Source organism: Miniopterus schreibersii (genome assembly GCF_964146895.1).
Source record: "Miniopterus schreibersii genome assembly, chromosome: X".
Classification (NCBI taxonomy): domain Eukaryota; kingdom Metazoa; phylum Chordata; class Mammalia; order Chiroptera; family Miniopteridae; genus Miniopterus; species Miniopterus schreibersii.
This window is the reverse complement of record NC_138104.1, coordinates 65,801,851-66,090,208: the sequence shown is the minus strand read 5'-3', so window position 1 is coordinate 66,090,208 and position 288,358 is coordinate 65,801,851. Positions and strand designations below refer to the sequence as shown.

The following is a 288,358-nucleotide window of genomic DNA, read 5'->3' as shown; positions in this document are numbered from 1 at the left end:
TTACCTTCAAAAACATAAGATTTAGTGGTGAAATATAACCCAATAGGTACAGTGATCATTAAAGCTGTGAAGAACAGCAGAGTCTTCAGGGTAGATGCTAATGAACTTTCATTTCTGGAATAAAGTAAACAAGAGAAAATCAGAACTTGCACAGCCACTTCCAACCCTTCTTGTGTCTATAAACACTATAAATACTCACAGAGAAGATTCTGGAAACCCTGCTCCTGCCTTGGAAGCAGTGGCCAGAGGAAGAAGAGCAGAGTCAGGGACTCAAAATTGAAAGATCTTAGAGACCCAGCTGCAGGCCCATCTCCAAGAGACTGTCATTCATATCCAGTGTGAGAGGAAGTATCAAAGTGTGAAAGTAGTTTGTAATCTCCAAAGTGCTATGCAAATGTACACTGTAATTATAGAATTTACAATGGAGGTAGCAAGGGAGAAGATACACAGAAAACAACTAATGGCTAGGTGAACACAGTACAAACAAGGTATGAGAATCTCCAAATGAAAAGTCTAGAACAATCTGGATGCAGCTGAAGGAAATTTACTCAATTTTTTTTTTTTAAATATATCTTTACTGATTTCAGAGAGAGGAAGGGAGAGGGAGAGAGAGAGAGAGAAATATCAATGATGAGAGAGTCACTGATTGGCTGCCTCCTGCATGCCCCCAATTGGGGATCGAGCCCGCAACTTGGGCATGTGCCCTGACCAGGAATCAAACTGTGATCAATCTCTGGGATCCTAGGTCAATGCTCAACTGCTGAGCCATGCACGGCCGGGCTCAAATTTCTTTGTAATTAAATAGGTATAGTACAATTTAGATGGCCTTCACATAACATGGATGCATTAAGTCTGAATGTCAAACCACTTTCTATTCACTGAATTCTATCTGTCCACAGACTATTTTAAAACCAAGGAAATATTCCAATGGAAAATATTTTGTTCTAGAATACAATAAAACTACTCTGAAGATTGTAACCAAGTTTTAAAATTATATATGTAAAGAAAAATAAGTCCAATAAACTGCTACTTAAACATTAACAATATAAAGATTAATAAAACAGCACAAACAAAACTGGATAACATAAAATGATTTCGTAAATGATGTACATCAATTATATGGAGACTTTAAAAAGAATTCTGACGATTATTCAGAAAATATTCATATGACAAATGAACAAGGCAAGTTACAATGTATTATGTATGTCAGGGGTCTGCAAAATAAGGTCTGAGGGTCCACCACCTATTTTTGTAAATAAAGTTTAACTGGGACACAGCTACACCATTTGTTTATGTATCATCTAAGACTACTTTGGAGCTACAAAGGCAGACTTGAATAGTAGACCATGTGGCTCTTAAAACCTAAAATATGCACTATCTGGCCCTTTACAGAAAAACTTTGCCAAGCCCTGATGCTCTTTTACTGACTTTTTAATGTCAGCATTTGTCCTATACATTGTTACAAATGAGCAACACTACTGAAAGTGAAACTGTACTAAGCTTCTAGTAACCCTGAACACATACATATCACCCGATTAATTATAAAAGCCCAACCCTATAGCTTTAATCGTTAGTTTAAGGTCCATTTTCCTCAAGTCTAACTATCCTCAGACTACTGAACACACTTTTAACTCTATGCTCATAGTCAACACCTGAATTTAACTCTCTTTCGTAATCCACAGCTAGAGGCTCCAGTTTTTACCTATATCTTTAGGAAAGAGCTCAGCCTTCAAGGTCCCCCCAAATAGCCTTTCCTCCAGGCACTTTCCCTGAATACATCCTGGAAAAATTCATTGCTCTGGGATCCAATCACACTTTGTTCATATCTGTTATTACAGTACTTCATATGACAGCTTGCTTTTTAGATAGTCCTGCACATCTCTGTATCTCTAGAAAACCCAGGCAAAGGAGTTCTTATAAATGTATATACAATTAGCAGGAAGGTTTCTGACAGCCCCAAAAGGAAGGGAACATCTCAATTTTATTTCAATTGTCTACAAACTTTTTTGACTGTGCAATCCATCATTAAATAAAAGTTATGAGCACACACTCAATATAGGCATTTCTATGTTTTAAATAAATTGTTTATATACATATTACTAATATAGTCTTTAAAATATAAAACATATACAAAATACATACTAAAAAGGATGTTAAAATTTATGGAGAAGTTCTAATATTTTCTTTCCATACTTCAATAGATCATCTTTTAACACTTTGGTGATCACTGAGCTATACAATTCTCATCTAATATGCATGAGCTTCCTTAAACTGTTTTCTAGTAGTAAATTTTTAGAGGAATTTATTGTGTAATCTTCATGAAGAATACAAGTGTCTGCAGTAGTTCTATAAAAAACACAAAGTCAGCATTTGGACACTTCTTTTGTGAACCCCCACAAAAAAACTTGACTTTCAAGGTTTTTCTATGGTGAGTTAAAGTATGTGTTTTAGGGATATAAAGTTCAGATTATTTAACTTGATAAAGAAACAAAGCTTAAGAATCTAGAGAAAGGGCAGATCAACTGGTTCTCTTGTCCTCACTTGAGTATGGATGAACTGGCCTGGCTCTGAAAAGTTTATTATTGGAAAGAAGATATAATACCATAAAAATGTTTTAAAGCAAACAAAATCACTTCCAATCCCACCACCTTTTCTTTTCTGCATGTTAATTTCTAGCTCCATACACTTCACGTACAACATATCTTAAAAATTTGTAGTTTATCTTCAACTCCTCATTTCTCTTTACCTTAAGCTCCAAAAATTTGACTCTTCTAATGGGTTGTGACCTCACAAATATGGGACTAAGTATAAAGTTGGGCATACAAACGTTTGAAAACTAGCAAGCTACCTCTAGTGCTTACAGAACATTTTCTCCCTGGCTTCCAGTCACAGCCCATTGCAGCTGGCAGTTCTGCTGGCACAAGTCAGCTTGGGTACACAGTGATTTATTCTAAAACAATGCAACTGATGGCATTCAACTGATTTCTCCTATGTGTCTTTGACTGGGTGTTACTGCGACTTGTTATGAAAGAACAACATGGAAGTCCAGAATTAAAGTTGGTCTCACACAAAAGAAATAACTCAGGATGAACCTTATTGCGACCCACTCTTAAAACCACTTAGTGTTCACCCCCTTCATATAAACTTCTCCAGCAAACGCTAAGCAGATAATAGAGCTTACCATTTCCACTTTTGTGGCAAGCAATGCTTCTTTCTACTCAAAGTAGATTTCACTACAAATTCCATTAGGAAACAAGAAGATCAGTCTAAGAGGGCTAGACTGTATTTTAAGTATACTTAATGAAAATACCTGTTGGTATCCTTACTAATAAACTAATAATAATTTAAAAACAAAACACCTACGTTGACATTGTGAGAGGGAAAAAGGACACAATCTCCAAGATCATGGGATCTGAGGTCAAAGTGGGCTGGTCAGATGCCAGCTTCAACACTTACTAATTGTGTGGCCTTACTGTGATATTGGGCAAGTCACTTACCCTGAGTCAACTTCATCTTCCTTAAAATCAGGAAACTAAGTACTTTCTTAATTCTGATGTCTGTAATAAAGCACCCAAGTTGAGCTTGGCACAGAGAAGATCATCACTGAATGGTAGCTAAATTCCTTCCCAACCCGTTGTCTGGGTATCTTCTGTTTAGCCCCCAGTCTCCATCTCCATCTTACATGCAGCAAACACTTATTAAGCCCCGATGGTGCAGGCCCTGTAGGGGACACGGAGATGAAGATGGCCGGGCTCCTGTCCTCAGGGGACACTCCGTAGTGGGGAAAGAGATTGCAGACAGCAAGATGGCAATATAGACAACAGTGAGAGGAAGCTCTAAGACAGGAGCATGAGCTGTTGGCCTGCACACGCTGCAGGCCCCAACCTGCTGCCCCGCCCCGCCCCGCCCCGCAGCCGGGCCCTAAGGGTCCAAACCTCACACCCACCGCAGGCCTGCCCCTTAGGCTCAGGCCTGCCCCTTAGGCTCCGGCCTTCCCTCTGCCTAGCTTCAGACCCGGGCGGGCCCGCCTCACAGTCGGGGCCCCTGCCCGGTCCGAGCTCCGCTCTGAACTACCTGACGTCGGGCGGCTGCAGTGCGTTCAGCGCCGCTTTATCAAGGCGTTCCATAGCTATGCCACCCGCAGCAGGTATTAGCAGGCGGACTGGGCTCGGCGGGCACTCTCAATTAGCTCTGTCGGCCAGCGGTAGAGGTAGGCCGCGCCGGAAGTACCGGCGAGCGCTGGGTGGAGGGACGCAGCGTGCAGACGCGGCGCAATGAGGTGACGCGCTGCGGCGGGCGCAGGCGTTCACGTGACTTACCGGCCAGGGTTCCGCGGCGTACGCCCACCCGGGGGCGACCTGTGGCGGAGGAGCAGCCCTGGAGAGTAGCCTAGCCACTCCGCGTTAAGCCGGGACTTGCCTCGCAGCATGGTTCTTCCGGGCAGGCGCCGCTCTTGCCGCCGCCTACTGACCGCCAGCGAACACCTCGTGTCGGAGTCCTAGTCCGATCCCCTGTCGCAAAGCTTCGGTTGCGGGGCGACCGGAGCAGCTGAGCTGAGAGGAAGGAGGACCAGGCAGACCAATGTGGTGCTAGGCAACCAAGCAGATTCCGACCACAAACAACAGAAAAAAAGCAGTGCACGTTATTCCCCAGCCCTTGAGCAAATGCCTAATTAATTATTACCCTCAGCGAAAGTCCAGCCTTTGGAAGCTGGGAGGAGGTAGTTTTAACACTCACCAGAGTCCATAAAGCTATAGAATGTCAGGGCTGAAAGAGCCCTTGCTGAGAGTAACTGTTCCAGGCTCCACGCCGATGACCCCAAGTTCCACTTAAAGTTAAAAACATATTTTGCAGCTGCTTCGAAAGCCGCCAGTGAGACGACAGGGGCTCAAATAGTAAGGGACAGGTGGGCCTCCCAGGCGGGCCTGTGCAACCTGAGAGAGGTATAAACGGAAAGGGTGCGTAAGCCTAGGGACAGGTTTGACAAACTAAGAGGACAGCCCTTACATGGTGAACTGGAAAGGGCCACTGACCACACATCTATTTTCTGCACCACATAGACACAAAGACCACATCTGAAATAATTACTACCATCTTAGAGCCTTGTTAAGGGCTATGGACTGGGCAGCAGGAAGCCCACCTTTGAGTTCAAACTTAATCCCTCTGTGGGCCTCATGCGCTCTGCATGAGGGGGATAAGAAACACATAATGCCAGAATTAGGGCAGAATTAGAGAGACTCCAGCTATGGGGTTGGCAAATTTGTGGCCAGCTAGCCAAATACATACATCCAGCCTGCCTACTACCTATTTTTCTATAGCCCATGAGTTAAGAATGGTTTTGCCATTTATAAATGTTTTGCCACATGTCAAAATTATATGAAATTCAAATTTCACTGTCCACGCTCATTCCTTTGTATTGTCTATGGCTACTTTCACACTGTTATGGCTAGTTCACACTACAACAGCGACAGCGTTGAGTAGTTGTGACAGAGACTGTACTCTCCACAAAGCCTAAAATGTTCACTATTGTGCCCTTGACAAGAAAAGTTTGCTGATCCCTGCTCTAGCTAATCACCCTGTAATGACTTCCTTGAACCAACGGGGATGCGTAGATGTAGTAATGGGGGTTCTGAGAACAATTTTCAATATTTAAAAAAACCTAATGATGTATTTATTGGGTGTGTTTGGATGCATTTACTTGCTATAAGGAATCAACAGCTACTTAAAAACCTCACTTTTCTTTGATTTTTTGCACTAATTATATCACATTGATGAGGTAATACTGGTTATTGCATGAGAAAACACACATATTATTACTAAAACAAAATAAACTGTTGTATACTATACTGATTAAATATTTTAAAACATAGAATGAACTCAAAAGGAGGGATCTTTGCTTTGTGACTTTGTGTATCTCCAATGCCTAGAATAAGGGCCTGCTATATAGTAGATACTCAGTAAATATTTGTTAAATAAATGAATTGGGTCCACAAGGGGGCAAAGAGCAAAAGGGTTCTTTGTAGAGAAAAGATTGGGAACCACTGATGTAGTTGTATTAGCTTGCTAGGGCTACCTTAATAAACTACCATAAACTGAGTGGCTTAAACAACAGAAATGTATTGTCACACAATTCTAGAAGGCTAGAAGTCCTAAATAAAGGGGATGGCAGAGTTGATTCCTTCTGAGGATAGTGAGGGAGAATCTGTTCCATGTCTTTCACTTAGCTTCTGGTGGTTTGATGGCAATCTTTGGTGAACCTTGATTTGTAGAAGCATCCCTCTGATCTCTGCATTTCTCGTTCCGTGGCATTCTCCCTGTGTCTGTATCTGTGTCCAAATTTCTTCATTTTATAAGATGTCAGTCATATTGGATCAGGAGCTTACCCTACTCCAACACGCCCTCATCTTAACTACATAGTTACATGTACAGCAATCCTATATCTAAATAAGGTCATGTTCTGAGGTACTAGGGGTTAAGAGTTCAACACAGGAATTGGGGGTGGGGCACAATTTAGCCGATAACAGTAGTCTAAACTCCTCCTTGTACAGATGAGGAAAATTTGTCCTAGAAAGAGAAGGAACTTCTCAGAGGTCATACATTTACCTAGTGGGACCTAGCTCATCTCCTGCCTCCCAGGTCAGCACTTTTACACTTTCACATTAGCCTGTGTGACAAGTTGTGTGATAACTTAGACAAGAACTATTCATAAATGAGATTTGACATGGGACAAAATGCCTGGCTAATCTCATTAATCTATTAGTGTTTTTTTAAAATAAACTAAAACTCCCATACCTTTTTTTTCTTCTTGACTTCAGTACTCTGCCCACACTTACTGTGAGTTCACCAAGGTGGAGATCAAACTTTTAGAATAAACTCAGAAGCTGTAAGAGAAAGAAAGAAATTAGCCAGCACTTTGGCCCCTCAACAAAGTCCTGAAACCTCCTATCTGCAGCAACTGCTAAATAACTAGAGGCCGGTGAAGCCCGGAGCTGCTGCCATGGGAATGAAATGGCATGTCAGGCAACTAAATAGTTCCTCCTTTATTCCTTTGAAAATCAGAAAATGATTCTCAGATGGAAAAATCCTCAGTCTGGCCCTTTCATTTTAGTTGAGGAAATTAAAATCTAAGGATGGGAAATGACTTGCCCCAAATTCACTGGATCAGTGAAAGGATTAGAAAATTTAGAGTTCCTAACTCTCAATCTAGTGTTTTCTTCACAGTATTGTTTTAAACCTTGGTTCCATAACCCAGTGATATGGAAAGTGTACACCCAAAGTTCAGTTTGGCAACAGCCCCAATTTGCTTTACTGACTCACAAAACCATGATGCCCCACCCGCACAGTCTCCCTTTGGGTGGCTGGCAATGGGGTAGGATGGAAAAAGCCATGCTTAAAACACCAACTGCTACTTTTTGAAGCTGATGCTTGCACAACTTGGCATATTAAAAAGCCATGAGGAAAATAGAAATAAGCTTCATTCTATAATCAACAAAACTCATGCTTAAAAAAACTAGAGTCAGAGATGGAAACTCTGGCTTCTTTATAATATAGGGCATGATGTCTTTTTTTTTTTTTTTTTCTAAAAATAAATACTGGTAAAATACTCCCCCTGATGAAAAAACTTAGTTCCACTTCTAGAAAAAAAAATAAGGAGTTTTGGCTGGAGGTTATTTTAGTAAAAACCTCTTTCATTAGGACCCCCTGGGCAATGAAATGCAAGTTTTACTCAAGGAGAGAATATTTCCTTAAATCCATTATCTCACCTCCATTGCCTCAGGCCACCACTATTGCCCCAAAACATGTGTAGGGTCCTTCTTTTTATAGAGCCTATTCACAATCCCTACAATTTATTTACTCGCACCATTTCATAGATGGAAAGACTGAAGCTAAGGAAAAATTGGAAGTTGAGTGAGGACTTCACAGGGCCCCTTATCTCCTGACTCTTGATCATTTCCCTAAAATTTACATCAGGCTACCTTTCCCAGGTCCATCAGCAGGAGAGCTAATTTAGCATCTTAGAGTTAGTGAAGGGACTTGCTAATGGAGTCAGGGAATGCTTGGGGTTCACAGCTGAGGATTATTCCTACCCACTTGACCCCAAAAATCTGAAGCTTAGAAGTTAGGACTTGTAGTGCATGCACTAAGTAGAATCCATGGATCTTCTGGCAAAGCAAAAGTGAGCACTTGGGAGCAGTGAACGAGGCCCCACCACCTGTCCAGTGTGATGCAGGGTCAGCCTAGGATCTCAAATCCCCTGGTACATAACCGGGTTTTTACTGTCAGAGGAACCCTGTCCCATGACATGTAGCAGGGTTCCAGTTGCCAGCACCAAGATGAAGGACCCTGGCTTGCCACCGCAGGCTGTGCTATGGGAAGGGGTATGGGGCAAGGAAACTCCAAAGACTGATGTGACAGGATCACATCCCAAGATGTACAGCCCTTGTGCTGAACAAGGGCTGGGGTCAATGGAGACTTGGGACCAGTTGGTTAAATGAAGAAGAGAGTGCCAGCTCTCAGAAAGTGAGACCAGGCACCAGAGTCAGAAACACGGCCCATCTCTGAGCTTGCAGGCCAGGCATCGAGACCTCTGGGTTGGGTTTCCAGGTGGTCTTCCCAAGAGCCAAGCAGGCAGGGTGGGACAGGGGCAGGTCTTGGGCAGGCTGGGGCCCCTGAGGTCTGAGTGCCCAGTGAAATCTGAGTCTCCAAGTGTTCCTAACCTATAGAAGCTGGCACATCCAGCCCGAGCTGCACTACCAATATTCTTTGAATAAAATTAGTTGTTTGGGCCTCATCCCACGCACCACCAAAAGGTTGCTGATTGGATTCCTGGTCAGGGCACATGCCTGGGTTGTGGGCTTGATCCCTGGTGAGGGACTTGCAGGAGGCAGCCAGATGCTCTGCTCTCAAACTGATGTTTCCCTTTCTCTCTCCCTCTCCCTTCCTCTCTGAAAAAAGGAAAAAAGAAAAAAAAAAAGATATATATATATATATATATATATATATATATATATATATATATATACAAGGCATTTTTTCAAAAAATTAATACATACTGGATGAATGAATGAGTGAGAGAAATTCAAAGTTCTAGCAGCATCGCAGTACAAAAGAGCAGTAAGTTTTGTTTGGTGTTGGGTTTTGTTATTGTTTCTTCCTGTTCTCTGTTTTTACTTCTTTTTCCATAATTGGTTTGAAAAAGTTAGAAACACCAGAGAAAGGAAAAATGCAGCAGCGCTGAGTAACTGAACCCCAGGAAAAGCAAGACTCAGAGAGGCTGGTGGTTTGAGCATCATAGAAAAGACAATAAAAGGTGAGGAGAGCACGTGTAACCTCTGCCTTCCTAACTGAAGGTCCCAGGATGCTCTTTCAGAGCTTGCCCTAGGAAAAAGAGACCCATGGCCTTCCAGGAGTGGCAGAGTGAAGGGTATGAGCTCCAGCGTGTGTGACTGTGCATGAGTGTGTTTGCACGTATGTGTTTGTGTACATCACTGGGGAAACACAAATAAAAACAAAATCTCCTAGTACAGGAAACCTCTCCACAAAGATAGAAGAGAAACAAAACCATTTTATCATTGAATCAGTATGAAACTAGAATGTTCTGCACATCACAGGCAACCCCCCAGAGAGACTGCAAAAATAGAAATTCCATGTAGCTAAGTGGATACAAAACATTACATTTTGTAGGTCTAACAATTTTGAGTAAGGTGAGGGCCTAAGATAGGCCCATCTCCTCCTTAGAAACTGGGACATAGGGCATTATCTGCCTTGATAATTACATTTCAAGGATTTGGATCCCAGGCCCTTGAGGAAACTTTGCTGAGTTGTGAGACTGGCAAGAGGCTTACTTAGCAGTTAAAAGGATTTATATACATTTGAAGAAGACAGAGAAAGAAATTCTAAAAGAAAAAAGAAGGAAGGAGTTTCTTCCCTTATTTTTCAACAAGTTGAATTAAGCCTTTAATTTTAAATTTGAATTTGTTTTTATAATATTCGTTAAAGGCCAAGAATTGTGTGTGTCTGCCTGTGCATGTGCATGTGCATGTGCACATATACTTATGGATGTGCGCTGCCAGACAAAGCCCCATGTGGTCCCGTCATACCCATTTCTTCAGTGTGTTCTCCCTTTTCTTACATTTTCCCCCACTCCTTGTACCTTCCAAACTCCTCCTCCCCCCACAAAAACACTTTGTACAACTTTGTAGGACATCCAAAACATGTCAATCATGAATCAGCTTGTGCTGTGTCCCCACTTGAAGTACCATCGTACCCATTCCTGCCACCTTCCAAATGCCATCTCTCCTTTCAGTATCTCCTGTGGCACTTCTGGACTACATAAAAGTTTGTGATCTCTTCTATCTCCTATTATATGGTGTTGGGGCTTCTAGTGTCCCCCACTAAACTATACACTAGTAGGGGATAGGAAGACATGTCTGGTGGCTTTTTCATCTCTTTACTGCCACAGCACAGGGCCTTGAACATGTGTCCTCAGTCAGAGTTGCACTGAGAATCCTGCTAGGCCCACTTCTCTGGCTTCCCCCACCCCAACCTCTTCTGTTTCTCTGCTCCCTAAACTCTGTTGTGAGACTATTAAAGCCAGAAGAAAAGGATTGCCCATCAGTAGATGAGTAGATAAAAAATCTGTGGTACATTTACTCCATGGAATACTATGCAGCTGTAAAGAAGAAGAATCTTTTACCCTTTGGACAGCATGGATAGACCTGGAGAAAATTATGCTAAGCCAAATAAGCCAGGCAGAGAAAGACAAACATCACATGATCTCACTTATATGTGGAATCTTAAGAACTTAATAAACTGATGGACAGAAATGATTCAATGACATGGAAGCATTAATCAGACTGATGAATCTCAGAGGGAAGGTAGGGGTATATGGATGGGGGGAGAGATTAACCAAAGAATTTATATGCATAAATACATAATCCATGGACACAGAAATAGTGTGGTGAAGGCCTGGAGTGGGGAGTGGGTGAGAGGTAGAAAGGGTCAATGAGGAAAAAAAGGGGGGCATCTGTAATTATTTCAACAAAAAGGATAGATTTTTTTAAAAAGAAGAAAAGGATTTACAAGATCTGTATCCAAAGTGATTCCCCCAAGTCCATGAAGTACCGAGCTGATCTAGTGCACTTAACATGCATAAGGGCCAAGCTTCATTCCTCCTCACCTTGCCTCCCACCCTCCAGGCTCTCAGCACCCCACTGTGTAAAGCCTTAGGGAATATAGATTCTCTTGCAAAGAACTATTCTAGGACCCCTTGTGGCAGACAAGCTGGTACCTCTGACTTGAAGAAGGCAAGAGGCAGTGAGAAAGGAGCAGGCTTCCTGGAGTTGTCCAGGGCCTTTGTCAACCAAGAAGGCTAAAGTTTATGCCACAAAATAGCTGCTCTTTTGGAAATCGTGATTTGGAGAAGTTATGTGCTCAGTCCTCTGATTCCATCTCAGGCTAGGATGTGACTGTATGAGAATAGTAGTTAAAAATCCTGAGCTAAAACATTCTATGCCAAGAAGGTAGCCTGGCACCCACTTGCCACCCACTTTATCTTGGGGTTGTCACTTACCACTGGCACCTGGCTTTCCACATTTCTGATGATGGCTGGTCAAAGCAACCATCATTCCTTATTTCTCCTGTCAAAAAGGCCCCACCAGACAAGTTAGAGCAAATGCTGCTCTGGGGATGAGTGGGGCGGTGGAGACTTACATCATCATGGAGGAAGTCCTTCCTAGAACTGCCAAGTGGTCATCTAGCATCTATTCTTCTTCCAGAAACAAGGAACTCAGTGTCTCCAAGACAGCCAACTTGTTTTTCTAACCTCCATAAGTAGCCTGTCAATGGCAGAGATCAGTGTAACTATCCCCTCTCCTGTTTGGAATGCTGGCCTCTATTAACCTTGCCACACTTGTTGGTGACCACAGGTCAGTGTCCCTTTGTGGGTATTTGTTTACCTCATCTGAAAATACTTTGTTATGAGGATCTGATGACCAAGTAGGTGTAGTAGTCATTTGGTAAACTGTGAAGTCATGATGTGGGGAAGAAAACTGGACTGGGGATAAAAAAGATCTGGGGACCAGGTGTGACTCTGTCTAGAACTCATGTGTGCTCTTGAGCAAGGCTCTTCACTTCCCCATCTGTCAATGCCAGAATAAGATGTGAGTGGGACTAGAGGAATCTCTAATGGCATTTCTGGGATAAGTGAAAAAGGTGGTAATTGGAGAACTGTCTCTTTTTGAGATCATAAACTCTTTTCTAAGAGCCAAGACATCTCTTTCCACTTTACAATCCCAATGCAACCCATGCAGTCATCTTTGTTCCACTGGCAGCTTTGTGACCTGTTGCACAAGAAGGATTTCCAGGATGAAACACAGAAAGCTGCTTCAAAAAATGGGAGCAGAGAGAGTATGATGGACAGCAAGCTCTGTGCACAGGTGTCACCTGAGGAATGGCTGCAGGAACAGTCTATGTAGCCTAAGGAAGAGAAGAATGAGAAGAGCTATGTCTTCAGATGTTTGAAGGGGAGATGAAATTAGTAGTGAGTACAAAGCAAAGGGAGCTGAAGAACTAGCATCCAAGGGCAGACGCTATGGGGGATTGTGTCCTCCCATTCTAAGGAGTGGCTTGCTACCTGTTAAACTACCAGAGCTGCTGGAAGAAGGCATCTGCCCCTTTGGTGGGCTCTCGCCCTGGGGTGGAGGTTAAGGGGAAAAGTTGATTGTCCTTCAATCACTAGTCCCTTCCTTCCCAAATCTGATGATTTGTGATCTCTGTGAGATCAAGCATATTTTTTAATAGCACCTAGTACAGATTTGTGTACACAGTTGGGCTTAGCTGAATGAGTGAATGAATCTTTCTTTCTTCATATAACAGGGAAGGACTATAATGGGGTGTTATCTTTGGCTTCTGATACTAGGTAATGATGGTGTCACACAGTAAAACATTTTTGCGTGTAAATATCACTTAAGACTGCACAATGGTTGTCAAACAGTGAGTCCTTGACAGAAGCCAGTGCACCAACCTGGAAACATTTTTATGGTAACCATTTTCCTACAGAACTTGCAGCTTCAAAAGGAAGGCATTCAAATATTCTCCTAGACTGTTGCAGCTGGAAGGAACTTTCAAGATCACAGAATTCAACCCTTTCATTTCCAAGATGGTGAAGCTGAGGTACCAGCTGAGGTGGTGAGGGGAAGGAGTGTCTTCCCTGGCTGGCACATGGTAGGACCCTACCAGAGCCTTGCTGCCTGTCTGATTGACAGTGGGCCAAGGGAAGCAATGGCAGAGTGGGGAGAGAAATCAGCCTTTGCTACCATCTAGGTAAGACACCAGGGCCCAAATTATATGCAAGTGACTGGAAATAAGAAATCTATATAGTCAGGAGCTGGAAAAGAGATGGTGTGGTCAGAAAGGGAGAAAAGAGGAAAGGGAGAGTAAAAGAAAAGAAGTAGAGAGGTCCAGTTGGGCAAGATCACTCTGTGCATCCTTGTGATATGATATGACTAAGAATACCTTCCCATACTTCCCTCAGGTGTAATGTGGAACCTCAAAGAAAGAGATCATTCCTGTAGAAGAGGGTGCCAGTGAACAATGAAAAGGTTCCACAGGTCTGCGACTTGGGGCAGACCCTGAGCACTCCTTCCCTGGCTGACAAGCAGGGCCCACAAAGCCTGGTCTCCATCCTGCATGTGGAATATCCCTTCTTGGATGTTTTTGGTAGTATACTCTAGTGGTTAAGTGTAAGCCTAGGTTCAAATCCTAATTCTGTCACTTACTAGCTATATGACTTTGGACAAATTACTTAACTTCTGTGTCTCACTCTCTTTATCTGTAAAATGGGGATCATAATAGTACTTTCCTTATAAGTCCTTGTGGAGGTTAAATGATTTAATTGATACCAAGTGCTTAAAACAGCGCTTGACACATAAGTTCTATATACACATTGGCAATTATTTTAGGCACTGAGGATATATACATCAATGAACAAAACCAACAAATTAAATCTTTGCCCTTACTGAACTTAAATTCTAGTGGAGGGACATGAACAATCAACAGCAACAGCAAAGGAAAGCATGCCAGGAGGCGAAAACTGATGTGGGGAGGTAGAGAGCAGGGAAGGGAAATTGGGAGTAGGCAAGGGGATCTGGGATTTTAGTTGTGATGGTCATTGTGGGTCTCATCAAGAGACCCCATATGCTGACTGCATCAGCTTGAACCTACAGCTTGGGGCTGGCCATTCACTGTCTTTCTTCCAACACAACCAAGGTACCTAAGGTTGCTTGTGTTCAGGAGAATCTTTCAGGAACAGGAGGAGATCCTTCGAGAGAAAACTCTCGCAGACCAAGTGCAGCCTTGAGTGTGAGAAGCTGTTTGCTGTTGAGTTAGAAAAGGTGCAGAAGCCAGCAAGGAACCAGGGCCTTGGCCACCACAGCAGGGTAAACACTTGTGACCAAGTCTGGCAGCTGCTAGGCCTCTGTGGAGCAAGCGTGATCCTTGCAGTTGGCACAGAGGTGGCTGGGGGAGCCAAAGTTCTTCAGGGGTCCTGGAGCCGGCATTTTGGCTCAGTTTTGCAGGCCCATAGACCTGCATCACTTTTTCCCTAAGTTGGACTTCCTCTTACCTGAGAAGCCTGGTGGAACAGACTGGGAGTGCCCTGAGTTTTTAATGATGCATGAGATACAGAAGGTTTTTATGTGGCACATTCAGAGAGATCCTTTTCTGAATTTCTTTGGAGAATGACTCCAGAAAGAGCTCTACAACCATGGTGTATTCTGAGAGCAGGGGTCCTTGTGAGAGTCCTTTCAATCTGCACCTCTGAAACCCCAATCACTCAAAGGTTATCCTTACAAGTTACTTTGCAAATTCCAAGTCCCTTTGCTTCATAACTCAACACCAACACTTCATTCTGTTCCAGTGATGCTTGTGGTGACTGAGGTGGTAGTTGTTTCACTTTTGGATTCTGTCCCTGTAATTGGATTGTAAGTTCCTCAAGATCATGGACATTTTGAGGAGGTGAAAAATTCTAAAGTAATCACATTGAAACATATATTCAACTATTTATTCAAACAATATTTATTGAGCACCTACTAAGTGTCATGTATTGTTCTCAGTCCCTGGGAAACAGCAGTGAACAAAACAGACTGAAGTTCTTTTCTTATAGAGCTCATATTCTAGTGGGGAAAATAGACAATAAACATAATATATATATAAGACAATTTGGGGCAGTCATACATATAGCATGAAGAAATAAAGCAGAATAAGGGGACTGAGAGTGATGGGGACATTTTCAGTTGTGACAGACAGAGAATGGTGACATTTGAGCCAAATCTAAATGAAACTATGGGCCAAGCCATGATGCAGGCAAAGAGAACAGTGAGGGAACAGCAAGTACAAAGACCCTGAGATAGGAATATGCTAGTGCAGTTCTGTCACTTCACTAATGCAGAAGTTAAAGTCAAAATAGAGAAAGTGTCTTTTCCAAGACTATAGATCGAGGAAGGAGTGTGAATGAATTAGAGATCTTGATACTCATGAATGACCACTATTAATATTTTTATGTATTTCTTTTCAGATATATAAACTTATATACATGTGTATGTATACAGGGTGTCCCAAAAATTTATACACACTTTAACATCTCACAGCTCAATTTTGAAAATGAAATGTATTTTAATAAACACTGCCTTTATAATTATTCAAAGTGTGTGTATACATTTTTTGGACACCTATATATATATCTATGTATGAATATATAAATAAACTTTTTTTTTTCCTTTTACTGCAAACTTTTTTTTTCACTAACCATATACAAGGACAATTTCCAATATCCATAAATGGTCTACATTATCATTTTTTTCAACTTAGCTTTTGTACCAGTTTGAAATGTCATTTTGTTTATTGAGGTATAATTGACTTACAGTATAGTTGATCTTTTTTTAAATGTACAGTTTTATGAATTTTTTTTTACAATTGTGTAATTATCACCATAATAAGAGAGTGAATTTATCCATTATCCCAAATAGTTCTCTCATGCTCCTTATTGTCAAATTGCTTCCTCCCACCTGCAGATTAGATCCCTGGCAACCAATGATCTAATTTCTGTCCCAATAGTTTTAATTAATTTTTCCAGAATGTCATATAAATGGAATCATATAGTATGTAGACTAGCTATTTCACTTGAAATAATAATGCCTTTTGAGATTCATCCACATCAATATATGTCAGTAATTTATTATTTTTATTGTTGAATAAGCATTTCATGATTTGTTTACACATTCACTAGTTGAGCTACACTTGGGTTGCTTCCAACTTTTAGTGATCACAAATAAAGCTATTATGAACATTCATGTACAGATTTTTTTCTTAATGGGCATGTTTTTATTTCTCTTGGGTAAATGTTTAGGAGCAGGACTGCTAGGATGTATGGTAAAGATGTGTTTTAACTTTATAAGAAACTGTTAAACTAAACTGTTTCCCAAAGTGTCTGTGCCATTTTGCATTCCCACCAACAAAGTATGAGAAGTTTAGCCACTGCACACTGCCATTTCTTTTTTTAAAATTTCACCATTCAAGTAAGAGTGCAGTGCTGTTTTATTGTTGTTGTAATTTGCTTTTTCTTTAATGACTAATGATGGAGGGCATCTTTTTATGTGCTTATTTGCCATTCTTATTTCCTCTTTGGTGAAGTGTTAGTTCAATTATTTTGCCCATTTTCCAATTAGAACGTTTGCTTGCTGCTGAGATATATTAATTTTCTAGGACTGTTGTAACAAATTACCACACATTTAGTCGCTCAAAACAAGGGAAACAAATTATCTTAGAGTTCTGGAAGCCAGAGTCTGAACTGAGTCTTATAGGATATCAGTCAAGATGTCAATCAAAGTGTCAGTAGGGTTGGTTCTTTCTGGAGGCTCCAGGGGAGAATTCATTCTTTGCATCTTCCAGCTTTGGTGGCTGATAGTATTCCATGACTTGTGGCCACATCGTTCCAATCTCTGCCTTGGTGGTCACATTGTCTTCTCGTCTGTGGTCAAACCTCCCTCTGCCTCCCTCTTATTAGGACACTTGTGATTACATTTAGGACCCATCCAGATAAGCGAGGATAACCTCACCATCTCAATATCCTTAATTTAATCACATCTTCAAAGTCCCTTTTTGTTATATAAGGTAATATTCATAAGTTCCAGGGGTTAGGACGTGGATAACTGAGGGACAGTATTCAGCTTACCACATGACCTTAGAGCATTCTTCATAGATTTTGATTCACTGTCTTTTATCAGATATGTGCTTTGCAAATATGTTCTCCCTGTCTATGGCTTGTCTTTTCATTTTCTTAACAGTATCTCTTGGAGAGCACAATTTTTAAATTTTTATTTTGATGAAGTCCAATTTAAAAATTTTGCCTATTTTTTTCTATTATGGTTTATACTCTGTGCTATCTAAACAATCCTTGCATAACCCAAGGTTACAACTATTTTGTTTTACATTTACTTCCATAATTTTAGAGTTTTAGGTTTTATATTTAAGTCTATGAAGAATTTCGAGTTAATTTTTGTAAGCAGTACAACATATGGGTCCAAGTTTGTTACTTTGCATATGGATAGCCAATCGTTCCAGCACCATTTCGTAAAAAGACTATACTTTCTCCATCTAATTGCCTTTGTACCTTGTCAAAAACCAGTGGGCTATTTGTTTATTTCTTATCTCTGTTATATTAATTCAATTTCTGTATCAGTCCTTTCACCAATACCACATTGTCTTGATTACCATAGCTTTATAATATATGCTTTTAAATTTAATAGTGTGAATATTCTAACTTTGGTCTTCTTTTTAAAAATCAGTACTTTGGCTATTGTTTTTGCTATTCTTCTGCTATTATATAGAAATACAATGAACTTTTTATATATTGGCCTTGGATCATGTTCTAGTAGCTTTTCCGTAGATTCCTTGGATTTTTCTACATAGACATTCATGTTGCCTGTGAAGATGGACAGCTTTTTTCCCCCATTCCAATTTGAAGGCTGCCATATCATTTCCTTGCATTATTGCATTGACTGAGACCTCGGGTATGATGTCTAGTAGGAGTGATGAGAGTAGACATCCTTGTTGTGATCCCAATCTTAAGGGTAACATGCAGTCTTTCACTATTAATTATGATAGGAGTGTTTTGTTGTTGTTTTTGTAAATGTCCTTTTTCAAGAAGAGAAAGTTTCCTTTTATTTCTAGTTTGCTCAAAGTTTTAATATGAATGGATGTGTGATCATGTGGTTTTGCTTCTTTAGACTGTTAATATGATAGATTACATTGATTTGTTTTTGAATGTTGGACCAAATTTGCATTGCCAGAATAAACATCACTTAGTTTTTTATATATTATGTGATCAGTTTGCTAATATTTTGTTAAGGATTTTCACACTGTGTTCATGAGGGATATTGGGTTTTGGCTTAGTTAGTTTTTTTTCTTATACCATTTTGTCTGGACTTGGTGTCAGGGTAATGTTGGCATCATACAATAATTTAAGAAGTATCCCTCATCTTACATTTTCAGGAAGAGTTTTTGTAGAATTGGTATTGCATATTCCTTAAATGTTTGATAGAAGTTGAAAATGAATTAATGTGACTTCAATTTGTGGGACAATTTTTAACTCAGAATTCTATTTGATTCAGTTAACAGATATAAGACTTCCAGTTATCTATTTATTTTTGAGTGAATGTACTTGGTAGTTTGTGTCTTTCAAGGAATACGACTATTTCATGTAAATTATGAAATTTGTGGACATAGTGTGTTGTTGGTAGTTTCTTATTATCCTGTTAATGTCTGTGGTATATTGCCATTTTAAATGGTTGCTTGATATTACATTAAAATATCATAATTAATTTAACCATTCTGTTACTGTTGAGCTTTTAAGTTACTTTTGTTACTTTTGTTTTATCACCATTATAAATATGATCAATATATATGAATCTGCATCTTTGTAGAGATATTTGTGTTCTTTAGATAAATCTTAGAAGCAGACTTTATATTTGTATCTATTGCTGCATAAAAATTACCCCCAGCCCGGCCGGGCGTGGCTCAGCGGTTGAACATCGACCTAGGATCCAGGTGGTGGGGGTTCTATTCCTGGTCAGGGCACATGCCCCAGTTGTGGGCTGGATCAATGACTCTCTCATCATTTATGTTTCTATCTCTCTCTCTCCCTCTCCTTTCCTTTCTCTGAAATCAATAAAGATTTAAAAAAAAATAATTTGTGTAGGTCTGGAATCTAGGCTGGCTTGACTGGGTCTTTTGGCTCAGAGTATCTCACAAGGCTGCAGTCAAGTGTTGGCTGGTTATATAGCCATCTCAAGGCTTGTCTGTGAGAGGTTCTGCTTCCCAGATCACTTACTTGATTGTAGGCAGTCTTTCTTTCCTTCAAGGCCATTGGATTGAGGGCCTCAGCTCCTCACTGGCTGGCCGCTTACCAGAGCCTGCTGACCAGAGGTTGCACTCAGTTCTTTGCCACATGAACCTCCCTATAGGGTAGCTCAAAACATGGCAGCTGACTTCCGTGTGAGAAGCAAGAGAGTGAAAGATCAGGAGAGGACCAGCAAGATAGAAGCCACAGGCTTTTTGTACCTAATCTTGGAAGTGGGATCCCATCACTTTTCTCATGTTCTAAGTATCGGAAATGAGTCACTAGATCTGGCTCAATCTCAACAACACAAATACAAAGAGGTGAGAGTATTTAGGGTGCATTTTAGAGACTGCCTAGCAAAAAATGTTCCCTGAAAAGATATGTAGAATCCTTTCTTTGTTTGATAAGAATTGTGATTATAGATTCAATTCCAGCTCTTTGTTCCTGTTTCTCTTTTTCTTCTTCTTTTTAAAATATATCTTTATTGATTTCAGAGAGAGGAAAGGAGAGGGAGAGAGAAAGATAGAAACATCAATGATGAGAGACTTATTGATCAGCTGCCTCCTGCACCCCCCCAACTGGGGATGGAGCCCGAAACCCAGGCATGTGCCCTGACAAGGAATCGAACCCTGATTGCCTGGATCCTAGGTCGATGCTCAACTGCTGAGCCACGTCCAGCCAGGCTGTTCCTGTTTTTCAAATGCTTAGTTTTAAAAAGCTGTGGGATGTTTACACCATGGAATACTATGCAGCTGTAAAGAATAAGGATCTTGTACCCTCTGGGACAGTATGGGTGGACCTGGAGGATATTATGCTAAGCAAACTAAGCCAGGCAGAGAAAGACAAACATCACATGATCTCACTTATATGTGGAATCTAAAGCACTTAATAAACTGATGAACAAAATAGATTCAGTAACATAGAAATATGGAACAGACTGATGAATCTTGGAGGAAAGGCGGGGGTGGGTGGATGGTGGGGAGAGATTAACCAAAGAATTTATATGCATAAATCCATAACCCATGGACACAGACAATAGTGTGGTGAAGGCCTGGAATGGGGAGTGGGTGCGGGGTGGAAGGGGTCAATGGGGAAAAACAGGGACATCTGTAATACTTTCAAAAATAAAGATAAATTTAAAAAAAGATTTTTAAAAATAAAATGAGTAAATAAAAAGTATTTATAAAGCATGTGTAAATAAAAAGAATAGTAATTCAATGAAAACCCATGTAACTATCACTCAGTTTATTTTTAAAACATGTATCCCTTTCCTTTCCCTCTCAGGACTAACCACTATTTTGGCTTATTGTTTAGTAACCCTTTGATTTTTTTTTAAAAAAATTAACTCCTGTATTTATTTTTAAACAACTTATTGCTTAGTTTTGTTTGCTTTTGAACATTGTATTTAACTGGGAGAGGTTCTGCATTTATTATTGTGACTTACTTTTTTTTTTTTTTTTTTTTTTTTGGCCAAAAGTGATATTCCTAAGATTTATCTATATCAGAGACTTTCAACCAGTGTGCTGCAAGAGGCACACCAGTGTGCCACAAGAATTTTTAAAACATGCAATACCTGACAATTTAGTCAGGGGCACTGACCTCTTTTCCCTTAGAATGTCAAATAAAAAAAATGATCACAACCAACACAACAATAGCTATCTGGTGTTAATGAATCAACATTATACCTATTTTTTGTAAGATCAGCAAAAAATATAATATATTTTTGCTGTGTGGCAGAATTTTAGTAATTAGTTTATGTGTGACATGAGATGAAAAAGGTTGAAAATTGCCTATCTATATTATTGCATTAAAACTGTATTTCATTTATTTTCTCTACTATATAGAATTCCAATATATTATGCATCTACTATAATTTATTAATGCTTCTTACTGGTAGTGAACATTTGCCATAACCAACATGTGGTTATGAATATCCCTGTACGTGTGTGTCTCCAGGTGCATATGTGCATAGATTTCTCTTGGAGACAAACATTGCCATTCTGGTAGGTGTATGTTATGGACTCTCTTGTGTTCCCCTAAAATTCATATGTTGAAGTCTTAACCCACAGTACCTCAGAATGTGACCATATTTGGAGAAAGGGTCTTTAAAGAGGTAATTCATGTAAAACGAGGTCACTAGGGTGGGCCCTAAACCAATGTGACTGGTGTCCTTATAAGAAGAGGATATTAGAACACAAGCACACACAAACTGAAGGGCGACTGTACAAGGAAGACACAGTGAGAAGACGGTCATCTGCAAGATAAGGAGAGGCCTCAGGAGAAACCAAACATTGATCTTGGACTTCCAGCCTCCAAGACTGTGAAACAACAAATTTCTGTTGTGAAGCCACACAGACTGTGGTATTTTGTTATGGCAGCCCTAGGCAACTAGTAGAGTGTGGGTATTTTGCTGTGATTGTAATTTGCATTTATTGAGTGAACATCTTTTCACATGTGTATTGAATATTTGGCTTCCTCCTCCATGAAATGCCTAGTAATGTCATTTGCTCACTTGTTGTTGTTGGGTTATTTGTCTTTTCCTTGTTAGTTTGTTGACTATTTTCCTTTTCTATTCCAGACTTCAATTATTTGTCTCTGTGTGTACTACAACCTATATCTTCTATAGTGTGACTTCTCTTTTCATTCTCTTAATTTTTTACCATACTCACTGGACTATGTTAGCATATCTTGTGTTCTTTTCTAAATTTTAATAATATAATGAATACCTGAGAACCCACTGCCAATTCAAAAACTACAACATTAGTGATAACTTAAATTCTCTTATGGCCTTATCACCTATTCCATCCCTCTGCCATTCATTTCCTCAAAACAATAATAGTAGCTAACACTTATGTGGCTCTCACTGCATGCCAGGTATTATTTTACACACTATATATGTACTAACTTATTTAAACCTTACCATAACCCTGTGAGTTAGCACAAAGAGGTTAAGTTACTTGCCAAGGTCATGCCAGCATTTAGTGACAGTCAGAATTTGAACCCAGGCACTCTGCTTCTTAACAATTCTGCTATATTGTTCATTGCTAATCACTATTCAAAATTTATTTATCTGTTATTTTTTTTACTACATATTACATATTTGAGTGTGCCTAAATATACTCTTTAGTTTTTCTTGTTTTATTTTATTAAAAAGGCACCATACCATATGCTTTCTCAGGAGATAATGTATGGGGTTATTTTGATGAACAGGAGTTCTTTATCATAGAATATTTAAATTTTTCTGTCTTTTCCCTTATGGTTTCTACTTATTTGTGTCTTGTTTGTGAAATATTTTCTTAAAAAGTTTTAGTCATTGTTTCAGGTAGTGCTGAATTAGGTCATTGAAATAATTTATTTGTTAATATTGTGTGGTATAAAATTTTACCTGAGTTGAATAAAGGGATCCTAAGAATTTTCAAGGTAAAATTCTAAGAAATACTTTATTACTCTTTTCTGTTGCTTAAAAAAACTGTCAATGGTGCTTTATTTAATGTATTTTCTATAGCTTTAATTAGAATCTGAGGCAAAACTTCAAAGTATGGTAATTTGAAGCAGGATGGGATTAACTTGGGGATATTGGAAAGACTTTACGGCCCATTAGGAAAATTAGCAAGCATAGAGTCTATGAAAGACAAGTAATTCATATTCATGTAAAGAATAATATTTTCTTTTGCATCATTGAGCATTTAAATTTGTGTATCTAACAGAGAACTGGGAGATAATATTAAGGGAAAGAAAAAAACAAAGGAAAGAAAGAGAGAGAGAGAGAGAGAGAGAGAGAGAGAGAGAGAGAGAGAGAGAGAGGAAAGGAGGGAGGGCGGGAGGGGGAGAGAGAGAGAGGAAGGAAGGAAGGAAGGAAGGAAGGAAGGAAGGAAGGAAGGAAGGAAGGAAGGAAGGAAGGAAGGAAGGAGAAGAAGAAAGAAAAGAAAGAAAGAAAGAAAGAAAGAAAGAAAGAAAGAAAGAAAGAAAGAAAGAAAGAAAGAAAGAAAGAAAGAAAGAAAGAAAGAAAGAAAGAAAGAGAAAGAAAGAAAGAAAGAAAGAAAGAAAGAAAGAAAGAAAGAAAGAAAGAAAGAAAGAAAGAAAGAAAGAAAGAAAGAAGGAAAGAAGGAAAGAAGGAAAGAAGGAAAGAAGGAAAGAAGGAAAGAAGGAAAGAAGGAAAGAGAGAAAGTGATCATTGAGCATAGTTAAAATATCTGGACAGCCCGGCTGGGCGTGGCTCAGCTGTTGAATTTCGACCTAGGATCCAGGTGATCGGGGCACGTGCCAGGGTTGTAGGCCCAGTCGGGGGTGTGCAGGAGGCGGGGGATCAGTGACCCTCTCATCAATGATGTTTCTATCTCTCTCTCCTTTCCTCTCTCTGAAATCAATAAAGATATTTAAAAAAATATATCTGGACAGTGGTCCTAACTGATTTACGTCATTCCAAAAGAACACTGTATTCCCTATTAGAAATCTGCCTGTTCTAACTCTAGAAACACAATTTTCTTAATCTAGGATATTTGCATATAGATCAGACAACTCTTTTGGGGGGAGTTTAAAGGTATTTGTATGTGTATATTTGGAATGTTTGTACTGATGAACATTTCTTGAAAATGTATTTCTTAATTTTATTATTATTTTTTGCCCTGCTTTGCTACATAAGTATTCTATTTTACTCTTCAACATCTAACATTTCAATTAAGCAAGTTGAATTTTTACAACTTATCAAGCAGCCATGTCAGAAGAATCACAGGATCTGATAAGCAAATGCATAAGCAGTGAGGAGAAGGTAGTTCAATTGAGTACACCAGTTGTGATGGTGGTTAGACAAATCTATACCTGGGGTCAAATTTCAGAAAACTGTTCACCAAAGTAAAAAAGCCTGCGTATAAAAAGTGGTGAAATCTGAATAACATCTGTAGTTTAGTTAATAGTATCATACCAATGTCAATTTCCCAATTTTGTTAATTGTACTATGGTTAGGTAACTATTATCATTCGGGATAGCTGAATGAAGAATACAGGAACTCTCTGTACTTTTCCCCCAATTTTTATGAGCCTAAAATTACTTTGAAATAAAAACAAACACCCCCTCCCCCACACACACTAAAGTGAAAGGCAAAGCTATAGATATTTAAAACGTAGTATAAGACCAGAACTTTAGAACCTTGGAGTAAGAAAAATTTATTTCTCAGAAAATGATTTTATTTACAATCAATGTACCTCCATCACTATAGTTTTGTCATTTCGAGAATGTTATATAAATGGAATCACAGTACGCCACCTTTTAAAACTGGCTTTTTTCACTCAGTATAATGCCCTTGAGATCCATCTAAGTTGGTTTGTGTATCAGTAGTTTTGTTTCTTTTTATTGCTGAGTAGTTTCCCATTGTATGGATATACTACGTTTTCTTCATCCACTCACGCACTGAGTGACAGTTTGGTTGTTTCCAGCTTTTGACTACTACAAATAAAGCTGCTGTGAGTATTCACATGCAGGTTTATGTGTGATCATAAGATTTCATTTCTCTGGGATAAATATACATAATTGAATTTGCTGGATCATATGGTATGTGTATTTAAAAAGAAACTGCCAAAATGTTTTCCAAAGTGGCTGTACCATTTTACATTCCCACCAGCAATGTACAGTGATCCAGTTTCTCTACATCTTCAACATTTAGTGTTATTACATTTTTTTTTGTATTAGTTTTATTTTAGCTATCCCAGTGAGTGTGTACTGATGTCTCATTGTGGTTTTGATTTGTATTTTCCTAATGACTAGTGATAGTGAACATCTTTTCCTGTGTCTATTTGTCAGCTGTATTGCCTCTTTGGTGAAGTGTGTTTAAATCTCTTTGCCCAACTTAATTGTTTGCTTTCTTACTGCTGAATTTAGGGAGCTCTTTATATATTCTGGATAAAAGTCCTTTCTCAGATTTATGATTTGCAAATATTTTCTCTTATTCTGTGGTTTACCTTTTTATTCTCTTAATAGTATATTTTGGAGAGCAAACATTCAAAATTTTGAAGTCCAAGTTATTTTTTTAACGTTTTTTAATGGTTGTTTTTGGTGTCATATCTAAGAATCCTAAGGCAAAAAAATTTCCATCTATGTTTTCTTCTAAAAGTTGTATAGTTTTATGTTTTACATTTAGACTTATAATTCCTTTGGAGTTTATTTTTGCATAAAGTGGGACCTGGTGGGTAGAGAAAGGGCACCTCCTTATTCAGATAGGTTGGGATTGTCAATAAGGCTTTACATCCCAGTGTCTGCAACACCATCTGGGGAGGAGACATAGTTTACTTTGTCGTGTTCACATGGAGTAGGATGAGTTTTGTCAAAAGGGTTCTGTGCTGCAGAACTACCCTCTTCCCAGTCATAGAGAGAATTGGCCAGAGGGAATGGGCTTTTGGTAGGCCTCCTTTTGTCTGCATTACTGGGTTGTGGACTGTCCTAGCACCTAAGCTATGAGGCAAAACAGACAAACATCCAGAGAACTCTCTGCTAGGTCACCCCTTGAACTCTGAGGTCCCTCCTCAGTCCTCACTCTTTTCTCCCTCTTTCTTCTGATAACTGTATTTTGTCTTGGGTTTTCCATTTTAATTAGCAGGAGGAATAGGATGGGATGCAGTTACTCCATCTTGCCTGGGCCTGGAGACTCACAGTTAAGTCTTTAATTCACATGGAATTTATTTTTGTGTATGGTGAGAGGTAGAGATCCAATTTTATTTTTTCAGTATACATAATCAGTTGTTTTATTACCATTTTGTAAATACTCCTATGCCTCCTTTCTTCCCTCCCTCTCAATGATCTGTACAGAAAGCTCTGATATTTGGTAAGGTCCAGTCCCTTCTTCAGAAATGCCTCATTTTCTCTTGACCATTTGTTTTCTCATCTAAAGTTTTGGATCCGTTTGCCAAGTACCATGAAAAATGTGTTGGGATTTTTATTAGAACTGCATTGAATCTGCATTTCTGATTATTTTGGAAGAGATAGCCATCCTTACATTGTTGAGATCTCCAAACTATGGATGGGGTATATTTCTAAATTTATTTAGGCCTCCTTTAATATCCTTGCATATCTCTTATTAAATTTATTCATACTTTAAAATTTTGATTCTAGGAAATTATGAAGAGCTTAGAAATTTGGAAAATTACTGGCACTAATTAAAGAGTTTAGTAAAATGACTGGGCACAGACTACATACACAAAAAGCCAAAGTGTGCTTATAATCTGACAATAATCTATTTGAACACATAATAGAAAAAAAGCTCCCATTCACAGTCATAATATAAAATATATAAAATGTACAAGGATGAATCTAACCTGACAGATATAGTTGGCAGTAAACATGTGCAACAAACATTACAGACCAAAGAATACTACCCTTAACATAAAATATTATCACTAGTCAACATGAAAAATACTGACCTCCAAGGAGGAAAGTGGGTAAAATACTTGAATAGAATAATCACACAAGAAGTGATGTAAATGAATAGTAAACATTTTAAAAAATCCAACTTCAGATGCAAATAAAGAGATTAAAAGGAGATATTTTCATATATAAGTCTGGCAAATATTTCAAAGATTATATCTTCACAGTGTGACACGGGAAGGGAAACAACTGTCTCCTCTACTGCTGATGGAGTATAAATGCACCGTAGGTCACTTGGCCATGTATATCAAATAGTTCTCTTTCTAGACATTTGTTCTAAGGATGTCATCAGACTAGCATGACTCACTTTCTTCATCTGCAAAATGAGGATAATATTGTCTTCCTCAGACAGTTTTTATGAACATTAATGAAACAATCTCCTTAGGGTTGCTAACCTGTATGATTCCTGGGAGAAATTTGAAAAAGTTGCCCCCAATCTGCAGACAAACTGTGCCTATTCCAGGCAGATGTCCAGGGCTTGGCAAACAGACAGGGCCTGTGCAAAGAAAAAGTTGTCTCTTCTTCCAAGTGGATGCAATCCTGCCTTTAGAGCGGAAAGTGGGATTGATGTAAGCACCTACTTTGCCAGTTGGCTGGAGCCTTTTTTCAGCACACCTATGCGGTGGCCCTGAATCCATGTATTTTTTAGCAAAATGCTTAGCATTTAATGATCATTAAAACTCATCTGTTAGTACATTCAAATACATTCAATACAGTGGTATTATAATGGTGAGAAACTGAAAACAACCTAAATGTTTAATAATATGGGAATATTTATATTAATTTGGCACAGTTATATGATGGAGGTGTTTTAATCCACGGTTTTTGAAGACTATTGAATAATACTGGAAAATTCTCAATAAGTATTAAGTTAAAAAAAATCAGGATCCAAATTTGATAGTGAGTTAAGCCCAATTTTGTCAAAATCCCAGTACCTAAAAGTTTACAAAGGTTCACACTGGTTGGAAGGGTTAGGACTGACGTTTATTTCATATTTTACCCTTTCCTGTGGTTTGACAACATGTTTGGAATGTGTATAGTATAGGTTACTTTTACAAGAAGAAAAAGTCATTTTAGAGGCCTCTCTCCTCCCTGCATGTGTTCCTCTTGCTGGGGGGTCTTGGTCTTGCAGGAGTTTTGTGAGGGTCCTGTCTAGGAAGACCCCCTAGGCTGGAATCGGGAGGAAGCCTGGTCTGTAACTGGCTCTGAGCCCTCCTTTACCTCACCCAGTCTAAGAACAGGCCACTTTGCACATTCCAATATCAGGAAGATTACTGTGCTTTTCTAGAGCTCCAGCGAAGCCTCAAATGGGACTACTGACTCCAGGGAAGTGAAGACTAGGTGGAGAGTTCTCAGCCACTGGGGCATGGGAACCCGATAGTAGTGTGGCCAAGGGCTGGGCCACTCTGCAGTGCAGAGAAGCTGTGCCCTGCCTTTCCCCCTTCCAGGTTCTTTCCATGCTGTCCCCTAAAGGAAGAACTAAAGGCAACCTAACTTTCTTATTTGTTAGGAACCAGGCACTCTGCTAAGTGCCCTGAGAAAAAGGTGGTTAAAATCAGTTCATGCAACAATCTCATTCCCGCCTCTATGAACAAAAGTGGAATGCCCATCCTAGGATATGAGGGGAGACAGGTTTGGGAAAGAACAGAGGACTGGATGGGGGCAGCTGCCCAGGTATGCTAGTTAGAATGATTAAAGGAGGAATTTCCCGACACCCAGTGGGTGGGTGGGAATAATGGCCCATCTCAAATGACAGGATTGAAAACAGAAGCAAGTCAGCTTCTTCTCTATGAATTCATCAGAACAAAAAAGGCTTAGCCAGCGGGCAATGCAGTAAATAGGACATTCTGGAATCAGACTAGCTGGGTTCGAATCATCTCAGACTTACTAGCTGTGTGACCTTGGGCAAGATACTGAACTTCTCTTTGTTTCTGCATTCTCATCTTTGAAATGCACAGAATAATAGAGCCTCCCGACCCATGAAGTTCATAGGAGAGTGATACGCATCATTTCTGGTGGTAAAATGCTAGTACAGAGCCTGTCCTGTGATAGGGGCTCAATTGATTGGGTGCTTGCATTAGGGATGAGTGCCCTCTTCTTCCCCACCACCCAAGACCAGTTGCCAGCACCTTGATTCCAATGTTTCCCATTAAAAACCATGCATGGCTTTCTCATCTCACACATGAATATGGTGACTCAGAGCAGATTCCTGGGTAAGGCAGGAAACCTAGTGGTTTGGAGAGGCAAATTCTGGGTTCCAGGCCCAGCCCTGCCGCACTCTTCTGTGGCTGTTTGCTTTGGCAGTAACAGCTGCAATCTGCTCATCTCCCAAATGAGGATAATTGCCTCTGCCTTTCATACATCATGGACTGCTGTGATGATCGATGACATAATGGAAGGGAAATAATTTCATAAAAGGGAGGCAATTAGTCTATGAAAGGCTCTGTGAATATTTTCACATAAAAACTGCCACAATTTTGTACTCAAAGAGTGTTCTTTTCTTTATAATCTCTTCCAGAGTACTTATCTGGTTCTGAATCATTACAATAACTAGTCACATGGATTTGCAATGATCTCAAATTGATTTTCTCTCTTTCCTCCCCCTTATTTTTATTGTTGACACTATTGCAGATGTCCCCATGCCCTCCCACCTTTGCCCATATCTACCCAACCCCTGCCCCATCCTCCCCTCTGGCAATCACCACACTGCTGTCTGTGTCTCTGGGTTATGCATATATGTTGTTTGGTTAATTCCTTCACCTTCTTTCATCCAGTCCCCTTCTCCTGCCCCTGACAGCGGTCAGCCTGTTCCATGTATCCATGCCTCTGTTTCTACTTTGTTCATCAGTTTATTTTGTTCATTAGATTCTACATATAAGTGATTTTCTCTATTTTAATTCAAAAAGGTTGTTTTCTTTTTCAGAACCAGAGCTTTGATGCATTCAGCCTTTATCTGTAGCCTAAATATCTCTGTCCATGAAATTATCCAGGGCAGGGGCCTTCCTTTCCTCCCCTACTTTCTCTTCCACCAGGAACCCATCTGGTCAAACAGGTGGAAGGTCTAATCCATATCTCAAATGGGGATACTAATCCCCACCCAGAAGCCCCACAGGTAAAGCTGATGCCCTTTCCACACTGCCCTCTCCCTAGGCTGCCAGAAGGATGGACTAAGGCAAAGATGTGGCAGCGCAGTGCACTGAGTGCAAAGCCAGGAAGGACATAATGCAGCAGAAGCAGACAATGTAACTACTCAACCAGAGTGTGGTGCTCTGTACACTTTCTCTCATTTGATTGAGATGTTTTTGGACCAGTATTTTCTGTTTTGCTCTTTATGTTCTACAGTTTCACTGATATCTTCTTAAAAAATTACTATGGACAGCTTCCTTTGAAGACATTTTTCTTTAGTGAAATTCTAGGGCCAACAGTGTAAGCTTTCTTTCTTGGCTTCCTTTTCCCAAAGCGGCTCTTACTTTAACTGTGAATTATGTCTGGCATCTTTCCCATGTAAGTAAAGTGCCTTTGCTATTATAAAAGGAAGGCAACTCACTCCAAGGACCACCTGAGTGACCTATAACATGGTACAGATTTATTGAGTGGTACGTTTCCAAAAATCTGTGCTTCCAAGGACAGACACATAGCCTCTGGCACCTCTCCACAACAGAGGCGATGGCACATGGAGAAATATGAACTGCTTCAGAGCTATTCATTTCCTGGGTGGGGACACAGAGCCTGTCCCCAACCCACCGCTTTTGGCTGCTATGAGTCATCTGCAACTATTTTAAAAAGCTTTCTAGTGTTTTAAAATTAAATATCTGTGTGGAATTCTGACTTGGCAGAAAGCAAACAAATAGAATGCTGCTCACTTTTTATGGAACTTGGTGTCTCAAATCTCAGGCACATTGAGTGATGGCACCTGTTTGATATAGAGACTTAGATATTTTCTTTAACAAACATTTAGAATGCCTACTCTGAGCAGGAACTGTTCTGGATGCTTTCCAGTCATGAGCCACCCACTGAATCTGAGTTACCTTAATCAAGTAGAGGGGAGTGCCTGCCCCATCCACTGGGAGTCCAGCAATACTTGGTTGGAGAATAATGACAACCTTATGAGGAGGCCTTGAGGCTCAGAGTGGAGAAGTTGTCAGTGGTGGAACATTTGGCTTCAGATTCCATGCTCTGAGCCACTGTCAAAGGGGCAGGTTGTTGTCCTGGGAAGCTCCTGAAAATCAGACCCCAAGAGCTACCACAGGGAAGCCTCATATGGACATCCACCAAAACCTGCAGATGTGGACATCTGTCTGCCCCGCAACACCTGCCTATGGAAGGTGTCCAGTAAATGCTTGCAGTGTACTTTAGGGCATCTGCCAATATCTTAGACATGGAGGAATGTCAAAGTATAGAAGGTCCACGCTTGAAGGGCCTTTAGATATCATCTAATCCACTTCTTCCATTTACAGATGAAAAGATGGAGGCCTTCCACAAGAAGGGACCTACCTATAGACACACTGTGAGTTGGGGGAAGAACTTGGGCTGTCCTTACTCATGCTCAATCCAGGACTCACATGGGAGAACATGGCCTTCGCCCTCTGACTGGGCAAAGACAAAGGACAGTAATTGTGAGCAAGAATTATTGGAGACAGTTCAAGACCTAGCCTGCTTGTTGTTATTACAGTGAACATACATTTATCATCTAAAGCAGGATACTCTTAGCATGGAAGAGGAAGCTATTAATAATTACACTGGGGCAACAGTATAAAAGGGCTATTTCCTTAGTAACCACGAAGTAAGCTCTCCTAATTAAAATTAATAAGAATGATGATGGTAAGAAAACCAACAACCACTGCAAAAATGCTCACTAAATTCAGATACTAGGCTGAGCCCTTTGCATCCACCAGCTCATTTAATCTTCCCCCACAGACCTGCCAGGCAGGTCTGCTTTTCACACTTGAGGAAAGGGAAGCTCCAAGAGGTTGGGTCACTTGCTCAAGGTCATACAGTAGGTTAGGCCAAGCCTGGACTGGAATCCAGTCCTGCCCGAGTCCAAAGCTTGTGCTCCTGACATTGGCCTCTGATTCCCTCAGGAGGCTGAGACCTCTTCCCTCTCTTAATTCTCATGGCTACTCATCTGTGTGTCCTTTGTATGTTGCCTCAGAGATAGCTGTATTGTTTATATCCCTGCTCAGTCTACTCATACTACTCGAGGACAAGGTCAGTATTTCACTAATTTTTGTGCCCCTGCCTACCAAAACCACTCATTCTGTCCCTCCAACAATAGCACAGGGTCTGATACACAGTAAGCATCCATCAATGTTACTTGAATGAATGCATAAATGAACAAATACTGTTCCCCCTCTGTGCCCAAACTCCTCCATCAATGATAACCTATGGCTTCTAGAGACAGACTGTGGCATTTCCACTAGTTGTCCCCACCTGTTAAAATGGTACATAGACCCGGCCAGGAGTGGCTCAGCGGTTGAGCATTGACCTAGGATCCAGGCTATTGGGGTTCGATTCCCAGTCAGGGCACATGCCCGGGTTGTGGGCTCGATCAATGACTCTCTCATCATTGACGTTTCTACTCTGTCTCTCCCTCTCCTTTCCTCTCTCTGAAATCAATAAAGATATATTTTAAAAATAAAAATAAAATAAAATGGTACATACTTTAGGGTGGCTGTGAAAATAACAGTGCATGTAATAACCTTAGAGCAGTGCCTTGCACGCAATAAGTGTCTGCTCTTATCCCAGTCTCTCCAAATGCCCAAGGTCCATTCTTGACTTTCTTGACTTGGTCTTGCCATGCACACCCTTGTTCTTCCCCAGTAAAGATAAATGACTCCAGGGGTCTCTGCCTCCATTCAATACAACTTCAGGAGACTCCAAAGGCACACTCACAATGGCATGGAGCTCTTCTTTCTGTCCAGGTGCAGCTATAACCCTTCCATGCTGGAACTTTCTCTCTCAGAGCTCATAGTCATTGAACCAAGGCCAAATACTAAGTAGGACTTAAGTGATAAAGCTATAATATTCAATGATTAAATGTTACACTTGGGTATAAAGTTGAAACACAAATCGTTTGATAATAAAGTGTACCATCCTCAAAATGAAATCTGGACCCCAGGGGCTGCAGTGGATAGGACCCAAGACAAACACTGAATTAAGGATGGTGAAGTGCTTGTTAATGGGAATTCAGATTGATGCAGCCACTATGGAAAACATTATGGAAGTTCCTCAAAAAAATTAAAAATGGAACTGCCTTATGACCCAGCGATTTCACTTCTGGAACTAGCTGGAATTCTGAAGAAACCCAAAACAATAATTCAAAATAATACATGCACCCCTATATTCACTGAAGCATTATTCACAATAGCCAAGCTATGGAAGCAACCCAAATGCCCATCAATAGACAAGTGGATAACAAAGTTATAGTACATATATACAATGGAATATTACTCAGCCATAAAAAAGAATAAAATCTTACCATTTGCCACAACATGGATGGACCTAGGGGGTATTATGTTAAGTGAAATAAGTCAATCAGAGAAAGACAAATACTGTATGATTTCACTTATAGGTGGAATCTAAAGAACAATATAAATAAACAATCAAAACAGAAATAGTCTCATAGATAGACAACAGACTGATGATTGCCAGAGAAAAGGGGGGTGGGGTTGGGTGCAAAGATGAAAGGTTTGAAAAGTACAGATTGCTAGTTACAAAATAGTCATGGGAATGTAAAATACAGCATAAGAAATTTCATCAATAATATTTCAATAACTTTGTACAGTGTCAGGTGGGTACTGGAAGCATCAGGGGAACACTTTGTAAAGTATGTGATTGTCTAACCACTATCTTGTATATCTGAAAATTATACAAAATAATATTAAAAGTAAACTTTAATTGAAAAATAAAATTTAAAAATAGTCAAAAAAGAAAAAAAATTAAAGATAGTGAAGTGCACAAATTGTAGTGTGCTCTTGTTTGTACTAAATCCATAGATGTGATAAAACAGAGAGAAAACTACATCTACACATACATAGGCTTGTTTGGAAATAAGAATTGCACCCCAAACTGAACAGTTACCAGAATACAGATAACAGATAAGCGCTACAGAGAGACTCTGGAACATTCTGCCACAGAAAGGTGGTGGAATTACGTCTTTCCCTTACTTCTGCTTTTATGTTTACTGTCCACATTTTACACAATTAGTATGCATACATTTATGATGGAAAAGTAAGTTCTGTCTTTACAATAGTCTTTGTAAATAGGAAAAGAAAGAAAAGAGGAAGAAAAAGAAAGTGAATCACCATCAGATTTGCTGGGTTGTAGTCTTATCTCTGTCTCCACTTCCTGCTGTACTTGGCATTGGCGCTTCTAGTCTCTGGGTCTCTTTTTTCTCCTCTGTAGAAGAAAGCAAACACACTAGACCATCTTACAAGCTTCTGGCGGCCATATCTTGAGGACAGGTTGTTTGGGTGTGAGTGAGGGAGAGTTATAGGAGCAGGGGGGTGTCCTGCTTCTGGGCAAGAGATTCAAAGGTGATTTGTTTTGCTGCCATAACTGTTATTATGATTGATTTTGTTTCTAGTTTTATTGCTGTTTTCTTCTATCAGTGTCACTGGAGTTTCAGCTAGAAATTCTGCTCTGACACTGGCCTCCTCTCCAAGCCTGGAGCCTTGGACTATACAAGCCCACCAGAAATTCCAAAATCCCTAGACCTCTTTTCTTTAATCATGGAATAAATCGGTCTTTCTTCTGGACCTTATCAACCCCACAGCTCTCTAGAATCAAAGATATCCCTTAAGTAGAAGAAACCCCAAATCCACATGAAAGTTAGCGTTCACAAAATTGCTTTTCACCCTTCCTTCCTTCCTTCCTTCCTTCCTTCCTTCCTTCCTTCCTTCCTTCCTTCCTCCCTCCCTCCCTCCCTCCCTCCCTCTCTTCCTTCCTTCCTTCCTTCCTTCCTTCCTTCCTTCCTTCCTTCCTTCCTTCCTTCCTTCCTTCCTTCCTTCCTTCCTTCTTCTTTTTTTCCTTATTTTTTTTCCAAGAAAACATTTTATTACATTTCCAGTACAAAAGTAATACATACTCATTGTAGAGCAATCAGAAAAAAATATATGGGTCTATCTGTATGTGGTGATAACATGCAGCCATTGGAAGGCATGCATACTTTTTAAACATAAGGTAAATCTATATGTATTGACATGGAACAATGTCCATGACATATTGTTTAGTGAAAAAAGAAAGTGTATATAGTGTGATCCCATACATATATACACATGTTTATATGCATATACAAATGTCTGGAAAAATAGATACCAACTTGTCCACAACAGTCCTCTCTTGGGAATGGAGTGGTGTAAAAGAAAGTGTCTATATACTTCTGTCTGGTTTGAATTTTTGCAAACCTGTACTACTCTTGTAATTTTTTAATAATTTAAGGAAGTAGCCCAGCCAGCTTGGCTCAGTGGTTGAGCCTCAATTTATGAACCAGGAGGTCACCATTTTATTCCCAGTCAAGGCACATGGCAAGATTGCAGGCTTGGTCCTCAGTAGGGGCATGCAGGCAGCAGGCCATCAGTGACTCTCATCATTGATGTTTTTATCTCTCCCTCTCCCTTCTTCTCTCTAAAATCAATAAAAACATATGTAAAAAAAAAAGTGCCACTTAAAAAAATATCTAAGAAAAAGTAAATGCAACAAAAGAGCTAGTATGAATATTTTTACATTGAAATAAAAAATATTAATAAGGTAAAAGAAAATACTCACATATAATCCTTACTCCTCCTTCCCTGACACGAGGCAATCACTGTGTGTGAATATTTTGATGCATAGCCAAATCTATTTTTTAAACAAGTAATGCATATATTTATTTACATAAAAGCATTATTTTATGCATACTATTTCCATTTAACCTATTTTTCTCACCTAATAATATAGCATGAACATCTTTCCAAGTTGATGAAACTAAATTTCTTTTATAATTTTAAATGGTTGTATACCTATTTAGTTTCCTTTTTATATCTTTTTTTTTTTAAAGGCTACTGTCAACATCCCTGGGCAGTTAACTCTTTGTGCACATATAGCATTATATCCTTAGGATAAATTAGTAAAAATGAAACTTCTGGGTACTAGGATATGCAGTGTTTGCTAAGGATTATAATTTATGACAACAAATTGCTTTTGGGAATTTGTCAATGCTCCCTCCCTCAGCAGTGTGTGAGCCAAGCTGGTCTTCACATTATCCATCCCCTCCACGAGTTTGTTCCTCTCTGAAATTTTTGTTCATTTGGCAATTGAAAAAAAGAGAGTAATCTGTGTCATTTTAATGATCATTTCTTTTTTTTTTAAATATATCTTTATTGATTTCAGAGAGAGGAAAGGAGAGGGAGAGAGAGATAGAAACATCAATGATGAGAGAGTCATTAATTGAGCCCGCAACCCGGGCATGTACCCTGACCGGGCATCGAACCTCGATCGCCTGGATCCTAGGTAGACACTCAACCGCTGAGCCACGCCCGGCCAGGTAATGATCATTCCTTTGATTACTACTAGGGCTGGGCATTCCTTACTGTTTCTCAGCCATCTGATTGTCTTTTGATGAGTTGCTTGTTCATGTATTTTTCCAATATTCCCACTGAGGTGTTTGTCTTTTTTCTATTGATTTGTAAAAGCCTCTAATATATTAACAATATTAATCACTGTCTTACATATATGTCATTTTTCTAAGTATGTTACTTTAGTTTTTAACTTTATCTATGATTTTTAAAATCCTCATCCAAGAATATGTTTTTATTGATTTAAGAGAGAGAGAGAGAGAGAGAGAGAGAAGCATCCATGTGAATGAGCAACATCGATCAGTTGCCTCCTGTATAAGCCCCAACTGGGAATCAAACCCATCACCTTTTGGTGTACAGGTCCATGCTCCAACCAACTGAACCACCTGGCCAAGGCTATGTGTTTTTTTTAATGCACAAAAGTTTTTCAACTTTTAACTAAATGTATCAGTCTTTTCCTTTATAGTGTCTGTGTTTGGCGTTATATTTAGAATAGCTGCCCACTCCAAGACTGTAAAAATATTTACCAATACTTTCATCTAGTGTGGCATTAAAATCTTCAATTCATTTGGATGTTATTTGAATGTATGATGTGAGATGGAGGTTTAAATGTCCTTTTTGAAATGGCTAGTTAATTGTCCCAACACCCATCCTGGTGGTTTCTCCACCTCGGTTTATTGGGAATGCTATCTTTATTGCATGTACTGAACATCTCTTGCACATGGGTGTGTGGCAGGAATTGCCCTCCTGTTATTTAGTCAAGACTAGAAGTTTAGAGTCGGCTTTTGGGTTTCTCCAGAGACTTTTTTGTGTCACATTAGCCATCAGTGCAAAGGAGGCGATGAGGCAGGTACAGGAGACAGGCTCTGAGGGGAGTGAATGTACAGTCATATACTCAGAAATGGCCTTCTCCAAATATAACTCAGCTGGAACACTTCCAGATCTTCAAAGTACCAGCCACTGCCTTGCAAACCCCCAAAGCCTACATTCAGAGACAAAATCTCTCTCTGCTGGCTGGTTACTGGCAGCCTCTTGGTGGCACTGCAGAGCTGTTCTGTGCTTTTTGAAAGGTGCATGCTGGAAGAAGCTGCTCCAGGGCTCTCTGGGCACCTTGAGGCTCTAATAGCTTGAGCAAAAGGATGCAGGAAGAAGCCCCTACTCCCCAAGGCCACAACTTGGCTTCAGCACTGTCCTTGGTACAGAACCACATGCTGCTTCTTCAAAAGGGTAGGCATGGCTGAGTCTTCAGGGGCAAGGCCATTATGAAGGCATAACAGCCAAGGTTCTATAAAGCACCCCAGGGGCAGCCATACTGATAATTCTCTGGCCAGTTTGCCTGTGTACTGACATCGAGGACCAGGCAAGATGGGAGAAGGACAGGGCCTGGAAAGGTGTGGGATTGGTAAGAACACCAGTAGATGCTCATTCAGATGTTCATGAAAATACCTAGATCTTCCCAGTTTTGAGTTACTTTACAAGGTCTTTCACAGTCAGGGTTTCCTTTAGGGAAGGCAGCTCCAGGCAAAATCATCTCCGTCTTTTGAACGTCCAAGGACAGAGCTTGGTATGCAGTTCAAGAAATGTTTGTTAAACAAGTGGAAAAACCTTTTGTGGGAACTTGAGAAAGATTCTATCCCTCTCTGATGAACAACTATCCAGTAATGCCAAATGTGAAGCTTTAAAAACATTGTGCTGCAAGGTTGTCAAGTTGAGATGCAGAGAAGGGTTTTCTAGATGGGAAGATAAGTCAAGTTCTCAGCAGGGTTGAGAACTTTCTGTGTGTATTCAGATGTAGGTTACACAGTGTGCCTGGCAGTCTAGGGAGGAAAGTGCTGGAGCCTGACATGGTCGGTGCCAAAGGAATCACAGCAGGCAAAAGAACAGATTAACGCTTGCTTTGAAAAATGTTTTGAAAAGTTCCATGGGCTGCAGCAGAGCTTGTACTGGGAGGTAGAGGAATGGATGAGTTGAGAGTTGCTAGGAGGCTGTTGCAGTTGTCCAGGCAGGAGTCAAGGCAGCTCCTCTGGTATTTGAGAAATACTTTGAAAGTTTTGATGGATGGCATTTGTAGAGTGAGGAAAATAGAAGAATCAAGGATAGAATCTAGGTTTTGGCTTGAATTTGACCAAGGAATGCCTGAGGAGGAATGGATTTGGGGGTCGTATTGGAAAATTATAGTACTTCCTCTGTGTCAGGACTTGTTTAAGTGTTTTATGTACAGTAACAGATATAATCCTTCTAACAACCTTATGAGCTAGAATTCAAGGTTGCCAGCAAGTACAGAGAGAGTCACACATACTCTATGTGGTCTGAATGGGTCCAGATGGCAAAGCCAAGGTGTCCGAACTATAGCTGGCATCTTTAAAGTCCAGAATGCAACTTGGGCACACTGGTACAAACTCTGCCTTAGGCTTCTCTGAAGCCGGCAAGTTAACACAGGGTTCCCGGTGCCTAAAGGCCTGAGAGGCATGGAAGGGTGGAAAGTTCCATTTTACGGATGAGAAATTAAGACACAGAGAATGATTTGCCAAAGCCATAGAGTAAATTAGCAGAGATGGGACAACCCCCCAACCAATCTAATCTAGAGTTAGTGTTCTTAATTACCATGCCATACTACCTCTCCATACTAAGGTGCTTGGGAATGAGGACTTGGGTTTTGGTCAGGTTAAATTTGAGATGCCTCTTAGACATCCCAGTGGAGAGGTCCAGGACACAAATAGACAACAGGATTACCTGAGATGGTGGCTGTAATGGGTATGTATTGCTCCTGGAGCCACAAGAGGCCTCAGTAAATATATATTCATTATTATTGTTATTATTATGTGTCTAGGGCAAAGAACACACATAATGGGGCTAAAGATAACAGCTGTCATCATTAATGGGAGCTTCTACAGGCACCTCAAGCCCAACTCATCCAAATGGAACATATCTTCTTCTTCAAAAATGAACTCCTCTTCCTCTCTTTTTTCAGTTGATCAAACTGGAAATGTGGTGACAGCCTCTATTCCTTCTTCTCAAACAGCTGCTATATCCAATCACACCAAGTCCTGTCCACCTGGATTCTAAACTGAACCAAGCATTATTTTTCTCTTCCTCTCTGTCCCACTACCATTTCCCCCAACAAACATTCCTCTGCTTTTGACCATGTGATGGTCATAACCTTCCAACTTGTCTGTTACCTCTCATAGTATTCAGTTTTTTGTTAGTATTTATGATGGTATTGTCATTTTAACACACACGTTAGAATAAAACAAATCATATATATGTGTATATTCATATGCCCACACAAAGCAAATAAGTAATAATATTAATGTTATTAAGAATAACAGTTTTCAGATAAAGGAGATATTATAAAAACATAGAAGTTAAGTAAAATAATCTTCCTGAGAATTGAAATTATCTGTATGAACTCTCTAGTTTTGCTTTCTAAAAGGTGCATACTGAAAAGGCAAAGAAACAATGCAACCCAGTAGTAAAGAACATTCTTAATGCCCAGCTTACAGTCTTTAAATACTGTTTTCCACTGAAACATGCCAGGACTCCTTGGAAAAAAATGGTTGATTCCAGGTCTTTGGCAGAAAATATACAAGATAAGATGAAAACCTCTTGTAGTGTCTAAAATTATCAAAAATTACTAGAGTCAAGTCAAAGGACATAGGAGGATATTCACTTCTAATAATACCAGAATACCTTGTTGCAGACCAAACTTTCTGCTGCAAACAATTAGAACAGTTGAACAAAATATGGGGAAAATCTATTTGAAGACACTGGGGAACTACTCAAGCAGTGGGGACTTGAGAAACCAAGATTCCAAAGAGAAGGTAGACACATTGGGCACCACGTTTTCTCTCAAGCTATTTGCTAATTTCAAGCAGTGGTTAAAAGACTGTGGGGATGAGCAGGAGTCCCATAGTCTTTTGGAGATGGAGGGACAAACATTGGTAGTCAGGGCCCAACAAAGAGGAGAAGTCTGGTAAACAGGTTCTAAATTGGGTTCTGTGAAGGTCTACAACCAGGATTAAGAGTGAACAAGAAGTTACTAATCCTCACAGAGATTGAAACCCGTATTTGAATTGGCTCAATCCTTCCTTAGATTTAGGTGATCTGCTCCTAACAACAACTTGAAAAAAGTCAAAGTAAATTCTCTCTTCAGGAAGATGACATTATACAGCTTCTCAGTTTATCCCTATATATTAATATATATATACTGTCTCGTATTCAATAAAAATGAATCAAGCATACCAGAAGATAAAATCACATGAACAAAAAACAAGACAAAAGATAAACAAAAGATACCTATAGATGATATAGATTTTTTAAAAAGTGCCACCAAACATGGACTTTAAAATAACTGTGAATAATAAGTTCAAGAAATCACATGGCTAAAGAATTAAATGGAAACGTTAGTACTAAAGAAAACAATAACAGAAAACTAACAGTTTACTATATGTGTTTAGCAGCAGATTAGACATAGCTGAAGAAAAGTCAGTAAGTTGGAAGAGAAGTTAGGAAAAAAATATTTGTGCTGAAGCATATACAAAAAATAAAAGGGTAAAAAATACAGAAAAGTGTGTAAAAGTTATACTAGGCACAGTTAAAAGGTATTATGCATTATTTCTCAGAAGGAGAAGAGAGAAACAACAGGATATAAAAACATTTGAAGAAATAATACTGAAGAATTTTCAAAAACTGACAAAAGTCATTAAGCTACAGATTCAAGAAGCACCATTAACCCCAGGAAAAACAAAGAATGCCACACCTAGACATTATAATGAAACTTGAGACAAAGTTTTATTTTTGTTGAAAATCGAAGACAAAGTGAAATATTAAAAACAATCCAAAATGAGACATTGCCTCAATGAAGCAATTATAAACTTGATAGCTGACTTCTCAACAGAAACAATGAAAGCCAGAAGAAATGGGAATGAGATCTTCAAACCCTTGAAAGAAAAAAACCTGTCAACCTCAAATTTGATATCAAAGTTTCCTTAGAAAATGAAGGTGACAAGATGGTGCCATAGGTAAACACAGTACTCGCTACCTCCCACAACCACATCAAAATAACAACTAAAATACAAAACACTTGGACATCATTCAGGACAACCTGGAATATAGCTGAATGTAAGTCCTACAAGTAGGGAATTAAAGAAGCCACACAGAGACGGTTAGGAAGGGTGGAGAAGAGGGATGGAATCACAGAACCAGGTAGTCCCATGTATGGCTATTTAAAATTGTAAGGGATGTTTTGGCTGTGGAGGTTTCCCTGAGGAGTGAGGGGATCCTAGCCCCACACTAGACCACCCAGCACAGGGTTCCAGTGTCAAGAAGAGAAGTTCCCACAACTTCTAGCTGTAAAAACCAGCCAGCAGGGATTGTGGCTGAGTGACATGGAGGCTACTGGAACCCAGGCAGCTCCCCTTAAAGGGCCCAAGCAAAAACTTATTCAGATTCACTCCCTTTGAGCTCCAATGCTGGGGCAGAAGGTTGAAAGAAACCTGGGACATTTGGGGAGAAAATAAATTGTCTGGAATCAGAGTGAGAGCTTCAGGGGCAGCTTTCTCCCAGACAAAAGTGCTGGCAGAGGCCAGTGTTCCTTTGCTGAGCCCTCCCTGCCACAGAGCTGACAGTCTTCACCATACTGAATTTCCATCAACCTGGCTCACACCTTTTGCCCAACCCTGGTGATTCCCTGAGATCCTGCCCCTCCCTACTTGCATGCTCATCCAAGCCATTTCCAGTGGCTTTTCCAAACAACTGGCTTCTCTTTCCTCATGCTTAGGACTTTCCTAAAATCTCTCAAACAAGCAATATCTTGCCTCAGTGTGCCCCATACCTCTCAAAAAGTGGCACCAAGCCTGACACTAGCAGCAGTCCACCTTGGTTCACAGTTTGGCCTCTCCTGGGCACTTCCTAACCCAACACAAGTAGCAACCATCTGAAGGTTGCCTTGTAGCTCATGCTGTGTGTCCCTGGGCAGGTCACAGGCAGTGGCTGACTTTGTATTTCCAGGGAGGCCTCAGAGTCAGTGCACCTGGTGGTCAGCTTAGACAATGTCAGATTACAACCCTACCACCTCCACAGCTGACACACTCAATGGATGGGCTCAGCAGGCACCAAAGCCTCACTGAAGCAAATACTGCTCTGTAGGGTCAGCTCCTGCACAACAGCTCTTCTGCTATAGTTGCAGCTGATCCTTGCAACCGATTGGCTTAGGGGGTCAATCCCTCCCAGTGACACAAACATCAGTCAAGGCTCAACTACAATAGGACAGTGCACACAGCTCACACAGAGGCCCACCTGGAGTGCCCAGCTCAGGTGACTGAGAAGACTGAGCCACTGGGCCCTACAGGACACCTACTACACAAGAACACTCTATAAAGTCTGAAAGACATAGCAGATCTACCTAATACACAGAAACAAACACAGGGAAGCAGCCAAAATGTGGAGACAAAGAAACATGTCACAAATGAAAGAACAGGAGAAATCTCCAGAAAAAGAACTAAATGAAATGGAAACAAAAAAATTACTACAGAGTTCAAAACAATGGGCATAAAGATGCTCAAGGAACTTACTGAGAACTTCAAGGAAATGAGTGAGAACATAAACAACATAAAAAAGGACCAGTCAGAAATGAAGGATACACAAACTGAAATAAGGAATACTTTATAAATTAGGATTTTGGGGATGATCATTTAATAACAGGGAATCAACAGTAGAGTAAAGGATGCCAAAAATCGAATCAAGAATTTGCAGTATAAGGAAGCAAAGAATAACAAATCAGAACAGCAAAAAAGAAAAATGAATTAAAAAATATGAAGATAGCGTAAAGAGACTCTGGGACAATTTCAAGAGGCACAACATTTGCATAGTGGGGGTGATGGAAGGAGAAGAGAGGGAGCAAGAAATAGAAAACCTATTTGAAAACATAACGACAGAAATCTTCCCTTACCTAGTGAAAGAAATAGACATACAAGTCCAGGAAGCACAGAGAGTCCCAAACAAGATGAACCCAAAGAGGTTCACACTAAGACATATCATAATTAAAATGCCAAAGGTTAAAGAAAAAGAAAATATTAAAAGCAGCAAGAGAAAAGCAGTTAGTTACCTACAAGGGAGCTCCCATAAGACTGTCAGATGATTTCTCAACAGGAACTTTGCAGGCCAGAAGGGAGTGGCAAGAAATATTCAAAGTGAAGAAAAGCAAGGTCTTACAACCAAGATTAGTCTACCTTGCAAAGCTATCATTTGGAATTGAAGGTAAGATAAATAATTTTCCAGACAAGAAAAAGCTAAAGGAGTTCATCACCACCAAACCAGTATTACATGAAATGTTAAAGGGTCTTCTTTAAGCAGAAGGGGAAAAAAAGATTAAAAATATGAACAATAAAATGGAAATAAATATATACTTATCAACAATTGAATATAAAAATAAAAATAAATGAAAATCAAAATAAGCAGAACAGAAACAGACCAATAGATATAGAGAAAATTTTGACAGTTGCTAGATGGGAGTGGAGTTTGGGGGATGGGTGAAAAATTTGAAGGGATTTAGAAGTACAAATTAATAGTAATAATGTAGTCATAGGGGTCTAAAGTACAGCATAGGAAATATGGTCAATAATATTCTAATAACTATGTATTGTGTCAGATGGGTATGAAATTTTTTTGGATGATCACTTAATAAGTTTTTTAATGTCTAATCACTGGGGTGTACACCTGAAACTAATATAATATTGTATGTCAATTGTAATTGAAAACATAAAAAAAGGATTAAACAAAACAAATGAAGGTGAGGCTCAGTGGTTAAGGTATCAACCCACGCACAAAAAGGTCATGTAGCAAGGTTGCAGATTCAATCCATTGCCCCTTAGGGGCTCGTGTGGGAGGCAACCAATTGATATGTCTCTCAGGAAGCAGTCATGATATTAGCTTCTAGTGTGCTGGAAATTTTTTTGGTCCTGGATGATAGTTACAATGATATGGGATAATTTATTGAACTTGTAGGCTGTGATCTTTTCTGTATGTATGCTATACTTCAATTTTAAAAGTTTTTTTTTTTTAAAAAAACACACAACAAAGGAAAGTAAAAAGAACACAGACAAGTAGGACAAATAAGTAGATAGTAATATGCAAGATTTAAACTCAAAAAATCAGCAATTACTTTAAATATAATTTAGTTGGGCTAAATATTCCAATTAAAAGATGAAAGTTGTCAGGATGGGAGTGGGGAGAACCTACTTACAAAAGACATTTTAAAATGAAAGATGTAGAAGGATTGAAAATAAAAGGATGAAAAAAGAAACAGTATGCAGAAAGAAACATAATCCAAAGAAAGCTGGTGTAGCTGTGCTAATATTATTTAAGGTAGATTTTAAGGTACCAGAATCTCTATAAATGAAATAGAACATTTCATAATAAAATTTAACAGCATAAACATGTAACAATTTTAAACTTGCATGTACCTATTAACATAGCCTCAAATATATACAAAGAAAAAAATATATGGAATTATAAGGATATATAGAAAAACCCACAATCATAGTGGGAGAATTTAATACATTTTTCAGCAATTAAGGGAACAAGAAGACAAAATAAAATAATTAAAGATATACTAGATTTGAATACCATGGTTAAAAACTTTACTTAATTAGCACACATAGAATATTTCACACAGCAACTGCAGAATGCACATTCTTTTCAGGTACAAATATAACATTTGCTGAAATGTGCTGTGTGTTGAGTCATAAAGTAAGTCTCAAAAATTTTCAAAAGGCTGAAATAATATTGAGTATGGCCTCTTACCATGATGGAATTAAGCCAGATATAAATTTAAAATATGAAAATCTCCATATGATTAGAAATTTAAAAACACAATACTAAATAACTCTAATATTTTAAAAAGAAATAACAAGGGAAATTAGAAAATACTAAAGTAAGTGTTTATTAAAACATGGCATATTAAAACTTGTGATATGCAGCTAAAATCATGCTTAGAGGCAAATTATAGCCTTAAATGCATATATTACAAAAGAAAGTCAGACATTAAACAAAATCAAATACAAAGAAAATAGAAGGAAACAGTGTTAAAGTTGAGAAGAAATTAACAAAGCAGAAAACATAGTGGACAAGATGAACAAAGACTGATAAAAAAAAAGAGAGGAGGCACAAATAGCAATATCAAGAATTAAAAAGAGAACATTATAATTTCTACAGACATCCAACTTGAAGATGCCCCCACTGACCAAAAATAGAATTATTTTAGCATCAAAAAGAATAATTACTGCAGTGGTTATATACAACCTCACATATTCACAATGAAATTCCTTAAATATTATTTAAAAATAATGATGCCTAATTCTAATTATGCTTCTGGCTTTATCACTAATTTACAAGGGATAATAAGAATAAACACCTTAAATGCATGATCTGTCAAATCCAAACAGCAGAAAATTCTATAAGATAAATGACCCAGTTTCTTTAATAAGTGAGTGGTATGAAAAAAGGAGGATTATCTGTTATAAATTAAAAGAAACTTAAGAGGATGTAATATAATATGGTAGGATCCTTATTTGAACAAATCAACTATAAAAAAAGACATTTAGACAATCAAGGAATAACAAACATGAACTGAGTATTAGATAATAAGAAATTATTGTTAATTTTGTTGGCTGTGATCACAGGATTATGGTTATGTTTTTGAAAAAATATTCTTATCTATTAGAGATACACCCTGAAGTACTTACAAGTAAATAATATGTCAGATTTGCTTTGAAATACTCCTGCAGAACAACAACAGCAACAACAAAAGTATGTATGTGGGGGGAGCAGAGACAGAGACACAGAGAGACAGTGACAGACACACACATACACAGAAAGAGAGAGGAGAGAGAGAGAGAGAAAGGTGTCCAGAAACAAGAGCAAGAGGTTAATAACTGTTAAAGCTGGTAGTGGATATATGAGGCTCATTATATGTTTTAAAATGCGCATAATAAAAAGTTAAAAACATGAATGGGTCCTTCTGGCTTCTGTGTGGTGGAGACTGATGGGGGCAGGGATGGAAACAGGGAGACCAGTTAGACTACTACAGTGATCAAGGTATGAAAGACTGGCTAAAACTCCTGTTCATTATAATGTGCTTATAGTAAGTGGCCTCCATAACTACTCATTAATCACTGACTATAGGCCACATTAACATTGTAAGTATCTTGTAATTACAATAGTAAAACCTATATATGAGTTGTCAGTCTTCAGGGTTTGGTGATCATTTGAGATTTATGTATAAAGTGGGTAGTTAGACAAGTCAAGTTCTCAATTTTTTTTTACCCCAATTGTGGCACCCACCTTCAAGATGTCCCCTAATAAGCCTTGTCTGCTAGTATTCACACCCTTCTATAGTCTTTTCTAACACTGTATCAGTGTTGGTCTGTATCACCAGCCAAATATGGCAAAAGTGATGGTATGTGATTTCTAAAGCTAGGTCATAAAAGATATTTCTATTACTGCCCTGCTCTCTTGGGTTGCTTCTTTTGGGGGAAGTTAAGTACCATATTCCAAGAACACTTAAGCAATCCTATAAAGAGGTCCGTACAATGAGGAACTGAAGCCTTCAACCAATAGCCAGCACCAACTTTCTAGCTATGTGAGTGAGACATCTTGGGAGCAAGTCCTCCAGTCCCAGTAAGCTTTCAGATGACTGCAGCAGCCCTGGCTGGCATTTTGACTACAACCTGATGAGAGACCCTGAAACAGAACCAGAACTATCTAGCTAAGTACCTCCTGAATTCTTGGCCCTCAAAAATGGTGAGATAACAAATGCTTGCTTTAAGTAGATTTTGAAGTAATTGTTAGGCAGCAATAGATAATACACCAACTCATAGTAAGAAATAAATTGTATATCATGAACCAATACACACATACATATGTATGTAAAAATATAATAAATTTCATTAAACTGAAAAAGATCAATTTGATATTTTCATTATATTTTACATTTTTAGAATTTCTAGGCATGACCCACTAAGTTAATTTTGTGACCCTCTAATGGGCCATCATGCAAAAACTGAAAAGCACTGGAGTGGAGTAAATTATTCCTTAAGCTCTGAAATCCTATGGTTTCATGTAGCATGGACATATATTCATAACATGAATAAGATAGAACATTAGCTCCAAGGAGTAAAACGTAGGCATTTCAATAAGGATCAAAGGGACAAATGACTGGGCAGAGAGGGTGCTTACACTCACAGAGGCTGTTGTGTTCTCCACCTTGCTTTCCATGTCTCACCACTTAACACCTAAATCTAAATCTAAATGTTGGTTTTAGAGTCTTTCCTATGGAATAACTTGGACTTCTCATGCAGGTGTGTTTTTCCTGCTTGGATATATAACTCCTCATCTGCACCACTGGAGAGATGTCAGTCATCACCTGGGTTTTTGTTTTGTCCTTGGCTTTTTATTGTCATATGTCAAGGGATGATATCCTGCATTCACCCACCCCTCAATCAACTAGGGGGAATTCCTTGAAGAATTCAAGACTCACCATCCCATGTACTATCTTAAAAAAACATTGTCAATGAACTTCTAAGAAGAAATTTTCATACTGTGGTTTAAGAGGACTGCAGCCTAAGTGCATGAAATTAAAATAAGGTACCAATTATTGATATACAGTGGAAATACTGATCTTCAAAATAAGAGAGGTGGGGAGAAAGGGAGATGAAGGAGGGAGGAAGGAAGAAGGGAAAGAAGGAGGGAGGGAAGGAATGAAGGAGGAGAGGGAAGGACTAGGAAGAGAGGGAGGGAGGGAAGGAGGAAATAAGCAAAGCAATTTGCTACCATATGGTATCCAACAGCTAGGACATAAGAACAGGCAGGCATATTAAAAATCTAACCAGGGAGAACCACACAGCTGCTGAGAACTTGAAACTGCAAAACCTTTAAAAATATAGAACCACAGAGTGACAAAGCTGGAGTGGATATGCCATATTTACAGATGGAAAACTTGTGGCACAGCTCTCCAATTTTCACTAACATACAGTTAGGCTTTTCCTCTGGAAGAACTGGGCAGAAGACCAGCAGCATGCCCAGGGAACTAATGAGTGGTTGGGGATCCTGGGCCTCAAGGGACAGTTAATCTTAAAGCCGGCATCCAATTTTCTAATTTCCTGCTTCTGGAGAATGAGCTGCTTGACTGGCCCCCACTTGTTCCCATCTTTAGTCAAATAAAAAGGACACAAACAAGCACATAGTATTAAAAAGAAAAGACCCAACAAGTGAGATTCCAAAGGATTTAAGGCCTAAGCCACACAAGAATTCCCCCATTTGTCTAATTGCTCCCCCGAAGCCCTGTTTCAATTTGTGTCTGGACCTGAGAAAAACAAAAAACAAAACACACAAAAAATCCCAAAACAACTCACAAATAATAATAATTGTACAGGTGGCCTTATTTAGAAGAGATTTTCACAAGTGTGTAATTGATTGTTAGAAATGAATGCATCTGTATAATTGCATAGTCTTGGGTAAACAAATGGTTACACCCTTTAGAACTTCAGATGCTTGAGTCCTTTCCTAAGGTTCCTACCACATGGTAATCCAGCCTAGGCTTGAACTCTTCAATGGCAGAGAGCTTGCCACCCCCTGGAGTTGCTAACTGGCTAACTCCAGCCTTTGGAGCTCATTGATATGAAGAAGGACAGGGGGAGAACTGGAGTCATTTGTTGGGTATTCATCCAACAATAAAAGGACCAGTTTCTTCCTCTTGGAAGAAATGCCATGGACTTTCTTGGCCTCTGCAGCTTATCTGTATATGTAACTGCAATGTATCCTCAAAGCAGTCTGTCTTATCAACCAACTGGCCAGACATCAGCTCCAAGATGGTCTCAAGTCAGTTCTTTGAAAAATAATGCATGCCTTGATTGAATTCAAACAGCTAAAAATATTTGCAATTGGCTTATGCATGGATTAATGATTTATCATTGTGCCTGAGACCATACTCATCACTGTGAAAGACAGGGCAACTTTGGTACTTATTAGGCAAGTGATAAACAATTTTGGTTATCGCTGTCTGTCCTTCACTTTATGCACAAGGTTCATTGAAATAGAATCCACCTTTCATGTTTATTTTTTTCCAATAGGATCCTCACAGCAGAAAGGATTATTGAGTTCACAGATGGTATTGTATAGTCATTCAGTTATTCCATGATCCTTGATGAGGATCAGCAGCATTCAGGGTTTTAAGTGGGAACAAGGTCTTCTGTTCATCTCAATACCATTAAATGAGGGGGGGGGGATGGCAGTGAGGCTTGAGGTTGAATATATTTACTGAAGAGTGAAATAGAACATTAAGAAAGAAGATTTGAAGATATGTAACCCTGGCTCTCCACTGTACACCATAAAGCTTTCCTGCTTCTGTGCACTTGTCTTTCACTTGAAAGGATTCCCTTTCCTCTCACCAAGTCTAAATTAAATCATACCCTTATTTGAAGGCTCAGTTTATAAGTCACTTCCTTTTTGAAGTCTCCCTTAGTAAAAAATGAGGTTTCCCCAAGTGACTGAAAACTCTCTGAGTAAGACTCAGTTTTGAGCATATGAGCTTGCAGTGCTTAAGGGACATACAAGTTAAGATGACCAGAATACAGCTGAGTTTATGGATCTGGTTCTCAGGAGAGAGGTTTGGACTGAAAATAAAGATCTGAGAATCACCAACATATACATGGTAGTGAAAACAATGAGAGTAGGTAAGAGAGCTTGTCCAGGGAGAGTATGTAGATCAAGAAGAGGAGTATGTGTCACAAAAAGGTTGTATTCAACATGAAGGAAAAGTCTGTTGACTAGATCTGGACAATATGATAATTGAGTTAGTAAAAACTCAGGCAGCTGCATGCTGAATCATGAATGATTCTAATAATGATAACACTAGCTTATGTATACTGTATATTGAGCACTCTGCTAAGGATTTTGCATGTATATCTCATTGAATTTTCCAACTACAGTCTATGGTGAATGAGGAAACTAAGACACAGAGAGGTCAAGTAACTAATAAGGCCAAACATCCAGCAAAGGATAAAGCTGGGATGTGATCCCAGGTCTGTGGGACTCAGAAGTCTGATCCCTTGAAACCTATACCATACTGTTTTTTACCATACCAGTTGTTTGTTGCCATGATAATTATATTATTATTACATTCGACCTAGACAGGCATCTGTCACTGATATCTAGGTCATGGATAAGATAAGGACAAGAAACCAACACATGCTACTTGACAAAGGAATTACAGAGAGAAAAGTCCCATTCTCAAGATTGTTCTTCTAACAAGGTTTCAACTACCCTGAGAGTCACCTCCAGGCTCCTCCAACCCCCACATATGGATGACAATGAAAAAGGTGGCTCTCAGTGGCTCTCAGTGTCCCTCAGTTCTCGCAGTTTAGCTGAATCTTCTGTGTAGGCTGGAATGAGTAGATAATAGCAGGAAATAAAGTAAAGAATAGAGTTGCATGAAAGTGACCAGCAGAAGCTTTCTCAGATCAAGTATACTTTCTCTTTTTTTCAAGTCCTTGCTGAATTTTGGAAAAACATATTTCAATATCAAAAGAGAAAACTAAAATATCTTATTGCTATAAACTTCCCATACCCCCCTAGTAGGAATGCACCTTTTCTTTCCTTGGGTTCCCATAGCACATTACACAATCTTTAAGGACCCCAGTTATTTGTGTCCCTGGTGGTTGCCATCAATAGATTATGAGCCCCAAGAGGGAAGAACTCTGCCTTACTCACCTTGGCAATACCCATAGAATCTATTACTTTGTGCTTTATGTGATGCAAAGGGAGAGGCACTAATAAATGCTTGTTGAAGCAGAGAAAAATGTGGTTGATGACTGTTGTGCTTGTTCTCCCTCAGAGGACTCTGACTTGTGGGGATTCTTACCCCCCATCTCTCCTTGACCCTTCATCTGCTTTTCAGCAACTCCTCTGCTTTCCCCAATCATAGCCTTACAATATCATATCACTATTTATTTACTTGTCTATCCTATAGATTGAAGTGAAGTTAAAAGCAGGGATTCTGTCTGATCCACCTCTGGAACTCTTGTATCTCGAGCATAGTGCCCAATGAGTGTGTGATGAATAAATGAACCAAATGAAGCAGGGTGGAGGGATGGAAGGAAAGAAAAAGATATGCAGAAAGGGAGAAAAGGACAAAAAGAAGAAAGGAAGGACAAAAAATGATTTGAGGATTGTAAGTCTTGGATTGGGAGAAAAGTAGTGCTCATCCTTTCTTCAAAACATGGAATCTAAGAAACTACTGTGGCACGGTTGGTTGGAGTGTTGTCCCATACACCAAAAGGTGGTGGATTTGATTCCCAGTCAGGGCACATACCCAGGTTTCAGGTTTGATCCCCGATTGGGATGGGTGCAGCAGCTGATCGATGTTTCTCTCTCTCTCTTCTCTCTCTCTCTCTCTCCTTCCCTCCCTTCCTCTCTCTACAAAAAATTAATTTTATAAAAGAAGAAACTAGTGTTGGTGGGAGGAGGGAGAAGCAATCAATTTGTCTGCAAGGAGAAATACTTCTGGCCTTTATAAGATACAAGAGTGCCAATTTACAAGTAGAAGTGACTGTGAATCCTTGATTATACAGAAGAAGAATCATACATTGTGGTTTGCTGCTTCATTTATGTAACACTTAGGATCCAACTTTGTCCAATTTAGGGTGCCCAAATTGATGAAAGATTTTTCACCCACTCAGACTATTTTGAATTGATCTAGAGTGTGTGGTGTCATGTCATCACTTTTCTAAAACTTACTGCAACTTAACCTTAAGCCAGTTGTTGCTTTTAAGAATGTGGTGTTAAGCATAGGTGTTTCAGAGATATTCAATGATTGATTGATGTGCAGAAATTGCTCCAAGAAAGAACATGTCAAATTCTAAATTTAGAGAAAAATGACAAGGCATAAGAGTCCCTAGGGAGTCAGTAAAAAATATAGTATAGATTAAAAAGAAAGAAAGTCAATGAGGTATCAAGCAAGATTGTCCACTTGAGAGCATCTATGCTCTATTTTCCTGCAATCAGATAAAAGGAGGATCCAGATCAAGGTGTTCCTTTTGTTAATGAAAAATCAAATGAGAGGAGGTGAGCCTTCACTGAAACAATTCTCATCTTGATTGGACATAAGGGAAAATTTTCTGACCTCCAGGAACACTAAAAAGATCTTCTAAAGAATTCATGGATTCTTCAGCTATGAACATCTTCAAAACAGATACAGACCTAGTTCAGCCTGTTACTTTGAGTAAGTGTTATTTTGGAAGTGTCAGCTTAATATGGGGACAGTGCAATGGACTAGTGGTGGTGGTGGTGAGTCTAAAATGCCAGCATCTAGGGAAAAATCACCTACTTATAAGTTACATGTCCTTGACAAAACCCTTAATTTAACCTCTATTTATTCACTGTGAAAATGATGACTCTATACCTCAGGGGGTTGCTGTAAAGATAAAGTAAGAGATTGTATATATAGGGCTTTGTAAACTGTAAAGCAATGTGTGCATGCTCATTATTATTTTGAATTCTAGAGTTTACAATAATAATCACCATTCTTATCTCAAATTCACAAAGCAGGCAGTCAAGAAAATATTTTCAGGCTAAAGACTGAAGTCTAAAGCCCTTGTCCTGGCACAGAAAACTCCCCATGAAATGGCCTCTTACTTCTTGTGCAGTCTCATCCTTTCTCCTGCTCTCACCACCATCAAACTGATACTCCAATTGTATCCAAATAATGTGTAGTTCCTTAAGTGAACTGAAGCATTATCTTCTCCATGAAGCCTTTCCTGACTCTACCCTGCCAGGTGGCACAGAGCCTCTCTCCTATGGGTTCTCTTTGCCTTTGTAGAGGTCTACCAAGGCACCTCCATTAGACTTCTCTGTTTGCTTGTTTGTCTCCTCTACTAGACCAGAACCCCTTTGCAGACTTCTATCCCTGAATCTTCCCAATTTATTTCTGCACCTGCCCAATGCATGAGTACAACACAATTAGTTTTAATTTGCCATTACTTTGTATAGTCTGTACTTATACCAATATGTTTACCAGTTTCTTGGTTCATCATTGCTTCTTGAATCGCATGCGCTCTTTCTTCCTAAGTTTAATTTCCTTGTTGAAGTTCATATTTTAGTATGTCGTTAAGCAAAGGTCTATGTCTTTGTCTTATTGTTTTGTGTCTAAGGTATAGAAAACCCTAGCATATAGTATGTGGTCAAAAATAAATGTTAAATGAAAGAAGAACAGTAAATTCTCTGTCTTTTTTGCATGACTGTTCTAGATACTTTGTATTTCCATATATATTTTAGAATAAATTTGTTAGATTGTACAAAAAAAGTTTGCTGAGGTTGTGTTTACAATTGCATTGGATCATTAGGTCAATGTGAGGAAACATAATATCTTAATAATATTGTCTTCCAATCCATGGGCATTGTATATCTCTACAATTATTTAAGACATCTTTATTTTTTTTCTCTGCAATGTTTTATAGTTTTAATATGGAGGACTGACATATTTTTTTTAAATATGTTTTTATTGACTTGAGAGAGAGAGGAAGTGAGAGGGAGAGAGAGAGAAATAGAAACATCAATGAGAGAGAAACATCAACATCGATTTGCTGCCTCCTGCATGGCCCCCCACTGGGGATTGAGCCAGCAACCCAGGCATGTGCCCTGACTGGGAATTGAACTGGTGACCTCTTGGTTCATGGGTTGATGCTCAACTACTGAGAAACACCAGCCTGGCGGGACTGGCATACTTTTTCTTAAATTTATTCCTAAGTATTTTATATGGGTTTTGATGCTATTCTAAATGGTATTTTAAAAAAATTTTCATTTTCCAAGTATCTGTTGCTAGTCTATTATGTATTGTCTGTTCTTATAATTTTGTATGTTGGTCTTGTATCTGGGACTTTGCTATAATTATTTATTAGTTCTAATAAGTTTTTTTAGATGCCTTAGATATTTTTGTGTACACAATCTGTGAATGAAAACAGTTTTACTTCTTTTCTATTCTTTTTGTATTTTATTTCAATTTGTTGCCATTTTGAACTCTAGGACCTCTAGTGCAATATCAAATGAAAATGGTGAGAATTGACATTTTGCCTTGTTGCTGATCTTAGGGGAAAGCGTTCATTATTTCATCTTTAAGAATGGTGTTTAAAGACCCAAATATATGCTGTCTACAAGAGACCCACCTCAGAACAAAAGACTCACACAGGCTGAAAAAAAAACCTTCTGGAAGACTTTAAGAGAGAGATAGACAGCAATACAGTCATAATAGGGGACTTTACCATCCCACTGACTTCACTGGATAGATCTTCCAGGCAAAAAAATCAACAAGGAAACAGTGACTCTAAGTGACACCCTAGATCGGATGGATTTAATTGACATTTACAGAACATTTCACCCCAAAACTACAGAATATACAGTCTCCTCAAGTGCACAAGGACATTCTCAAAGATAGACAACATGTTAGGACACAAAATAAGTCTCTACAAGTTCAAAAAGATTGAAATCACATCAAGCATCTTCTCGAACACTTACACAATGAAATACTATGCAGCTGTTAACAAAAAAAAGATCCCCTTACCCTTTGATACAGCATGGTGGGACCTGGAGAGTATTATGCTAAGTGAAATAAGCCATTCAGAGAGACAAGTATCACATGATCTTACTGATAAGTGGAATCTAATGAACAAAATAAACTTATGAACAAAATAGATCCAGAGACATAGAAGCATGGAACAGACTGATGAATCTCAGAGGGAAGGCAGGGGTGGTTGAGTGGGTGGGGAGAAATTAGCTTAAGAACTTATATGCATATATGATAACCCATGGACACAGACAATAGTGTGGTGAAGGCCTGGAGAGGGGTGCAGGTGGAGGTGATCAATTGGGGGAAAGGGGAACATTTGTAATACTTTCAACAATAAATTAAAACATAAAAAAGAATGGTGTTTATTGTTGGTTCTGAATATATAGCCTTTATGAGATTCTCTCTGTTCTTGGTTTTCTGGTTTGTTTTAATTTTAAATAATAAATTGGTGTTGAACTTTACAAATGCTTTTTCTGAATTATTTAGGTGATCATATATGATTTTTCCCCTTTTTCAGTTAGTGTGGTGGATTATGTTGATTTATTTTTTAACATTAACCAGCCTTTCATTCCTGGGGTAAACCTTTCTTGGTCATGAAATATTATCCTTTTTATATCTTGCTAGAGTTGACTTGCTAACTTTATTGAGGCTTTATTTGCTAGATAATGTCTTTATTTTACTCTGCTTCTGAATGATAATTTAGTTAAGTATGGAATTCAGGGTTGACATTTTCTCCCTGAGGACATTGAAGATATTCACCTGTCTTTTACATTCTATTTGTGATGATGATAAGGCTTTACTCCATCTAAGTATTATTTCTGTGAGAGTAATTTCTCTCTTTTCCTGTATGAAAGCTACTAAGATTTGTTTTTCTTCTCTTCAGTGTCCTCAAGTTTCATCATAAGGTGTCTGGGGGTAAATTTGCTTTTATTTATTCTCCTTAAGACTCAATATGATTCTTCCATTTGAGGACTTGTATCTTATTTTAATTATTGCCCTTTATCACTTCAGATACTGCCTCTCTCTCTCTCTCTCTCTCTCTCTCCTAAACCTCCTATTAGATATGTTGGCTCTTATTCTATTCTCTAAATTTCATAATGGGGCTTTTTATCCCCTATTTCTTTATATCTCTGTCTTGTATTTTGGGTGATATCATTAGCTCTATCTTCTAGTTCACTTTTTCTTTCTTCAGCAGTAGCCTGTCTGCTATCTCATCCACTGAAGTTTTAAATTTAAAAATTACATTTTTCATTTTGAGAAGTTCTACCTGATTATGGCTTATTTTTTAATCTCTGTAATTATTTTAAACACACTTACTTTATAATTTCTTTCAGATTGTTCTATTATTTCAAAATTTTTAGAGTGCTAAATTTGTTGTTGTGTCTACTTATTATCCCTTATGAAGGTTTATTGTCTTGTGTAGTTTGTAGTTTTTATTTTAGGATGAAGTCGTATGTGATGAGGGTTGTTTATCATGTTAGAGAACAACGTGTCCTGGTTTGTGAAAGTGTCATAGCAGACTAGCTTGGTGCTTTCTTTTTCTCAGGGCCCCAGGGGTTTGAATGGTTCTAGACCAACTTTCATAATAATGTTTTGACTTATTGCCCATGCCCCATGCAAGTAGTGTAAATCTTAACCCCATATCCATGATACTTGTGGAATGTGAGAATTTTGATTTTTCATGGGGGGTATTTTTCTTCATTCAAAGCTTGGGTGGACTTTAAGATTTCTTACTTCTCTGGGGGTGATCATGGTTTTTCTAGTCTGTGAAGAAAAGGGATACTTTAAGGCTCTTGGCTTTATGCAAAGGGCTCAGTTCTAGCTCCCCTAACATAGACATCTCTTCTTAAACATGTCTCTTCTCTATGCTTGGAACCCACTCCAAACCCAGGCTCTGGGACTTATATAAGGTTCAAATTCTCTGAGGGTTACACCAGGATTAGTTTATCTTTACTGCTGTGGCTTTAATATTTCTCTATATTTGGGGTGCTTAAAAATTCCAATGTATGTTTTTTTGGTGTTTTTTTGTTTGTTTGTTTGTTTGTTTGTTTAGTTTGGCAATATATTTTATTTGTTATTTTCTTAGAAAAACAAAAAATGATTTGATGAATACACAAATACCCAGACCCTAGTTTTAAAAGTATGTGTTTTGTGACCACATTTGTTTCATCTATTAGATTTCTGAACCACTTCAAAATAAGTTACAGTATTCATGGTGTCTTTCTCCCAACTACTTCAGTTTGCATCTCCTAAAAATAAAGACATTCTCCTACATAACCATATCATTATTATAATTAATAATAAAATCAACCTATTATCAAGTAATATTTACATTTTACAAATTGTTTCCAAACTACATTTTATAGCTGCTTAAAAAAAAAAACAAAAACAAAACAAAACAAACAAAAAAAACACAACAGATCCAAACAAGAATCACATGCTGCATTTTTTTTGTTATGTTTGTTTATTCTGTTTTAATCTAGAATCAGCCCTATGAAATTGACTTTTGGAAGAAACCAGGTTATTTGTGTTGTAGATTATCCAGTATTCTGGCTTTGTCTGATTATTTTCTTGTGACAGATTAACTTAATCTTGTTCCCACATTTTCCATAAGTCGAAAGTCAGGCTTAATGGCTTGACTTTTTGCAAAAATATTTCATAGGAGATGCTGTGTCCTTCCCGTTGCATCACAGTAGGAGGAACACAAGGTATAGTTGTCCTATTATTAAGGATCTGGGTTAAGGTGATGATAGTCTGATCCCTCTGTTGTAAAGTTACATTTTTTTCTCATGTGATAAGCAAGTAATCTGTGAGGTATTGACTATGTATTCAAAGCAGATTTTGATTGTGTTTTATCCATGTTTCTAAGAAATTGTGAGAGGGTCCCATTAGCTCTGTAGTTTATGTTGGTGAGCTCCTGACCTGAGCAGACACAAGGATGGGTACTTAGGGAATACAGAGACAAAAGGGGCACAACCTTCACTAAAGGATCCCACAGTCCAGTGGGGGAAATGACACAAGGACACCACAGATATTTCAGATATCTGCTTCTCTGGCTGTAATGAATCACCTCCCTTCTTATAGAGAAAACCAAAGTGTTGCTCTTTGAGAAGCTTACTTTTTTCCATTCTGTTCAGCAAAGATTTCCTGAGGCTCTTCTGTGTGCAGAGATGGTTTCTGGTCCTGGGAATAGGGATCTTAACAAAGCGTGCTTCTTGCCCTCTCAGGGCTCGAGGTCTAATTGGAGAGACACATAAACAGACAACTACAGTCCAGCTTACTGAGTGATCTAGGGAAGAAGTAATCAATGTGCTATGGGAGCTCAGAGGAGAGAGCAATTACGCTCTGCTACTCCAGGTGGATGTGAGGACTCCTCCCATGAAAGCTCCCCACACTTTCCCTGGGTTTCCCTTGTACTACTGTGTGCTCCTTAAATAGAAACATGAATGGAAATCAACCCAGAGTTTCTTATGGAACCTCACACTTTCTGACATGCTCAGTAACAGTTTCTTGGACCTTGTTACAGTTCAGCTGCTCCCCACCCTTTGGGGATGTGACTCCTCAAACACCTTACAATATTCCAAATGGTGTTTGGCCAGTGCAGAAGGTGCAGCCTTCTCTTGACTGAGCACTCCATATCATCAATACAAGGCAGCCAAAAAGTGCATCCACTTTGGGGTGACCACCTTCCTTTGTGGCTTCCAGTTAAACAGGCTGTGAATTGAGCTCCTTCATTTGTTGTCGTGTGGTTATTATTGCTGTTGTTATTTACATTTCAGCCACTGTGAATTACCCTCACTGTAGCTTCTCCAGCCTTTACCCTCAAACCTCTGGAGCCATCTAATCCATTTCTGATTAAGAATTAAACATTTCCTACTCTGACCAGGTTCTACTAATCCAAGGCAGTGTTTCATTTATTACTTCATGGTTTTTTGTAATGACTGAGTGGGCAGACATCTCCATTCACTGGAGAGAATTTCCTGGAATTAGCAGTACAGTAAAGAAAAACCTTGGCTTATTAAGGCAACTACAGCTAAAAAAATGAACCATTTCAACCATGGTATAAAAGCAAATGGTTAATCCCAGTTTGTAATTAATTTGAGCTTCTAATTAATTCCTTCTATGAGTAAAGCATGTGAGGAATTTGATCCCCAAATTATTAATTCATAGCAAAAGTTCACTTCTTTGAGGTATGAGCAATGTCTGGTTGGTCTCTCTTTACAGGTCTCGACAGGGCAAACTTGAGTACTTTCTCCTGCTATTTACCCTATTTTTCCTGCTTAGGTCTCAACTCTAATCAGGGAACCACAAGCTATTATTTATACTTCACACAGAAGAAAAAGCATATAAGTATATATGTCTGTTGTTAACCTGTAGATCAATTAAAAACAACAACAACTAACAGATTCCTCCAAGCTGAGTATTCTTCCTACAGTTTGTGCCAACTTCAATACACTCCAAATGTTTGTTTAATAATAAAATAAACACTTCTAGGAGAGCTGCTATGGCTAACTCAAAAGATAATACTTGAGTTATTGTGTTCTGTGCTGGTTTGGGAATAAAATAGATGAAACAAATGCTCTGATAATGCCTCTGACTTGTCCACCTTCCCCACACATCTAATATTAGGCGCAGAGAGGGCAGAGAGAGGGAAATGTGAAGGAAGAGTTACCTCTGAGACAGACAGGTACAGAAGCCATGTGGCTCAGAGTGCCCCGTTTCTACTTGGATGCACACTCCTCTAAGTGGAGCAATCTTAAGGACATTTTCAGGACTTCATCTGGGGATAATGGCTGCACTTTTGAAGGCAACCTTACTGTGCCTGCTATGGGAGTTGTTGCTGAGCTGATGTGCAACAGTGGTGAGTGCCAGGTTGCCAATGGGAACCAAGAAGTTTGAAGTGGTTTTTATACATGAGTCAGGTCCAGGTGCTCTGTAATGAATGGCTAGCCCTAGCTGTCATGTCCCATCTTCCAGCTCATTGAGCTGCTCACATTTTAAACCATTACTGCCAATCACAAGAGAGTGTTCTGAAAATGTCCACTCTCCTCTCCTGAATACCAGTAATGCTTACTCCACCACAACTTACCTCCACCACCTCCATTGCCAAACAGAAAAAGAGAAAAATATTCCCTTTAGAAGTAACTTTCAGACTAGATTTTGTTTTGAGGGTTGCCATGTGAATTTCTCTTTTGTTTCATTCTGCAGGGGAGATGGAGTCAGAAAATAGGTACTCCAATGTTTTTCTGTGTATGAGAAACATTCTTTTTGTTGATGGCAGGCAATAGGGAGGCATCATGAGTTCCCATTTTGTTGTTCACTTGCAGTACCTTGTGAGAGTTCAAGAAGCTTTCATTTGATTTCCCAAGAGGAGATGATGGATGTTGGTTCTGAAGCAAGAATGTGCACTATCCCCATGAAAGTGGAGTGTGGGATTACTGTCTTGGAATGGAGGCTCCAGAGGGGATGAGGGTCAGTGATAGACCAAGGGCAGTTCTGCCTGAATCGATGTTTCTGTTATACTTCATACAGTACAGACTCACAGATGGGATCATCAAAGGCTGAAGAAGCCAAGGAGCCTGCCCAGGGTCTTAAAACACACTAGTTGCCGAGCTAAAATCATGACACAGCTCTACAGGACTCCTAGTTCATTGCTTTTCCTTGCCAGTGCTGCCAAACTTACCTTTGTGATCAGTGATATTCAGTTGCAAACTTACTCTTCTTGAGCAGTATCAAAATAGCCAGTCAGAGAAAGACAAATACCATATGATCTCACATATATGTGGAATCTAATGAACAAAATAAACTGACCAACAAAATAGAAACAGAGGCATGGATACATGGAACAGACTGCTCTCAGAAGGGAGGGGTTGGGGGACTGGATGAAAGAAGGTGAAGGGTTTACTAAAAAGTGAGCCAGTGTCTATACCTAACATATAGATACAGACAACAGTGTGGTGATAGCCAGAGAAAAAAAGGTGGTGGTGGAAAGATAGGGAGTAGGTGGAGGTGGGCAAAGGGGAGGAAATGGGGACAGAAAGAGACTTTGATTGGGGTGATGGGCGCACGACACAGTGTGCAGATTATGTTTTATTGAACTGTACACTTGAAACATGTATGGTTTTGCAAACCAATGCCACCCCAATAAATTCAATTGAAAAAGTCCTTTTCATTTAAATTCTGCCCATTCTCCACCCCCCACAAAACACACAGATCTTCAACATCATGATATGGGAGGAGGTGGTGCATTTCTCATAAACATCTTTTAAAAAAACAAACAAAATGAACACCTTCCATTAATTTCCAGTGCAGATATATCCATGCGGGGGGGGGGGGGGAGACAATGTATTTGTTGATAAACTTTAAACTTTGCACAGAGACATAGTAAGAACTCAACTCTTTATAACCTGAGACCACTGGTATGAAGGCCAAAGCTGCTATATGATACAAAATGTAGCATTTGTGGGTAACCCAAGTTTTTTTTACCTATTTTCCCTGAAGAGTAGCTGGACCACATCTCTGAGTACAGAGCACAAATGCTGTGTTTTGGCAACAGTGAACTCTAAGGGGTGGCATGGGATAGAAACGAAGAGTCTATTCTACCTTGTTTTAGAACAACTAGAGTGAAGAAGCTGTCATCCTGGATGCCATAACCTTAGGAGCGATATAGTTCAATGAGTCCCAAATGGCAACTGGTGAGCCAGTGTCCAAATGATAAGAATCACCTAAAGGACATGTTAAAAATACAGTTCTTACCCTAGTCGGTTTGTTCAGTGGTTAAAGCATCAGCCCATGGACTGAAGATTCTTGGCTCTATTCCGGTTAAGGGCATGTACCTCGGTTGCAGGCTAGATCCCCTGCTTGGATACTGGGCGAGTGCGGGAGGCAACCAATCAATGTGTCTCTTTCACATAGATGTTTCTCTCTCTCTCTCTTTCTGTGAAAAGCAATGGCAAAAATATCCTCAGGGGAGGATTAAAAAAAAAAATACAGATCTCTGGTCATATCATGAGAAAGTTGGATTTGGTGGAGACTGGGGTTATCTGTATTTTTAGGTATGTGATCCTTGGAATTCTGACTTGCAGCCAGTTTTGGGAACCACTGACTGGTCTATCAGTCACTTGAGTCAGAGGTGGAGGTCAGGGAAGAATAATGGATCTTGGGAGGGAGACACCCAGAGCCTATGGACTCAACCTGTTCAGGGGTTTGCAAACTGTTGTCTGGTGATGGCATCCTAAGAAAGGAGATGCTCTCTAGAAGAGAAAGCACAGAAACATAACAACCTCAGAAGAGAGTCAAAGTCTCCCCTTTCAAGATCATGGAAGAAGAGACATGGATTCATACACAGAAGATCTATTAGAAGCAGCCATAGTGATGCCAGAAATGCAGAAAGTGAGGGATCGGCTTTGCTCAAAGTCACATGGACAAAAAAACACCAGTTTCAGCTAAGCAGTCTGTTCTCAGCCGGGGATGCCTGCACCACACCACAGTTTAGGCTTGTGCAATTTAGGCTTTGCTCATTCATTCATTTATGCCACAAATATTTATCAAGTACTGTAGGAGAGGGTGAAGGCAGAGAGAGGAATCGTACCCAGCCTTTATCGTCAGGGTAGTACCACAAGAGTAGAGGAGGTAGCTGGAACACAAAATTGGACAACGTTTGAGGAGTGAAACAGATACAGGGATGCTTCAGCCTTCCAGGAAACCCTGGAGTGAGTCCAGATAGTAGACATCTTCCTCCCAAAAAGTAACTTAGATGTCTTCATCACTAAAATCCTCAACATCAGAGCTGAGCATGAGCTTCAAACTCTACTAAAGATGTGGCACAGAGGTGCAGAGAGTGAAGGCAATTTGCGAAAGGTCACACAGCCAGCCAGTGGTGGAGCCAGGACTTGATTTCACATCATCTTATCCCCTGGGCGATCTAGTGCCTTTCTTCTTTTCCATGGGTGTGATAGATTCAAGAGTCAGGACATGGGTATGATGGCTCCAGGTGAAATCTTTCAGCTGATTTGTTATATTGTTCTCTGCACTGTGTATGTCAAAAGCAGGCCCTCCTGATTGTTTCCTCTCTAATGTCTGGGCTTCATCTTCGATGATAAAAGAATGCAAGGCAGGACAGACAGAAGGCTTCTGTGCCTAAGGAATATGTTGCTGCTTGTATTGGACATTGGGATACTTGTAGATATTTTAATAAGTTGTCTAATTATGTTTAACTGTACCACTTTGCTACACTTTCCACTTGTCCTGAGTTTTTCCTAAGAATTTCCATGTTTCTTTCCCACTTTCTCACCACAAAGACAATAATGGTAGTTATGAAAAATACTTATATAGCACTTACCATGGGCCAGGCATTGTTCTAAGCACTTTGCAAATACAAACTCATTTAATTCTCCCCACAACCCTCTGACATGAGTACTGATAAAACACACACACACACACACAAAAACCAAAAAAAAAAAAAACACCCACACACAATAAAACATTTTACACATGAAAAAACAGAGGCAGAGAAAGGGTAAGTAACCTGACTAAGGTCCCACAGCTAGGAAATAGTGGAGTTGAGATTTGAACACAGACAGTTTTGGGCCAGAATCTATGCTTTTAATCACTATAAGGAGAGCCTCTCCAGACAGAAAAGAAGAGAGGATAAAAATTTCAAAGAAAATCCTTCCCTTGAAAACATATGTTGATATTATCCTAAAACAAAGTCCTGAAACCCTGAGTACAAGTTTAGAAGCTGACTGAAAATAAAAAACAAAAACAACCCTGGCATCTTATTTGATTGACTCCTATGTTAAATGAAGAATATGAAGAACCCAGTGTTACACCTGGCACAGCAGAAGCCCATAGTTAATATTTGCTGAATAAATATTAGATGAATAAATAAATGAATATATGGATAATTTTTCCTCTAAGCTTACATGTAAAAGTGTCATTGCCCACACCTCTGTCCTTGATAACCTCAAATTCAAAGCTTATTTGAATCATGTTAACAGCTTCCAGAAACGCCAACACTGGGGTGTAAGCCCCACAACCTTCTCTTATGAGCTGTAGACTTCAGACAAGTCATTCAATTTCTCTGAACCTTACATTTCTCTTCTAGAAAATGGAGGCAATAAGCTCTGCCTTACAGGGTATCTAGACTGATAAAATAATTTATTTGAAACCACTTTACAGACAGCCAAGTGCTATCCAAGTATGTCAGTTAGATCCTTCAGATGCCAATCATATTTTCTCTTCCTTCACTCAGCCACAGACTCCAGAAGCAGCTTTGTCCACATCAGTTTGTGATACAGGCTAAGCTTCCTCTCAGTGGCACAACTTTTAGGGGCACTGTTCATACTGTATTTGATATGAATGGTGCCCCTGAGACAAGTACCTCAGAAGCCCTGCAAGTGCCCTCCCTTTAAGGATCGCAGGATAGAGTAGCCCATGATGGGCAGTTTACACAGTGATTTCCTAGTGGTGACCTTACCCTCTGATGGTCCTGGTGGCCCTGTGAGTTGAACAGGTAGTCAGGCCAGGTATGCCATGATGCCAACTTCAGAGCAGCAAACTAAAGCTCACAGGTAGGAAATGACTTGCCCAAGATCGTGAAGCCCATAAGTGGTGGGAGGTGGATATGGAACCCAGATGCCACTTCTTATTCATCCTGGAGCCCTTCGAATTTGTGGAAGCAAATGCTCCTCCACATGCAAAGGCCCATGGGAAGAGAATTGTCATGACAGCTTTGAACAGAAATATTTTTATGGTTTTCTTGTTAAAAAAATTTTGACAGAATCTTGATTTTCTTTCATCTGTGTTAATTGATGTAAGTTATAGGAGTTTGTAAAAGATAAATCTTATTTCCCTCTTTGGTGAATATATATTACTAACTTCAACTTTAAAAGAACACTCATAAAAATGAGCTACAAGAAAACATCTATTTATTTGAAAAAGATAAATAAAACTCATATAACTGGACAAAAAATTATAAACTATCTCCAGGTATTGGCTCCAGAAAGATTTCTGTGTATGGTGTGTATGTGGGTGTGAGTGAAGGGTGAAATGTGGGAAGGGCTATTAGAGTTATGCACATGGCTCTTCTGGCTTCAGTCTCTGCTCTTTCTCTCCCAGAGAAAGGTCTGTTCATTGGTCTGAGGTCTCTTAGGAAGCAAAGCTATTGGAGTCTTGGGACTGAGACTTGAATCAAGGCAGGCTCACTGCAGAAACTGGTTGTTCATCCCAAATGATGGTCACTTTGTCTGGGGGCTACAGTGGGGGAGTGGAGTGAGGTTAACAATTCCCAGTGTAGGAGGCATTGAAATTCACATTTTTATCTAAATTCAGCTTGGTTTCGAGCAATGCAAAGTGGTTTCTCCAGAAGCATCATAAAAAGAAAGGTAAAGAACCACAGTTGTGGAAGGGTTCTCAGAGATTATTTTGCCTAATCCTGTATTTCACATTCAAAGAACTGGAGCTCAGAGAGAAGATGACTTTTGGCCAAAGTCACATACCTTGGTATGGACCCACCTAGGACTAGAACTTAGATCTGCTGACTCTCAAAGCCAAGGCTCTGTGTACTGCAAGTATTTTCTAATTTACAAGGAATAAAAATTCAAGTGTAGATGTGAATTCCCCCTTTCCAATAAAATATTTAGTTATGAATGGAAGAACAAGATTATTTAAAAAGCATTCACCATGATTCATATCAGTTATAGCAAACATGCCAGCTGCAGCATGATGAGGCTTTCAGAGCTATGGTCCAGGAGAGACCTGTACTAGGAGGGAGCTTAAAGGGTTAAATGTTAGAGGGACAAATGAAGACTGCCTATCTTCCTGTGTGCCTTTCTTCCTCTCTTTCTTCTATTATTCTGTCTTTTGAGAACATTTCTTGGTGCTTGTTCTCCTCCGGGCTGAAGAACAAGGAGACCATTCATAAAGGATATGCACTGATTGTGGGGTCGATTTCCTTCAACTAATTCCCAGGACAAAGTCTGATGAATCTTGAAAAGGCGGATAAAAGTGGAAAAACTCAAAGCAGTTAATTTGTAGGAACTCAGAGATAAAAACCAATGGAAGGAAGGCAAATTCACTGATCTGCACCCAAAGTCCAATTGTCTTGCAATGTCTGGGCTCATGACCTCTTTTCACATTGTGATCTACTGAGCAGTACTCTTGGTTCTCCATAAGGATTTTTTTTTTTTTTTTAGTTTCTTTATCTTTATTGTTGAATATATTACAGATGTCCCCTTTTTACCCCCATTGATCCCCTCCACCCCACATCCACCCCACCCCCATGCCTTCCCAAGACCAATGTCTATGTCCATGGATTATACTTACACAAGGCTTTTGAATACTCTAAAAAGGTCTGTGCAGCTGCACCACACCAATAACTATGACAATTCATCTTCTACCCAAAAGAAAGTATGATGATGGGTGACTCAAAATCCAAGATGTAGTGGGTTGAATGGTGGTCCTCTAAAAGATATGTTCATCCCAAACCTGTGAATATGACCTTACTCAGAAAAACGGTGTTTTCAGATGTAATTGAAGACCTTAAGATGAGGTCATCCAGGAATTAGATGTCCTTGTAGGAGGCAGAAGAGGAGAAGACATACAGGGGAGAAGGGGCTTTGAAAATGGAGGAAAAGATGGAGTGATGCAGCCACAAGCCCCGGGATGCCTAGAGCATCCTTCCCTAGAATTCTCAGAGAGCATGTGACTCTACTGACACCCTGATTCCAGACTTCTAGCTCCAGGAACTGTGAAAGAATAAAGTTCTGTTGTTCTAAGCCACAAAGTTCATGGTACTTTGCTATGGCAGCTTTAGAAAACTAACAAACAGGGGTAGTTGCTTGAATGGCAGCCTCAGAAGCTCTGCTTTGCCAAGAGCTGGACCTACCTGGACACACACCTAGTAATGTGACACCTGTGTCCTGAGCCAGGTTGGACGGCAACAGCTAGACTGCAACATCAAGTCCTCCTTGCTCTTACTCCAGCTCCTTCCCACCTTATGCCCAAGCCTCAAGCTTGGTGCCTTTGGAGAGCAAGTCCCCCTTCCTGCCTTACTTGTTACAACTGAGTTCTGTGTTCAAGACTGAGGCCAAATCTTAGAATGCAGTCTGGTTTCTCTAAAGCAGTAGCCATGCCATGTTCTTGCACAGCCCTCTACCATGGCCTGAGTCCTTCTTTCAAGGCCAGCATGTTGACTGGGCCCCTTCTACCTGCTGAGGAATTAGCTAGATGCATTTTATTTGGCTAATCCAGAGTAAACTGTACTTTCATGTTCCTAAACTCTTTAATTCAACTTACCAACTAGAAGATTAGAGAGCCCTCTATATTTTACTAGCTACCTGGATATTTAGGTTTTTTAAAATATATCTTTATTGATTTCAGAGAGAGGAAGGGAGAGGGAGGGAAAGAGAGGGAAAGAGAGGGAGAGAGTTGAAACATCAATGATGAGAAAGTTGTCATTGATTGGCTGCCTCCTGCATGCCCCCAACTGGGGATAGAGCCCACAAGGGGGCATGTGCCCTGACCAGGAATGGAACCCCGATCTCCTAGATCCTACATCGATGCTCAACCGCTGAGCCACACCTGGCCAGGCTTAGTTTTGTTTTTTTGACATCCTCCAAAATATCAGACAACAAATATCAAATCTTAATCAGTTCTTTCTCTCCCTACAAATCCTTTCTTTAGATATGAACTTCAAACATGACTGTTAAGGAAATTTGATCAATTTGTCCTAAGATCCAAATTTGTCTGTTTCTGAATTTCTTGTGACCAGACCATGCCTACTTGACAGTATTACCGTTACTCCATATTTGCTTCCTCAATGTGGATGGCCTGATGTTCTCCTGGTACCATGTTTCATCAATTTAATTGTTCCTAGGACTGTTCCCTGAGCCTGGTCCATGCATGGATGAGGTTAGTCCTCATCCCTCTTCTCTAGGGCCTGACATTCCAGTGACAATGCCTGATGCTGCTCTACCCAGCATGCAATTAAAACTTCATTCTGAGAAAGGACAAAGACTTCAGTGAGGTTGGGGAAGGGGCTGCCAACAACTTAATTGGTATATTTTCTTCTGATAGTATAATTTTAATCACATGTTGTGTTTCCACAGTGTACAGTCAGCCCTACTATTAGACAAATTGCTTTTTATTTTTAAAAATGCTCATTTACTTAGACTTTGATAGCACTAAAGAAGTCATTGGAGCTAAGAAAGCAATTGTTCAGACTATGAAAAGGATCCATGCCCATCACTGCAAATATTATCAGTTTCACATTTTAAAGACATCTCCAAATGTCTTAGGAGATCCATCAGCTTTTCTATTTATAGAATGTGCCTATGCTCCCAACTTCAATTATGCCTGTGTTCTCAAAGCAGAAAATGTGAAAATACTCTATTCAACTGTAGCCTTAAAGTCCTGTTTTGGCACTAATAGGTTAAAAAAATTGAGCTGTATGGAGTTGAAGGTAAGTTTCCATTGCTAGAACCACACTTTCAAGAGATCCAATCTCTTTAGAAAATAATCAAATATCATAAACTCAAACAATTTGACATAGAGATGGGATTTCACCTGAGTCTAAGCTAGTTTGTGCCAAAAAGCATAGGTGGGGACACTGATATTCACACATTTTACTCAAATTGTCTCATTTGTCTCTCTCAACTTAAATTTAATGTGTATGTCATAATTATATTAGGTTTTGATCTTTGTATTTAATGTTTTGAAAGTCCAAATTTTCACTCAGATAGGACTTGGCCATAACAAAAGAGAAAGGCAAGCTTCATAATCTGATACTTAGCTTTTTTGGAGGAAGGATGAATTTGTCATTTGGGGGAAGCCTATGGTTTTAACTAAGGAGGGCCCATGTGCCTATAGCCCCTTTATACAATTGGATCCTGAGGCATTTACCTGGGCTGCAAAATTTAAGGGGTGACATCCAAAATTTCAATAATTAAAATTAATAACATTTTAATGCAATATGCTGAAAATAAAAATTAATGGGGAAAAATCCATGATGAACAAAACATCAAACTTTTAAATAAAAAAAGGATCGAATCCTGTACTTGCACAAGCATGCCTCGTTCAACTCACCTTAATTATGAACTATGTGCAATAAAATTTCATTTACAAAAGCAGGCAGCTGGTTTGTGGGTGTAGTTTGCTAATTTGAATTCTTTAAGGTATTGCATTAACCTATTATTTATTCTAACTGCCCCCTTAAGTTGCATGACCAAGGCAAGTGCCTTACCTTGCTTTAGTGGGTCCCAACCCTGCAACCAAGCCAGTCCTTTGAAGCAGACATTTTTTTCTACTGATCTCTGCCACAGGATAGTTAAACTTTATGTCAGTCAGGTATGAAATGCTGTGTCATGTTGGGTTAGGTTAAGTTAGGCTATGCTAATTAATGCCACAGGACTCAGGAGTTAAAAAGGAACTAAAAGGGCCTTTTCATAAAACCACTGCTGATGTCCAGTAGTTGCATTTTATACTTTTCTTTATGACAAAGAGTGGCAGGAGCAGTGAAGACAAGGCACAACATATGCATCATATATATATATATATATATATATATATATATATATATATATTTCTTTATTAATTACTTTTTTTTTTAACTTTATCTTTATTGTTGAGAGTAGTACAGGTATACCATTTTCCCCCCCAATTGGTCCCCTCCACTTCCCTCCCACCCCCTTCCCAGGCCTTCACCCCATCATTAACTGTGCCCATGGGTTATACATATAACTTCTTTGGTTAATCTCTTCCCACCCTCCACCCCCCTTCCCTCTTTCCCCTGAAATATGATCGTCTGTTACATGTGTCAATGTCTCTGGATCTATTTAGTTCATCAGATTCTTTTGTTCATTAGCTTCTTGTTAAAGAAGACCCTTCAACATTTCCTGTAGTGCTGGTTTGGTGGTGATGAACTCCTTTAGCTTTTCCTTGTCTGAGAAGCTCTTTATTTGACCTTCAATTCTAAATGATAGCTTTGCTGGGTAGAGCAATCTTGGTTGTAATTCCATGTTTTTCATCACTTTGAATATTTCTTGCCACTCCCTTCTGGCCTGCAAAGTTTCTGTTGAGAAATCAGCTGACAGTCATGTGGGTGCTCCCTTGTAGGTAACTAACTGCTTTTCTCTTGCTGCTTTTAAGATTCTTTCTTTGTCTTTAACCTTTGGCATTTTAATTATGATGTGTCTTGCTGTGGGCCTCTTTGGGTTCCTCTTCTTTGGGACCCTCTGTGCTTCCTGGCCTTGTAAGTCGATTTCTTTTCCCAGGTAGGGGTTTTCTGTAATTATTTTTTCAAATAGGTTTTCAATTCCTTGGTCTCTTTCTTCCCCTTATGGCACCCCAATAATACTAATGTTGGGCCTCTTGAAGTTGTCCCAGAGGCTCCTTATACTATTTTCATATTTATGGATTCTTTTTTCTTTTTGCTCTTCTGGTTGGGTGTTTTTTGTTTCCTCATGTTCCAAATTGCTGATTTGATTCTCAGTGTCCTCTACTCTGCTGTTGATTCCCTGTAAATTATTCTTCATTTCAGTTCCTGCAGCCTTCATTTCAAATTGGTACTTTATTATGTTATCGATTTTCTCAGTTATTTCCCTAACAGTCTGCTTAAACATCCATATAACCAAAGTTCTGAACTCTCTATCTGTTAGCTTGCTTGGATCTATTTCATTTAGTTCCTCTTCTAGAGATTTCTTCTGTTCTTTCCTTTGTGACATCTTTCTTTGCCTCCACATTTTGGCTGCTTTCAGATGTTTGTTTCTATGTATTAGGTAGAGCTTCTATGTCTCCTGGAATTGGTAGAGTGGCTTTCTGTAGTAGGTGTCCTGTAGGGACCAGTGGCTCAGCCTCCCCAGTCACCTGAGCTGGGCCTTCTAGGTGCTCCCCTGTGTGGGCTGTGTGCACTGTCCTGTTGTAGTTGAGCCTTGGTTGCTGTTGGCGTCCCTGGGAGGAACTGACCCCCAGGCTAATCAGCTGTGAGGACCAGATGGAACTACAGCCAGAGAGCTGCTGTTCTGGAGATACCCTTATGGATCAGGATTTACTTCAGTGGAGCTTGGGTGTTCAACCAAGTGCACCCCTTAAGTGTCACTCGTGGATGTGGCAGGGTTGTAATCCAGTGCTGTAGAGTCTGATCCCCAGGTGCACTGTCTCTGGGGCCTCCAGGGAGGTGCAACGTCAGCCTCTGCCAGTGCCTTGCCCAGGGCCACTCAGCATGAGCTACACAGCAAACCGTAGTTGGCTGCTACTTGTGCTGGGCTTGGAGGTGTCCAGGAGAGGCCAAGCTATGAGCCAATGCAGGCTGCTGCTAGTGCCCGGCCTGGGGCCACTTATCAAGCTGTATGGGGCACGCTGCTGCTTGTTTGAGAGATTTTAGGAAAGTCCTAAGAATGAATCTTGAGAGGCCACTTGCATAGAAAAGCCCCTGGAAATGGCTTGGATGAGCCTGCAGGTGGGGAGGGGCGGGGCCTCCAGGATCACGAGGGGGGGCGGGGGGGCAAAGGTGTGAGTCAGGCACTGGCGATTCAAATATGGTGCCTGCCTGCTGGCTGTGTGCGGGGAGGACTCACCCAAGGAGCAATGGCCTCTGCCAGCTCTTCTGCCTGGGAGAAGCTGCCCTTCACCTCTTGCCCCAACTTCAGGCAGGTTAGTTCCTCCCCAAGTGTCCCAGGTCCTTTCAGGCTGCTGCCCGGCGCTAGGCTCAGAGGGAGAGCGTCTGATTGAGTCTGTGTGCAGGCCCTTTGAGAGGAGCTGCTGGGGATCCTGCTGCCTCCGCAACCCTCAGGGACAGTCCCCTCTGGTTTCACAGCACAGAGTTGTGGGGACGTCTCTTCCCGGCCTGGAGCCCTGAGCTGGGGGCCTGCTGTGGGGCTGGGACCCCTCCCTCCTCCAGGAAACCTCCGCCGCTGAGATTCCCTTCCAGGTTTCAACCGCGGCACCAGGTGTGGGCCCGCAGCACATCTTTGAGATTCAGCCCCGATCCGCCCGCATCTGCGCACCTCCTACTGGTCTCGGTGCTTCTTCAGGTCCCTGGTTGTGGGCCTTCTGTTCAGCCAGATTTCAGGAGGCTCAAAGTGATGGTGGTTCTGTATTTTAGTTGTAATTTTGATGTGGTTGCGGGAAGCAGAAGGTGCAGCTGTTACCTACGCCGCCATCTTGTTGTTCCTCCTCTTCTTTATTGATTTCAAAGAGAGCACATATGTATCTTTGTTGATGTCTTTTTAACCATTTAAATTATTTCATGGCTATCTGTTCATCAAAACAATCCTAGATTGAGACATTATTAGAAAAAAAACACCTTTTATATGCCAAATTTCAAGTAAGTAAAGGAACCAGCTCATGCTTGATTAATTCAACCAGGCCGATTAAGGCAGACAGAAACCCTTACTCTAGAAACTGATGGTTCAGCTAGTATTTTTTTCTGGCTGGAGCTCAAGCCACACCAATGACCAGTGGTTCCTGGCCCCTGAGATATCAGTGGAAGCATGTGCTACAGAGCACAATACAGGTCTGGTTCCCCGCCTGAAATCATCCCAGCTTCCCAAGCCCCTCATGACCAACTTTGAAGCTCTTAAAGGAAGGGCATAGGCCCTCCATGCCCTAGTTTTCCTGCACACACCACACTGTTTTCTATATCCAATATCTTACTAACGCTGCTCCATCTATCTGAAATGCTTTCCTCCTGGATTCTCCTGGCTTGCATCATTTTTTGACTCAGCTCAAGCTTCTGGTAAAGATGGTGGTATGGTCATGTACCTCTAATTTAACACTGTCTTTTAAACATGGAGACTTACAATGGCAGGAAGAATAGAAATGGAGACAAGTACAGCAACATTGTAAAATCTGAGGGATGAACCAGTGGTAGCTTACTTAGCAGACATAAAGCTGAATCCAGTTTAGCAGTGGGGACTGCTAAGAACCAATCTAGCCTACATCACAGAATCCTTAATAGGCAGTCCCAGATATTTCTGGAACTGGGTTGTGGATAAGTTAAGCTCTGGAGAGAACTGAACAGAGGATCTCTGGACTGGAGGACACCATGAATAGTTGAGGACAGTGGATTTTGTAAATATATGTGACCTGAATGTTGAAAGCAGAGGTATCTGCCACCTTTGTCCAGATTGTCTCCCAGAACACTGGCACCTAAGCTCTTACCTTCTGAGGCAGGAGACTGGAGAAGTCAGATTGGCTGTAGCATGGCATGCACAAAAGGGAAAAGAGGTGAGTAAGTGCAGACTGAGCTCAGAAGTATGGCTTTTATTTTCCATGAAGAGAGTTGGTACTAAAGGTTTTGAACAGGGAGGAGACAGAATGAGTGAAAAAAAGAAGAGATGTGGACACTCAGGTATATTTTAAGTTCAGTGGCATTAAGTACATTCACACTGTTGTGCAACCGCCCCTACTATTGATCTTCAGAACTCTTTTCATCTTCCTAAGCTGAAATCTGTCCCTATTAAACACCAACATCCCATCCCCCTTTCCTTCAGCCCATGACAGTGACCATTCTACTTTCTGTCTCTGCTAATTTGAGTCTCTAGGGACCTCATATAAGTGAGATTATACAGTATTTGTCCTTTGTGACTGGCTTGCTTCGCTTAGGATAATATCCTTAAGGTTCATCTATGTTGTAGCATTTGTCAGAATTTCCTTCCTTTGTAAGGCTGAATAGTATTTCATTATATGGATGGATCAGTTTTTGTTTGTCTGTTCCTCTTTCAATAAACACGTGTTGCTTCTACCTTCATGTTATTGTGAATTATGCTGCTATGAATATGGGTGTCCAAATATCAAGGTATTCTTTTACCATGGAGTATTTGTACCCTGTGATTCCAGTGAAGACTTGATCACAGCAACAATAACAAAATACAAGTTTTTTGGAATCTCTAGGAGGGCCCAGGATTCCTGAGGATGCAGGATGCAGCAGGGAGGCAGAGAGCATGGCCTAGAAGTCTTAGTTTTGTAAACTGATGCTCATGAGTCAGGCTCTGCCATCCACCCAGGGCTGTTGAGAGGTCACAGGGCTAACATGTATATGACTCTTATAAATCCAAAAGTGTGGCCCGGCTGGGCGTGGCTCAGTAGTTGAGCGTCGACCTGGGATCCAGGTGATCAGGGTTTGATTCCTGGTCAGGGCACATGCCCGGCTTGCGGGCTCGATCAATGACTCTCTCATCATTGATGTTTCTGTCTCTCTCTCTCCCTCTCCTTTCCTCTCTCTGAAATCAATAAAGATATATTTAAAAAAAAAAAAGTGTGGGACATGAGGACTCTAGTACTGCTGCTGCCTAAGGGAGGTAGCAAGGGAGCTTCAGTGAAGCATGAGAGTAGCAGCGCTGGGAGTAGGTGTGAACAGGTGATGCAAGCTTACAAATAGCTCTGGGAATCTTTCTGGGAGTAGGACTCTGGGACACAGCAAGTTTTGAGATCAGGGTACAATTTGAGAAAGTTGTGTGGAATGACATGTCAAAAGCAATTGATTATCTTAATTGCTCCATAGTTAGCTTGTTCTTTTACTTCTTAAATAAAAGAAACTAGTACATATGCACTTACTATAATTTGGACCAAAATCAATGGTACCCAGAGGACAAATGGAAATATGGACCTCACAGAAGGGAGGTCTTCATGACATGGTGACATTCCCCTTTTAGGGCACAGACTCAGGAAATAATAGCTTTGTGGCTGAGCTGCCTTTACCCGTGGTCTGCTGCAAGATGCTGTCATCTGAGATGTCCTCTCTCCTGGATGGAGGACATGGACTTAAGGCTATGGAGTAAGATATGTTCTTGACCATGTCCTGAACATTTTCCTTCAATTAAAAAAAATTAGTGGCTCCTTTACTGCCTAAAAACCGTCAAAAGTTTTGGAACCTAAAATAGGTAAATGAAGCCCAGTTCTCTCCTTTCCTTTCCTGTCAGGGAAAGGAAGGGTGTTGGCAGACATTCTTTATTTCTTGAGAGCAGCTGTCCAGGCAACACACCAGCTCCCCAGCCAGGCCCTGGCTATAGACTCTCAGTTCTGCTCAGAGGCCTTCAGAACTTAGGGCTCTGACAATACCAGCTTTACCAGGTGTGGGACATCCAGCCTGGACTCAGGCCATGCATCCATGTCCAGCACATGTCTCTGATTTCCTTGGTGAACTTGAGCAAGCAGCTCCCTCTCTGAGTCTCACTTTTCCCATCACCTTGGAGCCAGGGATCTCTAAGGCCCTTGTCCGCTCACCTGCCCCAACAGCCTTTTAGCCCAGTGGAAATTCAACTTGTTTTCTATTATCCTTATAATAACTTTAAGGAGTAGACATGACTATCCCATTTGAAGAGAAGAAAAGGGAAGCTCAGAGGTGTTAGGCCATGATGTCACCCAAAAGTTAAGTGCTTGGAGTGGTATTGGACTGCAGGGCTCTGGCCTTCTGTTACTGGCTTAGGTCCCTCTTGCACCACTCTTTTGCTTCCCTGGGAATGAAAACAGCAGGTGAAAGCTGTTGAGGCATGGTTGTTCCACAAATGTTTTTAAACTAAGATTAGAAAAGAGTTTGCTTTCTTGTCCCCAAAGCCATATGTCCCATATGTTCAGATTGTTTGTAGTCTCAGACAATGGATGTTCTTTGGATGGAAACTGGTCCTGCCCCTCTCCCTACATTTACCTTAGATGTGACGTCCCTATGGCCTATATCTCCGAACAAGGCTTTTCCTTTCTCTACAAATTAGTGAAAGGATCAAGTCTGCAATCAGTACTTCCCTCTCCTATGTAAACACAGAGAAGAGACTTGGAAACCCTGCCCCAGGCCTCTCTGCTCAGACTAGCTTTTCAGGTCATCAAATGTTATATGAGGTCCTCTGCCCACATTTATCCCTAAGGCAAGGAGCTCAGAGCAGTCTTTCAGTGTTAGAGGCATCGTGCTTTCTATCTGAGGGACACACATCATTACTGGAACCTTAGTTCCAATAATATGTGTATTTGTGTGTGTGTGTGTGTGTGTGTGTGTGTGTGTGTGTAGAGGTGGGGTGGGTGTAGAGTAAGGGGAGTAGTAAATTCCCTCACTGCACTGTGCTGTGGTGAGTGGTTAATTACCTGGGTGCTGTACAGCCCCTCTCAGGGTCAATTTACTTTGAGATAAATGAGTGCAGGGAAAGGGCTGCCACACTAAAGGACAGATTTTTGTCCAGTCTAGCCATTGCATGATCATGGAGAAGCCAATTTACTGCTCTCATTTTGTCCACCTGTAAAAGTGGAGGCAGAGGGTATCCTAACCACCTCATGGATAGTTAAGAGGGTCTAAAAAACTCACATGAGAAAATGATCGACGTCGCTAATCATCAGAGAGATGCAAATTAAAACCACAATGAGGTATCACTTCACACCTGCCAGAATGGCTGCCATCACCAAATCAACAAACAACATGTGCTGGCGAGGGTGTGGAGAAAGGGGAACCCTAGTACACTGCTGGTGGGAATGCAGACTGGTGCAGCCACTATGGAAAACAGTATGAAAGTTCCTCAAAAAGTTAAAAATGGAGCTGCCGTTCGACCCAGTGATTCCACTCCTAGGAATGTATCCTAAGAATCCTGAAACATTCATCAGAAAGGATATATGTACCCCGATGTTCATAGCAGCACAGTTTACAATAGCTAAGATCTGGAAACAGCCCAAGTGCCCATCAGTAGATGAGTGGATAAAAAAGCTGTGGGACATTTACACCATGGAATACTACGCAGCTGTAAAGAAGAATCTCGTACCCTTTGGGACAGTATGGATGGACCTGGAGAATATTTTGCTAAGTGAAATAAGCCAGACAGCGAAAGACAAATATCACATGATCTCGCTTATACATGGAATCTAAAGAACTTAATAAACTGATGAACAGAATAGATTCAATGGCATGGAAGCATAGATGAGACTGATGAATGTCAGAGGGATGGAGGAGCATGGGTGGGTGGAGGGGGAGAGAGTAACCAAAGAATTTATGTGCATATATACACAACCCAAGGGCGTGGACAATGGTGGGGAGAGGGACTGGGGAGGGGGAAGGAACGGGGTGGAATAGGTCATTGGGGAGAAAAAGGGACATCTGTAATACTTTAAACGATAATAAAACTTAAAATAAATAAATAAATAAAAAACTACTGACCTAGTGGATGTGAATCCATTTTGAAACTCCTAGAACTTATCCCAATGTTTACCCTCCTCCCTGGTGCCCTTCACAGTAGCTTGCACTTTCCATCCCTGGGCTTAATGACAAGTTAATTATTCAACCATCATTATCATCAAGAGGCAAGTATGGGGCTCAATTCCTTTTCCCTGCTACATCTCAATGCTTCAGCGGGTTGCCTTGGAGTTGCCTCTCTTTTCCATTAAGTTCTTGATCTTTCTTGATATCTTTCCAAACACTGAAGTTAGCTAATTGGCTTTGACCCACACTTTTTCTCATTAAATACCCACTCTGGCACCATTTTCTTTTTAAAGGGTAATGCAAGATTATATTTCTTATGTATTATTAAGAAGAAAGCAGATAACACATATATACAATATTCTTGGTATGAGAGGCAAGAGGGATCACTGCTTTTGCACCATTCCAGAAGCATCATTCACATTGTATTACACGTGAATGGTGTCCTGGTGAACATCTGTATTACCGGGACAGATTAGAGTTAAAGGAAAGGCTCTGAGCCCAGATTTGTTGGATTCCTTCATTTCCTATCCCTTTTCTCCATGTCTGAGTTATGTAAACCTGGGCAAGTTATTTTTACCTCACATGGTTGATGTGGAGATTAAATGAGTTCCTTCAAACAAATGCATATCAAAATCTCATGCTTGACACCCTTATGTGTTAGTTAGCTATTATTTTTATTCTTCATTGTAAGTCCATTTTCAATCCTCAGGGTTCTAACATGCCTGTTTGCAAGCTTTCATTGCATCTACTTCTAAATGTTAGTATTTCTTAGCCCATCTTTACCCCCCTTCCCTCCTTGCTCTTTTCCCATTTACTTATTTTCCTGTTCTTTGGGGATCTTTGATTTTTCTATGCAATGATTTCTTCTCATTTCTTCATCTTATATTCTTTGTCATTCCTATTTCTAAAATAGTTATAATGACTACTTTTCTTCTAATTCTTTTCTTGTTAGGAGAAAAAAAGACAAAATATTTTTCTTATACATTTGATAGTGGGGTGCTTTTCATACAATTTTTCTGAACTTCTATTTTTCATGAGTTGTTCACAGGAGTCCATATTTCGATACAGTTTTAGAGGTGTATTTCTAATTGCCTTTTACTTTTCCATAGTAACTAAAAACCACAGGCTGGAAACTGGGAATTTACGAATGGCACTGGCTCAGGCTATAACAACAAATCAAGCTTCTAAGATCAAAATGACCTGTTTTGGTGTATAACTGCAAAATGTGTGGGTCAATTTTATCCTATTTTATGTTTTAAATTTTAATAAAGTTTATTTTTCTATAGTTAAAGTAACAAATGCTCATTACAGAAAATTTGAAAAACACAGAAACATAGGACCAAAACAACTCTAGTTTTACCTCTCAAAAGTAACCACAGTTATTAACACTTTGTATTTTCCCTGTGTGTCACTATTTAAAAGAACTTGTGACAAATTCACAAGGCTGTAAACTTTGTGAGGTAGAAATCATGTCTTCATGTCTTATTCATCTAGAATACTGCATAGAACAAAAAAAGGAAACTCTACAAATGTCTATTGAACAGCCAAGTATCAATCCTGGGTCCCTGACCTAGGTAACTGAGGTGGTGTGTCATTAGCCATGGTAGGAAATATGAGAGAATCAGTTATGGGACAAGATGAGGCTGAAAAGATAGGCAAGGGCCTAGTTGGGGAAAGCCATGTTAATAGAAGCAAGACTGGAACATGAAAGTCCCTGAAAGTCAGATTATTGGGGAATTTGAACAGTTTTAATCAAGAGTGTGATATTATATTTTATTTTGGACTATTCTCCCTGACTGCTGTATTAAAGTGGAATCTGCAGAGCAAGTGCTGAAGTGAGGGGGATGGAGGAGTCAGATGACTCTCAAGTTTCTGACTTGGGCACCTGAGTAGTTAGTGGAATTATTCACTGATACTAGGAACACAAGAAAAAAGGGCACATTGGGAGGGGAAAACATTGAGTTCAGTTTGGAATATGTTGAGTCTACAAAGACTAAGATCAAAAAAGAGATTTCAGTAGGTGATTGGATCTATGGGTCTGGATCTCAGGATAGAGGCCTGGGGTTTTATATAGATTTATATCATAGAGTTGTTGATGCCATGGACTTGATTAGATCTCCCATGATCAAGGAGACAAATATTCAGAAAGTTAAGTATAAGGACTTATAAAGGAGACTGATAACAAGTTGGAGGACAACCAGGAACATGGTTTTATGACATAAAGGAGGAAAAAGTTTTTTCAAGAATATGGAGGTCGCCTCGGCTGGCATGGCTCAGTGGTTGAGCATCTACCTATGATCCAGGAGATTGCAGCTTGATTCCCGGTCAGGACACATGCCTGGGTTTTGGGCTCGATCGCCAGTGGGGAGACGTGCAGGAAGCAGTTGATCAATGACTCTCATCATTGATGTTTTTATCTCTCTCTCTCCCTCTCCCTGAAATCAATTAAGATATATACATACATATATATATATATATATACATTTTTTAAAAGATTATGGAAGTGGTCAATAATATTCAATGCCACAAAAATTAAGACCTGGAATTTGTCCATTTGACTTTTTCACTTGGGAGCTATAAATAAGAGTAGTGTTAGTAGAATAATAAGGTAAGAGCCTAATTACAATGGGTTAGAAGGCAAATGATGGCAACACACATTTAAAAAATATAATTTAAAAATATACCATTTATAATAGTAACAGAAATTATAAGATATTTATTTATAAATAAAATTCTACAATTTTGTTTAAGAAACCATAAAAAATGACCTAAGTAATGTGAAGATACATTATGCTGATGAACACAAAAACTCAATATCATAAAGATGTCAATTCTCCAGGTTACTCTATATATTCAGTCAAAGTCTTAACTTTTTTTCTCATGGAACTTGAGGAGGTAATTTTAAAAATTCATACAAAAGAACAAAGGGCCAAAAATAAACAGCAAAATATTGAAGAAAGAAACAAGGTGGGAGATTTTCCTTACTAGATATCAAGTCTTATTATGAACAATGTAATATTACACAGGCAATGAACAGTATAATGAGCTCAGACACAGATCCACACATGTATGGAAACTTGATATACAATAGAGGTAGCACTACAAATTATTGAAGAAAAGAAAAACTATTCAATAAATAATAATGTGAAAATTGGTTATCTACATAAAAGCAAATATAAAATGTATATATCCTTATCTCAAACCAAGTACAGAAACAAATCCAAGCAAGATAGAGTGCTAAATATGAAAAGCAAATTTTAAACTTTTATGAGAAAATATAAGGGGATATCATTATGGCATTAAATTAAGGAAGGGGTTCTTAATCAAGTCACAAAAACACAAACTATAAAGAAAAAAAATGATAACTTTTACCATATTACAATGTAAAATATCTACTCAACAGACTACACCATTAACAGAATGAAAAAGAAAAGCCACAAACTTGAAGAACATATGTATAATGCATATAACTTGTAAATATTAATATTCTGAATTAATAAATAACTCATAATATCAACAAGAAAAAGATGAACAGCTAAATATGGGTAACAAATAGTAACAGAAATAATAGTAGATGCTTAATGGCTACTGCACTTAAGAGAATATGCTCAACCTCACAAGTAATCAGAGAAATGCAAAGTAAAACAACCATAAAACACCATTCTACACTTGTATAATTAACACATATTTAAAAGTCTTATTATACTAAGTATTTCAAGGAAGTGGAGGAATAGCAACTCATAAACAGCTGGTAAAAGGATAAAATATACAATCTAGAAGAGCAGTATGAAAATGTTTGGTAAAGCTGAAAATAAACACATAGCAATTCCAGATCTAAGAAAGAAATATCCTATAAAAACACTTTCCCACAGTGCAAAAGGAGACATACATGAATTTTCATTACAACCTTTTCTGTAATAGCAAAAGAAATTGAAATAAGAAACAGGATAATAGACAAATACATTAAGGCACATTCATAAAACAGAATATGATAGAACAATAAAAATAAATGAATTATAAGCTATATGTATCAACATGAAAAAAAATCACAAGAACATAACATTGAGTGAGGAAAGCACATTGTGAAAGCTAGAGTGTATTACCATTTACATAAAGTTGAAAAGTATACAATAAAATATTATATATAGCTTATAGAAATATAATCTTGTAGAAAGGTTAGAAAACAACAGATGGGGATAGTAAAAACCAACTAGGTCTTAATTATTCCCACCACAAAAAAAGAAATGATAAATATGTAACATAATGCAGGTAGTAACTGCTACAATGGCAATGATATTACAACATATAAATGTATCAAATCAACATGCTGTATATCTTAAATTTACAATGTTACATGTCAAATATATTTCAATAAAAAAATAAGATAGTAGCCCTGGCCAGGTGGCTCCATTGGTTGGAGTGTCATCCCGTATAACAAAAGGTTGCGGGTTCGATTCCTGGTCAGGGCACATACCTAGGTTGAGTGTTCTATCCTCAGTCAGGCACATAAGAGAGGCAACCAATTGATGTTTCTCTCTCACATTGATGTTTCTCTCCCTTTCTCTCTAAAAAAATCAATAAACATATCCTCGGGTGAGGATTGATAAAAAAAGAAGACAGTGGTTAACTCTTGAGACAAAGGAGAAGTGAGGAGAGGATTCCCAATACTTCAACTGGATCTTCAACATTTTGTGTCTTTAACAAAAAGATCTGAAGTAAATATGTTAAGTTCTTAGGATCTCAAAAAGCCATGGGCACATGGATATTTTCTATGTATTTCTCCATATTTTCTATATACCTGAAATATTTTATAATTTTAAAAAAGAATTAAGAAAGTTGAATAGTGGAAGATAATTTACAAAAATAGTTGGGAATGAAATATAAAAGAATTTAGACTTAATTCAGTAGGAAATGGGGTGTCATAGAAGGTTTCTAGGATCAGAGTTATGCTATAGAAAGAGTCGCATAAGAAGAGTAGTTAGAAACCTACTGCAATGGTCTAAATATGAAATGATAAAGGTGTGAGCATGAGCAGAGGCATTGAGATTGGAGAAGAGAAAATGATGAATTTGGGAGACATTACAGAGATAAGAAGAAATGGGATTTGGTTTTCGAATCCAAGCTAAGAGAGCCTGCCAAATTATTTTGTATCTTGAAAACCTTAGCAGAAAGTAAAAGAGCAAACACCATCATAAATTATGGAACCAAGCTTTGGGGCTCTGATAGTTGCAGTAATAAAAAGAAATATTTATTGAACAGCTCAGTTTTAGTCTGACAACTTATACAGAATCAGGAAGAAAAACACATGCTTTCTTTGCTGCCCGGTAAGAGGGACTGCAAGCAGCCTAACAACACAGCTAAAAATCTTTTCCTGGGTAAGATTCCAGGCTGAACACACCCCAGAGATCACTTCCACGTGAGTAGCTCTTTTCTTGTTACTTACCTACCCTAATTTTTCACCACTACCCCCATTGGCCTCATGGAGATACCAAGGCTTAGAAGTACTATGGTCTCTCCTAGGTCACAGAGTGAGTTAATGGCCATACCAGGACTAGAAATTGGCTATTCCAACATTCAGTTTGAAGGTCATTTCACCAAGCACACTGTCTCCCCTTTATGTCTTTCACCATAATTCTTTAAGCGATAACAATATATTCAAATGTACAGCATGACTCATCTAATAACAAGTCACCAAATCAAACATTTAAAAAGTTAAAAACAAAATTTAAACATCATCTCACTGCTTAAAAGATTTACTGAGTTATCTCACTTACCATAATGCTCTGAGAGTTTATCTATGTTGCTGCAAATGGCAGGATTTCTTTCTTTCTTAAGGCTAAATAATATTCCATTGTGTATATATACCACACCTTCTTTATCTACTCATCTGTGGATAGACAGCTGGGATGCTTCCAAATTTTGGCTACTTTGTGATATCACTTATATGGGGAATGTAAGAAAACTGAACTTGTAAAAACAGGGTAGAATGGTGGTTACCAGGGGCTTGGGAGGGGTGTTGTTTAAGGGTACAAACTTGCAACTAGTAGATAAATAAATTCTGAAGATCTAATGTACAATATAGTGATTACTGTCAACAATACTATATTATAAACTTCAAAGTTGCTAAGAGACTAGATCAAAATTGTTCTCAACATAAAAAAGAAAGATAATTATGCATTGTGATAAAGATGTTAACTAACATTACTGTAGTAATTATATTGCAATATATAAATATATCAAAACAACACACTGTACACCTCAAACTTACCCAATGTTATATATCAATTATATCTCAATTTCAAACACACACACTTGACTGAGGAACTGAAAGGAAATGATGGCAGAGCAACAGGGACCTCATAACACAACAAGGGAATATGTAACAAGGGAAGACTTGAGAAGATCCATTGAGTCAGTAGCTAAGCAACTTTTCAAGCAGTTCTCCTGGTGGTGGAGACAGGAAAGTAGGGGACACCAAGGAGGTCTAGAAATAATATTGCCCCTCCCTGGGAAGGACCTTCAAAGAATATCTGAAACTTGTTCAACCACAATTAAAATTTCAAGTGGCTTTTCCTAGTTCTTCATTCCTTCCTCCCTCCTTCCACTCAGTGATGGTTTGGTAGGCAGCTACAGGAAGTAACTTTTGTATGACTTGAAATGTGGTGTCTTTGGAAGATCTAAGTTTGATCACTCCTTTTATTGTACTTATTGACAAATTGCAATAATTTTATGTATTTTACTAGGTATTTGCTTTTGTCCATTTTCTCATTGCCATCCTCACCCCACCTTCATAGTTGCCCTGCAGTATATACACGCCTGGCTGTAGGCTTAATAACAACAGGTACTGTGATCTGCCTTGTCTGCAACTGTAGCCTCAGAACATAGAAAAACATCTGGCACATGATAAGTACTCCTTATATGATGTAACTAAACAATAAAAAAGACCCCCAGAATTATATTTTTAAAAATGTTTTTAGGGAGAGGAAACAAGCCTAGGTAACAGCTGTACCCACCACCTCCCACAACCACAGCAAAATTATAACTAAAATACAGAACAACCATCACTCAAAACCTCCTGAAATCTGGCTGAACAGAAGTCCTACAACAAGAACACTGAAAAAGCATAGAGACTGGTAGGAGGTGCAGAAACGCAGGCAGATAGGGGCTGAATCTCGAAGACATGGTTGCAGGCCCACACCTGGTGTCGCGGTTTAAACCTGGGAGGGATATCTCAGCGGTGGAGGTTTCCTGGAGAAATCAGGGGTCCCAAGCCCACAGCAGGCCCTCAGCCCAGGGCTCCAGGGCCAGGAAGAGAAATTCCCACAACTTCAGGCTGTGAAAACCAGCGGGGACTGTGGCTGAGGGTGGAGGAGGCTTCAGGAGTCCCAGGCAGCTCCTCTTAAAGGGCCGGTGCACAGACTCACTCAGATGCACTCCCTATGAGCACCAGCACCGAGAAGCAGCTAGAAAGGAATCTGGGACACTTGGGGAGGAACTAACCTCCCTGAAACTGAGGTGAGAGCTGGAGGGGCAGCTTTCTCCCAGGGAGAAGAGCTGGCAGAGGCCATTGCTCCTATAGCAAGCCCTTCCCCCATACAGCCATCAGGCAGGTGCCATATTTGAATCACCAGCACATGACTCACACCTTTCACCCTGCCCCGGTGATCCCAGAGGCCCCTACCTGCAAGCTCATCCAAGCCATTTCCAGTGGCTTTTCTGACCAAGTGGTCTCTCAAACCTTATGCTTAGGACTTTCCTAAAATCTCTCAAACAAGCAGCAGCATGCCCCGTGCATCTTGATAAGTGGCCCCAGGCCTGGCACTAGTGGCAGCTGCATTGATTCATAGCTTGGCCTCTCCTGGACACCTCCAAGTCCAGCACAAGTAGCAGCCAACTACGGTTTGCTGTGTAGCTCATGCTGGGTGGCTCTGGGCAAGGCACTGGCACAGGCTGACTTTGCACCTCCCTGGAGGCCCCAGAGGCAATGCGCCTGGTGGTTAGACTCGACCACGCTGGATTACAACCCTACCACATCCACGAGTGACACACTCAAGGGTGCACTTAGTGAACACCAAAGTTCCACTGAAGTAAATCCTGATTCATAAGGGTGTCTCCAGCACAGCAGCTCTTTGGCTGTAGTTGCAGCTGGTCCTCACAGCTGATTGCCCTGGGGAGTCAATTCCTCCCAGGGATGCCAACAGCAACCAAGGTTCAATTACAACAGGGCAGTGCACACAGCCCACACAGGGGAGCACCTAGAAGGCCCAGTTCAGGTGACTGGGGAGGCTGAGCCACTGGACCCTACAGGACACCTACTACACAAAGCCACTCTACCAATTCCAGGAGATGTAGCAGCTCTTCCTAATACATAGAAACAAACACCAGGAAGCAGCCAAAATGTGGAGGCAAATAAATACTGTCACAAAGGAAATAACAGAAGAAATCTCCAGAAAAAGAACCAAATGAAATGGAGCCAAGCAAGCTACTAGATACAGAGTTCAAAACAATGGTTATAAGGATTCTCAGGGATCTTAAGAAGACCATTAAGGAAACTAGTGAGATTATCAATGACATAATAAAGTACCAGTCAGAAATAAAGGCTACATGAACTGAATAGAATAATAATTTACAGGGAATCACAGTAGAGTAGAGGATGCTGAGAATCAAATCAGCAATTTGGAATATGAGGAAGTAAAAAACACCCAATCAGAAGAGCAAAAAGAAAATAATTCAGAAATATGAAGATAATGTAAGGAGTGTCTGGGACAACTTTAAGTGGCCCAACATTTGCATTATGGGGTAACCAGAAGGAGAAGAAGGAAAGCAAGAAATTGAAAACCTATTTGAAAAAATGACAGAAAGCTTCACCTACCTGGTGAAAGAAATAGACTTACAAGTCCAGGAAGCACAGAGAGCCTCAAACAAGGGGAACTCAAAGAGGCCCGCAGCAAGACACATCATAATTAAAATGCCAAAGGTTAAAGACAAAGAGAGAATCTTAAACTCAGCAAAAGAAAAGCAGTTAGTTATCTACAAGAGAGCACCCATACAATTGTCAGCTGATTTCTCAACAGAAACTTTGAAGGCCAGAAGGGAGTGGGAAGAAATATTTAAAGTGATGAAAAACATGGAACTACAACCAAGAGTATTCTACCCAGCAAGGCTATCATTTAGAATTGAAGGTCAGACAAAGACCTTCACAAATAAGAAAAAGCTAAAGGAGTTAATCACCACCAAACCAGTATTACATGAAATGTTGAAGGGTGAAAGCCTGGGGAGGGGGTGGGAATGAATGGAGGGGGTCAATGAGGGGAAAATGGGACACCTGTAATACTTTCAACAATAAAGATAAATTAAAAAAAAAAACTTTATTAAGCGTTTCCTTTGAATAACTAGTTTTTATTATATTAAATATATAATGAGAATTGAGGCTAGAGGCATTCTTGGGTATCAACTAGTGCCTTAGTGTGTTAAAATCATTGAAGAGCAACTACTAACCTTATTCACTGACTGTGGTCCTCTGTGGCAAAATCTTGCAAAGTATTGAAGGTGGGTGATAAGAATATGGGGATTTATTATATTACCCTCTATTTTTATGCATGTTTGAAAATTTTCATATAAAATGAATGTGTGCATATGCATTTCAGACTGATTAAAATTTTGTTAACACTCTCTAATGATGCAGAATAGCTTTTTTCCAAAAACTATTGGGGTATTAAAAGTAAAATATTTTCCACTTTGGATATTAAAAGCAAGTGTGTTTTTTTTTTATAGAGTAGGAGTGAATGTGTCCTTAGAGGAGGAATAGAAAATGTATCAGCTCCTTAAATTAAAATTGTTGAAGCACTAAGTCAATAGGAAATTTGAGGATGGGACGGTATGAGACTATTGGCATCCTATGTCTTGGGTATTGGATCATAGTTTCCTTACTGTTTTATGTATGTCCTCCTTTGAATGTCTCTAATTTTTGTGATGGTTTCACTTTGGTTGTTTTTCAATCAAGATACCATAATATTTCAATGATCATCTCTAAAGACATTTGGAGAGTCTCAATGGAGAAGTTTGCTTTAACTCTGAGATGATTGTGGCCCTATTCTCTGCTTATTTCCATAAAATCTACATCCACTAAGCAGCATGAGAGTAAATAAAGATAAGAGTTTAATTTTGTGATTGAGAAATTGGGTTTTACGACTGAAATCATCAGAGGCGTTTACCCTCAAAATATATCCTGAGCCTTTAAACAATTGCTCTGAGTATGTTTGCTAAAGTTATTTAACAATGGTTTTATTTTCAGGAAATACCTTTTTTCTTACAGTAGTGGTGTGCTTGCATATAAAGATATAATAATTATACAATTTAATTAAATTATAAACAATATTTATATATAATTTTTAAATTTACTGATATAAACAATGCATAGCATGCAATTTTCAAATAATAGTAAAATATACAGCACACTTCTTTGTAAATTCCAAATATTCAACTGATTCTCCCAGAATACTTTCAGCGATTTTTGCCAAGGTCTTGTATCCATAGCCAAGCTATGTCTGAAATCATAATCAACCACAATTTGACAAATATAACTGCATGCCAATCAACTGTTTTCCCAATAATTTTGTCACTAAATCTTGATACATTATTACAAATAAACAATATTTAACAATTGTACAAACTATATTCATTAAACTGAAACCTCTTTTGTCTAACCATTGCAGCTCAGTGGTTGAGCATCACCCATGAATCTAGAGGTCACGGTTTGATTCCCAGGCAGGGCACATGCCCAGGTTGCTGGCTCGATCCCCAGGAGGGGACATGCAGGAGGCAACATTTCGGTGAATCTCTATCATCATTTATGTTTCTATCTCTCTCTCCCTCTCCCTTCATCTCTGAAATCAATAAAAACATCTTTTTTAAATAGACAGGGTTAAATCTATGTTTAAAAAAAATCCTGAAACCTCTTTCAGTTTCAGCATTATGTATTTCAGAAATTCACTTATAAAAGAGGTGAATGACTTTCTGTTGAATCAGATGATAGTTTTCTTAGCATAGTCGTCTCCAGGTCCATCCATGCTGTCACAAAGGGTAAGAGCTCCTTCTTTTTTACAGCTGCATAGTATTCCATTGTGTTAATTCACCACTCATCTACTCATTTACTGATGGGTACTTGGGCTGTTTCCAGGTCTTAGCTATTGTAAATTGCGCTGCTATGAACATAGGGGTGCATATATTCTTTCTGATTAGTGTTTCAGGATTCTTAAGATATATTCCCAGAAGTGGGATAGCTGGGTGAAATGTCAGGTTCATTTTTAATTGATTAAGGAACCTCCATACTGTTTTCTACAGTAGCTGCACCAGTCTACATTCCCATCAACAGTTTACTAGGGTACCCTTTTCTCACATCCTCGACAGCACTTGTTTGTTGAATTATTGATGGTAGCCATTCTGGCAGGTATGAAGTGATACCTCATTCTACTTTTAATTTGCATCTGTCTGTTAAGCATTTTTTCATATGTCTATTGGCCATTTGTATGTCCTCTTTGGAGAAGCATCTATTCAGGTCCTTTGCCCATATTTTAATTGGATTGTTTGTCTTCCTGGTGTTGAGTTGTAAACTTTTCTTATTTTATTTTTTTCAATTACAGTTTACATTCAATATTATTTTTATTATTTTCAATGGTTATATAATCATATACTTCTAATATTTCAAATACCCACCTGGCACCATACAGTTATTACAATATTATTGACTCTATTCGTATGCTATTATTTACATCACTGTGATTATTCTGTAACTACAAATTTGACCTTCGTAATCCCTTCACCTTTTTCACCCAGTCTCCTAACACCCCTCCTCTCTGGCAACCATCAGTCTGTTTTCTGTGAGTCTGTATTTTATTAGTTTATTTTATCCTTTAGATTCCACATATAAGTGAAATCATATGGTATTTGTTTTCTCTGTCTGACTTATTTCACTTAGCATAATACACTCTTGGTCTATCCATGTTGTCACAAATGATAAGATTTCATTTTTATAGCCAAATAATATTCCATTTTGTATATCTACACCATTCTTTTTGTCCACTCATCTATTGATGAGCACTTGGGTTGCTTCCATAGCTTGGCTATTGTAAATAACATTGCAATGAATGCAGGGGTGAATATGTTTTTTGGAATTAGTGTTTTGGGTTTCTTCAGATATGTACCCCAAAGTGAAATTAATGAGTCTTAAGGCAATTCAATTTTTAATTTTTTGAGGTCTCCACACTATTTTCCATAGTAGTTGCATTCCCATCAACAGTGCATGAAGGTCCACTTTTCTCCACATTCTCGCCAACACTTGTTTCTTGATTTATTGAAAATAGCCATTCTGACAGGTGAACAGTGACATCTCATTGTGGTTTTAATTTGCAATTCTCTGATGATTACTGACACTGAGTATCTTTTCATGTCTATTGGGAATCTGTATGTCTTCTTTGGAGATGTGTGTGTCTATTCACGTCCTTTGCCCATTTTTTAAAATTTATCTTTATTGTTGAAAGTTCTACAGATGTCTCCCTTTTCCCTCCATTGACTCCTTCAACCCTACACCTTCCCCCCACGACAGGCCCTTGCCACACAATTGTCTGTGTCCATGGGTTATGCATATATGCATACAAGTTCTTTGGTTAATCTCTTCTCATCAACACACCCACCCCTGACATCCTTCTGAGATTTGTCAGCCTGTTCTGTGCTTCTATGTCTCTGGATCTATTTTATTCATCAGTTTCTTCATTTTTCTTTTGATTCCACATATAAGTGAGATCATGTGATACTTGTCTTTTTCTGACTGGCTTTTTTTGCTTAACATAAAATTCTCAGGGTTCCTCCGTGCTGTCTTAAAGGGTAAGAGATCCTTCTTTTTTACAGCTGTATAATATTCCATGGTGAAATGAACCACAGCTTTTTTATCCACTCATCTACTGATGGGCACTTGGGCTGTTTCCAGATCTTAGTTATTGTAAATTGCATTGCTATGAACATAGGGGTGCATACGTTCTTTCTGATTGGCGTTTCTGGTTTCTTAGGATATATTACTAGAAGTGGGATCACTGGGTCAAATGGCAGGTCAATTTTTAATTTTTTGAGGAAACTCCATACTGCTTTCCATAGTGGCTGCACCAGTCTGCATCCCCACCAGCAGTGTAGTAGGGTTACCCTTTCTCCACATCCTAACCAGCAGTTGTCATTTGTTGATTTGTTGATAGTAGCCATTCTGAAAGGTGTGAGGGGATACCTCATTGTCATTTTAATTTGCATCTCTCTGATGATTAGTGACTTTGAGCATTTTTTCATTTGTCTCTTGGCCATCTGAATGCCCACTTTGGAGAACTGCTTATTTAGGTCCTGTGCTCAATTTTTAATGGGATTGTTTGCTTTTTGGTGTTGAGTTGTACAAGTTCTTTATAAATCTTGGATATTAACCCCTTGTTAGATGTGTCATTGGCAAATATGTTCCCCTGTTCAGTGGGTTGTCTTTCATTTTGATGATGGTTTTCTTTGCTGTGCAAAAAATTTTTAGTTCTATGCAGTCTCATTTGATAATTTTTTCATATCCCTTATTTGAGGAGATACATCAGAAACATTATTACTAAGAGAAACGTCCATGATTTTACTGCCTATGTTTTCTTCTAGAATTTTTATGGTTTCACGTCTTACATTTAAGTCTTTTTTTTTTTAAATTTTATTTTTGTTTAAAATATTACAGATGTCCCTTTTTCTCCCCAATGACCCATTCCACCCCATCCTTTCCCCCTCCCCAATCCCTCTCCCCACCATTGTCCATGTCCTTGGGTTGTGCATATATGCATATAAATTCTTTGGTTACTCTCTCCCTCTCCACCCACCCGCCCTCCTCCATCCCTCTGAATTCATCAGTCTCATCTATGCTTCCATGCCATTGAATCTATTCTGTTCATCAGTTTATTAAGTTCTTTAGATTCCATGTATAAGAGAGATCATGTGATATTTGTCTTTCGCTGTCTGGCTTATTTCACTTAGCATAATATTCTCCAGGTCCATCCATACTGTCCCAAAGGGTACAAGATTCTTCTTCTTTACAGCTGCAAAGTATTCCATGGTGTAAATATCCCACAGCTTTTTTATCCACTCACCTACTGATGGGCACTTGGGCTGTTTCCAGATCTTAGCTATTGTAAACTTGCTGCTATGAACATCGGGGTACATATATTCTTTCTAATGAATGTTTCAGGATTCTTAGGATACATTCCTAGGAGTGGAATCACTGGGTCAAATGACAGCTCCATTTCCAATTTTTTGAGGACCCTCCATGCTGTTTTCCATAGTGGTTGCACCAGTCTGCATTCCCACCAGCAGTGTACTAGGGTTCCCCTTTCTCCACACCCTCACCAGCACATGTCGTTTGTTGATTTGGTGATGGCAGCCATTCTGGCAGGTGTGAAGTGATACCTCATTGTGGTTTTAATTTGCATCTCTCTGATGATTAGCGACGTCGAGCATTTTCTCATGTGTCTCTTGGACATCCGTATGTCCTCTTTGGAGAAGTGTCTATTCAAGTCCTTTGCCCATTTCGTAATTGGATTGTCTGTCTTCCTCTTGCTGAGTGCTATGAGTTCTTCGTACACTTTGGAAATTAGCCCCTTATCAGGTACATCCTTGGCAAATATGTTTTCCTAGACCATGGGGTTCCTTTGTATTTTGAAGCTGTTTTCTTTTGTTGTGCAGAAGCTCTTTAGTTTGATGTAGTCCCATATGTTTATTTTTTTCCTTTGTTTCTCTTGCCCTAATAGAGGTATCAGTGAAAAGTCTACTACGTGGGATGTCTGTGACTTTACTGTGTATGTTTTCTTCCAGGATTTTTATGGTTTTGTGACTTACATTTCAGTCTTTTATCCATTTTGAGTTTATTTTTGTGTATGGTGAAAGTTGGTGGTCTAGTTTCACTCTTTTGCATGTATTTGTCCAATTTTCCCAGCACCACTTATTGAAGAGACTGTCTTTACTCCATTGGATACTCTTGCCTCCTTTGTCAAATATTAACTGACCATAATGGCGTGGATCTATTTCTGGGGTCTCTGTTCTGTTCCACTGATCTATATGCCTATTGTTGTACCAATACCAGGCCATTTTGATTACAGTGGCTATGTAATATAGCTTGACGTCTGGTAATGTGATCCCTCCCACTCTGTTCTTTTTTCTTAAGATCGCTGCAGCTCTTTGGGGTCTTTTTTGGTTCCATATAAATTTTGAAAATGTTTGTTCTAGGTTTGTGAAATATGCTGTTGGTATTTTTATAGGAATTGCTTTAAATTTATAAATTGCTTTGGGTAGTATGGACATTTTAATGATATTAATTCTTCCAATCCATGAGCATGGTATCTTCTTCCACTTGTTGAAATCTTCCTCTATTTCTTTTTTCAGTCTCACGTAGTTTTCTGAGTATATTTAAGTCTTTAATCCACTTTGAGTTTATTCTTGTATACAGTGTATGAAGATAGTCTTGTTTCATACATTTGCATATGTTTGTCCAATTTTTCAAACACCATTTATTGAACAGACTGCTTTTACCCCCATGTTTGTTCACCCTTTTTTTGTCATAAATTGACTATATAAGTGTGGGTTTGTTTCTGGGCTCTGTATTCAGTTCCATTGATTGATGTGTTGTTTTTTTGCTGGTACCAATGTGTTTTGATTAGCATAGACTTTTAGTACAGTTTCATATCAGTTAGTGTTATTCTTCCAACTTTGTTCTTCTTTCTCAAGATTGTTGTGGCCATTCCGGGTCTTTTGTGGTTTCATATTAATTCTGAATTATTTGTTCTAGTTCTGTGAAAAATACCATTGGTATTTTGTTAAGAATTGCTCTGAATCTATAGATTGCTTTGGATAGTATGGACATTTCAACAATGTTAATTCTTCCTATCCATGAGTATGGTATATTCTTCCATTTATTTGTATCTTCTTCAGTTACTTTCTTCAATGTCTTACAATTTTGCAAGTATAGGTCTTTTACCTCCTTGGTTAAATTTATTCCTGGGTATTTTAATTTTCTTGATGCAAATGTAAATGGGATTGTTCTCTTAGCTTCCCTTCTGATTGTTCATTATTGGTGTATAAAAATTCAACTGATTTATGAATATTTATTTTGTATCCTTCTACTTTACTGAATTCATTGATCAATTTTAGTAGTTTTTTGGTGGAATCTTTAGGGTTCTCTATATACAGTAGCATACCATCTGCAAATAATTAGTTTTTATTCTTTTTTTCCAGTTAGGATGACTTTTATGTATTTCTTCTACTTGTCTGATTGCTATGGTTAACGCTTCCAGTTCTATGTTGACTAAGAGAGGTGAAAGTGGACATCCCTGTCTTGTTTCTGATCTTAAGGGAAATACTTTTAGTTTTCCCTTTTGAGTATGATATGGATTTGTCATATATGGCTTTAATTATGTTGAAGTATGATCCCTCTATTCCAAATTTGCTGAGGGTTTTTATCATAAACTGGTGCTGGATTTTGTCAAATGTCTTTCCTCTATCTATTGATATGCTCATATGATTTTTCAGCCTTTATTTTATGTGGTGTATCATTTTAATTGATTTGCAGATGTTAAACCATCTTTGCATCCCAGGAATAAATCCCACTTGATCATGGTGTATGATCTTTTTAATGTATTGCTGAATTTGATTTGTTAATATTTTTTGAGGATTTTAGCATCTATGTTCACCAGGGATATTGCCTGTAATTCTCTTTCTTTGGAATCAGAATAATGCTGGTCTCATAAAGTGTTTTAGAAGTATAAGTGTTGGTTCTTCTTTAAATATTTTGTAAAATTCATTTGTGAAGGCATCTGATCTCTTTGTTTGTTGGGATTTTTTTTTTTTTTATTACAGCTTTGATTTCGTTGGATGTAATTTGCCTGTTGAGATTTTCTGATTCATCATTTTTTTTCTTTTTCTTTTTTTTAATATATCTTCATTGATTTCAGAGAGAGGAAAGGATTGGGAGAGAGAGAGATAGAAACATCAATGATGAGAAAGTCACTGATTTGAGCCCGCAACCCAGGAATGTGCCCTGACTGGGAATCAAACCCCTATCGCCTGGATCCTAGGTTGACGCTCAACCACTGAGCCACACCCGGCCGGGCTGATTCATCTTGACTCAGTCTTGGAAGCTCTTATATTTTTTTCAGATGATAGTTTTCAAATACTTGAAGAATATTTCCATTTGTTGTGCTGTTTACAAATACAATGGCCACACACACATTTTTAAGTTTCATCTAACTTTTTAATATGTCCACCATACTTTTTTTTTTTTAAGTATTGACAACAAATCAAGCCCTGATTTATATTGTTTTCTGATTTCCATAGTGTGAATACTCTCACTATGTGTGATTTCAAACTACCAACAAGGTTGTCAGAGGGAAGGAGGTGGGGATGAAGGAAGTCTTAATATATGGTGAAGGGAGAAGATATGACTTTGGGTGGTTGGCACACAGAGCAATAAACAGATCTTGTAACACAGAAACACACACCTGAAATCTATATGTTCATATTAATCATAGTCACACCAATAAAGTTAATAAAATGTTTAAAAAAGCAGAGGTGCCTTAAATTAAACCAAACTACCAACAAGTTGTCACTGAATGTAGAGTTGGGAAGAGATGTGCAGTGGCACACTGTTGTATAGCATTTCCATCATATAGATAAAATAGAAGTAAATAACATGAAAACCATACATAATAATAAAATGAAAAATAAATAAGCAATGATGAATTTAGAAGAACTATTCCTTTGATTTTAATATAATTTATTCAATTGTAATCTTATATGTCTGAATTTTTAATAATGACTGTGTTTAACAACCAGCTTACACTTGCCTGAATATTTAACAATTGACTCTTGTGAGTAAGTATGAGCTGGTTCTAGTATACAAATTTCTTACATTCACATAATCTCTATTTGTAAGAAATCAGAATTCTGGGTGGATAATATGGCTTCTTTTTTATTATCTAACTTGCAAATATATGCAAAAGTAGATAAAATAGTATAATAAACCTCCATTCACCCACCACTTAGCTCTTACAATCACCAATATTTTATAAACTCATTTCATCTATCCCCTCTTTATTTTGAAATAAAGGTAATACTTCAGCACAGAGTAGAAGGGAATTTGACCCTCTTATTGGAACAAGAGAGCTGTTTGGGGATTTAATAGCTGTTGAGATGAATGGAGATGTATGGACAGAGACCAAGTAGAAGAGCAAAAGAAGATGGATATCTAGGCTAGTAATTGACCCCAAGTGCAAGATGAAGTACTGGGTGGGATGTCTCAGCAGTGGGGAAAGAATCTTAGAATTAAGATTAGGATTAAGGTTAGGATCTTAATATTAGGATTAATATCTTGGGGGAGGTTTACTTTGGGAAAGCTGGCAGATGAGTTTCAGTGCCTAGTTGGGCCCCAATCCCAATTTTGAGAAGGTTAAGCCTAACATGGGACAAACCACTCTCAAGAGAAACAAAGTTGCAAAAACCAATACATTCTCTAAAGCAGCTATTATGAGACTTGAGTGTACAGAAAAGTCACCTGAGGACCTTCCTAATGCAGATTCCTGGGCTGCACCTCAGGAGGTCTGCTTCTGTAGACACAAAAGTGGGCCCAGGAGTCTTTGCTTTGAACCAGTAACCCAGATTATTCTGGGGTAGGTAGTCCCAGAATTGCCCCTTGAGAAAATTGTCTCTGAATCTCAAAAGAGGGGAGGGCTTTCCTTCCCTTCAGTCACCACCTTACTTATTATATAATTGATTTCAATTTTTATCATAACATGACAAGAAAAAGTATTGTCTTTCACTTGACATGACTGATGAGAGAATGAATATGACATACTTTATGAACTTAAAAGCTGAAAGGACACTAAATTTTACTATGTATTTTGTACTAGGTACTGTGCCTGGTGCTTCACATTAACCGGTTCTCAAGTTAAGAGTTTATTATTGGAAAGCAGCTGTGAGACAGTGATGGGAGCTCACAGTTATTGAGTGTTTCTTCTGTGCCAGTACATAAGCATTAACTCAATTTCTTTGACAACCCTTTGAGTAGATACTATTATTATTATTATGACAATTTTACAGATAAGAAATCCTCTCATCTGAGGTCACACAGGGAATAAGTAGAGCTGGGATTAAACCCAGGCTTTCTGGGTTCAAAGACCGGACTTGACGGTCAGATGTCCTAGGTTCTGCTAGCCCTTTGTCTTATCTTTGGTCAGTAATAGCATTTCTTCAAATAGTGATTTCTATATAGTTCTTGGAATTTGTCCAGACTAATTTTTTATTGTGGTAAAATACAAATAACATAAAATTGACCATCTTAGCCATTTTTAAGCCTACAATTCAGTAGCATTCAGAGCATTCAAATTGCTGTGCAACCATCACAACCATCCATCTCCAGGACTTTTTATCTTCCCAAACTGAAACTCTGTACCTCTTATTCAGTCTAATGTTGACTAATGAGTAAGGAGGACCACTCTCCAGTTGCTTTCAGCTCATTTTTGTAAGGTAAGTAGAGTGGAAATACCCTTTTACTCATATTTCTTTTTACTTGGGGGAAACATGTGGCTTGCTTAAGTAACTTTTCCCTTTAATATTTTTCTTGTTTTTTATGTTCACAATGCTGCTTTCTCTTTCCCTAATTCACCTTCACAATCATATATCTTGAAATCTGCATCTCACAGGTCTTAGAAAATGCAAGCTTTGTGAGAAACCCAGCCTGTTCTCCTCACTCTCCTCTCTGCTCCCTTGTGAAGAGCCCCCAGTCCCTTTGGCCTCCCCCAACAATACGCTGTCCTTTTTGTATTCAGCCTTGTCCTTATACTGAAGTGACATCTCTTTTCTCTTCTCCCAGGGCCCCACCAGCTACCTTTCTGGTGTTCTTCATTATTAGCCCCACTTGTACATGTCTCAATGTTAAGTTGCAGTTTCTGTTTGTGTCATTTTAATGAGTCATTTGAGGCTGCCTTTGAACTCCCTGCACTTCTCCTCTTCCTCCCTTAAACTTCTTTTGATTTCCCCTATCTCAAACCTGAGGCGACCTCCCATATTTTGATTACATCTAGTCTAGGTCTGCTGAACTTATTTTCTTTGCTCTTTCCTTTCAGTGAACCCTGGAAGTCCTCTTTCCTACATCTGCCATCCCCTTCATCTTATCTTTTCCTGCTCAGTGGATTCCTACAAAGTGATCAGTTCTTGAGGAGATGAGGCTCCTGCTTTCTTGTCCTTTGTCTTTGGCCCAGTTATCATTTCCTGAGACCTCTCTGTCCTCTCAGCTCCTTTTCCAGTTGAATTCTGTTTCTTTCCTGCTGAAATTGAGATACAGCCTCCTTTTTGTCTCCCCCCTCTCAGAAATTCCTGTGTCACTCAGTTCTTCCCTTTCTCCTTTCCCTCTGGCATTCAAGGCTGGCCTTGTTGTCCTGCCTCCCTCCCAAGACAAAGTTTATGCTTAATGCCCTTTTGCCATTAGCACAGCTGAGTCACTAAAGCCCCCTGTCCTACCACTGATTTCTTGTACAACACCAATGTTCTGTCTTTGGGTCTCCACAACACCTGCACTGAAAACAGTTTCCAAACTAAAAATGGAACAACTACTTTTTCCTGACTTGAGCTTTGCAATTATGAAGTGTGCCCCAGTGCAACAGAGACTTAAGTCCCACTGAGTTATCATGATGTGTTCTATGTGTATTTTCTGAGAAATAACCCCCCAGAAAGAAGTACTCCTTCTCCAGACCCAACTCTTCCCAGACTAAAGCTGGAGAGCACCCACTTGCTCCTCCAGCTCTTTGGGTCATGTTTGCATGCTCAAGTGAGCTCCCAGAGCTGTCTGTTTCTTTTCTTGTGACTGTGAATAAGTTTACAATAGCTCCCTAAGCAAGTCAGGATTTCATTCCTGCAGAGCATGAACAGATTCCTTACCTATGGCCTACCAAGTGGAATCATCTTGCTGCTACTCTGGCCCCTTTTCTTCTGACATGATCACCACAATCACATTTCTCTGCTCCATCAAACCTCTTAGTCTTCAGGATGTGAATAACTGTTAATTGGTCTCATGGGTCAGTTGCAATCAAATTAATAAGCAAGGTCTCCACTAGATTGTCTCTGATTGAGCAGTTGCTCTAGTTCTCCAAACAAATCTTCCCTTGCAGGGGTCTCCAACTTGTCTCACCCATCCAGAGGAAACTGGAGAGTTACTTTTCACTTCCCCTTGCCTTTCCCTCCTCTCAATGCCTATAGCCAGGACACTGCAGACACAACAATATCGTCCTCCTTTTCCTTTTTCCTTCATCCTTGAAAGTCTTCACATTTATTTATCTCCCTCTGATCTGCCCCAGTTCTTAGAATTTTTCTTGTCTTACCTCTTCTAAAGGGTTCCTGCTTGCAGGTGGCTCTAATGCAGGTTGTGTAGTCGAGTTTTCTTCCTTACCATGATTTATGCTTACCCTGTCATCCTCTTCTTCTACCCCTAAACTACTTCTTCAGAGCTATTTACATGACTTGTCAGAGTGGCCATGTTGTCTTCTTCCTTGCATTCACCATTTACTTACAAGTGACACTTGTTCTAACCTCCCAGTGCCTCTTTAAGTAAATAGGGACAAGAATCAGGTAGCATCTCAATTTTACATTTGGAAAAGTTGAAGCCCTGAGAGATTTCATGATTGGCCCAAAGTCCCTTGGTGAGTTGGTGTTAGCAGCAAAACTATGACTCAAGCTTCCTGACTCTTAGCTGGACGTTCTGTCTGGTTGATGCTGCCATGATATGCTTTATCCAAATAACTTCTGACTTAGACCAATGATTCATGAATAACCCTCATTTCCCAGACCATGCTTGCCACTGAGAAATTGAGGGTCTGGTTACAGTTAAGAGTCTCTAAATGACTTGAGCTCCCACACAAAGTTTCTGAGCTCTTAATAACAAGCCTACTGTGGATAACTGTGTGTTAACTAAGCACACTATCCATGTTCTGTACTCCCTTTACAGTAAGTTTTGTGTTGGGGCATTACAGCTCCCTCTCTTCTTCCTTACCACTCCTTCCATCCACTTTGTTAGTTTATCACATTTCTTCCCTTTGCAAAGATTGTTTATTTTCTGTTCAAAATATCTTTGTTTTTTTCCTTCTCTCTGTGAGTCTCTCTTTCCCATAACCCTAACCCTGACATTAATTCACTGTGTGACCCTGGCCCAATCATTCCATCTCCAGTCCCTCATTAATAAAATAATATATATTCTATCTGGAGGGATCCAAACACTAGAGCAGAAATTTGATGAACAACAAACCAAGGAGGACTGAGAGAGAGAAGAATCCAAATTTTACCAAAGGACCCACAAGACCTGAACAAATAGAGTGACATACCTGGTACCTGGGTAGATATTTTGTAAATGAATATAAATATGAAATTCCAACCAAAGTGTCAGTGGTGACTTTTTTTGAATTTAACAAATTGATTCTGATGTCTTTTGGGAGATTTAATGTAATTATAAATATATTTTTTAAAAAGAATAATAAGGAAGGATATGTTTTAAATATCAAAATGAATTATAAAATAAAGAAAATAATCCATTGTAAAGTCTTAGTAATTAAAACAGCATGATACCAGCACAGAAATAATTGAGTAGATCAATGAAATAGAATGAGTATTCTAGAAAGAGAAACACACACACACACACACACATATATAGCTAGGAATGTAATATATGATAAAATTGACATTTCAAGTCAATGGGGAAAGTAAGGCTTATTCAACAAAGTACATGGACTATTATTTGAGATAAAACAAATATAGAGCCCTATTTCACACGTTATGCAAAAATATGCAGGTGAGTTGGAAAATCAATATATAAAACCTATACAGTTTTAGGAAAAAATACAAAATAATATTTTTTTACCCTGAAGTAAAATGTTAAAACCCAGAAGCTATAAATTGAAATATTGACAATATGACTACATACAAAAATTTAATCTATATAGTAAAATATATATAAACAATGTTAAAAGACAAACAATAGAAGAGGAAAAATATTTGCAACACATTTAACAAAGGGTTAATGGTTTTTTCTATGCAAAAAATTTCTACAATTTAGTCAAAAAATGGATGAAGAATACCAAGAAGTCATTTAAAGTGTTTTTAAATAATCCAAATAGTCAATAAACACACAAAAACATATTTAGTTTTGTCAAATAATAACAAAATAATATACCATTTTCCCAATCAGATGAATAAGCATTAAAAATATTGATAATATTCAAGTATTGGTGAGTTTTAAAGGGATTGAGTATTCATGGATTTTTAAACAGAGTATATATATATGTATATATAAGATATATGTGTATATATATATATATATATATATATGCACAAATATATGTGTGTATGGGAAACTAGGTAGGGTCTACTAAAATTTTCTATATATGTGGTTCACAACACTAAACTTCCATTTCCAGGAATACATACTCCATTCTACAAAAATATCACTAATATGTAAATAAAGGTATATGTATGAAAATGTTTATTTCAACCTTGTTTTTTAAAAAAATATGTTTTTATTGATTTTAGAGAGAGAGGAAGGGAGAAGGAAGAAGAGAGATGGAAAGATCAATAAGAAAGAAATACTGATCGTCTTCCTCCTGTACACTCCCTACTGTGAATTAAGCATGCAACCTGGGCATGTACCCTGACCGAGAATTGAATCAGTGACCTCTTGGTGCATGGGACAACACTCAATCCACTGAGCCACACTAGTCAGGCTCAGTCTTGTTTTTAATAGTTCAAAAAGGGAGGTAAATCACCTAAGTGTCTGTAAAAAAAGAATGCATCCGTATATTACAATACATCTACACAATGGAATACTAGGCAGCTATAAAAAAGCAGGGCATTGGGGTGTCTTATAAAGACATCTTGATATCTTGTTAGGTGAAAATATAAATTGTATCTCATATGTCTAACATGATTGCAGTATTATTTTTTAAAACAACATACTTACGTTTATCTAATATAACTATGTTCTTATGAGCAATAGGACAAAGTAAAGAGGTTTATGCACCAAAATGTTTTAGAGCTTAGTCTTACCCCTTTGGGGTGATTGGAGGGGTCCAAGTGGGAATCTCATTTTTTTTCCTTGATATTATTCCTTCAAAAGGTGGCAGAATGGCACTGGTCAGTGTGGGTCAGTGGTTAGAGTGTCAGCCCTGGAACCAAAGGGTTATGGGTTCAATTTCCAGTCAAGGGCACTTACTTGGGTTGTAGGTTTTGATCCCCAGATCGGTAGGGGAGGCAACCAAATGATGTGTCTCTTTCACATTGATGTTTCTCTCTATGCCTCTGCCTCTGTCTCTACTTCTGTCTCTATCTCTCACTCTCTTCCTTCCTCTCCCTCCCTCCCTTCTACTCTCTCTAAGAAAAAAAAATCAGTGGAAAAATGTCCTCAGGTGAAGATTAACAAAACAAAAAAGATGGCAGAATGAAGGCAGTATTTATATTTTCCTGTGTGGTTTAAAAATGCAAACAAATCATTAAAAGAGAATAATTAATATGAATAAAGAATAAAGAATTTTATTCATTCATTTCATCAACATTTAAGCACCTACTTGGGCACCAAGTTTTATGCAAGTTGCTGGGGATATATTGGTGACTCAACCATGGTGCTTGCATGTGCATGAGTGGGGAGGGAGAAAGAGAGAGAATGAGAAAGAGAAGTTAAGTAGACAATGACAACCCAACTGGAAGAGTGGTGACATAATGAACTGAAACATCAAATATAGAGGAAATTTTTGAATGCTAGAGGTGATGATAAATTTGTTTTGGTCATCTGGAGTGGGAATGTACCTATGGGACTTCCAGGTGGAAATATCCAACAGACTGATAGATAGTTCTGGGGTTTGAAAGAAGAGATTAGGGCTAAAGATGGGAATCTGAGAGTACTCTGACAGAGGTAATAATGGAACTCTTGAGGGTGGGCAAATAATCTAATCAGAGCCCCACTTGGGAACCCAACCTTGAAAGGGCACACACAGAGGAAGAGGGACCAGCCCTTACCAGCATGAAGACCTACAGTGAATCTTCCACACTTAGTAAAAGATGTCTTTAGTGGCATTGATAAAAGCAGGCCCAGGAGTAGAATCTAGATTTGATGCAATAGGAATGATAGAGAAATGAGTTTGTGGACTACTCTTGTGAAAAGTTTGGATGGGAATAGAAGGAAAGGAATTTCGGGCAGGTAGTTAGAAAATGATAAGGTGTCAAGGGAGAGTTGGTTTTAGTGTGTGTGTTTTTGAGTGCAATTACCCAGAAGAGAGAGTAATCTTTATTCTTATTTTGTATCCTTTTTTTCCCCCCACTTTCTATAGTGTGAACATTTTCTCATATCCGTAGTATTTTCACATATTATTTTTGAATTTTTATATAGTATTCATATATCAATAACATAATTAATTAACTAATAATAGACATAATAATATTTTGTACTTAATGGAAATTGGTAGACACTTAAGTTATTCTCAATTTGAGTCTATTATGAGTAACACCTTTATACACATTTTTAAAAAATATATCTTTATTGATTTCAGAGAGAGGAAGGGAGAGGGAGAGAGAGAGAAACATCAATGGTGAGAGAATCATTGATCGGCTGCCTCCTGCATGCCTGCTACTGGGGACGGAGCCTGGAACCCGGGCACGTGTCTTGACCGGGAATCAAACCTCAATCTCCTGGATCTTAGGTCGATGCTCAACCACTGAGCCACACTGGACCTGGCTATACACAAATTTTTGAACTTATCTCTAATGTAGCTTAGAATGTGTGCCAATGAAAGTAGAATTTCTGGGCCAAAGTCTATGAAATGTTTTAAGGTTCTTTATACATACTGCCAATTGCCTTCTAGTAGTGCAGGTGAAAGCCCTTCTCACATGTCTGCCACAACTGGGAGTTAGCACTGAAAAAAAAGCTTCCCATTTGATAGACAATAATCATAGTACTTTTTAATTTGTGGATTTTACTACTAATAAGGTTCTCATGTTTATTGGCTTTTTGTATTTTTTCATTGTCAATTGTCTCTTTATGTCTGTTGCCTATGTTTCTAGTAAGTGAGTTCATCTTTTCCTTACTGAGTTGTCTGAATATTGATATATATGTGTTGCAAATATTGTTCTAAGTCTATCATTTGCCTTTTAACTTTCTTTTTGGTGATTTTCTTTACTTGTAGTCCTTTTTATAATCAAGTTTATCACATTTTCTTTATGATTTCTTCCTTTGTTTTCACACTGAAAATATTTTCTTTGTCTCCAAATTACATTATTATTTATCTTCATTTCCTCTTCCTTTTATTATTTTTTTTGTACATATAACACTTTGCTTTTTTATTTTTTAAATTAAAAGTGTATTTCATGCTTATTCCAAACAGATTCTATGGGATTTTTTTGTTTGTTTTTATGGACATCTGTCAAAATATCATTGCAATATGCCACACAAGGGAACAGACCTCCGATAAACTAATCAATTACTTTTAATTTGTTTTAATTTAATTTTATATAGAGTTTTCTCAAAGAGACCTTACTAAACATATTATTCTGCAACTGGATTTTTTAACTCAACATCTTAAGTCTAGCCTTTCAGGTTTATACATACATACGTATCTCATTTTTTTTAATGGTCACACATCAAACTCTTTAAACAATCAGAATTTGTTTAAGAGTATCCTGGGAAGTCTGTCTTTAATAAGAGAATTTTATACCAAATAGTTAACCAATTATTCCAGGGCCATTTATGGAATAAGTAATTTTTTCCATATCAGAAATGACACCCTTGCTGGCCGGGCCTGGCTCAGTGGTTGAGCATGGACCTAGGATCCAAGAGATCTTAGTTCGATTCCTGGTCAGGGCACATGCCCTGGTTGCAGGCTTGATCCCCAGTCCAGGGCTTGCAGGAGGCAGCCGATCAATGACAACTCTCTCATCATTGATGTTTCTCTCTCTCTCTCCCCCTCCCTTTATCTCTCTGAAATCAATAAAGATATATTTAAAAAAACAATAACAAATGACACCCTTAATGCATAATAAATTCTTAAATACTGGGGCTGTTTCTAGACTTTATTTTGTTCCATTAATCTATGCCTATCTCTTACACTGATGCTTCACTTGCTTTTGGTTTATTTTTTACAATACCTTTGATTTTCTAGTAGCACAAATAGTAGAGGGAAGGAGAGAAGAGGAGGAAAATGAAATCTTCACCTTAGGCACAACCCAGTGAACCTCTGACTATGCCAGAGATTTAGTAATATCAGCTTAGCTATTTTTAACTGCAGGATTTTGTTTGTTTGTTGTTTTGTTTGGATTGGTGTTTTGGGTTTGTTTTGATTCAATGGACTTCCTGGTAGAACTTAAAGGCAAAAATCTATGCTTACTCAGTCTCCAAATGTCAGCTCTGTCAGGATCAAGACATGCTGACTGGCTACCCATGGTGCTGTGCAGGTAGAGACCAGATATACTCAGTTTGGTTGCACTGCCAAGGCCTTAAGCTGACTCCTGGAAAGTAGTGACTCTTCTTGCATGAGCAAGAATTAACTACAGCAACCACTGAGTTTTACTCTATTAGGGAAAGGTGGTGGTGGGGGCGGTAATCCCTGGACACTTGCTCATGTGCAACGCTCAGCACATAACATGTTCAAGAAGGCACCAGTGGAGTTTTCAAGAACTTCAGATCAAAGAAGCCTAAACTAGATTTTGTAAAATCCAGAGAATTTCACTTCCCACAAATTCAAATCAGGGCTGTCCTCTTCTCAATGCACTAAATCCATATCATGCTTCCCAGGCTCCCCATCATTATTAGTTTATAAAGATTCATTGATATTCAATTAAGTAATTCTAATGTCCTCAATGTAGCTAGAGACAGCACTTTATAGAAGAATAAATACATCCACCTTCTGGAGATAGCTGAGGAAGCCAAATAGTTAAGATAAATTTGCATATCAATCCAGCTGTGGAATGAAGTCAGCATTGTTCCCCAGTCACAATGTGAAGAGGAAAAGGAGGAATCCAAGTGCTCGCTTGTCCTTTATTCCCTCACCTCAAGTGAGCCACAGCCTTTATTAAAAGGAGAGAAAATCCATAAATGCTCCCATTCCCTGCTAAGTATGCACTATCACTTAGAAGCAGTTATTAATAAGGAATGTTTAATGCCCTCGCAAAAGGTGGTACTAATTCACATAAATATTGTATCACTTCATAAAGGAGTTTTGTTTTAGTGGTTGAAAAATTGGATAGTAATTCAACTGTCAAATTAAACTTCAACATAATGAGGTTCAGTTTTCTAATGATTCCATTATCTAGCAAGGATTCAATTCAATTCAACAAACATATAATGAGTCACTACTATGCTAAGGCCCTGCTCAAAGTACCAGAATATGAAGAAGCACTTTGATAAGGCACAAACAGCAACTTTTAATGATCGTGAATTCATAGACTATGAAAGCTGGAAGGGATGGTCCCTAAGCTTACTGAGCCAAATCCTACCTAAATACTTTCACAAGCTCTGCCACTAGAAGCTTGCCAAGATAGTTTTGAAGAACTCAGAGGCTCCCCTGGTTTCTTCTTTTCTAAGCTAAGCTGAAGCTCTTCCACACTTGGCAGGAGCTCAGATGGTGAATAAAGAAAAATTGAATTTATTTAAGGAAAAGGGGATGGGAGATGGAGATATCCAAAGAGAAGGGCTACACAGTGCTGAGTCCAAGGGTATTGGGTCCATGATGGCAACCAAAATATACTTGGGACAGTGAAACAAGGAAGAGCATAGAAGACGTAACAGGAGAACCTAGCTGGGCTGCTTTAGCTAACTGAGAAGCTAGAGAGAGAAGGGGGCCTTGGAGACAGATTCAGGGAGTAAGCCCAGGATGAGCTGCTACTACCCATTGCCCCCTGGTTGCAAGTCTCATGGGGTCCCTACAGAGGGAGGAAGGGAGAAAGAGATTCTGTTGACTTGCTGCCTTAGTGGGGAGCATGTGCTGGTCCCATGTCCTGATCATATTTAATCTCTTTCAAGTGGATATCTTAAGGGAGGTTTCAGGGGAGTCTGTCAATAGAATATTCATCAGCTTTCCAGGTGTTCTCTTTCAAGTCTCCACTGACTGGTGAGTGCCAGGGCAGGAGGCCATTAATCAATGTAGCTGGTCATGAGACAGCCACTGCATCACTTGACTGTTTTTGCTGCTTTTGTGGGCCTGGAGCTGAAGTACAACTGAGGCTTAGATGTTATCTTTTTTTCTTAATATGTCTTTATTGATTTCAGAGAGAGGAAGGGAGAGGGAAAGAGATAGAAATATCAGTGATGAGACAGTCATTAATTGGCTGGCTCCTGCATCCCTCCTATTGAGGACCAAGCCTGAAAGCTGGGCATATTCCCTGACTGGGAATTGAACCGTGATCTGGATCATAGGTTGATGCTCAACTGCTGCAACAGACCATCAGGGCTAGATGTTATCTTAAGAAGGAAACACTCAGGGGGTCTAAAATGCATTACCAGCGATATGCTAGTGGAAGATAAGTTACCCTGGGGGCAAGGTTCTTGTTTTCCCAGTTTTGCCTCTTGTTAAGCATCCAGGGCTTTCTGCCCTGGGGAGTCTCTGTACCTGAGTTTTCTGTACCTGTCCTCTGCTTATGTCTAACACTTTCCCTCTCATCTTCTAAATTCCTCTAGGCTGGTCTAATAATCAAATTAACAGATACAGATTAACAAGAGAAAATTGTCAATGTAAGAAACATTCAAACCTGTGAAGAATTTTTGTGAGTTTATTTGATCCAAACTATCGATGAATGCCAGGAAGCAGAATCTCAACCGATTGAGATAATGCTCCAGAAAAATGTCAGTTTGCACTTTGTTTTATATATTACAATCAAAGAGGAGATGTAAGTGCATTACATGAAATCCATTGGTGATAGATTAGGGAGGCAGAAGAAAGCAAAGTGGGGAAACCTCTGGGATTGGATAAAAAGTAAAATAGTAGACACACACTTCTTTTACTTAGGTGAGTGCAGGATAGTTAACAGTGAACAATTAACTCAATAACAATGAAGACATTTGTGGTCTCTGCAGAGTGGTACCTGTATTCTAGGGGTTCAGAAAAAGGAAAATTATTTTGACATTCCAATGATATGTTATCATAGATGCCCAAAGGACAACAGATAGGCTCGGCTAAGGTAAATATTGACCTTTGTCAGGGAAGATACAGGCCTAAGACATAACTACACACCATAAACTGCTTTTAGTTAAAAAAATTTAAATTCAGACTGTCCTTTTTGGTTACTTTAGGTTTCTGAGTTTGCAAGGCCACCATGTAGGCCTTCCCTGAGCTAGTCAGGTTAGCATGTGACCCCTTTTTGTCCACAAAATCACAGTTTTAATACATGCATATGGAGAATTCACATAGGCATAAAAATTTCAAAGACAGTGGGGCAACATTGGGTATATAAGACATTTTGGACAAAGAAGAAAATGGGAGAAATGGGGTATTAGATTTTAGAAGTGAGGATAGCTGATTTACAAATAGTTGAGGAGGAGCAGAACATACATGACAGGAAAATTCTTGCTAGGTAACTCAGAAACAATGGGACAGAGATTATCTAGCTAACAGGCACCTGCTTGAAGCCATCTTATTTACCATATTTAATTAAAATTAGGCTAAAGCAAACATCCTACATTCTTCTTCCTGAATCAGGTTTCTCTGCCTGAATCTCTTGGGGAACAAAAAGAGGAGGAGAGTTCAAAAGTGCTTCCTGAGTCTTGTTTCTTTTTTTTTTTTTAACAAGTGCTTAATATTTGCCATATTTTATTTTAAGAGCTTTAAATTGTACTTATTTATTTTTAAGTTTTTAATTAAAAAAAAATTTAAGTTAAAGTTTACATTCAATATTATTTTGTATTAGTTTCAGGTGCCATAGCATAGAGGTTGGGCAATCACATACTTTGCAAAGTGTTGGCATCATACATAGTTATCACAGTATTATTGACTAAATTCCTCATGCTGTACTTTATATCCCCATGACTATTTTGTAACTATCAATTTATACTTCTTAATCCCTTCACCTCTTTCACCCAGTTCCCCAACACCCCTCCCTCCTGGCAACCATCAGTCTGTTCTCTATATCTATGAGTCTGTTTCCATTTTGTTTGTTTATTTATCTTATTATTTAGATTCCACATATAAGTAAAATATGGTATTTGTGTTTCTCTGACTGACTTATTTCACTTAGTATAATATCCTCCAGGTTCATCCATGCTGTCACAAATGGTAATATTTCATTCTTTTTTTGTGGTTGAGTAATATTTCATTGTACATATTTACCACCACTTTTTCATCCACTTGTCTATTGATGAGCACTTGGGTTGCTTCCATATTTTGGTTATTGTAAATAATGCTGCAATGAACATAGGGGTGCATATATTCTTTTGAATTCATGTTTTGGGTATCTTCAGATATATACCCAGAAGTTTAATTGCTGGCTCATAAGGCAGTTTCATTTTTAATTTTTTGAGGACCCTCCATACTATTTTCCACAGTGGCTGCACCAATCTGTATTTCCGCTAACAGTGCATGAGGGTTTCCTTTTCTCCACATCCTTGTCAACATTGTTTGTTGATTTACTGATAACTATTTTGACAGGTGTGAGCTGATATCTCATTGTGATTTTAATTTGCATCTCTCTGATGGTTAGTGGTATCTTTTCATATGTCCATTGGCCATCTGAATGTCCTCTTTGGAGAAATGTTTATTCAAGTTCTTTGCCCATTTTTTTATTGGGTTATTTGGGGGGTTTTGGTGTTGAGTTTTATAAGTTCTTTATAATTTTTGGATATTAACCCCTTAACTGATTCCCCTATCTTGTTCTAGCTACAGTTATGCTTCCTCCCTCCTCAATATTTCTGGGGGGAAAATACCTCCTTGTCACTGCTTCCTTTCTATTATCTCCTCCCATTCATGGTTCAGTCCATTGCAATTCTGAACACAATCTCTTCTTCCTGAAACTGTTCGTAAGGCCAAATTCAATGGATAAACGTCAATTCTAATTTACTGACCATGGCAGCAGTGTTTAGTCAAGTCAACAATCCCTTAATTCTTTTTTTTTTATTTATCTTTATTGTTGAGAGTATTACAGGTATCCCATTTCTCCCCCCCCCCAGTTGATCCCCTCCACTTCACTCCCACCCCCTTCCCAGGCCTTCACCCCATTATTAACTGTGTCCATGGGTTATGCATATATGCATATAACTTCTTTGGTTAATCTCTTCCCACCCTCCACCCCTCTTCCCTCTTTCCTCTGAAATATGATCGCCTGTTGCATGTGTCAATGTCTCTGGATCGCTTTAGTTCCTCAGATTCTTTTGTTCATTAGCTTCTTCTTAAAGAAGACCCTTCAACTTTTCCTGTAGTGCTGGTCTGGTGGTGATGAACTCCTTTAGCTTTCTCTTATCTGTGAAGCTCTTTATTTGACCTTCAATTCTAAATGATAGCTTTGCTGCGTAGAGCAATCTTGGTTGTAGTTCCATGTTTTTCACCACTTTGAATATTTCTTGCCACTCCCTTCTGGCCTGCAAAGTTTCTGTTGAGAAATCACCTGACAGTCGTATGGGTGCTCCCTTGTAGGTAACTAGCTGCTTTTCTCTTGCTGCTTTTAAGATTCTTTCTTTGTCTTTAACATTTGGCATTTTAATTATGATGTGTCTTGCTGTGGGCCTCTTTGGGTTCCTCTTGTTTGGGACCCTCTGTGCTTCCTGGACTTGTAAGTCTATTTCTTTCCCCAGGTAGGGGAAGTTTTCTGTAATTATTTTTTCAAATAGGTTTTCAATTCCTTGGTCTCTTTCTGCCTCTTCTGGCACCCCAATAATATGAATGTTGGGCTTCTTGAAGTTGTCCCAGAGGCTCCTTATACTATTTTCATATTTCTGGATTCTTTTTTCTTTTTGTTCTTCTGGTTAGGTGTTTTTTGTTTCCTCATGTTCCAAATTGCTGATTTGATTCTCATCATCCTCTACTCTGCTGTTGATTCCCTGCAAATTATTCTTCATTTCAGTTCCTGCAGCCTTCATTTCAAATTGGTACTTTATTATGTTATCGATTTTCTCAGTTATTTCCCTAACAGTCTGCTTAAACATTCTTATAACCAAAATTCTGAACTTTCTATCTGTTAGCTTGCTTGGATCTATTTCATTTAGTTCCTCTTCTAGAGATTTCTTCTGTTCTTTCCTTTGTGACATCTTTCTTTGCCTCCGCATTTTGGCTGCTTCCAGGTGTTTGTTTCTATGTATTAGGTAGAGCTTCTATGTCTCCTGGAATTGGTAGAGTGGCTTTGTGTAGTAGGTGTCCTGTAGGGTCCAGTGGCTCAGCCTCCCCAGTCACCTGAACTGGGCCTTCTAGGTGCTCCCCTGTGTGGGCTGTGTGCACTGCCCTGTTGTAATTGAACCTTGGTTGCTGTTGGCATCCCTGAGAGGAATTGACTCCCCAGGGCAATCAGCTGTGAGGACCAGCTGCAACTACAGCCAAAGAGCTGCTGTGCTGGAGACACCCTTATGAATCAGGATTTACTTCAGTGGAACTTTGGTGTTCACTAAGTGCACCCTTGAGTGTGTCACTCGTGGATGTGGTAGGGTTGTAATCCAGCATGGTCGAGTCTAACCACCAGGCGCATTGCCTCTGGGGCCTCCAGGGAGGTGCAAAGTCAGCCTGTGCCAGTGCCTTGCCCAGAGCCACCCAGCATGAGCTACACAGCAAACCGTAGTTGGCTGCTACATGTGCTGGGCTTTGGGTTGTCCAGGAGAGACCAAGTTATGAGCCAGTGCAGGCTGCCACTAGTGTCAGGCCTGGGGCCACTTATCAAGCTGTATGGGGCCTGCTGCTCCTTGTTTGAGAGATTTTAGGAAAGTCCTAAGCATGAGGCTGGAGAGGCCACTTGCACAGAAAAGCCACTGGAAACGGCTTGGATGAGCCTGCAGGTGGGGAGGGGCTGGGCCTCCGGGAAGCATGGGGTGGGGCCAATGCATGAATCAGCTGCTGGCAATTCAAATATGGCGCCTGCCTGCCGGCTGTGTGTGGGGAGGACTCCCCAAAGGAGCCACGGCTTCTGCCAGCTCTTCTGCCTAGGAGGAAGCTGCCCCTCCACCTCTCACCCCAATTTCAGGCAGGTTACCTCCTCCTCAAGTGTCCCAGGTCTTTTCAGGCTGCTGCCCGACGCTGGGCTCAGAGGAAGCGCGTTCGAGTGAGTCCAAGCCCAGGCCCTCAAGAGGAGCTGCTGGAGCTCCCACAGCCTCCACGACCCTCAGGGGCAGTCCCCACTGGCTTCACAGCCCGGAGTTGTGGGGATATTTCTTCCCGGCCCTGGAGCCCTGGGCTGGGGGCCTGTTGTGGGGCTGGGATCCCTCACAGCTCCAGAAAACCCCCATCACCGAGATTCCCTACCAGGTTTCAACCGTGGCACATCTCTGATTCAGCCCCCATTCAGCCCTGATCCGACGGTATCTGTGCCCCTCCTACCGGTCTCGGTGCTGCTTCAGCTCCATGATTGTAGGGCTTCTGTTCAGCCAGATTTCAGGAAGCTCTGAGTGCTGGTGGTTTTGTATTTTAGTTGTAATTTTGATGTGGCTGTGGGAGGCAGCGGATGTAGCTGTTATCTACGCCGCCATCTTGTTTCTCCCCCTTAATTCTTGAAACTCTCTTTTTTCCCAAATGTTAGTCTCTCCTCATTTCCTTCTACTTTTCTGGTAGATCTTTCTTAGTCTCCTGATAAGATTTTCCCCCTGCACACTCCAAGAAAATATGTAACTATCCACCTATGGAGAAACCTTAATCAGTAGAGAGTTCCTCATCACTAGGAGTGTTCAACCAGAAGCTCATAAGTATCTGCAAGAGACATTGAAGAAGAAATCCTTACACTGAGTATTAAGTTTAACTAGGTGACTTTTTCCAACTCTATAATTTTATGAGTCTGTCTACCAAGTGTCAAATAAAAAGTTCAGTCAAACAAATGTTATAGGAATTCAGTGGCATAAGAAAGCCTCCCTAGTTTGAAGCTAATTGAGTTTGAGGAAAAGCTGCTGAATCCTAAAAGACATAACAATTAAATAAAGAGGGTCAATTTCACTTTATCCCAACATAAAAGCTTTCAAAAAATATTGGTTAAGACTTATACAATTGCTTTATATTATGAGCCAAATAATCAATTGGATTTTACAGTTGAATTATATAAGTGATAAAATACCCATTTAGGCCTTTGTCAGTAGCTCTGGAAAGTCTCTGGGTTAGAAGTAGTGGACTGAGTGAGTTCCAGAATGAAGACATTTCTTTCTACTATTCTGCTATCTTTATGCCTCATTCAAACTGAGCAACTCAGGATTATATGGCCTGCCATGCATCTTCCCACTTCTTAGACTTTGCCTAAGCTGTGCCCTCTGCCCGAAATGTCCTTTTCCTTCACAAGTTAATAAAATCTTGCCCATTCATTAACAAATACCTGTATAAATATGAATTACTCCACTTTAATATGTTTGGATAATACTATTGCCATAAAACTTCACCCAGACCAATGGCTATAATATTACTCATGATTCCAATCTGAGACTTATTTGTCTTTGGTACTAAGATATCACTGTCCCCATGTGGGTCTGTCTGAAGGGGAAGAGGGCAGAAATGAAGAGAATTCTCCCACCCTTTAACCTATATTGGCAATTCTGAAGTCTCTCTGACACTACCCCTTCCATGACCCTCCACTGTGACATGGAATATTTTGTTTCTGGGAACCCTAGAAAGAACTACAGGTTCCCTATAAAGCTCTAAATCCCACCTTAGAAAAATTGTTGTAGCCTAAATGTCTATCTCCTTCTATCTTTAAAGAGTAGATTTCTCTTTGGTATCAGACTGCTTTTTGCTATTATTTAAGGGTTGGCGTAGAGTTTATATTCAAAATTTGGGTCAGTTTTCTTAATTTGGGTCAATTTCTGCAGTTTTCTTAATAACAGGATTGCAATTTCAAATTTTCAATCATGCTTCTAGAATTTCCCCTTTAAATTTCAAGTTGTTTTTATATCACCTAATTCTGAATTCTGGAACCCTGTGCTGGTAAGGCTGTCATTTTCAGCCATTATTTTCAATAGTCATAGCTGTGGGGTTTGTAGATGATTCTCAGGCCAGAAAGCAACAAAATCACAACCTTACAACTACATTATTTAGAATAAATTATAATCTGCCTTCTGGCTGGTCTTTGAGTGGTTTTAGTGCCTTTCGGTAATTGTCTTTAACCACGTTATCCAATTTCTATCATTGTTATCTGTGGGAGAATTTACATTCCCCTGTCCTCTTTACCATCTCTAAGCCTTTTAGGGATGAGGAAAGAAAAACCACTATCATTCACTGGACAGGTACATGCAAAAAAGTGAAACTAGCCCACCAACTTACACCATACACAAGAATAAACTCAAAATGGATAAAAGACTTAAATGTAAGTCGCAAAATGGTAAAAATTGTAGAAGAAACCACAGGTAGCAAAATCTCAGAAATCTCACATAGTGGAATTTTCACTAATACATCTCCTAGGACAAGAGAAACAAAAGAAAAAATAAACAAATGGGACTACATCAAACTAAAAAACTTCTGCACAGCAAAAGAAATCAGCCTCAAAATACAAAGGAAACCCATGGTTTGGGAGAACATATTTGCCAAGGCTGTATCTGATAAGAGGCTAATTTCCAAAGTGTACAAAGAACTCATACAACTCAACAAGAGGAAGACAATCGATTTAAAACATGGGCAAAAGACCTGAATAGACACTTCTCCAAAGAGGATATACAGATGGACAAGGGACATATGAAAAAATGTTCAATGTTGCTAATCATCAGAGAGATTTAAATTAAAACCATAATGAAGTATCACTTCACATCTGTAAGAATGGCTACCATCAACAAATGACATGTGCCCGTGAGGATGTTGAGAAAGGGGAACCCTAGTACACTGCTGGTGGGAATGCAGACCGGTGCAACCACTATGGAAAACAGTATGGAGGGTCCTCAAAAAAGTTAAAAATGGAGCTGCCTTTTGACCCAGTGATCCCACTTCTAGGAATATATCCTAAGAATCCTCAAACACTAATTAGAAAGAATATGTGCACCCCTATGTTCACAGCAGTGCTATTTACAATAACTAAGGTATGGGAACAGCCCAAGTGCCCACCAGTAGATGAGTGGATAAAAAAGAAAAAAAGCTGTGGGACATTTACATCATAGAATACTATGCAGCTGTAATGAAGAAGGATTTCGTACTCTTTTGGACAGTATGGATGGACCTGGGGAATATTTTGCTAGGTGAAATAAGCCAGGCAGAGAAAGACAAACATCTCATGATCTCACTTACATGTGGAATCTAAGGAACTTAATAAACTGATGAACAGAATAGATTCAATGACATGGAAGCATGGATCATACTGACGAATGTCAGAGGGATGACGAGGTGTGGAGGGAGAGAGATTAACCAAAGAACTAATATGCATATATGCATAACCCAAGGACACAGACAATGGTGTGGTGAGGGACTGTGGAGGGGAGTGGGAAGGGGTAGAATGGGTCAATAGGGAGAAAAAGGGATATCTGTAATATTTTGAACAAAAAATTTAAAAAAGAATAAGAAAAAAAATAAAACAGTATGGAGTTTCCTCAAAAAATTAAATATGATGCTCCCATTTGTCTCAGTGATCCCACTTCTAGGAACATATCCTAAGAAACTCAAAAAACCAATCAGAAAAAAATATATCTACCCATATATTCATAGCAGGGCAATTTAAAACAGCTACAATCTGAAAAAAGCCCAGTATCCCATTAGTAGATGAATATATAAAAAAGCTCTAATATATTTACACCATGTGATATTATGCAGGTATAAAAAAGAAGGATCTCTTACCCTTTGAGATAGAGATGGAGAGACCAGGAGAATACCATGCTAAGCATAATAAGACAGTAAGAGAAAGACAAGTATCACATGATCTCACTCATATGTGGCATGTAATGAACTCAATAAACTTATGAACAAATGGATCCAGAGACATAGAAGCATGGAACAGACTGATGAATCTCAGAGGGAAGGCTGGGGAAGGTGAGTGGATCAGGAAAGATCAACCAAACAACTTATAACCCACGGACAAAGACGGTAGTATGATGAAGGCCTGGGCAGGGGCAGAGGTGGGGGTAGGGTGGAGGGGTTCAGTGTGGAAAAAAAAAGGTACATCTGTAATACTTTCAACAATTTAGTTAAATTAAAAACAAACTGAGCCCTGCCAGGCGTGGCTCAGAGGTTGAGCTTTGACCTAGGATCCAGGCGATCAGGGTTCGATTCCCGGTCAGTGCACATGCCTGGGTTGTGGGCTTGATCTCCAGTTGGGGGTGTTCGGGAGGCAGCCAATCAATGACTCTCATCACTGATGTTTTTATCTCTCTCTCTCTCTCTCCCCTTTCCTCTCTCTGAAATCAATAAAGATATATATTTTTTAAATGAAATAAAAGTATTATCAACAGAAAAAAAGAAAATGGAATAACCCTGCCTGGTGGTGCTCAGTGGTTAAAGCATGGTCTGGGGACCAAAGGGTCAGGGGTTTGATTCCCCATCAAGGTCAGGTACCTGGATTGCAGGTTTAATCCCTAGCCCTTGTCAGGACACTTGTGGGAGACAGTCTCTCTCACATCAATGTTTCTCTCTCCCTGTTTTTCTCTCTCTCTTTCCCCCTCCCTCCCTCTCTTCTACTCTCTCTGAAAATTAATGGAAAAAATATCCCCTTTCCTCTCTCTGAAATCAATAAAGTTATATTTTTTAAAAATGAAATAAAAGTATTATCAACAGAAAAAAAGAAAACGGAATAACCCTGCCTGGTGGTGCTCAGTGGTTAGAGCATGGTCTGAGGACCAAAGGGTCAGGGGTTTGATTTCCCGTCAAGGTCAGGTACCTGGATTGCAGGTTTAATCCCCAGCCCTTGTCAGGACATGTGTGGGAGACAATCTCTCTCACATCAGTGTTTTTCTCTCTGTCTTTCTCTCTCTCTTTCCCCCTCCCTCCCTCTCTTCTACTCTCTTTGAAAATTAATGGAAAAAATATCCTCAGGTGAGGATTATCCAAAGAGAGAGAGAGAGAGAGAGAGAGAGAATGGCAATGGCGTATTACATGGTTTTCTTATGTACTAGAAATGAGAAGAGGTAGAAACTGCAGAGAATGCAAGGAGACAGAGACATTCACTAATAAGAGACTTTATTACACCATTTTCAGTACAATACAAATAGAGGAAACAAAATATATATGGAGATAGGATGTGCATATTGATTAGGAAACAATAAGCAATTAGATATTTTGAATATATTTTGAAGTCTCCATCATAATAATAGGAAATACACACATTCTTTTGTTGTTCTTGTTGCCTCTATTACAGCTGTTCCCCATCTGTTCCTCATTTTCACCCCTACCCCCGCCATTACCTCCCTCCACCTTGCTCACACATTGACCTATGATCCAGGTGATTGAAATTGGATTCCCAGTGGGAGCACATGCCCAGTTTAGGGCTCTATTCCCAGTGGGGGGTGAGCAGGAGGCAGCCAATCAATGATTTTCTCATCATTGATATTTTTATTTCTCTCTCTCCCTCTTCCTTCCTCTCTCTGAAATTAAGAAAGATATATATATTTTTTTTTTAAAAAAGCAAGCTAAAAGAAAGTACAAAGAAGGAAATAATAAAGATAAAAGCAGAGCTCTGGCCAGTGGTGCTCAGTGGTTAGAGCCTCGGCCTGAGTTCCGAAGGGTCTCAGGTTCAATTTCTGGTCAAAAGCACATACCTCAGTTGTAGGTTTCATCCCTGACCCCAGTCAGGGCACGTGCGGAAGGCAACCAATCTCTCTCTCTCGCTCTCCTCCCCTCTCTCCTTTCCACTCTCCCTAAAAATCAATGGAAAATCATCCTCAGGTGAAGATTAAAAACAATAAAAATAATAAATAAAAATACTTTTAAAAATGATAAAAGTGGAAATTAATGAAGAAAAGAATGGAAAAACAGAGGATCTAAAAAATAAAAGTACAATTTTGTAAATATTAATAACATACACAAAGTAATAGCTGACTTTATCAAAAAAAGAAATTGAGGAAAGAAGCACAAATATATGAAAAGACATGACAAGGGGGAAGTAACCACTGAAACAAAAGAAATTTTAAAAATTATGAGACTTGATACAAATAAATTTGAAGAAATTTGAAAACCTAGAGGAAATGGATAATTTCCTAGGAAATTCAAGTTACCAAAATTGGCCCTATCAGAGTTAGCTTAAATAGGTAAATTTCTTTTTTTTTTTTTTTTTTTTAATCCTAACCCGAGGATATTTTTCCTATTGCTTTTCAGAGATAGTGGAAAAAAGAGAGAGAGAGAGGGAGAGAGAGAGGCATTGATGTGAGAGAGACACATCAATTGGTTGCCTCCTGGGTATGGAGCTTGCAACCAAGGTACATGCCCTTGGCCAGAATTGAACCTGGGACCCTTCAGTCTTCAGGCGGACACTCTAACCACTGAGCAAAACCCGCTAGGGCTAGGCCAATTTCTATAGAAGGATAAAGGAAGTTATTAAGGGACCACACCACAAAAGAGCACCACACCCAGGTGATTTCACAGGGAAAAGGATAAGATTACATCCATATTTCACATCATAGACAAAAAAATAGATTCAAAATGGATTAAAGATCTAAAAATAAAAACCATGCAGGTTATGTAAGAAAACATAAGGAATTCCTTTTTAAGTTTGGTGTAGGGAAAGGCTTTCTAACTATGACTCAAAATCCAGAGGCAATAAAAGAAGTCAAATATGGGGGACATCTGAATTTGTTGATGAATCTATGGGGAAACAAGTATGCCCATGTATTGCTGCTGAGAATGCCAACCAGTACAACTTTTCCAGAGGGAAATTGGCAATACCTTACATAACCTTTCAACCCAGAAATCCCAATTCTAAGAATCTATCATTGAAGATGAACTTCCAACAATACAAACATATAAATGCACAAGGATGCTTGCCACAATAAAATATTGCAAAATATTGGCAACAACCTAAATGCCCATACCTAAGAAAATGTTTAAATAAATTATGCCACATTAGTACAATGGAGTCCTATACTGCTGTAAAAGAAAGAATGAAGATCTCTGTGAGCTGATGAGCAGTGATTTCTATGGCATACTGCCCAAGTGGAAAAAAATCACATTCAGAATGACAAAGTATGGGCTTCCGAAATGTGTTTCTCTATAAAAGCAAGGAGAACACTGCAAAAACTATCAAAAATCAAATGTTTTCAGAACTCTGAAAATTAACCTAAGTCTTGCAACAATCCAAGGAATGTTTATTCAAGAAAAATCTTAGCAAGAATAGTGAGTTTGGCCCTAGCCAGTTTTGCTCAGTGGTTAGAGAGTCGGCCTTAGGAAAGAAAGGTCCCAGGTTAGATTCCGGCCAAGGGCCCATACCTCTGTTTCAGGCTGACCGGGTCCAGGCTCCAGTGAGAAGCAACCACTAGCTGTTTTTCCCTCTTCCTCTCCCTTCCACTCCCTCTGAAAAGGCAATGGAAAAAAATATCCTCAGGTGAGGATTTAAAAATAATAATAATAATAATAATGATAATAATAATAATAGTGAGTTTGTTGGTGCTTTAACTTGCACTAATGCCATTATTCTCTCTTAGCTCCACAACAGCTTTGAAAATCAATAGCCTCACAACTACAGTAGTTGTGAAAAACAGATAACAGGTTTGGAGTTATGCAAAACTCTTGGTGTGAGTTTAATAAGTTGTGTCCATTTTATCTAATTATCAAATTTACAGGCATAGAGGTGTTCATAGTACTCTTGTATTATTCTGTTTATGTCTATGGGATCAGTAGTGATGATTGGTCTTTCATTTCTGATATTAGCAATTTGTGTCCTCTATTTCTTTCTTTTTAATTGGAGAATAATTGTCATATAGCATTATATTAGTTTCAGATGTACAATAAAATTATTTGATTTTATATATATTGCAAAATCAACATAATAAGTCTAGTTAACATTCATCACCATACATAGTTATAATTTTTTTTTTCTTGTGGTGAGGACTTTTAAGACTTATTCTCTTAACAACTTTCAATTATGCAATACAGTAGTATTAACTATAGTCATCATGCTGTACATTACATCCCTGGGACTGACTGATCTTTCATTCTTTCTTTCCCTCTCTTTCTTTCTTCTTTCTTTTTCTTCCTTTCTTCTTTCTTCCTTTCTTTCTTTTTTCTTTCTTTTTTCTTTCTCTTTCTTTCTTTTTCTTTTCTTTCTTTCTTTCTTTCTTTCTTTCTTTCTTTCTTTCTTTCTTTCTTTCTTTCTTTCTTTCTTCTTTCTTCTTTCTTTCTTTCTTTCTTTCTTTCTTTCTTTCTTCTTTCTTTCTTTCTTTCTTTCTTTCTTTCTTCTCTCTCTCTCTCTCTCTCCTTTCTCTTTCTCTTTCTTTCTTTCCTTCTTAGTAAACCTGAATAGAGGTTCTCCATTTTTCTTTTTTATCATTTCAAAGAACCAGCTTTTAGTTTCATCGATTTTATCTATCAATTTTCTGTTTCCAGTGTTCTTAATTGCTGCTCTAATCTTTATTGTTTCTTTTCTTCAGCCTGTTTTAAGCTCATATTGCTCTTCTACTTCTAGTTCCCCTCATCCACAAACATGTATTTGTATACCAGTGTTCATAGGAATATCATAACAATAGTCAAAAGGTAGAAACAATCCACAGTTTCACTGGTAGATGAATGGATAAACATGTGGTGTATACATATAAAAGAATATTATTCAGCCTTAAAAATGAATGAAATTCTGATATACACTACAACATGGATGCACCTTGAAAACTATGCTAAATAAAAGAAACCAAACACAAAAGAGCACATATTATATAATGCCATTTATATGAAATGTCCAGAATGTATAAATCCATAGGCACAAAAAAATAGAATAATGATTGTCATAAGGGAAGTGGTAATGCAGAATGAATATAAGTATAGAGTTTTTTTAGGGGAGTGATAAAAAATATTCAAGAATTAGATTACAGTGATAGTGGCACACTTTTGTGAATATACCAAAAATACTGCATTGAATAATTTTAAATGATGAGATTTATGGTATCTGAATTATATCTAAATAAAAGAAAAATATGTATTTACTATAGAAAATATTAAAAATTAAAACATATGTGTATTTTTATATACTCATTTTGGTTTTGTTAACAAAATTACATAGTAATTCATTGCATGCTTTTTCAACTTAAAAATGGACTGAAGATATTCCACATCATTAACTATTTCTATGAAAAATTTTTTAAAGAACTGCTGATACATCCAGCAACTTAAATGGCCCTCAAAAGCACAATGTTTTCCAAAATTAGCCATACTCAAAAGCACACATGTTATTCCTTTTAATGAAATTAAAAGATAAGCAAAACTGGTCTGTGATAATTGAGATTAAACTAGTGGTTAACTCTAAGGAAGGTATTGACTGAGTTTTTGTATGAAAGTGCTTTTTGAGATTCTAGAAATGTTCTATAGCTTCATCTGGACTATGGTGCTATCAAAGTATGCATGTGTGTATTCATAAAATATATATTTATATAAATATATGGTTATGTAATAATTATATAAAAAACATCTACTGCCAATAATAACCGAGAAACATCGAATTTAAAATAGTCAAAAGATTTGTTCAGACAACTCTCCACTTGTTCATAAGCTCTATTACTTGGTCCCAGCAGCCTCTGGGGTTGTGACATTATTGGTCTTGGCTTCACTCCTCCCATGGGAGGGAAAAGGCACCTGTTTTCAGAAGACATTGGAGGCAAGATCCAGAAGTCGAAGAGCAGCAGTTCAGGTCATCCATTGTCAGTGCACTGGTGGAAACACACTAAACCAAGTGAGTCTTCCACCACCAACCCCATCCTGACCTCACCAGAGTTTGCTATGTACAGAAACTGAAGAGAGAAGGGTCATGTGACTTCTTTGGGGTGTAGCAAGATGGTAGCAGGGATGGAACTTGCACCCAAGTATTCTGGTCCCCTAAGGCCAATGCTTTTCCATCCACCCCTGAACCTTTCTCACAAGTAAGTCTGATGGAAGAAGTGAACTTATCAACAAATTGCACACCAAAGCCACAAAAATGCTTTTATTTAATTGCTACCACAATACAGAATCAAATTAAGGGAGTATAATACATTTCCACTTATCCTTACAAGCTTTTGTACAGTAAACTTTGTTATAAGTGTCCATTTGAATCAATAATTGAAATTTTTATTAAACAACTTTTTCTTGAACCTTAGGAAAAAACTATTTCTTGGGCTGTCAAGTGTGCTGATGCAAGATGTTTATGACTAAACATTGTTTATCACTGCACCCCAACCAAGGGGGGTAGGATTGGTTGATGTTGTCATCTCTTCCTCTCCACTGCTCACCTCAGCTAGGGACAAGAGGGGAGAAAAAGGCTTTTGGAGAAACAATCATTTACAACCTCCATGGAAGGACTCTATGGACTTCTGGTTACCAGTTATTACCTCGAATTCCCTTTTGAATGAAAAAGGAAAACATAAAAACTAATTGTTTAAAAACATCAGGTTGTTTAAATGATCCTAAGTGACACACTAGATCTGATGGATTTAATTGACATTTACAGAACATTCTTTCTGAAAGTTGCAGAATATACATTCTTCTCAAGTGCACAGGGGACATTCTCAAAGATAGACCACATGTTAGGACACAAAACAAGTCTCTACAAGTTCAAGGAGATTAAAATCATATTAAGCATCTTCTCGGACCACAGTGCCATGAAATTAGAAATCAACTACAATAAAAACACTAAAAGACATTTAAACACATAGAGACTGAAAAGCATGTTTTTAAACAATGAATGGGTTACCAAAGAGATCAAGAAAGAAATAAAAATTTCCTGGAAACAAATATAAATGAAACACACAACTCCAAACCTATGGGACACAATGAAAGCAATCCTGAGAGGGAAGTTCATAGCACTACAATCCTACCTCTAAAAACAAGAAAAACTTCTAATAGACTCTTTAACCCTACAAGTTAAAACCTTAGAAAGGGAACAACAAGAAAAACCCAGAGTAAGTAGAAGGAAATAAATAATAAAGATTGGAGCAAAATAAATGACATAGAGACTAAAAAAACAATACGAAAGATCAATGAAACCAAGAGCTGGTTCTTTGAAAAGATAAACCAGATTGATGAATCTTTAGCCAGACTCATCAAGAAACAAAGAGAGAAGACTCAAATAAACAAAATCAGAAATGAAAAAGGTGAAATAACAACTGACCCAACAAAAATACAAAGGATTGTAAGAAAATACTATGAACAACTATATTCCACCAAGCTGGACAACTTGAATGAAATGGATAGATTCCTAGAAAAGTACAACCTTCCAAAACTCAATCAGGGACAGTGTGCCTTGTCTTCTGTGAAGGGAGGAAGGCAAATGAGTTGAGTGGGGCTGGAGGAAACATTGCTCAGCCCAGGATGGAAGCCTTTAGAGATAAACTCAAATGATTGTCTTTTCTAGGAAGCTTTATATTGAAAATCTACATAGCTATTAATAGGTATATTGCTATTTTGTAATTTAAATTAGGTAACATTGGTAGGAGATCAGGGAGGGGAAGATGGCGGCACTGTGAGAAGCAGCAGAGTGTCCCCGCTCCCAGCCATGGACACAATTTACTCCTAAAATTCTACGTAGCCAGCTTGGTAAAAACAGAGAAACATACCTGAGTGGACAGAGTGTAAGTGGGGAGCACTGAAGAAACATCACAAAGTCCGGTAAGAAAGGGGGGGTGTGGGAAGGGAGAGTCTCCACTGAAACCTGTGCTGGGATCCAAGCCCTGAGGCTTGGAGGCTGCAAAGCTCCCTCCCCTAGGGAGTGCGGATCGGCCTCCAAAAATGGGGATCTCACACCCAGAGCGACGAGAGGGGAAGAAGCACCTGGCACACAGGGCAGAGGGACCCAGGGAAGTGGTGAGACCCAGAGGGGTTGGTGCCTTCCTAGGAAACAAAGCCTCTAATGGTGAATGGCGCCTTCCTAGTGAAACAAAGCTTCTAGTGGTGGCTAGGACTGACCTCTAATGCTCGGGGTGCCGACCATAAGGAAGGCTGTCCCAAGGTCTGTGGCATGCAAGTGGTAAAGGACCAGAGGATTGCGTTGAGCAGCCGCACACAGGGACCCTCTGCCTCCCTGTGGGGCATTGTGCTGAGCCCAAGAAAGCACTGAATCTGCGTGGTGCAGGGGAGGGGAGGAGCCCTCCCTCCTTGAGCTCCTGGTGCCCAGAGGCTCGGGTCTATGACCAACCCTGAGGGGCACCATGGCGGAGTGTGGAGCCCCCCAGCTTTGCTGAGACCAGCGGTGCGGGGAGCTGCATGGAGCTGACTTGGGGGTCTCCTACAGCTGGGTGCCATGGTCTGCAGGCAGTGGGACTTTGCTGGGTGGACTCTGCCTGTGTGTTGCTTTGTGCATTTCTGACTTTGATAGTGGAACTGGTTCCCACCTTCCCAGCATGCTCTGTGCCAACAGACCAGTGGAGGCTGGGATTGGCATCTGCACAGTAGAGGGTCTGAGGGGTGGGCTGGATGCAACCAGCTAACCAGAGCTGAGCAGGGAGGGGCAGAGCCCCCCTGCCTCTCCTGCTACCAGGAGCACTGACCCCAACAGGAAAGGGGCGAGTCCCACTCACTGAAGCCCCAGACACACCCGCAGGGTACAGTCCTGAGGGGGAAGGGAGAGCAGCTCACAGGAGGACTTTACAAGAATAAGACTCTCAGGGACTGTTGTTTGGGAACTGGAGGAAATGCTAAAAACCGCTGCTGGGGGCTGGGCAGGCAAAGGGCTCACCAGAAGGTGTTTTTAATTCAACCCACTGAGCCCAGGTTGCTGAAACAGCCCATACAGAAAAGGCAACAGGCTGAAATCAATCTGAACCTGCAGCAGGCCAGGGCATGGGGAACTAGAATCAGAGGACAAGGTAGGGAATGAGGAGCTGGCGGTGAAGCAGAGACTAACTCCTGCAGAGTGAGTGCCTGACAGTGAAACCTCTAAGGGGAGTGATACCCTGAGCTACACTAGCCACCCTGCACCCTAAAGAGTCTACAGAAGACTCTAGAGTAATAGCAGGCAACTACAAGGCTGCAAAATAGCTGACAAGAGGAGGTGGTCCACAAAGAGCCCCAGATCAACCATCTACCTAAGGACACCAGAGCCAAACCTAGATGGCTCCTCACTTTGGCTGATACACAAGTACCTCCCAGGACAACGGAAATTAGCATAAAAAACGGTGACCCTCAGACAACATAAGTTGCCCAGAAAAAACTCACCTGATTGACTATCTTTTTCCTTCTGTTTTTTTGTTTTGTTTTGTTTTGGTTTTGGTTTGGTTTTGTGTTTGTTTTTAGTTTGTGTGTTTGTTTGTTTTTTCTCTTTTTTCCTTAGGGAGAAGAGAAAGGGGAGTAAATTTGTTTTTTCTTCTTTTTTAAGTTTTATAATTTTTTTTTTAAACTTTTTAACTAAATTTTTTTCACTTTTTTATAAAAGAATTTTGTCTTGCTTAGCTTGTTTTTAGTTTTGTTTTGGTTATTTGCTTTGTTTTGTTTTATCCTTGCTTCTACTATCAACACTTTCTTGATATTCCCTGCTTAACGACTGGGACTTTATTATTATAACCAAGTTTACTGCTTTCCTCTATAGTTTACTAACAAATCTCTTACCGGACTCTCTCCCTGCCTGGGCTATCTTTCTCTCTCTCTGTCCTCTCGATCCACTAGCATAACTTTCTTATCTTTTTCTTTTTTCTCTTTCTACTTTTCTTTCCTTCTTTTGTTATCCTCCCTTCTGTCTTCCTGTCTTCTTGTTTGATTGTAAGTTTCTCTTATTCTCTTTATTGTATTTTTGTTTTCTCATTTTCAACTATTATCTTATTCCTATTCTCTCCCTTAATTTTTTGCTGGCCCTTCTTTCAGAAACTTTTCTCTGCTTCTGTTATCTCCCAATAGCTTCTCTATTTTTTACATTTTAGTTTATTATTATTTTCTAAGTTTACACCACTATTAACAACAATATACATCTCTCTCTCTCTAACCGTTACTTTTCTTTCTCTCTTTCTTTCTTTAAGCATTTTTTTTTTTCTGTGTGTGTGTTCTCCCTTCACTCTCCCAGTTCTATTTTCACATGGGTTGTTTTCATTGTGACTGTTAAGATATTTTGTAAGATACCTCTTGTTTCCTGGAAGTTTAGTTGTATATTGTCCTGCCTTGACAGCACCCATACAACAGCTTACATGACGAGGTTGGGGCTGAGACACAGCTAGCCAACATGAGAGGAGGGTCCTCCCAAGGACTGATCAACCACAATCTAGACCCAACCACAACAGGAGAACATAAAGAAACTACAAAAGGGACACCCACAAGAGGGACACACCTAGAGCAAAGAGCTCAGAAGTAACACACCTCTGGGCTCCACTGGACCCACAAGACAAAATCCCATTGCGCAAAACTGGGAGACAACAAATATATCTAATATATAGATACAAACACTAAGACCTACCAAAATGGGGAGACAAAGAAAGAATCCCCAAATTAAAGAAAAGGAAAAATCTCCAGAAAAAGACTTTGATGAAATGGAGTTAAGCAAGTTATCAGAAACGGAGTTCAAAGTATTGATGATGAAGATGTTCAAGGAACTTAAGGAGACACTAGATGATAAGATCGAGGATCTAAGTGAAAACATAAAAAAAGAGATACAAACCATAAACAAAACTCAGACAGAGATAAAAAATGCTGTATCTCATATCAGGAATGCACTGGAAGGAATTAAAAGCAGGCCCAATGAAGCACAGAAAAGGATAAGTGACTTAGAAGACAAGGTAGAACAAATCACACAATCAGAGCAGCAAAAAGAAAAAAAAAAACACTTAAAAAGCATGAGGACAGTCTAAGGGAGCTTTGGGACAACATGAAGTGAAACAACATTCACATTATAGGAGTGCCAGAAGGAAGGGGAGGAAAGAGAGCAAGGGATAGAGAACTTAGTGGAGGAGATAATGATGGAAAACTTCCCTATGCTGGCGAAGGAGAAAGCCACACAAGTTCAGGAAGCACAGAGGGTTCCAAACAAGAGGGACCCAAAGAGACCCACTCCAAGACACATCATGATTAAAATGGCAAATGTCAAGAACAAAGAGAAAAATATTAAGGGCTGCAAGAGAGAGACAAGCAGTGATCTACAAGGGAACCCCCATAAGGCTGACAGCTGATTTCTCAACAGAGACTCTTGAGGCCAGAAGGGAGTGGCATGAACTTCTCCAAGTAATGAAAAGCAAGAACATGCAACCAAGATTGCTTTATCCAGCAAGGCTATCATTTAAAATTGAAGGTGAAATAAAAAGCTTCACAGACGAAAAAAGCCTAAAGGAGTAGAGTAGCACGAAACCAGCATTGCAAGAAAAGCTAAGAGGACTGCATTAAGAAAAAGAAGGAATAGTGAGAGAAAGGTACATCAGTATAAAGAGGAAAAATGGCATTAAATAAGTTGATATTAATAGTAACCTTAAATGTAAACGGAATAAATGTTCCAATCAAAAGTCATAGGGTAGCAGAATAGATAAAAAAAAACAGGACCCAAACATATGCTGTCTACAAGAGACCCACCTGAGAGCAAAAGACTCACATAGGCTAAAAGTGAAGGGATGGAGTAAAATATTCCATGCAAACGGAAAGGAAAAGAAAGCTGGAGTTGCAATTCTTATTTCTGACATAACAGACTTCAAAATAAAGACCATAACAAGAGACAAAGATGGTCACTACATTTACTAAAGGGATCAATCCAACAGGAGGAAATAACCCTTATAAACATTTATGCAGCCAATATAGGAGCACCTAAATATATAAAAAATTTCTTGGGGGACTTTAAAGGGGAGATTGACAGCAACACAATCATAGTGGGGGACTTTAACGCCCCACTGTCAGCATTGGACAGATCATCATGACAAAAAATCAACAAGGAAATGCAAACCTTAAATGACTCACTAGTCCTAATGGATTTAATTGACACTTACAGGACATTTCACCCCAAAGCAGCAGAATACACATTCTTCTCAAGTGCACATGGAACATTCTCAAAAATAGACCACATGTTAGGGCATGAGGCAAGTCTCTACAAATATAAGAAGACTGAAATCATATCAAGCATCTTCTTCGATCACAATGCCATGAAACTAGAAATCAACCACTATAAAAAAAACTCAAAAATATTCAAACCCATGGAGGCTAAAAAGCATGTTATTAAACAATGAATGGGTTACCAAGAAGATCAAGGAAGAAATCAAACACTTCATGGAAAGCAACTAAAATGAACAGACAACAACACAAAACCTATGTGACATGGCGAAAGCAGTCCTGAGAGGAAAATTCATAGCATTACAGGCCTATTTCAAGAAACAAGAAAAAGATCTAATGAAGCATCTAACACAACAACTAAAATAACTAGAATGAGAACAGCAAGAAAAGCCCGGAGGAAGTGGAAGGAAAGAATAAAAATCAGAGCAGAAATTAATGACATAGAGACTAAAAAAATATATAAAAAAAGCAATGAAACCAAGAGCTGGTTCTTTGAAAAGGTAAATAACATTGATGCACTGTTAGCCAGACTCACCAAGAAACAAAGAGAGAAAACCCAAATAAATAATATCAGAAATGAAAGAGGCAACAACTGACCCAACAGAAATACAAAGCATTGTAAGAAAATATTATGAGCAACTATATGTCAACAAATTGGGCAACCTGGGGGAAATGGACAAATTCCTAGAAGCATACAACCTTCCAAAGCTGAATCAAGAAGAGGTAGAAAACCTGAATAGGCTGATAACAACTAATGAAATTCAAGCAATAATGAAAAAACTCCCAGCAAACAAAAGTCCTGGATCAGATGGATTTACAGGCAAGTTTTACCAAACATTCAAAGAAGAATTAACACCTATTCTATTCAGAGTATTCCAGAAAATTCAAGAGGAGGGAAAACTCCCAAACTCTTTTTATGAGGCCAGCATCATCCTAATCCCAAAACCAGATAAAGGTACTACAAAGAAAGAAAATTACAGGCCAATATCCCTAATGAACATAGATGCTACAATCCTCACTAAAATGCTAGCAAACTGGATCCAGCAATACATTAAAATGTCATACATCATGACCAGGTGAGATTTATTCTGGGGATGCAAGGCTGGTACAACATCCGCAAATCAATAAATGTGATACATCTCATAAACAAAATGAAGGACAAAAATCATATGAACATATCAATAGATGCAGAAAAAAACATTCGACAAAATCCAGCACCCATTTCTGATGAAAACTCTCAGCAAAGTGGGAATAGAGGGATCATACCTCAACATAATAAAGGCCAAATATCACAGACCTACAGCCAACATCATACTCAATGGGCAAAAACTAAAACCATTTCCATTAAAAACAGGAACAAGACAGAGATGTCCACTTTCACCACTCTTATTCAACATAGTACTGGAAGTCCTTGCCACAGCTATCAGAGATGAAGCAAACATAAAAGGTATCCAAATTGGAAAGGAGGAAGTAAAACTGTCATTATTTGCAGATGACATGATCTTGTAGATAGGAAAACCTAAAGATTTCATCAAAGTACTACTAGATTTGATAAACGAATTTGGCAAGGTAGCTGGATACAATATCAACATCTGGAAATCAATGGCATACTTATACACCTACAATGAACTTTCAGAGGGAGAAACTAAAAAAGCAATACCATTTACCATTGCAACTAAAAAAATAAGATACCTAGGAATAAACCAAGGACATAAAAGACCTGTACTCAGAAAACTACAGGACACTGAAAAAAGAAATAGAGGAAGATTTCAACAAGTGGAAGAATATACCATGCTCATGGATTGGAAGAATTAATATCATTAAAATATCCGTACTACCCAAAGCAATTTATAAATTCAATGCAATTCCTATTAAAATACCAACAGCATATTTTACAGACCTAGAACAAACATTTTGAAAATTTATATGGAACCAAAAAAGACCCCGAATAGCTGCAGCTATCTTCAGAAAAAAGAACAGAGTGGGAGGGATCACTTTACCGGACTTCAAACTATAGTACAAAGCCACTGTAATCAAAACCGCCTGGTATTGGTACAACAACAGGCATATAGATCAATGGAACAGAACAGAGACCCCAGAAATAGACCCACACCATTATGGTCAGTTAATATTTGACAAAGGAGGCAAGAGTATCCAATGGAGTAAAGACAGTCTCTTCAATAAGTGGTGCTGGGAAAATTGGACAGATACATGCAAAAGAATGAAACTAGACCACCAACTTTCACCATACACAAAAACAAAGTCAAAATGGATAAAAGACTTAAATGCAAGTCAAGAAACCATAAATATCCTAGAAGAAAACATAGGCAGTAAAGTCACAGACATCCCACGTAGTGGAATTTTCACTGATACATCTCCTAGGGCAAGAGAAACAAAAGAAGAAATAAACATATGGGACTACATCAAACTAAAAAGCTTCTGCACAGCAAAAGAAAACAGCCTCAAAATTCAAAGGAACCCCATGGTCTGGGAAAACATATTTGCCAAGGATGTATCTGATAAGGGGCTAATATTCGAAGTGTACAAAGAACTCACATTACTCAGCAAGAGGAAGACAAACCCAATTACGAAATGGGCAAAGGACTTGAATAGACACTTCTCCAAAGAGGACATACAGATGGCCAAGAGACACATGAGAAAATGCTCCACGTCGCTAATCATCAGGGAGATACAAATTAAAACCACAATGAGGTATCACTTCACACCTGTCAGAATGGCAACCATCAACAAATCAATGAACTACAAGTGCTGGTGAGGGTGTGGAGAAAGGGGAACCATAGTACACTGCTGGTGGGAATGCAGACTGGTGCAGCCACTATGGAAAGCAGTATGGAGTTTCCTCAAAAGATCAAAAATTGATCTGCCATTTGACCCATTGATCCCACTTTTAGGAATATATGCTAAGGAACCCAAAACCCCATTCAGAAAGAACTTATGCACCCCTATGTTCATAGCAGTGCAATTTACAATAGCTACGATCTGGAAACAGCCTAAGTGCCCATCAATAGATGAGTAGATAAAAAAGCTGTGGAACATTTACACCATGGAATACTATGCAGCTGTAAAAAAGAAGCAGCTTTTATCTTTTGAGACAGCATGCAGGGAACTAGAAAGTATTATGCTAAGTGAAATAAGTCAGTCAGAGAAAGATAAGAACCACATGACCTCACTTATATGTGGAATATAACAAACAAAATAAACTGATGAACAAAGTGGATCCAGAGACATAGAAGCATGGAACAGACTGAGGGATCTCAGAAGGAAGGCGGGTAGTGGGGAGTGGGTAGGGAGAGATTAATCAAAGAACTTATATGTTTATAAGCATAACCAGTGGACACAGACATTGGTATGGGGAAAGCCTGGGGGTAGTTTGGAGGGTTCAATGGGATAAAAAGGGGACATCTGTAATATTCTCAGTCATAAAGATAAAGAAACTTTAAAAAAAGAGAGAATATTGGAACCACACAAAAAAAAAAAATACAGAAAGAACCACACTGCAGTGTTACCTCAAACAAACAAACAAAAAAAGAAAACAAACAAACAAAAAAACACATCAGGCTGTTTAAAAACTTCTCTGAGGTAAAGTATAGTTATGAATTACAATATTAAAAACATGACTATAATTGATCCTAGCAACCATATATTTAAATTTTAGAAGAAATCGGTTTATGAATGGATTTGTTTCTCTGAATATAAATGAAAAAAAAAAATTCTGGCAGATACTAAAAAAGGTGACTACAAATAGGTAAAAACATGTAATTCTTTGCATTCATGTTGGACTCTAAAGATCAGCACTGATGTTTGAATTTTCACAAAATAAAAATAATTCAGTGTGGTCATAGCTTTCATTTTGCCATTTGATTTCATAGGCATAAAAATGTATTTTAATAAGAACTTGTCAAATTATTTATTTAGATATGGGTCATATTTTGTTGCTGGAATTTAGAAACAAAACTGTTTCAACTACTTGTACTTTATCACAACTGCCTTTCTGATTGCCATTAAATGTACAATATAGAGTTACACACTTAGGCACATAAAGCTCTGTGGTCACATTAACTTTATAGGGCACACCTTCACCAGTGTACATGTCCCCCAATCCCTCCCTCAGGGAATGGGAGAAGAAAGCAGGAACAGAAAGGAGGAAATGAGAGAAGGTGAGAAAGGGAAACAGAAGTGGGAAAAAAATCAAAGTCTAAAATATCAAAGATCACTTTGGGCTCAAGGTCAGCAGTAAGAAGAAAGGTAGGCTCAGAACAGATGTCAAACTAGACTGCAATTTGGTCTCTAAAATAGCACACACACACACACACACACACACACACACTTTTGAAAGTATGTGATGTAATGGAGTTACCTGAATGATGGAATTAGCTTACACCATGGCCGTCAGTGTCTGCGAATCTTTCTGTGTTTAAATGTAGTGAGGTGCCTCCCTTAGGATTACATATTCTAGACAAACTTGAAAGTCGACCACTGCTTGGCCACCCACTAAAAGCATTTTTCACACAGCCATTTCATCAGAATCAACTTCAGCATCAATAACCACAACCTCATGGTAATCATTGCTGTCATTGGTGACCACAGTGGAGTCAAGAGGGTCAGTGGCAGCAGGGGGCTCCAGTGGACTGGCAGGGTTGGAGGAAAGTTCAGGGAGGTCAGTAACATCACACTCCAGGTGTCCAGTAGCAGTGGTCTCAGAGTGACAAGACGCAGTGAGCTCATAGTGTCCAGCAGTAGAGGGCTCAGGGTAACCAGTGATGGCAGGCTTGGGGTAACTGGTGGCAGCAGGCTCAGGATAGTTGGCAGTAGAGGGCTCGGGGTAGCTGGTAGCAGGCTTGACATGGCCAATGGTGGGTTTAGGGTGGCTGGTGACAGGGCTGAAGGCACTCTTGGAGGGGCTGCCAGTAAGGATGTGGTAGTCAGTGACAGGCTTGTGGTGGTTGGAGGCAGGCTTGAAATGGACAGAGGGAGGCTTGAAATGGTCAGAGTCACCCTTGAAATGAACAGAGGCAGGCTTAGTGTAGACAGTGGCAGGCTTGGTGTGACCAGAAGCAGACTTGGAGTGACCAGAGGCAAGCTTGGAGTGGCTAATGATAGACTTGTGGTGGTCAGAAACAGATTTGTGGTAGGTAGAAGCAGGCCTGGAATGGCCAGAGGCCAGCTTGGGGTGGCCAGAGGCAAGCTCGGGTTGGTCAGCTACAGCATTACTAGGTAGTGGAACATGCCGGATGTTCATTGGTATTTCCTCCAGAGCAGGACAGGCATAGGCATGGTCTTGTTCATGGGCTTGTTCTGGAATTTGGTCACAGGCATGGGCACAGGCATGAGTACAGGTATGGGTAATGGCTAGGGCCCCGGCCTTCCACATCTCACGCATATCAGTGATGATGCCAGAGAGGAAGAGAATAGGGTGCCTAATAGCATGGAAGATGGTCCAGTATTCTCTTTGGAAATTCTCATTGAGGAGCCCATAAAGAACAGCGTTGAGGGAGCTAATGAAATAGGCTATGAAATGGGCTGTAAGATAAAGCCATTTAGGGATCTTGCTTACCATCTCTTTTGGACTCACAGACACCAAGTCAGTGAGCACGTTGATAGGGCACCAGCATACTGCAAAAAGGAGGAAGACCACGAACATGGTTAGAAAATTGCAAACCTCAGTAAGTTGGTTGTCAGGATTTTGCCCAGCAGGGTCACGGGCTACCAGCACTTTCATCCAGATCCTCACATAGCAAAAATCCACTATGAGCACAGGGATGACAAAGTGGATACAGACCATGGTCACAGCAAAGATGGGGTTGTTCAGATAGTTGAAGATGCAGGTATAGGTGCAAGGATCATACTTGATGGTGCCAATGTACATGTTGGGCAGGACATCCAGGATGGTCATGATCCAGCTGGCAACCAGGTAAATGCATGTATTGCGCAAGCTGAATATCCGCTCATACTGGAGGCTGTGACAGATGTAGCAGTAATGATTGATGGCAATTGCCACGATATTGAAGATAGAGTCGACCACGCTCAGCCCTGTGATAAATCTGACCACCTGGCACCGGAACTTGCTCAGATCCCAGCCCCCGATGGCCATGGCATGCAGCATCAGAGGGTAAGGGTAGATGGCCACCAGCATATCAGCCACAGAGAGGCTAACCACAAAGATGTTGCCTGAAAATCACATCCGGGGAAAGAGAGGGGGAAAGACAGAGAAGAATAAATGGGTAAGTATAAAAAACTACAAATTTAAGCTGGAGGAAAAGGCCAACTGGAGTCTTGATAATTTAGAATTCTAGAATTCTTTCAAAGAAATACACCTTTTTAAAAATATTTATTTACAAACATATCCCAAGTGATTCTGATGCACAGCCAGTTTTGGGAGACTCGTCCTTTGTCCACATTATTTCTTCAATAAGCAGTAAGTCCAAAAGCCCCTTTAGGAGCCCTTCACACTCACACAGGGACAGGATGCCACCATTTTCAACAAAAACAAAATGCAAACTTTTTTCCCACGGTGGTGAGAGAGGGGAGATGACCCTAGAGGTGAGCTAGATCAAGCTGTTGTAGGAAGCAGGATGGAGAGTGGGGCAGGGGAGAGGTTGGAAGAATGTCAAGAAGCTTCCATAACCTGCACCCCCAAAATTAGGCCTTTGCCTTCTCAAGCCTAGCATTGCATTCATAACGCAAACAAGTCTACAGAGAACTGTAGTGTTCTTAAGCAGTCTTTCCCAGCAAAATTAGACAAGAACCTAAGACTTAGCCTAGTAAAATTTACCATTTCCAAGGAAACCTAAGAATAAAAACTGAGGGGAAGACAGGGAACCCTGTAAAATTTAGTGTGAGACCAAAGAAATAGTGAGCAGGGATTTTTTTTTTTTTAATCTTGAAAATCCTGGAAGGATTAGCAGAAATGCAGGTTCAGTCCAGGCTCTGAACCGCATGGGCACATTTGCCGCCCTGCACCAGGATCTAGCCCCTGGCACTGAGTATTCTGGAGCTGCTAAACAGGAAAGTGAAAGGAAAGTGTGTGTGTGTGTGTGGGGGGGGGGGGGGGTTCTACTCCCACTCTAGTTTTGTAAGGCAGCGGTAGGAACAGTTTTCCTAAAACTTTTCAAAACAAAAAGAAAAGTAGATGCAAGCACAGAGCCCTCTTTCTTTGGAAACACCTGGTTGCTAATTAGCACTGGTTTGGCAAAATATTGCACTTCATCTAGGACTGGGAGAAAATGAGTACTTTTGAAGACAGTAAAGGAATGGCTCCTCTGCCTACGCTCCCAGGGTAGTAGCCTCAGTGCTTTCTACCCAAGAGGATTTTTCTAGGGTTTCCCTCAAAGTAATGGATTTCGCGAAGAAAAGCGAGAGGGCAAAGCCTTAAAAACAAAGCCACAACAACCATAAAAACCTGTACTTGAATTATAGAAGGAAAGGAAGAAGGAGAGAAGTAAGGTAAGAAGAAAATTAAAGAAAAGAAAATGGGCTTCTCAGATTGCCCCGGGGCTGCGTGGTTTTGTCCCTTGGGACCGAACTACTGAAGTGAAGGTGAGGTCGAAGTGTGCGGCCCATTTCCCCAGGGGATCAAAGAGAAACCAACACATCCACCAAAGTCTAGAAGAAAACTTAATGACTGCGTGCCGTCCAGGGCATTTTGAAATGTGTGGTGTTTGTGATTCCTCATCTCAGCAAAATAATCCTCCAGAGACTGGCCACCTCCTCCCCCGCGCCCGGACCGCCAGGGTCCAGTAGGTACCCGAACCCGTAAGACCCCGCCCCCTCTCCCTGTACTCCCGGGGGCCCCAGAAAGAACTTGGCCTGAGACCCTGAGCGCTGCCCCCTCCTTACCCCTCTTTTCCGCAGCCAAAACGCAGAGTTTGGGCCCCTTTGCCCTTCCCTACTGAGCTCTGTCCCACACAACCTGCAAAGCGGGCTCACCAATTCGCAGTGTCTGCTGCCCCTAGCCCCGGCCCAGGTCCCAGCACCCTAGGAAGCCCCGCCCGCAGCCGGCTCCCTTCCCTGAGCTCTGGCTGTTAGCGAGGGGAGTCTTGCTTGCCACTCCACCGCATCCCAGATCCCCCTCACTCTGCAGACTCTCTGAGCCTTCCCACCGCCCCTCTGAGCAGTCCTGCAGTCCTGCTGCAATTCTGTCTTCTATCCAACCGCACCCCCACCCCCGCTTCTGAACCTCACCTCCGCCCCGCACATCGACCCCGGTACCCAGCTTACGGTCTTCCGGATCTCCGCCGCCACAGCCTGCTGCGCCCAGCCTGCTTCTCGCCTCTGTCCACAGTGCGCCCTGAGACTGGCGGATGGAGCTCGGTTCCCGCGGGCTCAGACTAACCCGCTCCATACTCAGGCGCTGGGGTCTGTGCTCCGCCTCCAGCGCATCCCAGAAGCCAAGGCGAGCAGGGAATAGGCCCCCCAAAGGCGCGGCTGCTGCGCTGCCTTAGGAAAGCGCCACCGCAGCCGCCTAAACTTAACTTTCCCAGAGCGGGTCTCAGCCCCACTGCTCCTCTTGCGTCCATTCTGCCCTCGCTGCCTCTGCGCGGCCACCTCTGTGGTGTCTGGCTCCGCGTGCTGTCCCCGGGTGGCTGATGGACTCTCCGTTAGGGTGCAAGCTTCCTCTGCATCAGGTTCCCAACTGGCAAGAGTAGGCGGCCTGCCACACACTTCGGGAACCCGAACTTTGCATTTGGCCCCCCAAAGCTAAATCTCTGAGCTCCCCCAGCCTAGAGAAGCTCTAAGTTTATGGGGCTCAGGCATAACATCACCGCCCAGGTTCTCAGGGAATTGGGGAGCAGGGACATACAGTGTGAAGGCCTGTCCATGGATTCCCTATTACGGGTACCCAAACTAACACCCTAAGGGTTTCGGCTGGCTGCTCGCTGGGTAAAGAGAAGGAACGATAGCTTACCAGAATTTCGGAGCTTCTTGTTCTTCCCCACAGCCAAAATGACCATGGAGTTGCTGGTGAGGTCTATGATGATGGTGATAACCATTGGGCAGAACATAAAGGTGATTAGAGCTGGTGGGTAGTCTGGCTGTGGCAGCTTACGGCCAATGAAGCCATATCGGGTGGGGACTGCCAGAGTAGGCACCATGTTGCTGCTGGAGACAGTTAGGATCTCCCAGCCAGTCCAGACAGCAAAACCTGCTCTGTGATCAGGAGCTTCCGGAAAGTGGCTTCCCCTTTGAGAATCAGAGAGCAAATGACAGCATTCCGTCCCCTCTCGGATGAGCTTTTAAAGCCTCAAGAGGCAAATAGCCCCACCCCAAATCCCTCCCTCTGACCAATCAGACCTGCTTGACCACCCCTGCTTTAGTCACCAACTCTTTCTGGACAAATCCACATTGAGGTGTCGTCTTGCTTTGGATTGCTTTATTTGTGCTTCCTCTCTACCCCACCTCCCAACCTTCCCCTAGGTACATCTGGTCTTGAGAAGCTCAGAGTCCACCTCCCTCCCCCACACACCCCAGCCATTGCGCATCCATTTCTAGCAAATTCTCCTTCCACTTCCAACACAAACACTGCGCAAAACGATGTAAATGGCAGAGCAGAATCCTTCTTGGGATCCAGTGTCAACCCAAGCCAGTCTGAAGCCCCCAGCAGAATGTGACAAGCGGCCAGTGGCCCTTTGAACCCTAGATATATGCCCCTACAGTCTCCTTAAGAGGCTCATCTTACTCCCGGCATTCTTGCTTGTTCAGAGCCTTCTGCACTCCCAGGGGGAGCAGGGAACAGCTGCTGGATGCTTACGTGCCAAATCTAAGACCCCGTATCCAGGGAACTCAACCCCTCTCCTGTGTCTGCCAGGACCAGGTTGGTTTCCTTAGCAGCAATGGCTGGTGGCCACTCAGTCCGGTCCCGGACTTGCACTCTCTATGAGGAGATGACCCCTGCGCCCGGCTCTAGCAGCAGGGATAGAACCTGTACTCTTGAAGCAGAGGAGGTGACCACTCCAACACAACTTTGGAGCGAGAGAGTTCTTCCCCTTCCCAGGTGACGGTCACCCTGGCTGTGGGAGCTCAGGTGTTGCTTTGGGGAAAAGGAAAACGCAAAGAAAGCCCTTCTTTTGGGCCGCTGCTCCTCAAAAGAAACCCAGGATGAGTAACTCTGGCTCCTATGCTCCCCAGGTGGCGCAAGGCGCTTGGGAAAGCTGGTGGAGTTGTGCCGCAGTGGTGGAACAGGCGCTGAGGTGGTTGCAGGCTTGGCCAAGAAGCCACAAGGAGACCAGCGCCTCCTGCCCCAGGCACAACTTACTTCGGTCATTCTTCCTTGTCATCTCATTTTGTCTTTCTCTAAGTCAGGCAGTCCCCTAGCCCTGCGGATCTCCCATCCGAGGCATCACGTTTCCCTGCGTGTGCCCAGGCAATCAGAGCTCTGGCCAGGAAATCCGAATGTTTCGGGCGAGATTCTCATACTCGCTCACTCAACAATCTTGGTCACCGGAGTGGATTTCTGCCTGCTACTAAAAGTTATGGCTCTTGTTGAGAAACTTCCCAGAAAATTTCAGCAAACATCTTGAAAATTTTCCTAGATTGGCCTACTTGGCCTCAGTAGGGGAGAGGGAATTGTTTGTCCCAGAGCGCCACCGTCTGGACATAGCCGCTCTCCTGCCCCACCCGGAGAGGGGAGGAAACCCGGTAGCGGCTGGGGGAGGATTCGGTGCGGGACTTCAACATTCAGGGACCTTTAACGGAAAAAACAGGTCGGACAAAAAACTAGATTGCATGCACTTTCTCTAGCTTAAAAGTCCAAGTAGGAATGTGTCCCTTGTTTGAAGATGAATCCCACCTCCCACCCAACCCTCACAGACACAACAATCCTGCACTCCTACAGAGAAGGGAATCGGCTGGAAAAATGATCTTTTGCTTGCAGCCTTTTCACATTATCTCACTGCTCCAGGTTGTCTGGAACTCGGGCTGCACGCTCTCAAGGCTGGACTTAGCCAGGATTTATCCTTAAACGCAGCCCAAGAATCGGCTCTGCTGTCCTCCCTAGGTAACTGTGAGCCTCTGAAAAGGGGCAGCAGCCAAAAGCCCAGCCACACCTTGGAGTAGTTCGTCCACATCAGGCTGCTGGCGCCGTTCCCCGAGGGTTTAGATACTTTAACTTGTGGCAAGGATAGATTTTTTAATTCAAATAAACAAAAATTTGAAGAAAAAAAGGAAGCAAGCATTCTAGTAGGTTAAGACACTGGAGTCTCGTCTGCCCCATCCTCCAAATCCTATTAAGAGAGCTGGCAAACTGTTATGTCAGGCATTGTTATATTTCAGTGCACTGTAATTCTGAGATGCGGCGGCCCCCTAGCCTGTGGAGGCCCAGGGCGCTGGGAATTCTCCTTGGATGTGGCCTGAACTTTCCTGGGACTGAGGAGTGAGCGGAGTGAGCTGATCCCCTGGCCCCTGTTTTGACACTGCTTGACCAGGACACAGTGATACTTGGATTTTTCAATACTAGACTGGAAGAGTCAACTATTTTAATATTCTAGGATGAGGGAGAACTCTGCATCTGGTTAAATTAATTTTCTTATTTTTATGAAATATCTTAATATCCTGAACTTTGTCCCAGTCCTAAGAAAAACATATGGAGTCAGTTATGTGGATACATAGGAGAGGAAAAACCAATCTGCATTTCCAAGTGTAAGAAAAGACTCCTGTTGCAGTAGTTCAATTACTTTGGGACAACAAAGGGGAGGTGCTTTCTGCAGTAGAATGCAGTACAAGTGGTTTATTTCTTTCGAAAGATTTTTAATTTGTCTTTCTAAATGGCCTGCCAGGAAACTCTAATAACTGGATGGTGGAAACACTTTATGTGATATTTCAAAGCTATTAAGATATAGAATCAAAATAGAGGAGACATAGGACATTCTCTGGGAACCCCAGGAAAATTTGGAAACCCATAAGGGAATTGAGAAGGAGAATAAAACGATGGATAGTGGACAGGAAATTGCATAGAAATTTGCAATCCTGGAGCCGAGCCATGTCCCAATGTGTTCCCTTCCCCTAAGTCACTCATTATGGGGTGAAAGAAACTACCCAGTCTCTCAAAGAACTCCCACCACTGAAATCTAGGGACATCCCAAGCAGAAGTGGTGCCAAGAAGCGTTCTGTATAGAAGGTAGGTATTAATAGATTTTTTCCCCCTCTTCTTGCTGGTGTTGAAACCTTTATTTCATTTCAGCCTCCACATTTCTCATCCTCTGAAGAACTGAAGATCAGGGTGGGCCTGGAAGTAGGATGGCAGCTGGCAACTTGGCACTCTTTTTAAAGGTGAGTGAGAACAAGTGAGCAGTTTCTGCTCAGAAATGGGTGATTTTCTTACACACAAGAGAATAATGCTGCATCTTCAAAGCTCTGATTATGGTGGCAACAGTGGAAGGTCATCTTTCATCATGCCTTCTAGATTTTGTTCAATCCTCAAGTATTGTAATAATACTTTACCTATAATTAGTGCATTGACAATTTATTTATTTTTAATATTTTTTATTTTTCAATTACAGTTGACATACCATATTATATTAGTTTCAGGTGTAAAACCCTGTGGTTAAACTTTTATATAACTTATGAAGTGATCACTCTGATAAATCTAGTACTCATCTGACACCACACAGTTATTACACTATTATTGACTATATTCCCTATGCTGTACTTTACACTCTAATGACTATTCTGTAATCACCTATTGGTACTTCTTAATTCCTTCATATTTTTCACTCATCCCTCCCATCTGCCAACCATCAAAATGTTCTCTGTATCATGAGTGTTTCTGGTCTGCTTGCTCATTTACTGTTTGTGGGTTTTTCTAGATTCTACACCTAAATGAAATCACATGGCAGTTATCTTTCTCTGTCAGTCCCATTTCACTCAGCACAATACCCTATACATCCATCCATATTGGTGCAGATGGCAAGATTTCATTGTACTTTTTCTCTATCTTTTTTTTTTTTTTTTTTTATGGCTGAGTAATATTACATTGTATATTTGTACCACTTCTTCATTATCCATTCATCTACTGATGAACACTATGTTGCCTCCATATCTTGGTTATAGTAAATAATGCCGCAATAAACATATGGATGTATATGTCTTTTTAAAATGTCTTTATTGATTTCAGAGACAGGAAGGGGGAGGGAGAGAAACATCAATGATGAGAGTCACTGATCTGCTGCCTCCTGCACGGTACCTATTGGGGATTAAGCCTACAACCCGGACATGTGCCCTGACCAGGAATTGAACCGTGACTTCCTGGTTCACAGGCCGATGCTCAACCACTGAGCCACACTGTCTGGGCTGTATATGTCCTTTTGATTAAGTGTTTTGAATTTCTTCAGATAAATAAACAGAAATGGAACTGCTGGGTCTTTTATGGTCTCTTGTTGTAGACTTTGTTTTAAAGTCTGTTTTGTTTGGTATAAGTATTGCTACTCCAGCTTTTTTTATTTTCTCATTTTCATGAAATGTATTTTCTGTGTGTCTTTTGATTTGAAGTGAATCTCTTGCAGGCAGCATAACTAAGGGTCTTGTTTTGCTTTCCATTCAGCTTCCATGTATCTTTTGATTGGAGCATTTAATCCATTTACATTTAAAGTAATTTTTGATAGATATGTATTTATTGGCATTTTATTACTCATATTTTTATCTTTATTTTTCTTCTTAAAGAAGACCTTTTAACATTTCTTTTTCTAAAATGTATATTGTTGGAAGTATTACAGATATCCCCCCTTTTTTCCCCATTGATCCCCTCCACCCCACGTCTGCTCCCCCCTCCAGGCCTACACCACACTATTATCTGTATACATGGGTTATGCATATATACATATAAGTTCTTTAATTAATCTCTCCTGACCCACTTCCTCACCCCTGCCTTCCCACTGAGATTCATCAGTCTGTTCCATGCTTCTGTGTCTCTGGATTTATTTTGTTCCTCAGTCTATTTTGTTTATTTGATTCCACATATGAGTGAGATCATGTAAATCTGAGTCAGGAAGAATCAGAAAACCTGAATAGGCTAATAACAACTGACAAAATAAAAGCAGTAATAAAAAAATCCCAGCAAACAAAAACTGTGGTCTGGACTGCTTCACTGAGGAGCTTTCTAATTCTTTAAGTTGTAGGGTTAGTTTACTAAAAAAATTTATTGCTTTTTGAGGTAGGCCCACAGTGCTATGAACTTCCCTCTTAGGACTGCTTTTGCTGTGTCCCATAGATTTTGGGTTGTTGTTCATTCATTTTCATTTGTTCCCAGAAAGTTTTTGATTTTTTTCTTGATCTTATTGTAACCCATTCATTGTTTAATAACATGTTATTTAGTCTCCATGTGTTTGCATGTTTTTGAGTGTTTTTACTGTAGCTGGTTTCTAATTTCATGCTCTGTGATCTGAGATGCTTGATATAATTTCAATCTTCTTGAACTTCTAGAGACTGGTTTTATGTTCTAACATGTGGTCTATCTTTGAGGATGACCCATATGCACTTGAGAGGAATGTATATTCTGCAGCTTGGGGTGGAATGTTCTGTAAATATCAATTAAATCCATTCGATCTAGTGTGCCATTTAGTCCCTGTTTCTTTGTTGACTATTAGTCTTGAAGATCTATCCAGTGAAGTCAGTGGGGTGTTAAAGTCCAGGACTATGAATGTATTGCTGTTGATCTCTTCTTTAAAATCCTTAAAGTTATTGATAGGTCCTTATTTATTGCCATTTTAATTCTTTATGTCTATGTTTCTCTCTCTATTTCTTCTTATTACAACAGTCCCTTTACTACTTCTTGCAATGTTTCTATTTCTACTTCTAATTACAGCACTCCCTTTAACATTTCCTGCAATGCTGGCTTGGTGGTGATGAACTGCTTTAGCCTTTTTTTGTCTGGGAACCTCTTTATTTCACCATCTATTTTGAATGATAGCCTTGCTGGATAGAGTAGTCTTGATTTCAGATCTTTGCTTTTCATTACCTTGAATACTACATGTCATTCCTTTCTGGCCTCTAGACTTTCTGATGAGAAGTAAGCTGACAACCTTATGGGAGCTCATTTGTAGGTAACATATTGCTTTTCTCTTGCTGCATTTAAGATTCTCTCTTTGTCCTGAATTTTGGGCATTTTAATTATGTGTCTGGGTGTGGGCCTCTTTGGATATTTCTTGCTTGGGACTCTCTGTGGCTCCTGTACTGGTGTGACTTTTTCCTTGACCAGGTTAGGGAAGTTTTCTGCCATTATTTCTTCAAACAGGTTCTCTAACCCTTGCTTACTTTCAACCTCCTCTGGCAGTCCTATGATGTGAATATTGTTACATTTCATGTTGTCCCACATCTCCCTTAGACTGTCCTCATGTTTTTCACTTGTTTTTTTCTTTTTGGATCTCCGATTGAGTGAATTTTTCTAACATGTTTTCTAATTAACTGTGCTGATCTTCAGTTTCCTCTAATCTGCTGTTTATTCCTTCCAACATATTCTTTATTTATGCTATGTCATTCTTCATTTCCTTCATAGTTTCCATATCCTTTTTTATGCTGTTGAGCATCCTTATAATCAGTATTCTGAACTTTATACCTGATAAATTGCTTATCGCTGTTTCATTTAGGTCTTTTCTGGAGACTTTTCTTGTTCTTTCATTTGGGGCTTGTTTTTTTGTCTCCCCATTTTGGCTTGCTATTTGAGTTTGTTTCTGTGTATTAGGTAGACCTGCTAGGACTCCCATTCTTTTTGGAGGGTCTCTGGTGCAGGCTGATGTCAGACGCAGTTTGTAACTGTCTGTGAGTACCCTATTTGGAGGTATCAACAACCCTCTGCTTGAGGTCCCCTCTGTTGGAGCTGGATGCACTTAGGACCAAGAAGCACACCAAAGTCTGCTTTTTCAAGGCCTGTGTCAAGAAGCAGTTCAAGCAAAGACTCAAAACACTCTGAAATCTGCCTCTGCCTGCAGGCTGATTAATCTGGTTCTCTTAATGAGCTTCAGGCTGTAGAAACTCCATGGGGTAGGGTGAGAGGTTTTCTTGCTGGATGGGGAAATTGCTTCCCCCTCAGACCAAAGCTGCTTGGAAGGTAAATGTCTACCTCTATAGTATAGGGGAATGATTTGGCACAGGAATCCAGAGCCCACAATCCTAGATTCTCCTCACACAGCTCCAGTCCACTCTGCCCTCCCTCTGATGGAGTCCAAGGTGAGTGGCTGCACACAAAACTTTGTGTGTTGGCTCTTTAAGAGGGTCCCTGCATTTCCAGCCACCTCTCCCTGGCAGACAGAAACCTGGCTGCTTTTCACAGCCAGATGTTATGTGGGCACCTGTCTCAGTTCTGTTGCTCTTGGCTGGGAAGCCTCATCTGGGGTTTAGTTCCCAGAGTCCTCAGTAGGAACCCCTCACAGCTGAGATATCCCTCCGGACCTTCAACTGCTGCCTGTGGGAGCCCAGCCAGTCCTCTCGCACCTCTGCACTTCCTACAAGTCACTATGAGGTCTCCACTTTTCCTTCTTGGTTATGAGGGTGCTCTCCAGCTCATCTTCAGTTGCAGCTGATTATTTAGGATGGTTTTTCTATATTTTAGTTGTAATTTCAGTTTGGTCCCAGGAGAGTGTCAATGTAGCTTCCACTCAGTCCCCCACCATATTTAATCTCAACATTTCTTGTAATACTGGTTTGGTAGTGGTGAACTGAAGCTCTTTATCTGACCTTCAATTCTAATTGATAGCTTTGCTCGGTAGAGTAATCTTTGTTGTATGTCCTTGCTTTTCATCCCTTTGAATATTTCTTGCCAATCTTTTCTGGCCTGCAAAGTTTCTTTTCAGAAACCAACTGACAGTCTTATGGGTGCTCTCTTGTACATAACTAACTGCTTTTCTCTTGCGCCTTTTAAGATTCTGTCTTTGTCTTTGACTTTTGGCATTTTAATTATGATGTGTCTTGATGTGGGTCTCTTTGAGTTCATCCTGTTTGGGACTCTCTGCACTTCCTGGACTTGTAAGTCTATTTCCTTCACCAGGTTTGGGAAGTTTTCCATCATAATTTTTTCAAATAGAATTTCAGTTTCTTGCTCTCTGTCTTCTCTTTCCAGCACCCCCATCATGGGAATGTTGGTATGCTTGAAGTTGACCCTCCTTAAACTATCCTAATTTTTTAAAATTCTTTTTACTTTTTGCTTTTCTGGTTGGGTGTTTTCTGCTTCCTTATCTTCCTAATCACTGATTCGATCCTCTGATTCATCTACTCTACTGTCTGTCCCCTATAATGTATTCTTCATTTCAGTTATTGTATTCTTTATTTCTGACTGGCTCTTTTTGTGTTTTCTATCTCCATTTTTATATTTCCTATCTCTTTGTTGAAGTTCTCATTAAGTTCATCTATACTTCCCCTAAGATCATTGAGTATCCATATAACCAGTGTTTTGAACTCTGCATCTGGCAGAATGCTTGTCTCCATTTTATTTAGTTCTTTTTCTAGTATTTTGTTCTGTTTTTTCATTCGGGACATGTTTCTTTGTCTCCTCATTTTGGCTGCCTCCCTGTGTTTATTTATATGTATTAGGTAGAGCTGCTATGCTTTCTGGTCTTGGTAGAGTGGCCTTATATAGTAGGTGTTCTGTAGGGCCCAGTGGAACAGCCTCCTGGATCACCAGAGCTGGATGCTTCAGGTGTACCCTCTGTGTGGGCCGAGTACACCTTCTTGTTGTAGTTTAGCTTTGGTTGATTTTGGCACTTCACTGGGAGGAATTTACCCCCAGACAGATCATCTTTGAGGACTAGCTGCAACTACAGCAGAGCCACTGTGCAGGGGCCAATCTGGGGAACAGGGTTGGCTTTAGCTGGGCTCTGGTGCCCAATGAGTTTGCTCCTTGGGTGTGTCACTCATGGAGATGTTTGTGTGGTGCTCCAGCTTGTTCTTAAGCTGTCCACCAGGTGCCCTTGCTCTGGGACTCCGAGAGGTACAGGCCAAGATCAGTCACTGCCTGGGCCCTGCCAGAGGCCACCGGGCATGAGCTACAGAGTGATCTGCAGATGGCTGCTGCTTGTACTGGTCTTGAAGGTTCCTGGGAGTGGCTAAGCCTCAAACTGAGTTTGGCTGACACTAGTGCCATGCCTGGGGCTACTTAGTAAGAGGTACAGGGTACATTGACGCCACATGTTGCTTGTTTGGGGTTTGTAGACCTTTGAGAGACTTCAGGAAAGTCCTCAGCATGAGCCAAGACAAGCCATTTCTACGGAAAAGCCACTGTAAATGGTTGGGTTGCCTCACAAATTGGATCGGGTGGGATTTCAGGGAATCACCAGGGCAGGGATAACAGTATAGCTACGTTGGTAGAAACTCAGATATGCCAGCTCCATGGGGGCAGGGCTCAGAAAAAGAACAATAGCCTTTTCCAGCACTTCTGTCTGGGAGAAAGCTGCCCCTCCAGCCCTTACCCCAAAGCCAGACAATTCAGTTCCTCCCTGTATGCCCCTGGTGCCTTTTGAGCTACTACCCCAATGCTGGAGATCAGAGCAAGTGAGTCTGAGTATGTTGGTGCAGGCTCTTTAAGAGGAAAGCCTGGAACTCCAGCAGCCCTCCCTCTCAGTCACTCATAATCCCTGCTGGTTTTCACAACCAGAAGTTATGCGGCCTTTCTTTCCCATCACTGGAACGCTGGGCTGGGGGGCCTGATGTGGGACTGGGACCTCTCACTCCTCAAGGGGGTACCTCCACAGCCAAGCTATCCCTCCTAATTTTTAACTGCCACATGTGGATGTGGGTGTGGGACCACCCTGTTCTGCATCTCTGCTCTGCCTACCAGGCTCGGTGTGGTTTCTTTATATCCTTAGTTATAGGATTTTTATTCAGCTAGATTGCAGGCAGTTCTGAATGATGGTTTTTCTGTAGTTTAGTTGTAATTTTGGTGTGGTTGTGAGAGGATGCAAGCACTGCATTTACCTACTCCACCATTTTGCCTGGAAACCCCAGTGCATTGTAATTTTAAATAAGTATTCTATAGTTTCAAAAATCTCATCAGAGGTATATTTTCTCACAACACTATTTAACAGATGGGGAAACTGAGGCTCATAGAGGTGAAAGGGCTTGCCCAAGGTCATGCCAAGGCTTGTGGAGAAGCCCAGGCTTAAACACAGGCCCAACATCCCCTAAGCCCAGGTTTTTGCTTTGAGACTTGGTAAGTTGAAATCTGTTCTGATTTTTGTTATTGCTGTTCTAGTTTTTATTTTTTTGTTTGATTATTTTTACTGAGTGATATAGTCATATACCATATTCACCCTTTTGAAGTACACAATTCAGTGGTTTTATGTACATTCACAAAGTGGTGCCACTATCAACATTCTATAATTCCAGAACATTTCCATCACCTCAAAAATAAACCCTAGGCCCATTAGAAGTTACTCCCTATTCCCTCCAACCCCCCACCTCTTAGAAACCACTAATATGCTTTCTGTCTCTATGGATTTGCCTATTCTTATTCTGGACATTCCATATAAATGAAACATACAATATTTACCCTTTATTATCTGGCTTCTTTCCCTTAGCATGTTTTCAAGGTTTATCCATGTTGTAAGTGCCTTTTTATGGCTTAACAATATTCCATTATACGGAGAGACCACATTTTGATTACTGTCATCTGTTGATGGACCTTTGGGTTGTTTATGCTTTTTGGCTATTCTGAGTAATACTGCTATGAACATTTTGGATTCTCTTTTACCCCAAGCATCCCCTGGCACAAAATAGTCAAGCAGAAAGCCTCAATGCCAGCTCAATGCCCCCTCCCTCAGGGAAAGCTGGACACCTAAGGGCCATCCCAAGCATTCCAACCTTATTAGCCAGTGCTTGCCTTACATTACCAGATCATCTGCTAAAGCCACATTAGACCATTGATTGACACACTAATATATGAAAACTGGAAAAATGAGAAATTAGTACAACCCTAGTAATGGCGAAAATGTCTTTTGGTTTGAATACAAGCAGAACATTCTCTGTTCATTCATGAACCTTTGGGGTGTCTTATCTGTTCATGGGAAGGTATGCAGAAACATGGCAGCTGTTTTGTCCATGCAGTCCCTGCTCCTTCCACTGCTCCTACCCTAGCACCTAGTAGATGTCTGATGAATGGATACTGTATTTAGTTTCTTGAAAATAAAAACAAGTTTGAACTTGGCTCTTCCACTGACTGGTCAGTTGTGTGACATTAGACAAGTTACTTAGCCTCCCTGTGTCTCATTTTCCTAAGCTATATAATGCAGATAATCATACTGCCTCATCATAGGGTTGATGGCAAAGTTAAATGAGATAATACATGTAAGCACTTAGAACACTATTCACAACAGAGTAAGCATTCAACAACCAGTAGCTATTATTATGATTCTCATTCTGAAAGTTTCTAAATCTCTCTCTAAACTCTGTTTTGTTGTACTTCCATAGTGGACAAAAACTCTATGAGATATCAGAGACTGCCCAAGCTGGCTAATGCTCCAAAGCCTCTTGCCTCTAAGCTCTAGTTCCTAGAAGAAGCCACCCAATGAGAACTCACCAGCATCTCAGGCCACTGTGATATGTGACAGTGTCAGATGAAAAGGGGCATACATAGGGATTTGCCTTTTCACTGACCCCTGAGATGCTTCACTAACACAGTTTGTATATTTTCCACAAGATAGAATGATCAGATTTATTGACGTTGTTCAGAATGAAAGCATGGATGATGGTTAGTCTACCGATGGGTCAGACTAGAAGCACACAAGTGGCTGGGTGACCTCAGCCAGGGGAAGCTGAGTTTCAGCAGATTGTAGAGCTATCTCAGGTTGAGGAAGATCTAGTTCAAGGTCGAGGGTTGGGACCATGATATCAGGGAAAAGGCTGCAGCCTCAAAGGAAATGAGCAGGGATTTTGACAAGTATAAAGTTACTAGAACTAGGAGCCGGCCATGTCATGACATCAACAAAACCAAGAGCAGTTTGGGACAGGCACTTTCTTTTTAGTTTAGTTTAGTTTTTTCCTAAAGAGACTATGTCTAGTCACATTTATGCTACCAACTTGGAGACACTGTTCACATTTGTTACATAACCAAAGAAAATTACTGTTCTCTCCAAATCCTCTAAGCTTAATTCATCACGACTGGAGCCATTTTATCCTCTCCTGTGCTTGAGTCATTACAGACTCAATTAGCAGCCAGTATTTCCAAGATCTTAGTGCCTGATAAAGACCACAGCTTAGGTAGTTCAAATCAAAGGGTTACCAGGGAGACAAGAGGCACATTAATTACCTACAGTAACACTTGGACTCCCTCCCCCTTTTACATTTTACTTGCTAATTAGAGATTAGTGAACGATATCCATTTCTTAACTTCTTCTTCTAGCCAAGCATGATCACCCATGCATTTAAAGACCGTTCTTCTTCCCTGGCAGGGTGTGGCTCAGCGGTTGAGCATTGACCTAGGATCCAAGAGATCAAGGTTCGATTCCTGGTCAGGGTACATGCCCGGGTTGTGGGCTAGGCAGCCAATCAATGACTCTCTCATCATTGATGTTTCTATCTCTCTCTCTATCCCTCTCCCTTCCTCTCTCTGAAATCAATAAAGATATGTTTGTTTGTTTGTTTTTTAAAAAAAGACTGTTCCTCTTATTAATCATCCTTATGACTTCTGGTGCAAAAAGCCCCTTACCCTGGGAGCTCTGCTATAGTCTACTCTACTTCAAGAAATAGGACATGGGTGGCCCTCAGGGTGCAAAATGGGCCTCTTTCACCCCAGCGGGTCCACTCATCTACTAATCTACTAATAATGGCTAACATGAATGTGTCTGTGCTTCCTAGATTCCAGACACTGTTTAGAGTGTTTGCTCATATGTTCTCATTTAATCCTGACAATAATCCTATGAGACAAGCACAATTATTATCCCTGTTTCACAAATAATGAAACTGAGGCCCAGAGAAGTTATGTCATTTGCCCCAGGTTACACAGATAATTAGAGCCAGAAGTCTAGCTTGAGAGGTCTGGCTCCAGAGTCTGTGCTTTAATCATTATGACTCACTGATTATTTGCACACATTGTTCCCATCTCTAGGGCACTGGTTCTCAAATTTAATTCATGTCAGAGCCACCAGAAGTGCTTAGGAAAAGTGTAGTTTTCTAGGCCTTTCCCTAGAGATTCTGACTTAGTAGGTCTGGGGTGGGCACCTGGAATCTGTATGTTTCCCAAGTGCCCAGGTGATTCTGATGCAAATGATTCAGGGACCCCTCTTGGAGAATCCTTGCTCTTAATCTAATCCTTCACCTAGCCCCAGCAGTTTAAGGAATTCTAGACCTGGCAGTAAGTGATTCAGTGCCCAGTCAGCTCCTGAGGGTGTGGTCCTTATGGGACTTATTTTTTTATTGCATCAATTATTTCACCATCAATTTATATATTTTTTATATTTTAAAATTTATCTTTATTGTTGAAAGTATTACAGATGTCCTCTTTTCATCCCCATTGACCCCTTCTACCCCCCCCCCCCTCTGCCCCAGACCTTCACCACACTATTGTCTGTGTCCATGGGTTATGCATATATGCATATAAATTCTTGGTTAATCTCTCCCCACCCACCCACCTACCCTCAACTTCCCTTTGGGATTCCTCAGTCTGATCCATGCTTCTTTGTCACTAGCTCTATTTTGTTCATCAGTTTATTAGGTTCTTTAGATTCCACATGTAAGTGAAATCATGTGATATTTGCCTATCTCTGACTGGCGTATTTCTTTTAGCATAATATTCTCCAGGTCCCTCCATGCTGTCCCAAAGGGTAAGAGATTCTTGTTTTTACAGCTGCATAATATATTCCATAGTGTAAATGTACCACAGCTTTTTTTATCCACTCATCTACTGATGGGCACTTGGGCTTTTTCTAAATCTTAGAGATTGTAAATTGTGCTGCTATGAACATAGGGGTGAGTAAGTTCTTCCTAACTGTTGTTTCAGGTTTCTTAGGATATATTCCTAGAAGTGGGATCACTAGGTCAAATGGAAGTTCCATTTCTAATTTTTTGAGGAAACTCCATACTGTTTTTTCATAATGCCTGCACCAGTCTGTATTTCCACCAACAGTGTACTAGGGTTCCCTTTTCTCCACCTCCTCACCAGCACTTGTCATTTGATCACCTGTTGATGGTGGCCATTCTTGTAGGTGTGAGGTGATAGCTCATTGTCACTAAGGGAAATGGTTTTTGATTTTACCCATTGAGTATGATGTTGGCTGTAGGTTTGTCATATATAGCCTTTATTATGTTGAGGTATGATCCCTCTATTCCCACTTTGCTGAGAGTTTTTATCAAAAAAGGGTGCTGGATTTTATTGAATGCTTTTTCTGCATCTATTGGTATGATCATGTGATTTTTGTCTTTCATTTTGTTTCTATGATGTATCACACTTATTGGTTTGGGAATATCATAACAGCCTTGCATTCCTAGAATAAATCCTACTTGGTCATGGTGTATGATCTTTGTAATGTATTACTGGATCCAATTTGCTAATATTTTTTGAGGATTTTAGCATCTATGTTCATCAGGGATATTGGTCTGTAATTTTATTTCTTTGCAGTGTCTTTATCTGGTTTTAGGATTAGGATAATGCTGGCTTCATAAAAGAGATTGAGAGTCTTCCGTTCTCTTGAATTTTCTGGAATAGTTTGAGAACAGGTGTTAATTCTTCTTTGATTGTTTGGTAAAACTCACCTGTAATTCCATATGGTCCCAGACTTTTCTTTGCTGGGAGTTTTTTTTATTACTGCTTCAATTTCATCAGTTGTTACTGGCCTATTCAGGTTTTCTGATTCTACCTGATTGATTTTGGAAGACTGTATATTTCTAGGAATTTATCCATTTCACCTGTGTTGTCCAGCTTGTTGGCATATAGTTGCTCATAGTATTTCCTAACAATTCTTTGTATTTCTATGGGTCCTCTCTCTTTTTTTCTTGGTGAGTCTGGCTAAAGGTTCATCAATCTTATTTATTTTCTCAAAGTACCAGCTCTTGGTTTCATTGACATTTTCCACTTTTTTTTTTTTTTTTTTTTTTTAGTCTCTATCCCATTTATTTCTGCTCTGATTCTTAGTATTTCCTTCCTTCTACTTCCTCTGGGTTATTCTTGCTGCTCTCTTTTTAATTTTTTATTTGTAATGTTAGAGAGTTTATTAGGGCTTTACCTTGTTTCTTGAGGTATGCTGTAATGCTGTGAACTTTTCTCTCAGGACTGCTTTCACTGTGCCCCATAGATTTGGGGTTGTTGTGTGTTCACTTTCATTTGGTTCCGTGAAGTGTTTGATTTCTTCCTTGATCTCATTGGTAACCCATTCATTGTTTAATAACATGCTACTTAGCCTCCATGTGTTTGAATATTTTTGAGTTTTTTTTATAGTGGTAGATTTCTAGTTTCATGCTATTGTGATTAAGATGCTTGATATGATTTCAATCTTCTTGAATTTGCAGAGACTGGTTTTGAGTCCTAACGTGGTCTATCTTTGAGAATGTTCCATGTGCACTTGAGAAGAATGTGTATTCTGCTGCTTTGGGATGAAATGTCCTGTAAACGTCAATTAAATCCATCTAACCTAGTGTGTGTGTTTCCCTTTTGATTTTTTGTTTCAATGATCTGTCCAATGATGACAGTGGGGTATTAAATTCCCCCCCTATGATTGTGTTGCTGTCAATCTCCCCCTTAAAGCCCACCAAGACATTTTTTATGTATTTAGGTGCTCTTCTGTTGAGTGCATATATATTTATAAGGGTTATTTCCTCCTGTTAGATTGATCCCTTTAGTATTATGTAGCGACCATCTTTGTCTCTTTTTATGATCTTTATTTTGAAGTCTATTTTGTCAGAAATAAGTATTGCTACTCCAGCTTGTTTTTTCCTTTCTATTTGCTTGGAATATTTTATTCCATCCCTTCACTTTTAGCCTGTGTGAATCTTTTGCTCTGAGGTGGGTCTCTTGTAAAAAGCATATATGTGAGTCCTGTTTTCTTATCCTTTCAGCTACCCTATGTCTTTTAATTGGAGAATTTTTTTCCATTTACATTTAAGGTTATTATAGATATATACTTATTTAATGCCATTTTCCCCCTTTATGCTGGTGTAGCTTTCTCTCAATATTTTTTCTTAAAGCAGTCCTTTTAGTATTTCTTGCAATGATGGTTTAGTGGCACTGAATTCCTTTAGCCTTCTTTTGTCTGGGAAGCTCTTTATTTCACCTTTAATTTTAAATGATAGCCTTGCTGGATAAAGCAGTCTTTATTGCAGGTTCTTGCTTTTCATTCCTTTGGAAACTTCATACCTCTCCCTTCTGGCCTGAAGTGTTTCTGTTGAGAAATCTGCTGTCAACTTTCTGGAGGTTCTCTTGTAGGTCACTGCTTGTCTCTCTATTGCAGCCCTTAATTTCTCTCTTTGTCCTTAACATTTGCTATTTCAATTATGATATGTTTTGGAGTGGATCCCTTTAGGTTCATTTTGTTTGGAACCCTTTGAGCTTCTGGAACTTGTGTGTCTTTCTCCTTCACCAGCTTAGGGAAGTTTTCTGTCATTATTTCTTCCACCATATTCTCTATTCCTTACTTCCTTCCCCCCCCCCCCCCCAGAACCATTATGATGCGAATGTTGTTTTGCCTCATATTTTCAAAAAGTTCCCTTAGACTGTCCTCATGCTTTTTAATTGGTTTTTCTTTTTGCTGCTCTGATTGAGTGATTTTTTCTACCTTATCTTCTAATTCACTTATCCTGTCCTCTGCTTCATTGAGCCTGCTTTTCATTCCTTCCAGCATAATCTTGATATCAGATATAATATTCTTCATTTCTGCCTGGTTCTTATTTACAGTATTTATATTTTTCTTCATGCTGATGTAGCTTTCACTGAGTTCCTGGAACTTCCCATTAAGTGTCTTGTTCTCATTAATTTCCTTGAGCATCTTTATAACCATTACTCTGAACTCTATTTCTGATAACTTGCTTAACTCCATCTTATCAATGTATTTTTTTCACAATTTTTCCTTTTCTTTAGTTTGGGTATTATTTCTTTGTCTCCCCATTTTAGTGTCTCTTTGTGTTTGTATTTGTATATTAGATAAACTTGCTGTCTCCCAGTCTTGTGTGGTGGGCTCTTGTAGTGTATGTCCAGTGGGATCCAGTGGTGTGTTTTCCTTATACTTTTGAGCTGTATGATCTATGCGTGTCCCTTTTGTGGGTTCTCTGGGCTCTCTGTTGTGATTGGGTCTAGGTTGTTGTTGAACCATTTGTGGGAGGACTCTCCTCTCAGGCCGGTTAACTGTGAGGCTCAGCCTCAACCACGTCATGTGAGCTGTTGTACAGGTGCTGACAGCACAAAACAAAACACAACCAAACTGTCAGGAAACAAACAGGAACTTACAAAATATCCTGACAATCACAATGAAAATAACCCAAGAAAAAGTAGAATTAGGAGAACAAAGCAAAAACACAAATATTAAAGCAAAAGAGAGAGAAAAGACTATTATTGCTAATAGTAAAAAAAAAATTAAAAGTAAAAAATAGAGAAGCTACTGGGAGATAAAAAAAGGCAGAGAAATGATTCTGAAAGGAAAGAAGGGTGAGCAAAAACATGAGTGTAGAAAGTAGGAATAGGAAAATTTCTGGAAAAAGAAAGGAAAAAAATAACAGGAAGACAGAGAATGAAAGGGGGAAAAAAAGAAAGTTATGTCAATGGAACAAGAAAAGAGAGAAAGGTAAGCAAAAGAAAGGAAGGAGGCCAATAAGAGATATGGAAGAAACAACAGAGAAAAGCAATGAACTTAATGATTATAATGATAATATCCTAGCAATAAAGCAGAGAATATCAAGAAAATCTTGATAGGAGAACAAAAACAAAACAAAACAAAAACAAACAAAGCAAGACAAAACAAATCTTTAAAAAATTAAAAATTAATAAAAAATGTTTTACAAAATTTAAATTTTTCCCCTCTTTTTTCTTTAAAAAAAAAGTGAATTTCATCTGGGCAGCTTATGTTGTCGGAAGCTCACTGTTTTATATGTTGATTTCACATCTCCTGGGAGGTGCTTGTGTGCGAGCCAATGTCAGGAGCTTTCTACATTTGACTCTGGTGTCCTTAGGTAACTGAACGGTCTGAGGCTCTCTTTGGACCACCTCCACCTGTTAGCTATTTTGTCTCCCCCTTGTGGTTGCCTGGTCTTACTCCAGTGTCTTCTGACGAGAGTCTTTAGGGTGTAGGCCAGCTAGTGTAGCTCAGGCTATTGCATCCCTTAGTTAGATATTTTACTGTCAGGCACTAACTATGGGGAAGTTAATCTCTGCTTCAAAGCCAACTCCTGAGCTTCTACCATATCCTCCAAATCTAGTTTCCCATCAACTGGCTTGCTGCAGGTTTCAGATTGAATTCAGTCTGTTGCCTTTTCTGTATGGGCAGTTTCAGCTGGCCAGGTCTCAGTGGGGTTGATTAAAAGAGACTCTGATGAGCACATTGCCTGCCCAGCCCCCAGGAGGGGTTTTGAGCATTTCTTCTGGTTCCCAAACAATTGTTCCTGAGAGTCTTACCCTTGTAATGTCCTCCTATGAGCTGTTCTCCCTTCTCCCACTGAATTGTGCCCAGCAGGGGTGGGGGGTGGTATCTGGGGCTTCAGTGAGCTGAACCAGCCCTTTTCCTGTTGGGAGTTGTGTTCCTAGTCTGCAGGAGACATAGGCGTGCTCCACTCCTCCTTTCCCAGTTCTGGTTGGTTGATCTCATGGGGCACTCAGTTTAAACTCTCTACAATGCAGGCACAAATCTCAACTTTTGCTGGGCTCTCTCCCTAATGTAATTCAAGAAGGTGGATGCTTTTGGGTGCCCTTCTAGTAATTAAAAATATATTAAGTAACAAACAGGTAGCAAACAGACTCTGCAGAGATCTGGCACCCTTGTGCCTTGGATCCAAGCAGGAGGGGTTACAAAGTCAGCCCCACACAGGTCTCTGGCACAGCTGATCTCAGTAAAGCTGGGGCAGTTCTTCTGTGAATGCTATCCCGACTCTCTTCAGAGCAGGTCAAAAATCTCCGATGCACCCCACTGGCAGCTCTGGTCTCTAGAGGCGGGAAGGCTCTCTTCCCCTTTCCTATGCCACACAGTTCAAATGCTTTCTTGGGCTCTACACAATGCCTTACAGGAGCAGAAGGTCCCTTAGGTCAATGCTGGGTACAGCCCATAGGCCCCCTTCTATTCTGAAGCCACAAACTATGAGACCACCTTTCCTGTAGTCACACCCAGGGTGAATCCCTCCTGCCCAGGCTGCCGCCATTAGGCACATTGTTTCACTGGGAAGGCACAGACCCCTCCTCGCAGACAGACTGTTCCCTTGCTTTGCAAGGGCTCTCCTTCCCTTCTCCATCATTCCAGGTTTGAGATCTCTTCTTTTGGATGCCAGTCCACACTCCCAAAGGGAGAGAGCTTTGCAGTGTCCTAGTGGAAATATGTCCAATCAGGTATAGTTCTCTTGTTTTTCCAAGTTGGCTACAAAGTATTTTAGCTGAAAATCCTGTCCACGGCTGGAAGCAAGGGGACTCCACTTCTTGTCAGAGTGCCACCATCTTGCTTCTCCTCTATGGGACTTTATATACTTGTCTAGTTCATAAAATCTTGCTTTGGTCCTCAGACTAAATTCAATCCTGTACCTTATTTCTGGTGATGGGGCTCCTGGCCCAATGCCTGATAATAATCTGTCCAGCTCCCTGGAAAGAGGACTACTTGGCTCTCTCTCAGGACCCAGAGGCCCTTTCTGCTGCTAGAGTTCCACCTTATGGCCTACCTGGGTAGGGTTGCTGGCATTAGCAAGTAAAAACATGAGATACCCAGTTAAAATTGAATTTCAAATAAATACAAATAAAATCTTAGTATAAGTATGTCCCATGCAATACTTGGACATACTTATACTACAAATTATCCATTTTTTTGAAATTTAAATTTAAACTGGGTACTCTATATTACCTGGTAACCCTTAGACTAAGGGCCACAGCCTCTGGCCCATCCTAAATGAGTCAAATCTGAGGACTTGTCATTGGTTGGTAAAGGGCTTTCTTTCCTTCCTCTCAGCCCTTTTCCCAACAAGGGCCTTGATCAGCCCTGGAAAGCATAGTGTGTTGATTCAAGACCAGAGGAGCCCAATTTGCCCTGTGGCTATCACCTTCCCATCTTGCCTCTATCTGAAACTGGTTTGTGCATGTTTTCTACTGGCTTCACCCAGCACTCTGTATTTAGTCAGGAAATTTGTGACCCATTCTAAAGAAATACTTGTCTCCCATTAGCCTGAAATAGATTGCACTATAGAGTTGCCCCTGCACATAGCAGTTTGTCTGCAAATTGGACTCCATCATTTGAGATGTTTATACTTCTGTGTTTTGATGTGAGCACATATTTGAAACCATTGTGCATTTTCTATCGATGGCATCTTAAAGATTATGGTAAGTCTGAGAATCTCTGTTTCAGCTGCCTTGGAAGACAATTTTTGGGGGTCTTTTCCAGGACTGCCCCTGAGGAATATTGCATATTCCATGTAACCTATATTCTAAGTCAGATCATCTTAAATCACCTTTAAATTTGGTGAACATCCATCTAGTTGTTTTTACATGATGTTATAATTAGCAAGCAATCAGAAAAAAAAATGTTATTTTTATTTAAATAATTTGGTCATCTTAACTAGTGGGTCAGGTCAGGACTGTCTAATATTACTTCTGTATCCATCCCAGAGGGAGGTCCTTGAGTGAAAAATGGGGAATTATGAGTTATGTGCAGGTACCACCTCCTCAAGTTAGGTGTGACTGGAAATGAAACAAGAGAATGGGTGGAGGGCCAGAGGAGAAGATATGACTCTCTGGAATTTTAAAGAAACAAAAGCATGAACTGCAATGAAACATACTACTGGGGCTGTTTATTTGTCTGTAGAATCACTAAAGAACATCATTGGAACTTTCTGTAAAAAGAGACAAATGAGGAAACAATCTCACACTAGCCCAAGTCATAAAGATTCCAAGACCTCACATGTGCTTCTCTTCTGTTTTTCTTTGCTGAGGCCAGCATCAATTTGCAGAACTTAAAGCCCCAGGGAGCTCCAGCTGGTGTGGCACAGTTGGTTGATCATTGTCCCATGAACAGAGAGGTCACAGGTTTGATTCCAGGTCAGGGCACATACTTAGGTTGTGGGTTCGATACCCAGTAGGGGCCATGCAGGAGGCAACCAATGCATGTTTCTCTTTCATCAATGTTTCTCTCTCTCTCTTCCTCTCTAAAATCAATAAAAACATATTTTTAAAAAAATCCCCAGGGTGTCCAGCTGGCATGGCTCAGTGGTTGAGGGTCAACTTATGAACCAGGAGGTCACTGATTCCCAGGGCAGGGCAGATGCCCAGGGTTGTGGGCTTGATCCCCAGTAGGGGGAGTGCAGGAGGCAGCTGATCAATGACTCTCTCATCACTGATGTTTCAATCTCTCTCTCCCTCTCCATTCCTCTCTCTGAAATCAATAAAAACATATTTTTTAAAAGACCAGAGAATTAGATTGGGCAGATTACTGTATTCAAATGATAATTGACCTCATTGAGTTCACATTTGGAACAGAAATCATTTGTTCCATGAGGATGGAACAATTTTGGCGGGATTTTCTGGGATTCCCCCTTCTGCCTGGCCTGCAAGGTTCTGATCTAAGGTACACCTGATGGAGTAGGTGTCAAAAAGAATCTCCCTTCTTCCTTTGTATCTTCAGAATACCTACTGACAATTCACTAGAAGTTGTGGTGCTTCTGTCCATCCCTAAACATATATTGCATAGTTAAGTTCCACTTTCTAATCAAAATTATTTTACTGGGTCAGTATTCTTTTCATGGAATGGTTCCTGTTCTCCCATGAGCCACATTCATTTTCCCAAAATAACAAAAAAATCTTTTTTGTGACTTTTCTTCCTCCTGACACCACTTAGACTGTAATGGAAAACTCAAGTAATTTTATTGGAAAGAGTTCTGAAGTGATCACCAAGCCCTTTCCTTTCCTCCTTACCCCCAAACCCCACCATGTTCTGCAGCGTTGAAGAAGGAAGAGTTCTGGACCTACCTAATCTTTCACCAGAGAGACTGGAACTCAGCAGCCCTCCCTACACTAGCAGTGATAATGACAAGAGTCATTCCTTATCCATGCCCTCTATATGTCATGCACAGTCCTTCATCTCTCATTCCTCACAGCAACTCAGTAAGGATGACATTATTATGAAGAAACAGAGGTTCTGCGTGAAGCCTTGTTTTCCATCAGGTGCATCCTCTCCTTTCCCCAACTTCCTCTCATCTACAACCCCAGTCAGGACAGTCCCAGGCTCTTGGAGTGGGTGGTGAGAACCAGTGAGCTGGACTCATCAGTGTGACAGGAAAGGTTTACTCTGGGATGGAATATACTAGTTAAAATGGGCTGGCAGACAAAGGCTTAGGATCCCAGAAATCATGCAGATCCTGGAAGGCAGTCTTAGTCCCACCTAGTTTTCTTTGCACCAGCCACTCCAGTGTGAAATGCTGAGGTCCTGGTTGTGCTGCTGTGCCTCAAGAGCTGAACCAAGAGACTGGCATGGCATGCAGTGCCTTCTTCTGCAAAATGTGGTTCACAATTCCCATATGGAGTCATGGATGAGAGGGAACCTGGAACATACTCTCTAGCTCTCCTTTGACCTTGCTTTTGAATAAGGTTTTGTTAGTAGTATGTAACTGGGAGTATGTTCAGCTGTTTTTTTTGCCAAGACAACAAGACCACTCCTCCCAGGCTGGCTACCCACAGCTACTTGTGGGCTGCTTTGGGTAGTGATTTTTTAACATTATTTTTAACAGGTTTTAAAAAAAAATATGTTTTTATTGATTTTAGGGAGAGGAAGGGAGGGGGGAGAAAGAATAGAAACATCAATGATGAGATAGTCATCACTGATCAGCTGCCTCCTCCATGCCCCCCACTGGTGATGGATCCCACAACCCCAGCATGTGCCCAGACTGGGAATTGAACCGTGACTTCCTGATTCATGGGTTGATGTTCAACCACTGAGAAACACTGGCCAGGCTGGGTAGTGATTTTTGTGAAATACATATCTGGTCTAGAGTTTTCTTTATGAAAGTTTTAAATTAGTTATTAAACTTCTTTAATGCTTGAAGTGCTGTTCAGGTTTCTATTTAAATTTTTAAGCCATACTTAACTTTTTATTGTGGTAAAATAAACATAACATAAAATTTGCCACTTTATCTATTTTACTTGTACAGTTCAGTGGCATTAAGTACATTAACAGTATAGTGCAACCATCACCACCATCCACTTCCAAAACTTTTTTCATCTTCCCAAACTAAAACACTGTACTCATTAAACATTAACTCCCCTGAGTCCCCCTCCCAGCCCCTAACACCCACTATTCTACTCTCTATGAGTCTCACTACTCTAGAAAACTCTTAGAAGTGGAATTATACAGTATTTGTCCTTTTTTGAATGACTTATTTCACTTAACCTAGTGTCTTCAATGTTTATCCATGTTGTAGCATGTGTCAGAATTTCCTTTATTTTCAATGCAGAATCATATTCTATTGGGTGCATATACCAAATTTTCTTTAACCATTCACCTGTTTATGGATACTTGGGTTGCTTCCACCTTTTGGTTATTGTGAATAATGCCACTATGAACATGGGTGTATAAATATCTGTTTGAATCTTTACTTTCAATTCTTTGGGTATATACTCAGAGTTGGAATTGCTGGATCATATTGTAATTCTATTTTTTATTTTTGAGGAACCATCTTACTGTTTATAGTGTCCTTTTAAAAAAAAAATATTGATTTTCAGAGAGAGGAAGGGAAAGGTAGAGAGAGAGACAGAAACATCAATGATGAAAAAGTTGTCATTGATCGGCTGCCTCCTGCATGCCCCCGACTGGGGATCGAGCCCACAACCTGGGCATGTGCCCTTACCAGGAATTGAACCACGATCTCCTGGATCCCAGGTTGACGCTCAACTGCTAAGCCATGCCCGGCTGGGCAATAGTGTCTTTTTTTAATTTTTATGTAGTCCACATTATCTTTATTCTTGTTCCCTTGCTTTAAGTGTCACATTCAAAAAAAAAGTTTCAAATCCAACGTCATGATGCCTTTCTCCAATGTTTTCTTCTCATTGTTTTTTAGTCATAGCTCAATGTTTAATTGTTGAATCATTTTCAGTTAAATTTTTATTTGATGTAATGTAAACTCCAACTTCATTATTTTGCATGTGTATATTCAATTTTTCCATATGTTGAAAAAAGTGTTCTTTTGTCCATTGGCACTCATTTGACTATATATGCGAGGGTTTATTCCTGGCTTCTGTATTCTATTCCATTGGTCAGTGCCACACTTTTTTCATTATTATGGTTTTGTAATAAGTTTTTAAATCAGGAAATGTGAGTCCTCTAATTTTGTTTTGTTTGTTTGTTTGTTTGTTTTCAAGATTATTTTGGACATTCAGGGTCCTTTAGATTTCATATAAATTTTAGGATGGATTTTTCTATTTCTGTAAAAAAGTTATTAGTACTTTTATATAGAATGCATTGAAGCTGTAGATCACTTTGGGTAGAATTAACATCATAACAGCATTAAGTCTTCCAATCTATAAACACGGATGTCCTTCCTTTTATTTGTATCTTTAATTTCTTTCAAAACATTTTGTAGTTTTCAATGTACAAGTCTTTCATCTCTTTGGTTAAGTTTATTCTTAAATGTTTTATTCTTTTAAATACTATTGTAGATGGAATTGTTTTCTTCATTTCCTTTTGAAATTGTTCATTATTAGTGTACAGAAACAAAACTGATTTTGGTGTGTTGATTTTGTATCCTACAATTTTGCTGAATTCTTTTACTAGCTCTAACAGTTTTATTGTGGAATCTTTAGGGTTTTTTACTTATAAGATCATATCATCTGCAAAAAGATAATTTTACTTCCTCTTTTTTTTTTTTTTAGTTTGGATGCTTTTTACTTATTTTTATTTTTTAAATGTTTTTAGAAATGTATTGTTGAAAGCATTACAAATGTTCCCCTTTTTTCCTCACCCTTCTGCCCCACACTCATCCCCCACCCCAGGCCTTCATCATTTATTTTTCTTGCCTTATTGGTCAGATCTTCCAGTATTATGTTGAATAGAAGTGATCAAAGTGAGCATCCTTGCCTTGTTGGTATTAGAAGAAAAATTGTCAGTTTTTCACCATTGAGTATGATGTTAGCTATGGGCTTTTCACATATAGCCATTATTGTGTTTAGGTAATTTCCTTCTGCATTTAGTTTGTTGAGCGTTTTTATCATGAAGAATATTAAATTTTGTCAAAATTTTTCTTACATCAATTGAGATAACTTTGTGATTTTTTCCCTTCATTTGGTTTATGTGGTATATTACATTTATTTTCATATGTTGAACCATCTTTGCATCCTAATCGTAAATCCCTCTTGATCATGGTGTATAATCATTTTAAGGTGGTATTGAATTTGGTTTGTTAGTACTTTTTTAGCATTTTTTGCGTCAAAATTCATAAGGAATATAGGTCTGTAGTTTTCTTGTTTTATATTGTCTTTGGTTTGGGTATCAGGTTAATGCTGGCCTCATAGAATGAGATTGAAGTGTTTTATCCTCTTTAATTTTTGGAATAGTTTGAGGAGGATGGGCATTAATTCTTTAAATTTTTGATAGAATTCACCAAGTTAAGCAAAACAGAGATTGATTTCTCAAACAGATTGCAGGCAGGTTAGAAAGCTGCAAATTCTGTTTGCTCTGCTCTCTCCATTTTATGAAAAAGGATTGAGTCTGGGCAAGGACAAGTAAAAAGGCCACTTTAAATTTGGCTTTTTCTTGATTGGACATTTGCTTGGTTGTCATAGACCTTTGACTGATTTCTGAAGCTCCTATAAAGTTATTATAGTTTGTTTCTAGTTATGTATGTAGTGTTGCCATGGGGTATGAGAGCCTGGAGTTTCCTAGACTGCCATATACCTAGATTCAATTTTGATAGTCTTTTCTAGGAATTTCTCTGTTTCATCTACATTATCAAACATTGGCCCAATGTTGTTTATAATATCCCCTGTTTATTTTTCTAATTTCTGCACAGCTGAAGTGACATAATTTTATTCATTCTTAATATTGGTTATCAGTGTTTCCTTCCTTTTATTCTTCATCGACTTTACCAAAAGTTTGATTTTCTGATTCCTTTAAAAGAACAAAGGACTTCTCCATTGTGTGCTTGAATTTTAGTTAATTCATTTACTTCTGTTTATATCTTCATTTTTTTCCTCCCTTCCACTTTCTTTGGGATTAATTTGTTCTTTTGCTAATTTTTTAGATGAATGTTTAGATTATTAATTTTAGTCTTTTTTTCTTTTCTATTATACCCAGTTAAGGCTATACATTTCTCTCCAAACATTTTTTTAGTTGCACTTCACTATTTTAATATGCAATATTTTCATTAGAATTAAGATCCAAATATTTTTTCCATTAAAGTATTTTTGTGACTCATGGGTTAAAATTATGTTTCCTAATTTCCATACATATAAAGACATACTAGAAATGCTTTTATTGTTGATTTTTACTTTAATTCCATTATGATCAAATGATATATTGCATATGATTTAAACCTTTTAAATTTGTTCATACTTCCTTTATTGTCTTAAGTATGGTCAACATTTATAACAGTATAATGAAAATAGTGTGTATTCTGTAGCTTCTGAATGCAATGTTCTATACATGCTTGTTAGATCAAGTTATTTTAATTTAATCTTCTATATCACTATTGACTTTTTGTCTTCTTGGCTCATCAGTTTACAAGAGGCACATTAAAATTTATCTATTTCTACTTGTAGTTCTAGAAATTATTTCTTCATATATTTTGACCCTGTGTTATTAAGTCCATATGCCTTTATAATTGTTATAACTTCTTGGCCAACTGCAGCTTTTATCATAATGAAGTAACACTGTACTTATTAATCTGTGGGGGTTTTTTGCCTTGAAATCTATTTTGCCTGATACTAATGTAGTCACACCAGCTTCTTTTTACTTAGTAATTTCATGGTATTATTTTTTCTATCTTTTGAAAATTTCAACTTTACTGTATCTTTCTATTATAGATGTGCCTCTTGTAAGCAGCGTTTATTTGGATTGCTTTTGCCCAGACTGATACTCATGGTCTTTTAACTGAAGCATTTAGTTCACTTACATCAATTATGTTAACTGCTGTATTGTTCTGGGCATTCTGGTTGTAACAGATGTTCAATGTTTTCCTTCCCCCACTTTCTTGTTTCCCTTTGGATTCATTGAATACTTTTTTCTTTTATTTTTCATTTGTTTATTTTATTTTATTTTTTTATTGTTCAGAATACTACAAATTTCCTCATTTTCCCCCTTCACTGAGTAATTTTTAAATCATTCCATTTTATTCTTTCTCCAAGTTTGAAAGTTATCTCCGTTTCTAATCTAGATATTACAGTGTGAATGACTAATTTATGAAGTCTAGAATTTACTAATAACTTTACCCTCTTCCCAGACAATGTGAAGATCTTAGACCACTTTAGCTCCACCTAGACTCTCCCAACTTATAAGTTATTGTTTTCATGTATTTTAATCTTAAATTTTATCTCAAAACCCAGGAGACATTATTATCATATCAGTTAGTAAATGTTCATTTACTTTTACCCATAAATTTGATACTTTCTTGTTCTTCATTCCTTCCAGCCAGATTTTTATTCTCAGATTTTTAGCTTTCTGCCTGAAGTACATCTTTTAGAATTTCCTTTCTTGAATATCACCTTTCTCAGTTTTTGTCTTTTTTTCCCCCAGTTTTTGTCTTTTTACCCTAAATCTTAAGATATAATTTTGTTGGATAGGTAGTTGTTTACTTTGAACATACTGATGATGACATTTCACTGCCTTATATCTTTTAAATTTATTGTTAAGAAGTCAGCTATCAATATAATAGGCACTCTTTTAAATACTCCTCTTTTTTCTTCGGTTGCTTTAACTTTTTATCTGTTATATTTTTGAGTACTACAGTTTCACCATGATGTGTGAAAGTTAGTTTTCTTCTAATTCACTCTTCTTGGACTTCACTGGCTTACCATTTAGTATTTCTGGGAAATTTCTCTTCAAATGTTGTCAGTTGCCCAATTCCCTCTCACTCTCTTCTCCTTCTGGAACTCCAAGTAAACATACCTTAGACCTTCTCTTTCTGTAGTTAATGTCACTTTGCCTCATTTCCATATTTTCTTTTTGCCTTCTTATTCTGCATTCTGGATACTTACTAATTCTTTCTTTAGCTCTGTCTAATCTGTTAATGTATTTTTAATTTCTGGCTGTTATATATATTGTTCTGTTTCTCTAATCACTTGTTTTGGTTTTCTATGCCATGAAGAAAATTTAGCTCTTATTTTATTTCTTCAAATATAGTAAACATACTTTATTTTCTCATACCTGTCTGGTAATTTAATTATCTAAAGCCTCTCTGGATCTGGGATTCTCCTTATCTCTCATTTCTGTTAGTTCTTGTTCATGGTATTTTGCTTCCTTATGTGCTTTGTTATTTTATACTATGTCCAAAAAATTAATTGAGGAGATTCTTTGAGGCCTGAATAAAAATTCCTTCCAGAGAGGATTTTACTTTATTTCTCTCAGAGACCTAAAGTCACTGTCAGTTGGGGAGTATTTTAAACTAAATTCAGATTTGGAGTTTCATGGACTACACAAGTGATGTGAATTCAGGCTGCAAATCCACATGGGGGCCATCTTGTGGTTACAACTCCTCAGGGATTTTTACTTCTGTTTTATTCTTACCTTGAGGTTACAGTCCTTTCAGGTTCCAGGTTATTTTGAGGAAATATCTCCTGTTAGACTCTTCACCTGCTCTTTGACTTCTGTCTCCCTTGCCCATGAGGCTGTCATACCTTAAGTTCAAGTTTGCAGGAATCAGCAAATACCCTCAACACAAAGGACTTATTCCATTAACTTTTCTGAACTATCATATTTTCTTAGATTTTGGAATCGTCATTCTTTTCTTTGTTGTCATATCTTTTATGCTTTTAAGATGTTATATATACATATATAAATGTTATTTAACTTTTCTTGTTGTTTTCAGCAGATGAATTGACCCAATTAACATTGTCTGCCACATTTCTGAACTTGGAAGTCCTCAAAACCTTTGATTTTCTGTAAGTAGAGTTTTTCTCCCCTAAAATAGATACCTGTATTCTGGACTGTGATGGTCCAACTACTCTGCATACAGGTTTTCAGGCAATTCTCCTCTACATTGTTTTTAATCTCACATCTCTTTCCTGCCCTTTGGTATCTCCAAGTCCTGATGGTCTCTTAGGTTCTCCTTCTTTAACAATATTTCCTTTTTCATAGACTCCAGAAAGAACTTTCATTTACCCTGCTTTGTCAGTTACCACTCTTTCATCTCGATTATGCCCTGAAGATAGTCATTGGAATCTCTCTGCTATGGGACTATCTCATGTTCTCTTTGTTATTGTAGACTTTTAGTTTTTTCTTTTTTTATTATTTTTAGTGGAGTCTCACTAAGGCTGGAAGATAAACAAGAGTGCTTAATCATCTCTAAATGGTAATTCCCTTCACTCTTCAGCTCACTGTAACCTGAATTTTGCCTTCACTGCTCTCCCGAAACTACCATCTCTCATTTTTCTTGATATTCCCACTGTTGATGCAATTGACACCCCCTCCCTCCATCTTGAAACTTTCTTCTCTTTCCTTACATGACAGCATACTGTATTGACTCTCTACATACATCCCTGGACATTTGTGGGCTTTTTCTCCTCTTACGAACATGTAAATTGGCACTGAAACCAGGCTTAAGGGACCTGATCTCTATTTCTGACTCTATTAAGTTTGGACCAATAACTTCACTCTCTGGGCTTTATTTTATGATTTCTATAAGCACTTTCAATTTTAAATTTTTATAATTCCATATTTGTGAAGACATTTTCAGGAATGGAAATGATAGTAAATATTTTCTGTGAAAGCTCAGCATGACAAGTTCTGACTAATGTTTAATGCTACATTCTGGAGAAGGAAATTCATTTAGAGAAACAAATATCCTTTAGTGCTCAGTAGCTTTTATTTCACTGTGTATGATGTGTGACCAAATGCATTTTCCTGGAACCCTATCTTGTGTGAGAATGTGGGTTTAGACAGAAATGTTCAGTAACCTTACCTTGAATTATGTCTAAAAGAGGATGAGTAAAATAATCACAGCATCAGTCCTCTCCTTGAATCACAGTAGGATACCCTCTTTGACAAAGAGATATATTTAGAAGGCCATCTTGAAACATCAATCCTCACCAAATGAATTGTGTGTCTTCATACTCTGTAAGAATTATGGGATCTTTCCTTTTATAATTGAGTCTTTTATATAAGATCCAAAATCAAATAACCATGAAACTTAATGGGAAGGAAAAGATTAGTTTTTTATTTTTGTGGTCAAGTGTCTGAAGTTGCCAGATATACTTCCATTTTGCACTAGCTGAATTTTCTTATGTGATATGATTGGAAAAACTAAACATTAAATTTATGCTCAAATAGGAGAAAAGGACATATTACTCATTCTGGTAATGCGTATTCAGGAAGAGTTTAAAGATAAAATATGAATAGTACCCTCAGATGGTTTAAACCTGATTTGTAACTCAGCCCTGTCCAATAGAACTATCTGGAATAAAGGAAATAATCTCTATCTTTAATTTGCTAGCCACCAGCCCACTATGACTATTGAGCACTAGGAACATGGCTAGGTCAAGCAAAGAAGCGATATTTTCTTTGAATTTAATTCTTAATAAATTTAGGTTAAGATTTAAATCGCCACATGTGGCTGTTGGTTACAGTAGTAGACTACACAGATTTAAAGAATAGGCTTGCCTTGGATGGTTTTCCTCAGTGGTTAGAGCATCAGCCTACAGACTATAGGGTCACAGGCTAACTTCCCTGTCAAGGTCACATACTTGCATTGCAGATTCTATCATCAGCCCCAGTCAAGAAACTTATAGGAGGCAAGCAATCAATATATGTCTCTCTCACATCGATGTTTCGCTCTCTCTCTCCCACTCTCTTCCAATTTCTAGAAATCAATGGAAAAAATATCCTCAGGAGAGAATTAACAAAAAACAAAGAAAAAGATTCCAAGATGGTGGCCAATTAAGTGGAAGCTACACTTACACTCTCCCAGGACCAAACTGAAATTACAACTAAAATATAGAAAAACCATCCTGAATAATCAACTGAAGATGAGCTGGAGAGAACCCTTATAACCAAGGACATAAAGTGGAGACCCCATAGAGACTGGTAAGAAGTACAGAAGTGTAAGAGAACTGGCTGGACTCCCACGGACAGCAGCTGAAGATCCAGGGATATCACAGCTGTGGGGGGGCTCCCACTGAAACCTCAGGGGTCTAAAGCCCAACCTGGGCTCCCCAGCCCAAAATTTCAGAACTGAGTAAGGTGCCCACATAACATCTGGCTGTGAAAAGAAGCAGGGTTTCTGTCTTCCAGGAAGAGATGGCTGGAAATGCAGGCACCCTCTTAAAGGACCAATGCACAAAATTTTGTGTTCAGTCACTCACCTTTAGGTCTGGCAGAGGGAGGACAGAGTGGACTAGAGATGTGGGAGGAGAATCTGTGTTGCCAGCTCTGGGGATAGAGCTCAGAGGGCAGTATTCTTGATTCCTGTGCTGAGTCATTCCCCCATATTGCAGAGGACGTCTTTCTGAGGCAGACATTTACTAACCAGGAAGCTTTGGCTTGGGGGAGGGGAGCAATTGCCCCACCTTTTGGAAAACATCTCACCCCACCCCATGCAGTTTATGCCTTACTGTGGTCTACAGCCTGAGGCTCATTAAAAGACTGAGAATAACAATTAGCCTGCAAGCAAAGGTAGATCTCTTGGTGCTTTGAGTCTTTGCCTCATCTGCTTCTGGAATGAGGGCTTAGAAAAACAGACCTTGGTGTCCATATTGGTTGTCTCTAAACTCACTCAGGCCCAGCAGAAGGAACCACAAGCTGTGGGTTGTTTATAGCTCCAAGCAGGGTACTCAAGGCCTGTCACAAACAGCACCTGATACCGGCATGCACCAGAGACCCCCCCCCCCAAAAAAAATACTGGGAGTCTTAGCAGATCTACCTAATACATAGAAACAAACCCAAAAAGGCAGCTAAAATGGGGAGACAAAAAGCAAGCCCTAAACGAAAGGAAAAGAGACTTATCCAGAAGAAGAGATAAATGAAATGGAGATAAGCAATCTAGAAGATATAAGGTTCAGAATACTGATTATAAGGATGTTTGACAGTATGAGAAAAGACATGGAAATGATGAAGGGAATTAAGAATGGCATAGCAGAAATAAAAATATGTATTAGAAGGAATAAATAGCAGATTAGGGAGAGCTGAGGATCAGATCAGCAAATTAGAAGACAGGGTGGAAAAAATCACTCAATCAGAGAATGAAAAAGAAAAAACAATTTTAAAATAGGAGGACAGTTTAAGGGAGCTGTAGAACAACATGAAATGTAACAATATTTCCATCATAACAGTCCCAGAAGTTGTAGAAAATAAGTAAAGGTTAGAGAACTTGTTTGAAGAAATAATGGCAGAAAACTTCCCTAACCAAGTGAAGGAAAAAGTCACACAAGTTCAGGAGGCACAGAGAATCTCTAGGAAGTACTCAAAGAGGCCCATGCTCAGACACATCATAATTAAAATGCCAAAAATTAAAGACAGAGAATCTTAAAGGCAGCTAGATAAAAACAATCTGTTACCTACAAAGGAGCTCCCATAAGGCTGTCAGCTGATTTCTCATCAGAAACTCTGCAGGCCAGAAGGGAATGGATTGAAGTATTCAAGGTAATGAAAAACAAATATCTGAATACAAGACTATTTTATCCAGCAAGGCTGTCATTAAAAACAGATGATGAAATAAAGAGCTCCCTATAAAAAAATAGTCTAAAGGAGATTATCACCACCAAACCACCATTGCAAGAAATGTTAAAGGGATTGCTGTAATAATAAGAAATACAGAGAGAAACACAAGCACAAATAATTAAATTTGCAATAAATAAGTACCCATCAATAACAACCTTAAATGTAAATGGATTAAATGCTCCAATAAGAAGACATAAGGTATCTGAGTGGATAAGAAAACATGACCCAAATATATCCTGTCTACAAGAGACCTACCTTAGAACAGAAGACTTACACAGGATGAAAATGAAGCGATTGGAAAATATTTTTCATGCAAATGGAAATTTAAAAAAAGCTGGGATAGCAATACTTATATCTTACAAAATAGACTTCAAAATGAAGGCCACAAAAAATGACAAAAAGGTCATTACATAATACTAAAGGGATCGATCCAACAGGAGAATATAACCCTGGTAAACATATATGCACCCAATATAGAAGCACCTAAATACATGAAAAATATTCTGGAGGATTTTAATGGAGAGATCAACAGCAATACAGTCATAGTAGGGAGTTTGACACCCCACTGACTTCACTGGATAGGTCTGCCAGACAAAAAATCAACAAAGAAACAGTAACTCTAAATGACACACTAGAACAAATGGATTTAATTGACATTTACAGAACATTTCATCCCAAAGCAGCAGTATATACATTCTTCTCCAGTGCACATGGGACATTCTCAAAGATAGGCCACATGTTAGGACACAAAACAAATCTCTACAAGTCAAGAAGGCTGAAATAATATCAAGCATCTTCTTGGATACACTGTTGGCAGGAATGCAGACCAAGGCAGCCAGTGTCTAAGACAGTATGGCGTTTCCTCAAAAAATTAAATATGGAACTGCCATTTGATCCAGTGATCCCACTTACAGGAATACATCCTAAGAAACCTGAAATAACAATCGGAAAGAATATATACACCCCTATGTTTAAAGCAGCGCAATTTACAATAGTTAAGATCTGGAAACATTCCAAGTGCCCATAAGTAGATGAGTGATAAAAAAGCTGTGCAACATTTTCACCATGGAATACTATGCAGGTGTAAAAAAAGAAGGATCTCTTACCCTTTGGGACAGCATGGATGGAACTAGACAGTATTATGCTAAGTGAAATAAGCCAGTCAGAAAAAGACAAGTATCTCATGATCTCACTCATATGTGGAATCTAATGAACAAAACAAAGCTATGAACAAAATAGATCCAGAGACACAGAAGCATGAAACAGACTGACAAATCTCAGAGGGAAGGTGGGGGTGGGTTGGTGGAGAGAGATTAACCTAAGAACTTATATGCATATATGCATTACCCATGGACACAGACAAAAGTGTAGTGAAGGTCTGGAGGGGGGAGGATGCAGGGGAAAAAAAGGGGGAAAAGGGACTTCTGTAATACTCTCAACAATAAAGATCATTATTACTATTATTTTTTAAATGAACAGGCTTTAGTGTTTTTTGCCTGTACAATCTTGGGTTCAGTGTGCATATGAGAGTGCATCAAGAGCCCTCTTGATTATAAAGACTCTTCTCCCCTTTCTGCCCTCACTACCATCCCCTCAGAGAAGGGTACTGGAAAATATCCTGCAGCTAATGATCCAATAAAGAAGTCAGAATGGCAGGACAGACTGGCTGGTGAAACAAGAGGGGACTCTTGAGTTGTGACCCACCTCTAATGTTTGCAGGCCCCGTGACAAGTAAACAAATGAAGGGCCATGCACTATATGTCTAAATATTTAAGAGTTTTTTAATTAATCTAACAAGATATTAAATGAAAATATGCTCTATTCTCCTAGATTGACAATTATAGTTTCCTAATGACCAGGAAGGGTAGGTTCAAATTTTAATTTCTTAAGCTCCTCAGAATTCTATGCTTGAACTTGAAGGTATAGGGAGAATCAACCCTCAACTCCTGGATTGATGTTTTTCCCCTCTTTTCGCTCTCTCACTTCATCCAACACTGTGAGGGATTTCATTTACATGCTTGTGGACACCTGGCCATGCATGTGCACACTTTGTCCACAAACAGCCACCTCTTGGGCCTAGAGTTGCACATTTTAATGGTTCATTCTACCCTCAGAAGACATGCCTAGAAGCAAGCTAGGGGCAGTTTTGGCAGGTGTTCTGTGGTCCTGGGTAACTTGAACATGATCTAAAAGTGGAGATCTCAGATCTGGTCTAGCACAAACCCTTGACCTTTTGGAATCCTTTTATCTGTAATGGGTCATTCACTTCAGCAACTATTGCTCTGGCCTTAGTCTAGCCATGCCACTGCTTAAAGGTCAGGTCCCAGGGCAAAGGGCCCCTCTACCTGGTATTAAGTGCAGTTCCATCTAAGTCTAAAACTGAAAAGTCATGACAAAACTTACCTTAAAGTAGGGATACAGTCCCCACACTGTGTTGTGGGAGAACTAGATTTTTGGACAATATACCTGAGAGACACTCAAGGTGGAGGGCTGAAATGTTCAGAGGAAGTCCAAGACTTGAAAGATTGAGAGATATGGAAGAGCTTCCCTGGTAGGAAAAGGGGGAAAGAAATCAAGCTATTCCAGGTAGATAGTGCCTTGTCACTTCAGAATGTTGAGTGAACTATAGGCAGAGGGTGAAGCCAAGAATAAAGAATAAAGGAAACACCAGAAGTTGAAGTCAGAAAAGTAAGGTGGTGGAAGGTTGGAAAGGGTCTTAATAAATGTCACTTTAGTCCATTGTAATATAAGCTCAAAAGGTCAGAAACCACATTTGTCTTGCCCACCATCATGTCCCTCATCAGTCTAAGCCTACTGTCTGGCCCAGCATGGTGACTAAGACCACATTGAGGTAGGAACTCCTGTCTTAGTACAAGGCCTGTCACAAAGCAGGAAGCAGTTTGGTCTATGATCTCTGATTTAGGGTGAGGTTTGTCATAATTCTTCACAGTCTTACACTCAGAAGCTCAGCCTGTAGTTTTCTAGTAAATGAGTAGTAAGAAGCATGAATTTCATTGCAGAGGGGATGTAGAGCCACCATTGGCTCCTTGATCTCCAGCTAGCAAACTGTCACTTTGGCCTATCTGTGGGGGCTAGATTCTTCTGGCCAAGAGGTGAGTAATTCTCATTCTCCTCTCCATTTATCCAGAGCCTTTTTAGATTCCTACTTGACTTGAACATGGAGAGGAGTACAAAGAGCTCTACATAACCAGAAAGGTACATTAGTGAGATCAGAGCAGAGAGATTGCAATGCTCTGGGGAACTGTGGGCACATAATATCTAAAATAAAAGAGACAATCTATAGAGTCAAATGAAGCTGAAAAACTGAGGGTAGTGGAAACTGAGAAACACCATTGGATTTAAAAATGAGAGGGTTGGAGGATTCCAAGATGAGGGCAGACTGAGTAGAAGCTACACTGACACTCGCCCAAGACCAAACTGAAATTACAACAAAAATATAGAAAACTATCCTGAATAAACAACTGCAACTGAAGACAAGCTGGAGACCACCCTCATAAACAAGGACCTAAAGTGGATACTACAAAGAGACTGATAGAGAGTGTGGAGGCATGAGAGGGCTGGCTGGGCACCCATAGGCAGTAGCTGAAGGTCCAGAGGGATATCTCAGCTGCGGGGTGTTCCCACTGAGAACTTTGTTCTCTAAACTCCAACCTTGGCTCCCCAGCCCAGAGCACCAGAACTGAGAAAGGTATCAACATAACATATGGCTGTGAAAAGCAGCTAGGTTTCTGTCTGCTAGGGAGAGATGGATGGAAAAGAAGACAGCTTCTTAAAAGGCCAACACACAAAGTTTCATGTGCAGCCACTCACCTTGGGCTCCAGCAGAGTGAAGGCGGGGTGGACTGGATCTGTGTGAGGAGAATCTAGGTATGCGGGCTCTGGAGATAGAGCTCAGAGGGCAGCCATCTGAATTCCTGTGCTGAATCATTCACCCATACTACAGAGGACATCATTTTCAGGTAGACATTTACTGACCAAGCAACTTTTGCTTCGGGGTAAAACAATTGCCCCACCCTATTGAAAAAATTCTCCCCCCACCCTGTGGAGTTTCTACAGCCTGAGGGTCATTAACAGAGTGAGACTAACAATCAGCCTCTGGGTGTTTTGAGTTTTTGCCAGATTTGCTTCTGGACCCAGGGTTTGGAAAAGCAGAACTTGGCGTCCATCTTGAATGCTTTCAAATGCACCCAGCTCCAGCAGAGGGAGTACAAAAACTTCAAAAAGGGTACTCAAGGCCTGTCACAAACAGCATCTGACACTGGCCTACACCAGAGACCATCAAAAGTACTGAGAATCCTAGCAGATCTACCTAATACATAGAAACAAATCCAAACAGATCCAAAATGGAGAAACAAAACACACACACAGAAACAAAAAAACAAGCCTCAAAGGAGAGAATAAGAGAATTCTTCAGAAGTGCTAAATGGAATGGAGATAAGCAATCTAGCAAATATAGAGTTTAGAATACTGATCTTTAGGATGCTCAACCGCATGACAAAAGATATGGAAACTATGAAGAAGATTAAGAACGACATAGTAGACATAAATACAATACATTGGAAGGAATAAACAGCAGATTAGAGGAAGCTGGGGATTGGATCAGTGAATTAGAAGACAGGGTAGGAAAAAAATCACTCAATCAGAGAACCAAAAATAAAAATAATTAAAAAACAGGAGGACAGTTTAAGGGAGCTGCAAGACAACATGAAATGTAACAATATTTGCATCATAATAGTCCCAGAAGTTGTAGAAAATAAACAAGGGTTACAGAACCTGTTTGAAGAAATAATGGCATAAAACTTCCCTAACCTGGTCAAGGAAAGTGTCACACAATTTCAGGAGGCACAGAGTCCCAAACAAGAAGAACCAAAGAGGCCCATGCCTAGATACATCATAATTAAAATATAAAAAATTTCAGACAAAGAGAGAATCTTAAAGGCAGTAAGAGAAAAGCAATCTGTTACCTACAAAGGAGCTCCAATAAGGCTGTCAGCTGATTTCTCATCAGAAACTTTATAGGCCAGAAGGGAATGGCATGAATATTCAAGGTAATGAAAAGCAAGGATCTGAAACCAAGACTACTCTATCCAGCAAGGCTATCATTCAAAATAGATAGTGGCCCTAGATGGTTTGGCTCAGTGGCTAGAGCCTCTGCCTGAGGACTGAAGGGTCCCAGTTTTGATTCCAGCCAGAGGCACATACCTCAGTTGCAGGCTCAACACCCAGCCCTGGTCAGGGCACCTGTGAGAAAGAACCAATCTATGTTTCTCTCTTTCTCTCTCCCCCTCTCTCTTTCTTTTTTTTTTCTCTTCCTCTCTGCCTTCCACTCTCTCTGAAAAACAATGGAGAAAATGTCCTCAGGTGAGGAATAAAAAATAATAATAATAACAAAATAGATGGTGAAATAAAGAGCTTCCCAGATATAAAATGGCTGAAGGAGTTTTTCACCACCAAACTAGCACTGCAAAAAATGTTAATAGGATTGCTATAATAAGTAGAAATATATATAGAGAGAAACATAAGCATAAAGAAATAAAATAGCAATAGATAAGTACATACCTATCAATAATAACCTTAAATATAAATGGATTAAATGCTCCAGTCAAAAGACATAAGGTAGCTGAATGGATAAGAAAACATGACCCAAAAATATGCTTTCTACAAGAGACTCATCTCAGAACAAAAGACTCACACAAGCTGAAAACAAAACAAAACAAAAAACTTCTGGAGCACTTTAAAGGAAATAGTCAGCAATACAGTCATAGTAGTGGACTTTAGCACCCCACTGATTTACTATTTGATAGATCTTCCAGAAGAAATTCAACAAGGAAATAGTGACTCTAAATGACACACTAGATCAGATGGATTTAATTTACATTTACAGAACATTTTGCCCCAAAGCTGCAGAGTATACATTCTTCTCAAGTGCAAATGGGACATTCTCAAAGATAGACCACATGTTAGGACACAAAACATGTCCTTATAAGTTCAGGAATATTGAAATCATATCAAGCATCTTCTTGGACTTTTACACCATGGAATATTATGCAGCTGTTAAAAAGACAGATCCCTTACCCTTTGAGACAGCATGGTGGTACCTTGAGAGTGTTATGCTAAGTGAAATAGGCCAGTCAGAAAAAGACAAGTATCACATGATCTTACTCATGTATGGAACTTTGTCAACAAAATAAACCAATGAACAAAATAGATCCAGAGACATAGAAGCATGGAACAGACTGAGAGATCTCAAAGGGAACACAGAAGTGGGTTGGGGTGGGGAGGGATTAACCTAAGAACTTATATACATACATGCATAACTCAGGGACTCAGACAATAGTGTGGTGAAGGCCTGGAGGTGGGGTGCAGGGTGGAGGCGATCAATTGGGGGAAAGGGGAACATATGTAATACTTTCAACAATAAAGATAAATTAAAACATAAATGCAGACACACCAAAAGAAAATTAGTGGGTTGCAGATAGTAATTTAAAGGAGGGGAAGACAGAAGCTAGATTTCCAGAATTTATGAATGAGGTGTGAGTGAGAGTGGAAACAGAGTGTGAAGTCCACTGTGTTGAGAAGATATGCAATGGAATAAAGAAGAGAGAAGGAAGTAGCCAGAACAGGAGATGTGAAAAGGCAGATGCAGGCAAGGTAGTTCCAAGACAAGATTGCAGGTAATAAAGACAAACATTATCTAGAAGATATGGGGGATTCCCATTGAGGACTATGGGGCCTAAACCCCAAGCAGGGCTTCGCAGCCAAGAGCACCAGACCTGAGAAAGGTGCCCCCATAACATCTGGCTGTCAAAAGCAGCAGAGTTTCTGTCTGTCAGGGAGAGGCAGCTGGAACTGCAGACACCCTCTTAAAGAGCCAAGGCATGATGTTTCGTGTGCAGCCACTCACCTTGGGCTCTTGGGGAAGGGGTGTGGAGTGGACTGTAGCTGTGTTGGGAGAGTCTGAGGAGAGTCATTCCCCCAGACTGTGCGGGAGATCTTCATGGGGAGGCGAATTTTTGGCTTTTGCCTGAGGGGGGAAGCAATTGCCCCACCCTGCTGCAGAGCATCTGCCCCTGCCCAGAGGAGTTTCTACAGCCTGAGGCTTGTTAAGAGACTGATAACAACCAGCTTCCCAATCCAGTGGAGCTTCTACAGGCTGAGGCTCATTAGGAGAATCAGATTAATCAGTCTGCAGGCAGAGGCAGACCTCAGGGTGCTTTGAGTCTTTGCCTGATCTGCTTCAGGACCCAGGACTTAGAAAAGCAGACTTTGGTGTGCGTCTTGTTCCTGTCCAAATGCACCCAGACCCAGCAGTGGAGACGTTATGCCATGGGTTGTTGATAACCCCAAACAGGGTACTCAGGTAAGTCAAAAACAGCGTCTGACATCAGCCTGCACCAGAGACCCTCCAAAAAGACTTAGAGACCTGGAAGATCTACCTAACACTTAAAACAAACCCCAAATTGTAGCCAAAATTGGGAGACCAAAAAACAAGCCCCAAATGAAAGAACAAGAGAAATCTCCAGAATGAAATGGAGATAAGCAATCTCTCAGATATAGAGTTCAGAATACTGATTGTAAGGATGCTCAACAGCATGAAAAAAGATATGGAAACTATGAAAAATGAGCAGTCAGAAATGAAGAATGACATAGAAGAAATAAAGAATACATTGGAAGAAATAAACAGCAGATTAGAGGAAGCTAAGGATCAGATCAGTGAATTAGAAGATGGGGTAGGAAAAAATCACTCAATCATAAACCCAAAAATAAAAAAATAAAAAAACAATTAAAATCAGGAGGACAGCCTAATGGAGCTGTGGGACAGCATAAAACATAACAATATTCGTATTATAGGAGTGCCCAAGGAGGTTGAAAGTAAGCAGGGTTTAGAGAACCTGTTTGATAAAATAATGGCAGAAAACTTCCTTAAACTGGTCAAGAAAAAAGGCACACAAGTTCTTGGGACACAGAGAGTCCCAAGCAAGAAGAATCCAAAGAGGCTCACGCCCAGACACATCACAATTAAAATGCCAAGAATCCAAGACAAAGACAGAATCTTAAAGGAAGCTAGAGAAAAGCAATCTGTTACCTACAAAGGAGTCCCCATAAAGCAGTCATCTGACTTCTCATCAGAAACTCTCTACAAGCCAGAGGAAATAGCATGAGGTACTCAAGGTAATGCAAAACAAGGATCTGAAACCAAGACTACTCTATTCAGCAAGATTATCAATCAACATAGATAGTAAAAATAAAGAGCTTCCCAGACACACACAAAAAGGCTAAAAGATTTTATCACTACAAAACCAGCATTACAGGAAATGTTAAAGGGATTCTTATAATTAAGAGAAAAAAAAGAGAATGAGAAACATAGGTATAAAGAAACAAAATGGCAGTAGATAAGTATCTTTCAATAATAACCTTAAATGTAAATGGATTAAATGCCCAATAAAAAGATATAGGGTGGCTGAATGGATAAAAAAGCATGACCCAAATATATGCTGTCTACAAGAGACTCACCTCAGAACAAAAGACTCACACAGGATGAGAGTGAAGGGATGGAAAAAAATTTTCCATGCAAATGAAAATGAAAAAAAAAGCTGGGGTAACAATAGTTATATTGGACAAAATAGACTTCAAAATGAACGCCATGAAAAGGGAGAAAGGTCATTGCATAACACTAAAGGGATCAATCCAACAAGAGGATAGAACCCTGGTAAACATATATGCACCCAATATAGGAGCACCTAAATTTATTAAAAAAAAATTCTAGAGGACTTTAAGAGACAGATTGACAGCAATACAGTCATACTAGGGGACTTTAACACCACACTGACTTCATTGGGTAGGCCTTCCAGACAAAAAATCAACAAGGAAACAGTGACCCTAAGTGGCACACTAAATCAGATAGATTTACTTGACATTTGTAGAATATTCTACCCCAAAACTGCAGAATATACATTCTTTTCAAGTGCACAGGGGACATTCTCAAAGATAGACCACATGTTAGGACACAAAACAAGTCTCTACAAGTTCAAGGAGACTGAAATCATATCATGCACCTTCTCAGACCACAGTGCCATGAAATTAGAAATCAACTAAAATAAAAACACTAAAAGACATTTAAATACAGGGAGGTTGAAAAGGATGTTTTTAAACAATGAATGGGTTACCAAAGAGATCAAGAAAGAAATAGAAAACTTCCTGGAAAGAAATGAAAATGAAGACAAAACAACTTCAACCTATGGGACACAGTGAAAGCAGTTCTGAGAGGGAAATTCATAGCACTACAAGTCTACCTCAAAAAACAAGAAAAACTAATAGACTCTCTAACCCTGCAACTTAAAACCTTAGAAAGGGAACAACAAGAAAAGCCTAAAGGAGAAGGAAAGAAAGAATAAAGATTCGAGCAAAATAAATGACATAGAGACTAAAAAAAAAAACAATACAAAAGATCAATGAAACCAAGAGCTGGTTCTTTGAAAAGATAAACAAGATTGATGAACTTTTAGCCAGACTCATCAAGAAACAAAGAGGGAGGACCCAAATAAACAAAACCAGAAATGAAAGAAGTGAAGTAACACCTGACCTAAGAGAAATACAAAGAATTGTAAGAAAATACCATGAACAACTATATGCCACCAAGCTGGACAACCTGGATGAAATGGATTCCTAGAAAAATACAACCTTCCAAAACTCAATCAGGAAAAGTCAGAAAGTCTAAATAGACTGATAACTGCTGATGAAGTTGCAGTAATCAAATGGCTCCCAGCACACAAAAGCCCTGGCCTGGATGGTCTCACAAGGGACATTTTTACCAAATATTCAAAGAAGAACTAACACTTATCCTCCTCAAACTATTTCAAAAACTCCCAGAGGAAGGACCACTTCCAAACTCTTTTTATGAGGCCAGCATTAGCCTAATTCCAAAACCAGATAAAGACACTACAAAGAAAGAGAATTACAGGCCAATATCCCTGATGAACATAGATGCTAAAATCCTCCATAAAATACTAGCAAATCGGATCCAGCAATATAATAAAAAGATCATACACCATGACCATGTGGGATTTATTCCAGGGATGCAAGGCTGGTTTAATATTCACAAATCAATAAATGTGATATATCACATAAACAAACTGAAAGATAAAAATCACATGATCTTATCAATAGATGCAGAAAAAGCATTCAATAAAATCCAACACTCATTTTTGGTAAGAACTCTTAGCAAAGTGGGAATAGAGAGCTTACACTTCAACATATTAAAGGCCATATATGACAAACCTACAGCCAACATCATACTCAGTGTCGAAAAAAAGTAAAACCATTTCACCTAAGAACAGGAACAAGACAGGGGTGTCCATTTTCACCACTCTTATTCAACATAGTACTGGAAGTCCTTGCCAAATCCACCAGAGAAGAAGAAAACATAAAAGACATACAAATTGGAAAGGAGGAAACAAAACTGTCATTATTTGCAGATAACATGATATTTTTCATAGAGAATCCTAAAGACTCCACCAAAAAACTACTTGATTTAATAAATAAATTCAGCAAGGTAACAGGATACAAAATTAACACCCAGAAATCGATGGCATTTTATACACCAATAATGAATTCTCAGAAAGAGAAACTAAAAAAACAGTTCCATTTACCCTTGCAACTAAAAAAATAATACACCTAGGAATAAACTTAACCAAAGGTGTAAAAGACCTTTGCTTGGAAAACTACAGGACATTGAAAAAAGAAATAGAGGAAAATATAAACAAATGGAAAAATATACCATGTTCATGGACTGGAAGACTTAACATCATTAAAATGTCCATACTACCCAAAACAATCTAAAATTCAATGCAATCCTTATTAAAATACCAACAGCATATTTCACAGATTTAGAAGAAACAATGTGAAAATTGTACCAAAAAACACCCTGAATAGCCACGGCAATATTGAGAAAGAAGAACAAAGTTGGAGGGATCACAATACCAGATATCAAGTTATACTATAAAGCCACTGTAATCAAAACAGCTTGATACTGGCACAAGAACAAACATAGATCAGTGGAACACAACAGAGGACCCAGAAAGTGACCCATGCCATTATCGTCAATTAGTATTTGATAAAGGAGGCAAGAACATACAATGGAGTAAAGACGGTCTCTTGAATAAATGGTGTTGGGAAGATTGGACAGGTATATGCAAAAAAAAAAAAAAAAAATGAAACTAGACCACCAACTTACACCATGCACAAAAGTAAATTCAAAATGGATAAAAGACTTAAATGTAAGACATGAAACCATAAAAATCCTAGAGGAAAACACAGGCAGCAAAATCTCAAACATCTCTCCTAGCAATATGTTTGCTGATACATCTCCCAGGGTAAGAGAAACTAAGGAGGAAATAAACAAATCGGACTGCATCAAAATAAAAAGCTTCTGCACAGCAAAAGAAACCATCAACAAAATGAAAAGGGAGCCCACTGTATGGGAGAACATATTTGCCAATGACACATCAGATAAAGGGTTGATATCCAATATATAAGGTACTCATACAACTTAACAAAAGGAAGACAAACAGTCCAAATGAAAAACGGGCAAAGGACCTAAGTAGACACTTCTCCAAAGAGGACATACAGATGGCTAAGAGACATATGAAAAAATGCTCAACATCGATAATCATCAGAGAGATGCAAATTAAAACCACAATGAGGTATCATTTCACACCTGTTAGAATGGCTACCATCAACAAATCAATGAACTACAAATGTTGGTGAGGGTGTGGAGAAAAGGGCACCCTAGTACACTGCTGGTGGGAATGCAGACTGGTGCAGCCACTATGGAAAGCAGTATGGAGTTTCCTCAAAAGATTAAAAATTGATGTGCCATTTGACCCAGTGATCCCACTTTTAGGAATATATCCTAAGGAACCCAAAATACCAATCAGAAAGAACTTATGCACCCCTATGTTCATAGCAGTGCAATTTACAATAGCTAAGATCTGGAAACAGCCCAAGTGCCCATCAGTAGATAAGTAGATAAAAAAGCTGTGGGACATTTACACCATGGAATACTATGCAGCTGAAAAAATGAATAATTTTTTATCCTTTGGCACAGCATGGAGGGAACTGGAAAGTGTTATGCTGGGTGAAATAAGCCAGTCAGAGAAAGACAAGTACCACATGATCACAGTTATATGTGGAATATAATAATAAAAATAAACTGATAAACAAAGTGAATCCAGAGACATAGAAACATGGAACAGACTAAGGGATCTCAGTGTGAAGGCGGGGAGGGGGGTATAGGTAGGGAGATTTAATCAAAGAATTTATATGTTCATTAAGATAACCCATGTACACAGACAATGGTATGGGGAGAGCCTTTGGGTGGGATGGATGTGGGGTGGAGGGAATCAATTGGGATAAAGGGGGAACATCTATAGTACTCTCAACAATAAAGATAAAGAAACTTAAAAAATAAAAAAGAATGTTCAAGGAAATAATTTCCCAGACTGTAGCTATTCTCTTCAGAGCTTTTAAGACAGACTTCAGGTGAGCTTTTATCCACTGTTTTCAAGTTCAGGGAACAATGAACAGAGTAAATACAGTGACCTAATCTACCTAGATGGTGTTATGACACCCATTCTACTTATGAAATTCTAGCATTCATAATGTTTCTATTCCAGTAATTGTCTTCATTTCTGCCTATTTTAATATTATTATAGCCAAAAGTAATTGTTTCAGCTTCTTTTTCCTATATTCATTAAGAAAATAGTCACTTATAGAAATAAAGCTCTTATGGGAAAAATTTATATAAAAAAAGAAAGAAACCAACCTGCTGGCACCTTGATCTTGGACTTTGAGCCTCCAGAACTGTGATAAAATAAAATTTTGTTGTGTAAGCACCCTAGTTGTATTTTGTTATGGCAGCCTGAGATGACTAATACAAATAGTGTCCCCCAAAAATTCATGTCTACCTAAAACCTCAGAATGTGACATTATTTGGAAATAAGGTCTTTGCATATGTGATTAGTTATGTTAAGATGAGGTCGTACTGGATTAGGTAGGGACCTATATCCAATGCCTAGTGTCTTTATAAAAAGGCAATGCAAAGACACAGAGACACACAGGGACAATGCCATCTGAAGACAGAGACAAAGATTGGAGTGATGAGGTTGCTAGCTAAGGAATGCCAAAGATCACTGGCAACCACCAGAAACTAAGAAGAGACAGGGAAGAAATTTTTCTTAGAGCTCTCAGAAGGAATGTGAACCTCATGACACCTTAATCTCAGACTTGTGGCCTCCAGAACTGTGAGAGAGTAAATTCTGGTTGTTTAAGCTACCCAACTTGTGGTAATTTGTCACAACAGCCACAGGAATCTAGTACAGTGGTAAAACTCCAAGCTCATTCTGGTATTTCGTTATGGCGGCCTGAGATGACTAATACAAATAGTATTACCCTACACTGCTTCCCCAACTAAAATTGGCTTCCACTTCCCAATTCAGAGACTATCTTAAGACTTTTTTCTTCCAATTAGATTTTTTTAGTGTTTAATGTAATTTAAAAAAAAAAAAAATTCATGGGAACAATTGGAACAGTCTAGTAGAGTGTAAAGCAAAACATAAAAATCTTCTTCTTCCTCACCAATCCCAAAGTCAAACTGCCTCTTCCCAGGAAGGATCACTGTAAGCATTCCCTGGGGTCCTTCTAGATGCAGTCTATGCACGAGTATGGATAAGGTCTCTTTTTCTTACCCATTGAAATCCTACTAGATACACTATTCAGTAACTTGTTTCTATTCACCTAACCATTTGCTGTCATTCCTTGACCATCCAGGAGAATGCTGCTGTGAAACAGTGCTCCTTCTGGGGCACCTTCAAGGACAGACTCATAGCCATACTATGAAAGTTTAAACTTTGGTGCCACCACTTGCTGGCTAAGTGAGTCTGAGCAAGTTACTGAACCTCTCTCTTCCCAATTTGTTCACCTGTAAAGTAGGCTTACTTCATAAATTGTTGTGAGTATTGAATAAGTTAATGTACACAAAGCACTTGGAACAGTGTCTAGTATAGAGCCAGTGCTAGATTCCTTACTTTTGTTAACAGATTCATAGTATTTTCAAATGTGGATTTACTACCATTTATATTTTTGTGCATGTCCCCGTGCAGGAAAGTCTAGAGAATAAATTCATGGGAGTTGAGTTGGCTGTGCCAGTTTTCCCTGTCACCAACACAGTAAATTTGAAGCTGTCTCCTTACACCCACTCCAACAAGTTCCTATAAAATATTTTAATTGGTAATACTGTAGAGTGGCCACTGTTATTTTTTTACTAAATACATGCCATTATTGGTTCATAAATGTATTTCATAGTTGTTTACAAAAAACAAGGTGACAACTGTCTTGCTGTTTTTTCTTTCATAATTGGTTTTCACAAGCTATGGCATTCAAAGGCCATCATGTGAGCATCTGGTCACAGCTGTTGACAGGGCTGTGTGAGCCCAGAAGATTCTGCTAGTAGCCTGCCCTGATTCAATATATGTTGGGATAGAAATTACCTGTACTTCATTAAGTTAAGAAAAAGTGACTCACAATCTGTCTTGCTTGTTATTAAGCTAATGGAGCCCATTCTATTTTCAGACATACCCATTGTCTGAAACCATGTTTAATTTGCACTGGGGGTCCTATGCACACAAGGTACTTTGTCGAGGGTTAGTCAATAGAACCGGAAAAGAAAAAAGATTCATGTTGTGGGGAGTAGCTTTCTGCCTACCTCTATCATTAGCATTCAAGTTCTTAATTTCAGCAGCACAGATGATGAAAGGCCAAATATGCCATTTGTCATCTTTAAAACTCTTGAACAGATGACTCTTGATAAGATGACCAAAACCACCTTTATAAAATGGAGCTAAGATGGTTGTTAGGAAGATAGAGGAGGAACAGCTGTTGAGTCTGTTTGTTTGTTTTTGTTTGTTTGGAGTTATTTGTTGTTGCCTCCCTTTCTCTGTACTAGAAAGAAGAAAATAATGAGTAAAGACATATAGAAAATAGAAAATATGCATAGAATTAGTAAACTCTCTTTTAAATAATACTCCATTTTTAGTGTACATTTAACAACCCTTACACTTCTCATTCTGTTTCAAGTTCTTCTCCCAATCCTTGCATCACTGTTCTCTCCATGCCCCCTTTAACTTCCAACCTAAAGGGGAGTCAGTCTGGGCCAGGGGCCTTGTTCGATTTTTCCCTGGGCTTGGGACATATGTACTACTGTGGAGCCTGGGTTTCCCTGTAGCAAGACACGCAGGTGGCGGGCTCCATTTAATGGACCAGGAAAAATGGAAACCTCCTGGCAACTAGAACTTTCCCACCCAAAGTTTACAGAATGAAATTGTAGGCCTGGCCGGTGTGGCTCAGTCAGTTGAGTGTTGTTCCATGCATCGAGAGGTTGCTGCTTAGATTCCCGGTTAGGGCACATGCCTGGGTTGCAGGTTTGATCCCCATTAGGGGGCATGCAGGAGGCAGCCAATAAATGTTTCTCTCTGTCATCATTGATGTTAGTATCTCTCCCTCTCCCTTCCTCTCTCTCTAAAATCAATAAAAACATATTTAAAATAAATAAATAAATAAAAGCCCCGTAGTTCACCTTCCTTCCCCAGTCATTGGGGGAATTAAAAAGAGTGAGAAAGGGTGTTTTTTTTTTTGGTGTGTGTGTGCATGTGTGTGTTTTAAGTGATAAACACACTGCATTTTTCAAAACAACAGGGCAGCAAAAGGCTCATGAATCTAAATGACCAGGTAGACTCCATGGAGCTATGCTAAGGGCATGAACACACCAACTACTGTGCCCTTTAAGATTAAAACACACACATTTACAGATCAAGCAGGGTTTATTTAATTATATGCACAAAATAGGTGAAGGAATTAAAAAATGAAACAGGTGAGTTTTGTTTTTCTATATATTTATCAAATGGAGCCTTACAGCAAAGTTGCAGCAATAGACATTCTAAAAGAAAATATTTCCTTCATTTGTTGAAAGAATATTACATCTGAGGCATTCCTCAGGGCCATCTGAATTAGATACTCAGTGAATAAGAATGAGAAATCCATGCATGCTTATGCTCCCCCATGCCACCATTCAGCACTTTAATAATAGAGTGGGAAGATTGTTCCCCTTGTTCTCTGAAAAAGGCTTGCAGACAATCTGTATCATCTTAACAGGTGAAGCCCCTGCAATTGGTCATTGTCCTGTGTGGGTGGTGAGCAGCCTTTCTGAAAGATCTTTCTGAGTAGAAAATGAACAATTTTGAAAGTCACATCAAATGTGATTGTGGTTACTTCTCCTTGACTGACTCATCTGTGATGATTACAATATAAAGACACAGTCACGACTGGCTGAGCTGTGTTCCACCAGCACTCTCCCCAAAGGATGGAAGAAACCTCTAGGTAAGGACTTTTTGAGGCCTTTAAAATCCTTTACCCCCAACCCTAATCTTATCTCACTCCCCAGGGAAAGTTTTGTTGTTCTCCCCAAATACAGTCATTTCTGTGTGTCAAGGGTTTCTAACGTGGCTTGTATGTTCACATTTTCTCAAGAGAAAATGTCCAAGAAAAGCAAAGATACTTAATCCATGGCCCACAAACTGCTTAGCAGTTGTGGATCCCTTGAATGGTGTGCCACGTTTTGTGCATGTGTGCAAGTTTCCGATTCTCAACAGAGCCTATAATTCCTGAATGTTTAAGAGCCAATCCTTTAAGTGGTCTGAGAAGGTCCTTGAGGGACTGGTGGCCTGGTAGGGACAGAAGCCTGGAGCATTAGTGGCTAAACTTAGCCACATTTAAAAACATTTGAACAGGACCCAATATACATCTGAGCACTCCCAAGACACAAGTGGAAAATAACTGAACAAATAAGCCCACTTGTTAAACAACAGCACCCCTAGTGTTCAGTCTGTGGCAAAGACCAATTACTTAGCAAGCAATCAGGATGGAAGGCTAGAGATGCTGTCACTGGCAGTGATTCAGCAACACAGAGATGCATTATGCTGACCTGCTATCAACTTTCCAAGGTCATGAATACCCAAGCACTTTATACTGCAAATTGGAGTCTGGAGAACTAAAAACCAGAAATCAGAACTCTGAGATTCAGGTCTTGACTCTGCTACTAAGTAGCTCAGTGACCCTCAACAAGTTACTTCACCCCTTAGGGCCTTTATGTATCCTAATGGAAAAGTTTCAGCTTATGCAAGAGGAGTGAGTTATAGAGATTAGCTGTACAACATTATGCCTGTAGTTAACAATATGGTACCGTGCACTTAAAAATTTGTTAAGAGGGGAGATCTCATGCCAAGTGTTCTTATCACACACAAAAAAACAAAGGACACAAGGAAGCTTTGGAAGGTGTTGGATATGTCTATTACAATGACTGTGGTGATGGTATCATGGGTGTTCACCTATGTCCTAACTCATCAATTGTATACATTAAATATGAGTATTTCTTTGTATACCAATCATACCTCAATTATGCTGTTATTTTTTTTTAAAGGAGATGTTTTAAAACCTTAATGAATGTCCCTTAGTCATCTTATTCTGACATCCTTTCACTCCCTCATTTATTTATTTATTTAATAAATATTTATTGAGTCCTTGTTATATGCCAGGAGTTATGTACCCAATACACTGCTTACTGTCTCTATGCTCATTCTTAATTTATAGATTCCATTTTTATCCTTACCCCCTCCCAGACATCTCCTTTCCAGACAGCAGGAGTCCAATTTATGCTCACCTCTTACATTAGAAAAACTCAAAGTTCACTAGTGCTCCCTGGAAAAGCTTTATAATGTCAATTTCTCTGTTTTGAAATCTATATAAAGGGCCTTTGAGAAAGTCTCAGCATGAGGAGAAATACCCAGGGACAGAGACCTCCTTCCCAGTGACTTAAAGGGAAAAAATAAGGTAGCTCTGGTACTAGAAGGTATTATGGAAAGGCAGGCAGACTCATTCTGAGAGTGGGGAGAGGAGAAAAGAGAGCATTAGTCTTTGAAAGTGATATATCTGATACTGTGGAGATGGGGGACTGGCCACCTGAGTACTTGTAGCAGCACAAGCCCTGGCTGGTCCAAAGAACTAGGACCTAGCAATCGCAGAGAACTGGTGCAAAATGAAGCAGCTGGGTAGGAAGAGCAGGTTATTCTTGGTGCAGAAATGCCCTCTAGTGTCCAGAAGATACTTTGATAGCATTGAAGAAATTTGGAGCAAGTGGGAAGCAGACAACCTCAAGAACCCCTTTGGATTCTACTTACTAGTTTTCCTTGATCCTAGCCAATTTTTTCCTCCAAAGCATGGACAATTGCAAGTAAGGAAATACAGATTATCATGAAGTGGATATATGGATTTCCAGGAGTTCTGGGCAGAGGTCTGAGTCTGAAGTCTGAAGAAGTGGAACCAACAGTACAGACATCATCCATCAGCCAAACTTACTGCCAGAAAATATTACTGTGCCTCAGGGTGTGGAGGTGTACACTAGTGTGTGTGTGCACACACCCACTCACACACACATGCATGTCATTATTTTCATCTAAAAGAGAGAACCATGTGATTGTCTGGGGGGAAGAGCATTCAAAGAAAAGCAAAAAATAAGTGCGCAGATCCTACTAAGGCTGGAGGCTGCCTAGAGTGTTCAAGGAACATCAAGGAGTCCAGGTAGTTGAAACAGAGTGAACGAACATAGGAGAAAGTGGTAAGAGGTTTGGTCAGAAAACTAATAAGAAGCCATATTAGATAGGGTTATGTAGGAATTTAGGTTTTTACTTTGAGTGTGATGGGGAGACATTGGGAGTTCCTGAGCAGAGTAATGATGTGATCTGAGTTATATTTCAACAGGATCGCTCTACCTCCTATGTTGAGAACAGACTGAAGTAAGTGTTTTCATTAACATATGTTTCAGCCCATTCAGGCTGCTATAACAGAATACTGGGTGGCTTATAAATAAGAACAAAAAAGTATTTCTTACAGTTTTGGAGGCTGGAAGTCCAAGATCAAGGCACCAGCAGATTTGATTTTAGGGCAGCCGCTTCTAACTGAATGGAGATGTTCAGTAGACAGTATGATATATGTCTGGACTGGCTTGGAGATATAAATTCAGGAGTCAATGAAATATTATTTGTATTTAAAGTCATGAGATTAGGTGAGTACACCAAGGCAGTGAGTGAGGATTGAAAGAGAAGTTCAAGCTATGAGCTTCAGAAAGATGGTAGCAGACTGACTGGAAGCTACACTGACACTCTCCTGGGACCAAACTGGAATTACAACTAAAATATAGAAAAAATATCCTGAATAATCAACTGAAGATGAGCTGGAGAGAATCTTTATAACCAAGGACATAAAGTAGAGACCCCATAGAGACTGGTAAGAAGTGTAGAAGTGCAAGAAAACTGGGTGGACTCCCACAGACAGCAGCTGAAGTTCTAAGGATATCGCAGCAGTGGGGGGCTCCCACTGAAACCTCAGGGGTCTAAAGCCAAACCTGGGCTCCCCAGCCCAGAGGACCAGAACTGAGTAAGGTGCCCACATAACATCTGGCTGTGAAAAGCAGCAGGGTTTCTGTCTTCCAGGAAGAGATGGCTGGAAATGCAGGCACCATCTTAAAGGACCAATGCACAAAATTTTGTGTTCAGCCATTCACCTTTAGCTCTGGCAGAGGGAGGATAGAGTGGATTAGAGATGTGGGAGGAGAATCTGTGTTGTGAGCTCTGGGGATAGAGCTCAGAAGGAAGCCATCTGGATTCCTGTGCTGAGTCATTCCCACATACTGCAGAGGACATCTTTCTAAGGCAGACATTTACCAACCAGAAAGCTTTTGTTTGGTGGTGGGGGAAGTGATTGCCCTGCACTTTGGAAAACCTCTCACCCTACTCCATGCAGTTTATTCCTTACTGTGGTCCACAGCCTGAGGCTCATTAAGACACTGAGAATAACAATCAGCCTGCAGGCAAAGGTGGATCTCTTGGTGCTTTGAGTCTTTGCCTGATCTGCTTCTGTAATGAAGGCTTAGAAAAACAGACCTTGGTGTCCATATTGGTTGTCTCTAAACTCACTCAGGCCCAGCAGAAGGAACCACAAGCTGTGGGTTGTTTATAGCTCCAAGCAGGGTACTCAAGGCCTGTCACAAACAGCATCTGATATTGGCCTGCAGCAGAAGCCCTCCAAAAAGATTGGGAGTCCTAACAGATCTACCTAATACATAGAAACAAACCCAAAGAGACAGCCAAAATAGAGAGACAAAAAACAACCCCTAAAGGAAAAAGAAAAAGAGACTTATCCAGAAGAGATAAATGAAATGGAGATAAGCAATCTAGCAGATATAGAGTTGAGAACACTGATTGTAATGATGCTAAACAGTATGAGAAAAGATATGGAAAATATGAAAGAAACTAAGAATGACATAGCAGAAATAAAGAATACATTAGAAAGAATTAACAGCAGATTAGAGGAAGCTGAAGATTGGATCAGTGAATTAGAAGACAGGGTAGAAAAAGTCACTCAATCACCCATCCAAAAAGAAAAAAAAACAATTAAAAAATTGGAGGACAATCTAAGGGAGCTGTAAGACAACATGAAATGAAACAATATTTGCATCATAGGAGTGCCAGAGGGAGTCAAAAGTAAGCAAGGGTCAGAGAACCTGTCCAAAGAAATAATGGCATAAAACTTTCTTAACCTGGTCAAGGAAAAAGTCACACAAGTTCTGGAGGCAGAGAGAGTCCCAAGCAAGAATAACACAAACAGGCCCAAGCCCTGACACATAATAATTAAAATGCCAAGAATTCAAGACAAAGAGAGTCTTAAAGGCAGCAAGAGAAAAGCAATCTGTTACCTACAAAGGAGCTCCCATAAGGCTGTCAGTTGACTTCTCATCAGAAACTGTACAGGCCAGAAGGAATTGGCATGAAGTATTCAAGGTAATAAAAAACAAGGATCTGAAACCAAGCGTACTCTATCCAGCAAGAATATCATTCAAAATAGATGGTGAAATAAAGAGCTTCCCAGACAAAAAAAAAAAAAACAAAAAGGCTAAAGAGTTTATCACACCACAAAACCAGCATTGCAGGAAATGTTAAAGGAACTGCTGTAATAATAAGAAGAAATAGAGAGAAACATAGGCATAAAGAATTAAAATGGCAATAAAAAAGAACATATCAATAACCTTAAAGACTTTAAGGGGAGATCAACAGCAATACAGTCACGGTTGTGGACTTTAACCCCCACTGACTTCACTGGATAGATCTTCCAGACCAAAAGTAAACACAGAAACAGTGAGTCTAAATAGCACACTAGATCGGATGGATTTGATTGATATTTACAGAACATTACAACCTAAAGCTGCAGAATATACATTCTTCTCGAGTGCACATGGGTCATTCTAAAAGATAGATCACATGTTAGGACACAAAACCAGTCTCTACAAGTTCAAGAAGATTGGAATCATATCAAGCATCTCACATCACAAGGGCATGAAGTTAGAAATCAACTACAGTAAAAACAGTCAAAAATATTCAAACACATGGCGGCTAAATAACATGTTATTAAACAATGAATGGGTTACCAATGAGATCAAGAAAGAAATAAAAAACTTCCTGGAAACAAATGAAAATGAACACAGAACAACTCAAAATCTATGGGACACAGCAAAAGCAGTCCTAAGAAGCACTGAGGGCCTACCTCAAAAAGCAAGAAAAGTTTTTAGTAAACTATCTAACCCTACAAGTTAAAGAATTAGAAAGCTCTCCTGTGAAGCCCTCTAGACCAGGGCTTTTGTTTACTGGGATTTTTTTAAATTGGTGTTTCAATTTCATCTGTTGTTAATTGTCTATTCAGATTTTCTGATTCTTCCTGACTCAGTTTTACATGATCTCACTCATATGTGGAATCTAATAAACAAAATAGACTGAGGAACAAAATAGATCCAGAGACATAGAAGCATGGAACAGATTGATGAATCTCAGTGGGAAGGCGGGGGTGGGAAAGTGGGTCTGGAGAGATTAATCAAAGAACTTATATGTATATATGCATAACTCATGGACACAGACAATACTGTGGTGAAGGCCTGGGGGGGGCAAATGTGGGATGGAGGGGATCAATGGGGAAAAAGGGGGGGGATATCTGTAATACTTCCAACAATAAAGGTAATTTTTTCTAAAAAAGATACAAGCCTTGCATCAATCCTACATTATAGATTGGACAAGATGAAAAGGAAGAAGAAATGTGGACAGAGAAGGAGATGCCAGTGATAAGAGAAAGACCAGCAGAGTGTGAGGATGTTCTGGAACCAGCCTTCTGGTTTATCTCCCCCATCCCAACCTTCCTTCTCTCTCTCAGAGGTCCCAGTCCCTCCTCTGACCTCAGAGACAGAGTAACAGCCAGCCAGAGTTACCCCCTCAGAAGTCTAGGTTCCAGCTCACAAACTCTCCTCCAAATTCAGGGAAACCAACACTAGCCAGTGCTTCCTGTAGAGGCCTAAGTCTCAACCTTGGAAGGTTCCTCTTCCATGCTTAAATACACTAGCACCAGCCATGTGGTAGTTCCTGGCCATTGTGGGACTGAGGTTCCCCATCCTTTGTTGGCTATAGCTGGGAACTACCCTTAGATACTAGAGACCTCTCTCTGGTTTGTTTTGTTTTTCTGAGATATAAATGACATATATCAGTGTGTAAGTTTAAAGTGTACAATGTGTTGGTTTGATACACTTATACGTTGCAATATGATTACTACAGTGGTGTTAGCTAACAACTTTATCTTGGACATGGTCCCTACATCTCAGAGACATCAATGACATGTCCAGTCCTCTTGCTTCTAATCTCACTGACTTCTCCTTCTGCCACATTGCTTCTGTATCCAGCCGGAGAACACTCTCTGCTTTTATGGGCTCATGTGAGTAGATTGAACTCAACTCTGTAAAGGTCCACAGCCTTAATCACATCTGCAAAGTTCCTCTTGCCATGCAAGGTAATGGGTTTAGAGAAATTGGGCATGGGCATCCTGTTCAGCCTACCTCACAAGGCCCACAAGGTCCTGCGTGATCTGGCCCCCATGACCTTTTTTATCTCCTTTCCTCTCATTACCCATGTCCTTCTCCCTCAGTCTACCCCTTTCTCATCATTCTTCAAGCATGTGAAACTTGTTCCTTCTTCAGCTCTCCCCACCACCTGGATAACAGCAGTCTTTCTCCTTGTCCCTAGCAGTTTAATGTTCCACATCAATTTTTTTGAACATCTTCATAAACTCTCACTCTACCTCCCTCCTTCTCACTCAGAACACATAATTAAATAGAGGTCTGAGCCTCTATTTCCTTAGTTGTAAATCTGGGTTAATAATAGTATCTACCAACCTACAAGATTTCAGTGAGGATCAAATGAGATAACGCATGGTTAGTTTTAAAAGTAACATCTGCCACATAATTAATTATGGTCACTGGCCTCTTCATGTTAGCGCAAACAACATCATTGCTCATATCATCATAAAAAATATGTCCCTTGGCTCCACATTCCCCTCCAGCCTCCATCCCTTGGTTCTGCTCCCCTTGACAGCAAAACTCCAAAGAATAGGTGATGCTCTTTTTTCCCACTTCTGTGCCTCCTTTTTGCTCTCCAGATCTCTTCAATCTGACTGACAAACCCATCAATCCACCAAAACTACTCTTGTCAAGGCCATGAATGATCTCCACCTTGCCAAATCCAAAGGATGCTTCTCATTCTCATCTTCCTTCCTCTCAGCAGCATTTGGCACGGCTGATTACTCTTTTCTGGAAACCCTCTCTTCCCATAGCTTACATGGTCCCAGTGTGTTCTTGATTTGTCTCCTGCCTCTCTGGCTCCTTCTTATTCTCCTTTGTGGGCTTTCCTTTCTCTGTAGGTACCTCCTTTGTTAGTGTGCCTTAGGACTCCATCCCTCTCCTCTTATTATTTTATATTTTTTCCTTTGGTGATTTTATTAGGAAATAGCTTCAAACCATGGGCAGAGCTCAAGAAGTAGTGCCTAGCTTCAGGTCATGTCTGAGAAGAATGGTGAGGTCATAAATGGGCCTATCATGAGGTTATATAGTCAGAAGATACGTGGACTGGGAACAAGTTGGGGAATGGAGTCGTTGGGTCCTTAACAATGTGAGGGTTTAAAGAGCCTGTTACACCCACAGTGGTAACTGCAAGATAGGCCAACTGGCTTCAGTTAACTGAGTAGTGCTGGACACTCTCTCTTGTACCAGGACCTTCTTATCTAGGGACCGTTGGTTTCCTCTTCTGTTCATGGGGGCTGTTTATAAGGACATGGTGTACAGGCCACTTTTAAGCAAGCTTAGATCATAAGGAGCAGTACAGCAGTAGAAAACTGAGTCCATGCAGAAAAATGGAGTAAGCAGTAGAAAATTGAATTTTTGCAGAAGAATTGAGTAAGCTAAAGGTAGAGGGCAACTTCTGTCATTTGAAATAAGCTCAGAAACTCATTCTTGAGTCTTCAGCAAGGCCAATGGAGGCAGCTCTGCAAAGCGGTGGGACGAACTTGCCCAGTTTCCCATTTTGATGTCTTATCTAGTGTGCAGGGCTTGGGACTGGGGACCCTAAGATGATGGTTGGCACCCCAGAAGGTGTTCTGAATAACCTGCTGTTCCTCCAGATTCAAGGTTGTGTTGAAAGTATTGCTGAGTAAAAGCCAGACTTCCTGTAATGGTGTGATTGTGGATAACTGCAGGGTGTTTGTCTAGATTTAGCACCTGGGGAATATGTGGTGCAAATGGCTTGTGCCATGCCAAATCCCTAAGGTGTTACCCAAGGACTCTGCTCCTCCACTCCATTTGCCATCTCTCTGAGGTGCCAGGGAGGTCACGGTGGGCAGGGACAGAAGCATTGCCCTTGGAAGGCCTTAGGGTTTACCCTCCAAACTGAGCTGGGAACTGAGGCCCTGAGTCAAATTCAGTGTCCTGGGAGATAGCTGACAAATTTGAGTGTGGCATTTTGTTTCTGGGAAAAGAACAGGCTAGTAACACAACTGAGCCAAGCAGTCTCCCACCAACAATGTATGAATATACTTGTTGTTCTATATACTTGCCAAAGCTTGGCATTGTAGATAATTTTTATTTTACTCATTCTGGTGGGTATATGCTGGTATCACATTAATGTTTTCGTTTGTATTTTTCTGATGGTCAGTCAAGATGAGGCCATTTCATACATTTATCAGCTATTTTGATATCTTCTTTGTGAAGTATCTCTTCATGTTTTCTACTCAGTTTTCTGTTGTATTGTCTTTTCCTTTTTTATACCTTTTTAAATTGAGGTAACATTAGTTTATAACATTATATAAGTTTCAGGTTTACAACATTATAATTCAATATCTGTATACACTACAGTGTACTCACCACCAAAAGTCTGGTTTCCCTCTGTCAACATACATTTTTGGGTTATCTTTTTCTTATTATTTGTAGACCCTCATTACATTTCTCTTGACATGACTCCTTTGTCATGTCTATGTATTGCAAATATCTCCCACCTTGTGGAATGCTTTTTCACTTGCACTTTCTCTTTATGATGCCTTTTACAGAAATTCTTAATTTTAATGTAGTCCATTTTATTGATTTTTCCCATTATTGTTAGTGCCTTTTGTGTCCTAGTTAAGAAATAATACTTGTGTAATTTGAATTTTTAAAACCTACATCAAATCAAATGACATTTTTATGCTTAGTAACAAAACACTAGAAACACTGTAATTAAAATCAGAAGAAATACAAGGCCCTCAACTATCATTGTTACTTAACTTCATTATTTAAGTGCCAGCCACAGACAATTAGATGATAACTGTAACAAAAGCATGGCATATGTTAAAATGTTTAACAAGGAGTTTACTAATATAAACTAATATGTTCACTAAAAATGTTAAAATTTAGTCCCTTTTACTCTCTAAAGAAACTAAGCTCTATATATCATAAAATGATTAGTTATAATAGTGGATTTAAAATACTGAATTGACCCTGTATTTTCATAATGAGCCCTTTTTGGTGGTGGTGTATTTTTTTAATGCACATCTGGATTTAATCATTCTAGTTCTCAGTGGGAGCCCTCCACAGCTGAGATATCCCTCCGAACCTTCAGCTGTTGCCTGTAGGAGCCAGGCCAGCCCTCTTGTGCTTCCACACTTCTTACCAGTCTCTATGCAGTCTCCACTTTTCCTCCTTGGTTATGAGGATGCTCTCCAGCTTGTCTTCAGTTGCAGTTGATTATTCAGGATGATTTGTCATATTTTAGTTGTAATTCCAGTTTGGTCCCAGAAGAGTGTCAGTGTAACTTCCATTCAGTCAGCTGCCATATTTAATCCTCCCATTCTTTTATTTTTTAAAGAGATTTTATATCTATGACTCAAAGCATGACTGGTTATTAGTTTTCTTTTCTGTGTAAATGCATGTTATCAAACTTAAGTTTGAAATGTCTACCAATGAGACAATATAGATTTAGTACCTTCTTAGTACAACACTTTGACAACCATTTCAAATTCAGCTGTGATTTTTAATCTATGCAGGTTTTCTATTTCTTTTTTAGTTTATTTTGGGGAGCTCTATTATTGAAAAAATAATCTAGTTCATTAAAATTTTCAATTTTTGTAAAAAAAAAGGGAGACGTAAGTAAAAGACAAATACTGTATGATTTCACATATATGTGGAATCTAAAAAACAAAACAAAGCAAATCAACAAACAAAACAAAGCAAAAACAAACTCATAAAAACAGAAATCAAACTGATGGTTACCAGAAGGCAGGGGGAGGATGGGGAGTAAAAAATGTGAGGGGGGACATAGTTAATAATATTGTAATAAATTTGAATAGTGACAATAATTTCTAGACAGGGTGGTGATCACATCATAAGGTATATAAATGTCAAGTCACTATGTTATACACCTGACACTAATATAATATTGTATGCCAACTACATTTATATAAATAAGAAATATTTACCTACTTCAAAGTCATGAAGATATTCTGTCATTTTATCTTCCATAAGATGTATTGATTTATCTTTCACATTTGAATATTAATACTTCTGGAATCAATATTTGCATATGGCATGAGGTGGGGTCCAAATACATTTTTTCCCATGTGGATATCCAGATGGCCAACACCATTTATCACAAAGGCAATTCTTTCTCCACTGAGCTGCAGAATCATCTTTGACATAAATCAAGTGACATGTGTTGGGTCAGTTTCAGGACTCTATTCTGTTCCATTGTTCAGGTGCTGTTTCCTATCATTGTGCCAATAACACACTAACATAATTACTGTGGCTTTGCAAATCTTGACGTATGGTGGTATAAGTGCCCTAGGCTTTGTTCTTCTTCAGCATTATCTTAGCTATTCTCAATTATTTGCATTTCCATATCATTTCATACTTGGATCATCAATTCACACACATGCATGCACACACACAAATACACACCCTGCTGTGATTTTTATTGGAATCATGCTGGGTTTATAGATCAATTTGGAGAGAATTAAAATCTTAACAATATTGATCCTTCCAATCCATGAACATGATATATATCTCCATTTCTCTAGATCTTCTTAAATTTATACTCAGTATAGAAATCTTGCACATGTATTGTTACATTAAATCCTGTGCAAATGATGTCTTATTGCTATTGTAAATAGTATCGTTTATTTTTTCTATTTTTTGTTGTTGGTATAGATAAATGACTTTGCCAATTAATTCTAATAGTTTATCAGTAAATTTTTAATTTTTTCTTTGTCTGCTCCAGATTTTAAATCCAAATATTACTACAGTCACTGAGTTAGTCCAGGAGTCTCTGCTACCTACCATATTCCAATCTACTCTGTGCAGATGACAGCACTTATGAGAAGTCCCTGTAGGGTGGAACCTGAGACTCATGGGACTTGCTCCTGGGTTTCTCAGATCAGGAGCCTGAGATTTTTTTTTTTTTTAATATATCTTTATTGATTTCAGAGAGAGGAAAGGAGAGGGAGAGAGAGAGATAGGAACATCAATGATGAGAGAGTCATTGATCGAGCCCGGAACCCGGGCATGTGCCCTGACCGGGAATCGAACCCTGATCGCCTGGATCCTAGGTTGACGCTCAACCACTGAGCCATGCCCTGCCGGGCAAGAGCCTGAGATTTTAACCAAATAAAATTTAGAAACAAATAAATGTGTATTACTTGTTAAACACTACTCTAAGGGAACATTATTCTTAGCCCTTTGTATAAATTAACTCATTTAATTTCCTTACCAGCCTTATGAAGTAGGTACTATCATAAGCTCATTGAGCAGACAGGGAAACTGAGGCACAGAGTGGGCAAACAAATTTCCCATGGTCATATAGCATGGTAGTGACTAAGTGTTTCACCATTGCACTATTTGGCTACTCCTAGTCTATAGAATTAAACTCTTCAGCCTGGTTCTCTAAATGAGCCTCTCTCTACCTCCTCATCCTGAGACCTGGTTCTTCCTTAAGTCATCACTTTATCTGCAGTTGACTAGTGTCCCTCACCTCAGGCTACTTCTGAGGGTTAAGGATGGGGGAAATCAGGGAAAGCTTCATGGAGGAAGTAGGCTGGGCTTTAAAGGTAGAATAAGACTTCAGCATGTAAAGATGAAGTATGGTCAGTCTCAAAGATATAGAACAGAAACAGAAGAATACAGAGTATGGATTCTCAATCTAGGACTGGTTTTGGTGGGCAACAGTGTTCATATGAATTATTGTTATAACCAATATTATTTTTGCTTTTAGTGCTTTCATCAGAACAACTACATTTAATGACATCAAAACCAGAGTCATTTTAAAATTTCCATCTTTGTATTGCTCAGCCACTGTGATTATATTTCTTCCACAGTATTATTATAACCTTCAATTACTAATGGAAATAATTAAGTGTATTTGTGTTGCAGAGCTATGGAAATACAATTTTCTACAGCTTCTTTCCACCCAATATAATTGGGTCTGGCCTCATAACTTCCCATAAATTAGCAACATCACAACAAAATACTTGTAGGCATATCAATGTGTTCTCAGCAAAAGTAAGTTTTTAGTTTATTTGCTTGAGACCAAGGACCTTCCTTAGAATGATTGAGGACAGAGCTGGGGTGGCCATCTCATAGGAAAGATTAAGAACCACTGCTTTTAAAAGCAGTCAGGTGACACCAAAAGCACAAGCAACAAAAGAAAAAAAAATAAGTTGGACTTCATCAAAATTAATTTTTTTTTGTGCGTCAAAGGACACTATCAAGAAAGTAAAAAGACAGCCCACAGAATGGGAGAAAATATTTGCAAGTCATATATCTGATAACATTCTAGTATCCAGAATATATAAAGAACTCATAACTCAACATAAAAGGCAAACAATCCAATTAAAAATTGAGCAAAGATATGATTAGACATTTCTCCAAAGAAGATATACAAATGGTCAATAAGCACATGAAAACATGGTCAAACTTATTAGTCATTAGGAAAATGCAAATGAAAGCCACAATGAGATCCCATTTCACACACATTATGGTGGCTGTAATTTTTAAAAATGGAAAATAACAAGTGCTGGTAATGATGTAGAGAAGTTGGAACTCTTGTACATTGCTAGTAGGAATGTAAATTGGTACAGCCACTATGGAAAAAAGTTTGCATGGTCCTTAAAAAGTTATATATTGAGTGTTATCATGTGACCTAATTCCAATCCTAGGTATATACTCATGAGAAATGAAAACATATGACTATACAAAAACTTATATACAAATATTCATAGGCTTTTTACTTATAATATCCCCCAAGTGGAAGCAACTCAGGTGTCCATCAGTGGATGACTGGATAAAAAAAATATGGCCTCTCAGTAAAACGAAATTTTATTCAGCCTTTAAAAAAAAGGAAACACTGCCCGGCTGGGCGTGGCTCAGCGGTTGAGCATCAGCCTAAGATCCAGGAGATCATGGTTCGATTCCCAGTCAGGGGCATGCAGGAGGCAGCCAATCAATGACTCTCTCATCATTGATGTTTCTATCTCTCTCTCTCACTCTTCCTTCCTCTCTCTGAATTAATAAAAATAGATTAAAAAAAAAAAAAGGAAACACTGATACAGGCTACAACATGGATGAATAATGAAAACACACTAAGTGAAAGAAATCAGACACAAAAGGTCACATACTGGATGATTCCATTTATATGAAATATCCAGAATAAATAAATCTATAGATACAGAAAGCAGATTAGTGGTTGTCAATGCCTGGGAGTGGGAAGGGGGAGGAATGGGGGTTGACTGCTAAATGGTACAGAATTTCTTTAGGAGGTGATGAAATGCTCTAAATTTGATTGTGGTGATAGCTGCACAATTGGAATATATTTTTAAAAACCACTGGATAATACACTTTACAAGAGTGAATTTTATGCCACGTTAATTGTATCTCAGTAAAGCTGTTATTTTAAACAATGTAATCAGAGCTGCAGCCAGGTGATATTTCAGATTCCTGAACCCAGTTGTAACTACTTTTTCAGATTGTTTTCGGATTGGTTTCCATGGAATATTATCACTGTATTATTATCCACCTCATTGAGCCCTGCTCTTCCTCCTAGCCTTCACTAATCAGCCATCTGAGCCAGGCCCCTTCCTTTTAGGCCTGCACCACCGTTGTCTGCTAAATGCCTTCAACCGCACTCTCACCTGCTAAAAGGATCTCATTATGCCCTGCCCCTCCTGATATTGGAGAAATTTCTGTTTTCTGCCTCTCTGCTCCACTCTGGTCACTGTAACCAATGGCTAAGAAAAGCCCATAGTTACTAGTTGTAGGAATATCTCCAGATATTTACTCTCAGAGTGTATTGGTTTGGGAGTTCCTCATTCTTCAATTTATTACCCTCTTATCAGCAACTGTAGCTACAAGGGCCTTCATTATATCCTTATTGCCAGTGCCAATTTCCCTTATTTTTTGTATTAAAAATCCATTTGCAAACACATTTCAGCAGCTCCACCATCTCAGCATCATTGCTAATTTAATTCTCTTCCCCGTGTATTAACACTGCAAGTGTCTAACCAGAGCAGGAGTTGCCCAAACGAATCAGATAACTAGTTTGTTTGAATATTAGGCTCTTTGGGAACTAGGTGAAATGTACTGGGTTGGGCTGAAGGCAGATTAAATCTTCCACTAGCTAGCACTCAGGATGAACCAGGGGTGGGGTCTGGAATCAGAGATAATGAAAACATGGACTTTAGCTTAAAGGGGCTGATGGTGAACTATCTAGGTGACTATTAAGCAGGGTTGCTGTAACTGAGGGCTCTGCAAAGGTATGATTTGATGAGGAGGAGAATTTCTTGGCAAATGAAATACTGCTTACCATTTGACCTGTTCATTCACCACTTCTCAACCTCCTTTAATGCAGTAAACTGTGATAGAAAATGTGTTGACCAGTAAGTCAGGAGACTGGGGAATGCCTCAAATCTGTTCCTAACTGTGTATCTTGGTAAGCTCTTTAATCTCTCTGGGTATCACATTCTTTGCCTGGGAGTGATAATCTCTACCCCGCTAACCCCTCAAAATTTTGATGAGAACCAAGTGAAATAAAAACAAAACAACTTTAAAGAGTATGTATTACTTGTCAGGCACTGCTTTAAGGAAGTACTGTTCTTTGCAACCTGGATAAATTAACTCATTTAATTTCCTCAACAGCCCTATGAGGTAGGTACAACCATAATTTTATTGAACAGATAGGTAAACTGAGGTAAAGAGAGCAAAAAATTTTCCCAAGGTCACACAATGTGTTAGTGGCTAAGCATTCTACCATTCGCACTACTTGGCCACTCTTATTCTATAAATTCAAACTCAATCTTGACTCTCTCAAGTGGAGGCTCTCCCTACCTTATCATCATGAACACTGGTTCTCACCTAAGGGTTGGCAAGAGTAAGCATTCTTCTCATCCCATAGTGCTCTGCCATCTGCATATAAAATCTCCTACTCTTTGGCTACTCAATCCACACACTTGACTCTACCACACAAATTCCCTCCTCATTGCTGTCACCTTACTCATGTCACTTTAGTCACTGGAGATTCAGCATACAGGATCATAGTCTTTCTCCTCCCCATAAACCAGATCATCATCTTGGGTTACTTCAGTGTCCAAGAGGACAACTCAGTCATGACTATACCAGTAACAGTTCATCCAGAGAAGCAGGCCATTATAGGTATTATGGGAAATTAGACCTCATGAAATTATGGGATAAACTGGGAAGTGAAGGTCTGGAAGAAGAGTTGGAGGATCAGAGCAAGAGTTACTATGAGCTGCCTTGAAACACTGGTGTGGTGGACAAGTCAGAAATATAGGAAATATGAGAAGCTAAATACATTTAGTTTCTTAAGTCAGCAAAGAAATAGAGTTTGTTGGGAGTCTCTGGAAAGTTGCTATCCACCACCAAGTGTCTGGTGGTGGGCATGAGGCCCCAGACCAATGCTGGGGAAAAAGGGGTGGGTGTAGAACAGAAGAAAACAAGGACAAAATGAAACCTTCTTGTACCCATCTGTCACCATATATAACCATGATGATTTTCAAGGAGTAGTGGTTTCTTCTTTACACATCACCCTTCTTATCACCAGTGACCCACCCCTGCATTGCTCCCATAGTCATAGCTTAAATGTGCTTATCCTCTGAAATTCTTCATGTAGTCATCACATGATCTGACCACAGCCCTTCAGTTATCTCACATCGTAAGTTTTTCTCACTGAGGTCACCAATCATCCCTTTGTCATTCATTCATTCAACAAACATTTATTGAACCCTCATTCTGTGTCAGGAAGTGTATTGGATGCTAAGATGTAGTGATGAACAGACTTATCAGAGTCCGCTTTCATGAGCTTTTGGTTTGATGGGAGAAATAGGTATTGATTCTATAATCCCACAAATAGATGAAGAATTGCAACTGAGAAAAGTGCTCTGAAGGAACAGTAAACACATGGTGCAATGAAAAAGTAGGATAGGAGAATTTGTCTGAATCAGGGAGATCAGGAAAGGCTTCCCTTAGGAAGTGATGATTGCACTAAGATGTTGGACTAGAAGTTAACTAGGCAAACATGAGAGAGAAAAGACTTCTAATAAAGGGAACAATGTCTGAAAAGGCTCTATATCAATAAAAAACAGGATTCAGTGAGGTCTCACTCACTCCAATCAGATCTCCTCCTCTGTTGTGTCACCAAAGCAATTCTTGTGAAGGTTACCAAGGCCCTCCTTGTCACCAAATCCCTTGGTCATTTTTTATCCTTATTTAACTTTACTTACACATCCTCCTTCTTGAAACCTGCTCTTTCCCTGACTTCCAGTGCACAGTACTCTCCTGGTTTTCCTTCCATTGCTCCAACTGTTCTCTTGCAGGCTCTTCTTCTTTTGCTCTATTTTGAAACAAAGACTTATACCAGTCTTAGTTCCTCTTCCCACACTTTGTCCCAAACCTACACAATCTCAGACTTAGCCATGGCCTCCATGATCCTGCCACAAATGACTTCTAAGACTTTATTTTCAGCTCAGACATTTTCCATGAGCTCCAAACCCATAAACTTACTGATTGATGTTCTCCCTTGTCACAATGGAAAATTATTCCACTCAAAATGTCAGTAACAGCCTTGTTAAGAAACACTAAAACAAGTTCTTAAACTAAACCAAACTAAAACAATGTCTTTCCAAGATGGCAGCAGATTGAGTGGAAGCTACACTGACACCCTCCCAGGACCAAACTGGAATTACAAATAAAATGTAGAAAAACTATCCCACATAATCAACTAAAGACTGGAGAGAACCCTAATAACCAAGGAGGGAAAGTGGAAACCACATAGAGACTGGTAGGAAGTGCAGAGGCACGAGAGGGCTGGCTGGGCTCTCAGAGGCAGCAGCTGAAGGTCCAGAGGGATATCTCAACTCTAAGGGGGTCCCACTGAGAACTTTGGGGTCTATACTCCAAGCTGGGCTTCCCAGTCCAGAGCATGAGAACTGAGAAAGGGGCCCACATCACATCTGACTGTGAAAAGCAGTGAGGTCCTTGTCTGCCAGAGGGAGAGAGAGCTAGAAATGCAGGCACGCTCATACACCTTGGGCTCAGCAGAAGGAAGGCAGAGTGGACTAGAGCTGTGTAAGTAGAAACCAGTATTGCAGGCTCTGGAGATAAAACTCAGAAGGCAGCCATTAGATTCTTGTGCTGAATCATTCCCCCATACGGCAGAGGACATATTTCTCAGGAAGACCTTTGCCAGCCAGGCAGCTTTTACCTGGGGTGGGGGGAGCAATTGCCCAACCCATTGGAAAACCTCTTACCCCACCCTGTGGAGATTATGCCTTGCTGTGTCCTACAGCCTGAGGCTCATTAAAGGTCTAAGATTACTCAGCCTGTAGGCAGAAGAGGACCTCTGGGTGCTTTGAGTCTTTACCTGATGTACTTCTGGACCTGACCTTTGGAAAAACAAACTTTGGTGTACATCTTGGTCCTGTCCAAATGCACCCAGCCCCAGCAGAGGGGACACAAGCCATGGATTGTTGATAGCTCCAAACAAGGTGCTAAAGGCCAGTCACAAACAGGGTCTGACATTGGCCTGCACCAGAGACCCTCCAAAAAGACTGAGAGCCCTAGAAGAGCTACCTAATGCATAGAAACAAACCCAAATGGGGAGAGGAAAAAAAAGCCCCAAATGAAAGAACAAGAGAAGTCTCTAGAATAAGAGCTAAATGAAATAGAGATAAGCAATCTATCAGATATAGAGTTCAGAATACTGATTGTAAGGATGATGAGAAAAGACAGGAAAACTATAAAGGAAATTAAAAATGACATAGCCAAAATAAAGAATACATTGGAAGCCAAGCCGGGCGTGGCTCAGTGGTTGAGCATCGACCTGGGATCCAGGTGATCGGGGTTCGATTCCCGGTCAGGGCACATGCCCCAGTTGTGGGCTTGATCAATGACTCTCTCATCATTGATGTTTCTGTCTCTCTCTCTCCCTCTCCTTTCCTCTCTCTGAAATCAATAGAGATATATTAAAAAAATTTTAAAAAAAGAATACTTTGGAAGGAACAAACAGCAGATAAGTGAAAGCTGATCAGTGAATTAGAAGACAGGGTAGAAAAAAATCACCAATTAGAGATCCAAAAAGAAAAAACAATTAAAAAACAGGAGGACAGCCTGGCCAGGCATGACTCAGTGATTAAGCATCCTAGGATCCAGGAGATCTCGGTTTGACTCTCAGTCAGGGCACATGCCCAGGTTGCAGGCTTGAGCCCCACTTGGGGGCATGCAGGAAGCAGGAGATCATAAATGACTCTCATCATTGATGTTTCTATCTTTCTCCCTCTCTCTTTCTCTGTCTGAAATCAATAAAGATATGTTTAAGCAAACAACAACAACAATGAAAAATACATGAGGACAGTTTAAGGGAGCTGTGGGACAACATGAAACTAACAATACTTGCTTCATAGGAGTACCAGAAGGGGGAGAGAATAAGCAAGTGATAGAGAATCTACTTGAAGATATAATGGCAAAAAACTTCCTTAACCTGGCCAAGGAAAAAGGCACACAGATTCAGGAGGCACAGAGAGTTCCAAACCAGATGAACCCAAAGAGGACCAAGCCCAGACACATCAAAATTAAAATGCCAAAAATTCAAGACAAAGAGAGAATCTTAAAGGCAGCAAGAGGAAAGCAACTTGTTACTTACAAAGGAGCTCTCATAAGGCTGTCAGCTGATTTCTCATCAGAAACTCAACAGGCCAGAAGGGAATGGCATGAAGTATTCAAGGTAGTGCAAAACAAGGATCTGAAACCAAGACTACTCTATCCACCAAGGCTATGATTCAAAATAGATGGTGAAATAAAGCGTTTCTCAGACCAAAAAGAAAAAAAAAAAAAAAGCTAAAGGAGTTTGTCACCACCAAACCAGCCTTGCAAGAAATGTTAAAGGGACTACTATAATAAGAAGTAGAAATAGAGCATGAAACATAGGCACAAACAATTAAAATTGGAATAGATTAGTACCTATCAATAATAACCTTAAATATAAATGCATTATACGCTCCAATCAAAGGACATAGGATAGCTGAATGGATAAGAAAACAATATCCAAATATATGCTGTGTACAAGAGTCCCACCTCAGAACAAAAGACTCACACAGGCTGAAAAAAAGAAAAAAACAAAACAAAACAAAACTTCTGGAGGACTTTAAAGGAGAGATCAACAACAATACAGTCATAGTAGGGGATTTAACACCCCACTGACTTTACTGGGTAGATCTTTCAGGCAAAAAATCAACAGGGAAACACTGATGTGATGGATTTAATTGACATTTACAGAACATTTCACCTAAAAGCTGCAGAATATACATTCTTCTCAAGTGCACATTGGATATTCTCAAAGATAGGCCACATGTTAGGACACAAAACAAGTCTCTACAAGTTCAAGAAGATTGAAATCATATCAAGCATCGTCTCAACATTTATACCATGGAATACTATGCAGCTGTAAAAATGAAGGATCCCTTACCCTTTGATCATGGTGGTACCTGGAGAGTATTATGCTAAGGGAAATAAGCCAGTCAGAGAAAGACAAGGATCATATGATCTTACTCAAATGTGGAATCTAATGAGCAAACTAAACTGATGAGCAAAATACATCCAGAGACATGGAATCATGGAACAGACTGATGAATTTCAGAGGGAAAGCAGGGATGGGTGGGAGAGAGTAACCTAAGAACTTATATGCATACATGCATAACCATGGACACAGACAATAGTGTGGTGAAGGCCTGTGTGGTGGGGTGCAGGGTGGTGGGGAGTCATTGGTGGAAAAAAAGGAACATTTGTAATACTTTCAACAATAAAGATAAATAAATTTTAAAAAGAAATTTAAGAGGAGTGACTGGTCAGATGAACCAAGGGGTCCCAGAAGATGAGAAACACATTGTGTCTACATCCCAGGCCATTGCCCTGCAATGTGCCTGGTACAGAAGAGGCACTCAAGGTTGGTGGAAGTAGGAAATTAATCTTTTCTCATCAATAACAGCACAATCAGTAGTCCTTCATATATTTTTTGCCATGGGGCATCCCTTGAGTGTACTGTGCTTTTATCTATACAAACAATTTGAGTCACTAAAACCAACATGTCAGCACCAGTGGGGGGGGGGGCAAACTTTCTCTCTGATGATACAGAATTACCTCATTGGCCAGTAGGAGCATTCTGTTTCCAGGAGGTCCTCCTGGAACCAAATCTGGCAAGGCGGAGAGGGATGCTTTCCATAGGCGGGAGTTCTAGAACTTCTCAGGAGATTTGATCTACCCCATGTGTATGTGTTTGTGGATGGGATCAAAGTAGAGGATCCAAGAGACTCCAGAGGAGTGAAACCTGGGATCCATGCAGGTCTCACTGTAGACTAGGGGTTCTCAGGAACTGGTGAGGGACTTCTTTGGAAGAAGGCACTGCAAAACATGGGACCTCTGAGACACAGGGCCCAGGGCGGGGACCCAGCTTGCTGGGTTTTAAGGCGATAGCCACAACCACCATGTGAGGTGGATGCTATTGCTTCCATTGTACAGTCCCCAAAGCTAAGATTCAGAAAGGGAAAGTCATCTGTGACTCCGCATATAGAAGAATCCTCAAGAAATCGTCAGGTCAGGAATATGGGGAGGACGCACAAGCAGTGGAGACCCAGAGGGTTGAGCTGTGGAAGCACACCTCACTCTTCACTACCACACTCCCCTTCCAGAAAGAATCAAATAATCCGGAGAGAAGCTTGCAGTGCGCAGGTTGACCAAGTGGTGGCGGTGGTGGCCTGGACAGTCCCGCCCAGCTAGCGTGGGCAGCAATCACATTTGTATGGAGAGCCCCCAACTGCGTGAATTATTAAAGTCCTGACTCCAAGCGCAGTCTCCTGCACCGGTGCATTTCGTCTTCTGCGGAGCTGGCACTGAGAAGCTGGCCTCTGGCTAAACTGCAGTCCCTCATGTTCGTGATCGAATTGGAAGATCTAGGAGGTCACCTAAGCCCATCCTCTTCTTCAAGGATGGCATCCAGAAAGGACAGGGCCTTTCTCAAGCCCCATGGTGGTGCACCCAGGACCAGAAACCCAGCCTCCTGAATACCAACTGGTCCAATGCCCTTCGCAAAATTCTGAATATCCCCAGGATGGTACAATTGACTCAAGGTCCCCATTGCCAAGGTCCCCATTTAGCCCTTTTCTTGGGGGCATGCCTCCACCCCCACCCTAAGCTGCCAAGATACACTGCTTATTTCCCCCTTCAAGAGGGTTCCTGCCCAGGTGTACCTACAGATCCCTTCCCTAAACTCCTCCATGGAACAGCCAACAACTGAGAGGGGAGGAGGGAAGAGTTGTGGTCTTCCCAGATTTCTGCTCAGGGCACACCAAGAAAGGCCAGTGGAGTCATTTGATGAGGGAGACAGTGACTTGCCCATTCTTTCTTTGTGTCTTAAAGTCTTCCAGAGTGCCATCAGTAACAAGCAGGTGCTGAAGGGGAAACTAAGGCAGCTAATCAGTAAAAGAGTAGTCAGCCTTCCAACTTGCCTGACAGTCCTGGAATCTGATTCCCCTTCCCCAGGTACCCGGGTCCTTGGACCCAGATACCTTCAGACCCCTGGTTTTTTTTCATGTTGATTCTCTCAATCCCCAAGCAGTAGCCTCCACTTAGTGTCTTAGAAAAATCCAAAGGACCAAATTCATACTTATCTATCTCTTCCCTGCTCCCTCTCCAAAATTTGTACACTTCCAGCTTTTAAAAACTAAACCTGCTCAATTCCTGCCATTATTCTAGAGGCAGGTTCCTCAGTTCAGCAGTTCAACCCAGCAAATGGGACAAGCCGCCATCACCTTTCACCTGAATGACTACGTTAGCCTTGCCATCTTACAGTCTATTTCCAGCACAGCAGCCAGAGTGAGTCTATTAAAACAAGACAGGTCCCATTCCTCCCCTGCTCAATATCCCACATAGGTCCCCATCTCACACAAAGTGAGAGCCCAAGTCTTCCCCATAGCCTACGTGGCCCTATTCTGTCTTTTGTACCTGACCATCACTCCCACCTCCTTTTTTCATACTCTTCCCTTTATTCTCTGAATCAACTGCACAGGCCTCTTTGCTGTTCTGCAAACATGCCAGTCACATTTCTGCCTTGTGGCCTTTGCTCTAGCTGTCTGCTCTGATGGAATTCTCTTCCCTGATACCAACTTAATCTCTCAAGTGTGCCCAAATGTTACTTTCTCATCAAGGCTTTCCCTCACCACTCTAATACTCATGACCTTTCCCCATCTTGCTCTTCTATTTCCCACAGCACCTGCTAACATACTATATTATTTCCTCATTTATGATGCCTACTGTATGTCTGTCACTACTTGCTATCCTATAAACCTCAGGGGGGAGGCAGGGATCTTTGTCCATTAGCTTCACCAATGTATCCCAAGTGTCTAAACCAGTGTTGAATGAATGAATGCATGAATGAATGAATGAATGAATGAATGAATGAATATGTAGTGATGGGAACAGTCCTTAGAAGCTCTAAGGGGTTGCATACTTATAATGCCTATTCCTTGTGGCTCTGGATGTGGCATGAGAGTATTAGAACTGGTTGGGAGGAGCACACTCCTGGGGGCTCACCGACAGGCCCATGAATACTTTTCATCACAAGCTGCCTCCCATCCTTGTCACAAATAAATGTGAATACACGGGGCAGGGGGTAATGTTGATGGAGACTAGAAACTCAATTTGGGGGTCAAAAACATGTCTTTAAGCCAGATGCTCCTGGAAATTCACCATCCTTGCTAAAATTATTTTTCTGTGAAAATGGGCTCTGAGGTTTAAAAAGAAAATGAAAAGCCCATTGGAAATACAATCCCAAATGGGATTGGATGTCCTGAACTGAAACATCATGATTGTCCCACCACAGGGACTTGCAACAAATCTGACACATCATTCAATTACATATGGGAAACTGCACTTTGGCCAGACAACTTCATCCTGAGTAGGGTACAAAGGACAATTTCCAGAGCAATTGATCAGCCCATGTGCAATGCTTCATCAGGAGCAGATGTGCTCCTTGTTTTTCTCATTACCATGATTTACTGACTTCTGAGCTTATTAAAGATGGAGGCTTGAGTGCACTTTGGTATGTGTGTTCTGGGAGAATAGGGGATGGAGAAAGGGAGGTAGGGCAGCAAAGGAGCTTGGAAGATGTCCACTGGTGCTGGTGTGTGGGTTTCCACCACTGCCACCCACAGCTGCCCTCCCAACTGAGCACACCCAGTTGACTGGGCCTGGGTTGATGGCTTGGTCCACTTTGTGGACTGCTCCTCTTCAGCCCCCCTTCAACAAACACACATCTGCTTCTACCAAAGTCAGATATAGCATCATTCTGTTACAGGACTAACCACCAAATGAACAGAGAAAAAGATGATATTGCTCTCTTCAGCTCCACTCAGGACACCAGGAATCTAATTCATTTAATAGATTGGTATGTTTTAGAATTTTCTTGTTCCACAGTCATATAACCCCAGATTCTCTTCCTCAGGGCATGGGGTGTTTCACACACACACACACACATACACACATGCTCACACAACGCTCACTCACACAAGCACACATGTATATACCTACATTCACTCACACAATCACACATACATGCATTTACACACATTCATACATAGTCACTTACACATATACCCACGTATTCACAAATACACTCACATACTCATACACACATACAAAAAATTACAAACACATACATCCACACACATACCCACAGATTCACTGACACTCTCATGTTCATACATCTTGTTCACACATGTACCCTCACCAGGATGGGCATTGCCTTTAGGCAACACTACTTCGTTGGCACTGTTTCCTCTGCACAGCTCTGTGGGATGAGAAACTTGGGATGACAGTGGAGAGTGGGAAAGAGGTGGAGAAACATCCAGGCTGGCATGTATCAATCTTTTTGTCTTGTAAACACCTTTTGTAATGATATTACTAATAATATTAATAATAAACATATTTATACTTTTTCCACTTAAAAATGGCATATACTCTTAATTTTAATTTATATCAGTTATGAAGCACAAAGCATGGTTTGTCAACAAATACCTTTTAAATGACATTCAGCATGATCAGTTTGAAGATCAAATGTATAAGATGTAGATTAAATTCAATCACATGTTACAGGGTCATCCTTTCTTATGGCTGAGTAGTATTCCATTGTGTAATTGTACCACATTTTCTTTACCCAGTCCTCTATCGCAGGATACTTTGGTTGTTTCCATGTCTTGGCCACCATGAATAATGCTGCAATGAACGTAAGGGTGCATGTATCTTTGCAGATACATGTTTTCGAGTTTTTCGGGAGAGGGATTGCTGGGTCATTTGGTAGTTCTATTCTTGACTTTTTGAGGAATCACCAGACTGCTTTCCATAGTGGTTGTACCAGTCGACATTCCCACCAGCAGTGAATGAGAGTTCCCTTTTCTCCACAACTTCTCCAACACTTGATATTGTTTGCCTTGTTCATAACAGTGGCTCTAACAGGTGTGAGGTGGTATCTCATTGTAGTTTCGGTTTGCATTTCCCTAATTGCTAGTGAGGTTGAACATCTTTTCACATATCTATTGGCTGTTCATATGTCTTCTTGGGAGAGGTATCTGTTCAGGTCTTCCGCCCACTTTTTGATTGGGTTGTTTGTTTGGTGTTGAGTTTTATGAGTTCTTTATATATTTTGGAAATTAAACCTTTGTCGGATTTACTGTTTGCAAATATCTCCCATCTGGTTGGCTGCTTCTTTGTTTTGGTGTAAGTTTCTTTTGCTGTGCAGAAGCTTTTTAGTTTGATATAGTCCCATTCATTTATTTTTGCCTTTACTTCCCTTGCCTTTGGAGTCAAATTCATAAAATGTTCTCTACAACCAGGGTCCATAAGTTTGGTACCTATGTTTCCTTCTATGTAACTTATTGTTTCTATGTAACTTATTGTTCACATTTAGGTTTTTAATCCATTTGAGTTAATTTTTGTAAGTAGGAACAAACTATTATCCAATTTCATTCTTTTGCATGTGGCTTTCCAGTTTTCCCAGCACCATTTATTGAAGAGACTATCTTTACTCCATTGTATGTTTCTGGCTCCTTTGTCAAAAATTATCTGTCCATATACATATGGTTTTACATCTGGGCTCACTATTCTGTTCCACTGATCTGTGTGCCTGTTTCTGTGGCAATACCATGCTCTTTTGATTATCGTAGTTCTGTAGTATAATTTGAAGTCAGGTAGCATGATACCTCCAGCTTCATTCTTTTTTCTCAGGATTGTTTTGGTTATTCGGAGTCTTTTGTGTGTCCATGCAAATCTGATGATTTCTTGTTCTATTTCTTTAAAAAATGACATTGGTATTTTGATGGGAATTGCATTAAATCTATATATTGCTTTGGGTAATATGGCCATTCTAACTATGTTGATTCTTCCAATCCATGAACATGAGATATTTTTCAATTTTGTTTTGTTTTGTTTTCCACATAAAGGTGATTTAATTTATTTATTTTTTAAATTTATTTTTATTGTTGAAAGTATTACAGATATCCCCCCTTTTCCCCATTGATCCCCTCCACCCCACATCTGTCCCTCCAAGCCTTCACCCCTGTCTGTGTCCAAGGGTTATTCATATACGCATACAAGTTCTTTAATTAATCTCTCCCCACTCACTCCATCACCCACGCCTTCCCACTGAGATTCATTTGTCTGTTCCATGCTTCTATGTCTCTGGATCTATTTTGTTCCTCAGTTTATTTTGTGTATTAGAGTCCACATATGAGTGAGATCATGTAAAACTGAATAGAGAAGATCAGAAAACTTGAATAGGGTAATAAAAACTGATGAAATTGAAGCAGCAATAAAAAACCTCCCAGCAAACAAAAGCCCTGGTCTGGACAGCTTCACAGGGGAGCTTTCTAAGTCTTTAAATTGCAGGGTTAGATAGTTTATTTAAAATTGTTCTTGCTGTTTGAGGTAGGCCTGCAGTACTATGACTTCCCTCTTAGGACTGCTTCCACTGTGTCCCATAGATTTGAGGTTGTTGTGTGTTCATTTTCATTTGTTCCCAGGATTTTAAAAATTTCTTTCTTGATCTCTTGGGTAACCCATTCATTGTTTAATAACATGCTATTTAGCCTCCATGTGTTTGAATGTTTTTGAGTGTTTTTACTGTAATAGATTTCTAATTTCATGTCATTGTGATCTGATATGCTTGATATGATTTCAATCTTCTTGAACTTGTAGAGACTTGTTTTGTGTCCTAGCATGTGGTCTGTCCTTGAGAATGACTCATGTGCACTTCAGAAGAATATATATTCTGCAGCCTTGGGGTGAAATGTTCTGTAAATGTCAATTAAAACCATCTGATCTAATGTGCCATTTAGAGTCACTGTTTCTGTGGTGATTTTTTGTCTGGGAGATCTATCCAGTGAAGTCAATGGGGTGTTAAACATCCTGATTATAATTGAATTGTTGTTGATCTCTCTTAAAGTCCTTAATGTTATTATTGATAGGCCCTCATTTATTGCCATTTTAATTCTTTGTGCCTATGTTTCATGCTCTATTTCTTATTATTACAGCTGTCCCTTTAAGATTTATTGCAACGCTGGTTTGGTGGTGATAAACACCTTTAGCCTTTTGTTGTCTGGAAAGCTCTTTATTTCACCATCTATTTTGAGTGATAGCCTTGCTGGATAGAGTAGTCTTAGTTTCAGATCCTTGCTTTTCATTATTTTGAATACTTCATGCCATTCCCTTCTGGTCTGTAGAGTTTCTGATGACAAATCAACAGACAGCCTTATGGGAGCTCCTTTTCAGGTAACAGATTGCTTTTCTTTTACTGCCTTTAAGATTCTCTCTTTGTCTTGAATTTTTGGCATTTTAATTATGATGTGTCTGGGCGTGGGCCTCTTTGGGTTCTTCTTGATTGGGACTCTCTGTGCCTCCTCAACTTGTGTGACTTTTTCTTTCACCAGGTTAGGGAAATTTTCTGCCATTATTTCTTCAAACAGATTCTCTAACCCTTCCTTACTTTTGACCTCCTCTGGCACTCCTATGATGTGAATATTGTTACATTTTATGTTGTCCCACAGCTCCCTTAAACTGTACTTTCTTTAAATTGTTTTTTCTTTTTGGTTCTCTGATTGAGTTATTTTTTTCTACCCTGTCTTCTAATTTGCTGATCTGATCCTCAGCTTCCCCTAATCTGCTGTTTATTCCTTACAATATATTATTTATTTCTGCTATGTCATTCTTCATTTCCTTCCTGGTTTCCATATCTTTTCTCTGGCTGTTGAGCATCTTTACAATCAGTAATCTGAACTCTATATCTGATAGATTGCTTATCTCCATTTCATTTAGCTCTTATTCTGGAGACCTCTGTTGTTCTTTCATGTGGGGTTTCTTTTTTTTGGTCTTCTCATTTTGGTTGCCTATTTGGGTTTGTTTCTATGTATTAGGTAGATCTGCTAGGACTCAGTATTTTTGAAGGGTCTCTGGTGCAGGCCAATGTCAGAGGCTGTTTGTGACTGACCTTGAGTACCCTGCTTGGTGCTATCAATGACCCATAGCTTGTTATTCCCTTTGCTAGGACTGGGTGAGTTTGGACAAGACCAAGATGCACACCAAATTCTGTTTTTGCAAGGCCTGGGTTCAGAAGCAGATGAAACAAAGACACAAAGCACCAGAAGTCCTCCTCTGCCTGCAGGCTGATTGGTTTTAATCCTTTAATGAGCTTCAGGGTGTAGACCACAGAAAGGTGACAACTCCACAGTGTGGGGCGAGAAGTTTTCCAGTGAATGGGGCAATTGCTCCCCCTGCCCCAGGAAAAAGCTGACTAGTGGGCAAAGACCTGCTTAAAAAAAAGATGTCTTTTGCAGTATGTGGGAATGACTCAGCACAGAAACCCAGATGGTCACCCTCTGAGCTCCAACTCTAGTGCCTGCAACCTCGGATTCTTCTCACACTGCTCTAGTCCACTCTGCCCTCCCTCTGCCAGAGTCCAAGGTGAGTGGCTGCACATGAAACTTTGTGTGTAGGCCCTTTAAGAGGGTGCCTGCATTTCCAGCTGTCTCTCCCTGGCAGACAGAAACCCTGCTGCTTTTCACAGCCAGATGTTTTGTGGGCCCCTTTCTCAGTTCTGGTGCTTTGGGCTGGGAAGCCCAGCTGGTATTTAAGCCCTAGAGTTCTCAGTGGGAACCCTCTACAGCTGAGATATCCCTCTGGACCTTCATCTGCTGCCTCTGAGGGCCCAGCCAGCACTCCCACACTTCTACACTTCCTCCCAGTATCCCTGTGGTCTCTGCTTTAGGTATTTGTTTATGAGGGTGCTCTCCAGTTATTGTTCAGTTGATTATTCAGGATAGTTTTTCTATTATTTAGTTTTAATTCCAGTTTGGTACTGGGAGAGTGTCAGTGTAGCTTCCACTTAATCTGCAGCCATCTTAGAATTTCTGTTGTGTCTTTTTCAATCTCTTTTAGCAATGCTTTGTAATTTTCAGTATATTGGTCTTTCAAGTTCATTTAGTTTACTCCTAGGTATTTTATTCTTTTGGTCACAATTACAAAAAGGATTATTGTTTCATTTTTTTCATTTCTTTTTCTGAAGTTTTTTTGTTAGTATATAGAAAGGCAATGGATTTTTGTACATTGATTTTGTATCCTGCAACTTTACTGTATTTGTTTATTATTTCTAATAGTTTTTTGGTGCAATCTTTAGGGTTTTCTATATACAGAATCATGTCATCCCCCAAAAGTGACAGTTTTACTTCTTCCATCCTTATTTTATTTCTTTCTCTTGTCTTATTGCTCTGGCTAGGACTTTCAGAACCAAGTTGAATAAGAGTGGTGAGGTTGGGCATCCTTGTCTTTTTCCTGATCTTAGCAGAAATGGTTTCAGTTTTTCACCATTGAGTATGATATTAGCTGAGGGTTTATAATATATGGCCTTTATTATGTTAAGATGCTTTCCTCCTATTTTTATGAGTGTTTTAATCATAAATGGATGTTGTATCTTATCAAATGTTTTTTTCTGCATGTATTGATGAGATCACATGATTTTATCCTTTCTTTGTTAATGTGGTGTGTTACATTGATTGATTTACCTACATTGAACCATTCTTGTGCCCCTGGAATGAACCCCACTTGATTTTGATGTTTTGTGTGTGTGTTTTATGTACTGCTGTATTCGATTTACTAATATTTTGTTTAGGATTTTTGCATCTATATTCATCAAAGATATTGGTCTGTAGTTTTTTTTTTTGTGTTATCCTTGACAGGTTTTGGTATCAGGGTTATATTGGCCTCATAAAATGTATTAACAAGTATTGCTGCTTCTTCAATTTTTTGGAAGATTTTGGGAAGAATTGGTTTTAAATCTTCTTTGAACATTTGGTAGCATTCACAGGTAAAGCCAGTTGGTCCTAGACTTTTATTTTTGGGGAGGTTTTTGATGGTTGTTTCAATTTCCTCACTGCTGATTGGTCTATTTAGATTTCCCAATTCTTCATGATTTAGTCTAGGAAGGTTATATACTTCTAGGAACTTATCCATTTCTTCTAGGTTATTGAATTTGGTGGTATATAGTCTTTCTTAATATTCTAGTATGATCCTTTGTATATCTGTGATGTCTGTGGTGACTTCTCTCATTTCTGATTTTGTTTATATGGGTCTTTTCCTTTTTTCCCTTAGTGAGTCTACCCAAGAGTTTGTCAGTTTTATTAATTTTTTCAAAGAACCAGCTCTTCGCTTTATTAATTTTCTGTATAGTCTTTTTGTTCTCTATTTCATTCAATTCTGCTCTAATTTTTATCATTTCCTTTCTTCTGCTTACTTTGAGTTGCTTTTGTCCTTTTTCTACCTTTTTCAGATGTGATGTTAGGTTGTTTACTTGGGATTTCTCTTATTTCTTGAGATAAGCTTGTAATGATATAAACTTCTTTCTTATTACTGCCTTTGGTGCATCCCAGAAGTTTTGATATGTTGTATTGTCATTTTCATTTAACTCTATATATCTTTTGATCTCATCTTTTATTTCTTCTTTGACCAAGTCATTTTTAGTAGTATGTTGTTTAGTCTCCATGTATTTGTGGGTTGCTTTACTTCTTTTTTGCAGTTGATTTCTAATGTGAAGGGATCGTGGTCAGAGAATATGTTTGGTATAATTTTTGTCTTCTTAAATGTATTGATGCTAGTTCTGTGACCCAGCATATGTTCTATCCTTGAGAATGTTCCATGTGCACTGGAGAAAAATGTATAATCTGATGTTCTGGGATAAAAGGCTTTGTAAATGTCAGTTTTGTCCATTTGGTCTACCGTTTCACTTAAGGCCGATATTCATTGATTCTCTGTTTGGTTGATCTATCTAGAGCTGTCAATGGAGTATTATGGTCCCCGACTATGATTGTGGATTTTTTGTTTGTTTCCTTTTTGTTTTTATTTTAGTGGTTGATAATTTATTTTCTGCATTTAATCTTATGACTTTACAGGGAAAATCCTGCTATAACAAATGCTAGCCATTCAAGTACTTTCTTTAACATAATAAATAGATTGATTTTAAAATTATTTTTATTGTTGAAAGTATTACAGATGTCTCCTTTTTTTCTCCATTGACCCTTTCCACCCTGCACCCGTACCAAACAAGCACTGAAAGAAATGTTAAAAGGTCTGCTGTAATAAAAAGTTGAAATAGAGAGAAGGAGAAGCATAGGCATAAAGAAATAAAATGGCAATACATAAGTACCTATCAATAATAACCTTAAATATAAATGTTTTAAATGTTCCAATCAAAGGACATAGGGTAGCTGAATGGATAAGAAAACAATAACCAAATATATTCTGTCTACAAGAGACACACCTCAGAACAAAATACTCACACAGTCTGGGGAGAAAAAAAAAACTTCTGGAGGACTTTAAAGGAGAGGTCAACAACAATACAGTCATAGTAGGATACTTTAACACCTCACTGACTTTATTGGATAGATCTTCCAAACAAAAAAATCAACAAGGAAATAGTGACTCTAAATGGTATACTGATCTGATGGATTTAATTGACATTTTCAGAACATTTCACCCCCAAGCTGCAGAATATGCATTCTTCTCCAGTGCACATGGGACATTCTCAAAGATATACCACATGTTAGGACACAAAACAAGTCTCTACAAGTTCAAGAAGATTGAAATAATATCAAGCATCTTCTCAGATATTTACACCATAGAATACTCCAGAGCTATAAAAGTGAAAGATTCCACCCTTTGGGACAGTATGGATGGGCCTGGAGAAAATCATGCTAAGTGAAATAAGCCAGGCAGAGAAAGACAAACATCACATGATCTCACTTATATGTGGACTCTAAAGAACTTAATAAACTGATGAACAGAATAGATTCACTGACATGGAAGCATAGATCAGACTGAAAAATGTCAGAGGGATGGAGAGGGAGGGTGGGTGGAGGGGGAGAGAGTAACCAAAGAATTTATATGCATATATGCACAACCCAAGGACACGGACAATGGTGAGGAGAGGACCTGAGGAGGGGGATGGGACAGGGTAGAATGGGTCATTGGGGAGAAAAAGGGACATCTGTAATATTTTAAACAAAAATAAAATTTTAAAAAAATTGAAAGATCTCTTACCCTTTGGAACAGCATGGTGAGATGTGGAGAATATTATGCTAAGTAAAATAAGCCAGAGAAAGACAAGTATCACATGATCTTACTTATATGTGGAATCTAATGAACAAAATAAACTAATGAACAAAATAGATCCAGAGACATAGAAGCATGGAACAGACTAACGAATCTCAGAGGAAAGGCAGGGGTGGGTGAGTGGGGAGAGATTAACCTAAGAACTTATATGCATATATGCATAACCCATGGACACAGACAGTAGTGTGGTGAAGGCTTGTGGGATGTGTACAGGGTGGAGGGGATAATGGAGGAAAAGGGGAGATTTGTAATACTTTCAACAATGAAGATAAATTTTTTAAAAAAAGAAATAATAAATTTGTATCCATGGGCAAAAAAATAAAGAGAGAGAGACTCACTTCAGATCAAAAAACACATAGAGAATGAATGTAAAAGATGGAAAAAGATATTTCATAAAAATGGAAACAAAACAAAACAAAAAAAGCTTGGGTAGCAATAATTATACCAGATAAAACAGACTTTAAAACAAAGGCTATAACAAGAGACAACAAAGGACCCAGCAACTGCACTTCTGGGTATTTATCCAAAGAAACCCAAAACACTAAATTGAAAAGACATATATACTCATATGTTTATTGCAGCATAATTTACAATAGCCAAGACATGGAAGCAACTTCAGTGTCCATCAGTAGATGAATGGGTAAAGAAAAAGTGGAGCAAATATACAATGAAATATGACTCAACCATAAAAAATAATGAAATCTTGTTATTTGCATCAACACGATGAATTATGCTGAGTGAAATAAATCAGACAGATAAAGACAAATGCCAGATGATTTCACTTATATGTGGAATCTAAAAAAAACAAAATAAACAAGTAGAACAGAAACAGATTCCTAGATACAGAGAAAATTTTGATGATTGCCAAAGGAGAGAAGGTTGGGGAGATGGAGAAAAAGGTGAAGGGATAGAAGTACAGATTGATAGTTACAGAATAGTCACAGGGATGTAAAGTACAACATAGAGAATATAGTCAATAATATTGTAATAACTATGTATGGTACCAGGTGGGTACTAGCTCTATCGAGGTGATCACTTTGTAAGTTATATAAATGTCTAATATGGGCTGTACACCTGAAAATAATATAAAACTGTACATCAACTGTAATTTAAAAGAAAAAAAATCAGCCTCAAAAAATAAAATAAAACAAAACAGCACACTTTATCACTTGCTCTATCTTAATTATTCTTGATAGCACATATTGCCTGCAGATATGGTTCCTATATATCTGTGTTTGTTTAATGTCTCACCACATTAGAATATCAGTTCCCTGAAAGTAGGGGCTGGTAATCTGTAGTATACTACTGTATTCCCTTCCCTTGCACAGGTCCTAAATGTTAAGTGAACAAACCAGGCCCTAGCACCTCAAATGCAATGTACAAGAGAAGAAAACACCCACCTAATTTCCAAAATGAAAGTTATTTTATTGTGGTTGGCAACTGTAGGTATAATATTTGATTATTATAAACATTCAGAAAATAGAGCAAATAAAAAATCACATGTAATCTAATTATCTTAAGAAAATCGTTTATTACTTTGATATATTTCTTCTTCAACAGATACAGATATAAATATAGATATAAATTATATATATATATATACAAACCTCAAAAATGAAATTTCTGTTATACAAGCTATTTTGTAAGATTACTCTGTACTGAATATCCTTGTAACCCAGCCTTTGCTGACATCTTGAATTATTCCCTAAGGATAAACTACTAGAAGCAAAATTGCTGGATCAAAGCAAATGAACAGTCCCACAGCTTTAAGCAATGCACTGACAATTGTCTTCCAGAAATACTGAACCACTTGCACTTGCCTGTGCAAAAGGCAGTACGTACTATCTTGTTCCCTCACCAACACTGATTGTTCTACATTTTAAAAAATAACTGCCCATTTGATAGGCATTATTGTTTTAATTTGCACTTCTGTTTATTAATGAGGAGGAACTATTTTTCAAGTCTGAGGGGGCATATAAAGTTAATTATTCTGATGCTTGTTATCATCCTAGAATACAATCAACTAAGATCCTCACCCTCTGCCAGCCCTGGCTTTGTGTCCTATTTGACTCCTGTATTCGATGAGTAACATTGGAATAGGGGTTAACTTAGCTTAGTCATCATTTCATTAACTGTAAACAGAGGCTAGCACTGCTCCTATAGTATTGGTATGAGGATTAATTACATGGTTTGTATAAGAAATTTATCACACTACTTAATGCTTAGTAAGTCCTAGTAAAAAGTACAAGAAGAAAAAATAAGTTGGTGTTACATACTCTCAGGAGAAATGACTTCCTGCTCTGTCCTGATTTAATATTAGCTTTGATTTGGACTATTTATTTGAAATTGATTTTTTAAAGGCAGTAAGTTTACCAAATCTTTTGCTAGAAATATTTATTCAACTTTATTAAATATCTCTTTGGTATCTATTGAAATTATCATGTGCTCAGTCACTTTTGGAGTATTGGCTGATGTGATTAATTATAACAATACATTTTTGATGTCGCATCACCTTTACATTTGCACATTCATTCAGTTAGAAAATATTTATTAAGCATCTACTATGTGTCAGGCATTGTTTTGGGCTTTGAGGATACAGCAGCAAACAAGACAAACCAAGTGTCTGCTCTGGTAGAATTCACATTCTATTGGTAAATAGGAGACAGTGGTGAGGGGAGAGGAGGGAGGAAAGAAATAAAGAAAGGAAGAAAATAAAGATAGAATGTCCATGCAAAAGACAGGAATACACTTGGCATATTTGAAGGATGGCAAGATGACTTGGGTGGTTAAGGAACCTTTGGAGTGTATTAAGTAGGGGAGTGAGTATCTGATTTATGTGTAAAAAGGATTATTCTGGCTGCTTTTGGAAAAGGGTTGGAGAAGAGCAAGAGTAGAAGCAGGAAAACCATTTAGGAAGAGGAGGCTTTGGCACTTGTCCAAGTGTGAGCTAATGGAATACTTTGGTTTGGACCACAGAGCTAGCAGTGCAGGTACATTTAGGTCATATTTGTACATATTTTGAAGGCAAACACATACAAGAATCACTAACAGATGGGTTATGGGGCATGAGAGAAGGAGTCACAGTTAGTAGAATAGAGTTGCCATATATTGAAATGAGGAAGACTGCAGAATGAGAAGGTTTTTGAGGGAAGATCAGAAGTTTGGTTTGAGACATGCTAAGTTTTAGATGTCTGTTAAAGACATAGGAGGAGATGTCAAGTGGGCATTTGGATACATGCACCTGGAATAACACTCGCTGGATGTAGTTCATCATTCATTTAATATTGTGCTGAATTATATTCGTTAGTATTTTATTTGGGAACTTTTATTTTACTGGTCTGTACTATTTTATTTTTCTCTTTGAGCTATAATTTTTAAACTTTCAAACTCAAATTATGCTAAAGACTCTGATCTGATAGGTCTTGGTTGCAGCCCAGGAATTTGTATTTTAAAGCAGTCCATAGGATTCTGATGCAGGTGGTCCAGAGATCATTATTCAGGAAACAGTAAGCTTTAGTGTTTTCAATTTTTTCAATACTATACATTGGTTTAACTATCTATTATTTCTTCAGTCAATTCTGGTCATTTATATTTTTCTATAAAACCATCAATGACATCCCAGATTTTCAAAATTTAGCATAGAATTTACATAATAGTATATTATATTCTATAAGAAATCTCTGTACAATGGCTGGAGATATATTTTAGCATTCTGTTTCATATGAACTTGTATGATCCTTTTTTTGATGATATTATTTGCCAGAGTGTAGGCAATTTTATTTTATCTCTTTAAAGAACCAGCTTTTCAATTTATGTTTCAATTGTCTTCAACTTCAATAACTTATTTTGTCTTTATTGATTACCTTTATTTAGGTTTTTCATTATTGTTGATGTTATTGAATCTCTCTAACTTCTTGAATTCAATAATCAATCTTTTATTTTTATTCTTTCTTAATTATTTACAAAAAAGGAGTTAACTTCTGGGAAAGATTTCAGTGTAAACGTGCCATAACAAAAATCTCCCACTGAAATGAACAAAAAGGCCCAAAGAGAGAAGAAAACTTTTTCACTAGTGAATGCATATGCCAGGCAAAATATAACTTGTACTAAAATAAAAGAGGATTCTAGAAGACAGCGCACAATCTTCCAGCTCCTGGACATAAGCAACGAAGATAATTCTAATTGGTCTAACTAGTTCTCTCTGGTTTAGAGGGACAAAATCTAGAAAGTGTTTCAGAAAGGCCAAGAAACATTCCTTTATTTTAAGGCCTTTCCTCCACTGAAGATTGCTCAGGCATGGAGTAGAAATCTTACTAGGTAATTGTGATATTTGTGATATTTTTCTGCTAAAACCAACTTGTGATGGTGAAAAAAATTAAGGGAAGTAGGGCTTTGCCACCTAATACAAGTTACCAATGCCAATCAACAGAGAACAGACAACAGACAATCACTGGATATATTGGGAGTTTCAGCAGCAGAAAAACAAAACAAAACAAAAAACAGTGCAATTTATCTGAGAAATGATTTTAAAGCAGTGAGAGAGTCAGTCTAGCAAACAGGAAATAACTTAGTAAAATCTCATTAGTATGCTCTGTGATGTTTCAGAAAATATGCAAATATAAAACAAGAGCAGTGTAAAAAATGAAAAATACTAGAGAGTCAAAAAACAAAAATCTTTAGAAATGTTCAATATGATTGACAAAATACAAATGCAAATGAAGTATAAACCAGCAGATTGGATGAATAGACATAGTGTAGTTCAATGGCAGAACACCACCAAAAACAAAGACAAGATCATGAAAACAGCTAGAGAAAAAGGACCAAAAAAGGAGAAAAAGAACAAATTACTTATAATGTAATTGTAGGCTTTTCAACAGCAACTGGATAATTCAGAAGACAGAGGAATACTATCTATAAAGAGTTAAGTTGAAATACATGTAAACTGAGAATTAGTATGCAGCAGTTATTTTTCTGTAATGAGACTAAAATAAACATATTTACAGATAAACAAAAACTGGGGAAATTTTATACAAAAAGATCTCCTTTACAAGGACTTGTAAAGGATGTACTACAACAAGAAGAAAAATTATCCTAAGAAGAACAATCCAAGCTGTAAGAAGGAATACAAAATACCTAAATAGTAAATGTGCAAGTAAATTTAAACAAATTCTGTTCATACAAAATAATTATAATAGTGTCTCATTCATGGAACTAAAAAATACAAAACTGAAATACTGAACAACAGTATATAACATTGCAAATGATGATTAGCACTAAAATGTTTTAAAGTTTTTGTATTGTTCATGAGAGGAGTCAAAATATAGTTTAACTTTAGCCTTTAAGTTAAATATAAATGGTAAAAGTTCAAGAGTAATAATAAATGTTTACAAATAAGATGTATATGTGGAAAAAGTGAAAAAAGGGAGGAAACAGTGAAAAAAGAGGCAGAAAGAACAATTAAATTATTTAAGGAGGGGAAAAAAAGAAAACCAAACATAGATTTTAAAAAAACAGGACAAGTAGAAATTTAAAAGTTAGATAATGGAAACAAGTCCAACAACACAATAAATAACACAATATCATCAACAACACAATAAACATAAAGTAATTAAACTTAACAGTGAAAATATGGAGTTTTAATATTGGATACTAAAGATAAAATCCTGATGTGCCCTTATGAAAGACATACATAAGGCATATATAAGTACTATATAGATTAAAAGTGAAAGGATAGTAAAAAATATATTACAAATAGTAACCAAAAGAAAGATAGTGCACCTATGTTACCTTTAAGCAAAACAGATATTAAGTACAGAAAGGATTACTGCATAATAATAAAATGCTCAATTTGCTAGGAAGTAATGCAATTCAAAAAATATGTGCATAATAAAATAGACTCAAAATATAAAAATCAAAATTGATAAAAATGCATGAAGAAATAGTAAATCCACCTTCATATGAGAATAGACATGCTTTTCTCAGTTGTTGATAGCCAAGCAAACCAAAAAAATATCAAATGTATAAAAGATTTGAACAACACAGTTAGCAAATTTTACCTAATAGACATATATAGAATTATAAGCTCAACAATTAGTGTATTACATTCTCTCAAATATAAAAATTGGCTATAAAGATAGCCTCATCAAAATTTCAAAGAATAGATACTCTACAGACCACATTTTCTGATCACAACATAATTATAAGTCAATATGAAAAAATAATTAAAATACATATGTTTGGAACTTTAATTTTTCTAAATAATCTATGAAATAAAGAAGTAATCATGAAGAGGATTTTACAGTTTTTAAAATTAAATGATCAAGGAGGAAAACTGACTGAACAAGTCCACTCCAGGTGTCTCCATTACTCAGTGTCCCACAAATGCTCTCTTGGTGCACCCTACATCAGAGCATTCATACCTTGCCAAGACTCAGAAATCATCCTAAAGAAGTAGTGATGCAACAGGTTGCTATGGGATCATATTCTGAGTCCTCTGCCAAACCAACAACCCTGATGCAATCTGCCCTTGATGCACTCTCTCCAGACTTTTTGGCCAGCTTGACAGAGATGTCACATCATGTTGCTGGTCACACTCACCATCTCCAGCCAAATAGTAGAGGTGGAATGAGGGAGATGTGATGAGATTCAAGATACATTTCAAAAATTATGATATCAGGTTTAGAACAAGAAATTGCTTCAAATGGAAAAAAAATTTCTGGATCACAAGCAGAAATAAAAAAAAACTCTATCAGTAATATTTCCCAAGCATCTGAACTTGAAGTACTTTGTAATAACACACTAATAAGAGATTGAGAGATCCCTGAGTGAAAGACTTGAAATAGAGTGAATTTCAGTCTGAACCTAAACTCCAAGAAGTTTCTACAGAAGAGAGGCCTCAGCAGCATAACATATGTGACCAAAGTTTCCTGTAGAATGTGGATCTAATGAGCCATCAGAAAATTCACAAAGCTGAAAATCTATGTATAAATAATAAATGTGGGGAAACCATCAGAGGAAGCCCAGATATTATTTAACATCAGATAATAACACTAGAGAGAAGATCCTTATATGTAATAAATGTGGAAAATCCCTCAGCTAAAACTCACTTCTCAAAAAGCATCAGTGGCCCAATGGCATGGCTCAGCAGTTGAGCCATGGACCTGTGATCCAGGAGGTCGTGGTTAGATTCCCGATCAGGACACATGCCCGGGTTGCGGGCTCAGTCCCTGGGGGAGAGCATGCAGAAGGCAGCTGATCAATGACTCTCTCCCATCATTGATGTTTCTATCTCTCTCTCTCTCTCTCTCTCTCCCTCTCCCTTTCGCTCTCTGAAATCAATAAAATAAAATTTTAAAAAGCTTCAGTGATTTCAAGATAGTGGAAAGCCTATCAGAGCAGCTAATGTGATAAATCTTTCCACCAGATAAACCATGGGGGAAAGAAGCCTAACATATGAATGGATGTGGAAAAGCCTTCAGTCAGAATCCATTTAAATGAAATAAAAAATCAAATTTCCCAGGGGTGACGAAATCTGTGGAGGCAATGAAAGTTGGAAGGATTGTAGACAGAGCTCCACCTCATAAAACTTCCAAGAATTCATTCTGGAGAGAAATATGATTAGTGAACACGGGGATGCCTTCAGGTGTTGCTCACACCTTTTCAACACTATAGGTTTTATACTAGTAATAATGTTTGAGTGTAATGAGTATAGGAAATCCTTGATCCAGAGTGCATATCTGAAGAAACATCAGAAGGTTCACTTCAGAAAAAAACCTCAGTGAATATAATGGCTCTGGAAAACCATTCAACTAGGTCTCAAATCTTACTAAGTGCACATTGGAAATAAATCCTATAAATATAATGGCTGTCGGAAAGTCTTTAGCTTTACAGCATAGTCTCATTCAACATAAGAGAAGTCACAGCATTCACATCTGTAATCCATGTTGAAAAGCCCTTCATTATAGCTTGATCATCAATCTGTCCTTAGAAATCATCAAATAATCCAGAGGTTTCTGAATGTGATGTCTAGGGATAAAGCCATCGCAGTTCAGTCAATCAGGGAATTAATTCATATCACGCTCAGCACTTCCTTTATTTTCATACTGTTCCTTTTTTATCATTTAAATTCAAATGAAACCAAATTTCATAATTTTTATTAAAAATAACATGACTGGTATAACCCCAGTATTATAAAATTATTTATAGTTAGCATGCTGTCTTCTACCTTGACGTGTGTGAAAGAGATGATTGGGAGCATTCACCAGATGTTAACTGTAGTTTTTTTTTTTTTTTCTTTTCTGGATGATGAAATTGTTGGCGATTTGTTTCTTCATTGTAATTCTTAAATTGCTTCAATTTCATAAAATGCATTGCCTACTTTATAAAAACCATAGTCATTATGCTTTTAAAAAGATTAAGAATGAAGAAGCACTCTTCATTCTGTGCAAGCCAACATATAGAAAGCTAATGTTTATCACTGCATTTTTTATAATAGGGAAAAACCATCACTACTGATCCCACGGACTACAAGATAATGAAGGAATACCATGAACAACTTTATGCCCACAAATGTGATAACTTAGATGAAATGGATCCATTCTTTGAAAGATACAAACTATCAAATTCACACATGGAGAAATAAATGAAATGAAGATGTCTATATATATTAAAATAATTAATTCAATAATTATAAAACTTCCAAAGCAGAAAGCATGAGGCCCAGATGTTTTAACTGGTGAACTGTAAGTATTTAAGGAGGGAAATGATACCAATATTCTACAATCTCTTTCAGAAACTAGAAGCAGAGGTAACAATTCCTAACTAATCCTATGAAGCCAGAATAAAAGTAATACTAAAACAAGCCAAAGACATTACAAGAAAGGAGAACTGCAAATCGATATCTCTCATGAACATAGGTGCAAAGGTCTTTAACAAAATAATTGTAAATAAAAGCCAACAATGTATAAAAAGAATTATATACCACAACCAAGCAGTATTTATTCCAGGCATTCAAGGCTGGTTCAACATTCAAAATCAATTAATGTAATCACCACATTGAAAGACAAAAGGAAAAAAAAAAACATATCATCATATAAATTGATGCAGAAAAAGCATTTGACAAAATGCAATATTCATTCGTGGTTTAAAAAACAAACAAACAAACACACACACACACACACACACACAAAACACCTTCAAGAGAGGACTCTAAGAAGCTTGTGCCTGGCTTTCTCTGAACTTCACTCCATGCACCTTTTCCCGTTGCTAATTTTGCCCTGTAACCTTTCACTGTAATAAATCATAGCCATGATACAACTAAAAACAAAACCCCAAGAACACTTAGAATAAGAGTTGGTTTCCATAGTCCGTTTTTTCTTTTAGGTTTTTGGGTCAAATCTTGTCTTCCTGTATCACTAGTTAATTTTTTACTAAGTGCTAAATATTGTTTATTTAAAAACTTTTAAGGTATTATGAAGCTTTGGTTAATATTTTATTCCCCTACAGTTTTGTTTCTGGCAGACAACTAGGCTAGGAGCAGATGATCTTAATTGAGATTATTTTAAACTGATGTTCAGTCCTTTTTAGGGTTAACCTAGTTTTGATTAACCCTTACTCTTAGGATATAGTCTTTCAGGATCCCAACTCAAAACCTTGGGGATGGGAGGTAATTACCAGGAGCTTGATTCTGAACTCTAATTTTATCCCCTTAGCACCCTAAATCTACACAATTTCCCATCCTCTCAGCTGTGGCTTTCAAGAATTGGCACTTTCCCCTCAAGGGAAAAAGGGAAAATGTCAGACTTTGCTCTCTGCGCTTCTCTTCTCTTTTAGATGTTGGCCCTATAAGTTCTCTTTTCCTTGGTTTCCCTCTAATGGTATTGAATAGATTATCTTAATACTTTTTTTTCTAGCTTTTCTAGTTTTTCTGAGCTGGAGAATTGAACTGAAACAACCTAGTCTGCTATTGCTGAAAGCAAAATTCTACCTTTACATATTTAGAATATATTGACATTTCTTTTGGCCAAATATATGTTCAATTTTTGTCAATGTGTTGGGGTAGTTACAAGCTGAATTTTATGATTATACAGTATATAATATGATATATATATATATATATATATATATATATATATATATATATATATATCAATAAGATACTGTAATAGATCATATTATTGTTCCCAATTATTTGCTGCTATCCTTGTCAAAAGGTTACACAATCTTTTGCACAAGTATTGATGCTGAGTGCATACTACAATTTACCTTTGACTCTGTTCTCCAGAGAACCCAACTAATAATGCTAACAATAATGTTAAGGTATGATAGCACTGCAAGAGGAGCGTTCCATGGTACAATGGAAGGAATTGCTCTGTGATCTCATTCCCTCCAGCTCTACCCTCATTCATGCCATTCCAGGCCCATGGGCTCCCTTGCTCTTCCTCAGACATACCAAGCACCCTTCTGCTTTTGGCCTTTGCATATCCTGTTCTCCCTGCCTAGAACATACTTCCCTCAGCCACATGGCACACTCCCTCAGTCCAAAATTACAGTACCACTTCCATCATCTGCACCTGTTGGTCTTTTACATTGTTTATTTTTATCTATAGCACTTGATGCCTTCTAAGGAATTATGGAATACACTTCTTTATCTTGCAAATTGTCAATATCCCCAGTGTAGCTAGAACATCAGCTCCATGAGGTCAAGAAATTTTGTCTGTCTGTGCCTATCTTGTCTGTTTACCAGCACCTTGATAAGTGCCTGGCATATAGTGGATTCTCAATAAATACTTACTGGATGGATGGATGGATGGATGGATGGATGGATGGATGGATGGATGGATGACTAACTAATCCATATGGAAATGGGGGGGCAAACAGGGGTGAGAGTTTTCAAAGACTTCCTGGAACAGGTGCCAACTAAGCTGATTGTGAACATGAATCATGACCACTGGGGTTATTCTGAAGAGCCTTTAAGAAACAATGCACTTGGACTTTTGGGTAGTTTAAGGTATAGGTTTTTCCATTTAATTTATTTTACAGCCCCACAAAAATCAAAGAGAAACACATATTTTTTTCCTTTATTTTATAAGTGTGAGAACTTTGGGAATGTGGATGGAGACAGAGGGCTCTAGAACCTGGTTCCTTGACCCACACACATATGGAAAAGCTATTCACTAAACAGGTTTTACAGTAAACAGAAATATTTGCTTTTAATTTTCTTTAAGGCAGTCCTTTTCAAAGGTAGAATTCAAGCATAGAGTCCTATTTGAGTTGTCTACGTGTGAGAAAGGTTTGGGAAAGACAATGTATTTTCAATAAAATCTTTGCAGTAGCCCAAGAGATAGGGTGATAGTTCTGGTTAGTACAAGTGTCTTCCAAACATAATTACCATAAAATCCCCAGACCAAGATGATCTTGTTCCAGAAGACTGAAATATAGCAAACACGCAGAACACCAACATTCTACCAAACAGAACTTCCTCTGTCTTTTATCACTCAGGAAGCACTTGAACATCTTGCAAGCCTCACAAGTCACCTTAAAGATTCTTAGTTTTCAGGGATAATGAGAATTTGAGAAATGTGGGTATAACTGACTTCTAGTAGGGAACATGTTCAGTGGTCTTTATAATGAACTAATTAAATGAAAGTTAGTTCCTTAAGAACTTGTTTTCCATGTGCCTTCTAATTTAGCAGTTCTCACAGGGTGAGAGGATTAGGTGAATCCCTCTTGGGAGGAGGAAGATCTCCAAATTATCTGGGAGCCTTTTTCAATGTAAATACCCTTACTAACCACAGCCAGAGTTTCAGACACTCCCACAGTTTATCACAAAGCAGGTACATTTATATCTGCATCCCCAACAATAATGTTGCTCAAGCGTGAGCTCTAGGTTTTAATCCCGACCCTATTACCTACTGAGAGTTCAACATGGGGCAGGCGGGTAGGGGAGATCAGCCTGCCTGCTCCATACATACTAGCAGTATGACTTTAGACGATGAACTTAACATCTTTGAGCCTCAGTTTCCTTTTCTGGAAAATGGGGCTAATAACCCCTGCACTGAGTGCCTCTGAATATTTTCTACATGCAGGAAGAATGTTTATTTGCTACAAAGTCACCTGAAAACAGTCTCATCTCTGTGTGCAAATGTGTGAGTATATGCATGCACACACCAAACAGAGTCATACAAACTGTACTTCTATCTGGCCAAAAGAGAGTTTCAATGTTTGGTTTCTGTCCACTGAGCTATCACATTCCCACACACAGATATATATAGTTCTTTCTATATAGTGCCTCTTTGGTAGGCCTCACACATGTCACCCCTGTGTTGGCATCATCTGCATGACCACAGAACTTGCCAGCAATGAGGAATAGATATTACTGAAAAGATCAATAAATACCCCAAAGCCTTTCTGCCCTTCTCAGACACTGTCCTTTGATATATTCCAATATGATATTTCTGTATATTTATTGAGTTCTACCACAACCTCCAGATAATTTTCAGTTTTGTGTGTCTGACTTGCTAAAAATGGCCATTTTGAACTAGAACTCAGTTTTTTGGGGTGCTTCTCATCTTCCTATATTGTTGTTCAGGGCCAGAAAATCCTAAGAAACCAAGTTCAAATGCATATAATCATTCACCTATTTAATCATTCATTCATTCACTTAGCCTACTAAGTGCCAAGCTCTGTGTTAGGCTATAGAATACAGTGATGAATAAAACAGACTTAGTTTCTACCCTTATGGGGCTTGTAGTTTTGAAGGGAAATTAAAAATCAGTAAAGAAATAATTACTCAAAAACCATAAAAATTGTCATGAAGGAAATTAATGGGGTGCCATGACAGAGGATGGAGGGAAAGAGTAGTCTGAAAGGAAAATAACACTCAATGTCTCTAAGTAAGTGTCACAGCCAAGTCCAAAAGGATGAGAAGCCAGACATGAAGAGAGTAGAGGGAGGATATTCCAAGAAAAAGGAAGAGTTGGTGCAAAGACTCTATGGCAGGGAAGTGTGAGGAGAAAAAGGACAACCTCTTAGTGATGGGGGTAGCAGAATTCCTATTCTTTATCCTGGCACAATATGGTAAGGATATTCCTGCCAGTTCTGCCTCTCTGTACTAGAGTGGAAGTGCTTCCTCACCAGGCTGGAAAGGTCAGATGGAAGAGGAATGGGTGTTACCTGTAGAAATATCTTTGAAAAAGTGCAATCTTCCTTAAATATAAAACTCCAGAGCTACCATGGTCATTTATAGAGGACTTCTTGGGGGTAGGAGAAGGCAACACAGGCCCCCAGCACTCACCTGAATAATTTGCCTTCCCATGGAGGCCCTCTGCTTATCACCATTGCCCCTACCATGCTGACTTTTGAACAACACTGCTTTCCTTCAGTTCCTTGAACACATATCTTTTTCCTCACCCTGAACACAAATGAGACCATATCAGGTTTCTAAAGAATACTCACTTGAAGGCTGAATGGTAATAAAAAGTAAAGAAACATAGAGAATAACATATAACCAGAAGTGGTTTTGTCACTTTAACATCTGGTCCACCAGGTGTCTCTCTTCCTAATAGTATTGACTTCTCTGCACACAGACTGTCTTTATCTCTTGCCACCAAAGAGGAGGGAGGCCACAGAATCTGTATCCAAACAGGAACTCTTTTAAGACTGAAAAAGAGCACCATTAATATTTAATCTGGAGCAGTTTGTACAAGCTGGCTTGGTCAACTACGACATATGGTTACCCACACAAAGAAGCACAGGGGAGAGAAAGAGGTAGAAGCCCCTCCCAGGTTTCCTAAGACATGCCATTCTCCAAATATTTCCAATTCTTTTTCCAAGCACATGGTAGAATTAAATTTTCCTGATTCCTTGAGCTAGGTGTGGGCATGTGACCTTCTCTGGCCAATGGCATGTGAACACAATGTAGGATCTCACTTCTGAGCAAAAACATTAAAAGTCAGTATATAATAGGCTAAATTTTTTTCCCCTGCCTTAGGGATAGTGAAATCATGAGGCTAGAGCTTCCCTCAGCCTGGACTCTGAGTGAGGATGATATGGAGCAGAACATTCTAACTTACCTGCAATTGACATATTGCATAAATGAGAAATAAATCTTTGTTCAGTTAAGCACTGAGATTTGGGGGTCATTTGTTTTTGCAGCATTACCTAACCCAATGTGATTGACTCTCTTCCCAAATTCCACTTCTAGGTCTGAGGAGACATCACTTTCCCATGATTGAACACCTCTGTGCAGAGATCCAACTTTTCCCCAGTTCCTTGCCCCACAGGCCTGTCCTCAGAGTTTCCCTGGAGCTACCTTCCCTAAATAATGGTTGTGGCCTTCTCAACTAGTGGTCCCAAGCCCAAATGAGAGCCCAGAGAAGTGCCAGCCTGAAGGATAGAGTCAGGAGCTTGGGAAGGTATGAACTCAGCAGTGAAATGAAGAAGATTGTTATGTATTGAATTGGATCCCCAAAAATTCATATGAAGTGTTAACCCCTAGACTCTAAAATGTAATCTTATTTGGAAATGGGGTCAATGCAGATGCTATTAGTTAAGATGATATCTTTAGGGTGAGCCTTAATTTAATATGACTGACATTCTCATAAAATGAAAAAAATTACACACAGAGGCACCCACATAAGGAGAACACCATGTGAAGATAAAGGCAGATATCAGAGTAATGATTCCACAAGCAAAAGAATGCCAAAAATTTCCAGCAAACCACCAGAAGCTAGGGGAGAAACATGGAACGGATTCTCCATCACAGCCTTCAGAAGGAACTATCCCTGCCAAATTATTGACCTCAGATTTCTAGCCATCAGAACATTAGGACAATTATTTCACTTGTTTAAGAAATCCAGTTTTTGGTGATTTCTTACAGCAGTCTCAGTAAACTAATGAAATGAGAAACAATGGTGAAACTAGCAGCAGAGCTAACAAGCAGATTTTTTAACCCTTCCTGCAAGTCTCAGAGCATCTCCAAGTTCCCTTGGCACAGATACAGGGACAGATAGAGACACAGGTACAGGTATAGATAGACAAACAGATACAAATACATATAGAGACATAGATACAAGTACACAAAGAGATATATTTACAGATAGACACCTGTATACAGGAACACATAAAAAGATAGACATAGGTACAGATATAAATGTCAATATAAGTAGAGGTAGAGATAAGAAAATAAGTACAGATAGTAGCACAGATACAAGTACTAATAGAGATCTAATAGAGATAAAGAAAGAGAAATAGATACTGGTACACAAGAGGTAGATATAAAGACAAACATAGAGAAACTTACAGAAAACCAGATAAAGGTTCAGATACAGACAAAGATACAGATACTTATAGAGCTACAGATATAGGTGCCAATAGAGAAACAGATACAGGTAGAGATAGAGATGCAGAAACAGTTACAGAAACACAAATACAGGTGCAGATAAGGGCACAAACAAAAGCACTTATAGAGATGCAGATATAGGTACAGATAATGGCACAGATAAGAGTGGAGATGGAGACAAAGATGCAAGTATGGATAGAGACACAGATACTGGTATATATATAGAGATACTGATATATGCAGAGAGATACACAGATATAGATAAAGATAGAAACACAGATACAGATACAGATAAAAATAGACACCAGTTAAGATAAATACAAGTTAAGATAGAAACCCAGAAATTGGTACAGGTACACAACCAGATACAAGTACAAAAAGAATCTTAGAAAAAGTTACATATAGAAACACAAATACAGAAACAGGTAAAGACCTATATATAAGTGCAGATAGATACACAGATAAAGGTTTGAAAAGAGACCAGACACAAGTATGAATAAGGACACTGATACAGATACACGTAGAGAACTAGAAACAGGTAGAATGAGAACAAAATACAGTAATAAAGAGACACCAACAGATACAGAGAGAGATATAGATAAAGATAGAAACACAGATACAAATAGAGACACAGATCCATGTACAAAGACAAATGCAAGTATTGGTAAAGACACAGCTTCAGGTACACATCAAGACCCAGACATAAATATAAACAGAGACAAAGCTATAAATGCAGATAGAGACACTGGCACAGTTATATAGAAATAGACACACATAAGAGTACAAGTAGAACACAGATACAAGTTCTTATAGAAACTCAGATTAAGTCACAGATAGAGAAGCAGATACAGTATAAATAAATAAAAAGATAGGGGTACAGATAGAGACACAGCTACAGGCACAGATACAGATATGTATAGAGACAAAAGAACAATGACAGATAAAGACAAGATAAACATAGTTATAACGTAACAGACATAGTTACAAATATAAACCAACATACAGGAACAGGTAAAGAACTAGATACAAGTACATACTGAGACTTGAACAAGTACTTATAGAGATTTTAGTACTGGTACAAACAGAGACATAGTGAAAGGTGCTTACATAGACACATATACAAATACAGATAAAAAGGCAGATACAGGCACAAATAGAGACACAGAGGAAAAAACAATTAGAGACACAGATACATGTACAAATATAGACATAAATATAAGTGTTGATAGAGACACAGTCATTAGTATAGATAGAGAAGCAGATGCAGGTAATTATAGAGACAAAAATGCAGGTACAGATAGAAAACAGATACAAGTACAAATAGAAACACAGATACAGTACAGCTAGAGACACATAGCTTTCCAAATAAAGACACAGGTTCAGATTCTAAGATGGTGACAGATTGAGTGGAAGCTACACTGACACTTGCCCAGGACCAAACTGGAATTACAACTAAAATATTAAAAAATTATCCTGAATAATCAACTGAAGACTAGCTGGAGAGCACTCTCATTACCCAAGACCTAAAGTGGAGACTGCATAGAGACTAGTAGGGAGTGCAAAGGCATGAGAGGGCCAGTTGGACTCCCACAGGCAGCAGTTGAAGGGCGGGAGAGATATCTCAGCTGTGGGGGGTTCTCACTGAGAACTCTGGGGTCTAAACCCCAAGCTGGGCTTTCCAGCCCAGAGTACCAGAACTGATAAAGGTGGCCACATAAATATCTGGTTGTGAAAAGCAGCAGGTTTCTGTCTGCCAGGGAGAAAGAGCTGGAAATGCAAGCACCCTCTTAAAGGCAACCTCTTAAAAGAAGAAAGTTTCATGTGCAGCCACTCACCTTGGATTTTGGGTAGAGGGAGGGCAGAGTGCACTAGAGCTCTGTGAGGAGAGTCTGGGATTGCTGGGTCAAGGGAGTGTAGCTCAGATGGCATCCATCTGGATTCCTGTGCATACAAGAGAGGACATCTTTCTCAGACAGACATTTACCCTCCAAGGACCTTTTGCCTTGGGGGCAGGAAACAATTGTCTTACTCTTCTGGAAAACCTCTCACCTCACCTTGGGGAGTTTCTACAACCTAAGGCTCCTTAAGAGACTGATAACAGCCTAACCAGCATAGCTCACTGGTTAAGCACTGACTTATGATCCAGGAGATTGAAGTTCAGTTCCTGGTCCAGGCACATGTCCAGGTTGCAGGCTTGATCCCCAGCAGGGGGCATGCAGGAAGTAGCCAATCAATGACTCTCACCACTGATGTCTCTATCTCTCTCTCTCCTTCTCCTTAACTCTCTCTAAAATCAAGAAAGATATACTTAATTTTTTTCAGAAAAAAAAGAATGATAAAAATCAACTGATCTCACCCTGTGGAGTTTCTATAGCCTGAGGCTTATTAAGAGACTGAGTAACAGCCTTTGGGTGCTTTGAGTCTTTCCCTTATTTGATTATGGATGCAGAGTCTTGGAAAAGCAGACCTTGGTGCCCAGCTTAGACCTGTCCAAACCCATCCAACCCCAGCAGAGGAAACCACAAGCAACGGGTTGTTGATAGCTCTAAACAAAGTGCTCAAGGCCAGTCACAGACAGCATATGACATTCACCAGAACCAGAGACCCTCCAAAAAGACTGACAATCTTAGCATATCTACCTAATACATAGAAACAAATACAAATAGGTAGCCAAAATGAGGAGACAAAAAAACAAGCCTCAAATGAAAGAACAAGAGAATTCTCCAGAGGCAGAGCTAAGTAAATTCGAGATAAGCAATTTGTCAGATATAGAGTTCAGAATACTGATTGGAAGAATGAGGAGAAAAAAATAGGAAAACTGTGGAGGAAATTAAGAATGACATAGCAAAAATAAAGAATACATTGGAAGGCATAAACATCAGATTAGAGGAAGCTGAGGATTGGATCAGAGAATTAGAAGACAGGGTAGAAAAAGAATCACACAATCAGAAAAGAAAAAAAAAATACAATTAAAAAACAGGAGGACAGTTTAAGGGAGCTGTGGGACAACATTAAACATAACAATATTCACATCATAAGAGTACCAGAAGGGGAAGAGAAAAAGGAAAAGATAGAGAATTTGTTTGAAGAAATAATGGCAGAAAACTTCCCTAACCTGTTCAAGGAAAAAGTCACAGAAGTTCAGGAGGCACAGAGAGTCACAAGCAAGAACCCAAAGAGAACCACAGCCAGATACATTACAATTAAAATGCAAAAAATTCAATACAAGGAGAGAATCTTAAGGTCAGCAAGAGACAAGGAAGCTGTTACCTACAAAGGAGCTCCCATTACGCTGTCAACTGATTTCTCATCAGAAACTCTACAGGCCAGAAGGGAATGGCATGAAGTATTCAAAGTAATGCAAAACAAGGATCTGAAACTAAAACAACTCTATTCAACAAGGCTATCATTCAAAATAGATAGCTTCCCAGACAAAAAAATGCTAAAGGAGTTTGTTACCACCAAACTAGCATTGCAGCAAATATTAAAGGCACTGGTGTAATAAGAAATAGTAATAGAGAGAGAAACATAAGCATAAAGAAATAAAATGGTAATAGAGAAATACCTATCAATAATAACCTTAAATGTAAATAGATAAAATGCTCCAATAATAAGACATAGGTGGCTGAGTGCATAATAAAACATGACCCAAATATACGCTTTGAGCAAGAGATCCACCTCAGAACAAGACACACAGGATGAGAGTGAAGGGATGGGAAAAAAATTTCCATGCAAATGGAAATAAAAAGAAATCTGGGGTAGCAATACTCCTATCTGAGAAAATAGACTTCAAAATGAAGACCATAAGATGAGAAAAGAAAGATCACTACATAACACTAAATGAAGGGATCAATCCAACAAGAAGATATAACCCTGATAAACATATATTCACCCAATATAGAAACACCTAAATTTATTTTTTAAAAACCAACAACTTCTGGAGGACTTTAAAGGAGAGCTTGACACCAATACAGTCATAGTAAGAAAATTTAACACCTTACTCACTTCACTGGATAGGTCTTACAGACAAAAAATCAACACAGAAACAGTGACTCCACGTGACACACTAAATCAGATGGATTTAACTGACATTTACAGAACATTACACCCTAAAGTGCAGAATATACACTCTTCTCAAGTGCACATGGGACATTTTCAAATATAGACCACATGTTAGGACACAAATTAAGTCTCTACAAGTTGAAGAAGATTGAAATCATATCAGGCATCTTCTCAGATCACAAATGGCATGAAACTACAAATCAACTACAATAAAAACACTCGAAAGCATTCAGAAACATGGAGGTTAAATAGCATGTTATTAAACAATGAATGGGTTAACAAAGAGATCAAGGAAGAAATTAAAAAATTTCCTGGAACCAAATAAAAATGAACACAAAACAACCCAAAATCTATGGGACACAATGGAAGCAGTCCTGAGGGGGAAGTTCATAGCACTACAGGCCTGCATCAAAAAAAAAAAAAAAGAGAGAGAGAGAGAGAGAAACTTCTAATAAACTATCTAACCCAACAACTTAAAGACTTAGAAAGAGAACAACAAGAAGAGCCCAGAGTAAGTAGAAGGAAGGAAATAATAAATATCAGGGTGGAAATAAATGACATAGAGACTGAAAAAAACAATACAAAAAAAAGAAGAAAAAAAGAAACCAAGAACTGGTTTTTTGAAAAGATAAACAAGATTGATGAACTTTTATCCACACTCATCAAGAAACAAAGAGAGAGGAAGTAAATAAACAAAATCAGAAATGGAAGAGGTGAGGTAACAACTAACCCAACAGATATACAAAGGATTGTAAGGAAACACTGTGGCCCAGCCTAGCATAGCTCAGTGGTTGAGAGTTGACCTAGGATCCAGGAGATCGTGGTTTGATTCCCAGTCAGAGCACATACCCAGGTTGCGGGCTTGGTCCCCAGCTGAGGGTGTGCAGGAGGTAGCAGATCATTGACTCTCTCATCATTGATGTTTCTATCTCTCTCTCCCTCTCCCTTCCTCTCTCTGAAATCAATAAAGATATATGTATATAAAAAGAGAAAATACTATGAACATGAAGATGGAAGAGGTTTGAGTGGAACCTACACTGACACTCTCCCAGGACCAAACTGGAATTACAAATAAAATATAGAAAAACCATACAGAAAAATCAACTGCAACTGGAGACTAGGTGGAGAGCACTCTCATAATCAAGGACAAAAAGTGAAAACTGCATAGAGACTGGTAGGAAGTGCAGAAGTGTAAGAGGGCTGTCTGGGCTCCCTCAAGCAGCAGCTGTAAGTCCAGAGGGATATCGGAGCTGTGGGGGTTCCCACTGAGAGCTCTGTGTCCTAAACCTCTAGCTGGGCTTCCCAGCCCAGAGCACCAGAACTGAGAGAAGTCCCCACATAACATCTAGCTGTGAAAAGCGTGGGGAGGGTTCTGTCTTCCAGGAAGGGATGGCTGGAAGTGCAGGCACCCTCTTAAAGGGAAAACACACAAAGTTTTGTGTGCAGCCATTCACCTTGAGTTCAGGTGAAAGGAAGGCAAAGTGGACTAGAGCGGTGTGAGGAGAATCCAGGGAAGCGGGCTGGGGAAATAGAGCTCAAAAGGCATCCATCTGGCCCCTGGTGCTGAGCCATTCCCCATACAGCAGAGGACATCTTTCTCAGACAGACATTTAACTTCCAAGCAGCTTTTGCTTGGAAGGAAGCAATTGCCCCAAGCTGCTGGATAACCTCTCCCCACACCCTGCGGTGTTTCTACAACCTGAGTCTCATTGAGAGGCTGAACAATAGCCTCTGGCTGCTTTGAGTCTTCGCCTGATTTCCATTTGGACCGAGAGTTTGGAAAAGCAGAACTTTATGAGCAACATTGTTCTGTCCAAACACACCCAGCTCCAGCAGAAGGAACCAGAAGTTTGGAGTACAGAAAACTTGAAACAGGCTACTTAAAGCTAAGCACAAACACTGTCTGACATTGGCCTGCACCTGAGACCATACAAAAGACTGGGAGTCCTAGCAGATTTACCTAATACATAGAGACAAATCCAAACAGGGAGCCAAAATTGTGAGAGAGAAAAAAAAGTCCCAAATGAAAGACCAAAAATATTCTCCAGGTCTGGGGAAGATGGCGGCACTGTGAGAAGCAGCAGAGCACCCCCGCTCCCAGCCACGGACTTGATTTACTCCTAAAATCCTACGTAACCAGCTTGAAAAAAACAGAGAAACATACCTGAGTGGATGGAGTGTGAGTGGGGAGCACTGAAGAAACATCATGAAGCCTGGTAAGAGAGGGGAGTGTAGGAAGGGGAAGTCATCCCTGAAGCCTGTGCTAGGCTCTAAGCATGGAGCCTTGAAGGCTGCGGAGCTCCCTCCCCTCGGGAGTACAGACAGCATCCAAAAGCGGGGATCCCATACCCGGAGTGACGAGAGCGGAAGGAGCGCCCTGCACACAGGGCAGAGGGACCCAGGGGAGCGGTGAACCCGGGAGGGGACCGCGCCTTCCTAGGAAACAAAGCCTGTAGTGGGGGCTGCGACCAGCGTCTGGTGCTCAGCATGCCGACCATAGGGAAGGCTGTCCCAAGGTCTGTGGCACCCAAGTGGTAAGGGCCCAGAAGACTGCATTGAGCGACCACACACTGGGACCCTCTGCCTCCCTGTAAGGCAGCTTGTTAAGCCCCAGAATGCACTGAATCTGCGTGCTGTGGGGGAAGGGAGGAGCCCTCCCCGACCTGTGCTCCTGGTGCCAGGAAGCTGGGATCTGTGGCCACCCTGAGGGGTGCCTTGGTGGCACATGAAGCTGCCCAAACTTTGCTGAGAGCAGCTGTGCGGGGAGCTGCATGGAGCTGACTTTGGGTGCCCTCATGCTGGGTACTTTGGTGCGTGGTCAGCAGGATCTTGCAGGGAGGACTTTCTGCCTGTGTATTGCTTTGTGCCTTTGCAAGTTTGATCTTGGAACTGGTTCCCACCTTTCCTGCGTGCACTAGGGGACAGACTAGTGGAGGCTGGGATGGGCATCCAAACAGTAGACGGTCTGAGGGGCGGGCTTGGTGCTACCAGCCAACCAGAGCTGAGCAGGGAGGGGCAGAGCCTGCTGGCCTCTCCTAGAGCTGGGAGCACTGCCCTCAATAGGAAAGGGGTGGGTCCGGCTCACTGAAGCACCAAACACACCCGCAGGACACAGTCCTGAGGGGGAAGGGAGAGCAGCTCACATGAGGACTTTACAAGAATAAGACTCTCAGGGACTGTTGTTTGGGAACTGGAGTAAACACTGAAAACCCCTGCTGGGGTCAGAGCAGGCAAAGAGCTCACCAGAATGTGTCCTTAATCGAACCCACTGAGCCCAGGCTGCTGAAACGGCCCATACAGAAAAGGCAACAGGCTAAAATCAATCTGAAGCTCCAGCAGGCCAGAGCCTGGGGAACTAGAATCAGAGGACAGGGTAGGGACTGAGGAGCTGGCTGTGGAACAGAGACTAACTCCCACAGTGTGAGCGCCTGACAGAGAAACCTCTAAGGGGAGAGATACCCTGGGCAACACTAGCCACCCTGCACCCTAAAGACTCTACAAAAGGCTCTGGAGTAAGACCAGGCAACTACAAGGTTGCAAAATAGCTGACAAGAGGAGGTGGTCCACGGAGAGCCTCAGATCAACCATCTACCTAAGGAGACCATAGCCAAACCTGGATGGCTCCTCACAGTGGGTGATACACAAGCACCTCCCAGGAGAACTGAAATCAGCACACAAAAGAGTGACCCTCAGACAACATAAGTTGCCCCGAAAAAACTCACCTGATTGATTACATTTTTTTCAGCTGTTTTTTTGTTTGGTTTGGTTTTCGTAATTTTGGTTTTTGGGATTTTTGTTTCTTTTTTGTTTGTGGGTTTGTTAATTTCTTCTCTTGTTTCCTTAAGAAGAGAAAGGGGAGAAAATTTGTTTTTTCTTCTTTTCTAAATTTTATAATAATTTTATTTATAATTTTTTTTTAAAATGTTTTTAACTAAATTTTTTTTCTCTTTTTTATAAAAGAATTTTGTCTTCCTTAGCTTGTTTTTAGTTTTGTTTTGGTTATTTGATTTGTTTTGTTCTATCCTTGCTTCTAATATCAAGACTTTCTTGATATCCCTGCTTAACGTCTGGGACTTTATCATTATAACCAAGTTTACTGCTTTCCTCTATAGTTTCCCCCAAATCTCTTACCAGACTTCCTCCTTGCCTGAGCTTTCTCTCTCTCTCTCCTCTCAATCCATTGGCATAACTATTTTCTTCTTTTTCTACTTTTCTTTCATTCTTTCATTATACTCACTTCTGTATTTCTGTACGGTTGTTAGTTTCTCTTATTCTTTTTATTGTATTTTTGTTTTCTCATTTTCAACTATTATCCTATTCCTATTCTCTCCCTTAATTTTTTGCTGGCCCTTCTTTTAGAATCTTTTCTCTGCTTCTGTTATCTCCCAGTAGCTTCTTTATTTTTTATATTTTAGTTTATTATTATTTTCTAAATTTTCACCACTATTAACAACAATATACATCTCTCTCTAAGTGTTACTTTTCTTTCTCTTTCTTTTTTTTAAGCATTTTGTGTGTGTGTGTCTGTGTGTGTTCTCTCTTCACTCTCTCAGTTCTATTTTCACATGGGTTGTTTTCATTGTGACTGTCAAGGTATTTTGTAAGATACTTCATGTTTCTTGGAATTTTAGTTGTGTATTGCCTTGCCAGCACCCGTACAACAGCTTACATGATGAGGTTGGGGCTGAGACACAGTTAGCCAACCTGAGAGGAGGGTCCTCCCAAGGACTGATCAATGACAATCTAGACCCAACCACAACAGGAGAACATAAAGAAACCACAAAAGGGGCACCCACTAGAGGGACACACCTAGAGCAAGGAGCTCAGAGGTGTAAGGAAAACACACCTGAGGCTACACTGGACACACAAGACAAAATCTCACCCAACAAGACTGGGGGACAGCAAATATATCTAATATATAAATACAAACACTAAGACCTACCAAAATGGGGAGACAAAGAAACAACCACCAAATTAAAGAAAAGGAAACATCTCAAGAAAAAGACTTTGATGAGATGGAGTTAAGTAAGTTATCAGAAATGGAGTTCAGAGTATGGATGATGAAGATGTTCAAGCAACTTCAGAAGACTCTAGATGATAAGATCGAGGACCTTAGTGAAAACATGAAAAAAGAGATACATACCATAAATAAAACTCAGACAGAGATAAAGAATGCTATATCTGATATCAAGAATGCACTGGAAGGAATTAAAAGCAGGCTCAATGAAGCAGAGGATAGAATAAGTGACTTAGAAGACAAGGTAGAAAAAATCACACAATCAGAGCAGCAAAAAGCAAAAACACTTAAAAAGCATGAGGACAGTCTAAGGGAGCTTTGGGACAACATGAAGCGAAACAACATTCAAATTATCGGAGTACCAGAGGGGGAGGAAAGAGAGCAAGGGATAGAGAACTTGGTGGAGGAAATAATGATAGAAAACTTCCCTATGCTGGCGAAGGAGAAAGCCACACAAGTTCAGGAAGCACAGAGGGTTCCAAACAAGAGGGACCCCCATAAAGCTGACAGCTGATTTCTCAACAGAGACTCTTCAGGCCAAAGGGAGTGGCATGAAGTTCTGCAAGATAACATGCAACCAAGATTGCTTTATCCAGCAAGGCTATCATTTAAATTTGAAGGTGAAATAAAAAGCTTCCCAGCCAAAAAAAGGCTGTCAGCTTTATGGGGGTTCCCTTGTAGGTCACTGCTTGTCTCTCTCTTGCAGCCCTGAACATTTTCTCTTTGTCCTTCACATTTGCCATTATGATGTGTCTTGGAGTGAGTCTCTTTGGGTCCCTCTTGTTTGGAATCCTCTGTGTTTCTTAGTGAGTCTGGCTAAAGGCGCATCAATGTTATTTACCTTTTCAAAGAACCAGCTCTTGGTTTCATTGATTTTTTGTATTATTTTTTTAGTCTCTATGTCATTAATCTCTGCTCTGATTTTTATTATTTCCTTCCTTCTACTTCCTTGGGGCTTTTCTTGCTGTTCTCGTTCTAGTTCTTTTAGTTGTTGTGTTAGATGCTTCATTAGATCTTTTTCTTGTTTCTTTAGATAGGACCCAAATAAATAAAATCAGAAATGAAAGAGGGGATATAACAACTGACCCAACAGAAATACAAAGGATTGTAAGAAAATATTATGAGCAACTATATGCCAACAAATTGGACGACATGGGGGAAATGGACAAATTCCTAGAAGCATACAACCTTCCAAAGCTGAATCAAGAAGAGGCAGAAAACCTGAATAGGCTGATAACAACTAATGAAATTGAAGCAGTAATCAAAAAACTTCCAGCAAACAAAAGTCCTGGACCAGATGGATTTACAGGCGAGTTTTACCAAACATTCAAAGAAGAATTAACACCTATTCTATTCAAACTATTCCAGAAAATTCAAGAGGAGAGAAAACTCCCAAACTCTTTTTATGAGGCCAGCATTATCCTAATCATAAAACCAGGTAAAGATACTACAAAGAAAGAAAATTACAAGCCAATATCCTTGATGAACATAGATGCTAAAATCCTCACCAAAATACTAGCAAAACAGATCCAGCAATACATTAAAAAGATCATACATCATGATCAAATGGGATTTATTCCAGGGATGCAAGGCTGGTACAACATCCGCAAATCAATATATGTGATACACCACATAAACAAAATGAAGGACAAAAATCATATGATCCTATCAATAGACGCAGAAAAAGCATTCGACAAAATCCAGCACCCATTTCTGATAAAAACTCTCAGCAAAGTGGGAATAGAGGGATCATACTTCAATGTAATAAAGGCCATATATGACAGACCTACAGCCACCATCATACTCAATGGTAAAAAACTAAAATCATTTCTCTTAAAAACAGGAACAACACAAGGTTGTCCAATATCACCACTCTTATTCAACATAGTACTGGAAGTTTTTGCCACAGTTGTCAGACAGGAAAAAAACATAAAAGGTACCCAAATTGGAAAGGAGGAAGTAAAACTGTTATTATTTAGAGATGATATGATACTGTATATAGAAAACCTTAAAGACTCCACCAAAGTACTACTAGATTTGATAAATGAATTTAGCACGGTAGCTGGATACAAAATTAACATCTGGAAATCGATGGCATTTCTATACACCAACAATAAACTCTCAGAAAGAGAAACTAAAAAATCAATACCATTTACCAATGCAACTAAAAAAAAAATATGACACCTAGGAATAAACTTAACCAAGGATGTAAAAGACCTGTACTCGAAAAACTACAGGACACTGGAAAAATAAATAGAGGAGGATATAAACAAGTGGCAGAATATTCCATGTTCATGGTTTGGAAGAATTAACATCATTAAAATGTCCATATTACATTAAGCAATTTATAGATTCAATGCAATTCCTATTAAAATATCAACAACATATTTCACAGAGCTACAACAAATGTTCCAAAAATTTATATGGAACCAAAAAAAACCCCAAATATCCACAGCCATCTTGAGAAAGAAGAACAAAATTGGAGGGATCACTTTACCGGATATCAAACTGTACTACAATGCCTTTGTAATCAAAACAGCCTGGTACTGGTGCAACAACAGACATATAGTTCAGTGGAACAGAACAGAGACCCCAGAAATTGACCCACGCCATTATGGTCAATTTATATTTGACAAAGGAGGCAAGAATATATAATGGAGTAAATGCAGTCCCTTCAATAAATGGTGCTGGGAAAATTAGACAGATTCACGCAAAAGAATGAAACTAGATCACCAATTTATGCCACACACAAGAATAAATTCAAATGGATAAAGGACTTAAATGTAAGTTGTGAAACCATAAAAATCCTGGAAGAAAACAAAGGCAGTAAAGTCACAGACATGTCATGTAGTGGAATTTTCACTGACACATCTCCTAGGTCAAGAGAAAAAAAAGAAAAAATAAATAAATTGGATTACATCAAACTAAATCTTCTGCACAGAAAAAGAAATCAGCCTCAAAATACAAAGGAACCCCACGGTCTAGGAGACCATATTTGCCAAGGATGTATCTGATAAGGGGCTAATTTCCAAAGTGTATGAAGAACTCATACATTTCAACAAGAGGAAGACAAACAATCCAATTTAAAAAATGGGCAAAAGACCTAAATAGACACTTGTTCAAAGAGTTCATAGAGATGGCCAAGAGACATATGAAAAAATGCTCAACATCGCTAATCAGAGAGATGCAAATTAAAACCACAATGAGGTATCACTTCACCCCTATCAGAATGGCTGCCATCAACAAATCAATACATGAAGTGTGCTGGTGAGGATGTGGAGAAAGGGGAACCATGGTACACTGCTGGTGGGAATGCAGACTGGTGCAGCCACTATGGAAAAAATATGGAGGTTCCTCAAAAAATTAAAAATGGAGCTGCCTTTTGACCCACTGGTCCCACTTCTAAGAATATATCTTAAGAATCCTGAAACACCAATCAAAAAGAATATATCCACCCCTAAGAGAAGAGCAATTTACAATGGCTAAGATCTGGAAACAGCCCAAGTATCCATCAGTAGATGAGTGGGTAAAAAAGCGGTAGGACATTTACACCGTGGAAAAGAAGCTGTAAAGATGAAGGATATCATATCCTTTGGGACAGTATGGATGGACCTGAAGAGTATTATGCTAAGTGAAATAAGCCAGGCAGAGAAATACAAACATCACATGATGTGGAATCTAAAGAACTTATATGTGGAATCTAAAGAACTTAATAAACTGGTGAACAAAATAGATTCAGTGACATGGAAGCATGGATCCGACTGATGAGTCTCAGAGGGAAGCTGGGAGTGGAGAGAGATTAACCAAATAATTCATATGCATATATGCATAACCCATGGACACAGACAATAGTGTGGTGAGGCACTGGGGAGGGGCGTAGGGAGGGGGTGGAAAGGGATCAGTGGGGAGAAAGGGGATATCTGTAATAGTTTGAACAATAAAAAATAAAAGATACAGAATCTGATTTCATCTTCATAATTCTCTGGTGAGGAAGGTATGATAGTGTTGTTCTTAACTCCGTATTAAAGATGAGAAAACTCAGGCTCAGAAAAGTGTGTGCACATAGTGACATAGTGAGTTAGTGGAGAAGTTAAGGGTAAAATCCAGGATTATGTCTTCCAGTCCAGGGCACTTCCTCAGCACCACAGGCCTTCTTGCATTCTAGAAAGAGAAATGGCATTCATGGAACTGGGGCCTGAAGATTGGATCTTAGCCCCAACAGCCCAATCCTCTAAGGAAAACATGAACATTACTGGGTCAGGCAAGGGTACGGGGATTCCCAGCAGACACCAGACTTTTCACTCCCACTGGCCTCAGTGAGACTGGGTTTGAGGAAACAAGTGGGCCTGATGAAGGCCGAAGATTATAAAACTGTAAAAGAAAAGACCTATTATTCTCTCCTTCCTTCAGCAACTCCACTAGGTCTAAGCATACTTTGCACCTGGTTTGCAGAGGTCAAAGGGACTGGAGGGAAATCCATTTATCTTTTCCTTTCCCAAGTGACTGCGGTTAAGCTGTCACCAGGGCAGAAGACCTCACTCTACCAGATTTGGGCAGCTGGTCAAATCCACCTTTCAGTGGCTGCACCCTGTTTGCCCAGCAACACGGAGCTCTGGCTTCATTTTATGCTGAGCAACAGCCAGCAGGGATTTGCCCTTCCCCCTCAAGGCAGCGCTGTTGCATGCTCTCTTGCTTGAGAAGAGTATAAAAGAATGTTCTCCTATTTTTTCCATCATGTGCACAGCAGGAATAGTTCTGCCCTGTCCACAACCTCACCACTAATGTTTGTAAGACTTCAGACAGCTCCCTGCCTTCTAAGAATCTGTTTCCCCCTCTGAATGATAAGGGTTTGGACTTGCTCTCACACAGCACTGCCAGCCCTGACATTCTGGGATTCTCTATCTGTTTGCTAAACCAGGTTGCTCATGGATCTGGTTTGGGTAAAGCCACGATCCCCTCTATAGGAAAGTCTTGGGCATCAAGAAGAAGGCCTTAGATGGAACAAACAAGGCAGATGCTGTAAGGTGATGCCAGCAGACCCAATAAGATTTTAGGGGTTTGGTGGCAGCAACAGAAACTAACCCAGGCAAACCTAAAGTTGCAGGGTGGGGCCAGGGCAGGCTGCTAAGAAGAACTAGGGCTGACCTTCATGCTTACCTGCTGGGAGGATCTTGCCTTCCATGGAGATGGCAGAGATGCATTGGGGAAAAAAGGGAGCCTTGGACTGTATGGCATGGGATGAGTCGCTTAGCTTTTCTGAGGCTTGATTTCTTCATTGGGAAAATGGAGTTAGCAATCCTTGCCAATAAGCACATGAAACGATGTTCAATATCATTAGGGAAATGCAGATCAAACCCATGACTCAGCAATTCCACTTCTAGGTATATATCCAAGAGAGCTGAAAACATGTGTCTGCAGAAAAACTTGTACATGAATAATCATAGTAGCATTATTGATAATAGTCAAAACTTGGAGACAGCCCAAATGTCCATCAACTGATAAGTGGATAAACATGATGTGGCTTATCTATAGTCATAAAAGGGAATAAAGTGCTGATACACACTGCAACATGAATGAACCCTAGAAACATGCTAAGTGAAAGAAGTCAGACATAAAATATCACATGCTATATGATTCAATTTATATGAAATGTCCAGAATAGGTAGGACTATAGAGACAGAAAGTTGATTAATAGTTTCCAGGGCTGGTGTGGATAGGGGATGGTAGCTGAAGGGTACAAGGTGTGTTTTTTTAAGTGATGAAAATATTCTAAAATTAACTATGATGGTGGCTGCACAACTCTGTACAAATACTAAAAACCATTGAATTGTACAATTTAAAGGGGTGAATTGTATGCTATGTTAATTATATATCAATAAAGCTGCTTACAAAAAGGAAAGAGCCCTCTCGAGGTCTTTATAACAGGATTGGTATGAAGATTCAATGAAAGCAAAAGGCTCTTTTTCTGCCCAGGTCAAGCCATTCTTTTTTGGTTTGCTGTTTTATTGTGAAATATAATACATGTACAGAAAAGTAAATAAAACTTAAATACAAACCTAACAATTATGGTAAAGCAAATGCTTATGCAATTATCATCTTAGCCAAGAAATAGAAAATTGGAAGTACCCAGAAGTCCTCACAAATGGCCCCTTGTCTGCTTGGGCTTCCATAACAAAGTACCATAGCCTGGGTGGCCAAAACAACAGAAATGTATTATTTCACAATTCTGGAGGCCAGAAGTCTGAGATCAAGGCGTTGGCAGGTTCAATTCCTTCTGAGGCCTCTCTCAGAAGTGGCTTGTAGATGATCATCTCCTCCCTGTGTCTTCTCATGGTCTTCCCTCTGTGTGTGTCTGTGTCCTAACCTCCTCTTCTTATAAGGACACCAGTCAGATTGGATGCAGACGCATACTAATGACCTCATTTTAATTTAATCACCTCTTAAAGACCTAACTCTAAATATGGTACCACTCTGAGGTTCTGATGGTAAGGACTTCAACATATGCATTTGAGGGTGGGATGCAACTCAGCCCATAACACCCCTCATGGTAACAATGTTCTTCATACCTCACCAAGGATAAACACTATTTTGACTTTTAGAGTGTCCACTCCTTGCTTTCTTTATAGTTGAGTGTACATCTAGAAACAATAAAGTTTACTTTTGCCGGTTTATAAATTTTGTATAAATGGAATCATTGAGCTTCTTTCACTCAGCACAATGTCTGTGGGATTCATCCATGTTGCTGTGGATATCTGAAGTTCATTCATTTCCATTGTATGAATATATCATAAATTCTTTATTTTGCTATAGGTGGACATTTGGGTAGTTTCCACTTTGTGCCGGTTACAAACAGTGCTGCTCTGAATGTGTTTCCTGGGCCTTACATGCCTGCCTTTCTGTAGAGTGCACACTTAATTTGCTAAATAATGCTAAACCATGTTTCAAAGTGGTCATACCAACAAAAAACTCCCATGAGCAGCTCATGAGCTCACCTTGCTCCACATCTTCTTCAGTGCTTAGAATTGTCAGACTTGTTCATTTTAGCCACTCTGATGAGTATCTGATGGCATCTCATTGTGATTAAAGGTTTCATTTTCATTTTTACTAATGAGACTGAGTCCCTTTTCATATGCTTTTTGGTCATTAGATATCTTCTTTTGGGAAGCAATTATTTAAATCTTTTGCACATTTTTCTGCAGGGTTGTCTGTCTTTTTCTTTTTTATAATATATTTTTATTGATTTCAGAGAGATGAAGGTAGAGGGAGAGAGAGATAGAAATATCAATGATGAGAGAGAGTCATTGATCAGCTGTCTCCTGCATGTCCCCTGCTGAGGATCGAGCCCAAAACCTGGGCATGTGCCCTCACTGGGAATCAAACCTTGATCTCCTGGATCATAGGTCAATGATCAACCGCTGAGCCACACTGGCTGGGCTGACTTTTTCTTTCTTTTTTAAAGTTTCTTTATCTTTATTGTTGAAAATATTACAGATGTTCCCTTTTTGCTTCCATTGGTCCCCTCCACCCCGCATCCAACCCTACCCCCAGGCCTTCCCCAGACCAGTGTCTGTGTCCATGGGTTATGCTTATAAACATATAAGTTCTTTGATTAATCTCTCCCCACCCACTCCCCCATCTCCACCTTCCCTCTGAGATCCCTCACTCTGTTCCATGCTTCTATGTCTCTGGATCCACTTTGTTCATCAGTTTATTTTGTTTATTATATTCCATATATAAGTGAGATCATGTGGTACTTGACTGGCTTATTTCACTTAGCATAACACTTTCTAGTTCCCTCCATGTTGTCCCAAAGGATAAAAGACCCTTCTCTTTTACAGCTGCATAGTATTTCACGGTGTAAATGTACCACAGCTTTCTTATTAATTTGTAGATGTTCTTTATATATTCTGGATGCAAGACATTTGCAGTTATATGTGCTGCAAATATCTTCTCCCACTCTGTGGCTTGCTTATTTATGTCTTTTGATGATAATGTATCTTGATAAACAGAAGATCTTGATTTTATTGTAATGTAATTTATGCCTTCCGTGGTTAGTGCTTATTTTGTGTGTCTTGATTAAAAAGTCTTTCCCTACCCTATTTTATAAAGACATTCTCCAATATTACCTTCAAAAAGTGTTATTGTTTTATCTTTTAGCCTCAGGCCTACAATCCACCCAGAATTTGTTTTTGTGCATGGTGTCAAGAAGGGCTTTAATTTCACCTTTTTATGTGATTCTCTCAGTCTTAACATGGTGAAAACATTTGTCATAGATCAAGTGTCCATATACTCTCTCAGTGGAGTCTGGACTGTGGCTGTGCTAAGCCTTCAGCTGCTGCTTCTAGGTCAGCAAACCTGTGACATTCCAGGCCAAAAAACAAATTCAAGTGCCAGGCTCACCTCTCTGGATTCCCTTGTCTCTCTGATCTTGGCTCATTTTTTTCCTCTCTCTCTCACTATCTAGTTAGCTCATTGATGCTTTTAAAGTGATTTTTAAAAATATTTTGTACAGTTTTTCAATAGGAGGGTTAGTTCAAATTACCTAGTCTCCCATTATCAGAAATAATGCACATCTTTTTCCTTCAAAAATATTTCACTTTTTTTCAATTTATTTTTCATTTACATTTGACGTAGAGTATTATGTTAGTTTCCAGCATACAACATAGTGATTAGACATTTATATAACTTACAAAGGGATCACCCCAATAAGTTTAGTACACCATCTAACACCATACATTGTTATTACAATATTATTGGCTATAATCTCTATGCTGTACTTTACAACCCCATGACCATAAGACTATAACTTTTTAATTAAGGAGTAAATGACCATATAATAAAGTGGATAAAGTCTGTTAATCTTAACTATACATGTAGATGCATTTTTATATATGTATACACCCACATATCCACCATTTAGATCAAGACACAGAGTGTTTCCAGCACCCCAAAATATTCCTTCATTCCTCTTCCCAGTCAGTACCTCACTCCCAGGAATATCCATTATTTTTGCCTGTTTTGAGCTTCATACAAATGGAATCATTCAATATGAATTCTTTTTGTGGCTGAGTTTTTTCATTCAATATTATGTCTGCAATATTCACCCATGTTATGGCATATGTCTATATTTTATTATTTTTCATTATTGCACAGTATTCCACAATTAATTTTCCCTTTCTACTGTTGATGAGCATTTGTGTTGTTTTTAGTATTGGGCTATTACAAACAGTGCCTTGTTCGTAACTTGTGGGTATGGGACTCTTTCTATTGGTATACACACCTAGGAGTGTAATTACTACATTGTGGGGTATGCAAATGTTTAGTGGGATTTTTGTGCAATTAATATTTATTCATTTTCCCAGTTTTATTGAGATACAAGTGACATACACACTGTGTAAGTTTAAGGTGTACAACATAATAACTTGACTTACGTAGACTGTGAAATGATTACCACAATAAGTTTAGTTAACATCCATCATTTCAGATACAAAAAAAGAAAACAAAATTTTTCCTTTTTTTTTCATATATCTTTATTGATTTCGGAGAAAGGAAGGGAGAGGGAGAAAGAGATAGAAACATCATCAATGAGAAAGTCATTGACCAGCCACCTCCTGCACTTCCCTTACCAGGGACCGAGCCTGCTACCCGGGCATGTGCCCTGACCTGGAATCGAACTGCGATCTACTGGATCATAGGTTGATGCTCAACCTTGATGAGAATTCTAAACAACTTTCAAATATAGCAAATGTTTAGTTTTAATAAATCTTTCTAAGCAGTTTTTCAAAATGGATCTACCAATCTATACTCTCACCAGCAGTGCATGAGAGCGCCACATGCTCTACATCCTCACCAACATGTGGTGCTGTCTGTTTTTTTCATATTAGCCATTCTGGTCGGTGTGCAGTGGTATCTCATTGTAGTTTTAATTTGCATTTTCTTATTGGCTAATACATTCGTCTTTAAGTTTTCTAGTTTTTCTTGGGTAAGTATTGTTATTTTATATTCTGCTAGGAATTGTTTTGTCTACATTTTCAAATTCATTGCCATAGAATTTTTATAAGAACTTTATTGAAATACAATGCACATGCCATACAATTCACCCATTTAAACATGAATAATTTGATGTTTTTAGTATAGAGAGTTGTTCATCATCACCACCATCTAAACTGAGAACATTTTAATAACCCTTCCCTTGAAAACCCCATTATAGTCATTCTCTATTTACCTCCACCTCCCCTTCCTCACCCCAAGGCAATTCAAATGCCCATCCATGGAAGAAAAGAAACAATCTATGGTACATATATACAATGGAATATGGCAGTCATAATGAATGAACTGAAGCAGCACAAACAATATACATGAACTTTGTGATTTAATTTTATGTGAAAAAAGGCCTTAAAAGACTGATATAAAATGGTACATTTTATAAATTAATTACAACTAAAATTTTCTGATTTGGTTCTAATGATCCCCATGTATGTAATGCCCTTGTGTAATCCCCTCCTCTTGAGTGAGGGCTGGGCCTAGTAACTTGTTTCTAATGAGTAGCATATGGCAAAAGTGATGGAATTTCACTTCTGACATTAGGTTCCAAAGAAACTGTGACTTCCATCTTGCTCTCACACACTCTCTCCTCATTTCCTCTCCCTCAATGAATCAAGCTGCCATGTTGTGAGAGCCCCATGGAGAGCCCCATGTAACCAGGAACTGAGGACAGCTTCTAATCAACAGACAGTGAGAAACTAAACACTACCTGCAATCATGTGAGTGATCCTGAAAAAGATCCTCTTCCATACAAGACATCGAATGACTGCAACCTTTGCCAAGGCCTTGAACCAGGGGATCCAGTTAAGTGGTCTGGATTCTTGACCCAAAGAGCTGTGAGATAATAAATGTTGTTATATTTTAAGCCATTGGAGTTTGGAATAATTTGTTATGCAGCAATAAATAACTAATATACTTCCCATTAAAGAAACTGCTTGCTATTTCCCAGTACACACCATGCTGCTTCTCCTTTCTATGCTTTTGTGTATGCTGTTTCCTCTTCCCATCCCTCTTCATTCAGCTTATTCCTCTGCCTTTAACAAATAGCTCAAGCATCTCCTCTTCCAGGAAGACTTCTCTAATTGGGCACTGCATAAATTGCTCTCTTTTTCTCCCAAGGTGTCCCCTTCTGACTTCTATTAGTACAGTTACTATATTTTAATTACCTGTTCACTTAACTATGCAGCAGTTGATGAACAACTTGAGGGCCAGGATCATGCTGTATAATGCCATGATTTCCATATCCTCAGCTTCTAGTGGGATACTTGTCACATAGTATGTATTCTCTGTAAGCAGGGTAAGTAATAGCAAAGACTTTGGAGTCAACAGACATCAATTTGAATCTTAGCTCCACCATGATCTGTGCAACCTAAGACAAGCCACTTAGCTCCTCTAGAACCTAGACTTTCTCATTCCTGGAGTTGGGAGGGGATGAGCAGCACAAGAAAGAGGAATTAATATTTGTTCTTTTCTTGCATTACAGGCACTGAGCTAGTTATTTGATGTTCCCTTACAATCCTGTGTGGCCTCTTAGCCTGAAGATGCTCTTTAATAGCTAGGTCAAGGTAGAAACTTTGGGAGTTATGCTCCTTAATCAGCTGCTTTTATTTGATAAATTAAATACATGCAGAAGGGAGTTTCTTGATATAGAAGTTAAAAGCAGCTTCAGCCCTAGCCGATTTGCTCAGTGGTTAGAGTGTCGGCCTGTGGACTGAAGGGTCCCTGGTTCAATTCCTGCCAAGGGCATGTACCTCAGTTGCAGGCTCAATTCCTGGCCTTGGTTGGGGCATGTACAGGAGGCAACCAATCAATGTGTCTCTCTCACACTGATGTTTGTCTCTCTCTCTCTCTCTCTCTCTCTCTCTCTCTCCCCCCTTCCACTCTCTTTGAAAAGCAATGGAAAAAATATCCTCAGCTGAGGTTTAAAAAAAAAGCAGTTCTAGTATAAAAAGATTTAAAAAATCATGGCTAGCCCAATATTTTTAAGTGACATATTTCAGCCTTCTGCTAATGTTTCATCACTGAAATATCAGCCTTTTTTTCATATACATGACTGAGGGTTTGGAGAAAGGACAAAAGCATCATATGTTCTACACATTTTGCAATGGGAACTGTCAAATGTTGCAATCAACATTGCCACAGCATCAGCACTGGCATGCTTCCAGAAGACTTTTAAAACAAAAACCCACCAGAGGTGTAGAACAAAATACACAACCCAGGAAAATGTGCATCTTATGTTTCCTATGTGGACTGAAAAAACCAACTGTGGCCTGAGGCCAATAATAAGAAGGTTCTTTGAGATTTTTCTCAAATGCTTCCAGTTTAAAAACATTTAGAAGTGTAAGTGTGGAAAGGGGAAATCCCTTCCTGCCCAAGGGATTTAGTTTCCTTCGCAGGTAATTTGCTGGCTCTGGCACTGTAGTAAGATCATACCATAACAGACAGAGTCTACCAGGATGTCAGAGCTGGAGATTTCCCTGGAGGGAAACCAATGAAAAAAAGCCTGAAAAAATGCAAATTCCAGACTAGTCCTGAAAGAAAAAGACTTAGGCTGATAACGTGAATGGTCTGTGATTCCAAGTTACAAACTTTCCCTTGTTTGGAAATCTGAACCTGAACCTGTTACCTTTCTCAACACTGCTAAGCCTTGAAATGATTCCCTCTCAAACTTTCTTCTCCTCAGGAGTCTGTCTTTCTGAAGGCTCTTTCATATCTCCAGTGCCCCAAATAAGAGATGTAGACTCAGTTGCTCCCTTTTCCTAATCCCCCACATCCAATTCCCCACCAAGTCCCAGCAACCCTAAGTATCTCTTGAATTCTACTACTTTTTTCTACCGTGATCACCACCATTCTTATGCAAGCCGCCAGCATCTCTTATTCAGATAGACTCCTGTAACCACCTCTATCCAATCTCCCTGGATGGCAGAGAAAATTCCATGTGTTCACAAATCCATTTCATTTTCTCCCTGGGCCCCCAGAATGAGCACATCACTCACAGGTCTTGCAGTTAAGTTGGAAACAATGGAATGTGGGCAACAGTGATGGAATGCCACTTCCAGACCTCCTACTAAAGCCTAATCTGCAGTGACATGGAGGTCATGGATTGAACATGGTAGCACCACAAAATGGAAAGCTCAGGGATCCCTGGGTCACAATATGGAAGGCTGCCTGCCTTCCGATTAGACTGTAATGTCAGTGAGGCATAAACCTTTTTTTGTGTTGCTCTTTGTACCAGTATGCTTATCCTAACACCCTGCTTCCATTCTTGCCCTTCCCTGTGTCTTCTAATCTATTCTTCTCACAGAGGCTGCTGTAATTTAATTATAATATGTATCTGATTATATCACCATCCACCAGTCCCCAAACACCAACAGATGAAAATTCTTAAATGCTTGCCATTGACCTTAGGAAAGTTCAAAATTCTTAGGATGGCCTACAAGGTAAACCACTGCTGACATTTCCCCCTGATCTGTCCCTACTAATTCATTCATTTATCCATTTATTTATTCAATGAATATGTATTGAGCAATTGAGTACCAACTATACTTCAGTAACTATACTAGGTCTGGAGATAGAGTCAGGGTAAGAGGGAAAGTAGGGAAGTCATTTGGGAAGCTGTTACATTCATCCAGACAAAAGAGAGTAAGGACCTGACCTACAGCATGTCTCCAGCTCTAACACTCCAGCTCCAACGGTACTACTACAGACAGATCCAACCAGGACCTGAGAGTTGGAGATTTCCCTGGATGGAAATTGATGAGCAAAAGCCTGAAATTGCAAATTCTAATCTAACCTTAAGAGAGAATGGGTTAACCTTGGCAGGTTTTTCTCAGTGGTTAGAGCATCAGCCCGTGGACTGAAGGCTTGAGGGTTCTATTTCCAGGTTGGGGCATGTGCAGGAGGCAACCAATCAATGTGTCTCTCTCACATCGATGTTTCTCTTACACTTTCTCCCCTTCCTCTCTCCCTTCCATTCTCTCTAAGAATCAATGGAAAAATATCATTGGGTGAGGGTTAAAAAATAATGATAATAACAAAAATAAATTTAAAAGAAAGAGAGAGAATGGGATAATTTGGAGACAAAAGATTCACCTATACTGACAGCAGGGGTGGAGCCAAGATATTTTACAAAATACAATTGGCAGGATTTGGGAAATGATTGACCAGAGGGTGAGAAAAGGAGCCTGAGTGGAGTTCCAGATTGAAGGCTGGAGAAAACAAACCTGGGGGGAAATAATGATCTTACATTTGAATACATGAAGTTCAAGGTGCCTGAGGGTCATCCAAGTGGCTTGTCAAAGAGACAATTGGATCTACAGGTCTGGAGCTCAGGGGAGAGACCTAGCTTGTCGATATACAGGTAGTGTCATCATGGATCATAATCCATCATGTCTCTCTTATCTTAAAAACAAAATCAACAACAAACAAAGAACCCACTCTGATTCTGCTCCTTATCCCATTTCTCCTCTCGCCCCTAGGTCTACTTCCCCAAACCCCTCACACAAGAGTCAGGTCTTCATCTCCTTGAACCAGCTGTCAGAAGGCCAATCAGGCTTCCTATGCTATCAAGGGCAAAAACACCTTGCTATCACTACATTGCCTGAAGTCTCAGTAGCATGTGACTGTACTGACTACTCCCACTTCAAAATCTACTTCTGCCTTAATTGTACACTAGCCAGACTGGCTTTAAACTGCACGATTCCTCTCTGCTCCTCCCACCATAAACTGATCAGGGAAGTAAAATTGCCACTGACAACTCTCGTATCTTCGCTTCTGTAAAAGGCCAATTCCTTCAGGTTTGCTCTGGATCCATTTCCTCTCTCTGCCCAGGGGAGCTTGGCCCATCAATTGAATATTCTCCTTCCGTGCTTAAATATTTCCCTCTATGCTGGACTTTTCCTACCATTTATTTTCAAAAGTTTTATTGAGATATAATTCACATTTCATAATATTCACCCATTTAAATTATTCACTTTTTACTATATTCACAGAGGTGTACAATGATCACCACTGTCTAATTTTGGAACACGTTCATTTTCCCAAACAGAAACCTCATACCTATTAACAGTCACTCCTCATCCCGCCCACCCCACCACTGACTCCCAGTCTTAGGTAGTATGGGTCAGCGGCACTTCATTCCTTTTCATGGCTAAATAATATTGCCTTGTATGGATAGACAATATTTTATCCATTCATCACTTGATGGGCATTTGTCTTGTTTCCACTTTTTAACTATTATGAATAATGCTGCTAGGAACATTCATGTACAACTATTTATTTGAATACCTGTTTCTAGTTCTTTGGGTGTATACTTAAGAGTGGAATCACTGGGTCATAGTCTATGTTCATATTCTATGTTTAACTTAAGGGACCATACTATTTTCCACAGAGACTGCACTATTTCATATTCCCACTAGCCTTGTATAAGGATTCTAGCTGCTCTACATCCCTTTTTCCTTTTTATGTTATAGTCATGCTAGTGGGAGTGAAGTGGTATCACATTATAGTTTTGATTTGTATTTTCTTGATGGCTAATGATGCAGAGAATCTTCTGATGTGCTTATTGGTAAACTTTGGAGAAACATCTATTTAGTTCTTTTGGCCATTTTTATACTGGGTTGGTTTTTTTTTTACTTTTTATTATTGAGTTGTAATAGTTCCTTATATATTTTAATACTAAATTCTTATGATATGATTTGCAAATATTTTCTCACATTGGTAGGTTTTCTTTTCACTTTCTTGGTGGTATTGTTTGAAGCACAAAAGATTTTTTAAAATTTGATAGAGTTCAATTTATTTAATGTTTTCTTCAGTTGCTTTGTGCTTTTGGCATCCTAAGAAACCATTGCCAAGTCCAAGGTCACAAAGGTTTTCACCTGTCTCCTACAAAGAGTTTTATAGTTTTAGCTCTTACATTTGGGTCTTTAATCCATTTTAAATTATTATTTTTTTGTATGTGGTGTGTGGTAGGGGTTGAAATTCATTCCTTTGTATGTGAATACCATTTGTTTAAAATACTATTCTTTTCCCCATTCAATGATATTGGTACCCTTGTTGAAAATCAATTGGCCATAGATGTATTTCTGAACTCTCAATTGGTCTGTCTGTTCTGTTCTTAAGCCAGTACATTGTTTTGATTATTAGAGCTTTGTAGTAAGTTTGAAATTGAGAAGTCTGAGTCCTCCAACTTTGTCCTTTTTCAAAATTGTTCTGGCTATCCTGAGTTCCTTGAATTTCCATATGAATTTTAGAATGGTCTTGTCAGCTTCTTTAAAAAAGCCAGCTGGGATTCTGATAGGGATTACATTGAATGTTTAGATCAATTTTGGGATCATTGGCATCTTAACAATATTGTCTTCCAGCCCACGAACATGACATGTCTATTTCTTTAGGTTTTTAACACGTCTTTCAACATTTTGTAGTTTTCCCCATATAAGTTTTGCACTTTTTTGGTTAAGTTTATTACCAAGTATTTTTTTTTTTGATGTTATTGTAAATGAATTTAGTTCCATTTTAAATTATCCATTGTTAATGTACAGAAACAATAAATTTTCTTTATTGATCTTGTATCCTGTAACTTTGCTGTATTTGAGTTTTATTTAGAAATTTCTTAAGATTGTCTATATATAAGATCATGTCATCCACAAATAGGCATAGCTTTATTCCTTCATTTCCAGTCTGATTTTTCTCTTTAAATAGTATTTTAAATTTTTATTTATTGATTTTAGAGAGAGAGAGAAACATTGATTTGTTGTTCCACTTATTTATGCATTCATTGGTTGATTCTTGCATGTGCTCTGACTGGAGATCAAACAGACAATCTTGGTGTATAGAGACGATGCTCTAACCAACAGAGCTACCACACCAAGGCTGAATGCTTTTTCTTTTTCTTGCCTAATTTCCCTGGCTAGAACCTCTAGTACAATAGAAGTTACACAAGCAGGCATCCTTCTTATTCCTGAATTTAGGGGAAAAGCTTTGTTTCATTGTATTAGCTGTAGGATTTCCTTGGTGCTCTGTATCAGTTTGAGGAAGTTCCTTTTCAGTCTGTTTTCTGAGTGTTTTTATCATGAAAGTGTACTGGATTTAACCAAATACTTTTTATGTATCCATTGAGATGATGTGTTTTTTTTTCTTTTTATCTTATCAATATGCTGACCCAGCTTCTTTTTTTAAGTTAAAATCTTAGAAGGATGCTCAAGTTAAAAAACAGAGTGGGAGCTTGCTCTGGTTGAAGCAGGAAGGGAAGTCTGGAGCTGCCAAAGTGGCTCACCAGTAATTCCCTCCCAAGTAGCCCTGGGTCCCACAGGAAACCAAGCCAGGGCCGAAGAACAGCAAGAGGACCCCAGGGCTCTCTCACCCAAAACTCTGTTGGGCTGTCTGTCAGCCAAATAAGCCCCAACCCTTGGCCTTAGGAAGCCCTGGTTGGCAAGGCTGACTGAATTCAAATACACAGCCACTTTAGCATCCTGCAAATTGCATATTTTTCCCGCCATAGAGCTCCAGAGCCAATTCCCCCCTTTACCCCTCTGTCTAAAGGGTTGACCTAAGGGCTTCAGAGTCTTTAACACTTGCCCTTTTTGATGTTATCTTTCCATTAAATGTTAGTTTGGATCTGTGGTTACAGCAAAGCTTGTATTTCTAAAACCTTGATTATAATCAACTCAAAATACAGAGGTTCAGTATCTCAAACAGATTGCAGACAGCCCACTGATTACTTTTGGGGATGACTGATTAAGAAGCTTTATTACAGAAAATGAATGCATTCAACATCCCCAAATACATTTGTGACACGAAGAGACACACAGGAGACACAGACAATAGTTGCTACATCACAGCCATGTTCTTTCCAAAGGATAAAATACCATTCAAGAACAGGGTAAGGGAATTGGAAGAGAGGTGATTAGAGAAAGGTACTGTCCTTTAGATTAAAAAAAAAAAAAAAAGTAACAGGTTGTCATTGTAAGAGCACCTACTGTGGGCCCAGAAATCAAGTTAAACCTAAGCCTTAGGCGGTAACACCATGCCACTTGTCACACCTCAGAGATGCTACAGAGCATCATTCCATCTAGACAAGCAACCTTGTGATGGGGTGAGTAGTGGTCTTGCTGCAAAGTTAATGGGCCAAGTGGCCTTAAGTATCTTTAGAACTAAATGTCTGCTTAATCAAAGATCACTTACCATCTTCCTTACTTCCGTTTAGTTACTGTGGGAGCACAAACGAAAGTTACCCCCTTCCATAGTTGACATGTCTATTTACAACCAGATAGTGCACCACTTAGCAGAAATCTCTCTGTGACAAGCTGAACTTCTCTTCCATATGTGAAGAGGTTGCCCACAGCTCCCCAATGTTAGCATGGCACATTGTGTTGGGCAGCAGCAGCTTCAGACTACAATGCCAAGTGGTGGCTGGAAGAATGCAATGAGGGCATGGCTGAAGCAGGAGGGGCAATCCTGGAACAAGTACCTCCGGGCAAACCTCAAGACCAAGAGGTTTTTAATTAGTGGTTGTTTTCTAGAACTAGAATACATTTAGGGCAAACAGTTCTGATGTGAGAAGGAATGGCTATAAATATAGGTTAGTGATCAGAGATCAGGCTATCATTACCGTGACTTGTACCCACTCAGGACATGACAGGGTGAGGACAGTCTGCAGACATGCAAGGTTCCAAATAGTCAATTTTCAGAAAGCTGCTTTCTCCTGAGTAAGCATGAAAATGTATCATTAAAATACTCCCGAGTGCTTCCCAGTCTCAAACATACATATCTGAGTGTCAATGCTAAGCAATAGCAACACTCACCCATAACATAGTACCCTTCATTACTGCCAAGTTAAGATGTATATACACATCAGCCCTCAAAATACTTAGTATCACCTTTTTGCCACTGTGGCCATCACCCCTCACCCCAACTTGTACAAAATATTACACCATCCACCAACATGAAATAATCACTGAAACACAAACCAAGCTTCTTCAAGTTTAAGAATATTTAACAGCAATCCATGTTTCCAATGAGCAAGCTCACATCATGTGTAGGCCATTCTACTTTCCATCTGATGCGTTAGTGCTTAGAAACAATTGATTCTGTCAGCCTGCCTTGCAGGTGCCCCAACACAGAGCCGGCACAGATGCCCCAGTAAACTTCCTTGGGGTGTTTGGTTTCTTGAAGTAGGGGGGTAAGTGGATACTACTCCCTACCTCTACCCTCTTCACTGGGGTCCAAGAGAGAAGCAGCAGCTTAAGACCTCAATTATTGAGCAGAACAAATGTTCTGGGTAGGGAGAGGAAAAATGAAGCCTGAATGTTTGATATACCATACACGCCCTCAGGAAGATGTTTTTGCTGCTTAGCACTTAATTTGGCCCCAGTGTCAGGGGTGAGGCAGAAGGCAAGAAAAAAAAAAAAATTAAGCCTTGTAGTAGTCAGCCTAAATCCTAACTACTCACCTTCTTGCACTTCTAAAGGCCTGTGTCATCTTAGCGCCTACATTCAATAGTTCAGACTTCATCTTAACGCCATTTAGACACAAACAAAACCACCCTTGTCCTCTTCATCTCGTCCTAAGCTGGCCACTCTAAGTTACCAGATTTACAGGGAAGCTAGTTGCCAAATACAATGGAGTGGGTTGTTTTACCACTAAGACTGCTATGAGTCAGAAATTTAGACTGTTATAATAGAGAACAGCTTAAAAATGTAATACTGTTTATTTAACTTCAAAAACATTTCAGCATTCTAAACATACAAAAAATAACAAAATGTTGCAAATTGTGTTTAGTACAGAAGGTTCTTGAACTTTCATTGATGCACTGCCTCTTCACTTTGCTGACAATGAAAGAGTTGTACAGTTTAAAAACAATTTAAAACTACCACACTTAACTAAAAAAGATCCAAACACTTCTCATGCCAGCTGACCCCCTTTTCCACAGCTAATGGCAGAATGCTATGTCACTATATACAGAAACAAGACAACCTGAAGCTAAATGGATGCCCACTGCAGTGTCCACAGGTCCAGCCTCACAGTGCATGCCCTGAGCTACGGCCTCGCCAAAAGGCATCTTCCCCACAGCCTCAATGCCAAGCAAAGAGCACCAAGAGCTTGTCTCAGTTGTTCTTTTTTTTTTTTTTTTTTTTACAAACTATAGATATGTACAGTTAATAACTCAGGATTTCTAGCCAATAACCAAATATTTAACACCACCTTGAGATTAAAAAAAAAAAAAATATGCCAGAAACATCTTTAAATGCCTTGTCACACCAACAGCAAAGTGCACCAAGTGAGGAGAACACGAGAGCCTTTTCATTTTAAAAATGTTTGGAAATATGTACAACTTTGATACAGTTTCAGGGTACTCCGGACACCCATGGCCACTTCATGTAAACCACTGACAATTTCTAGAGCACTTTGAGAGACTACATATGATCATGATCCAATTGTGTAATTAATCCTAATGAGGGTAACAGACACCTCTCAAATAAGAGCTGTGTCAATTACGGCGCTCCCCTACACTAAGGTATTCACAAGGAGACAGATAAACAGTTTTTTTATTCATCCTCTTCCTCCTCCTCCTCCTCCTCCTCCTCTTCCTCTTCCTCCTCATCTTCTTCGTCTTCCTCTTCTACCTTTTTCCGGGCAACTTTGGCAGGACCCTTTGCACCATCAAATTTTCCTTTAGACTTATAGTCGGCGACATCCTGGAAAGAACAGGGACACATTTCAAACGAGGAGACAAGCTCTCTTGCAGCTTTTTTAGCACAGGGTGAAAACATGCTGTGCCTGCATCAGAATAAAAAAGCTGGAATTCAAAACAGTACAGAGCTGGTATTTGTAGTATTTGTTTCCTGATACAAATTTGGTTCTCAGCCATTCAAATTTAAAAGGTAATGAGTGATCAAGTAGCCTTTAACTCTAGTTAATAGCACTATCACAGTCTATGCCAGTGGCATTCCATGTTATCTAATTTTTTAAGCCCGCCTAAAGTTGTCCCTAATACAAAGATCTATCAGAAGCCTGAACACCAGCACATGTAGCTGATCTTGAGTGTAGATGGGCCCTCATATGCTCTGCTAACTAGTTATTCAGCCCAGCAAAACAACTTTCCACCCCACAAACCCTCATATCCAGGGCAGCTAACTGCTCACTGTCCAGAGCACACACTCTGACCCACCTCACCTTCTCATACTTTTCCTTCAGCTTTGCAGCCTTATTATTATAAGGCTGTTTTTCACTGTCACTTAAGTTATTCCACATCTCGCCCAGCTTCTTTGCCACATCTCCAATAGAGATGCCAGGGTTTGTAGATTTGATCTTGGGACGGAATTCTGAACAGAAAAGGAAGAATCCAGACCTTGAAGGAGAAAATTATATAAATTACATGAGGACCCTCAAAAATTTGAGCTTAAGTCAAAATCCCATGTTCCTGAGCCCATACTTCCTACCACTATGACTCTTCCCTACAGTGAAGAAATGTGTGATACCATATACAGTATTTCAAAGTTGCAGGTTCTAGAATTTTTACACTGCTTTAGAAATATATGGTGGTTTCTCAGTCTCTGTTACTGGGCAAGGGGTAGAGAATGTACCTAAGGATGCTGACACCCCAAACTAGGCTGCTTGCTTCCCAGTGGAAAGGCCAACAGGAAACCACCAGGCACACACAGCTCACCAACACCTCAAGCTCAAAGTATAGAATATTTTGCAGAGGTATACTGACATTTTTTTTAGGTAAAGTATCTTTTTAAAAATATTTCAAGCAGAAGGAAAACTCTTCAAGGTTGTCCTGAATCTGATAGTCACTTACGGTGGCCTTTTGGGGGCATTTGGGTCCTTCTTCTTCTTGCTTCCCTTAGCTGGTCCATAATCTTTCATTTCCCGATCATAGCGTACTTTATCTGCTTTTGCCATCTCATCAAATTTAGATTTCTCTTTTCCCGACATTGTCTGCAAAGAATAGGACCTGTTAAATTCCTCAATGCAGTGAACACATACCTCTTCAGTTGTCCTATAATTAAAGTGGCAGCTGTTATAGCCACTTGCAAAAGGGGATGAAAACCTTAAACACCTGTAGAGTCTTAAAAAAAATAGACTTGTAGAGTCTTAAAAAATAGAAGCACACATACAAAATTCTAAAAACAAGTGAGATGTGTCTAAGTAAAGAGGAAGAAAACAGCCACTTGGGGCTACTCTAAAAGTAAATGACCCCAAAGTACTAAGACTAGCTTGAAGGGCACAAAACAAAAATACCTTCCACCTCTCAGAGCACTTCTTGGAAAATTCTGCAAAATTGACTGGAACTTCTGGGTTTTTCTTCTTATGTTCCTCTCTGCATGTCTGCACAAAGAAGGCATAAGCAGACATCTTGCCCTTTGGCTTCTTGGGATCACCTTTAGCCATCCTGACTGTTACGGATAGAAGGAAGAGAAACAAAGAAAAACAAATGCAATGAATAGAATAGAACTACAAGATATACCAAAGGAAGGACAAAATTAAAATTGAGGTTGCTCTTAGGAAGTCCCCCTGCCTCAAAATGCCAAAGGCAGACTAGGGGGGAAAATCAGCCTCACTGTCACTTGTCATTTAACTTTTGACCAGCATGAAGCACCCAGGTTTCCCAGTTACTTTTCCAAGAGCGATCAAGTTCTCCAAATGGAACCGACCCAAGTGGGGTGGCTCAGTGCTACATTCCGATTCAGAAATGCTATGTTTTGGAAACTGCAACCAGAAAGTAGGGAGGATACATTTGTAGGCGGTACAGGCTGATGATAGAAGCTTGAAACCAAGCTAGTTGGTCATCTGTTTTACTCCCATGTTAGAAACAAAAATACTATCACCACTGCTAAACCCAAGATCAAAGCAGGTAAAATCAAAATAGGTAAAATTTGATATTTCACTATTGTTGATGCATTTTGACTTATAAAAATGGCTTTTACAAGAACGGTGATACAGCAAGTAAGCAGATGCCCCTGTACTATTAGTTCAAACCTGTCTCTTCGTCATTATCTAAAGGGGCAGGGGATTCCAAAAGGGCCAGTCATGATCATCTGTAAAGCAGAATGCATATCCAGCCAGAAATACTTTCTCCAAAGTTTCCAAATAAAAACGCAGCTATGGCTTGTCACAGTCCCTTTCCCACCCCCAGCTTCCCGCCATCTTTTCCTTTTCCCACACCCAAGGTCATCATGTGAAAGTAAAGCACTAAAGCGCTCCCCTTTGCCGGGACCGACCCAGGGGCTGCATTAGGGCTCCACAGTGGCTACGCGGGTGGGGCAGGACAGAATGCCGGAAAGCCTCAGGTCGGCAGTGGGCGGGCGGACTCAGCTGGGTCTTGGGTCACCTAGACACCCATAATTCACCTTCCATTTTGTCAAAAGCTTCCTGATGAAAGAAAGTGCCCCTGAAATCCACCATTGCCTCCCCCAAGGGAGGCTCGAGGCCAGGGGCAGCGGTGGCAGCAGTGCTCCGGAGGCGCGGAGCCTGGCCGGCAGCGGTCGCAGTGATGGTGGCGCCTGCAGTGCCTCTGAGCCCGGCTTGCTAAAATGGCTGATCCGCGAGCAGTGGGCACAGGCGGAGGTGGCGAACAAAGCGGTCCGGGCCCCGCCACCGCCGCCATCGCCCCAGACTCTGCCTGCTCGCCGGCCCCCACCCCCCGCCCTCTGGGGGCGCGGAGCTGCTGGGGCCGGATTCCCCCGCCTCCCCGGCGAGGGGCGCATTCCTCGGGATAACAAAGGCGCCCGTGCAGCCATGACGTTCAACAGCGCTGGGGACCGCGGCAGCGCCCCTGGCCCTCCACACCACCAGACCCCTGGCCTCCGGCGCCGGGACCAAGGCCAGAGCCTGCTCGGGAGCCCTGCCGCCCGCCCAGCCCGTTGGTCCACCCCTTGCCAGGGCCCATCACGGGCCAGCCATGTTAGCGGCAGCGGCGGTGGCCAGCAAGCAGGCGAAGAGCGGGGGCGGCCGGCCCGCCCCCTCCCCCGGACCTCCGTGCGCTCCCAAGACGGCCATGTTAATGCAGAAGCAGCAGTGCAGCACGCGGGCCCGCACGGCGCCCGCCAGATCCCAGCAGCGAAGTTTGACCGCGCCGCAGCCCCCCACGGGCACCGGCTGCCCGTACCCCGCGGCGTCCGTCCTGGGCTGGGGAGAACCCTGTCCCCTTCCCAATGCCGCCTCCCGGCGCCAAGACGCGCGCCGCTAGAGCCCGCAGCCGACCCTCAGCTAGCACTGCCGCCGCCGCCGCAGCTGCCCCAACATCTGGCCTCCGGGGGCCTGAGCCCCGCGGCACGGCGCCGGGGGAAGCGGTTGCCGAGGGTGGCTCAGCGAGGGGACCCCAGCCTAGACAGCGGGGAGCTGGGAATGAAGCATTAGAAAGTTCAAACACCTGGATTGCTTCTTCCTCCCCAGTAGCCTAGGTAGAAGGGAGACGGACGGGGCTAGAAGGGTGCGGGGAGGATAGGCAGGAGGCGGTGGCTGCGGGACGCGCTGGCTGCAGCGCGAGCTGGAAAGTTGTGCGGGCGCGGCGGCGGCGGCGGCGGCTGGCGCGGACCGCAGAAACGTACCTGTATTGTTCGCTAGTCTGGGCAGCGCAGGGCACGACGCGAGGCTCAGCTTTGCCCAGCCTCGCGCTAGCTGCTTCCACGAGAGCCGCCTGATTGGCCAGCGGGCTCCGCCGTTTAAAACAGCCTCCTTGCCCGGCCATTGGCTGCGGTCCTCATGCATATTAAACAGTCGCGGGCGCCCATTGGGCACTGCCGCTAGGATCATTCATTCAAACAGGACAACCCGCCGGTGCTGGCTGCAGAGGCATAACAGAGGAGTAATATTCTCGCTTTCCCATCCCCCGCGCCCCCTCCACGAACTGAGCTGGGATCTCAAAGGACTTTGGAGAGGTGGCCCCGCCATTCCCCTCGGCCTTGGCCTCTGGAGTGGGAAGGCAAGGTCAAGCCCGGCTGCGCCGCCCTTTGCTCCCGCCGTGCGGCGGCCTGGGCGCCCCCGCCTCCCGCCCCTGGCCCCCAGGCAGCCCGCAGCCCCGGGAAAACCTCAGAGGGCCGACCGGCGAGGTTCGACGGTCCTCCACTTCCGCCCAGTCATGGCTCCGCAGCAGGGGCCTTTCCCGCAGCTCGCTCCTTGATGACAGTGGAATGCAGCTGTTCGCCCGCCAAGACCTTGGGGTTTCAGTAGTGGCTCGCCCAAAAGGGACCTGACTCTGACCTGATGATCCTGCTCCACCAGGCTCTTTGCACTAATTTCCAGAAAGTCTGTTTGTGCCTGCAATTGCGGAAAGAGCGAACTGGGTGGGCTAGAGGAGGGAAACGGAGTTTGGCAAAAGCAGAGGAACCGTGAGAAATTGTAGTTCTGTGTTCAGGGAGTCACTTCTTCACTGCCTCAGTTCAGGCCCACATTCCCTCTGTTCTCCTGACATACACCCTGGTGAAGAATAAAAGTTCTTGGAATGAAGCAATGGTATTTGACTTTACTTGGCCTCCTCAGCTTTGCCACTGGCTAGTGATATGGCCTTGAGCAAGTCACTTCTTTTAGGGGATTCAGGCAATGGTTTTCAAAGTGGGAGGGGGGGCAATGTCACCTCTAAGGGATGTTTGAAAATTCTCCATGACTGGGAGTTGTTTTGAAATTGCTGGAATTTAGTAAGAGGAAGGAATGGCCAGGGATGTTAAATGTCTTGCATTGGGCAGAGCAATCACACAAAAGGAAGAAATGTCCCACTACAAATGCTAGTATTAGCCCTGTTGAAAGGTATTGGAAGGCCTTTCCCTCTTTGAGCTTCCTAGAAAAAATGGATGAAGGAAGGGTGAGGGAAAAGTGCACATTTTATGGGTTGAAATTTGGAAGAGGCTCATCATCAGTTCTAAGTTCCCTTTCCAAAGCACTTTGAACCACCAAGATAGCCAGCTATTTATAATTCCCATATTTAGAAATGAGATCAGAAGGTGAGTTTTACAAGTGCTGTTTCCAGAAACTGGCTGAATTTGAGGTGTTTGAGGGAGGTGACCTTACAAAGCAACTGCCTCCCCATCCCCACCCAGTTCTTGACAACTCCTCTAGGCCTGGGCAAGCTGGCACTGCTAGGTTTCCATCATTAAGGATCCTACTGAGACCAAAAGGCAAAAACTCTGCTGCTTTGACCAGAGCTAGCAGGTATGAAGTCATTTTCCTAAATCCCCATTTTACAGACTCGGAAAAGCAGATATCTTAAGGCCACCTACCTTAATGGTTGCCTACCTTCTGCTCACATACCTTCACTCACAGGGAGCTTGCCACCTACCTTACAGGCTGTCTTTTCCATCTTGAGCAATCTCTGAACTTTGGGATCACCATCCTACCCACAATCCAAACCCTTGCCCTTCAGAGGTTTCTTGGCAGGCCAGGTCTTTTCTCTAGCCAGACAGCTCCAGCTTCTTCTATGACCAGGTTCTCAAGACCTAACCTGCCCAAGCCTCTCCCTCCTCCCCTGTCTTTGCCCTTCTCAAAGGGGAGCAAGGCCTCCACATATGATCTGACCAGTACCTCCTCTCTGCCAGAGAGCCCTAGCCTCCATGTTGTTAGGCCTTCCTAGGCCAGAGATGCAAATTGCAGTCTCAGGCAGGACAGGGATCTCTTTCTGATCCAGCCATTGCCCAGTATCCTGGCCACACTGGGAAGCTGCACTTACCAGTTGGCAGGCACCAAGGTGGAAGAACCAGATTAGTCAGCTTCAGAGCCCACCAGGCCCTATTTGGTGGGCCCCAGAGTGGATGGTGAGGGTCACACAAGCAGCATACATGTTCACATTCACACCCAGGCACACAGAGCATTCTCAGACACAGAGGTGCAAAGGCCAATCCAGAGAATAAGAGTATCTCCCAGCCAGAAGAGACTTTACAGTAAGTGGTGTCCAGAAGCCCCCCTCAAGACCCATTTTCCCTACCCACTGCCACAACCCTGCCCATGGGTCTCCTATTTCTGTGTACATACTTCGAAGAATGAAAGGTTTGTGCTTATTCTGAGGAACGATTTCCATCTCTGCTTCTGAAAAGGCTCCTCCTATCAAGCTGAAGCACTAAGCCTGAAGCTTAAACCTGTGGTTGCCATCATCAGAACTTCACAGAATGTGATTATGACATCACTGAGTGAGGGGGTCAGAGATCTGAAGATGGTGGCTGTGGTTCCCTGCTCCTGCCCTCTGCAAATACACATATCACCCCAAGTCTCCAAGTCTTCTTCAGGCCCAATCTCTATGATTCCTCTATCCCTTTCCCATGAGCCTCGGTTGGGAGGCTCCTCACAGTCTAGTTTTTCTCCTCAGTGCTGCCTGTGTGGCAGCACACCTAAGCAAAATCTGTGGCTTAGAGGGTTCTTACCTCAGGAGAAACTCATAAATCAATTCCATGCACATGTATTGAATGCCTACTAATAAATAACAGAGGGGAAATGAAGTGAAGTAGGGGTGAGGCTATAAGGCAAGGGCAAAGCCGTAACTTTGGGCTCTGACTTCCTGGTGTGCATTCTGCCATGTCACCTCCCCTCTCTCAGCTTCAAAGGTGATTCAAGCCACCTTACCCACCCCAGCCACTGTCCAGTCAGCTTGTCAGGGAGAGTGTGAGTGAAGCTGGTCTTGGTGTCACCAGTAAAACGCCACCTAGGGAAGGGCTAAAGGCCAGTCTGGAAGGTGAAAAAAGTAACAGAAAGTGAGGAGTGCCTGGGAAACTCCTGGACTCAGGGACCTCAAGGTAGGCGGCCTCCTCTGTCTTTAGCAAAGCTCAGTGCCCGCTGGTGGCTTGGGGGTAGCTCCAACTGGTTGAGGATCTGGACCTCTGCTCTGGCCCTCCCTGGAAAGTACTTTAACCACACCAGTTACCTATAAGGCCCAGCCCCAGGCCAAGCCCATCACACAGGGGAGCCTTGAACCAGAACCTTGTAAGCTGCTTGGCTACCTGGAGAGGTTAGGAAAACATTGAAAGTAAATAGGAAATAGAACAAAGAGTGACAAATATTATTTAAGGAGGTTTTTGGTTCTTGCCAATTCAAGACCCTTCAAAAGATTAAAGGAAATTCTCCTCATTCAACAAAAATGAAGTCTTGGTCCTCTATCCCCTCCCCACCCACACCCATATCCACACCCACACCCATTCCTGCCCCAGGTCTCCACTTGGGTGACCAGTACTTAAAGGTGATTGCCCCAAGTCTCCACTTGGGTGCCCAGTACTTAAAGGTGACTGCCCCAAGGCCCAACTCAGCCAGCTTCCTTAATGAAAGGAAATCTTCACCTTGATACAGATTAATGAAAATGAAGCCAAGTGAATATGGGGGCAGGATGGGACCAGATTGTTGAGTCATTTAAAATATGTTAAGGGTACTTGCTGTGAAGGCCTACAATGAAGGACATACACCCTTTCAGAATGGATCTAGGAGTCTTTGTAAATTCAGATCCTCACAGATAGGGAATCTAGCTTCTTGGGCTTCCCAGGGCCCTTGCTCCACCTTGCTCACCCCCAGGTGACCTATTCAAGGTCTGAAGCCTCCCCTCTCCCCTCTCCCTCTGCTCTTGGGTGGGAATTACATTACAACTTAAATTTTTTCCCATAAGGAAGACAGTGTTTTCGAAGGTAGGTAGGGCCTCAGGTGCTATTATAATAAGTTTGTAGATCTGGACAGCTTAGAAGAAAGGTCAGGTCCTCCAACCCAGCCTCCTTCTGACACAAGAGTCAGTGGCTGAGCGAGGGCTGGAAGCACCGTCTATTGACTCTTAGTGTCACACTTGTCCTACCCTTAATAGCTCAGCTCCACTGTGGGTGCAAAGGCAATGGCGAGCTGGCAGAGGGCACCAGCACCATCAAGAAAAAGGGATTCTAGCCTGGCAGCCATGGCTCAGCAGTTGAGCATCAACCTATGATCCAGGAGGTCACAGTTCCATTCCCAGTCAGAGCAAATGCCCAGGTTTGGGGCTCAATCCCTAGTAGCAGGCATGCAGGAGGCAGCCAATCAGTGGTTCTCTCTCATCATTGATATTTCTATCTCTCTCTCCCTTTCCCTTCCAATCTCTGAAATCAATTAAAAAAACATATTGAAAAAGAAAAAGGAATTCCAGGTCCAGAAGAGCTACATTTGAGAGAGGCCCACAGGGAACCAGTCTCTGCTCAACCTCTACCCCCTGCATGGCCACAGGTCAGGCCAAGGCAGACTGCATGGTGGCCCAGAGCCCAAAGGGCACCTTAAGCCATGGGACTCTCAGCCATGTGCCTGTCTTGGCTGGGGCAACCAGAGTCTTGCCTTCCCAACAGAGTGCTGAGGCTGGTCCATGTCTTCCCTATCCAAGAGCACTGAGCATGGAGTGGGCTACTCCTCGCCTCCTTCCCATAGTGGAGGCTCTGGGCTGGATGGTAGGGATGGCAAGGCCCCACTGGAGGATGCCAGAGAAGGGAAGGCACACCTAGGCCTCTGCAGAAGAACCAGTGCCACAAGGCCTGCAGGCTAAGGCTTTCCTATTGACTGAGAAAAGGAAGTGTGATCCAAAGGGCTTCCTAGAAGTTATTACCTACCCCACTGCCAGTGGGAACATAGTCCTGACCAACACCGGCTCATCTAGGGCCCATGACACCAGGAAGGCAAGGGCTTTTGGGGAAGGAGATGAAATGAAGGTCCATGCCCTCCCAGGCACCTTGTCCTGGGAACTCTCTTGGGGGAAAAAGGAGCAGAGGGGAGGTGATACACTGCAGTGGAGTTTTCTTCACTGCCTCCCACTCCATTCTAGAAACAGCCTTGCCCTGTCAGGACTTGAAGAAATAATTCAGACAGAAAAGTACAAGAACCATACGATTTCATTCATATGTGGATATAAAACAACAAATGAACAAATAAACAAGCAAACTCATAGACATAGACAACAGTATGGTAGTAAGCAGAGGGGAAGGGGGGAGGGGGTGAATGGAGAGGATAAAGGGGAGGTGACAGAGGAAGACTAGGCTATGGGTGGTGAGCACATAATGGAATATACAGATGATGTATTATAAAATTGTACACCTGAAATTTATATGTTGTTAACCAATGTTACCGAAATAAATTTAATTTTTTTAATAATATATCTTTATTGATTTCGGAGAGAGGAAGGGAGAGGGAGAGAGATAGGAACATCAATGATGAGAAAGCCATCATTGATCAGCTGCCTCCTGCACGCCCTTGACTGGGGATCGAGCCCGCAACCCCAGCATGTGCCCTGACCAGGAATCAAACTGCAATCTCCTGGATCCTAGGTCGATGCTCAACCACTGAGCCACACCAGGCCGGGCATAAATTTAATTTTAAAAAAAGACTTTAGGGTGCTGCTGGGTTACCTGCGTTAGACTACCTCACCTTTGATCCCTCCCCCCAGAAGGCAGCAGCAGGTCTTCATCACTTCCTTCCCCCAACTCTACCCCAGTAGTTTCCAACCAGTTTATAACTAGACCCTTCTGTACCTGCCCCTGGTGTCATGCAAAAGCCTTGCTCTGGCTCACTGAGCATCTACTGGTCCAGCTCCACCGTCATAGGGAAAAGGTACAGGTGCTTCTCTTCACCTGAATGAAAGGGATTCTTGCAGTGGGGAGAGGGGGAGCTAAAGATACCCACTCTCTAACATGGGATTGGAGTTGCTATATTTTTTGTTGTTAATCTTCACCCGAGGATATTTTTATCATTCATTTTTAGAAAGAGTGGAAGAGAGGAAGGAGGGGGGGAGAGTTATGTAGAAAGAAACATTGATGTGAGAGAGACACATCGACTGGTTGCCTCCTGCATGAGCCCTGGCTGGGGACGGTGATGGAACATGGAACAGAGGTACATGCCCTTGACAGGGAATCAAATCCCTAACCCTTTGGTCTGGGGGCTGACGCTCTAACCACTGAGCCAAACCAGCCAAGGCTGGAGTTGCTATTTTTAAAATACTCCTCACTCCCTCTCTCTGGGCCTCAGTTTCCCATAGTGAAAAGAGAGAGCAGGAGCTGGTCACTGGGGTCCCTTAGGGCATCAAAGTTCTTAAGTTTGTCAGTGGGGTTTCACAAAGGGAATGATTCTCCTATCTTCACCCACTCCCCCCCCCCCAAAAAAAAATAAAAACAAAACTGGCAGTCGGTTCTCTGTGCACTTCAGCACTATAGTAAGAGGTTACTGAGGTCCCCCACCCACACTTTCCTTTCTCCATCTCGTCTCCTCTGGGGCACTTCTCACAGCCCTTATTTGGCCACTCTTTGGGTTATTGCTTGTTGAATGTCTATCTCAACTGGGCTTTTGCCCAACTAACACAGGCTTGGGACCCAGGAGACACTCAGAAATACTAGGTAAAGGAATAAAGCCTTGAGAAAGTAAAGGTATGTCTGTGTTATGCTAGGTGTGGAGAGCACATCCATCAGAGAGTCATCAGCCTCCTCTCAGATGGGGGTAGGGTGATGAGAATATTAGAAGACAAATGCCAACTCCACAAAGGACTTAATTCAGCTAAGCAGGGGAGGCACTATGGATCTACCTCATTCCTAGAGAAGGGCGAGGGTACTCCCCTTTGGCTGCCTGGTGCCACAAAGCAGCACTGGGGAACCAGAGGTAGGGTGGGTTCCCATTCTTGATTTCTGAGCACTAGAGTCCTGCAGTGCATTTGTTACTGGTGATATGACCAGACCACTATTATTGTCTTCAGGAAGGAAGGATTTCAGTCAAGAGACAAAGTGTAGAAAAACAAGCAAGAATTTATTGACAGCAGCAAAAACACACTTAGGACAGTGGAACAATGAAGGACATGGAAGAAACAACAGGAGAGCCTAGGCTGGGCTACTTTGGCTCACTGGGAAGTCAGAGAAAAGTGAATCTGCTTGGAGACCCACGAGCTTCCCTTCGTTTTTCAGGCATTTTAAAGGCTGGGTGTTTAAAGGAGCTCTTGAGGGAAGAATCAATAGAATATTCATCAGCTTTATGCTGATGTACCAAAATGAGATTTATTCCCTTAATTTGTCTGTCCTTAGGTGTGGCTGGCAAATGGCACTAATTGGATTTCTGTTATCTGTCTCCCTGAGTAGGGTGATTTAAACAATTTACCCTCTGATTGGGAAGAAGTACAAACCATTTACTACTCTTAAGTGTCCCTGATTTAAGGAAGATAGGATTTACTAGGTGCCTACAAACTGCTGTTTATCTGTCTTAGTTTTCTTATTCCACTTGTCCTGCAATTTTCCTAGTTTCTCACTATTCTATATAACACATTTGTGGCGCTAACTAGCACTATGGCTTGCAAAGAAAGCAACAAAGTTTGAACAGCTCCGAATAGTATTTTAGGTGAGGTGTGTGGGGAAGAGCGGTACCACTCTGCCAGGGTTGGAGCCCGATCTTCACCACTTACCAGATGTGTGACTTAGGCAAGAAACCCTACTTCTTTGTAGGTCAATTTTTTTTTGTTTTTGAAATGAGACTAGTAATAATACCCACTTCACAAATTCTTGTGGGGATCATATGAAGTACTCAGGGCAATACCTGACACAGAATTAGCACTCACAAAGGGTTCACTCTTTCAAGTGGCCGCTGTTGCTCAGTTGCTTGAGTGTAATACTGTGCACCGAAAGGTCATCAGTTCCATTCCCCATCAGGACACATGCCCAGATTGCAGTTTGATCCCTGGTAAAGGTGTGTACAGGAGGGAACCTATCAATGTTTGTTTCTCACATTGATGTTTCTCTCGCTCTCCCCCACCCCTCTCTCTCAAATCAATAAAAGCATACATTTTTATTGTTCAAAATATTTCAGATGTCACCTTTTTTCCTCATTGACCCCTTCCACCCCACACCCACTCCCTTCCCCAGACTTTCACCATGCTATTGTTTGTGTCCATGGGTTATACATCTATGTATATAAATTATTTGGTGAATCTCTCCCGACCAACCCACCCACTTCCACCTTCCCTCTGATATTCCTCAGTCTGATCCATACTTCCATGCCATTGAATTTATTTTGTTCATCAGTTTATTATATTCATTAGATTCCACATATAAGTGAGATCATGTGATATTTGCCTTTCTCTGCCTGGCTTATTTCGCTTAGCATAATAACATTCAGTTCCAAAGATGCTGTCCCAAATGCTACAAGATCCTTCTTCTTTACAGCTGCATAGTATGCTATAGTGTAAATGTCCCACAGCTTTTTTATCTGCTCATCTACTGATGGGCACTTGGGCTGTTTCTAGATCTTAGCTATTATAAATTGCACTGCTATGACTGTAAGGGTGTATATATTCTTTCTGATGAGTGTTTCAGGATTCTTCAGATATATTCCTAGAAGTGGGATCACTAGTTCAAAAGGAAGTTCCATTTTAAATTTTTTGAGGAACCTCCATACTGTTTTCCACAGTGACTGCACTAGTCTGCATTCCCACCAGCAGTGTACTAGGGTTCCCCTTTCTCCACATCCTCACCAGCACGTGTCATATGTTGATTTGTTGATGGTAGCCATTCTGACAGAAGTGAAGTGATACCTCATTGTGGTTTTAATTTGCATCTCTCTGATGATTAGTGACTTGGAGCATTTTCTCATGTCTCTTGACAATCTGTATGTCCTCTTTGAAGGAGTGTCTATCCAGGTCCTTTGCCCATTTTTAATTGGATTGTTTGTCATCCTCCTGTTGAGTTGTATGAGTTGTTTGTACACTTCGGAAATTAGACCCTTATCAGATACATCCTTGGCAAATATAGTCTCCCATACCATGGAGTTCCTTTGTATTTTGGGGATGATGTATTTTGCTGTGCAGAAGTTTATTAGTTTGATGCAGTCCCATTTGTTTATTTTTTCTTTTGTTTCTCATGCCCTAGGAGATGTATCAGTGAAACTTCCACTAAATGAGATATCAGTGACATTACTGCTTATCTTTTCCTCCAGGATTTTTATGGTTTCATGACATATGTTTAAGTCTTTTATCCATTTTGAATTTATTCTTGTGTATGGAGGAAGTTGGTGATCTAGGTTCATATTTTTGCATGTACCTGTCCAATTTTCCCAGCACCATTTATTAAAGAGACTATCTTTACTCCATTGTATGTTCTTGCCTCCTTTGTGAAATATTAACTGATCATAATGGCAAGGGTCTATTTTTGGAGTCTCTGTTCTGTTTAACTGATCTATATGTCCATTGTTATACCAATACCAGACTGTTTTGATTACAATGTTTTTGTAGTATAGTTTGATATCCAGTAAAGTGATCCCTCCAACTCTGTTCTTTCTCAAGATGGCTGCAGCTATTTCATGTGTTTTTTTGGTTCCATATAAATTATTGGAATATTTGTTCTAGCTCTGTGAAATATGCTGTTCTTATTTTGATAGGAATTGAATTCAATCTACTTTGGGTAGTATGGGCATTTTAATGACATTAATTTTTACTATCCATGAACATGGTATAGTCTTCCACTTGTTTATATCTTCCTCTATTTCTTTTTTCACTGTCCTGTAGTTTTCCAAATACATGTTTTTTACAGTCTTGGTTAAGTTTATTCTTAGGTATCTTAGTTTTTTTTTTAGTTGGAATGGTAAATGGTATTGATTTTTCAGCTTCCCTTTCTGAGAGTTCATTGTTGGTGTATAAAAATGCTGTTGATTTTCTGATGTTAATTTTGTATCCAGCTACCTTGCCAAATTCATTTATCAAAGCTAGTAGTACTTTGGCGGAGTCATTAGGGTTTTCTATGTACAGTGTCATGTCATCTGGAAATAATGACAGTTTTACTTCCTCCTTTCCAATTTGGATATTTTTTATGTTTTCTTCTTGTTTGATAGCTGTGGCGAGGACATCCAGTACTATGTTAAATAAGAGTGGTGAAGGTGGACATCCCTGTCTTGTTCCTGTTTTTAAGGTAAATGGTTTTAGTTTTTGACCATTGAGTATGATGTTGGCTGTAGGTTTGTCATATATGGCTTTCATTATGTTGAGGTATGTTCTCGTTATTTCCACTTTGCTGAGAATTTTTATCGAAAATAGGTGCTGGATTTTGTTGAATGCTTTTTCTGCATCTCTTGATATGATCATATGATTTTTGCCCTTCATTTTATTTATGTGATGTATCACGTTTATTGATTTGTGAATATTATACCAGTCTTGCATCTCTGGAATAAACCCCACTTGGTCATGGTGTATGATCTTTTTAATGTATTATTGGATTCAGTTTGCTAGTATTTTGTTGAGGATTTTAGCATCTATGTTCATCAGGGAAATTGGCCTATAATTTTCATTCTTTGTAGTGTCTTTATCTGGTTTTAGGATTAAATGATACTCATAAAAAGAGCTTGGGAGTTTTTTCTCCTATTGAATTTTCTGGAATAGTTTGAGGAGAATAAGTGTTAAATCTTCTTTGAATGTTTGATAAAACTTGTCTGTAAATCCATCTGGTCCTGGAATTTGTTTGCTGGGAGTTTTTTGATTACTGCTTCAATTTCATTAGTTGTTATCGGCCTATTCAGGTTCTCTGATTCTTCCTGATTCCACTTTGGAAGATTGTATGTTTCTAGAAATTTGTCCATTTCATCCAGGTTGTCCATTTTGTTGACATATAGTTGCTCATAGTATTTTCTTATGATCATTAGTATTTCTGTTAGGTCAATTGTTATATCTCTTGTTTCGCTTCTGATTTTATTTGTTTGGATCCTTTCTCTTGATGAGTTTGGCTAATGGTTCATCAATCTTATTTATCTTTTCAAAGAATCAACTCTTGGTTTCATTGATCTTTTGTATTGTTTTTTAGTTTCTACCTCATTAATTTCCACTCTGATCTTTATTATTTCCTTCCTTCTGCATTGTCCTTTTCTTACTGTTCTCTACCTAATTCTTTTAGTTGTTGTGTTAGATGGTTTAGAAGAGCTTTTCCTTGTGTCTTGGAGAATGCCTGTAATGATGAGCTTTCCTCTCAGGATTGCTTTCATTGTATACCATAGATCTGGGGTTTCTGTCTGCTCATTTTTGTTTCTTTCCAGGAAGTTTTTGATTTCTTCCTTGATCTCATTGGTAACCCATATATTGTTTAATAACATGCTATTTAGCCCCCATGTGTTTGAATATTTTTGAATTTTTTATAGTGGTTGATTTATAGTTTCATGCCATTGTGATCCAAGATGCTTGATATGATTTCAATCTTCTTGAGCTTGTAGGGACTTTCTTTGTGTCCTAATATGTGGTCTATTTTTAAGAATGTTGCATGTTCACCTGAGAAGAATGTGTATTCTGCTGCTTTGGGATGAAATATTCTGTAAATGTCAATTAAATCCATTAGATCTAGTGTCATTTAAGGTTTCTGTTTTCCTGTTGACTTTTTGTCTTGATGATTTGTCCAATGATGACAGTGGGGTGTTAAAGTCCCCCCACTATAAATATGTTGCTGTCAATATCCCTTTTAAAGTCTACCAAGAATTTTTTTATATATATTTAGGTACTCCTATATTTGGTGCATATATATTTATGAGGGTTATTTCCTGCTGTTGTATTGATCTCTTTAGTATTATGTAGTGTCCTTCTTTGGCTCTTTTTATGGTCTTTATTTTGAAGTCTACTTGGTCAGAAATAAGTATTGCTACCCCAGCCTTTTTATTGTTTCCATTTGCATGGAATATTTTATTCCACCCCTTCACATTCAGCCTGTGTGAATCTTTTGCTCTCAGGCGGGTCCCTTGTAGACAGCATATATATAGGTCCTGTTTTCTTATCCATTCAGCTACCCTATGTCTTTTATTGGAGCATTTATTCCAGTTACATTTAAGGTTACTATTGATATATACTTCTTTAAAGCAACTTTTTCCCTTTATGCTGATGTACCTTTCTGTCAATATTTCTTCTTCTTCTTAAAGTAGTCCTTTTAGCATTTCTTGTATTGCTGGTTTAGTGGTATTGAACTCTTTTAGCCTTCTTTTGTCTGGAAAGCTCCTTATTTCACCTTGAATTTTAAATGATAGCCTTGCTGGATAAAGCAGTCTTGGTTGCAGGTTCTTACTTTTCATTACTTGGATAACTTCATGCCACTCCCTTCTGGCCTGAAGTGTTTCTGTTGAGAAATCTGCTGTCAGCCTTATGGAGGTTCCCCTGTAGCTCACTGCTTGTCTCACTCTTGTGGCCCTTAATATTCTCTCTGTGTCCTGAACATTTGCCATTTCAATTATGATATGTCTTGGGTCTCTTTGGGTTCCTCTTCTTTAGAACCCTCTGTGCTTCTGGAATTTGTGTGTCTTTCTCCTTCTCCAAGTTAGGTAAGTTTTCTGTCATTATTTCTTCCACCAGGTTCTCTATTCCTTGCTCACTTTCCTCCCCATCTTGAACCCTTATGATGAGAATGTTGTTTTGCTTCATGTTGTCCCAAAGCTCCCTAAAACTGTCCTCGTGTTTTTTCTTTTCTGATTGAGTGTTTTTTTCTACCTCATCCTCTAATTCACTAATTCTATCCTCTGCTTCATTGAGCCTGCTTTTCATTCCTTCCAGGGCATTCTTGATATCAGATACAGTATTCTTCATTTCTGCCTGGTTTTTAATTTATGATATTATTATCTTTCTTCATGCTGATGTAGCATTTACTAAGTTCCTTGAACTTCCTGTTAATTGTCTTATTGTTCTCATTAATTTCCTTGAGCATCTTTATAACCATTACTTTGAACTTTATTTCTGATAACTTATTTAACTCCATCTCATCAAGGCCTTTTTCTGACGATTTTCTTTTCTTTAGTTTGGGGATTGTTTTTTTGTCTCCTCATTTTAGTGTCTCTTTGTGTTTGTATTTGTATATTAAATAAATTTGCTGTCTCCCAGTCTTGTATGGTGGGCTTTTGTAGTGTATGTCCAGTGGGATCCAGAAGTGTGTTTTCCTTATCCTCTTGGGCTGTATGCTTTGTCTGTGTCCCTTTGTGGGTTCTTTGGGCTCTCCTCTTGTGATTTGGTCTAGCTTGTTGTTGACCCATTTGTGGGTGGACTCTCCTGTCAAGCTGGCTAACTGTTAGGCTCAGCCACAACCACGTCATGTAATCTGTTGTACAGGTGCTGACGGGACAAAACAAAATACAACCAAACCAGAAAACAAACAGGAACTTACAAAATATCCTGACAATCACAATGAAAACAACCAAAAAGAAAGTAGAATTAAAAGAGGGAAACAAGAACACAAATACTACAGCAAAAAAGAGAGAAAAGGATATTATTGCTAATAGTAAAAAAAGAAAAGTAAAAGAAAGAGAACCTTCTGGGAGATAAAAGAGGCAGATAAAAGATTCTGAAAGAAAGAAGGGTTAGCAAAAACATAAGGGTAGAGAATAGAAATAGAAAATGGTTAAAAGAGAAAAAAATAAATAAAATAAGGAGGCAAGTACAAACAACAAAAAGACAGGAAGACAGAGTATAAAAAGGGAGAAAAAGAAAAGAAAAAAAATGAAAGAAAGTTATGCCAATGGAACAAGAAGAGAGAGATCAAGCAAGGGCAGGGAAGGAGTCCAATAAGAAATATGTGGGAAACAATAGAGAAAAGCAATAAACTTATTGGTTATAATGATAATATCCCAGCAGTAAAGCAGAGAATATCTAAAAAATCTTTATAAAAGAACAACAACAAAAAAAAACAAAGCAAAAAAACAAACAAAGCAAGACAAAACAAATTAAAAAAAATAATTAAAGCATTAGAAACAATTAAAAAATTTAAAAGAAAATTTTTTTCTTCTTCCTCTTTTTTCTAAAAAAAAAAGTCAATAAAGTGAGCGTCATCTGGGCAGCTTACTTTGTCTGAAGCTCACTGTTTTGTATGTTGATTTTGGGTCTCTTGGAAGGTACTAGTGTGTCAGCCAATGTCAGGAGCTGCCTAGGTTTGACTCTGGTGACCTTAGGTAATTGGTTGATCTGAGGCTCTCTGTGGACCACCACCACTTGTCAGCTATTTTGCCTCCTCCTTGTGGTTGCCTGGCCTTACTCCAGAGTCTTCTGAAAAGAGTCTTTAGGGTGCAGGCCGGCTAGTGTAGCTCAGGATATTGCTCCCCTTAGAGATTTTGCTGTCAGGCACTCACTGTGGGGAAGTTAGTCTCTGTTTCAAAGCCAACTCCTCTGTTTCTACCATATCCTCCAATTCTAGTTCTCCATACAATGGCCTGCTGCAGGTTTAGATTGAATTCAGTCCGGTGCCTTTTCTGTATGGGCAGTTTCAGCAGCCTGGGCTCAGTAGGTACAATTGAAAAAAAGTTCCGTGAGTCCACTGCCTACTAAGACCCCAGAAGGGGTTTTAAGCTTTTCCTCCAGTGCCCAAACAATAGTCCCTGAGATTCTTACTCTAGTGTTGTTGTCCTGTGAGCTGTTCTCCCTTCTCCCTCAGGACTGTGCCCTGTGGGGGATATCTGGGTCTTCAGTTAGCTGAACCAGCCCTTTTCCTGTTGAGGATGGTGCTCCTAGCCTGCAGGAGTGGTAAGCATGCTCCGACTCTCCTTTCGCAGATCTGCTTGGCTGATCTCACAGGGTGCTCTGTTCAAATTCTCCACAATGCATACACAAATCCCAGCTTTTGCTGGTCTGTCTCCCCAGGGCAAGCCAGGAAGATGGACACCCTTTCAGAAATAAAAAATGCACAATGCAACAAACAGGCAGAGAACGCACCCTGTGAGGTCTTGCCTCCCCTGGCCCTAGAACCAAGCAGGAGGGGTCATAAGGTCAGCCTTATGCAGGTCTCCTACACAGCTGGTCTCAGTAAAGTTCAGGCAGCTCCTTGCGTGCTATGGCAGCTCCCCTCAGAGCAGGTAAAAAATCTCCTATTCACCCCACCAGCAGCTCTGGCGGCTAGAGTCCTGATCTGCCCCACTGGCAGCTCCAGCCCCTCTGGCCACAGGAGGGCTCTCTTCCCCTTCCCCACACTACACAGTTCAAGTGCTTTCTGGGGTTCTACACAATGCCCTACAGGAAAGCAGAAGGTCCCTTTAGGTTGCTGCTGAGTGAAGCCCTCTGGCCTCTTTCTTTTTTGGAAGTCACACCCTATGGGACAGCCTTTCCTGGGGTCAGTACCTGAGGTGAAACTCTCCTGCCCCGGCTGTCACCATTAGGAGCCTTGTTTCACTGGGAAGGTGCAGTCCCCTCCACAGAGGCACACTGTTCCCCTGAGTCCCTCTGCCTGCCGTGCATGGGCTCTCCTTCCCTTCTCCTGGGCTCCTGGTTTAAGATCCTAGCTTTTGGATGCCAGTCCATACTCCCAAGAGGAGGAAGCTCTGCAGCCTCTAACCTTCGGGTCTCGCAGCCGAGCACTGGCATTAGGGAGGGACTCCCCCTTTCTACGACCCTCCCTCTTACCCGACTCTATTGTGTTTCTGCAGTGCTCCTTACTCAAAATATGTCCACTCAGGTATATTTCTCTTGTTTTTTCAAGCTGGCTATGCAGTATTTTATCTGTAAATACAGTTCCATGGCTGGAAGCAAGTGCACTCTGCTTCTTGTCACAGTGCTGCCATCTTCCCTCCAAAAGCATATTTTATTAGTAGTAGTATTTTTTAATCCTCACCCAAGGATATTTTTTCCATTGTTTTTCAGGGAGAGTGGAATTTACAGAGAAAGAGATGGAGAAACATCAATGTGAGAGAGACAGATTGATTGGTTGCCTCCTTCATGCCCGAATGGGGCCAGGGATCAAGCCTTCAACCGAGGTATGTCCCCTTGTCTGGAATCAAACCCAGGGCCCTTCAGTCCATGGACTGACACTCTAACCACTGAGCAAACCTGGCTAGGGCTAAAAGCATATTTTTTATAAAAATATTCACTGTCCTAATGGTCACCTTTGATTTCATTCTTGGTTCTTTTTGTTGCTGTTGTTGTTAATCCTCACCCAAGGGTATCCTTTCCATTTTCTATTGCTTTTCAGAGAGGGAGTGGAAGGGAGGGAAGGACAGGGAGTGAAAGAGAGAAAGAGAGAGAGAGAGAGAGAGAGAAGCATCGATGTGGGAGAGACACATCGATTGGTTTGTTTGCCTCTTCCACATGCCCTGACCAGGGATGGAGAGTGAACCCAAAACCCAGGTACGTGCCCTAGACTGGGAATTGAATCTTCAACCTTTTGGTGCTTGGCCGACACTCTAGCCACTAAGCCACACCAGACAAGGCTCATTCTTTGTTCTTCAGACAATTCAGAAAAGCAACATTTGGAGGACAATCCAACCATCAGTGGCAAAGCCTGAACTGTATTTGTCCACAACTGAGAAACAGTTGACCCTGTTGGGAACTGCATTTTCCCTAGCAAATAGCTCTCTCTGGGTTGTCTGGGACCTGAGCTATAGGATCAAAAACAGTTGGAGCAGTGCATCAGAAGGCATGCACCCACTTCCACACTAGACCTACCTCAACACACATTCATTCCATAAACACCTAGTGGGGTCTGAGTCTCATGTACGTTGTCTTGTGTACTGTGTCCTGTATGGAGAGAAGAAGGAGACAACTGGACCAGAACCCTAGAGAAGGGCACTTAGATCATAGGACTGTAATTGCCAGGTGAACTGACAGATCCACCAGGGCAAGGACTGAGCACCATTTATCTTGCAATGACTTTGTTGTAGGTGGCGGGAATGGCACTGGGTGTTAGTCTGGTGGGGTCACACCAGACTTGGGTTCAGCAACCTTGGTACTTGGGTTTTGGCTAGGAAAGAATTCAGAGCCAAGACCCAAACTACAAGAGGACATTTGTTTGGTAAAATTACAGAGGTGGAAGAAGTAATTCCTAGAAGAAATGGTCTGAGGAAACAAGTTATAGAGGCAATGGAAAGGCCCTAAGAGCTTGGGACTGTGGAGGCTAATGGTAATGTGCCTGGGAGGGGGGAGGAAGGGAAAGGGAAAAAGAAAGGGAAAGGCATGGGCACTTTCCTGGGGATGGAGAGTGCTGAGTCCTCCATCCTAAGGGTTTTAAGTGTGGAGATTTTAGGGGAGTTCCCAGGGGAAGATCTTATTGTAACATTCAGCAGCTTTCTGGTTGGTACCAGGGTAGGGGTCATTATCCAGTGCAGCTGGTCCTGAGGTCAGCTGTGGCTGGTTTTGTTGCTTTTCTGGGCCTGAGGCTGAAATACAACTGAAGCCTAAATGTTACTCTAGGGAGGAAAGGTCAGGGGGTCCAAACCTTATGACCAGTGATATGCTAGGAGAGGAAAGGCCACCCTGGGGGCAAGGCTCCACCCTACAATTGTCCTTTGCTAGCATCCAGGGCTTTCCATTGTGATGACCTGTACCTGTGTTTGGAGAGTGAGGCTGCAAGGGGTGTTTCGGAGGTGAGATCCCCAGCGTAAGCCAACATCGAGAGAGCGATTCCACCTTTATTGTGTACAGTGCTGGTTATATAGACTATAATAAGCAGTGTGAGAATGTCACATGCACAGTTGCATTCTGCTGAATCATCATCACATAAGGCCACCCTCATGCGCACGCACAGGATGGTTGGGTTCTTGGAGGGGACACTGAGACCTACAAGCCCCTCCCTGACACACCTGACACTCCACCCCCTAGATCTTGAGGGACCATCCTTTAGACCACAGGGCAGTGCCCTGGGCACAGAGACCACAGCAATAATAAAGGGTACAGCAAGATATGACTAAAAAAACAGTGAGGAGGGCTCTAGACATCAGGCCTATCTCTATACTCGTCCACTGGGGCACAAGGCCCTCAGTTTTTCCTTTTAGGGGCTATTGTACTGCTTGATCATCCCCATGGCCCACAGCCAACAAGGAACATGCAATCTCCAGTCAACTGCTTAGCCCATTCCTGGGTTTTCTGCCCTACAAAAGGCATACCCCGGTCACTGTAAATGACCTGTGACATCCCATATTGGGCCGCCAACCATTCTAGTGCACATGTATGCTCCTTATCCATCCAGGTGACTGGGCAAGCAAAACCCATTCCTGTGGCCATGTTAATGGCCATTAGGAGATATTAAGCCTGTGGCTGCAGGCAATGGGCCAACGTAATCCACCTGCCAGGTATGTAACGGGAACTCACCCGGCTCAACGTGGCCTGCACACCATAGCACTCCACGTCTGTACGGGCGATATTCTGCACACCAGGGACATTGGCGTAAGACAGCCCTGGCTTCAGCCACTGTCAAGCAGAGGCCCCACCTTTTTGCCACCATTTCCATGGTATGCACCCCATTTGATCAAGGTTGGGGTTTGGGCTACCCCTGTTCTGGGTTGGACCGTCCAGGGTCCAGGTCCACAGCCAACCCTCTATCCGGAAAGTGGTCTGGAGCTGGAAAGTCTGTTGGCCTGTAATGGCCTCAATTACAATCAGGGCTGCATACACAGCAGACAATTGCTTCTCAATCAAAGAATAGTGGAATTCTGCCCCTCCCTTTCCACAGTTGGGACCAAAAGCCAATGTGAACCTTCCGGGACCCATGCCATTGCCACAGTTCCCAACCGAAGCCTACATCGTCCACATGCACTGCCAGTAGAAAGGGCAGTGTAAGGTAGACTACCCATAAGGTCTGGGGTTGGGCCACTGCCTGCCCAGTGGCCACACAGGCCTGCTCAATTTCTGGGGTCCAATCCCAGGTTTACCCTTTCCAGACTAACTGGTTCAGGGGCTTTGCCAGTTGAGCCATGTGGGGTATAAAGGTTTGCCAGAACCCTAACAGGCCTAGATAAGTTTGTAACTGTTTCACTCTCTCCGAACAGGGAAATGCCTGGAGATTATCAATAATGTCATTGGGCATAACTTCTATCTTACTCAACCAGACAACACCCAAGAATTTGATAGATAATCCAGGCCCTTGCACTTTGTCCTTGTTGACTGCCCACCCCTAGCCCACCAGGGCTTCTCAGTGGTTAATGGCACTATGTTCCAAATGGAACACATGCACAGTAGGGAATTTGAGCCAGGTGGCCAAGTCCTGTGCCACCAGCCTGTGACATAACATAGGGCTATGCAAATAGCCCCATGGTAAAACCACAAAGGTCTATTGCTGACCCTCACAGGTAAAGGCAAATCGTTCTTGACTCTCCGGAGCAATGTCAATGGAGAAAAAGGCATTGGCCAAGTCCACAACATAGTGGTAAGTTCCAAGTTCATGTGACAATATATCCACAAGATCAGTAATGTACGGGACCGCTGCATGCAAAAGAGGCATCACTTTGTTCAATTCCCGATAATCAACAGTCATCCGCCAGGAGCTATGGGGCTTGCGGACTGGCCAAATGGGTTGATGAAATGGACCGTGGGTGGAGCGAATAATGCCGGCTTCTTCAAGCTTCAAGATAGTCTGTCCTAGCTCCTCGTGCCTACTAGGCAGCCAGTACTATTTCACATTAACCACTCGCGTGGCTTGGGGTAAGACCAAGGGAGCATGATGCAGATGCCCCCAGATGCAGGGGAAGATGGCACCAACGACTCCACACTGTGCAAGCACCGTTTGGTCGCACTCAAGCGCTCCTCCAGCTCCTCTTCCTTGCGCTGCAACTGCTGGACTTGCACCTGCAACTCCTGGTTCTCCCGACTAGCATGTAGGAGAACAGACAAAAACAACCATACCACCCCGCCCGCAGCTTCCCTACGGCCAGTAGGGACGTTAGCTTCCAGGAGCTCCAGAGCCTTCGGGACCTTCTTGGGTAGGGGTGACACAGTATCCCAATCTCCCAGGGATGCCCACGTCAGTAGGTGCCACCACCAGGTACCACAAGGAGGTAGGGGACCACATGTCCTCCACTTGGGGGTCATTCTCAGTAGGAGCGGAGGGAAACCCACCTCATTCTGCCAACTATGCCAAGTGTTGGGGGAGGGAAGCTGCAAGGGGTGTTTTAGAGGTGAGATCCCCAGTGTAAAGAAGGCCCGTGGAACGGACATCGAGAGAATGATTCCACCTTTATTGTGTACAGTGCTGGTTTTATAAACTATAACAAGCAGTGCGCTAATGTCCCATGTGCAGTTGCATTCTGCTGAATCATCTTTACATAAGGCCACCCTCATGTGCACCCGCAAGATGGTTGGGGTCATGGACGGGACATCGAGACCTACAAGCCCCTCCCTGACACACCTGACAACCTGGCCCACCAGCCTTGCTCTGCTCATGTATGTCTAACTACCTATCACAACTTCTCTTCTACAAGGTCCAGCCCAAGGCCTGACACAAAGTGTTTGCTTTGCCTGGCTGGTGTGGTTCAGCAGTCGAGCATCAACCTATGACCCTGGAGATTGTGGTTTGATTCCTGGTCAGGGCATATGCCCGGGTTGCAAGCTCAATCCCCAGTAGGGGGCATGCAAAAGACAGCCAATCAATGGCTCTCCTCAATCCTGTTTCTATCTCTCTCTCTACCTCTTCCTTCTGCTCTCTGAAATCAATAAAGATATATTTTAAAACAAAACAAAACAACACAAAAAAACAAAGTGTTTGCTTCATGAAATATTGGGTAAATAGCTCTGCATTTCCAAATCCAAACCTACACAGGTACCATGGAAGGACTCACAGCCTAGGAGCACAAGGGACTCTGCTCTCTGCTCTTCTTCAGCTGCAAGAGGACTTGTGAAATTCTGGAAAAATCCCCGAGCCTCACTGGTCCTCAGTTTCCTCTTCTGTACAGTTAGGGAGTTGCACTAGATACTAGATGATCTCCAGCACCTTTCTCACACTAACATCCACTGTAGCACAAGCCCCTCAGTGTTCCCTGGGTGCCTGGAAGAGGGCACACTGTAATATGCCTAGTGAACATTTGCTGAAGGAATGAATGGATGAAGAGTGAAAAGGCTCTGGTTCTATGGTCTTGCAGTGAAGTGGAAAATGTATATTTGTATTCATGAACA

General features: G+C 39.9%; 3 protein-coding genes across 6 annotated transcripts in view; all 3 read right to left on the bottom strand.

The window, feature by feature from the left end:
* VMA21 (vacuolar ATPase assembly factor VMA21) overlaps positions 1–4,580 on the bottom strand; it is an 8,978-nt gene extending 4,398 nt beyond the window's left edge. Inside the window, exons 1-2 of one of the 2 annotated variants that reach the window (XM_081125649.1) lie at positions 4,320–4,580; positions 5–114 (exon numbers count right to left, since the gene is read on the bottom strand). In XM_081125649.1, the coding sequence (XP_080981775.1) occupies positions 5–114; positions 4,320–4,429 (220 nt within the window). In that variant the 5' untranslated portion in view covers positions 4,430–4,580. Of the gene's footprint in view, positions 1–4; positions 115–4,074; positions 4,277–4,319 lie in introns of those variants that run through there. The other variant, XM_081125650.1, reaches the window with a different exon arrangement.
* Positions 4,581–131,071: 126,491 nt separating this feature from the next.
* Positions 131,072–262,116, bottom strand: GPR50 (G protein-coupled receptor 50; the record flags this gene model as incomplete). The annotated part of the gene is made up of 3 exons (XM_081125389.1): positions 131,072–133,600; positions 136,338–136,612; positions 262,055–262,116. 3 exons carry the CDS (start codon positions 262,114–262,116, stop codon positions 131,937–131,939), a joined length of 2,001 nt encoding a protein of 666 aa, XP_080981515.1. The 3' UTR covers positions 131,072–131,936.
* Positions 262,117–262,293: 177 nt separating this feature from the next.
* HMGB3 (high mobility group box 3) lies at positions 262,294–267,243 on the bottom strand. 3 transcript variants are annotated; one of them, XM_081126304.1, is made up of 5 exons: positions 267,159–267,243; positions 264,850–265,004; positions 264,407–264,546; positions 263,779–263,953; positions 262,294–263,300 (listed from the first exon to the last, which is right to left on the bottom strand). In XM_081126304.1, the coding sequence occupies exons 2-5, from the start codon at positions 264,997–264,999 to the stop codon at positions 263,151–263,153; spliced, it is 615 nt and encodes a 204-aa protein (XP_080982430.1). In that variant the 5' UTR covers positions 265,000–265,004; positions 267,159–267,243; the 3' UTR covers positions 262,294–263,150. The 3 variants fall into 3 exon arrangements, with proteins under 3 accessions (XP_080982430.1, XP_080982431.1, XP_080982429.1); XM_081126305.1 differs by having other exon boundaries at positions 266,981–267,177; XM_081126303.1 differs by lacking the exon at positions 267,159–267,243 and adding an exon at positions 265,959–266,236.
* Positions 267,244–288,358: the final 21,115 nt, after the last annotated feature.

Excerpts from the sequence above, each read along its gene's own strand:
- HMGB3 (XM_081126303.1), bottom strand. The coding sequence starts at position 266,013 with ATGGTGGATTTCAGGGGCACTTTCTTTCATCAGGAAGCTTTTGACAAA. Across the intron at positions 265,005-265,958 it reads AGCTTTTGACAAAATGGAAG|TCAGGATGGCTAAAGGTGAT; the intron begins GTGAATTATGGG and ends TATCCGTAACAG. Across the intron at positions 264,547-264,849 it reads AGTGCTCTGAGAGGTGGAAG|ACAATGTCGGGAAAAGAGAA; the intron begins GTATTTTTGTTT and ends TATTCTTTGCAG.